The following is a 278,458-nucleotide window of genomic DNA, read 5'->3' as shown; positions in this document are numbered from 1 at the left end:
TTGGCTACTTGTCGAGATGGTGATTCCAAAAGCAACATAGATTTGGTTTTGAAAGCACATTTCTATTCCCACTGGCCCATGTTCTCTGGGCTCACCAGCTTCTGGTGTTTGTCCAGGGGCAGGGATCCTCAGTTCAGGGGCCTGTGAACTTGGACGGGAGCAAACGGCATCTTTGGTCTCGCTGACTCTGACCGGAGCTAGCGCCCTTCTCCAAGAGCGGCTGTCCTCGGTGCCCGGGGCTCTGTCTCCACCAGGAAACCCAAGGCTCCACCCCTACCCCCTCCCAAACCTGTGCACCATTGGCTCCCGCTTCCTCACCCAGGTCAGCAAGGGGCCCAGGCATCACTTTAATATTTTGATAATTATTTCAAAATAACTGGTTTCCTTTGTAATCCTATGTGTCTTGCAGGTCAGTTCAGTTCACTCAGTCATGTCCGACTCTTTTCGACCCCGTGGACTGCATGCTTCCCTGTCCATCACCATCTCCTGGAGCTTGCTTAAACTCATGTCCATCAAGTCAGTGATGCCATCCAACCATCTGATCCTCTGTCGTCCCCTTCTCCTCCCACCTTCAATCTTTCCCAGCATCAAGGTCTTTTCCAATGAGTCAGTTCTTCGCTTGAGGTGGCCAAAGTATTGGAGTTTCAAATTCAACATCAGTCCTTCCAATGAACATTCAGGACTGATTTTCTTTAGGATAGACTGGTTGGGTCTCCTTGCAGTCCAAGGGACTCTCAAGAGTCTTCTCCAACACCACAGTTCAGAAGCATCAATTCTTCGAGACTCAGCTTTCTTTATAGTCCAACTCTCACATCCATACATGACCACTAGAAAAACCATAGCCTTGACTAGACCGACCTTTGTTGGCAAAGTAGTGTCTCTGCTTTTTAATACGCTGTCTAGGTTGGTCATGGCGTCCGGTCCCATCACTTCATGGCAAATAGATGGGGAAACAATGGAAACAGTGAGAGACTTTATTTTCTTGGGCTCCAAAGTCACTGGAGATGGTGACTGCAGCCGTGAAATTAAAAGACACTTGCTCCTTGAAAGAAAAGCTATGACCAACCTAGACAGCATCTGTCTTTACTCACTGACAACATTAGTGAACAGTGGAGCACACGGGATTTTTAGGGCGGTGGAATGAATGATTCTGTGTGTAATGTGAGCACATCGCCTGTGTTTGTCAGAACCTGTGGACTCGAAGATCGAGCCTTCTCCTGAATTATGGAGTTGATTAATAATAATGGATCCAAGTTGGCTCGTCAGTTCTAACAAATGTGCCCCACTCCAGCCGGCTATGAGCAACAGGTGGTGCACAGTGAGGGGATGGGACTGCTCCTACCGTCTGCCCAATTTTTCTAGAAGCTTAAAACTGCTCTGAAACATAAAGTATATATATATATATTTTTTGACTGCACTGTGTGGCTTGTGGAGTCTTAATTGCCCAATCGGGGATCGAACCCTCACCCTCAGCACTGAAAGCCTCCAATCCTAACCACTAGACCTCCAGGGAATTCCCTAAAGACTATCAATTTTTAAAAGTTTATTAAATATGAAAAATTATCGCCAGGTTACACAGGGGCCCCCTTAGAGCCTCAGAACCTGGGGAAAGCGTTCCCGGCTCAGGCCTCCCCTCCCAGCTGGCCAACCTGAGCCTCGTGGTCAGGGACAGCCTCAGACAGCGGGCACCTTGGCGGTGGCCTGCAAGGAAGAATGATCACATTGAAAGTGTGACTCTGTGCTGACATGGCTGGCGCACGTGCACACACGCCTGCGTTCACGGCCCGCCCAGCGCTTCTGTTCCCAGCTTTGCAGACAGATCTGAATTCTTCTGCAGCGCTTTCTGTTCTGAAGGCACTTGTGGCTTAATCTCAGCCAGCACTTTCAAAGGAATTAAACGAAAAAGCTCATGTCTGAAGAGAGATAGAGTATTTGAACGTCTGCATCAGTGTACCATGTCTGCCTGATGTTCTAGAAGCTTCTCTGGCGGGTGGAACAGCGTCCACCCCCAGGAAATACTAACCCAACCACGACACCTGGAGGAAGAGAGACACCTCCTTGTGAAAGATCATCCATGTCGCTTCTTTAGATGCGGAGTTCCGGCAGGAATTTTTTCCGTTTTAAAATTTCAGAGCCAAATTTAGTTATTGTTAAACTGGAGCTAAACGACTTAGTCTGCTCGAGAGCTAATGTGTTTGAACCTGAAACTTAACACACAAAATGCCTCAGGGGAAAATGCACAGTATGCGACCCAGAAAGCAAGGGTTCCTCCAGGGCTGAGCGCAGAATGATGGCTATTTGCAGGAAAGGTCTCCAGTGAGCGGAGCATCGCTGTGTGGAATGACCGCACGGCGCATTCACAACCCTTTTCTACTGCGAGGAAGCTTTCCTACACAGAAACTAAGCCGCCATAGGAGACCCCGGGCCAGGGCTGCACCCGCGTCCCGGCAAACACACATGCCAGGCCCCTGAGAATTTTATGCAACCCCTCGAGGTGCCCATGAGGCATGGACGGGCCATCCAGGCAGGGGGCTCACCAGGAAGGCAGGTGCAATGAAAACCCGGTCAGAGGGGTGGACCCCTCTCACACCTGCAGGGTCATCCCTACTGGGGCAAGGCCCTCAGCACCAGGCCACAGGGATGGGGCTGGCTGTGGAGGGGACTTCACTGCCTGGCCTCTGTCCTCCCGGGCATCCGTGGGATGCTCCGTGATGGCCAGAAGGCCCCACCCTCTGGCTGAACCTTCCTGAGGGCTGGCGCATCCACCCGGTACAGACGACAGGGAGGGCGTGTCTGAGCAGCGTGCCCTCAGTCAGGTGACCATTCAGGGCGATGAGCCTCCCTCCTGGAGCCCCTGCCAACCACCCTCTCTGCAGCCACGCGGTGTGGGCAGGGCACAGACCCCTGGGGGCAGGGCAGGGGGGCCACCACTGGAGCACAGGCCAGAGCCCCGGGTCTCACACTAGAGCTGGGAGCAGGGTCCCAGCAAGTCACCTGAGCCTGAGAATCCCAGAATGAAGGGACGCCACAAGCTCAGGAAAGACGGAAACACATGCTGTCCTGAGACTGCATGGAGTATTCCACAGCAGCGACAAGTCCGAGCGTGGAGCAGGCCGTGGGAGATAGCGGAGCCCCGGGGCAGATGACACGTGGGGCGGAAGCTCTGCCCTCCGTGGGGGGAGCCGAGAGCCAGGTCCACAGGGTGCGACCCACCCGTGTGAGCCTCCATGTCAGAAGACTCCCCGCAGACGGCGCTTGGATTACAGTTCTGGGCTGCGGTTGGGGTGACGGCTGAGGCAGGGTGACGGAAGGCTCTAGAACTGACTATGGCAGAACTGTGAAGGTTCTACAACCACTGAACTCACTCTGTGATGGGAGCGCTGATGGGACGAGAGCTGTGTCCACAAATCTGGTTTCTGGAGATGCCCCTCCCCGGGGGTTGAGATGGACCAGAGGGCTTCCTGACCCCTGCCCAGCGCTGCCGTGAATCCTCACCCTAAAAACACGAGGGGACCCCCCCCCAGACAGCTCCTCCATTCTCTTCATTGCTGACACCCACGAGGAGCTCCGTGCTTAAAGCCGCACCCAGACCAGGGGCCCGGGGCGGGGTGACTGTCACTGCAGGGGCCCCAACACAGCCATTCTGCCCACACGGGGGCTCCATCTGGCCCCGAGGCGCCTGTGCAGGGCCCTGTCCCCTCCTGCTCCCACCAGAACCCCATGGGGGCAGCAAGGGGAGGAGGCCAACAGAGTCAGTGGAGACTCGCAAGCCTTCCTCCCCAAGGCAGGCAGCCCCACAGCCCTTCCCTTGTGGGCTACACGGCGCTCCACCCGCCCAGGCCCAGGGGAGTGCCAGCCCCTTCCCAGGCAGGCCAGCCGCCCTGCTGCCCACCAGGGGCAGGCTCTCCCTGACCCCAGCCCACACCCCCACCCCGGGTCACCACTCTCATCTGAGACCCCACCCTTCCCTCCAGAGGACTTCCTGCCCCCAACCCTCTTGGGTTCTGCCCTCCCCCCACCCCTCCCCCACACTGCCCCTCCCCGCCCTCACCCACACAGCCTTCCCCACCCCCTCCCCACTTTTTCCGCCCCTCCCCCAACACTTCCCTCCCCACCTGCCCCTCCCCCCACAGCCCTCCCCTCCCCTCCCCCAACACCTACCCTCCCCCGCCCCACCTAACACTGCCCCTCCCCCACACTGCCCCTCCCCCACCCCTCCCCTAACACTACCCCTCCCCCCACTGCCCCTCCCCGCCCCACCTGCCCCTTGCCAGTGCTTGGCAGGTCAGGTCCAGGACTGATCACAGTCCTCCCTGTCCCTTAAGACCCCTGGCACCCACCTTTCCTCCTGACCCCTTCCTAGCTGTTCCCGGAGGCCCAGCTGACATCCACCCCACCCACTTCCCTGTGTCCTGACCCCCAAATCCACGTGGTGAAGTGTAATCCCATCTTGCCCATGTTGGAGATGAGCCTTAGGGATGACCCACTTCAGAGGCTCATGAGGGTGAGACCGCAGCGTGTGTTAGTGTCCTTCCTGGGGGAGATCAGGCTCTCGGCCACAGAGAACGCGGCTAAGAGCCAGCGTCTACCCACCAAAATTGCTGGATCAGCCGGCGCCCTGGCCCTGGGCTGCTGGCCTCCACGCTGTCAGGAGTATTAGTAAGCGTCCCCAGGACTCTGTAAGGCAGCCTGAGCAGACCGGGCTCCCCATCCCCACCCCACCCCACCTGCACCCCCGGGAGGGGGAGGGGCTGGTCCACTTGCTCAGGCCTCAGCCTCGCTTTACTGAAGAATGCGTCTGAACAGTGAAGCCTGAGCCCCACGCCTCTTGGGGATCCCGGGCCCTGGGCCCCCGCCCTCAGCCGCATCAGGAAGGAAGGAGCCTCTGGTCTCTGCCTCCCAGTGCCTGGCCAGTCGTAAAAGCACGGGGTCAAGGGCACTGGCCGCTGCCCAAGGCCTCTGATGTCCGAGGTGAAAGGCAGTCCTGGCATCAGGCTGAGCTAAAAATACACCAGCCTGCAGGACGCCTCCAGAGGGCGGGGCAGGAAGCGAGGCCCTGGGGATCATGTGGCTGGCTGGACGAGGGGCTGGCCGGGCCACAGCGAAGGGTCCGCTGCAGCGCCTCCAGCCCGAGGCTGGGTGAGGATGGGCTGCTGCAGCCACCCCAGCCCAGCCCCTGCCTTCCCCTGGGGACTGAGGGGCTCCAGCCTGGGAGCGTCCTCGGGTTCTGGAGGTGCTGCATAGGAACGAACAAGCCCCCAGCAGACAACGGTCACTCAGGCCAGGGAAGGGGCCCCACTGGCCAGCAGGGCGGCCGTGCCCCCTGGTTTCCGCCTCCCTCTCATGTCCTCCACCTTCACTCCTCATCTCAGCCTGGTGATGGCCAGGGCAGAACCCAGCTCCCTTCCCCACAGGAGGGCACGGGTGCTGGGGGATCCTGGGGGACAGGGTCCAGCGGAGGCTGCCTTTAGTCCCCGTCAGAGACCACTGACCTCCTGCACAGCATCTTGGAGCATGGAGATGCCTGCTGGACACACCCCAGGCCCAAAGCAGGAAGCAGGTGGGGCGGGGGGGGGGAGCCCCGGGAAGGGGGAGGGTGGAAGGGGGGTTGGGCAGAGCCTCCTGGGTGGCAGGAGGCCAGGAAGGCAGGGCCAGCATCTGCTAATGCCCAGGAGAGCCACACAGGGAGACACACACAGCAGGGGTGGGAGGCTGCAGGAGATTATTTTCTTCTCTGCTTTTCTTTATTTCACTAACTCTCCGCTACCACAGAGGCTATTTTGTAATCAGAAGAAGAAAAGCCTTGCAGAAAAGGAAGGGCTCCTGATACGGCAGGGGGACCACACCACAGTGGAAGGGCCTTTAACCCCGCTGACAGGGCTCGGGGACCCCCTGGGATGCCCCAGCCCCTGCCGCCCCAGCTGTGAGATGTGGCCACTTGTGGTGACTTGCAGGGCCACAGTGAGGACTCCAGAAAGGTTTGCTCTGCCCCTCACACCGCCCCCCAAGCCCAACGACAGCCTGGCAGGTGGCATGAGGGGGGCCTGTGTGGTGTGCTTTATGGGCAGTGGAGTCCGGAGGCCCATGGGGAGGGGGCGCAGGGACTGAGGGGGCACAGACGTTGGTCATCCCAGGGACCCCACCACCCCAGATGCCCAGGCAGGCCCCCACCGGGAAGCCCAGGCCTGCTTAGGGTCTGCGCCGGTGTCCAGAATCACACTGCCCTGCGCGGCCAGGTCACAGACCCCGTGGGGCTCCAAGGGCTGGAGAAGACATCGACCTCCCTGGTGGGCGGCAGGGCGAGGGGAGGCTGCTCCCCTAGAGGACCTTCAAGGACCTGAAGGCTCCCCAGGCGTCTTCAGCATCCCCCTGGCCTAGCAACGCAGCCTTGGGGCCTCAGTGTCCCCACATGAAGGCTGGGATAGCCGTGGTCCTCCCACCCCCAGGTTGCCATGGAAACGGAGCGTGGCACCATGATGGGGGGACCAGGGGAATCTGCCCAGCTTCACGACCTCTGGCCAGCCTGAGCAGGGGCCCGTGGAGGTCCGCTCAGCAACTTCTCCATCTGAGGGCTCCTTTCTATCCCAGGGAAGCCCACCCCAGCTCCCAGACCCACCTCCACTGGCTCCACCCCATCCGCTCCTTCTAGGACACTGAGTGCAGAACTACACCATCAGGCCAGGGTGTTGGGGGCCAGGCCACCACGGGCCAGGTCCTGTCTCTCTACTTTTCTTCTCCTTGAGGTGGGTCCAGCCCAGAAATGCCCAGACTTAGGGAGCCCCCAGACCCCAGGCTCAGGAGACCCTAGACCCCAGGCTCAGGAGCCCCCGCGGGCCCCGCCCCTGGTGTTAGGGCCCCAGTGTGGGCTCTTTAGCTGCTCTGGCTTCTGAAGGCCGTGGGTTGGGAGCTGGGGACTCAGGGTTCTGGGATGGAGGGGGTGGGCCAAGATGGGCCATCTGGTCAGAAGACCTCAAGCAGGCAGTGAGGAGTAGGCAGACGCCCGCACCCCCGGGCACAGCTTAGAGGGGGTGTGAGCCCCACCCTTTGGAGGAACGGGGCCGGGCGGGGAGGGGTGACTGAGCTGAGCCCCGCACACTTGTCCCCTTTCCCCCTCCCGTCCTCCCCGGCCACCGGCTCCACAGCTAAGTGCTGACCTGCACCTTCCTCCTAGGGGAGCAGGGTGGCTGTGGCCGTGACTGGAGGGTGAGCTGGCTGCTGGGGGCCCTGAGGGACCGTGGAGCTGTAGGCCGAAAGGGCTGGGGGCTCCCTCCCTCGGGGGGTGGCCCAGCCCCAGGAAGTCACATACTGGGCCTGGCTGGCTCCTGGGGCCACACTCACCATCCCCCAGTTCCCTTGAAGGCCAGACGTCAGAGCCCTATCCACAGGGGAGGCCTGGCCGGTTGGTCCTCAGAGCAAACCAGCTCCTGCAAGGGGTCTGTGGGAAGCTGGATCCGGAGCCAGAGGGGCCCCCGGGGGCTCCCTCGGGCCCCTGCCCAGCCTTTTCTGCCCCAGGGAGCCTTTCTCACCCACCCCAGCGAGGGAGCCCTCCCCCGGGACGCCCACTCACTTCCTGCAGCCACTGTGCCCAGCCTTCCGGGGGTGTGGCTGGTGAGGGACGGAGCTGAGGGTCCGACATCACGGGGGGCACCCCAGATACTGTGCAGGGTGACTCTTGGTGTGGGTCCTGACTCTTGGCTCCTGGAAGGGCTGGCACGCAGAGGGGCGGGCATGGTGGCATGGGACGGGCGGACGTGGTGGGGTGCCATGAAATCAAACCCATGAGAAAACAGGATTAATTTGCTGCTTAAAGAAACAGTTGCAAAGGTTTTTTTTTGTTTTTTAAAAAAAAAAAAAAAAACAAGCTGCCTTCCCTTTCGATTTAAAACTGCAGTTGGTCCCTGCATGCCCAGGGACGGTGTGCCCCGGCGGCGGTCGGGGGATGAGGGCATGGGCAGGAACAGCCAGGACCAATTCCCCTTCAGCCCCCGGGCCCAGCGGCCCTCCTGGGGCGTCAGGGTAGCGGCCCTGTCCTGGGTGCCCTGGGCTTCTGGGCAGGGGGTGGCAGGAGGGGCCCTGGCAGCCACGGGCATGGAGAGACCCCAGCCCAGGGCAGGAAAGCCCTGAGCACGACCAGGGACATCAGGTCGTCAGGAGCAGAATGGCCGAGGGACTGGGAGCCCGCCGGCCTGAGGGTCATCTCAGGGCCGGGCTTCAGTCCGCCAGAGCCCAGGTGGACTCTAGAGGGCGCTGCCTGGGCCTGTCCAGGGATGAGTCCAGGACCGGGGGCTGCCTGTGTCCTCTTCCCTGACCAAGGGGCTCCAGACCCCCGGTGCTGGCGGCCATTCCCGCTCTTGACCTTGGGTGCGGCTGCTCTGGCCTGCAGGGATGCAGCGGGAGACCCCGCTCGGTGGTCAGGAGTGCCCAGGCCAGGCTGCACATGGCTGTCCATCTCGGGGACCAGGGTCCCAGGCACTCTGGTTTGAGACGTGTGTCTCTCCAAGGAGCCTGACTTACGAAGAGCACTCTGGTTCTGTCTCTGCGTCGGTCGGCACTTCTTCCTCCAGTTCAGGTCCCTCCCCCGAGGTGGGCACCCAAGGGGGCCCTCCAGGACTGAGGCCTCCGAGCTGGGCTTGAAGTGGACGACCGCTCTGGGTAGCCATGGCTGCAGAGGGTCTGGGTGGCCCTCCAGTGGCCCTGCCCCGAGTCATGGCCTGGGTTCCGCCGGACCCCAGGGCCGGGGCCGGAAGGGGGCTCCCCGGGGAGGTGGGGGCAGGCAAGGAGAGGACCAGCTCCCCTTCCTCCAAAGCAGCCCTTCTGCCTCCCAGGATCCATGCAAGGCTCCCCTCCCACCATGGACCCTGGCGGGCAGGCTCTCAGGGTAGAAAGGCCTTGACTGGAACAGCTTCCCCTGGGGCGTTGACTGGTGAGACTTTGAGAGAAGGGCTCTGCTGTTCCACAGGCAAGGGTCTGTCCTGGAGAGGCCCCCTCCAGCCTGGCCCGGAGTAGTCCTGCTGTGTGTGGGGGGGGGGCGGGGGTCATTCCGCAAACCTTCTAGTAAAGCCAGGAGCAGACAGAGGCCCACCTTCCACTCTGGGATGTCCCTCAGCTCCGCAGGAGCAAACCAGGAAACCAGGGGGAGAGCTTTCACAGGGGAAAACCAGAGCAAAGTTCTCTACCTCCTGAGTTGTTGCTTTCCCCCCCAAAACGTCGTGCAGTCAGAAAGCCCTGGGCAGGCCAGGAGAGGCTGAGCCGAGCCCCCGCTGGGGAGGAGAGGTGCTCTCCCCAGAGCAGGGGCCCGGCCCCCAGGGAAGAAGGGATGCAACCTCAGAGCCTCCAGCACCCGAGGGGTCAGTACCCTCTGGAGGGGCACACAGCTCGGGCCTGCCAGAGCCAGGGCACTTCTGCTCACATCTCTCTATTCTCCTGCATTTAAACCAAGAGCAGAGCTGACTTTATCTTTCTTCTTTTCGGTCTTTAAAGCGACAAAAAGGGGTATGGAATGGACTCTTACAAACGACAGGTGAGGTGTTTATTCTTTTCATGTTGCAGTTTGACTGCAGAGCGGCAGCCTGGGACGGGCGGAGACCGCGTGCCCGGCGGGATGGGAGCCCTGGGCAGGTCAGGGTTCGCGGGGCATGGGAAGGGGGGCGGCGGCGGCCCGCCACGCGCAGCTGCTCGTGCCCAGGCCGGCAGGGAGGTGCCGGGCACTCTGTCCTCGGGGGGCTGCCCTCCCTGCTGGACTCCGGCCTCTGAGGAACCAGAAAAGCTCAAGACTGTGTGGTGGGAATAAATACATTTGGCCGAGAGGAGCCGCTGTGCGCCGGGCGGGGCAGTCCTCACGGGCAGACCCGCCGGCTCCCTGCAGAGGTCCGGAACCTGACTGACCCCGACGGCGGGGTCTCCGCATACAGCCAACCAGAAGGCTCGCAGCGTCCTCGGGTGGGGCGGGGGTGTGAAGGACGCCTGCGACGTTGGGAGCTGCGGGAGGACAGCCCTTCCCTCAGCGTTGGTGACCTGGGGGAAAGCAGAGAGGGACAGAGTAACTCACGTCAGCATCCAGGGCAAGGGGCAGGCCAGCGCCAGGCCAGAGTGCCCTCCCCGAGCGCTCCTCGGCCTGACCCTCAGCCTCCGTGGGCCTCAGGGACCCCACCCCCAGCTCCCACCAGCCCAGGGGTCCTGCCTCCCATGGTGCCCCACCCCCTCTCCTGGGGCAGGGCCCCCCACCCCTGCACCCCCCAGGCCCACCCTGCCTGCCCGGGGAAGGGCTGGGATCCTCTGTGGCTCAGGGACCCAGACCACAGGCTGGTCTGGCAGCCCCGGCCCTAGGCCAGGCTCACGGAGGCTAAAGTGAGGCCGGCCGCTCTGGAACGTTCCAGCCACTCGGGGCTGGGGCTTTCGGGGAGCTGATGGCTGGGCGCACGGCCCAGAAGGCCCCAGTGTGGGTGTGACGGGCACCCCTGGAGACACACGCCCCCTCGCTGGGAGCCCCACCCACGAGAGGCGCCCTCCTGGCTCAGGAGACCTCCCGGCGGGGCGGGGACAGACCTTGGACAGGGAAATCCTTTCTCAAGCGGGTGGGGAGCCCAGGCTTCCACCCTGCCTCCTGATGCGCCCCCGCCTCCCATCTGACAACCAGGGGTTGTCCAGCAGGTGAACCTGGCCACAGGGGCAGCGGACACCTCGGCCCAGCATCTCAGGGTCAACCCCCCACCAAGGAAAGCAGGGGGCTTGCAGGGAAGAGGCCTCCCTGAGTGCAGCAGATGGGGGAGAGTGTCCACCAGCGCCCCCACCCTCCAGCCCTCCAGGCCTCCCGGGAGGCTCCGGGATGGGGTGCAGCCTGGGAGGAGGAGGAGGGCGAGGCCCAGTGTCCAACAGGAACAGGAGGGCCACGCACCCTGCAGCTCCCCGCCCACGTCTTGTTCCTGCACGGGGACGACAGGCAGGCTGGGCTGGGGCTGGGCGCAGACCCCGAGAGCCCTGAGACTGCCCGGCCGCGGGAAAGCCCAGCCTGCCCCGGGGTGTGTGTGGGGGGCCTGGGGGCCAGCCACCCCAGCCCAGGCCTCAGGGCAAGGAGCCTCTCGGACATGCCCGCGCAGCTGACACGCCTGCCCCGGGGCGCGCAGAATCACGAGAGGTGAGCGGGTAGAGGTGTCTGACGCCACCACGTTTCGGAGAGGTTGTTCACAGGGTGGTCGTAAATGGAAACAAACGCTCGGCGTCTCTGGGGCGCTGAGGTCTCCACTTCTCTCAGAGCGCTGGGGCCCAGTGATGACAGAAACGGCCCACAGTGAGGGACATGCGACTGCAGAGAGTGGAGCTGAAGAGAGGCTAAATGTGCCATAATTACCTGTGTGGATAAGCTGCAATTTTTAATATCAGCACCGAATCTTGATTTAGCCAGAAACTATGCTTATGTGTATGTGTGGCAGGGGAACAGGGGTTATAAGTTTGCAAAATCTTCCTTTTCCACAGGAAAACTGTCCATAAAGAACGCTTAAGTTGGGAAATCATGAGACAAGAAGCAGAATGAGTGTAGAAACGTGGAGAGAAATCCTTGCATTATACACTTCACGTCACTAGTGGGTTTTCAAACTGTGAATGTAGGTAACTTCGGTTGGTGGTTTAGCCTCTTAAGTCGTGTCCGACTCTCACGATCCCATGGACTACAATAGCCTGCCAGGCTCCTCTGTCCATAGGATTTTCCAGGCAAGAATACTGGAGTGGGTTTGCCATTCCCTTCTCCAGTGGACCTTCCCGATCCAGGGATCAAACCTGGGTCTCCTGCATTGCAGGCAGATTCTTTACCGACTGAGCTACCAGGGAAGCCCATGTAGCATTGCTTTGGATGAAAATTCAGTAAGGCTTCCCTTGTGGCTCGGGGGTAAAGAATCTGCCCACCAACGCAGGAGACATGAGTTTGAACCCGAGTCCAGGAAGACCCCAGAGGCTGTAGAGCAGCCAAGCCCTGCACCGTGACTACAGAGCCTGTGCTCTGGAGCCGGGGCTGCAGCCACCGAGCGCTCGTGCCCAAGACCCTGTGCTCCGCGACAAGAGAGGCCCCAGCAATGAGAGGCTCGCCCAGCACAACCGGAGAAATGCCTGTGCAGCAACAGAGACCCAACACAGCCCACAATGAACACACAAATTAAAAAAAAAAAATTAAGCAAAAAGAGATGTGCTCAGAACATCTCACTCTACTGTGGACAAGGAACCAAAGCCTTCCTTCATTTGTTTAAAATGTAAAACCCCAGAGATGGATGTGCACAGAGCAATGCAAATGATCCCGCGATGGCCCGCGTCCTCGACGGGCAGGGACGACTCGGGAGGCCTCCTGCTGCCGTCGCTGCTCTCAGTGCAGCCTGCGAGCAGTGACCCCACTGGTCGCGCTGCAGCAAGATGCACGGACGTTCGCCCGCCCACAGCTGGTCATCAGGCTGACTTCTCTCCTCCCCCCAAGGCTCCGGGGAAGCTCCTGGCCTCGAGCGGTAGCCCCACTTGGGGTCTGCAGGAGGAACCCCTCTCTGCCCCACCCCCGTGCCTCCCCACCACCTCAGAGCTCGGTCACAGCATCCACGGGAATAGCCACACTCGGAAACTCCAAGTGCCCCATTAACGCAACATTTCAGCATTTAAAGGGGCTCAAATCAAAGGCAACCCCACATCGCTGCAGAGACACTGGCCCGGGGGGTGATTTGAGTGGCCACAACCCCCTTTGAAGCCATGGCCCTCGTTAGGGAGATGCCCCAACAAGCCTGCACCCTCTGCGACCAGAGGCCTCTCCCAGCAGGAGGAACACGGATGCGGAGTCCCCCGGGGTTCGGGTCCCGCCTCCCAGTCTGACACTCCTTGCCTGGGGCGGCCAGCCGGTGGCTCTCGGAAGGCCGCGGGTCGCTTCTCTCACCCCCGCACCCCCGCCGGCCGACACCACCCCTCTTCAATAATGGGGTGTTCCCTCTGGGCAGAGCGGTCCCTATCCCTCCACCACGACAACCCGGGCAGCCCCAGAGCCCCCAGCCCCGCTGCCCCGCACCCCACCTCGACACTGCAGGAGGGCCACAGGTTCGCGGCAGGCATCCCGGGAAAAGCTCACCTTTCTGGTTCCCCAGGAGGAAGCCCCCGGGGGGTGACTGCGGCCTGACTCACAGATGACGCCTAGGAGGGTGGCCCAGGGCAGCTCGGCGGGCGCACAGCCTTCCACGTCCACGCACAGGGCCTCTGCCACAGCTCCGCCCGTCCACGTGGCCCAGGAAGGCCTAAGGCCCAGCCACTGCCCCTGCCCTGCGGAGACCAGCACGGCCTTGTGGACCCTGAGCACCTGCCTGGCCAGACCCCCGCTTGGTCCCGTGCTCCCTTCAGCCACATGCAGGCTGCACCAGGTCTGGTGAGACCCTGGCCAGGTAACTGGGGAAGGGGCGGGTCCCAGGACGCTGGCTCCCCGGGGCGCAGCCTGGACGGCTGTGTTTGTTTCCCTGTGGGGACACGCGGAGAGTTGACACGTGGCCCACTTCCTCATCCAGAGACCCAGGCAGCCCCTTCCTCCAGCCAGTGCTCCCCTGCCTGTCCAGATCTGCCATGGGGACGAGGTGTGGGTGCCTCCAGCTCAGGGTTCTCAACCCAGAGACACAGTGGGCTTGAAGTCAACGGGCCCAGAGCCTGTCTCCAGGCCCTGCCCTCCCCACGGGAAGCACCTCCCGTCGCCCAGGGTGCTGAGTGGGCGGATACGCCCGGGCACGGCTCTGCCTCCTGAAGGCCAGGGCTGCCTGCTGCACAGGGAAGAGCCTCCCTGGAGACCTGTCTTCCCACTTGCAGGACAGGGTGCCGCAGCCCAGCGTGCAGGGCGCCAGGAACCCGGCTGGGCAGGGGCGGGTTGTGCAGAGTGCCCAGGCCTCCGTGGGTGTTCCTGCGTGCCGGGCAGCGTGTGGGTCTGAGTGTGCAGGAGCTGATTTCCTCGAAGGGGAGACCCCAACAGGACCGCAAAGAACCGGACCGGGATGTGAAGAAGCCCTGACACACAAGAATGCCGGGACGGGGAACCCCGAGGTGTGGGGCCCATCGGGGTCACGGCCATGCCTAGAGCGCTCAGGATTCCCTCCTCGACGAGGCAGTGGCGGCCAGCGGGCACAGGAAAGGCTGGGCACAGCTGCCTTACCACTCAGAGCCAAGAGACAGTGGGCGGCACCCCTGTGTGTCCGCTTCGGTCATGAACACAGGAGGACAGGCAAGCACGGCGGGAAGGCGGCCTGCAGGACAGGGTTGGCCCGGAGGAGCCCGGATGACGCTCAGACGGACCGGGGACCCTCGTAACACGCACCGAATGACAGACACCAACCAGAATGTACAGGAGTCTCCAGAGGTGAAAAGAAAGATGGAATCAGTGACTAATGGTGCCTGAGGTCATGACAACCCCGGAGGGGGCCCTGTCCCCATGACTTGGAAACAGGACTCTAACGTGTCCCCTGAAGGGCAGATCCCAGGCACAAAAGGCCTGGGGTTCCCCCAGATCACCACGGCCGAGCTGGTGGCCTCCCTGTGCCAAATGACTCCATATATGATGTAGTCTGCACGTTAACATTTGACAGGTGTCAACTTTTACATGTAAGATGACTGCCGTGCTACTAAGAACCAAGAATTTCAGTACAAGGGGGCAGAGATGCAAATAAAGTGGTAAACGAGTAAAAAAAATCTGAATTAGAAGAGTCCATGTGAAATCATAGCTCTTTTCTCCTGAAGGAAAGTAGCTCCAGGTCTCTGAACTGCGAAGGGCAATTAACAACCTGGGAACAACATGACCCACGGCCAGTAGCCCTCACCCAGGCAGGACGGCTGGACGCCACGCCCTGGAGAGGACCCAGAGCCCCTCGGGAAATGGGGGACCCTGGGCCTAGGCTGGAAACGCCACGCAGACGTAATCCCGTGTCCTGGCAGAGAGCCAGGCCCGCAGCCAGGGACGGCTGCGCTCCTCAGGTGGACTCTGGGGCTGAGGAGCCCTCAGACAGCGATGCATCAAGAGTCATCGGCCTGGATGAAAGCGGTCAGCCCTGTTTACCATGGGCACCTGGTCAGCTGGAAGGCCTGGGCCCTTGTCTGAAGACCACATCTGCATGTGACCACTGTCGCTGCATGTGGCTAAGGAGCAGATCGGGTCACTGGACAGAAGGGCCTCCCGGCAGGCAGCTGAAACCCCGCCACCCGTGGAGGGTCCCACCCGAGTCCCAGGGCACAGCGGTGCAGAGCTCAGGGCCTGGGTCAGCCCCTGCCTGCGCACCCAGGGGCCTCGGACCCTGGGGGAAAGAGGGACGGGCACTTGGAGCTGTCTGTGGCCAGCTGAGGCTACGGCGCCTGCAGGAGGGGCACTGCTGTCCCTGAAGGCACAGGCCCGGAGGCCCTCCCTCGGCCCCTCCCCCAGGCCCAGAGGCCCTCCCTCGGCCCGCAGGGACCCCAGGGCCCCAGAGGAGCGCCTCCACACCCAGGCCCATGTCCTGTGTCGCCCGGCGCCCACCTGGGAGACCATGCAGAGGGGCAGGGCCCAGGCCTCGAATCACAGGCCTGAGTTTCCTCTGGAACAAAATAATTACCACCTTCGCAGACAACCTGAGCTCGCTGAAAGCAAGGCGGAAGTCAGCTGAGAAGCGGAGGCACGTTTTTATTCAGAGTCGGAAGAAAGCAACGCCTCTCCGGGAATTGGTGATGGACACCGAGGCCTGGTGTGCTGCAGTCCACAGGATCGCAGAGGGTCGGACACAACTGAGCAACTGGACTGAGCTGAACTGAAAGCCTGTCTGGGTCGCCGGGCCCGTAGATACAGCTCTGGAAGGGAGAAGCCCAGGAGGAAGCCGGAGCCTGGGGACAGGATCTGGCCGCCTCTGCCCGCGTGACCACGGCTCCGGCAGGGTGAGGCGGGGTGGCCGCCAGGAGCCAGGCTGCAGGGTTTCCGGGCTGGCTTCCCGGCCGCTGTCTTCAGTTCCCGGGAGAGTCACCTCGTGAGGCTGAAAGTGCTGCTGGGGCCCAGCCGTGTGCACAGCCTCCTGCGGGGCAGGGCACCTCCCTCGCCCTGGACCCCCAGCCCAGCTGGACGGGGATGCAAGCTGTGCCTGCACCCACGGGGGCTGCTGAGTGGACAGAGGATGCGGTGGGCGACCAGGGTCCCCCCCGGAGCCGTGGGGAAGGGATGACAGGTGTGACGAGAGGAGAGCTCTGAGAGAGCGGATGAGGCTGGAGGGGGCCTCCCAGGGCCTCGTGGGGAGAGGCAGACGCGGCTTCCACACAGCGGGGGCCCCTGATGATGAGGCTGCTGGTACGGCCACAGGCCCGGGGCGCCCGAGCCCCCAGCAGCTGTGAGAGGCTAGAGGACCCTCCCCGGAACCCCAGGAAGAGAACCTGGGTTTTGCATTTGGCCTCCAGAGGTTCCTGCGTTTCCTGCTGACCTGAGACAGGTCATCTGGGACAGCAGCCTTGGGAAGCCACAGAGCCACAGAGCCACTGAGCTCTCTTCTCAGTAAAACCAGGAGCTCCCCAGGGAGGCACAGCTGGGAGACCCCGAAAGCTCTGGCCTGCAGGAAGTAGCTGCCTCGGGCCTGCCCGGCTCACGGGGAGCCTGAGAATTTCCCACTGGGCTGAGAGGCGGGGCACTCACCCCAGGGAGGCACACGGCTCTGTGGGGCCTCGGGACACCTGGACGCTGCTCCCATACCCCTGACTGCCTGGGGCCCAGGGTGCGCTCCCAGGGACCCCACGTTCAGTAGAGGCTCCATCACCGCTTGCCCTGGGTGGGGCCTGGGGGCCAGGTGTGGCCCCCACCCCATCCAGGCTCGCCTGCCACCTCCCCAGGGGCCCTGGGTCCACCCGCCTCTCCACTGGCCTCCTTCCTGGGCTCCCAGGGGCCTCACACCTCTGGTCACCGCTGTCTGCCTCTCCACCACTCTGAGCTGCCCCCACTCCACGGGGCCCCCTCCCGCACCCCTGCGCCTGCCAGTCCTGACCCACCACTTGGCCCCAACCCTCCTCTGAGGCTAGACCCTGAACCGCCTCTGCGCTCAGACCCAGGCACGGGGACGCTAACGAGGTGCTGAGGCTGGTGAGGGCGCAGGGGTCCCGGAGCTCTAGGCGTGCCCAGCAGCCCCAGCCCACCCCCGGGGCCTCTGCCCCTGCTCCCCAGAGCCCCCGACTCCCCGTCCTGGTCTCAGCTGCTGTTCTGGGGCACAGCCTCCCCCATCACACCGCTGCCCACAGCCGGGGCATCTTTCCAACACAGGACAGTCACCCCCGGCTTAATGTCCCACCGTAGCGCTCCTTCTCTGAGGGCAAGGCCACAGCTAGTGGTCTCTCCCTGCCCCCAGGGAGAGGCCCGGCTCCCTCCTGCCTCCGATGCCCATCCTCACCCTATTAGCTTCCTGTTCTAATCTCGGCTGTACGTCACCTCCTCCAGGAAGCCTTCCCAGAGCCCCAGTCCCAATCAGCTTCCTCACCAGACACTCTGCCCAGAGGCCTTTGTCCCCTTCTCGGCACATTCCTGCGCATGATCACACATGAATCCGGAGAGGTGATTCACAGCCCTCCCCCCGCCCGCCAGGCGAGGGCCACGGTGACTGCACACTTCCGTCCGCATCCAGCAGAGCATCTGGTCCTGGCTGGGTCGGGGGGTGTGCGAGTAGGGAGGGAAGTGGTGACCACAGGGTCTGAGGGGAAGAGGCCGGGGGGCTTGCGCCACGCCTGGCAGGTGGGGGGCCTGACCCGCCCTGCCCTGGGGGCACCCCCATCAATCACACCTGCGGGGCCCTCGCCCCTGATCAGTGGGCACTAGGAGCTGCCTGGCCCATCCGGTCAGGAGCACAACCCTGCCCCACGGGGGGACGCGGAGGAGCCCAGAGTACACAGCCAGACAGGCCGCTCACTCACCCTGCACCTGGGGGCACGTGCCGGTCACCCCAAGACAGACGGGGAGCTGGGGCTCAGACGGGGCCGGGGCCGCGCCTGCTGGGTGCCTGTTCCCCGCCGTGGCACAAAGGGCTGGGGGCAGGACCTGCCAGCCTCCCCAGTGCCCTGGCAGCCGGCCTGTGGGCAGCTCTCAGGATGCTCACGTGGGCACCCACCTCCCGGCGGAGCCTCCAGCAGCCCTGCGAGGGGGCGGGGCGTCTCAGGGTCGAGGTCTGGGCTCTCTGGAGTCCAAACCCCACGTTCCCCACACGGCCTCCATCAGCTCCTGGGGATGGCAGGGCCCTGCGCCGGGCTGGGCAGCCACGTGGGGCTGCAGGACTGCCTTTCCCAGCAGGCCTCCCGCCGAGCTCCCAGCCCTGGGACCACCCTCTGGTACCCGGCTCCTGGACACCCCGGCCCTGCCCTCAGCACCCCACAGGACACCCCACCTGCATCTCACACAGGTTCTGCGGGGACCCCCTGGGCCAGCCCCAGCGCCCTCAGCTTGCCCGGGGAGCCCACCAGGGAACCCACCTTCCCCAGCGAAGGCAGCTCCGTTTCCCCTTCAGAAAGCAGGCCGGACAGGCTGCCCGCCAGACACTTGACACTTGAAAGCAAGTGTGCCCACCGGAAGACCACCGACCCCACCCGAGCGCGAGACCCCGGCTGGCTGACGCCCGCAGACCAACCACCTGGCTGGCACAAACCTCAGCAGTCTTTAATCCTCAAGAAACAAAACCCAAAAGCCCATCAAGCAAAACCACTTTGCTTTGGCGCCGAAAGGATTCAGCAACCCCCCACCGCCCCCCCACCCCAGGCTCCCAGAGCCCCAGGAGCCAGGCCCCCGCAGCAGGCAAACTTGTCTGGTGAGATTCCTCCTCTGCCTCCAGATAAACACAGCGAGCCCTGAACCTAAGGGGCTGCCTTCTCTCTCACAGGGTGTGTGGGCAAGCCGCCCACCGCCCCAGGCCAGAGACAGGGTGGGCCGGGCTGGGAGCCGAAGGGCACGGAGAGAGACAGGGCCCGAGTGGTCCCAAGGCCAGTGGGACGAGGCCACAACAGAGAGATGCAGGGGAAACGGGAGGCCAGGTATCGGGGCCGTCTCTGGGCCCCTCCCAATGGGGTGCCCTGACTCGACACCCTCGCTGGCTTGACGCCCCCTACCCCAGGGCGGTGCCACGCCCACACCCCACACAAAGGCCAGAACCGATGGGGGAGTGCCGGGTTCCTGGGAGGAGTTTGTGCCCAGAGTTCTGGGAGCACTCAGGAGGCACAGGGAAGGGGGGAGGGGAACGAGGCCTCAAGAATCCCAGCAGGGACCCCAGCCCAGATGTGCCCCTCGTCCCTGCTTCTTCAGTCCCAGGACCCACTGCAGCCGGCCCAGCAGTGAGGCGGCAGCAAGCACTCCTTGAACCCCCCTCCCCAACCACCGGCCAGCTGACCCACCCAGCCCTGAATCTGGCGTTGCCCGGGAAGTCAGCACAGACAGGTGGATGAGCTGGACAGCCAGGCCAGACAAGGTCACCCGAAGGTTCAGAGACGAGGGCAGAGGCCCAGACGAAGGACAAACCCCAACTGAGTCGGGGCGCCGGCCCGAGGCCACAGGGCCAGGTAGGGGCCACGGGCTGCCCCGCACTAGGGACCCCGACATGCCCACTGTGGTCCACCGAGGCAGCCTGGAGCCTCGAGCGGCCACAGCCTGCCTCGAGCCAGCAGAGGAAGGGGCCGGCCCTCGGACCTGCTGCTGCCCAGGGCCAGGGCTTGGCATCAGACACTACCAACCCCACCTCCTTGCGTCTCAGGCCCCGGGACTGCTCACAGCACACAGCTCGGCCCCTCGCTATGTCCCGACAGCCCGCGAGGTGACCAGACAGGTCACACAGTGACCCACCCCACCTGGGGACACCCGGCCCCACAGAGGCTCCAGGTGGGGCCACGGCCGGGGGTCCCACAGAGTGCCCCCGGGGTTGGAGACAGAGGCCATGGTACTGGACGAGGCAGATCCTGGATGCCCTCCAGGAGCCTGGAGCCGCAAGCCCCAGGCACCACGCCGCGGCTGATGAAGAGGAGTCCCCCTGGCACCAGGAGAGGGGCACTGGGCCACAGGCACCACCTCTGGGGGAAGGCAGCTGAGCGACCTTCCTCCTTTCTGCGAAGTCGGACCCTTGGACACACCTGCCAGCCTGCAGTAGGGGAAGGGCAGGAGGGAGACAGCCCCGTCCGTCTGGGAGGGAAGAGAATCAGAGCAAGCCCCTCCTCCGCCCACCCCAGCCACCGGATCTCCCTTTTCTCCAAAAGGCGAACGGAAGAGCAAGCAGATCTTTCATGGCCTTTGAAAAATGGCCACAAAACACAAACTAGCTCTGTTCTCTGCCCAGGTGGTTGACGACCCGCCCGCTCTTAAAGCGTCTCTTCTGTGATCCGAAACGTTGAGGGGACGTTGCCAGCGAGCAGGACAATCTTCCAGACCACCCGTTTTGGAGTGGCGAGCCAGCCTTGCCAAGGGCATCCCTCACCCCCTGGCTCACCGAGGCCCAGGCTGGAGGCACAGCCCAGCCACAGACGCAGGCTCAGGGCGGCTGGAGAGAGGCAGCCCTCCATGCACACACTCACCTGGCTGGGAACCCGGTTACGTTTCGAACTGGGTTAAGAGCTCCCTTATTTCTGGGGCCACGTGCTGGGCGGCATTGGCGGCCTCTGTGATAGCTTTCCGATACATCCCCTTCTTCTTACGGTTAAATCTCAGTTTGAAAAATTCAGAGAAAGGGGACAGTTTTGAGGTTGACAAAAATGATGTAGTTGGAGAACCAAACCACGAGACTTTCGCTTCTTGCCAGGAGGGCTCCCCGTCCTCTTTCTGGCTAAGACTAATGTCCAGAACACGTGCCGGCCACCAAGGGAAGCCGTGAACCTTACCCCACACAATGTCCCCTACAGCCACGGTCCTCCCGTCCTCAGTAACGCACTTGGAGACGCTCTGCGTGTGCAGCCTGACCGTCAGGGGTGGGACTGTGGGCCTCGTGCCCTTGGATGAAGAGGGCACGCCATCGCCAGGCGAGAGGTCGCAGGTGTCCGGCAACGTCCCATCCGAGCCGGACGACTTGGACTCGTCCAGGCTGTCGCTGCTCCATGCCAGCTCGCTGGTACAGCCGCTTCTCCCGGGGCAGGTGGCGAGGAAAGCCAGCCCGGTGTTGTCGGGCCCGTGGGCACCCCGGGGACACCCCTTGCAGTCATCATCCTCGCCAGAGCTCGCGGAGGACGAGTCCGCCAGCCCGCCGCGGTGGGTGGCGCCGTCGGCCGGGAGCCCTCGGCCCTTGAGTTCCTGCACCAGCTCGGCCCTGTAGACGGGCTCCTGCTCGCCAGCCCCCAGGCGGCGAGGCTTCAGGCGGATCTTGGGGGGCGGCGGGGTGGCCCCGGGGGGCAGGGGCCGCGTCAGCTTCAGCTTGGGAATGGAGGCGGGGGCGCCTGCCGCAGGCCGGTCCCTGGGAGGCTCGGGGTCCAGGCCTCCGGGCGAGGCCGGGGGTGGACAGAAGGGCTCCAGGGAGCCGTGCACGCGAGGGGGGATCTCCACCACCTCCCCGGTGCCCTGGGGCGTGCTGTAGGAGATCTTGATGGCCGGGCTCCGCGGCACCCCCGGCCGCGCCTCCTCCCGCCGCTCGCGCCTGCTCTTCTTGGCGGCGGCCGCCTCGCCTCCTCCGTCGGGGTCCTCGGGCTTGCGGGGCTCCCTGCGTGGCCGGGGGGCGGCAGGGGGCCCGGGGCTGGCCTCCGGGGGGCTCTGGGTGCTCTTGCACTTCTCACACAGCACTTGGCGCGGCCGCAGGCGGATGGGGCTCAGGGCCAGGCGGCCGGGGTCGCGGTTGCGGGACAGGCGCCGGCGGGTCCTCTTGACGCCCCGGGGCGGCGGCTGCGGCACCCACTGCCGGTAGGTGTTCCTCAGCCAGAGCGGGGGCGGGAAGGGGGCGCCTTCGAAGTAGGGCGGGAACGGGGGCAGGCTTCCGGCCGGCAGCGGCGGGACCGGCGGCAGGGGCGGCTCGGGGGGTCCGTCCCCGCCTTCAGGCGCCGGGGGGCCGGTCCCCAGGGGCATGGCCTCCGCGTCTCCCTCCGCGGGGGACGGGCCGTGGCAGCCGTTGACAGGGGCGTCCTGGGCCTGGGTCAGCGGAGCCAACGGGGGCAGGCCGAAGAGGCCAGACCTGGTCGTGGGGAGACAGAAAGGGGCGGTCAGCACAGGGAGGACCCCCGCGCCCAGCCCCCGCGCGGGGGGCGGGGGCCCAGCAGGATCTCCCGGCTTTAACAGAGGCACGCCCCCCAGCACCCGCCCGGGGCAGCCCAGGTGCGGGCTGCGTGCTCTGAAATCAGGCGCTCAGCATCAAGCCCACGGGCTGACAGGCACTGAGCATCCAGGCCTCTGTTCCTGGAACGAGGAGAACTCACAGCTGCAGACCCGGAGGCCCAGGAAGCCGGCAACCGGGGCCTCCATTCCTGGACAGGCCTGGCCCAGCCTGTGGGGACCCAGCTGCTGTGTGGTCAGTGGCCCCTGCCCACAGGCCTCATCCGCTCACCCCCTGCTCCCTGAGGGCAACACTCCCAGAAGGAAGATCCCGCCTGCGTCCCCAGGGGGACCGTCAGGCCCAGGAGAGCCCACGGGACCGGGGTCCCTGGTGCAGTGTGTTTGGGGGCGGGGGCCACTCACAGCCAGGCCCAGCAAGCCCCAGGCCTGAGAGTCAGCCTGCTCCCCCCTGAATGCTGCTTTCAGGTGAGGGCATCCCCCACAGGTGGCCCGTGCCCACTATGACCTGGAAGGACCACCCCTCCTGCCTGGTACCCTGGCCCCTTCCCTCCGTCCTGCAGGTCCAGAGAAGGCAGGAGGCTGCCCTCCCACAGGGACCCACAGCTGAGGCCAAGTACGTGGCCAGCACCCCAGGGCTCCCCAGAATGGCCCGCGCTTGCTTCGAACAGCTTCAGGGCAGTACCCTTCCAGAGCGCTGGCCAGCCGGCCTTGCGTGCTGGGGGTGTCTGAAGTCACATGTCATGAGGGAGCCACTCCTGAAGCAGCAGAACACTGCTCCAAACAACGACAGCCAAGCCCAAACAGACTGCACGTCCTCCGGCAGCGACACACCACTGCAAACACCGCGGTTCCATCTGTAAGACCGCTTAAGCTAAAAGCTGTTAGTTTTCATTTTCCAGCACAGAACAGACTTTCAGACAAGAGTTTAGAATACTGCACCTCCATCTCTCCCTCCCTTGTGTAATTCAATCACAGCAGAAAAGATAAGTGAGCTTTGCTGTTTCGAAGTTTCCAAGTGACTTCTGCTTCTACTGTTCCCCAGAAGAACCAAGGCTGCTAAGACCAACCGACTGACCATGGCAGCTCCATCTGCAGCCAGGTGGCCGAGGGCACCTGTGGCCGGAAGGCTCCTCCCCGCCCCCGCCAGGGGATGGGTGCCCAGGGACACAAGGAGGCTGGAAGCCGGGTGCAGGCCACTTGAGAAGCGGGGACCGCAGAAGCAGGCGAGAGGGCTGAAGGCAGCGGCCAAAGGCCCACGGCCTCCCTGACGGTCCGTCACGGGAGGGCACGTCCGCCATGGGAACGCTGTCCAAGTTCTATTGAATTCAAGATCACCAGTGAATGCCCAGTGCTGTGTGCTGTGCTAAGCTGCTCCAGTCACGTTCAGCTCTTTGCAACCCTGTGAACTGTAACCCACCAGGCTCCTCTGTCCACGGGATTCTCCAGGCTAGATTACTGGAGTGGGTTGCCATTCCCAACGCCAGGGGATCTTCCCCACTCAGGGACCGAACCTGAGTCTCTTACATCTCCTGCATTGGCAGGTGGGTTCTTTACTGCTAGCACCACCCAGGAGTCACATCAAACTTTATCAAATCTGAAAGTGAGGTTGCTCAGTTGTGTCTGACTCTTTGTGACCCCATGGACTGTAGCCTGCCAGGCTTTTCAGTCCATGGGATTTTCCAGGCAAGAATACTGGAGTGGGTTGCCATTTCCTTCTCCAGGGGATCTTCCTGACCCGGGGATTGAACTCGGGTCTCCTGCAGTGCAGACAGACTCTTTACTGCCTGAACCACCAGGGAGTCCCAGTTTAGAGCCATTAAGGGAAACGTATCAAAGCCCATCTCCCCTGAATCTAGTCTTCATGGGAGAGCTGCTAGAGGGGGTGGAAGGTTCACACTTCAATGCCCAGAGGGTCCAGCGAACCAGGGCCCTGGCCTCCTGTCCTCTGCTGGCCACGAGGATGCAGCTCATTCAGCTGGCTCACCGCTGGCCTGTGACCTGCGAGTGTGACTGAAGGAGGAGGGGGTGAGGGCTGCAGAGAGAGAAAGGTGGGGTGGCGGGGGCAGCGTCCAGCCAGGGGCCAGCAGTGGGGACCTGGCCCCTCTGGGGTGGATTCTGCTTGGGGTGGTGGGCAGCCATGGCAATTTGGCAGTTGATCCTGCCCCCCTGCCCCCCCAGCCCCAGCAGATCAAACCAGGAGGCCGTGGAGGCCGTGAGCCCCGCTCTGGGGTGCAGGCCCCCCTGAGCACTGGGCTGCGGCCCGAAGGCGGTGCTTCCCTCCAGACGGTGGGTGGCTGGGGACCGCGGCCGTGGCCGGCACAGCAGGCCCCGTGACTGGGGCACTTCCTTCCCGGAGCGGCCGCCCAGCCCTGGCCCTGGCCACACCCACGCCTACCGGTGGGTAAACAGGGCCAGCAGGACCCTGGCTGCCCAGCTGGGGGCCGTGGGCAGAGCCCCGTCTACAGCCCCGTGAGGCGCACAGGTCACCATCCCAGCTCTCGGCTGGGACAGGGAGGCTGGGACAGGACAGGGGGCGGGCAGGGTCTGAGCTTGCCCCCCAGCTTGGGTGCCCCGGGGCACAGAGACGGCTCCAGCTCAGGCTCCTCTCTCAGGGAAGGACCTCAGCAGCTTGGCCCCACGGGGCACCTCCTGGACCCCCGGCACAAGGTGTGGCACCACTGAGGTTTGTGCGTGACCGTGGGGCTGGGCCCCTGGCAAGGCCGGGCTACGCGCATGTGGGCCTGCACTCAGGGACGGAGGTGCGGCTGGCCTGGCAGAGCCCCGCAGCGACAGTGCAGGGCCTGGCAGGAGGTGGGGGGCCTGGGGCCAGAGACACGGTCTGCCAGGCCCCAGGGAATGACCTGGGCCCCACTGTCCACCCTCTGCTGTGCTGAGGGTCAGAGCCTACTGGGTCCTCCAGGCAGCCACCCCCAAGTTCGGGAGAAGGAGCTGGGAGGGGAGCCTGGGGGCTGGGGAGACCCACGGGCAGAGCAGGCCCCCCACACCCACTCAGAGCAGGAAGCCTGAGGGGGCCTGGAGCAAACCGCAGCCCCGAGGAGGGACGGGGGAGACAGAGCCAGAGTGAGAAAGTGGGAAGTTTGCAAGGGCGGCTTTGGCCATGAGGCTTATCGGGGGTCAGATCCCAAAGCAGGATAGTTCTGCCCCCAAGGGCACAGGAGACAGAGTGCCCAGGGTCCCCCGATGCTCTGTCCAGGGGAGAGCACGGCCGCCCACAGGGGCACGGGGCCTGGCCGGCCGTCCTCGGCGCCACAGCAGTGGCCAGGCCTCCGCTCACCCTTGTCCTGGGCTTCATGTATGTCTCCAGCTGAGCAACCCCGCCAGGGCCGCCCTGGTGGGCCCACAGCCAGGAGGAGCCAGCCAGGCAGCCTGCTGGAGCGCGAGACACCCCACACACCCACCGCGGCCTCCCCTCCGCAGGCCTGGCGCCCAGCAGCAGCCTCTGGGCCCAGCCGGGTTCCCCGGACCTTCCTGCCTCATCCTCCCATGGGGAAAGGCCACCCTGGCGTCCTGTGAAGAGATGGGAAGACCTGGCTCCTGGAACAGAAGCGCCCTGGGGGCCCACCCCGGGCCAGGGTCCAGGGAAGCCTCCTGCAGCGGACATGCTGCAGTGGACGCCCACGTGGGCAGAGCCCACAGCCCCGCGCCCCCAGGCGAGGCCCACCCTGTGGCCGGCTGAGTGCCCCAGCGCTGGTTCAGAACACACACAGCAGCTTCTTTCTCCCACAGGCCTGCCAAACAGACGGCCGGCCAGACAGACGGCCGGCCAGACAGACGGCCTGCCAGACAGACGGCCGGCCGCAGGGCCGGAGCTGGGGCAGGGGAGGGGCGGGCGCTGTGGGAGAGGCAGGCAGGCGGCGCCAGGCTGCCCTGAGGTCCACCTCTGCTCAGGGAGTAGAGAGACAGGAAATGTGGCCTGGACTCCAGAGGCACCCCCCAGGGCCACCCAGGGGACCCTGCCCCCCTCCCCAGGGACACACAGGGGGCCCTGCCCCCCTCCCCAGGGCCACCCAGGGGACCCTGCCCCCCTCTCCCAGGGCCACCCAGGGGGGCTCTGCCCCCCTCCCCAGGGACACACAGGGGACCCTGCCCCCTCCCCAATGGACACACAGGGGGCCCTGCCCCCCTCCCCCAGGGACACACAGGGGGCCCTGCCCTTCCCCTGTGGACACACAGGAGATCCTGCCCCCCTCCCCCAGGGACACACAGGGGACCCTGCCCCTCCCCTGTGGACACACAGGGGACCCTGTCTCTCTCTGAGGACAGCAACCTAGGATCTCTGCCCCAGCTGCTCCCAGGGTCTTGCATCCAGGGTTTTAGAACCATCAGCATCATCCCACTGCGACTCAGTTGACTGTGTCCCTCTCACCTCTCTGAGGGTGCCCACAGAAGCCCAAGGCCAGGCCCCTCACCACCCCTCCTCTCCACCACCCGCCTTGGAGTGGCTCCAGAGATCAGCCATGCCGGCCTGGTCCCCTGGTGAGGCATCTGCCCGCTGGCTGCAGGTCCTGCCGGCCTGTGGTGCACTGGGCACCCCCACACTCAGCTCCCCAAGGGCAGGGGAAGAGCCAGTGGGGCCTGGGCGTGTGTGCCTAGATGGAGCAGGGGCCCCCCCTGCCCAGGGACCAGCCAGGGCGGGGATTCTTGGCTGGTCTCCAGAGACTGAGTCTCCAGAAGCCTCAGTCGCCACCCCGCTGAGTGACTGAGTCAGTGACAGTCGTTCAGTTGTGTCTGGCTCTTTGCGACCCCGTGGACTGCAGCCCACCAGGCTCCTCTGTCCATGGAATTCTCCAGGCAAGAGTACTGGAGTGGGTGCCATTTCCTTCTCCACCCCACCCCCTGGGCGGGTCACAAAGGCTCACACCCAATCTTTCCAGCAGAGGGGTCCAGGAGCCTGCGCGGTGATGGCCCGGGGGATTCACACTGGGAAGTTTAAGAAAGCCCGGCTCAGAGGTCAAGGCCAGGCCTGACAGGCAGCTGGCCCTCACGCCCTGCCTGGGGACCCCCTCTCGGAGCCTTCGCCGTCTCTGGGCTGCCCCCTCTGAGGTCCCTGAGCAGAGGCACACCCTAAAGTCGCCTGTGAAACAACGCCCACATCTGCCTGGGCCCTGGCCTGGACACAGGAGCCACGGCGGCGCAGCAGGAGATGCAGGGGCTGGGCCCGAGGCTCAGGCCGTCTCCTTGCGCACTGACTGGGTGTGGACTCAAGAGTCCCCGAAAACCTGGCTTCAGCCCACACGGCAGCCGGGCAGTAGGTTCAAGGCTGGATGGGGGGCACTGGGCACCGAGTGCCTCCCACCTGCTGGGAACTTGGCCTGGCCTCTGAGGACACACGCGTGTTTGGCTCAGGGCCTGCAGTGAGGGGCACCGCCTCCTGAGTGCCCTCAAATTAACACTGGTAGCTGGGCCCCCTGTGAGAACTGCCCGTCCCGGAGGATGTCCCCCGCTCTGCCTGTGTGCTCCAGCAAGGCTAACACAGTGGTGAGCGGCCCGCGCCCCACAGGGGCACTGCGGGCGCAGTGGCCTGCTGCCCTGGCCTGACCCCACACTAGCCCACTGCTCGGGGACCGCAGGCCCCGGGAGGGGGGTGGTGCTTGCAATCCAAGCCCCCAGCTGCTCTCTCTGCCTGTCAGTGCCCACGACCGGGAAGGGGCCCGGCCGGTTGGCCCTGTCCCCGTGGCATGGAGCGGGGAGTGCTCCAGGGAAGGCAGGTGGGTGCTGAGGACCCTGAGGCCTGAGGCCAGGCCCCCTCTGCCTGGGACACCCAGCCCAGGCCTCTGGACCCTGCCTGACATGCTGGCTGTGAACTTGAGCACTCATAATATTATGGGAGAAAAGTGGGATCAGGATGAAACTGAAGGTGACTGCAGAGGAGAGCGGGGTAGGCAGGGGCAGGGACAGCTTTGGGGCCAGGCTTCAGACAACTGGGGGGCTGGGAGAGGCCAGGTTAAGCCTTAGACTCTCTGTGGGGACTGGGGGGCCCACTCAAGCCAGAAAGGGGCGCTGCCCAGCTGAGCTGTGCCCATCGAGGCCCGGCCCCTGGCTCCGTGGGCGGCTCCGGTTACAGACTCATGTGGCCGTGGCAGGGCGGACGCCCACACGCCCTACAGCTGCCAGTTCCCATGCTGGGATCCCAGCAGAGCCTGCTTCCTCCACGAGCGGGTGGGGAGCGGGTGGGGAGCGGGTGGGGAGCTGTGCAGATCTCTGAACCAGGGCACCCACAGGCCACAGGGCCGGGAGCCCTGGCTGGAGGCAGAGAGCAAGGGCAGCGAGCCTGCAGCCTCCGCAGACACCCCCAGCTACGAGTCTACCCTGCAGCCTCCTTTGTCCTGAGTCAGGGAGCCCAGAAAATGGGGGTGGGGGGGCCGCTCCTGCAAGTGTCCGCTGCAGAGAGGAAAGGCCAGGCAGGGCTGTGCAGGAAGGCTGGAGTGCGGCCTGCCTGACGGGGAAGTGCCGGCCACCGGCGGCAGGGGACCTTGGCCACCCCAGGGCGCAGGCTTGGCCCTCCTGAGGGGCTGTGCCTGCAGCCTGTGGGGGTCACCGGGTCCCACCAAGCGCTCCCTGCAGTAGCTGGCTCCGAGCAGGGTGACAAGTCACCTGGGAGGCCATATGTTAAGTCACATGACTTGTACATAAATGGCTCTGGCACATCTAATGAGGAGATAATGCCAGCAGGGTGACTGTTGAAAGGTGACAGTCCTCCCGCCACATCCATGCCGCGGGCACAAACCAGGCCTGCACCGAGGGGCGAAGCTGGGCCTCTGCAGAGGGGAGGTGGTTTAGGATAAGGCCCAACCCGAGCCTCGAGACATTAGCGCCTGATTAATGCCTAATCATTTATCTGCGCGACAGCAAGCTACCATGTGACACTGTATCCAGGAGACTCTTTCCAGCTGCAGAGCTCCCTGCCGCCGGTGCACAGGTGCCTGTCGGCGCGTGGACTCGCCCCAGGCCTGCCTGGGGACCCCCTCCATCAGTGACGCCCGGATCCCGCGGGGCACCCCCTCGCAGCTCTGCAACTTGTCTCTTTTCATCCCTGCTCCGCCTGGGGGCTCCTCAACCCCAAACAGTGTTCTCAAATCCTGCCGCCGGACACAACTGCTTGCCCTCTGTCCTCACCTCAGCCCCGACTGCGCCCGGGAGCCGGAAGAGGGCTTTTCAGGGCCCGCGGAACCCCCTCTTGTGAGTAACCCCCAGGCAAGTGCGGCAGCGCACGGGAGCCCGCCCCCCCGCACCCCCCAACGGATGACAATTCTGAACAGAGCCGAATTCAACAGTGCGTCTGAACAAAGAAAAGTGCGTTAATTATGGCAGACGTGCGGAGTTAGGAGCCCGGCATCGCGGCGGCTGGCGCGGGGGCTCGGGATCCACGCGCCGCGCCCGGGCTCCAGCCCGGCGTCCCCCGCTGTCCCCCGCCCGGCCGCGCGATCCCCCGCCCGAAAACTCGCGACGACTTTGAGAACCACTTTTGCCCCCCGAGAGGCGACCGCGCTCGCGCACCCCGAAACTGGGACTGGGGAAACCGAAAGCGCGCGGGCGCAACGCCGCCCCGCCCCGGAGCGGGCCCCGGCCTTGGGCCAGCGCAGGGGGAGGGGGGAGGTGTCCCGAGGGGAATCCGGGGGCGTCCCGGGCTCGCGCCCCCGCCCCCGCTCACTTTTTTGTGCAGTCCAGCAAGATCCCGGCGAAGCTGCGCTCGCCGCAGCTCGCGGTGACCAGCAGCGCGCCGTTGACGACCTGCTCCACCCGCACGGGCAGCCGGCAGCCGGCCCGCGGCTCCATGCTCCGCGTCCCGGCCCGGCCCCCGCCCCGCGCCGGGTCAGCCCCGCGCGTGACGCCGCCCGCCGGCCGCCTGACGTCACAAAGCTCCGCTCGGGGCGGCCTCCGCGAGCGGGCCGGGGGCGCGGGGAGGGGCGCGCGGGGCACCGGCGCCCTTGGACGCGCGCCTGGCCGTGCGGCCTCCACACCCCGCGCGGAGACGCACTGCGGAGCCCCACCGAGGGGGCAGGATGGGCCGGGATGGGGCAGGGCCGCGCTCCACCCCCGGCGACGCCGGCCGCGAGCGCCAGCCGAGAGGACCTGAGAGCCGGCGCCGGGAGAACGCCCGGGCCCCGGCCCCAGGGACCTCTCCTCGGCGGCCGGGATCGACCAGGGGCGCCTGCCCCTCTCGGCCCCACGGTGTCGCCCCCTCTCCTCGCCCCGGCCCTCCCTTCTCGAGTCCCCGGGTTCCCCGCCTTCGGGTCTGGCGCTCGGGTAGCCACCCGGGCACCGCGGGGAGGAAGTCTCGGCGGCGCGAGCAGGAAGCCCGGCGGGCCGGCGCGAGGAGGCGCGGGGCACCAAGGGGACACGGCGGCCACCGCAGCCGCCAGGGGATCGCTTGACGACCCCCGTGTGCTCGGCGCCTCCCCTGGTGACGGGAGGACGCGCGCTTGGCCCCAGGTTGCCTTCCGCGGGCTGAGGGAGAGTGATCTGCCCTCAAGTCTAAGTCGCATGGCCGCGGGGAGCGGGTTCTGTGCGACCCCCGGTGCGGTCAGGGCGCCACGCGGCCTGGTCATAATGGGAAGGACAGCCTTCCCGAGCGAGAGCGGGGCTCGCCGGCGCGCCAGCCCGGCCGCGGGTTGGGGGATTGGGGGTGCGGCGCGGAGCGGACGCGGGACCCCCGCCCGGGCCCCGCTCCGGCGAGCCTTCAGCCTGGTGCCCGTTCTCGACTTTGCAGAGCACTTGAGCGTCCCGCACGCGGCTCGGGCCCCCGGGCCGCCCCCAGGACCCGGTCTCTTGCAAGTGACCTTGCCCCGAGCGCCGCGCGGCCCGGCCCGGTACCCAAAGCCGGGATCGCGGCGCTCGACTGGGCACCCGCAACCGGCGGGCGGCCGGTTGTCGTGACGACCCGGACGCCGCCTCTGGCCGGCCCCGCCCCTCCGAGGCGGCCAAGGCCCGCCAGGCTCGGACCTGCGCCGGGGCCGCCACCCCCGGCGCCGCCGCGGACAGTGGGGCCGCCGCGGCGCCGCTCGGCTTCGCCCGCGGGCGGCATCGCTGCGCGGGGAGCCGGCTGGGAGGAGTTCGACCTCGCAGCGCCACACCGCCCTGCGTTGTACGGGCTGGGGATAGAGGCCCGGGAGCTAGAGTCCGGCCCCAAGCACCCTCGGGGTGGTCTGAGGCTTGGGTTCCCGGAGGCGCCTGCCTGCCCCTTCCTCGCCCAGGAGTCCTCGGGTCGGGCAGTGCCCGCCGCGGCCCCCTCCTCGTGACTGCTCTCCGCACCCCCGGCTTCTGGAGCCTGCTGTCTCCGGAGCTGGGCATGGTTGCTTTGGAGAAGAAAGGCCAGGCAACAGGGACCCCTGCTGGCCCCGGGAGGGGGCCTGACCGGAGGCTGCCCGCTGGCTCGGCATAGGCGCCAGAGTGCTGGAGACGCCTGCTGGGCGTGGCCCTTCCCGGGCACCAGGGACACAGCACCAGGAACTGGGCAGTGCTGGTGTGAGTCAGCTCCAAGCTGGCGGGGCACCCCCGATGGGAGCGTGCCAGTGTGTGCACGGGGGAGTGTGTGCAGATGGAGGTGTGCAGAGACAGAGACGCCAGCAGGCCTCCCCTTGATGGAGAAGGGGCCCTAGAGTCTGTTGCAGGGCTAGAGCGCTGGGTGTGCGGGTGCACAGGAGGGGAGCCTCTGAAAGGGGCCTGGGGTTGGGGTGAGGAAGGGGGCTTCTGGGGTAACTTCCAGGTGTCAGCAGGAGCAGCTGTTTGGGATGGAGAGGCAGATACACCCGAGGATGCGCTGGGCTTTGGGGGCAGCGATGGGGCAGTGGTGTGTGTTGGGGGGCACTGGAGTGGGGGGGCCAAGGACCACGCTGGAGCTCCCAATTTCGAGGGGGCAGTGTCGTGGAGCTGAGAGGGGACAGGACTTGAGAGAAGGGTGGCCCGCCCCACCTCCTCTCGGCCTGGGACCCAGCCTGTCCGCGTGTCAGGTATTTTTAAGTGAGCGTGGAAGCCATTTTTAAAAACCCTGTCTCCACAAGGTAGGATAGAGAAAGGAGAGTCAGCTGACTGGCAAATCGATTTGCATTTTAAAGGGTCGCTGTTCAGGACCTCACTGGGCAGACCTGCCCCGCCCGCCAGCTCCCTGCGGGCTCCCCTGCTGCTTCCTGGTCTCTGGAAGGCCTGTGGAATTTCCCAACACCCTGGCTGAAATGCAGAGTCCGTCAGAGCGGCTGATCAACCCCGGGGTCTCCAGGCCACCACCTCGTCTTCACCCGCGCCCCATCCTCCAGGCCCCCTCCCGGACTGCCTGGTGCTGAAGGCCCCTTGGGGCTGGGAGGAGCTTCCGAGTGGCTCTGACCCAGGGGAGCTGGGCCAGGAGCCTCTCCCCAGGTCTCTGGACTTTGCCCTAAAGCTGTCACTCCTTGGTTGTGGGCACACAGCCACTGCCAGGCCTGCCCGGCACCCGGCCCCTGGCCTGGTCTGCCCAGGGTGCCAGGAGAAAGACCCAGGCTGGCAGGCCTGGCCCGATGGGCAGGGAGGTGGCCTGCAGGCGGGCAGGAGACTAGGGTGGAGTCGGGTGACCGCAGGCTGGCGGGAGGAGGGCCACAGAGGCGCTCCAGGCAGTGGCTGCCTCAGTGTCGGCCTCACCCGAGGTCCTGCGCTGGTCCTTGGACGAGCCCAGGACCCACCATGTGTCAGCCTGACCCCTCACTCCCTGACCACCTGCCAGTGCCCCCATCTCTCAGGGTGACCCTCCAGCCTTCACCCACAGGAGAGCCCCTGTGTGCCGTGGAACATAATTGCGCCTTTGTCATCCTCTATCTCCTATGAGGTGGGAGACTCCCCGAGGCCTCCCTGTGCCTGGAAGGAATGGCCTGTTGTGGGTTTGCCGGGCTGGTGCCCCGCCCTGCCCCCGCAACCCCACCTCAAGCCCGGGCCTCCTCCCACTTCCTTACTGAAGCTCCCCTGGGCAGCCTGGCAGGCGAGCCTCCTGCAGCCCAGCCCCAAAGCCAAGTGCTTCTGAGGTGGAGCCAAGGTGGCTGGTCACAGAAGGACCTCAGGCCAGAGCCATGGGTCCCCAGAGCCAGTGCCCGGAGCGCCAGGGTGTGAGAGCCGGGAGGGGCCCGGACACTCCTGGTGCGACTCAGTCCTGGCAGTTAGTGGCTGGGAGGAGGAGACTAGGGCCTGAGTGAGGACGCGGACTTCACCGAGCACCCGCTGACCACCACCTGCCTAGGCCCAAGGCCGGAGCACAGCCTCGTGGCTGTCATCATCTCCCCTGTAGGCCGCAAAGCCCATTGGAAAGTTATCCTGTTCCGTTCCAACCTGGAAGCCCTGGGTCTGTAAGACTGATTTCTTTCCATCTGACCAGCCTGGAGGGTCGGGTCTAGAGCCTCCAAGCCCACTCTGTGGGCGATGACGGTGATCATCGTCTCACAGGCCTGGCTGCAAACAAACCTGCCCAGACTCCGTTGGAGGGTCCACCACAGAGTTGGTTAGGAGCATGAACTCGGGCCCGAGGGCTGGGGTCCTGCTGTGCAACCTTGGGGAGTCTGCCTAAACCCCTGTGCCTTGGTGTCTTCATTTGGAATGTGGGAGCCCTACAAGATGGGCTTGCTGTAGAGATTAAATGAGTTATTTATTATACATGATGTACTTAGCACAGCACCAGCCCCTAGTAATGAGTCTATAAGAGTTATCTGCTTATCATCCTCTTCATCACCACTGTTGTAACCACCGTCACCACCACCACCATCACCACCATCTCCACCATCACCAACACCAGCAGTACATCCTGTAGCTGAGTCAGCTCCTGTGCATCATCCGACCCCACCACTGGTACTGAGCCTGGTCCGGTGGAGATGCTGAAGGGCCCTGGCAGGGGGGTCTGGTCCCACTTAGAGGCCTTTCCTGTAACCCACCTGCCCTGTGACCTGGCCCCTCTGCACCCGGGCCTAAGTGCCTGCAGAGGCCTGAGAACCCAGGGCCCCCAGCCCCCTGACCCCAACCCAGCACAGGGCTAGGGGGGCAGGGGAGAGGGCACAGGACATGGGGCCCAGGGCGGGGGTGGGGCAGAGTTTGGAAAGGCCCAGTTGCTTCCTACTGCTGGGTGCTCAGCCCTCTCAGAGAAGGAATGGAGGCTGATGGTTTTGTGCAAGGTGGGGTGGGCAGTTCTTCCCTGAGCCCTGCTCTGCGCGGGCCTCAGGCTGCCTGGAGACCATCACCAGCCATTCCTAGCTGGAGGGAACACTCCCCTGGGATATGCAGGCAGGAAACAGCAACAGGAAGCCCCAAGCCCAGGACTGCTCATCTCTCCAGAGCAGCGGGCTCCCTGCTCTGGGGGATCGGGCTGCACAACTTGGGCCTGAGGACACTCCACCTCTGCCCTTAGGCCAGAGGAGGGCCCCCAACAGGCACAGCTTCCCCGAGCTAGGATGTGTGTCCACTTTGGGTCCGCACTCCACCTCGAGACGCCAGTGAGCACCCGGGACTTCACTTGCGCCCACAGGACCCGGAGCGCAGGTTCTGGCCACACCCGCACACCACGGCCTTCGGAGCCGGGCCGCGGGATGACGCCCCTGGGCCGGCCGGTGGACAGCCCAAGGCGAAAGAAGGGCGTGTCCGCGGGCTTGACCAGGCTCCTGGGGAGAGGAAGGGGCCGGACCCGCCCCTTTCGGTACTCCTTTCGGGCCCTCCACTCGGGGGTCGCAGCTCGTGGACTGTGTACCAGCTGGGATGCGGGGGTCTCGTTGCAGTGGGAGGCGCGCTGCTCTTGTGGCCCCGCCCCCAGCCAGCGGCTGCGCTCCGGGCGAGGCAGGACCCGGCTGGCCTGCGGCCCTGGGGCCCGGTCCGCGTCCGACCCGCGGCGCCACCTGCAGGGGACCTCGCAGCAGGCCCGGGCCAGGCCTCCGAGCGGTCCCGATCGCCCCGCCTGGCCAGGCCGCCGCGGCCCGGATCGCCCAGACGGACACACCCGGCCAGCCCCGCCCCGCCCCCTGCGCCTGGGTTCCGCCTTCTCCGCGGGATGCTCCTCCCCCTACCTGCCCGGGGCCGGCCGGCCAGCTCGAGACACGGGTGGTCAGGCCTGCCGGGGGTGCACTGCGGGTGAGGAATGAGCGGACACCAGCCCGGGGCGGGCGGGCCAAGCGAAAGAGGGACGGAGGGCGTCCCCCACCTGGACACACCGATGACACAGCGGGTGGCGCCCCGCCCGCACACGCTCCGAATCCCAGGAGCAGGCCGCCCCCAGCAGCCCGGCCCCTTCTGGGCAGTGAGAGCTGCTGTCCCAGGCGGGTCTTGGGGAGCCAGGCGTGCTCTGGTAGAGGCAGAATGAACACATGACGGCCATGAGGCGCCTGGGGAGGGGCCTCCCCCTGGCTCCCAGCCTCAGCCCAGGCCAGCCTGCCGGCCTGCCTCCCTGAGTCAGATGCAGACCACCCCCCGAACCCCCCCTGCCGCCCCCAGCGCGCCTTGAGGGCAGCGGTGAGGACAGCGGGCCAGAGTCTGGGAGCCGCTGCTCATGTCTCGGGGGTGGGCCTGGTCTAACCCTGCCCTCCTCTCTCCGCGAGGCCTAGAAGGAACTGAGGCCACGGAAGTGCCAGGAAATGGGGCGGGGCCGCAGGAGGGGAGGGGGCGGGGCCGCAGGAGGGGAGGGGCGCGCCTGGGTCCACAGCGCCGCCCCAAAGGTCAGGGGGGGCCAGCCTGCCCTACCTCGGGGAGCCAGCTTCTGGCCAGCTGACGCAGGAGCTGACACAGGAGCCCGTGCCAGCAAGGCCGGCGGAGGAGGAGGCGGCCCAGCACAGCGCCCACGTCAAACCTCCAGGGCTCGACAGTGAAGGACCCCCCCACCCCGACCCCCCCGGGGAAATTTCCATCAGTGACCAGTGAGGAGGACACTGTGCTGAGATGCAAATGACAAACGTCTCCCGGCAGTGAGCACAGAGTCGGGAAAGAAGAGACCACAGCTGGGGGCAGAATCCACGGGCAGCAAGGGCTTGGGGACAGAAGGGCCAGGAGGGGTAAATGCCAGTACTGATCCGGGGAGACTGGCACCCGTGGCCGGGAACCCCCTGGCTCCAGACAGAGCTGGTGATGTAGCCCCCGGAGAAGACAGCCCCACGTAGGACCCCGGGGACACAGGCTCTGCCTCTGCAGACTGGGGGCCGGAGGTCAGCTCAGTGCATCAACCTCCAGTCCGGGGGCAGCCCCCACGGGCGGCCATTGCCTGCCCGGGGCGGAGGGCGGGCTCGGTGGGGACGTGCCCACCACCCCCACAAGAGCAGAGGTGGGAAGAAGGCCACCAACAGGTGCGGGAGGGGCTGGAACCGAGACCTGGAGGTGAGGCAGACATGGCGGGGAGCCGCGGGCCCATCTGAACTCTGTGTGTCCACGCGGATGTCTGCCAGCTGGGCCGTGGCCCTGACATGCCAGAAGCCCTCCTGCACTGGCCTCTCCTGGGCGGTGCCCAGAGGCGTGCAGAAGGGGAGCACAGGGCCCCGCACAGCAGAGGGCTGGGCAGCCTGTGATGGAGTCCATGCAGGGCACACTGGGACGCGTGCTGTGCTGGTTCGCGGCCTGAGCCTCGGGGAGGCCTGGGGGCCTCTGCGAGCCCCAAGAAACCTTAAGAGGGCCAGGCACCCGCCACAGAGGCCACATGAGGGGACCACGAACCGCGGAGCGCACTGGGGAGATGGGTAGTGACGAGAGAACTGGCCTGAGGAGGCCCGGTGACCCAGGAGCGGCCACACACACTTGCTCTTCAACATACAGCTGCCCGCCCCCGCCACCATCCGTGGCCTCTGTAGGCTGCATGGGGTCTCCCAGCCGCGGCAGGACCAGATCCTAATGCCACCTGGAAGTCAAACTCCACACGTCTCAACCTTCGTAAAAAAATCACTCTGCTGTAAGAATGACTTAGACACAGCATAAAAGTCAAAGACTGTCAGATGGTGGGTTGTTTTTTTAAATAATAGAACAACTCAGCATTAGCAAGTTCAGTATAATCATATAGTATTGTTTAACTGTGGAATAGAAAAGTGATACAGATGAACTTATTTGCAAAGCAGAAATGGACACAGATATAGAGAACAAATATGTGGATACCAAGGGAGAAGGGTGGGCAGTGGCAGGATGAACTGGGAAGTTGGGATTGACATACACATACTGCTGCTGCTGCTGCTAAGTCGCTTCAGTCGTGTCTGACTCTGTGCAACCCCATAGATGGCAGCCCACCAGGCTCCCCCATCCCTGGGATTCTCCAGGCAAGAACACTGGAGTGGGTTGCCATTCTCTTCTCCAATGGATGAAAGTGAAAAGTGAAAGTGAAGTTGCTCAGTTGTGTCCAACTCTTAGCCACCCCATGGCCTGCAGCCTACCAGGCTCCTCCATCCATGGGATTTTCTAGGCAAAGTACTGGAGTGGGCTGCCATCACCTTCTCCGATACAGACGCTACTCAGTATAAAATACATCTGATGCTGAAGCTCTAGAACTTTGGTTAGAACTGGACATGGATCAAGACTGACTCCAAATCGGGAAACGAGCACATCAAGGCTGTATATTGTCACCCTGCTTATTTAACTTCGATGCAGAATACATCATGTGAAATTCTGAGCTGGATGAAGCACAACCTGGAATCAAGATTGCCGGGAGAAATATCAATAACCTCAGATATGCAGATGACACCACCCTTAAAGTAGAAAGCGAAGAGGAACTAAAGAGCCTCTTAATGAAAGTGAAAGAGGAGAGTGAAAAAGCTGGCTTAAAACTCAACCTTCAAAAAATTAACATCATGGCATCTGATCCCATTACTTCACGGCAAACAGATGGGGAAACAATGGAAACAGTGAGAGACTATTTTTCTGGGCTCCAAAATCACTGCAGATGGTGACTGTAGCCATGAAATTAAAAGATGCTCCTTGGAAGAAAAGCTATGACCAACCTAGACAGCATATTAAAAAGGAGACATTACTTTGCTGACAAAGGTCCATCTAGTCAAAGCTATGGTTTTTCCAGTGGTCATGTGTGGTTGGGAGAGTTGGACTATAAAGAAAGCTGAGCACTGAAGAATTGGTGCTTTTGAACTGTGGTGTTGGAGAAGACTCTTGAGAGTCCCTTGGGCAGCAAGGAGATCCAACCAGTCCATTCTGAAGGAGATCAGCCCTGAATACTCATTGGGAGGACTGATGCTGAAGCTGCAACTCCAATACTTTGGCCACCTGATGTGAAGAACTGACTCATTTGAAAAGACCCTGATGCTGGGGAAGATTGAAGGTGGGAGGAGAAGGGGACGACAGAGGATGAGATGGTTGGATGGCATCACTGACTCAGTGCACGTGAGTTTGAGCAAGCTCCGGGAGATGGTGAAGGACAGGGAAGCCTGGCGTGTGGAAGTCCATAGGGTTGCAAAGAGTTGAACACAACTTGGAACCTGAACAGCAACAACGAGAGGGAGCCCTGCCGGTGTCCTGTGGCGAGAAGGCCCTCCATGGGAAGGAAGTCCAAAACAGAGAGGATTCACGTGCACATGTTGCTGATCCACTTTCTGCACACGAGAAATTAACACACTGTAAACAACTGTGCTCCAATAAAATTAATCTAAAAGATAAACGGTGATACCGACACCCCCAAAAAAGCTCAGTGTGATGCTGATCCCCTTCCATCTTTTCGTCTGTCTGTTCTGCTGGTCTGAGATTCCCTCCACTCTCCTCGCTGCTCATCTCAAGTTCCCCGTGCCCTGCATCCCGTTAAGAGTTAACGATCCTTTACCTTCTCTCTTCATTTTGGAAAATCAGACGTGTGTTTTCTTCCCTGTGTCCTCTGACCCCACAGCTTCCCTTCTCTTCCCTCTCTGCTTCCCCAGATAAAAATTTTAAAATAATTTTCTAAAAAAAAAAATGGTTTTAGGGACCTCCCTGGTTAGTGAGGTGGTTGAGAATCCGCCTTGCAATGGAAGTACTGTGGTTTGGATCCCTGGTCAGGGAGCTAGGATCTCACATGCTTCTGGGGCCAAAAAAAAAATCAAAACATAAATCAGAAGCAACATTGTAACAAACATTCAATAAAGACTAAAAACATGGCCCACATCAAAAAACGTTTAAAAATTGTTTTGAAAACTTGTTTTATTGATGCTCTTTTTCCTAGTCCATGAAGTTTTGCCTTTTTTTTTATGACCTGCACGTTTTATAATTTTTATTTACTTACTCAGTTATTTGGCTGTTCTGGGTTTTCGTTGCTGCGTATGTGTTTTCTGGCTGTGGTGAACCGGGGCTTCGCGTTGCCGTGGCTTCTCGCCACGGAGCTCAGCTCTGGGGCACACGGGCTCAGCAGCCTGGGCTCCTGGGCTCGAGAGCTCAGGCTCCACGCTTGCGGCTCATGGGCTTAGTTGTTCCGATGCAGACAGAATCTTCCCAGGCCAGGGACTGCACCCGTGTCTCCTACCCTGGCAGGCAGATTCTTTACCACTGAGCCACCAGGGGAGCCCCAAATAATTTTAAATTAAAAAAATTTAACATCAGAGAACAGCAAGGGAAGAATGCAGGAACAAAAACACGAAACTCATAAAACAGGAACATGTTGCTGTTCAGTCGTCAGTCGTGTCTGACTCTTTGCGACCCCATGGACTGCAGCACGCCAGGCCTCCCCACCCATCACCAACTCCCTGAGTTTACTCAAACTCACGTCCATTGAGTCGGTGATGCCATCCAACCATCTCATCCGCTGTCGTCCCCTTCTCCTCCCGCCTTCAGTCTTTCCCAGCATCAGGGTCTTTTCCAATGAGTTGGCTCTTTACATCAGGTGACCAAAGTATTGGAGCTTCAGCATCAGTCCTTCCAGTGAATTTCATTCAGGGTTGATTTTCTTTAGGATTGACTGGTTTGATCTTCTTGCAGTCCAAGGAACCTCAAGAGTCTTCTCAGACGTTCAGTTCAGTTCAGTCCCTCAGTCGTGTCCGACTCTGTGACCCCATGAATCGCAGCACGCCAGGTTTCCCTGTCTGTGACCAACTCCCAGAGTTCACTCAGACTCACGTCCATCGAGTCAGTGATGCCATCCAACCATCTCATCCTCTGTCGTCCCCTTCTCCTCCTGCCCCCAATCCCTCCCAGCATCAGAGTCTTTTCCAATGAGTCAACTCTTCGCATGAGGTGGCCAAAGTACTGGAGTTTCAGCTTTAGCATCATTCCTGCCAAAGAAATCCCAGGGCTGATCTCCTTCAGAATGGACTGGTTGGATCTCCTTTCAGTCCAAGGGACTCTCAAGAGTCCTCTCCAACACCACAGTTCAAAAGCATCAATTCTTCAGCGCTCAGCCTTCTTCACAGTCCACCTCTCACATCCATACATGACCACAGGAAAAACCATAGCCTTGACTAGACGGACTTTTGTTGGCAAAGTAATGTCTCTGCTTTTGAATATGCTATCTAGGTTGGACATAACTTTTCTTCCAAGGAGTAAGCGTCTTTTAATTTCGTGGCTGCAGTCACCATCTGCAGTGATTTTGGAGCCCAAAAAATAAAGTCTGACACTGTCTCCACTGTTTCCCCATCTATTTCCTATGAAGTGATGGGACTGGATGCCATGATCTTAGTTTTCTGAATGTTGAGCTTTAAGCCCACTTTTTCACTCTCCACTTTCACTTTCATCAAGAGGCTTTTTAGTTCCTCTTCACTTTCTGCCATAAGGGTGGTGTCATCTGCATATCTGAGGTTATTGACATTTCTCCCGGCAATCTTGATTCCAGCTTGTGCTTCTTCCAGTCCAGCTTATATGATGTACCCTGCATATAAGCTAAATAAGCAGGGTGATAATATACAGCCTTGACATACTCCCTTTCCTATTTGGAACCAGTCTGTTGTTTCATGTCCAGTTCTAACTGTTGCTTCCTGACCTGCATACAGATTTCTCAAGAGGCAGGTCAGGTAGTCTGGTATTCCCATCTCTTTCAGAATTTTCCACAGTTTATTGTGATCCACACAGTCAAAGGCTTTGGTATAGTCAATAAAGCAGAAATAGATGTTTTTCTGGAACTCTCTTGCTTTTTCCATGATCCAGCGGATGTTGGCAATTTGATCTCTGGTTCCTCTGCCTTTTCTAAAATCAGCTTGAACATCTGGAAGTTCACGGTTCACATATTGCTGAAGCCTGGCTTGGAGAATTTTGAGCATTACTTTACTAGCATGTGAGATGAGTGCAATTGTGCAGTAGTTTGAGCATTCTTTGGCATTGCCTTTTTTGGGATTGGAATGAAAACTGACCTTTTCCAGTCCTGTGGCCACTGCTGAGTTTTCCAAATTTGCTGGCATATTGAGTGCAGCACTTTCACAGCATCATCTTTCAGGATTTGAAAGAGCTGCACTGGAATTCCATCACTTCCACTAGCTTTGTTCGCAGTGATGCTTTCTAAGGGCCACTTGACTTCACATTCCAGGATGTCTGGCTCTAGGTCAGTGATCACACCATCGTGATTACCTGGGTCGTGAAGATCTTTTTTGTACAGTTCTTCTGTGTATTCTTGCCACCTCTTCTTGATATCTTCAGCTTCTGTTAGGTCCATACCATTTCTGTCCTTTATCGAGCCCATCTTTACACGAAATATTCCCTTGGTATCTCTAATTTTCTTGAAGAGATCTCCAGTCTTTCCCATTCTGTTGTTTTCCTCTATTTCTTTGCATTGATCGCTGAGGAAGGCTTTCTTATCTCTTCTTGCTATTCTTTGGAACTCTGCATTCAGATGCTTATATCTTTCCTTTTCTCCTTTGCTTTTCGCTTACATACTATATAATAACACACACTACAATTATTTGTTATTTACCTCCTTCCCCAACTGCTTTGTTTTGCAGTAACTTGTTATATAGCAGCAAGTAACTGACGCATCTAGCTTGTTGAGCTGGGAGCCCAGGTACGGATTTTCCATGTTTCTTCCTTTCTGACACATGCAATGAAATGGGAAAGTTCCCTCCAAGCACTAACCAAACCCAAAAAGCAGAGGAAAGGAGCACAGAAACCAGGGATACAGAAAATGCAATAGCACCTCGACAAAGCCAATGGTGATTGTTCAAAAGTACTAATAGGAGTGATGAATCCCTAGCAAGATTAAGGAGGACGGCATCACATCAAGAATGAGAGGGGAAACGCTACAGGTCCTCAGCGACCGAGACAACGCTGAATGAGAAGATTACCAAGGATTTTATGCTGATAAACCAGACAACTTGGATGCAATGAAAAAAGTCACTGAGAAACATATCTATCAAAATCGACACAAGAAGAAATCGAGACTCTGAGTCATCCTGTATCTGTCAGTTAGAATCAAAGGTGTTTTCTAGATCAAGCCTTCACCTCACGTCATCACATGTTCAGCCAGCAAAAGAGGTTAAGTCGAGTGACTGAGTGATGGCCCCCCGGGGGTCTGGGACAGGTCTGGGGCAGGGCAGGGGGCAGCCCCTGGGGAGAGGGGCAACACAACCAGGCAGGAGGAGGGCACCGCTCACGGGACCCCTGACCCCACTGCAGGCAGGCAGTCATGGGCTCTCCAGGCCTGCTGTGAGCAGGGTGGGGGGGCCTCCACGGAGTGGGGGACCCTAGGGGGTGGGGGGACCTGAGGGCAGGTGTGGGGGACCCCGAGGGGAGGGAGGCTGCCTGAGGGCAGGCGCAGGTGCCTACACCGCGCTCTGCCCACGATCGACCGATGGACACGGAGCCGCGTGCCTAGCACCACCTTCTCCTTTAATGCAGCTCGGACCCCCTCGGGCTCAGAATGTGTGGATGGAAGGATGGAGACACAGGCCCTCAGGCTCTGCGCCAGGTGAGAAGACGCCATCAGTAGTGTCTGTAAAGGTGTTCAAATTCTTAATACTTTGGGTTAAAAAATATATTCTGAGGCCGGGACACAGCCGGCCTGAGCGACAGGCTCCTGGGCAGGGCAGCACACTGGTGGTTTCTGTTCAAGGCCGACCTCAGTTTCAGCTTCAGTACTTCATCGTGCAGCCTCCGGGCCTCAGGACAGAGAGGTACTCAGGTCAGCCTGGACGCAGAGGCACGGTGGGGGCGGAGCCGGTGCCCTGGGCCTGGAGCCGCTCCCGCCCCCCAAGGGGAGGGCCCCCTCCCTGCAAGCCTCAGCGCCCTGTGCTGGGGGTCTCCCTTTCCCTCCGCCCCCACCCCGCAAGCCTGCCCCCTCTGCTGGGAGTCTCCCTTCCCTCCCCCGCCCCCCACCCCCACCCCACAAGCCTCAGCCCCCTCTGCTGGGGGTCTCCGTTCTACTCCCCCACCCCCACCCCGCAAGCCTGCCCCCTCTGCTGGGGGTCTCCCTTCCACTCCCCTGCCCCCACCCCACAAGCCTGCCCCTCTGCTGGGGGTCTCCCTTCCACTCCCCCACCCCCACCCCGCAAGCCTGCCCCCTCTGCTGGGAGTCTCCCTTCCCTCCCCCGCCCCCTGCCCCCACCCCGCAAGCCTGCCCCCTCTGCTGGGGGTCTCCCTTCCGCTCCCCTGCCCCCACCCCACAAGCCTGCCCCTCTGCTGGGGGTCTCCGTTCCACTCCCCTGCCCCCACCCCACAAGCCTGCCCCTCTGCTGGGGGTCTCCCTTCCACTCCCCTGCCCCCACCCCGCAAGCCTGCCCCTCTGCTGGGGGTCTCCCTTCCACTCCCCCACCCCCACTCCACAAGCCTGCCCCCTCTGCTGGGGGTCTCCCCTCACCCCCACACCCCGCGTGCCTCAGCCCCCTGTGCTGGGGGTCTCCCTTCCCCCCGCCCCCTGCCCCGCATAGGCTGGACCAGGAAATGGTGAGATGGAGAATGAGGTAGCCAGGGGGTCAGCGTCAGAGCAGCCCCCTCCTGTCAGAGGACCGGCGTGGATCGTGCAGGGGTCTCCCTTCTGTCCCACCTCCCACACTCCCTTACCTCCCCCAGACCCCTCTCCCAGGACACGGGTTACATCTGCCCCCGGGGCCTGTGTTTTCAGGCTCAGGGAGATCCCTGGGCTCCTCCATTCAGGACCCGCTGCTTCCGCTTCCTTCCTGCCCTCCCAAATCCCAGGGTCAGAGCCTGTGTGGCTCCCTCCAGGTTTCAATGGACAGTCACCATCTCCGCGTCCCGGGCGGCCTTCCCGACGTCCTCGAGGGGTGCCAGCCCCCGGAACCTGCTCCTCCGCGCGTGCAGCTGCTGGGTCTGTGGCTTCAGCGTCTCCTCCAGAATCTGCCCTCGGAGACCACTGCGGGGACAGGGTGCGGCGGGACGGAGCTGTTCGCTCGCCCACCCTGGAGCAACTTCTGTCCCCCTGGCCGGGAGGGGCCGCTCCCCCTGCCTCGGGCGCCCACCCACAAGGGACAGGCCGCCTCCCGCGCCCCCTCCTGCTGGACCTGCTCTGCTTTAAAGCCTCAGGTTCGTGGGAGACGTTACACACCGAGGACACTGCATCAGCGCCTGGTGAAGCAGGGGGTGTCTGTTTCCAGTGGGAACGCGCGGTTTTAATAATCCCTCAGAGAGCAATAGAGCACGGCCTCAGGGGTGACGCTGGACGGGTCTGCTCAGCGAGGCCCGGGGCCGCGTCCCCCACAGGACGTCGGGAGTGAGATGGGGAGGGTGGTAGACCCTGGGGCACACCCCTGCCAGGGCCCTGAGAACCCCCCTAGCACAGTGGCTGCCTGAGTCCTCAGGACAGACCCCATGGCGAGGGGCCTGACTGCCCTCATCTCACACCCCAGCTCCTGGGAAGTCCTGCCCACGGGGCGGGGTGTCTGTGCACAGATATGGCCGGCTGGGCTTGCTAAGGGGCCACGGGGGCGACGTGGGATCCCAGATTTGCAAGCACCCCCCACCAACTCCTCAGCTGCAGGTCAGACCCCCCCATATGGCTGCCTTAACCCACTGATGGACCCGTGACACTTTCCCAATTTCCAGGATAACGGAGGAACGAGCCCTCTGCCATCCACAGGTCACAGCACAACCACCTTCCTCCAGGGCCCTCGGACCAGAGCTGCTGCCCGTGGAGGGGCCGGGACCGCCGGGGTCGGGGCGGGCGGAAGGGGCGTGTCTAGGAGGATGGACTCGCGCGCGGTTGCCGCGGAGGCTGCCGACCTCGTCTCCTGACGTGCTTACAGTGGCTTCTCTTTGCTTTGTGTCGCTTTTCCAGGCGAATTCTTCGGTGTCTTCTTGTTCTCTCTCGGGTCCGTGGCAAAGGCAATCTTTGCTGCCCCCTGGAAGACGCAGCAAGAGCCTTTCTGGAAAACAGCCGCTGATGCCAAGGCAGCTGCCAGGCACAGCACGCTCGCGCCCCTCACGCTGGGGTCCCAACCCTCGGCCGGCGCGGGGTGTGGGGGGGCGAGGCTACAGCGCAGGACGTGGGCCCGGCCCGGGCGTGGGCACCACACACCTGACCGTGTTCCGTCACTAAGTCAAGCTAACGTGCGGGCTCACGCCTGACTCAGTGTGGGGAAAGCCGAAGAAGGCCTGCAGTCAGAAAACCTGAATTACAGACTCATCGGCTTGGATCAAGGACACGACAAACCGGCAGACAGACTGTGAAAATACGCCAGAAGCAGCAGAGCCAGCTCTTCTGACAGAGACGGACCCCTGTGGCTCCACGTGAGCTCACGGCCCCCACACGTGTGCAGGTACAGCTGGGGCTTAGGGGTGTCCCCTGACTAGCCTCCTGCCACCCGATCCAAGGCCGGTGAGCCCCGACTGCTCTCAGGGACCCCACAAGCTCCAGACGGTGACCGTCCGGCATCTCCAGCAGGACATCTTCTCCGCCCTCCCCAGAAGCAGCCGCGACAGGTTCTTCTGGGCGGAGGGGCCCTGTGCACGGGCCAAGGAGGGCAGGATAAAGGCTGCGTGGTTCTCTAAGGATTCACGGACTGCTTAGGCCTTCCCTGGTGGGACAGCAGATAGGCGTCCACCAGCCAGTGCAGGGGACACGGGTTTGATCCCTGGTCCAGGGGGAGTCCACATGCCACAGGACAACTGAGCCCGTGTGCCACACGTGCTGAAAGGCCAGAGAGCCACCGCTCCTGAAGCCTGACACCCAGAGCCCAAGCTCTGCAACAAGAGAAACCGCCGCAGCGAGAAGCTCGGACGCCAGTGGAGAGTGGCTCCAGCTCACGGCAACTAGAGGAAGCCTGCACCCAGCAACCGAGACCCAGTGCGGCCAAAAATTAAATAAAACAAGAAAAGAATTCACAGACCACTGACGTTTATCTCGAAAACAACAAATTCCTTCAAACGTCTAGGTTAGGGCATTACCCAAAGTGTGTGTGAACAGCACTCTGAATGCTAGAGAATCAGTTCTGGGGCCTGGGGACATCTGCCCTGGATTTCTGACCACTGGGGCCTGGTGTGTTTCATCTGAGTTTGCTCGTCCGCCTCCCCACAGTGGCCATCCTCTGTCCTGCCTGATTCCTGTTCCCTGTCTACTGGGTTTTCTGTTCCGGAACTTTCTTTTCTCTCCTCCTCATGATGGCCACACCTGGATGCCTGGGTGGAACTCTCCTGTGTGTGCCCTGACCTCCTTGGCTCCCACACGGACGCCCAGTGCTCTGGGCTCTACGCAGACCCTGCGCTCCTGAAGGTGCCTGGCCCCCTGCTGTTGGGGTGTGTTCTCGCTGCTCTGCTGGGGTGACCCGCGCCCCCACTCCAGCCATCCTGCAGCAGTTATCCTCCTGGCGGGGACCTGGAAGATTTCTGCCGTCAGGGCTACAAGCTGGGGGCTCTGCAGCCCTGTAACTGGGACGCGAGTGGCAACACGGCAGAGCCGTCGCCCGGCGCTGCCTGCAGCTGCCTCGCCTCCCACTGGAGCCCCAGCCCAGGGAGCTTAGACTTGTGCATCTGAAGTATGCGAGTGCGTCTGTGTGTGTGAAGTGTGCGAGTGTGTGTGTGTGTTGGGGGGCACAGCTGCTGCAGAGATTATGTGTGTGTGTGTGAAGTGTGCAGGTGTGTGTGTGTGTGTGTTGGGGGGCACAGCTGCTGCAGAGATTGTGTGTGTGTGTGAAATGTGCAAGTGTGTCTATGTGTGAAGTGTATGAGTGCATGTGTGTGAGTCAGGGTGCACAGCTGCTGCAGAGACTGTGTGTGTGTGTGTGTGTGTGTGGTTTGTGTGTGCATGAAGTGTGTGCGTGACGTGCGAGTGCATCTGTGTGTGTAAAGTGTGCAAGTGTGTTTGCGTCAGGGTGCACAGCTGCTGCAGGGACTGTGTGAGTGTGTCTGTGTAAAGTGTGCAAATGTGTCTGTGTGCGAAGTGTGCGAGTGTATCCGCATATGTGTAGGGGCACATGGCTGCTGCAGGGACTGGGTGAGTCTCAGATGGGAGCAGGCTGGGTGGGGTGCCGGGGCGGCGGGGGGGTCATGCAGGGCTAATCTGCCAGGTCACCTCTAAGTGGGTCACCAGGCCGGCCGCCTGCGTCACCATCTCCAGCCCAGCAGCACCTGCTTGACCTCAGAAGGAGCCTAAGGCTGGGAGAGGCTGGGGAGTGGGGGGAGCAGGAGCCGGCAAGCTTCTCCTCTCCCCTCCACTCCCCATCCCCCCATCCCCCTACCCTCACTGGGACAGCTGCCACAGACGCAGCAGAATCGGAATTGGAACCTCCTGCCTGGGGGGTGGGGTGCTGCACACACAGCACCATGTGTCAGGCCCTTCTGCTGTGGCCCCCAAACAAGCGCCAGGTCCAATGGGCATTTCTTACACACAGACACCTGCTTTTACCTTTAAGACGTGAAGGGTGTGATTCCGGCTGCACCCCTAGCCCTGTGTTGCTGTTACCAGAGCACAGTGCGTGGACTCTAAGGTCACTGACAAAGCCGCTTGATTCAGAGCATCATGAAAAACGAGGATACCACAACTTTCGAAAAAGTGGGTGGTGAGTCACGAGGCTCGGGCCCCTGCCTGGACCAGAGGAAGCTTCCTGACCGGTGCAGGGGGTGGACAGGACGTAGGCGACCCCTGCAGAGCCCACAGGCAGGCTGTGGGAGGCCAGGCGCCCCCGTGTCCCTGTGGGCCAGTCCAGCCCAGCCCCTCCGCCAAGCTCACAGGGACGGGGGATGCGGTGGACGGAGCCCCAGCTCTGCCTACGTTCGCCCCTGTAGATGACTCTGAGGGCCACTAATGCGCTCCCCACCTATAGGCCCGCCACACGACTGCTTTTACTTCTCTGAGACAGGCCCCCGGAAGGCTCCCAAGAATTTAGTGTCTTTAACTCTCCCAGACGTGCTCCTGGAAGCGGACGGCCTGCAGCCGGCCCTCTGCGGCCCGATCTCTCTAGGCTGCCCGCTGAGAGTGCCGGCCGCTGTTCACAGCTGGAGCACTGAGACGCGGGCGTCACCTTTGGGTTTTCTGCCACCCGGGCGTTGCCTGCGACCTGCCTGTCCTGCCCTCTGCCTATTTGTCTACTGCACTCTTTAAAAAATCTATTTGTGGTTTCTCTTTATATATTAGATATTAACCTTTTGTTACAAACATATGTCACAATCTCCCCGTCCTTTGACTTTGATTATTTTAGACCATGAAAAACACTGCTGCTTGTACTTTCCTATTTTTAGTTTCAGTGTTGTTACATTTAACTCAGGAGGCAAAGTGCTACTCCAGATTTATAGACACTCTTCAGTTCCTATGCTATGAACCCTAGTAACGGAGTGACGGGAAGCCGTATTTCTCCGTAAAATACAAAATATACAGAATGGGACAAGCTTCTTCTTGCACAGCATCATGGAAGTCATTTCCAGCTGGAGGGAAGCATGCAAAAAGGCAGCGAGCTCCAGCAACACATGCCAGGAGTGCGCAAATACCACGCCCTGGGTCATGGCTGCCCCGTGGTGGCAGCGACTCAGTGGCCGTGGTTGGATGGACAGAGAAGCAGGTGCCCATCCACACACACGGAACATCACTCAGCCCCGAAGAGGAAGGGATTTCAACACAGGCCACGATGCCCACAAGCCTTGAGGATGCGATGCTCAGTGAAATGACCGTCATGGCGCACATGCAGGGTGCACTCACTCAGGGGGGTCCCAGGAGTCAGACACAGACAGAGAGTGGGGAGGGGCAGGGACTGGGGAGCCAGTGCTGCACGGGGACAGAGCTGCAGTCTGGGAAGACGGGAAGGCCCTGCAGATGGACGAGGTGGTGCCTGTAGAGCGCCGGGACTGCGCTAAGTGCCCCTGAACTGTGCGCTTAACCACACAGTCCAGACGGCACGTGGTCTGTTACGGGCACTCAGGCACAAGTGACTCGTGGCAACTCCCCATCCGATGGCCACCAAGGCCACGACAACGCTTAAACCCAGGCCCAAGTGGGGTCCTGGTCTCTAGGGGTCACCTTGACGATCCCCTCTGTGCTCTGGGTAGGAGGGGGCGCCCTCATCGCCATGAAGAGGCTGCGGGGGGGCAGGGGGCAGGGGGTGCAGGTGGAGGGAAATGGGCCTCCTGGGCCCTGGGGGAGGGAAGGAGGTCTGCTGCCCGTCTCGTGGCCCGTGGCCTGGACTGCGGACCGGAGTCCAGCCTGGGGGCCCTGAGCCCAGGATCTCGGGCCCTTCCGCTGCCAGATCAGCACCCAGGCGGGCCTAGTGCCTGCAGAAGGGAGCAGGGGAAGCCAAGGGACTCCAGAGGGACAACAGGCCAGCGCGTCCCGCACGGCCAGCCCAGGCGGTCTGCTGGGGCAGGGTGCCCGCACAGTTTGGCCAGCAGCTGCCTGGAGCCGGGAGCCTGTGCAGGTCGAGGGGTATGGTGACCAACCCCACCCCCGCTCTGAAGACACACCTGGGGGGCTGGGCCCTGGGCAGAGCGCATGGGCTGTAGGGGGGCCCTGGGGCCCTGGGCAGGGGCAGAGTGACTTCATTACTGGGGTCTCACATGCAGGGGTGTGGAGCTGCAGACACAAGGCTGCCCTGAGCAGAGCCGGTGATGAGGCCTGGACGCCAGGACAGAGCCGCTTGGGGAGCACAACAGAGGACCGGCCAGGCCTCGGGATGGCCCGTGGGAGGGACCGGGTGGGGTGGGGGGCGAGGACAGCCCTCACTGGGCCTGGGAATGAGGAGGCCGGTGGGGGGTTCCCAGGACGGCACAGCCCCCCAGAGGACGCTGCAGAGGAGTGACTCCCCCTCTGGGAGGACCCAGGCCTGAGCTGCAGGCAGGTGAGGGATGAGCTTCGGGGAAGTGGTCTGAGCGCCCACAGGGAGCTCCTGGGAAGCCGGGCAGCGGGGCTGCTGCCAGCGGAGCCCGGGACAGGGTGGACGAGCTGGTGGTCTCTGTTTTCTGCGTGAGGTCACCGCTGGCAGAGGGACAGGACCGCCAGCTGACGGGCTTTGCAAGGCAGGCCGCCTTCACGCGGGTTCCTGGACGCGGCCCGGCCCCCTCCCCACCGCCTACCGGGCTCCGGGGCTCCTCCGCGGACGCCCCCTCCCCACCACTTCCCTCCCCTCTGCGGGGGCACCCCTTCCCCCCCAAATACCGGGTTCCTCCGAGGGGTCGTCCCCCTCCCTACCCACCACGTACCTCCGCGGGCGCCCCCTCCCCTCCGCGGGCGCCCCCTCCCTGCCCCCCACGTACCGGGTTCCTCCGCGGGGGCGGGGCTGGCAGGCTCCCGGGCTCCTCCTGCCTTCTCCTCATCACCTGGGTGCTCTCCCTCCACTCTTGCAGCAATCGCTTGTCTCTGGGGGGGTGCCGGGGGGCGGGCAGCAGAACGTGAAAGCTGTGGGTAAAGCGGCCCTCAACTCACCAGCGTTTCTACGGTCACTTCTAGAGCTTCACACAAAAGCCCCTCACTCCGGGGCCCCCCTCAGAGGGCAGACGCCGGCCGGACACCCAGGCCTCCTGGGCAGCGCTTGGCGCCTCTGAGTCTGTCTGGACCTCCTGGTGGGGACCAGCCCGACCCTGGCCAGCCCCTGCCCGCTGAGGCACCAGAGCCCTTTCCAGGAGGGCCCAGCTGGGGCCACCAGCTCCAAAGCCAAGGCCTCAGGCATTTACGGGTCTGCACGCGGCGGAGGGGGACGCCTGAGTCTCACCAGGAGCCTGAGCCCCGTTTCTGCCGTCCGGCGCCCGCGGCTAGGCTGTTGGCAGCGCATAACCTGCTGCACCACAAACCCCAGACGATGCCCAGGGCTTGCTGCCTCTGCGGTGCCAGGCACTGTGCCCAGGAGGTCCCCAGCTAGCCCAGCTCCACCCGGGCCACGGCCGTGGCACTGAGATGGCCGGGCCGGGGGCTTCACACGCCGGGCTCCGGCTCTGGGCACCGGCTCTCAAGCCCAGGCAGCCACTCGCCTGTTTGAACCAAGTCCTGACTCTTCTGGCGAACCCTTCCGGCCCCCAGACCTGGCTCTCCGTCTCCTCTCCGGGCAGAGCCCTCCGCTGTGGGCCCAGAAGCTGCTGCCCTCCCAGACTCCCCAGATCTTTCCCGTGGTCCGGGCCCCTGCTGGGAGGTGCTAGATCCCCTCCGTCCTCAGGGTCACGGTGCTGGCCCTTCTGGGCTCCTGGCCTCCGCCCCTCAAGGCCTCTGTCTTGGGCTCCAGCCTGAGGGAGGCACCGGCTCTGGTGCTCCAAACAGAGCACTTCGCCCCCTGCAGCTCCCCCCACCTCCCCGCCCCGCCTCCCAGGAGCTCCCTATGGGTGCTCAGACCCCTTTCCTGCAGCTCAGTCACCCCTCACTCCTCCTGCAGCTCAGGCCTGGGTCCTCCGAGCGGGTGTCACTGCCCCACACCCTCTTCTGCAGGCACCGGCCTGCTCATTCCCAGGCCCAGTGAGAGGCTGGCTATCCTCGCACCGCCTCCCATGCCTCCTGGGAGGGCCAGGTGCCCTCTTTGCACCTGCACAGAGCCCTCCTCACCTGTGGGGCTGCCCACCCCAAGCCCCAAGCCGCTGCCCACAGGAAGCTGTGACTCTGCGACTGCAGGCGCCTCTGTCACCTCTCTGTGACACCTCTCAGGGGTCTCTGTCTCCTCTCAGGAAATGGGCTGCAAGGGACCTACTCCTTCAGAGGCACAGACCGAGGTTCTGGGGAACCGCAGGAGCACAGATAGGCGGGGGCCATGTGGAGGCTGGGCCACTGGAGAGGCCCCACGCTGGGCCTGGAGGCACTGACTGGTCTCAGGCCCACAGCAGAGAACCAGGAGGGAGCTGCCACCTGCCCTCTGACTCCAGAGCTGCTTGGAGAGGGCGGGTGGCGCCCTGGGCCCCGCGGAGCCCAAGCTTCGTCTGCCCTGCCTTTGGGCCCCAGGCTGGGCGCCCAGCTGAGCCGGAGGAGGCAAAGGTGCTCGGGAGGGGCGGTGGGCAGCCGCCCCTGCAGACCTGCCTGGATGGGGAGGGGGCGGGGGACACCTGGAGGGGCACAGTGGGGGTGCGGCAAGTTCCACGAGGCACGCAGGTGGACGGACACCCGGGGGAGCCCAGGCCACACCGCCTCGCTCAGCCGCACCATCAGTCACGAGTGCGGGGCCCCAGGGCGGGCACGCCGTGTTCCCTGCCTGGGTCTGAGTGCCTGGCAGCACCGGCCTTTCCCTGAAGGCGATGGAACCCCACTAGAAAAGCACATGTGGGATGGGACCAGCATGCGGGCCCATCTGAACATTTGCTCTGTGAACCCTCTGCTCCCGAGGGTCCTGAGAGAAGACACTCAGGTGGGCTGATTCCAGGAGGTTTATTCAGACAATTTACAAGGCAGGGGAGGGACCGCGGGGGCAGAGCAGGCCCTGCTAGGAGGTGAGGCTGTGCCCACCGCAGCCTTGGGGAGGGGGAGCGGACAGATCCTGCCCTCTCTCTCCTTCTCCCCGCTGACCTCCTACCAGACCCCCCACCAGCCAAACCTAACCAGAGGGTGGGCGCACCCGGGCATGCTGCCAGCCAAACCCAACCAGAGGGTGGGCACCCGGGCATGCTGCCAGCCAAACCCAACCAGAGGGTGGGCACCCGGGCATGCTGCCAGCCAAACCCAACCAGAGGGTGGGCACCCGGGCATGCTGCCAGCCAAACCCAACCAGAGGGTGGGCACCCGGGCATGCTGCCAGCCAAACCCAACCAGAGGGTGGGCACCCGGGCATGCTGCCAGCCAAACCCAACCAGAGGGTGGGCACCCGGGCATGCTGCCAGCCAAACCCAACCAGAGGGTGGGCACCCGGGCATGCTGCCAGCCAAACCCAACCAGAGGGTGGGCACCCGGGCATGCTGCCAGCCAAACCCAACCAGAGGGTGGGCACCCGGGCATGCTGCCAGCCAAACCCAACCAGAGGGTGGGCACCCGGGCATGCTGGAGGCAGTCTGTCTGCGCTAGGCGGTCTCTGGGGGCCCCGGGTGCAGTGGAGACGGGCAGTTGGCGGGGCTGGAGGGCAGAGGGTGGACAGTGAGGACAGGACCAAGGTGACCCCACACGAGGCCGACTGAGTCAGCCCGGACCCCGGGGTAGGGGCAGGATGAGCCCACGGACAGCACGCTGCTCTAAGCAACTTTCCTTAGAGCCGGTGACAGACAGGAGACAGACTCGGGGAGGAGCAGGGGGAGGATAAGGAAGCAGAGGGGGACACAGGCCGGGGTGGACGAGGGGCTGCGCCCAGCCATGGGGACAGCACGGAGGCTTCCAGCAAAGCCAAGACCCCTGGCGCCCCCCCGACCCCCACCCCAGCGAGCCCCACGCGACCCCGGGGGGCTCCCTCACCCCAGGCACCCCCTTGACCCTGGCGTCCCCCCCCACTTCACCTCGACCCGGGCACACTCCTCCACAACCTCACCTCTTGCTCTGCTCCTGAGCCTGCCTCTCCCGCAGTTCCTGGAGGGCCAGGCCCCTGCTCTTCCCTAGCTGGCTGGTGCGGACCAGGGCCTGCCGGGTGGAGTCCAGCTCGGGCAGCACGCCCTGGAAAGAGGGTATCTTCATCCTATGATGACACGAGGTCGTTAGCCGAGCGCGTCATGCAGCCCGAGACGGCCCCTGGGCACGAGCGAGGAGCCACGGGCAGCTGCCTGTGGAAGTCCCAACGGTCACGGTTGGTGGGCAGGGCCTCCACCCCCTCCCCAGGCCAGGTCACGACTGGACGACACCTGGGACCAGGTGAGACTGTGCTGCTGCGGGAAAAGGTGGGCATGGACCTAGATGAACTGGGTCATCGGGGCCTCTGCTGGGGAGCCCTGTGCTGTGAGCCCAGGGCCACGGCCAGGCAGTGACCCTCCCCACGGCGATGACCCTCCAACGATGCTTTCCTTTGAGAAAGTCTCAAACCTATACAACGGTTGAAGCGACAGTGCAGTGAACACGTGCACCCTTTTCTTGTGGATCTAAGCTCTTCTGTTTTCCAATGACCCCCTTTTCTCGTGGATCTAAGCTCTTCTGTTTTCCAGCAGTGACCAGCCTTGTCACCTCAGATGGGCCCGTCTCACAGCCTCGCCACAGACTTTCACCACAGACTCGTCCACACAGTCCATGGGGCCGCAGGCGAGTGACCGCGGACCACATCCTGTGCCCTGGATGTGACATCACCGCCCGTGCCCACGTATGAGCTGTGTTCGCCAATGTTACTGGGTACCATTCTCTCTGTACACACACACATCCACATACGTGTGCACACCATGAACACACACACCACACGTGCACACACACACCATGCACACACACACACACCATGCACACGCACACCATGTGCACACACACACTCATGCACACTCACACCACACGTGCACACACATGCACACGTACACACCATGCACACACACACACACCACGTGCACACACACACCATGCACACGCACATGGCGTGAGTTTTTCTCTCCTGTGACCTCTTGCTCTGAGCCTGTTTCCCTGGCTGCCCCCGTCTGGGTAACTTGAACACTAAACCTGCCGTGTCTCGGGAGGGCGACGTGGACACATGTCCCCCTGACATCGTAACAGGGCCTCACAGGATACCGTGACGACCTGCGGGGACTGCGTCCAGCCTCGCCTCCCGCCTTCACCTGCAGAGGGGCCTCGGGCGGGGGAGCGGCTTCCCTCTGGAGCTCAGCGCGGCCCTGAGGCTGGGGGGCAGCTCCGCTGGCAGCAGCTGGCTCCCCAGCGCCCCTGCCTGCTCGTTCTCCACGATCTCCTGCCGCAGCTTCCAGAACCGCCGGATCTCCTCCTCGCTCGGCCAGTCCTCCGGGGGCTCAGTGGATCTCCTGGGCTCGTGCGGGTCTAGTGTTTCAACAGGTGGGAAAAAGTCTGCCTTTTCTGTTACCATGCTTCCCTTTGGCTCCTGAGAACGAATGGTTTCTTTGTTAGGCACGTGCTCTTCGGATAAGTCCAACAGGGGCTGTGGCAGATCCCTTACGGTCATCTTTTTAACTGGGGAAACGGACAGCGAACAAAAGGCCATTTTAGTAGGTTGCACTTCCACGCCCGAGACACAGCCTGGAGCCCTCTCCCTGCACAGAGAGGGCTGGGGCGGTCCCTGTGCCCCAGGCCCTCACACTGCACATAAGTCCATATAAATGAAGACATCTTCCCCATCTAGACCTTCTAGTATCTGCTTCTAATTGATGCTCAGCCCACACACCTGTCATTTTTTATTGCAACACTTTTGCTGACTTTAGACACTTTGATCTCTAGGAAACTCAAGTGAGAAAACTGGCCCCAAACATATTCATCCTGAGGTGCACCACAGCCCTCATCGGGTGTTAGGGCCACAGCACCCCGCAGACGGGGGTCATCTGGCCTCACATGGCCTCTGGCGGGGCAGGACCCGATGTGCTGACTGACAGACAGACAGGAGGCCCAGGCCTGCCCCAGGCTCACCCACCAAGCCCAGTCTCAGCCTGCAGCACACACCCCAGACCCAGTGGCCCCTGGCGTTCTTCAACACATTGAGACAGCTTAGTCCATCCAAGTTACCTTCTGGTACAAGGCGAATTCATCTTCAGCTTTTCGGCCTAATTGATTTACCATTTTCTACCCTTTTCCCCAGTCGATCATGTATCTATTATGTTAGAACCCACACAGCCCTCTTTGTAAAAATACAAATAAAAAATACAATGGGACCGAAAGATAATGAGTTTTAACTATACAATAAAATGTTAAATTCTGAACAATACGTTCAGCGTCAGTGGTCACAAGTTTGTTTCTTGAAGCGGAGGCCGCTCTCCGTGTTCGGGGGAGACTGGAATGTGGGCGGGTGGGCACCTGGACTCACAGGTCAGCATGGCGGCACCTGCCCTTCGGAACCGGGCCCGGGCTCCTCCCCGGGAACCCAAGGGTGCACGAGGGGCACACTGTGGCCACAGCAGGTGCGGCTCGTGTGAGCCCGGGACGGCCTGGTCCCGACCACTACATGCTGGGGGTTGCTGCGTTTCTTTTTAAAGAAAAACAGTTTTCAAAATGGGCAAAGACATGCTTTAAAAAGTATTAAGAAGTGACGGGAAATGAGCCTATGTGTCCAATTTGCTTGTGGACAATTGACTCAGCATCGGAGACAAGCAGGACCCGGCCCAACACCAAACAGAGGAGGAGAGGTCCCGGCAGGACCCGGCCCAACACCAAACAGAGGAGGAGAGGTCCCGGCAGGACCCGGCCCAACACCAAACAGAGGAGGAGAGGTCCCGGCAGGACCCGGCCCAACACCAAACAGAGGAGGAGAGGTCCCGGCAGGACCCGGCCCAACACCAAACAGAGGAGGAGAGGTCCCGGCAGGACCCGGCCCAACACCAAACAGAGGAGGAGAGGTCCCGGCAGAGGCTGTCCTTCGAGTCAAGCAGGAGGGCCAATGGCAACACCGCAGACGGATGCTGACTGTCACCCCACGTGGCGGGAAAGCAACTAACTCAGGACAATGCAGACCACTGTTCCGCCTGGTCGTTTGGTGTGTTTTTAAGTGACTCCTGGGGTGGTCACCTCGTGGGGGCTTGCAGGTGAGGACAGCTTCGTTTGAACCACCCCAGTGGGCTTTTACCCAAACCCACCCTCAACAAGCTCAGTGACAGGCACCGAGGGTGCAAACCCATGCACGCGGAACCAGGAAGACACGAGGCTCTGAGAGAGCACGGAGGTCTGTGCGAGTCTGGCAGGGGACGTGCCAGGCGCCTTCACCCCGTGTGACTCCCTGGGGCCCCGGTGTCACAGAGCACTGGCACCAGCGTGTCCTAACAGTCGCGCCACCCACCTCGAGGGGAGCCGTTGTGGGGGGCCGCGTGGTCGGCCTCGCAGATCTGCAGGAAGGTCAGGATGGCCACCAGCCCCCTCTGCACCACAAGGGGCGGCGGGAACTCCAGGGGGCAGTGCCGCAGACTCAGGGCCTTCAGGGTGGTCACGCTCCCTGCGGGAGAGCAGAGCTGTCAGCACCGCCAGCCGGCGGAACCGGCCCGTCGGGGCAGCCCGGCCCCCAACATGCCCCAGGATCTGGGGCGAAAGGTCATGACAGATGTCTGAGATCTGCTTCCAAAAAAAAATTATCTCTGCAGAGGAGAGGGATTCTGCGGATGAAGACCATGGTGGTGATAAAATTAAATACGGAAATGGAAACAGCAACCGCAGCGCTCTGGTGAAAACCAAAATACAAAGATCTGTCACGTGCTATCTCAAAGACCTATTTTCAACAACAACAACAAAAACTCGGGTCATTCAGAAAAGGAGGAGCAGGAGGAGAACGGGCCGTACACTCAGGAAACACACAGTCGGCAGAGGCTGTCTTCCAGTTGGTCCAGGTGCCGGATTTAGCACACAGAAACTTCAAAACAGTCATTTTAAATGTGTTCAAATAAATGAAAACAACAACAACAACCACCTGTGTTTAAATGATTAAAGGAAAACGTAGTGAAATGACTCAGCAAATGTCAACAAAAAGTACAAACTACACAAAAGAAGCAAGTGGAAGCTCTGGAGCTGAAAATCACGAAGACTGAGATGAAAATCTATGGGAGGGACTCAGCAGCAGGCACGAGATGGAGCAGAAACAGTAAGCGAACTTGAAGATGGAGGAGCAGAAAGTCTCCATCCGAAGATCACAGACGGAGAAAGGGTTAAAACCAGAGCGGAACCTCCAGAGACAGTGGAACAGCGGCAGGTGTGCAAACGTGTGTAAGGAGAGCAAAGACACAGAAAGGAGCAGAAGAGTTACCCAAGGACACCACGGCCAAAAAGCCCCCGGAGGCGACGACAGACATTAATCTACACTCTCAAGATGCTCAAAGGGATTCGCACTGAGGACATCTCGGTGCAATTCCTGGAAGACCAAGAAAATAACCTTGGAAACAAGTCATTATGTAAAGGAACCAGCCACAAGGTCTGGTTTTTCCAGTAGTCATGTCTGCATGTGAGAATTGGACCATAAAGAAGGCTCAGAACCAAAGAACTGATGCTGTCAAACTGTGGTGCTGAAGAAGACTCCTGAGAGTCCCTTGGACTGCAAGGAGATCCAACCAGTCCATCCTAAAGGAGATCAGTCCAGGGTGTTCATTGGAAGGACTGATGCTGAAGCTGAGGCACCAATACTTTGGCCACTGGATGCAAAGAACTGACTCATTGGAAAAGACTGATGCTGAGAACGATTGAGGGACGGAGGAGAAGAGGGTGACAGAGGATGAAATGGTTGGATGGCATCACCAACTCAATGGACTTGAGTTTGAGCAAGCTCCGGGAGATAGTGAAGGACAGGGAAGCCTGGCGTGCTGCAGTCCATGGGGTTGCAAAGAGTCGGACATGACTGAGTGACTGAACAACACAAGGTTGCTGGCTGAGTTCTTGCCAAGAGCAGTGGTGGCAGAAGAGTGAGCATCAGGCTCCAGGTGCTGGAGAGAACCTGCTGATCAAGCATCTGAGTCCATCCAACTGTCCTTCAAGACCCCAGATGAAAGGAAGGCCTTCCGGAATGGACTCACATAGAAACAGAGACCGTCAACTGGCCTGCAACAATTTAAAACCTGAATTGGTCATTATCTGCCCCTCCCAGCCCCACCCCACCCACAACCTCAAGTGCAGGTGAGAACCACTGAGCAGAACGGATGAGCTTAACAGTCAACTGAACACAGCAGAAGACAGGACCGACGGACACAAAGGCAGGCCAACAGAGAGTCCATCACGGTGGAGCACAGAGCGGGAGACAGGAGCTGGGAAAGGGGCGCTCAAGGCATTTGAGACAGAAGCACACGTAACCGTCAGGACCCGGATGCGAGGGAAAGGCATGCGGGGGACACGACGCCCAGAGAAACAACGGCGGCCCCAGAATCCCCCAAATCTGACGAGAGGCATCGACAAGCAGAGCCAAGCAGCGCAGTGAGCCCCGAGCAAAGTGAATACAAAGAAAACCACGCCCAGACACACCACAGACAAACTGCCGAAAGTCAAATGAAAAAAGAAAAATCTTAGAGCAGCCAGAGGAAAAAAAATGTGACCTCTATTATCAAAACGGTTGACTTCTGAACAGGTGATGGAATCCACACAACAACACAGATGTCTCCGAAGTACTCAGTCCCCACAATCTGGCTTCCCACACGCTCAGCTAAAACATCCTTCAACAACGAAGGAAAAATAAAGACGACCTTTTAGAAAACCTGGGGTGGCAGAGGATGAGGTGGTTGGACGGCATCACTGACTCAAAGGACACGAATCTGAGCAAACTCCAGGAGATAGTGGAGGACAGAGGAGCCTGGTGTGCTGCAGCCCACGGGGTCACGAAGAGCCGGACACAATGTAGTGACCGAACAGTAACAATAATCCTTTGCCATAAGACTCAGTGTAACACAAAAGGAGATCTTCCCGCCAACAAAGTTGCCCCATTTGGAAGACGAAACTTCAAGAAGAAGTGAAGAGCAGCAGAGGGTGACCATGTGAGGAACGTAAATAAGACAGAGTGCCCACTGGGTGCAGCCCACACCTGGGGGCAAAACGCACGAAGGCACAGCACACGAGGCCGGCAGGAGGCGCGGAGCCCAGGGAGGAGGGGCGCGGAGCCCAGGCAGGAGGCGCCCGGGAGCCCAGGCAGGAGGCGCGGAGCCCAGGCAGGAGGCGCCCGGGGCCCGGGAGCCCGGGCAGGAGGCACGGAGCCCGGGCAGGAGGGACCCAGGAGCCCAGGCAGGAGGCACGGAGCCCAGGCAGGAGGTGCCCAGGAACCCAGGCAGGAGGCACGGACCCCAGGCAGGAGGGGCGTGGAGCCCAGGCAGGAGGCGCCCAGGAGCCCAAGCAGGAGGCACCCAGGAGCCCAGGCAGGAAGGGCGTGGAGCCCAGGCAGGAGGGGCCCAGGAGCCCAGGCAGGAGGGGCCCAGGAGCCCAGGCAGGAGGCATGGAGCCCAGGCAGGAGGCACAGAGCCCAGGCAGGAGGCACGGAGCCCAGGCAGGAGGCGCCCGGGGCCCGGGCAGGAGGCACGGAGCCCAGGCAGGAGGTGCCCGGCAGGAGGGCGTACCAGGAGACGCCCGGGACCCCAGGCAGGCGGAAGAACCCTTCACATGGAAAGTGAACAGAGATGAACACACTCCAGGCATCCACGCCCACATGGATAAACCTCCAGGACGCCGTGCTGAGCCCCAGATGCCAGGTGACCAAGCATACACACGGGACGAGGCAAACGCAGAAGCTTAGCAGGAGTCTGAAAGGAAGGCCCTTTAAACATGTACTGGGCAGGGGTGGTGAGTGGGAAAGATCTCAAGGCAAGCAAAGACGGTGAACAGAGACCCTGCTGGCTGAGGGGAGGGGCAGCTGGACCGGGAGGGCGCCTGGGCCCACAGAGCCCCGGTGCCACCCTCCCTGAGCACCGCAGGGCCCTGCGTCCCCAGTGCTCACACATGTGTGCACAGGCAGGACGTCAGCGTGGCAGTGGCAGCCCTGTGAGCCCCGTCGTCTCGGCGCCCAGAGGGATAGAGCAGAGGGCGTCGGCTGCGTCCCCCAGGCGGGGGCAGGCCTGTGTGTCCACTGCGCATTCTGGTGGCTGCAGAAGGCTGCACTTTAACCCATCTTTCATTTCATTGTTTGTTAACACTTACCCAGCTCCACAGGTAACATTCTGATGGGATTTCTTTCTAAAAGCAAAGTTTTCAAATGCCTTCAAAACAAGACAAAAAATAAATAATTTAGCAAGCAGGAAGTCGAATGAGCATCACATTTCTTCACCTGTCTTGTCTCTGCGGGGTGGCATCCACGCACATGTGCACACGTTCCCCCCACGCTCTTCTCCGACAGCCAGCAGCCTTGCCGCCTGGCAGCTGGTCGGGCTCAGCCTCAGCGCTGCGGCCGCTGGGACCAGGCAGCTCTTTGTGAGGCCCATCCCCTGCTCAGGGGGTAGGGGCATCCCGGTCTCACCCCACCCCTCCCCAAGCGTGACAACCTCAGGATCTCCAGACGCTGCCAAACACCTGCTCACCCCATCACATACACTGCTGGACACTTTAAATCTCTCCCTGCTAGCGGCTCACACAGCCACGACACAGACAAGGAGAACGTTAACACTGGTGTTGTTTTGATTAGGCTTTTTGGAAAGTTTAAGGCTTTTAATAAGCCCATAATTACTTAAAATTTCTAATGAACATGTTTTCGGCTCTTCATTCAGCATGCTGATCTAATTTTAATGACATAACGGGTTATAAACCACAGGCAGAATTATATCTTAGACAACATTCAGCAGCTGGCTTTCAGTGGCAAAATCAAAGAATTCTCAAGTTTGAGGCCGTGTATTTGTTTCAGAAGGAAGAACAGGGCTTACAAGAAGCAGTGCTGGTTTATTTTTACTCTCTGAGGAGCGCCGAGTGCCACTGCTAAGTCAGCGGTGGGCCAAGAGCACGAAACTGGTCTCAACAGGCCAAGGGGCCTGTGATGAGCGGAGCTTCCGAAAACCACCCCGACAGACGCTCGGGGACGCTGAGGCCACCGGCCACGCTGGCGGGGGACCGAGAGAAAGTGCAGTGGGCAGAGTTGCTTGTCACACTGCTCCAGGCCCAGGGGCACGACCCCTGGCAGACCCAGGAGCTCGGGGAGATGGCCTGGGTGCCCCGCCCTGGGTGCCCACCCTAGGTGCCCAAGATGCCCGCTGCCAACAGCAGGGACCTGCTTCCTGTGCAGCTGCAGCAGGCCCAGGCGACTCGTGGGGGCCTTTCTCTCCTGTTACACGCAATGCAACACTCACTTCTGTGAAATACTTTTAAAATCAGTTTGCAACTGTCCAGGCGACTGAAGGGCCTTCTGCAGCCCCTGCTCTGCGTTTCATGGGGGCTGCGATGACTCCTATAGGAAGGAGGTCACCCTCGGACCCCCCTCTCCCTCCCACACCCTCCATCCGACCTGAATGCCATTGGCTGTCCCGCGTGGACAGCTGCAGGGCCTCCGGACTGCCGCTCCCTGCAAACCTCTGTGACTTCCTGTCTCTTCCGTGATGAAATTCAAACTAGCAATTGTCCTACAAGCTCAGCGACTCCCTTTCCGGGCACTGCCTGCCGCCTCCCCTCCTCTGCTCTGTCCCCAGGGACAGGCCCACCTCAGCGCCCTTGCAGTTGGTGTCCCCTCTGCCACGGACACACTGACACTGCAGGAGGGTCTGAAGTTCACATCATGAGGTTTCCTAAAGGTCGAGAGCCGCCACAGAAGCACTGGGCCTGGGGCCAAGGCGCCTGAGAGAAGCATGTGCCTCTGGGGGGCTCAGGGGGGCAGGCAGTCTGGCCTTGGTTCTAGAAGGGGGACGCCTGGCATCTTGGTAGCAGGCACTCAGCAGGACAGTGCAGAGCATGCTCCAGGGCTTCCGGTTTTCCCCAGATGGGAAGAGCGTCTCATTGTCTACCGGGAGCCAGTGCAGTCACACACGGGCCCTCGGGAGCGAAGCCGCTGGTCTGCATGCATCAGAAGTATTAGTATTTCTGACGGGAGGCAGAGATGGAACCTGCTTGTGGGGAAAGCTGCGCGCACCATCCGGCAGAGGCACTGTGGTGCCGGTGTGTTCCGAGGCACTAAGTGTCCTAAGTGATAATCATGTACGTGCTTTGGGGCTTCCCTCGCTTAGCTCAGTCGGTAGAGAATCCGCCTGCAATGCAGGAGACCTGGGTTCAATCCCTGGGTCAGGAAGATCCCCTGGAGAAGGGAACAGCCACCCACTCCAGCATTCTTGCCTGGAGACTCCCATGGACAGAGGAGCCTGGCGGGCTATGGTCCATGGGATTGCAGAGTTGGGCACAGCTCAGCGACTAAACCAACCATGCCACATGTGCTTTGGTACCTGTAGCCACCACACCTCTCAATGGCCTTGAAGACCCCACTACACGCTTCTGTTCTAAAGTCGAAATTCATGGGAGGAGTGGGGGAGAGCGAGGCAGCCAAAGACAGGCACTTTTAAGAGACGACGACCTCCTCACCTGGCCAGACAAACACGCTACTCACTTGTGACAGCCAATCCCAGAGGGCAGCGCGGTGATCCTGTTGAATCGCAGGTCCAGCCATGAAAGGTTGGGCAGCAGCTGGAAGAAGTCTTTAGGAATCGTGCACAGGGCATTTCGCTGAAGGTGCAATTGCTTCCTCGGGGGAAAGAAGAATGTTTTGTCAGCCGACTAAATTCTAAAACGTGACATATCCTCGAAACATTTCCACTGTGATAGCAATCACACAAGGCGAGTTAAAAGAAAACCCGAATGTTTCCCCTGAAATCGTTGAAACGGGAAACACCCGCAGCAGAGAGTCTCGGCCTGGGGGCTTCCCTGGTGGTCCGGCGGTTAGGCATCCGCTCTGAACGCAGGGCACGCAGGCTCAGTCCCTGGTGGTGAACACGGCCACACACAGTGAGCCGGTAACGGTCACGTCAGGAAGTCCGACCTCCGCCCGGTGGACCCTTAGGCCTCCACCGTAAGCCAGGCAGGGCAGCACAGCAGGGGAGGAGGAGACACGCGCATGCTGACCGGTGCGCGCCGCGTGCCAGTGAGATGCTGCCGTCAGGGCCGCCGGGTTGAGGGCGACCCAGAAACACCCTCTCCCGCTGCTGCTGTGCGCCCTCTCACGCGTGAAAGTCTCCGTTGCTCAGTCGTGTCCGACTCTGCGACCCCATGGACTGCAGCCCACCAGGCTCCTCTGTCCACGGGATTCTCCAGGCAAGGATACTGGAGTGGGCTGTCATTCTCGTCTCCAGGGGATCTTCCTGAGCCACACATATATGCATCTATACATTTCTATTTAGCAGGGCAGCAGAGTGCAGAACTTAATGACACTTTCCTGGGAAACCCGGGAAACTGGCTCCCTGGGTTCAAATCTCAATTTCGAAAAACCCGTGAGCTGTGTGCCTTGGAGCAGGTTCCTGAGCCCCCGTGCTCCGGGCCTGGCCTGTGACGGGGCGCACGCCCATGGGGAACGGGGTTGGGGTGGCGCTGCGGCGCCGTTACAGCCCAGGGCACATGGCAGGCGCTCCTCCACCACCAGGGTCTCGGCTCCCAGCTCTGCCACCAACCCCCTTCCAAGTCTGTCAAGCGCACGGCAGATGCTTGAGACACGCTGGCGAGAAACCACAGACATGCTGAAAACACAATCCCGAGTCAGCTCAGACGCGGCTGCATCACTCCCCGCGGCCAGGGGAACGCGTGGTGACCAGACTCCGGTTGTGGACGCCGTCGCTCCGGGCCCCTCCCGGCCCACCTCCGGGGCAGCTTTAGGCACTCTGTCTCCCAGGCTCAGCACTGAAGCTGTGGGTCCTTGTCAACACCAGAAGAGGAGACGGCAGAGACACGCCACGCCGGCCCCCGCCTCGGCCCCCGGGGCTGGGCTGAGTGCATCACATGAGCCGACCCTGTCTGCCAGGTTCCATGAGGCCTCATGAGGACGGGGAGGCTGGGGAGGGGTTTGTGTCCCCTGACTGGAGGCTCTGGAGGGTGTTGCTGTGGCTGCAAAATGCACCCGTGACCACCGACGGGCCACAGCTCGGAGTGGTCACCTCACCTGGGGACTTGTTGCCACAGTGATAAGGTTGACACCTCTGTATTCTGAGGGGCACAAATAAAGTCCCTTCATTCCGACTAAAGAAGGCTTCCTCCTTCTTTTACGTGTGAAGGCACCATGAGTTTCTACACTGCTGGGCTCCTCGTTCAGAACTGAGAGCGTTTGCTTCATTAAAGTGGTGTATTATAGGAAGACACAGTACGCCACTCGTGGAGGGCAGCGCTAAGGAAACAGCAAGACCAGTGCTGGCCTGACAGCAAAAGAAGGGTGTGGAACACAACCAGGGTTAGGACAGCAAGCAGCCACTCAGAGTCTAAGCACACAGCCGCACGTATGGGGTGGCCAAGAAGTCCCTTCATTTCTTTGCATATGATGGTTCTAGTAGCTCTCGTCTTTAACTTCAGTGGAAACAATTTTGTTCCATTGTGACAGCTGTCGTATCAGTATACACTTTTTAAAAAAACTTATCAAAACTGGTGAATTTTTGTGCAGCCATTTAAATACTGAAGATGGAAGAAAAAACAACATTTTCAGCATCTTATTCACTGAGCATGCGCACACAGAAGTTTTATTATTTCGAGAAAAGTAAGAATGAGACTGAAATGCAAAAAAAAGACTTGCGTCATGTATGGAGAAGGTGCTGTGACCGATCAAAAGTGTCAAAAGTGGTTTGTGAAGTTTTATGCTGGAGATTTCTCACTGGACGATGCTCCATGGCTCAGGAGACTACTTGAAGTTGAAAGCCATCAAATTGAGACATTGAGAACAATCAAGCTTACACCACACGGGACATAGTGCACATACTCAAAATGTTCCAAGCAAGCATTGAAAATCATTTGCACCAGCTGTGATATTTGGGTTCCACTTAAGTTTAGTGAAAAAAACCTTCTGTACCTTATTTCCACATGTGATTCTCTAAACATAACAAAAATGTTCCATTTTTAAAACACCAGGCAAGGAAAAATGGATACTGTACAAAAGTGTGGAACAGAAGAGATCATAAGGCAAGTGAAATGAACCACCACCAACCACACCAAAGGCTGGTCTTCAAGCAAAGGTGAGGTGATGTATGGGGCGGGGTTGGCAGGTCCTCTGAGCTCCTCTGAGCTCCTTCTGGAAAACCACACGATTAGGTCCAACAAGTACTGCCCCCCGTGAGACCAACTGAGGGCAGCACGCCCCGAAACATGTCTGGAATTAGTCAACAGAGAAAAAAACCTCCCATCAGGATAATGCAAGACTGAATGTTTCTTTGGTGACCAGGCAGACACTGTTACAGCTTGGCAGGGAAGTTCTGATTCATCCTCCGGATCCAGCAGACGCTGCACTTCCGGATGTTCACTCGTTTCAGTCTTTACAAAATTCTCTTAATGGAAAAATTTCAATTCCCTGGAAGACTGTAAAAGGCACTCGGAACAGTTCTTTGCTCAAAAAGCTAACAAGCTTTGGGAAGATGGAATTATGAAGTTGCCTGGGAAATGGCAGAAGGTAATGGAACAAAATAACAAATACACAGTTCAATAAAGTTGTTGGTGAAAATGAAAACTGTCTTTTACTTTTACTTAAACATCGAAGAAGCTTTTCGGCCAACCTAATAAAAGCACTGAAAACTGTCAGTCAGCAGGCTAACAGTGCAACACGTGGGTGTGTGTCCTGTGTGGACATCGCTTTATATGCTGATCATTTAATCCTCCTGAAAAACCATGAAGACAAGGTGAGGTTCAAGGAAGCTCCCTGACTACTGGGCAGTGAGAGAACTGCTGACCCTGGACAGTCTCCGTCAAGCTGGGCAGAGGGAACTCTGTTGTAGAACTCGCCGGAGGAGACAGCCCTGCTGGATCTCAAGTAGGCGAGGGCCCGATCCCATGAAGGCACCGGACCCACGATAGAGTCAAGCACTTGACCTGGGCAGGGGTGTGGGGTGAGAAAGTTTTACTGAACTTTTTAAGGGGAATTGTGGGTTTTGTTTTTTTAGATTTGTTTTTATATGACCATTTTTTAACTCTTTATTGTTTTTGTTACAACACTGCTTCTGTTTTTTGTTTTGGTTTTTTGTCTGAGAGACACGTGGAATCTTAGCTTCCGACCGGGGATCATACCCACACCCCCTGCACTGGAAGGCAAAGGCTTAAGCACTGGACCACAGGGAAGTCTCTCAGGGGTGATGAGTTTTGATTAAGAGACCAAGCGTGTTTTCAGCAACATTTTCCACCCACCACGGGCTTTTCACTTAAGATGTTTCCAAGGAGAGGACATTAGCGTCTGGCTGGTCCCCTGCTGGAATTTCTCATTTTGCAGTGAGCAGCACATGAAACCCCAAGCTAACCCTCTTCCAATCCACCTCATTCTATAATTTCTAAAAAGAAATCTACAAGTGAGCAAAGTCTTCATTTACATCTACATGGCATGAGTGTAAGAAGCCCGGAGGCTGACCCACTTACTTTGAGGTTGGGGACTTTAAAGATCTCCCCAAAATGGTGAAGACCACTTTGACTCAAGTCTAAAATCGCTGAGGAGGAGAAGATGACCCCCTGGTGAACGTCTCTGGAGGCGGAAGCAGGCTTGCTCCCAGCCTGGCTCTCCCGGTCACCAGCCCCGCAGGGAACCGAGAGGGAACCGCTCCCCTCCATCAGTCCGCCGGGAGGAAGCACTCCTCTGGGGACCACCGCGCATCCTCCTGGATGTGGAGTCACCTGCAGACAGGGGGCGGGGTGGGGAGACACATCAACAATGAGTACACGGCACAATCACACCTACCGGCGGCTTGGCAGGCCTGCAATGACTGCGCTAGCTTACAAAAACCTGCGCGTCTAATAAACAGCATCATAAAACGGACTTTGATAAAACAAACTGGGCTTCAAGAAGGTTCAGATTAAACTGCTCCGCTCCTCCCTCTGCACCGCGGAGTTCCAGACTTAACTTTTAACACCTGGAAAATGCAGAGGAGGAATGGCTTCTCGAGGGATGAAACCGAATCAGAACGGTTCTAAATCCACAAGCGGGCATCTCCCTCCCCTGAGTGCGGAGGGGGCCCTGAGCTCGCCCTTTCTTATTTGCAGGTCTGGGTCCTTCCCATCAGCGTTTCTCTCAGCGGGGGTGTTGCCAGCTCACGGGTCTGCTGTGCGTCTGTCCCTCCATTTCAGGGGCGGGGAGTGCGAGGCCCCCGCCCCCTGGGCCCTTTTCTGTGACTCGGGGGAGCGCAAGCTGCAACCTCCGGAAACCTCTGAACCAGGAGAAAGTCTCAGGACCTCGAGCGGGCGGGGCGGGCCGCGCAGGGGCTGGGAGGCCGCGTCCCCACAGCGCGGGCCGCGCTCTGGACCCCACTTCTCATCACCCGGCGCCCCTAGCCTCTCCCGATGGGTCCCCGCCCGGGCAGGGCGGGCCGCGCGGGGGCACGGAGGCGGCGCTCCGGGCCCCGCAAGCGCGCGGTGCCCCAGAGTCTCCAGTGCGCCCCACCACCCATCACCCGGGGCCCCCAGCCTCTCCCGATGGGTCCCCGTGCCGGCCCACAGCCCGTGCTCACCCGCCCGCCGGGGGCGCGGAGGGCCCAGCGGAACAATGGAGGCGGCGGGCGCACGCGGTCGCCATGGAGACGCGGCGGTACGGAACGGAGGCGGAGGGGGTCACGCGGTCTCCAAGGAGATGTCCGGATGTACGGCGGCCCGCGGGCTCCAAACCGCGCGGAGGGCGCTTGGGGTCGGTGCTGCGCCTGCGCGCGGGCGCGGGTCTGGGCGGAAGGATTCCGCCGCTCCCGCCGCCTGCGCCCTGCTCTGCTGGGCGGTCGGTGACACGCACGGAGGTGGAGTGTTCCCGACAATGGGGACAAGGGTGCCGAGGCCCAGAGCGTCCTGCTGCGGGAGGGAAGGGGCCGCGGCGAGCCGCTGATCGCACGCACGAAAAGGCTCGCTTTCCAGGTGGAGCCCCCGGCGTCCAGAGCGTGGACGCCCTCCCTGCTCTTTACCTCCCCGCCTGCAGCAGGCAGACGTCCTTCTTCCTGGGGTCACAGGATGGCGGCCCCGACCGCAGACATCAGCCCGACTCTCAGCTCCCAGGGGGACAAGGGAGCCCCCCGCGCCCTCCCTCCCCCACCTCAGGAACGGTCCCTAAGATCCGCCTGGAATGGCTTCGGACACCTAGACCCGTCACCAGGAGGGAAATGAAGCCCATGAGGGTTTGTCTCGGGGCTGGGCCTCCGCCCCTAAGGTCTGCGCGCCTGGTACCTTTGTCCGCCCGGCGCAGGGCCACCGGGGGTGACGTCATTAAGGGAGCTAACCTCTGCAGTCGCGGGGCTGCTCGGAGGGTCTCTGGAAGCTGCCGCCCCTCTGCCTGACGCTGCAGCCTCAAGTGTGCGGAGCAGGTAGTTAGGAAGGGAAGGTGGAGCCGGAGCGGGGACCAGCGAGCCCAAGCTGGAACTCACGAGGAGGGACGCGAAGCCTGGGTGTCCTGCAGAAGTTGGCACCCATGTCAGGAAACTGCACACACTTCTGGCCCAGGAGCTGGAGAAGCATAAGGATGACTTGAGAGGCGAATCAGCCGCGCACCGGCCTCCCGCCGGGGAGCTGAGCCGGCGGAGGAAGGGCAGTGTGCGGCCGCAGCCGCCCCTGGGCCCCTGCCCTGACGCTCCAAGTGTCAGAACGGCCAGCTGCTGCCTCGTGCTCCTGGTTGCTGCTGTTCAGTCATTGAGTCATGTCCGACTCATGCCCCCGTACTACCTCCCGAATCTCATGCCAAGAGCCAAGTTAGGAAACCTGCTGGAAAAGGAATTCTGGAGTAGTTCAGCCCGGCCTGCTGACCCATCACAGAGCTAGCTCAGCACCCGTCAGACGCGAGGAAAGGGCTGACTGGACGCTGAGCAGGCGACCGAAAGCATCAGTACTAGAGCTGTGAAGAGTTTCACATGGGTTTTAACAAAAGATGGCTTTGGGTTTCTGCTGTGGTCATAGCAGGCGAGGTCATTCATACCAACCCTTCCACGAACACCGGAGTGAGGGAAATGTTCCACGTGCATGCTGTATGTCAATACTAGAGTTTATTCTGTATATTCTTAAAAGAAAATATGGGTGAATTTTGTTCTTAGGCTCAGAAGGATTTCTGAAACAGTATATAAAAGCAGTAACCATTAAAAAAAATGTTGATAAATTCACTACATTAAAAGTACTCTTGTTTGTCTAAAAGACACCATGAGGAAAATTCAAAATTGAGCTTCAAACAGGAGAAGATATTACCAATTCTTATATCAAATAAAAATTAGTTCCACAATATATAATCTAATATATATGCAGAATACATAAAGAATTATAATGAAATTTTTAAAAGATTAAGATACTTACATTTAGATTAACAGGCAAAATATATGAACCAACAACTCCCAGTAGAGGGAAAAACGGCCAATAAAGACATAAAAAGAGGACTTGATGGCACGGTGTATAAGTGCACAAACTGCAAGTCGCTCAGTCGTGTCTGACTCTTTGGGACCCCATGGACTATACAGTCCATGGCATTCTCCAGGCCAGAATGCTGGAGTGGGTAGCCTTTCCCTTCTCCAGGGGATCTTCCCAACTCAGGGATCGAACCCAGGTCTCCCACATTGCAGGCGGATTCTTTACCAGCTGATCCACAAGGGAAGCCCTTGTGGATAATCCACCTGCCAATGCGGGGGGCACAGGTTCTGTCTCTGATGGGGGATGATTCCACATGCCTCGGAGCAGCTGAGCCCATTCACTGCAACTCCTGAGCCCTAGAGCCAGCAAACTGCAAGCAGTGAGCTTGTGTGCCCCAACCACTGAGCCATGCACCCAGAGCCTGTACTCTGCGACGTAAGGAGCCACTGCAATAAGAAGCTCAGCCTCGCAACTAGAGAGGAGCCCCCACTCTGCGCTAGAGGAGGCCCTTGTGCATCAGCAAAGACCCAGAGCAGCCAACGCTCCATGAAACAAACAAACGAATACAGCCGTGTGTACTTGTCAAATAATTTATTTTTTAGGTTATACAAAGATGCTCCAGTTCACCAGTGAGCGGGGAAACACAGTTTTATCCAAATGAGACACCACTTCACCCTCACTCAGTTGGCAAAAATGAAGAGGTCAGGAAGCCCCCGTGTTCGTGCCTGGGGCTCATTCTGCCATCAGGGTGCCTGTCAGCCCTTGGGGCGTGTGGGAAGGCACCAGCTCTCCTGTGTTGGCTGGACTCCCACGTACAGTCACCCCACATTCCCCTCTGGAATCTCACAGAGATGCGTCAGGACAGGTGGGTGGAGATATTCACAGCAGCCTCCCCCACTTTAGCAAAACCTGGAAAGGACCCCAAAGGCCAAGACAGGAGAAAGCCATGAAATGAGCCAGCACTGGCTGCACACAATGAGAATAGGTCTTAGAAACAGCTTTTGGTGGAAAAAAAAGCAAATTCCAGGAGACCATAGAGTATGAAACTTTTTTTATACAAGGAAAACTAAATAAGTTGTAAATGTGAATAGTTGGATTCTAAAATGACAAAAACCAAGAGTCAGGTTGGCCCGTGATCTGAGCTGGGGGAGCAGGAGACGGGGCACGTGGCTGGTGTTGAGGGTTGGGCTGTGTCCCCCGATTGGAGCCCTGACCCCAGGACCTCAGACGTGACTTACATGGAGACAGGGTATTTAAAGAGGAGATGGGTGTTAAACATGGTCATGGAACGGCCCTTCTCCAGTGTTACTGTGTCCTTACAGGAAGAGGAGATCAGGACACAGTCACGCAGAGGGACGACCCGTGAGGACGCGGGAAGAAGTCTGCAAGCCAGGGAGGAGCCAGCTCTGCTCACTCCTTTATGTTGGACTTCCAGCCTCAGACTGTGAGAAGAAAAATCCCTGTCATTTAAGTGCCTGCTCTGCAGTCTTCGTTACCATGGCCCCAGGAACGAATGCAGTCAGAGGGTGGTGGGGGGGGGGTCCCTCCATCCAGGGTGGGGGTGCTGGTGAAGCGGGTGGCCCCCGGCTGCTGTTTTGCTGTTACCCATGTTGTGGGTGCCACTCTGTCTGCATTCTGTTCCAGGAGAGAAGGGGTGGGGGCAGGGCCGAGCATCTGCAGCCTGTCTACTTGTAAGGGGGGGCTGTCCTGACACCCCTTCTTGCCATCGCCTGGGCCTGGGGGTCATTCTTGGAGGTCGGCAGGGTCTTTCCCACACTCTGGCTGAACCTTGGGCAGTTACCTGCCTCCCAGGCCCTCTCTCCTTCACCTGTGGAGCAGGGTGGCCATAAGGGGCTTTGGAGGGCAGCTGTGAGTCCAGATCACGGTGAGAGGCAAGGGTGCTGCCCGAGGGGCCAGAAATGGGCAAGGGTGCGTCTGGTGCTGTGAGGAGATGGGGTCGTCACCCCAGTGTCAAGAGTAGGGAGGCCATGGCGGGCTGGGCACGGGCGGGTGGAGGGCCTGGACTCATGCCAACTGTGTCCCCTGCCCTCTGGCTGCCTGCCTCCTCCAGGCAGGTCTAAGGGGACACAAGAAGGTGGGGATCCCCCACAACGAGACATGAAAATACAGGTGATTTCTCCCCGGGGGCCTTTCCAGGGCCACGGACCCAGCAGGCTCACAATCTGATCAGAACTCGGCCATGACCATGATACCCGCTGGTCCCCAGTCTGTTTCTGACACCCCTGAGTGCTCTGTGCTGGCCTGCTGCTGCTGCTGCTGCTGCTAAGTCGCTTCAGTCATGTCCGACTCTTAGCGACCCCATGGACTGCAGCCTACCAGGCTCCTCTGTCCATGGGATTTTCCAAGCAAGAGTACTGGAGTGGGGTGCCATTGCAGACCCCTACTGTCACTGAGGTCTCATCTCCATGCCTGGCAGGCGCCTCTGTCCTGGGCGGGACCTGCCCAGCACCTGCAGTGAGCCACTCTCCGCTCCTGGCCCCAGCCCTCCCCCCAGTGCTGGGCACCCAGCTGAGGGGTGGCCAAGGCCCTCCGAAGCACATGCTGACTGGTGCCTGCAGAGACCTACCCTAGCCCGGAACTTGGAAGGCAAACACCCAGCTGCCCAGCGGAGATAAACCTCTCGTGTGTGCGCCTGCAGGTGCTCCCTGTCCAGGGCAGGTGGCCTCCCCCACTACAGACAATACTTTCCAGGGGCCTGAAAAGGGCCAGGCTTGGGCTGCAAGGCTTGCCTTAGCATCAGAGCTCCAAAAGGAGACAGAGATGGGAAGATTCACTTTGAAGAGAGGATGGGGGACAAGTACAGAAACCTAGATGGTGCAGAAAATTGGCTTGGCCATTTTAAAGATTTCAGGAGAAATTGTATAGAACCACCTCAGAAGCGAGGGTTTTCCCCCAGAATCCTTCCTCCCGACGTGGTCCTCACCCTTGACAAGCCAGCTTCGAGTACACATTCCTGTTCAAGGGGAGGGAAGTGTGGCCGTGAAGGGGGTGCTGAGGGCAGAGCATCAGGCGGCGGAGACCCTCTCAGGCCCTGACACTGGGTGGACTCTTCCCTGCTGAACTCTGGACTTCCTTGGAACAGAGAGCTCTTGATTTCTTCCAGTGTCTCCCTTTAGGAATGGAAACGTCTGTGCTATGCTTGTCCCACCACTGCATTTTGGAAGCAGATGACTTGCTTCTAGAGTCACAGGCCCACCAACGGAGAACTTTGCGTCAGGCTGGGCCAAGCCTTGAGTCTCACCCAGACCCGAGCACACGATGGGCCAAGCCTTGAGTCTCACCCAGACCCGAGCACACGATGGGCCAAGCCTTGAGTCTCACCCAGACCCGAGCACACGATGGGCCAAGCCTTGAGTCTCACCCAGACCCGAGTACACGAGGGGCCAAGCCTTGAGTCTCACCCAGACCCGAGTACACGAGAGGCCAAGCCTTGAGTCTCACCCAGACCCGAGTACACGATGGGTCTTGCACTTCTGAGCTGATGACATTCAGACGAGATTTTTGGACTCAGAGTTGAAGCTCTAATGGTGAGACTTTGTGGATGCTGGGATGTAGTGAATGTATTCCGCACGTGGGCTGGGCTTAGATTTGGGGACCAGGCAGTGGCCTGTATGACCTTATTTGGAAAGAGGGTAATTAAGTTAAAGATCCTGCATTAATGTGTTCATATGCTCAGTTGTGTCTGACTTTTCGACCCCATGGACTGTGGCCCGCCAGGCTCCTCTGTCCATGGGGTTTCCCAGGCAAGAATACTGGAGTGGGTTGCCATTTCCTTCTCCAGCGGATCTTTCCAACCCAGGGATCATATCAGTGTCTCTTGCGTTGGCAGGTGGATTTTTTACCACTAATACCACACAATTATCCTACATTAAGGTGAGTCCTAAGTCCTATAACAAATGTCCTTTTTTTTTTTTTAACAAAAAAAATTTATTTATTTGGCTGTGCTGGGTCTCTTCAGAGAAGGCAATGGCACCCTACTCCAGTACTCTTGCCTGGAAAATCCCATGGACAGAGGAGCCTGGTAGGCTGCGGTCCATGGAGTCGCTAAGAGTTGGATACGACTGAGCGACTTCACTTTCACTTTTTACTTTCATGCATTGGAGAAGGAAATGGCAACCCACTCCAGTGTTCTTGCCTGAATCCCAGGGACAGGGGAGCCTGGTGGGCTGCCGTCTATGGGGTCGCAAAGAGTTGGACACGACTGAAGCGACTTAGCAGCAGCAGCAGCAGCAGCAGCTGGGTCTCTTGGCTGCGGCATGTGGGATCTAGTTTCCTGACCAGGGATCGAACCTGGGCCCTCTGCATTGAGATTGCAGAGACTTAGCCACTGGACCGCCAGGGAAGTCCCACAAATGTCCTTGTAAGGGAAGAAAAGGGGAGAAGACACAGGTGAAAAGGTGACGTGACGGTGGAGGTAGAGCTTGGAATGATGCCTCTGCGGATCGTGAGATGCCAGCAGCCGCCAGGAGCTAGAAGAGTCGTCTCAGGGCCTCCAGAGGGGACCGCCCTGCTGACACCTTGATTTCTGGCTTCTGGGCTCCAGAACCAGAGAAAACACCTTTGCGCTGTTTTCGCCCACGAGTCTGTAGTCCTTTGTCCCAGCAGCTGGTACACTGGGTGTCTGACGAGGTTAAGCGCTGACTGTGCTGATGCCTGGTACCATGACAACAGCGGGGAAGGATTCCTCCCAGAGGCTGTGGGGCCTGTTCTCCGCGGTGCATTTTCCTCTCCTGGTTCTTGCTCTCTTGAGTCACAGAAGCCGGGCAGCCCTATGACCTCGAGAGTCAGTACGGTCACCAGGCAACCCAGTCACCCAGCACTCGGTCCCCACATCCTTGCTTCCACATGGCCTTTGTCCCGCGTCCCACCAGGGCTCAGTCTGATGGCCCTGTGGTCAGGGATGACCTGGTTTTCTACTTCCTGCTGCGAAGGGGACTCATGGATTCCCCACATGTGTGAGCAACTCCGACTGGAACCCTATTTGGGCTTGCTTCCTGTTTCCTGGGGTCCGTTCTGGTATGTCCCCAGCAGGAAACCGTGCATTCAAACTGAGCCATCTGAGGCGAGCTTAATAACAGGGACTATTTACAAAGGTGCAGGCAGCGTGTTAATTTCAGAATCAGGCTGTAAGACAAGGTACACATGAGAATGGGAGACTGCTAACAACCACATCCTCTCAGGAAGCACAGCTTTCTGGATGAATTATAGGCTGATGCACATTTATGCTAGGGTTTCAGGAGCTGAGCCGTGAGTATAAATCAGACTCCTGCTGCTCTGCACAGGCCCTGTCTAAGCGGGCCCCAGCCGTCCCCCAGAGGCACTGGCCACTTTCTGTCCTTGCACACTAACTCATTTCAATCTCAGGGGCAGTGTCCTCACAGCTCCTGGGCCCCAGGCCTTCACCAGGTCACCAGCTGGGACCCCTGCGGGCCATCCCAGCTGCGGTGGTCCCGTGACCACGCGCTGCCCAGGATCCGGTGCGGGTGCTCCACGGGCGGGCTGACGGGGACACGTTTCTCTGGTGACTGCGCCACCCATAATCTCCTGTCACTGGCACAGCGTGGAGAGGACCCTGTCCTCACCCCGCCCACCTTCCTGTTCAGCGTGGGGAACTCGCCTCCCTGGGGTTGAACTCAAGGTAGGATGCACCGCCACCTTATGCTGTGGCAAGTGCACCCCCAAACCTCAGTGACTTCCCACAGGGGCCGAGTTCTCCCTTGTTCTGCTCATCCACTGCTGGTTGGAAGGTGGTCCCCCAGTGATCCGGACTCCTTCCGAGCCAAGGGGCGTGTGCGGCCAGTCTGGACACTGGCCCTAAAGTGTGGCTCAGAAGTGACCCAGATCACCTCTGCTCACCTTGCATTGTTGGTCAATCAGCCCACACTGGTCAAGGGGCTCCACGGAATTTCAAAGGTGGAGTCGGGGACAGGCCTAGTCCTACCGCGGAGGGAGGAACAGCCAAGACTGAGAGACACAACCTGCGGGGGTAGGGGTGCGGCGCGGGGCGGCTCCAGGGCCAGTGTGGCTGAAGGGTGTCCACGGAGGAACGGGGGGCCCTGGGCAGGGGGCGGGGGCAGAGATTCGCAGGTCCTCGCGTCCTGGCTTGCAGGTCGGGTGGGTGGTCTGCCCTCATCCAGGGGCAGCAGAGGCCTTTCGGGACTTCCTGGGGAAGGAACCTAAGGAGGCGAAGGCTTCCAAAAGTCAAAGTCAGAGAACTCAACAAAAGCAAGCCCTCAGTGACCAAGTGTCAAGCACGCAGGGCTGGGTGGTACCGGGAGCCATCTCCGTAGGCCGTCTGCTGTGCTTTACCGGCGAGGTCTCTCCTGGCCCTGCGATGGGGGTGCGGGGAGGTCAAACCGAGCCTCGACAGCCCTACTCCTCGCGCAATATGCCGCACATGGCTCCCGGGCCGGCCCGAGGCGCAGATATGCTCCGGGAGCTTCTCGTCCCGACCCGTGCCCGGCCGGCCGCACTGAGAGCCCGACCGGAGGGAGACCCAACCACAGCGACCCAACCAGGGGATCCGAGGGCGCGGGCGCAGGTGCTCAGCGTCGCCTCGACCCCGAGCGCGCCCGTGCTTGCGTGTGCGCGCGAGCTCGCCGCGGGGTCTGGGCCGGCCGCGCGGGGAGGGGCTCCCGCCTCGGGCCCGCTCCCGCCGCGCCCCTCTTTCCCTGCGGCCCTGGTGCAGCCGCAGCGTTGAATCGGCCCCGGACGTGGGGCCGCAAGGCGGTGATCTGGCCTTGGCCTCCGCACAGCCGTTTCCCGCTGCCCCTTCGCGGGTCCCGCGCGCGGCCTCGCCAAACTCAGAACCTCAGGATGAGGTTTAAGGTGCCCCGGGTCGGGCGGCAGTAGCTCGCGGGCCGCCTTTATCCACCAAGCCCAGAGGGACCCCTTTCTTGTCTCCTGTCTGTGCCGCCGCGGCGCTGTGAGCGGCACCCGCCCCTGCGTGGTGGGCGGCGGGTACCCAGGGCAGCTGGAGGGCTCTCGCTCAGGCCCCGCCCCGCCCCGCCCCGACCCGCCCCCGACCCGCTCTAGCCCCGCCCCTAACTGGCACCGCCCCCGGCTCCTGCCTGCCGGCCCCCGCCCCCGGCCCTCGCTCCGCCCCGGATCCTGCCTGTCGGCCCCGTCCCCTCACTAGCTCCGCCTCCGGCTCCGCCTTCCGGCCCCGCCCCCCCCCCCGCACTAGCTCCGCCCCGGCTCCTGCCTGACGGCCCCGCCCCTGGTCCTCGCCCCGCCCCGGCTCCTGCCTCCCGGCTCCGCCCCCGCGCTAGCTCCGCCCCGCGCTAGCTCCGCCCCGCGCTAGCTCCGCCCCGCGCTAGCTCCGCCCCGCGCTAGCTCCGCCCCGCGCTAGCTCCGCCCCGCGCTAGCTCCGCCCCGCGCTAGCTCCGCCCCGGCCCCTGTCTGCCGGCCCCGCCCCGGCCCCGCCCCCGGCCCTCGCAGTCGGCTGAGCTGACCGGGCTGCCGGGACCCGGGAGCGCCGAGCTCGGGGCGCAAGGCGGGCACTGCCTGTCTTTCCCGCTCCCGCTCCCCGCCCGCCGGGCGGGCCATGCCCCGGACTCCGGCCGCGGTGCGCACTCCGGTCCGGCCATGAGGAGCGGCGCCGAGCGCAGGGGCAGCAGCGCCGCGGCGCCCCCCGGCTCGCCGCCCCTCGGCCGCGGGCGCCTCGCCGGCCCCGACGCGCCCCCGGCCCCGCCGCCGCCCACCTCCGGCCAGCCTCGAGCCCGGGACTCCAGCGATGCCCGCGCGCAGCCGCGCCCCCTGTTTCAGTGGAGCAAGTGGAAGAAGAGGATGGGGTCCTCCATGTCGGCGGCCGCAGCGCGGAGGCCGGTGTTTGACGACAAGGAGGACGGTGAGAAGGGCCGCGCGGCTGGGACCTGGGGAGCGCAGTGGGGCCCGCGCCGCCGGGGAGCCCGCGCGCTCTCGCAGGGGGGCTGCTGCGGGAGGGTTTCCGTGCCTCGGGGCACCAAGGTTCCCGGGGCGGGAAGACGTTCCGGGGCGTCTCGGTTTCCGAGGAAACTCGCGGACGGTGCCTGCGGTGCCCACGCGCGTCCCCCGTGTCCGGCCGCGGCGCGGCGGGCGGAGCAGGCCCTCCAGCCGCGGGGAGTGAGGGTCGGTGGACCCCACTGCAGCCAGGGCGCTGTGTCTGCGTTTTCCTTTACTGTGCGGTGCGCGCACTCGGTTGCCCCTCTGCACCTGAGGGGTGCCCAGTTCGCCAAGGGAGACACCCGACCACAGGTGGCGCGGGGGCCCGGCCCTCGGAGTTCTCAGGGCCGGCGACCGCGCAGCGTGGCTCCGGGCGTGCCCACCTTTGCACTCAGATGTGTGGTGGAGGCTTGCCTCTGTGCGAAAAGCTTCCCTTCTGGGAACTAGTTTGCCCTGAGTTCTCCCTGCAGGTAAGGCTGGTGACCTGGAGGTGGGCGCCAGTGGGAAGCAGGAGACCGAGGCAGGCCTGTGGGAAAGCCTCCCTGAGCCCTGCTGGGCACAGGGCTTTTCCCTTAGCACCCCCGGGGGAGGTGGCAGTGCTCGCCCCTGAGCACTGTGACACTTCCACAGGCAAGCATGCAGCTCTTCTCTCAGATGTCATGCAGATAAGTTCAATGCTATAAGATGACACATTTGATTTTTTTTGACATTTTCTTAAAATAGTAAAATATGCATTTTTCATTTGTAGGCAGCCTGCAGCAGGTAGGATGGATCTTTTATAATTTTAGAGCACAGCTTAGCCAAGGAGCCCAAGCTATTTATTTCTGATAAATAATTTAAGCATTATAGGAAATTACAATACTATGACCTAAGGCCAGTGTTGGAGAATGTGCAGCCTGGCGGCAGTCCTCACAGAGGGAAGGGGAGCCTGCTGCCTGGCAGGGTGGGGGAGGTCTGGAGGAAGCTGGGTTCCAATGAGCCCGGTCATGGTCAGCGGAGAGGGGGCCTAGGTGTCTGGACATGATCAAGGGGCGAGGCCTTCAGGACCGATCACACCCGCACAGTGTATTCTGGGGAGACCTGTCTTTGTGTTCTGAACTTTAGGGCACAACTTACCGCTGGGGATGTTTCATATGTTGCATGTCTTTGAGTGTAAACATTCTAAGTGTAGAAAGCCCAGGGTGAATTAGGAAGGAATCAGGAAGCGACTGCATCCAGCTCTGGCTGTAGGGGCAGGATCAGAAGACGCCTGAGAAATACATCTGATTTCAGGACCCGCGGGTGTCGGCCCAGAGCCGGCCCTCTCTCATGTCTTTGCATTTTGCTGTCCAAGGCAGAAAATGCAGGCAGAGAGGCATTGATGTAGCCCAGTGGCTGCCTTCAGCTTCGAACAGTAGAATTTTACTACCTGTTCAGAGGGTTAGGTTTCAGAATCCAAGGAACATTAGAGGCAAAAAGAGCACAGAATGCATCTGTGGTTCTTGAATCCGATTTGGGAATTATTTCACACCTTCTCCCCCCTCCGCCGTCCCCATTCGCCTGAAGCAGGACAGCAGAGGTGCCGGCTATTCCGGGCTTGTGCAGGTGGGAGCTGGCTTCGGCAACAGGTGCACGCTCTTCAGCACACGTGCCTGTCAGTCACTCGCCCACCCCTGGGTTCGGTGGCCAGGTCTCCAAACTGAACACCTCAGGATGAGACTTAGCTGGGCTTTGATGAGATTAGAGGGCAAGACTGACCCTGGGTCTGGTCGCCGTGGATGCGATCCTGGGGGCGGCCACTTTATTCCAGTTTGATTCTGTCTTTGTGCCATCGTCAGGGTGCACACGGCTTGGGGATCACAGTACGTGTTTGCAAAGAAAATGTGTGCAGCTCTTGGCCTGAAGGCTGTGGGTTTGTTTACATGGAAAGAGCAGGCTTTGGAAAGGAGGAGGGCCGGTCTTCCAGGAGGGCAAGGCTGCACCCCACCTTTCTCTGAGGGCGGGCAGCTGTCCTCCCCGGACAAGGTCCCACACTTCTCAGCCCCGTGGCGGGTGAGCCAAAAGAGGTAACAGGGCTGTGCTGAGGGCTTGCGTTTACTGGGACTGCCCGGTTGCCATGGTGATATGAGACCTTCTGATGAATTTTTTAGATTAAAACACCCAATTAGTGTATCAAATTTGGTATGCAGAGAAAAAGAAAAAAGAAAATAAGAGTGCAGTTTAACGGTGTGCCAGGTAGATGCCAACTGAAAAGCAGAATTGTGACTCGTCGGGCCTTGAAGGTCCCGTGTCCCCAAGGTGTCTGAGCCTGTGATCAGCCTGTGCTGGGCCATGTTCAGAGTCCTCTGGGCCTCCTCCTTGCACTGGGCCCTTTCCCTCTGCCCGCAGCCCCGCGCCTCTGCTTGTCCCACCCTCGTGGCTTCGGGAGCGCTTGATTCAGGGGTGGACCTTGCGGGGCCTGCAGTCTGCTGCTCTGCCCAGCCTGCCGTGTGCTGGTCAGACGCCCTCATCCCTCTTGTCTGGATGTCTTCCAGCACCTTCCCCAAGCAGCTGGGTGACAAGTAACCCGGGGTGGGGGGCACCTGCCCTTCTCGGCAGTCTGGCTCTTCTAAAGCCTAACATGGAATTAGGTTGCAAGTGGGGAACAACCGGCCGTCCGGGAGGTTTGCCTTCACCTGGAGACCTGGAACTAAAGCTCCACGGGGTGGCAGAGGGCCAGTCCTCGGCGTGCAGGGTGGGGTGGGCGGTAAGGTGGGACTTGGGGCTCCCGGAGTCTCGTAACCTTTTATGAAACTTATAAAACCTTTCTTAAATTATAGAGGGATTAAAGTGTACAAATTTCTGAAAAGTTTAGACTTCCCTAAAATTGTCCTAAATAGGAAAACCGAGGCTTTGGTAACTTTAGCCCAGAAAGGCCTCTGAGCTACGCCTGCCCCAGCCCCTCCCTAGAATGCACTCACACGTCAGTCGTGTAGAGACACACTTTATGGCTTCGGTGCAGAAATGGGATCGTGCTCCATTTATGGTTTTGTCTAAACCTGCTGTTTTTACTTAGCGAGGTGTTGTGACGTCTCGTCGATCTAAAGGATCCCTTGTTGGCTAAATTTCCAAGGGCTGTTCTTAGTCCTGTGAACTAGACTCAAAGGATGCTCTTAAAAACTGTGGGTGCCTCCCTGCCCCCAAATCCAGGTTGGATTTGTTGGGGGTGGGGCTGGGGGATGCTGGAGCTCAGGGATCAATATGTAAACAACTCAGCAGCGAGTGTTCTTGTGTGTTCATCGTGGTGCACTCGACATTGTTTCCTTAGGGCACGTTCCTGGGGATGACATTGCTGAGTCAGGAGTACACACGGAAGGCAGCTTGCTGCATCCGCCAACTCCCTGGGGACGAGCCATCCTGGGACATGCCGCTGTCCCGGGTGCTTGTTACACGGTGGTGACCCAATGGGCGTGGCTGCGGCAGGTGCGGCGTGCCCGGAGAAATGAGGAGGTGGGGAGTCTGGTGTTGGACGAGGAAGCATGACTGTGGTGAACGTGGAGGGCGGGAGGAGAGGGGAGGAGGGAGGAGAGGGGAGGAGGACGCCCTCGTCTCCCCTCCCTGCCTCTGGGTGCTGGTGACGGCCTTGCTGTTTGACCACCTGAGAGCCTGCATCACTGCTTTGCTCCCTGCTAAGGTTGGCCATCTTTTTCTGTCCATGTTTACATTCTGCTTTCCTGAGTCGCCAGCGCCTAGCCCTGCCCTGATGAGAGATGCTTGTTCAATCCCTGGGTCGGGAAGCAGCCCACTGCAGTGTTCTTGCCTGGAGAATCCCATGCACAGAAGAGGCGGCGGGCAGCAGTCCATGGGGTCTCCGTGGGCACGACTGAAGCGACTTTGCGCGCCACACGCACCCCTGCACCTGGCCTCCCGCTGGGCTGTTGGCTGCCCTGTGCTTCCCACGGTTCCCAGGATGGAAGGGCCGCGGGGTCGTTCATCTTTCTGTGCTGCTAGTTTTTTTTTCCCCCACGTGCATCCACTTAATTTTTGTGCGGTCAGATTCATCAAGACCCTCCTTCCTGGCGGATTTCCGCCTCCGTGTCCGGTCACGCCGTACGTGATGCTCCCTCCTTCCTGGCGGCTTTCCGCCTCCGTGTCTGGTCACGCCCTACGTGATGCTCGTTCAGTCAAAACCCTGCACTTTCTTCTAGTGCTTCTGTGGTTTCACTTTTTCGTTGCGACTTTTGGTCATTTTGGACTCACACTGGACACAGTAAGAAGGGCTTTTCCTCCCGCGGGCCCTGTACGTGCTTAGACTGGGCACATTCATTGCCTGTTTTTGTTGAATTGTGAACAAGATCTTTGCACCCGTCACGTTCCATGCTGGTTGGTGCTGGTATGAAGGAGAACTTAACTTTCAAAGATGTCTGTCCTGAGTGTGGTTTTCTGCGGAGGCTCCTCATGGCTCTTGAGTTGATTTTCCCAGACTTCTTGGTTGGTTGGTCGACTCACCTGCCAAGAACGACTCGGTGACTGGAAGGTGTGTGTGCCAACCCTCCCTTGCTGTGTGCCCAGAGCTGGGGGCAGCGGAGTGCACAGTGCTGAGCGCGGGGGCCGGCCCGGTGGTTCTGAAGTGTCAGTCCGGCCCTGTCACTGAGTCCTCGTCCAGCGGCGCGTGGACCTGACTTACAATAGGTGCCTCTCCCTTCCCTCCCGACCCTGGGGAGCGGGGCTGGCCGGGGCGGGGGCAGCTCTCTGTGAGGCCCAGGCTGATGGCGGTTCACCCCCTCCCCCACAACGCGGGGGCCTTGGTGGCAGAAATGCAGTGGCTGCAGAGCCTGGGGTCCTCTACCAGCCAGCGGGGGTCCCCGGCTCCCCGGTGCAGGGCCGGGTGTCCCGGGGGCTGTGGGGCAGCCCTGAGCTTGACGTGTTTGCGAGGCTGACGAGGCTGGTCCGGGATGGACCGGGGACTCGCTGTCCTGCTTTTTATGTAACAAATGTCAGCTCTGAGTGTCTATCCATCTGGCTGTGTGTTTTAAAATGCTAAAAATAAGTTGATTTTCTTTTAAACATTTAACCACCCGTCTTTCCAGTTGAGGAGGGCTGCAAGGATGCACGGGAGGTGAGCCTTGTCTGGGGCTGCTCTCTGAGGATGAGCCCTCCCGAGGCCCCAGGTCGGTCGGAGGGAGGCAAGGCGTTTATTCGGAGCAGGGTCGGGGCGGCTCGGAGGAGCTTCCCAAACTGCCAGGGCCCCCAGTCCCTGGGACCCTGTGAAAGTGCAGATGCTGGTTTGTCGGGCCTCGGGTGGGGCCTCGGGTTCTGTATTTCCATCCAACATCCCACCCACCCCGGGGAGGGCAGCGGCGCTAGGCGCAGAGGGGACCCGCTCTGGGTGGGGGGCTTGGTAAGGACAGTGTGGGGGGCGGGGACCGGGGGCGTGGTCCCTGGGCAGCAGCCCCGAGGCACAGGGGCACCAGGGTGCTGCCTGCCCGGCGCTCCGTGGGGCGATGCCGTTGGCCACGGGCGGTACCTCGTCTGCACGCGGGCCGGCTCTCCCTCGTCTGCGCGCGGGCCGGCTCTCCCTCGTCTGCGCGCGGGCCGGCTCTCCCTGCCGAGGGGTCTCTTCAGTTTTGCTCTTATTTCCGTGTTGCTCTTTTTCTCTGCCGACCTCGTGGGCACACGCACTTGGAACAGCAGTGGTGCTTTGGGTCCTGCATTTGCAGCCGATGCCACAGCCTGAACTTCTTCCTTCCCTGATGAGCACTCAGCCTCCGCCGACTCCCAGCCAGCCTGGGGGAGGCGTGTTGCCAGAGGCGGGTGGCTCAGGGCTGCGCCCACCCCCGGCCACTGTGTCCTCTCGTCCTGGCTGCTCTGACGGCCCAGTCCTGCCCGCCTGCCACCCCCAGCCCAGTGGTTCCCCACTCAGGGTCTGTGCCCCGTGGCCTTGGGCCAGATTCCCCTTTGGGTGGGATGCTCAGAACCAGATTTGGTGTTTGTTCTTCTGACGTCACGTTTCCTGTCCAATCAGAGTTTTCCTCCTTGTGTGCTTCTCAGTCCCTGCCTTGCTCTGCCGTCTCTGGATAAATCTATGGAGAGGGAAGACTTTGGTGACCAGCATCTCTACTAGGTGGCAAGAGTCCAGTGGACACTGGACCTCGCTGCTTCCTCTAGCCCTGTCCCTGCTTCCCCGGGGCGGGGGGAGGTGGTCACCCGTCACCCTCTCTAGACCTCTGTCCCGCCCCAGGGGGTGGACGCACGCTGACCGGCGCCCTGGAGGCCACAGTGGGCTCCTCTCTCTTCCCTAAACGCTGGCTGTGGCCAGCATGCAGAATTACTTTAATGCTCAGAATCTGAGACAATTGGGGAGAAGCTACAATTAATAAAATCATTGTTATTTTTAAAAACCAGGATGCCTGCTTCATCAAAAGCTATTTTCTCATTGACCTGAAATCTCTTATTTAGAAACCAGGGTGCTGGGCAAGATCAGCGTGCCCCACCCAGCCCCTAGGTCACTCCCCCCACCGCCCACCCTCCACACCCCCGGGTGACTGAGTGTGTGGTGGCCTCCAGCACTTGGCCGGCGCAGGCCCCGCAGAGTCGATGCCGTGCAAACCCGGCTTGCTGTTATTTACATCCTGCAGCCAAGGAGATGGTGTGGGTGGGCGTCCGTGTCGCCCCCAATTTATTGAAAATAGCCAAGCGCTTCCTGTTTCTGGGGTGTAGACGCGCTCTGTCTCCACTCGCCAGGCGGGACCTGTCGCTGACACCCGGGGCGTGCCACGCCGTGTGCTCGGGTCTGGAGTCTGCTGGGCTTCTCAGACACGAGTCCCCACTTCCTGCTCCCGCCCTGCGGGGTCCGTGGTGCTGGGTGCTGCTTCCCAGCCTCCTGCCTCAGACTCGGGCCTCGGGCCCTGGGAGCCAGGAGCGGGATCTTGGCCCCGGCCGCGCACCCCAGGACGGTCTGTTATCCGCGTGTGTGCGTGCTCAGTCGCTTCAGTCGTGTCCCACTCCGTGCGACCCACGCACTGTAGCCCACCAGGCTCCTCCGTCCATGGGATTCTCCAGGCACGGATACTGGAGTGAATTGCCATGCCCTCCTCCAGGGGCTCTTCCCAGCTGAGGGATCAAACCCGCCTCTCTTACGTCTCCTGCACTGGCAGGAGGGCTCTTTACCACGAGCGCCCCCGGGCAGCCTGTTTGCTCTTTGTGTCTGGTGGTAAACAACCCCCAGACTCAGTGACTTAGCAACAATATTTATACTGTGTTTCCTGATTCTGCGGCTGGGAATCTGGGCGGGTCACCTGCTCCACGTGACATCCGTGGAGCTGGGAAAACCTGCTGGCCTCCCCATCACGGCCCCCTGGGCAGCTCAGTCGCCCGGGGCTGGTGGCAGGCTCAGCGGGAGTAGTGTCGCTGGTGGGGGGTGGCCCCTGGGGTCTCAGCTCCTGTGGGGCGGCTGCCCCGTCAGTTATCTGTGACCACGTACCGCGTTGCCCCCAGACAGAAACGGAGCGGCTGGACGCAGCGACATCAGTGCGTCTTTTTGGGAGCTGGCCGCTCGGGTGGCCCTGATTGGGGCTGCGCTGGGCTGTGGGGGCCACGCACGTGTGCATCGTCCTCGAGTCCCCTGTTTCCTTTTTATTCTTTGTGTCAAGGTCATCTTGTGCCTGTGAAGTCCTCTTTTAGCTCCTTAGGCAGACAGCACGGGGCTGAGAGGAGGGCAGAGGGAGAGGGGCACAGAGGAGGCAGATGGGAGGGGTGAAGAGTCACGAGCTGAAGGAAGGGTGGACCCAGCGCCCATGTCGGTGCCCGGCTTGTGCCCATGGCGTGGCCCTGCCTGGCGTTGGCCCGGAGGGGCAGGTGGGCAGCTGTGAGGGTGGTGGCCGCCCTCCGGGACAGGACGCTGAGCAGGGGGCCTGGGCGCTTTTTCTGGTGGAACTCGAGTCGGACGGGGGTCCTGGGCCGTGTGGGGCCCGCAGCACTCAGAGCTGCAGACAGGAAGCGGCTTGGTCCCCGCAGAGCCCCAAAGCTGGACCTAGTACAGACCCTGGGGGTGGGCGGGGCGAGGGGGAAGGGAGTGAGAGTTTGGGGCCAACGCCTGCTGTCCCCCGTCAAGCATGACCGACCTCACTACATCTACTCAGCCACGGAGTGCCGCGGACCCGCTCCAGCCCGGAGACGCGCCCCAGTTTGGGTGATAGATGATGCAGCTGGCCATCCAGCCGCAGATGCTGCTGCTGGGTGATCTTTTATTCCTTTTAGCTTTTTATTATATAACGAAAGGTGACAAAGTATTAAGAAATTCGGTGTCTTATGTAATCTCAGCGCTAAGACAACCATTGGTGCCTTCTCACACCCCCTTCCAGTCCATACTTGGACACTCACGGAATATATGTGACTTTTAAAGTAAACTTTATTTAGGACATTTTTAGCTTCACAGAAAATTTACAGAAAAGTCGTGAAGGTGGCGCAGAGGGTTCTTACATATCCTGCACCTCATTCCCCTGATGTTAATGTTAACATAGTACATTTGTCACGACCAGGGAGCCAGCAGGGAGACGATGCTGTACTAGTGAGGGCTCTCTAGACAAACACCAGACAAATAGAATAATAACGTGTGTGTGTGTGTGTAAACGAACATTTTTGTTGTTCTGTCCCTTAGTCGTGTCGGATTCTTTGTGACCCTGTGGACTGCACCACGCCAGGCTTCCCTGTCCTTCACTATCTCCCAGAACTTGCTCAAATTCATGTCCATCAAGTCGGTGATGCCATCCAACCATCTCATCCTCTGTCGTCCCTTTTTCCTCCTGCCTTCAATCTTTCCCAGCATCAGGGTCTTTTCCAGTGAGTCAGCTCTTCACATCAGGTGGCCAAAGTATTAGAGCTCCAGCTTCAGCATCCATTCTTCCAATGAATATTCAGGACTGATTTCCTTTAGGATGGACTGGTTGGATCTCCTTGCAGTCCAAGGGACTCTCAAGAGTCTTCTCCAACACCAGACTTCAAAAACATCAATTCTTCGGTGCTCAGGCTTCTTTATGGTCCAATTCTCACATCCGTACATGACTACTGGAAAAACCATAGCTTTGATTATACAGACCTTTGTTGGCAAAGTGATGTGGCTACTTTTAAATACGCTTCCCAGGTTTGTCATAGCTCTTCTTCCAAAGAGTGTCTTCAAGTGCCCACCCCCATCAGGGAAGGCCGCCTCCTCTGCTGAGTCCCTGGTTCAACTGCTCGTCTTGCCCAGAAGCTCCCTCCAGAACAGGCGCAGAACAGTTACCTGGGTGCTCCGGGCCAGTCAGCGTGACACGTGAGATGATCCACCGTAACTCTGAGAAATACTGAAGTCATGGTTTATTCAGATTTGCTGTTTTTTTTACCAAACATTCTTTTTCTGTTCCGTGGTCCCATCCAGGATCCACATGACATCTTCCTGTCCGTCTTTAGGCCCCTGTGAGCTGAGTCAGTTTCTCAGACTGCGCTTGTTTTGATGACCTTGACAGTTTTGGGTCTTTGGGAGGAAGACTACGGGAGAAACGCTCTTTTCGTCACGTCCTGTTGAGGGTGCAGATGCTCAGCTGGGCTTACTGCTGCTGACGTTGGCCTTGACCGCCTGGCCGAGGTCGTGTCTGTCAGGCGTCTTCACCGTCGGGGCCTCCGTCCCCCGTCCACACTGTGCCATCCCCGTGGGGCAGGAGGCTGGGGTCTGCCTCCTCTAAGAGAAGGTATCTACATGAAATCACTTGGGATTCTTTGGCACAGAAGCTTTGTGTGTTCTTCCGCTTGCTTTGTGGTTCAGTCATTCACTTGAGCCCTTGCAGACTCATGGATCTCTGTTCTGTGCTTTGCATTGCAATCCGAGCTCTCGTGTTTGACTTACTTTCTGCTCGGGTTGGCCAGCTCCGGCCATCAGAAGCTTCCCAGCTGGCTCCTGGCCCTTTGGGCCTGCTGCCCTCACTGTTTGCTGTCTTTGCTTCTTTCTGAGCACTTCCTTACTTTTTGTGACTAGAACATGCTCCAGACTCATTGTGTATTCCCCAACCCAACCCTAGAATCAGCCAGTTCTCCCAGGAGCCCAGGTCCTTCTTCTGGGTAGGGTGTCAGAAACCAAGATCTGGGCGCTGGGGGTGCTCACCCTTCCTGGGAGATAATGACCTTTTAAAGCACAGAGCTGTACCCAGCGCACCGCTCAGCCTCAGGCCCAGACTCTCGACCTTCAGGAAGTCTGCACAGGCCCAGTGCAGGTCCCTGCCTGTCCCCTCCTAACCCAGGGCCCCTCCACCCGCACTGGGGCATGCCTGTCTGTCTCCAGGCCTGCAGGCAGGCCTGTCCATGGTCCCAGCTCTGGGTGGGGGCAGTGACCTGCAGGTCTGGCTCTGGGGAGCCCAGAGCTGTGCCTGAGCTGCGCCCTGTGCCCCGTTCACGTTTCATAACTGTTGGCACGCGATGGCACAGGCTCCCAGGGGTGGCTGGGCATGAACCAGGCGTTTTTGTGTCCCCAGGGTGGAGATTGATGCCAGGCATCCAGAAGACAGTCTCTGTGCATCTCGGGAGAGTAAACAGCCTGCTTCCTGCTCCTGTGTGGAGAGCTTCCCTTGGTGCCCTGTCCCCGCTCGTTTGTTCCCCGTTATCAGCAGAACTCCTGAGGGCGCTGGTCCGCGTGGGCGCCTGTCCCCTCACCTGCAGGCCAGGATTTGTCCCTCGGCCTCCAAGCCCTCGTGAAGCCCTCCTGCACGGGGGCAGGGCTGACGCCCAGTTCTCGTGTCTCCATCTGGACCCCCCAGCTTCCTTCTCTCCCAGGACGCCCCTGCGCGCCTCGGCCTCGCCTCCTGCCGCCCTGGTGACTCCGGAGCGCTGGGCTCCTGCCCCCTCCTTTCCTTTCCTGCTTTGCTCATGCAGACGGTCTCACAGATTCAAATACCATCCGTATGCCATGCCTCCCAAGTATCCCTCCAGCCAGGACCTTGCCTCCCACACTCCAGGCTTCTCTGCCCAGGCTCCGTCTCGTGTGTCACACGTGTGTCCTGTAACACGTGCACACCGCACCCCTGCAGTCTCCCTCCTCACTGACTTCATCCTTCCAAGTGCCCTGTGGCCCCTCCACACTGGACACGCCCCCTCCCAGCCTGGACCTCACGTGGCACCTTGGTTCTGCCTTCCAGAGACTGACTGCCCGCGTCCCCGCCGCCCCACGTGCCCCGAGCTCCCCTCCCTGCCCTCCATCCCGAGGTAGCAGCCAGGCTCACCAACACCAGCACCTGCTTCGGGGCCCCAGGGCTGAGAACTTGCAGGGTACCCAGGCATAGCCTGGGGTTCTGGGGTTAACCTGTGTGTGCATGTGAGCATCAGCGTGGGTGGGAATGTGTGCGCCTGGGGTGTGCACGCTGTAGCCGGGCTCACAGGTACTGTCCTGGCTGTCCCCCCTGTGGACCCCCGTCCTCCATGTGGACTCCCTGGCCTCCCCGTGGACTCCCTGTCCCCCCTGTGGACCCCTGTCCCCCCTGTGGACCCCAGCCCCCCTGTGGACCCCTGTCCCTGTGGAGGTGCAGGTGCCACGGGGCTGGCTCCCTGGGGTGGGCAGCTCTCCTGGCAGCTATCTCCCTGCTTGTTGAAGATGCTGCGACGTGGTTGCGGCCCATGAGGTTCTCCCTCGGAAGGACCCCGGGGTCGGCTGCAGGGGAGCCTGGGCTGTTGAGCGAGGCCTGGGGTTTGGGGGGGAGGCAAGGCCCATGCCTGATCTGTGTGCGGGCTCTGCCTCTCTTCTCTGCTGGGACGGCAGGGGCCAGGGACCCGTGATCCCCCCACTGCCGGCGTCCGGCTCACGGGGGCTGCAGCCGAGGAATGGCCATCTCGGGCACACAGGTGGACCTGGAGCCCACTCGGGCCGTGCCTGCCAGCTCCAAGGCTGGGGGCTCCGTGCAGAGCGGCAGGTGAGGTCAGAGCCATGGGGCGCTGTGCCGCAGGCTGGGGGGGCTGGGTTTGCTCAGCACAGCTTACCTGGGGGTCGATCACTTCCCAGGGCATGGGCGTGTCTTGCCTGCCCTCTCCCTGGGCTGACCCTTGTCTTCAGGCCCTGGGGGTGCGGCCTTGGACTGAGCATCATGGGCTGAGACGGTGAGGGGACGGTGGTCACCTGGGGCCGGGGTGGGCCTGGCCTTGGACTCATGCGGGTGTGTCCAATGGAATCTCAAGAAACCTTTACAGAACAAACTTAAGTAGTTTTAATTTAAAAAAAAAAAAGAAGCAATGCTCTGGAGAGCGTAGGTTCGCTCGTGTGCGGATCCTGTTAATTGAAAGGTTCAGGAGGTTGTTAATTACTCTTTTATCAGCAGCATCTTCTCTCCCAAAGGCACTCACGTTCCGTCTTGTCAGTGCACAAGCGACGTGCCCCTGCCCAGGGCACCGACCTCAGAGTGGGTGGGTGCCTCTGCCCTGGGCCTCAGGTGCGGTGTGCATGCGTCTCAGCCGGTTTCCCCGCGTCCTTGGCGGCCAGTCTGGTCCTGTGCTGGGAGGGGGAGCCAGTCTGCGTTTCAGGTCATTCCCTTCTGTCCTCAGTGGTCATTCTGGGAAAGGAGACGCTTTTAATCTGGGGGAGTCCAGCTTCTCTCTCATTCCTCCCTTTAGGGTTTGTTCCCTCTGTGTCCTGTCTAGAGCATAGTTACCTAACTCGTGGTCATAAAGACTGTTTTTCCTTTCTTCTAGAGCTTTTATGGTTTTACTGTTATTTTTTTCTTTTGTACAAAAAACACATATCATTCCCCCATCACAAAATCGAGTGGCTGAATTACAGGAACGAAACCAGATCAAAGACACAAAAAGAGAAACTCACCACTCATACTGAAACCTACCAGACTCTTGGAGTGGAAACGAGCTTGTCTCTACTAGAGCTTAATTCCATTGCTTTTGACTCCAGTGCTCTTCGACAATGGCCAGGGTTTTCCGTATTTTCCCACCAGTCTTTCCCAAAGGAAACTCATTCCAGATTCTCACCTTTTCCACTGAGGTCTTAAAAGGGAAACGGAGTTCCAGTTCATACAGTGGTCTCTGGTAACCTCAGTTCTTTAATGTGATCACTTTCAAATTTACAGGATGGACGTGGAAATACTTTTACTCCGCTGTAGTGATTCCATTGTTCACGCTCCACTGCAGGTTGGTGTTTATGTGGCTCAGACGCCAGGGCCAGGGCTCGGCCTCTCTGCTCCTTCTCCTGCCTTCCTCCCTCCGCCGTCCTCTCCTTCCTTCTCTCCCCTCCTCCTCCTCTGCGGTCTGATGTCTGTGTGATCCAGCACCGCTTGCTGAGATGATCATCCTTTCCCCAGGAGTGTTCCCTGGCATCTTTCTGGAACTTGAACTCATGGGCCTCTTCCTGGCTCTCTTCTGCTCCGTTGATCTCTTTGTCTGTCTTTACGCCGATGCCACAGCGTGCTGATTATTGTAGCTTTACAATGTGGCTGAAAGCAGATGTGTTTGCTCTCCAACTTTGTTCTTTTTCCAGATTGTTTTGACTATGCTAGATTCTTTGCCTTCCTCTGTAAATTTTAGAATCAGTTTATCAGCTCCTAAAGTAAGCTAAGATTTTGGTTGGGATTCCATGAAACTTGATCACTTAAAAAAGGACAGACTTCTTAACATTTAGCGTTTTCCAGTCCAGGAACGTGGCACTTCACACATTTATTCTGGTCTTTAATTTCTGTCAGCATGGCTTCATAGTTTTCACCGTGCAGGGGTTGCAGGCATATTTTGTGTTTTCTAAAAATAAATTGTTGCATCCTGACTGTATCCCATCGCCCTGTGCAGCATACCTACTCTGATATCTTGTCTGTAGATTTCATAGGGTTTTCTATGTTGCTTGTGAACGAAGACAGATTTACCAACTTTATGCCTTTTCACACTGTCTAGACATCTAGCACAATGTCGATTAGAGGAGCCAGGAGCTGGCTTCCTTGTCTTTTTCGTGATCTTAGAGGGAGAGCGTCCACTATTTCACTGTTAAGTACAATGTCAGCTGAGCTTTTTCAAAGACCACTTATCAGACCAAGGAAGTTTCCTTCTCTTCGTACTCTGATGAGTTTTTGTTTTAAAGTCATTAATGGTTGTTGGATTTTGCAAAATGCCTTTTGTATCTGTGGAGATAACTCCTTTATTCTGCCAACGAGGTAAATTGCACTGAGTGACTTTTGAACAAGAATCAGTCTCACGTTATTAGGTTTGTGTTTAGATATTGCTGAATTCAATTTGCTGGTATTTTGAGGCGAGCCGAGCGGCTCAGTGGTAAAAAAATAAATCCGCCTGCCAATGCGGGGGCAGGAGCTGCAGGAGACTCAGGTTCAATTCGTGGGTCGAGAAGATCCCCTGGAGTTGGAAATGCCAACCCCTTCCAGTATTCCTGCCTGGAGAATCCTGTGGACAGAGGAGCCTGGGGGCTACAGTCCGTGGGGTCGCAGAGAGTCGGCCACGACTGATGGACCGAGCGCCCGTGCGGCGTATGATTTTCATTATACTCACGGGGAATATTGGCCGGGAGTCTCCCTCCTTGTGGTGTCTCTGGCAGGTTCACGCCAGCCTCATAAGGTGGGTTGGAGGTATTCCCTCCTCCTCCGTTTCCTGTAAAGTCTGTGCGACCTTGCTGTCACTTCTCCGTTAAACCTTTGCTAAAGGTCACCGGCGAAGCCGCTGAGCCTGGAGCTTTCTTTGTGGGGAAGCTTTAAGGACAAATTCGATTTCTTTGATAGCTAGGGCGTATTCAGACTTCCCGCTCCTCCTCATGCTCGCTTTCAAGGGGTGGAAATCGCCCCTTGCGTAAAGTACTTGTTTTCCTTCAGAGGCTGTAGTGATGCCTCTCCTTTACCCGTCACGTCAGCGTTTCACGGTTTCTCCCCCTTTCTGTCAGTCGCCACGAGGAACGAGAAGCCTCCAGTCCTGTGGCTGGTCTGTGTCTTCCGTCCCTTCTGCTGGTTTTGCTCCGTGTGTGTGTCTGGCTTAGGCTGCGTACGCGTTTGGTGCTGCTGTGTCTCTTTGGATGACTTGAACCTTTATCCTATGACACGTCTGATGATGTTCCTTGGCTCCAAGTCTACCTTGATGTTAATGTGGCCACCTGGTTTCTTTGATTGGTTCGTCTGTGAGCAGCCGTTTCCTCCCTTAACCTGTTGCCTCTGTACCTTTAAGGAGGAAGCAGTTTCTTTATAAATAGCACTTGGTTGACTCTGGCTTTTTAAATCCAGTCTGGAGATGCCTGCTTTTTAGAAGGAATGTTCATCCATTTACTTGAATGTAATTGTCAATATATTTAAGTCTAAAATCTTGCCATTTTCACTACTTTTCTATTTGCTATCCCCATCAATTAATTGTTTATCATCGATCTCCTGGGTTATGGGCTTCTCTGGTGGTGCTCCTGCTGATGAAGGAGATGTGGGTTTGATGCCTGGGTCAGAAAGATCCCCTGGAGGAGGGCATGACAACCCACTCCAGTCTTCTTGCCTGGAGAATCCCATGGACAGAGGAGCCTGGCGGGAGCCAGTCCATAGGGTTGCACAGAGTTGGACGCGTCTGAGCGACTTCGCAGAGCTCGCCATCTCCTGTTAGAACAGAAGCCGCTTGAGGGGAGGGGCACTGTTGCCTGAGAACGTTCCCCTGGTCTTGGGGAGGGACGGCTCAGGGCTGCAGCCCTTGCTTGGGCTGTTGGCCTGGATGGGAGAGGCCTGGGTGGTCTCAGGGTCTGCACGGGTGGCAGGGCCCAGCCCGCCCCCCGCCCCCCCACCCCCCGCGTGGCTCACCCTCCTTTCCCCTGGGCGCCAGCACCCGGTTTGCCGCTCAGCGAGGTGTCGCATGGGCAGTGGCCCCGGTGGGGGCAGAGGACGTGGGCACCTGGACCTGGAGGACCCAGGGCAGGGCCAGCGCCTCAGCCTCAGCCTCGCAGGCAGCTCTGGGCCTCTGACCCGCCACGTGGTCCCTTACTGGTCCCCTGCCCTCTACAGGGACGCTGCGCCTTCCCCGGGGGACAGGCAGGGGCAGCCATGCCCCTCCCGCCGGCTCAGCTCCATCCCGACCGGCAGCCGGTGGTCAAAGCTCACCGGTGGCCCCTGGTCTCATCACAGGTCGCTAGCGATCACGGCACCCTTGGCTGCTTCTGCCTGATGGTCTCTGACTTTGTTTCTCTCGAGGCGGGGCTTCAGAGCGCCCCCAGGACAGGAGCTGTTCTCCCCACCGCGAGCCCGTGGCCCTCCGATAAATAAGCAGCTCGGGTTCTCAGGCGCCTTCGCCGCGGAGCTGGCTCACACGGCGTGGACTCTGCTTGGGGGCGGCGTATCCTGACGCCTGCAGAAGGTAACACGGGGGCCTTTGCGGTCCCAGCTGGTGCCGGGCTCCGCCGGGCGGGGGCCGCTTGGCCGGACGGGGGTGGCGCGAGTCCGCTTTTCTCGGCAGCGGGGTGGGTGGTTCTGCGGAGCCCTCCCGGTGCAGCAGTTGCAGGCGCCCCCGAGGCCGGGTTGCAGGGTGCCGTGTGTGCCCGGCGGGCGGCATGGCCTCAGGGCACGGCCCCTCCACGGCTCGGGGGATGGGCGCCCTCCCTTCCCGCACCCTCTCCTCGGCTGGGCCGGGATGGCCACGTGCAGGGGAGCCCCAGGTGACGCTCCGGGATCCCGTGGCTCCCGAGCCCAGCCTGCAGGGCCCCCACCTGTGAGGACTGCTTTCCTCGCCAGTGGCCCACGGGAGCCGTGTGATCGGGTGTGGGGTGGAGGCAAACCCGCCGGAGAGGTCATGCTGTCCTGGGAGTCATCTTCTCAGAGGAAGATTTTGATTTCCTAAGATGGTGTTTCCAGTGCTTTCCAGACCGGTGCCCAGGAGCATATTCCTGGGCTGCGTGAGACCATTTTATTCTTAAAAAAAAAAAAAAAAAAAGCCATTCACCTTGAGCATCAAGATCACGGGTCCAGGCCCCTGAAGATGTGAGCTGGCAGATGGTAGGGTGTCTGGTGAGATGAGTAGGGACAGTGGGGCGACTTTTATATCTCATTTAAAAGGCACTTAAAAAATAAACAGAGAAGTGTAAGCAGAAAATAACCCAGACTTTCATGTCCATTTTTTTATTGACATAAAAAAATAATTCATGTGGGAGGGTCAGACGTTAAAATTGCCCGAGGACAGAAGGTGGAGCGTGAGGGCCTGCGTCAGACTTGCGTGAGGGGCTCTACGCGTGGGCTGCCGGCGTGGAGGTTCTGGTTCACGTGAACCGATCAGCACGTGCAGGGCACTCATTCGGTGCTTCTCCTGAAGCTTGATGGTGTCCGTCTGGTTTTACCGTCTCCACCACACCCTGCCTTCCCGTGGTGTCCGAGGGGTGTCCCCAGCGCCCCTCCTGGACAGCTGGGTGGTCTGGGGTTGACCCAGTTTTGCAGGTGGAGATGCAGTTCCGCGAGTTCGTCCGTGTGGACGTCACAGCAGCAGCGAGTGCTCCTGACCCTGGAAGAGCTGGGTGCTCACAGGGCCCCCTGTAAGGCTCAGGGTGAACTAGCCTCACCACAGTCCCAGCCTTGGGTGCAGGTCCAGCGTGTCTCCCTGGAACGTGGGGGGCGTTGTGATGATGGGCACTGGGGGTGCGCCCGTGTGTCCGGGTGGTGCCTTCCCATCGGGGCCTCTACGTTCTCTGGTTGACTCAATCACTTGCACCAGTTTGTTTAAGGAAATTAATCCTGGTTTGGTCATATTGATCACAAATACCTTTCCTGATTTTGTAGTATCTTGATTTTTTAAAAATTCGTGTTTTTTCTCTATACACAAGTTTCCTGATTTCTATATGATTAAATTTGTCCATCTGACAAGTCTTTGCTCTGTGGCTTCTGGGGTTTGCTTCCTTTTTGGAAAGACCTCTCTTGCTCCAGAATTATGAACAAACTCACCCACTTTGTCCTAGAACCCTTCCATGGGTTTACTGTGTGCGTGTGTGTGTGTGTGTGTGCGCACGCGTCAGAGTCTGAGGGCCGCAGGCCAGCAGGTAACCCAGGTTCTCAGCCCTCCATCCAGCGGAGGCCACTCTACAGGCCTGCGGTCTCCTCACACGATGACACCCGCAGGGTCGCAGGAGAGGCAGGCTGCCCGCCTTCCTGTAGGTTAGAGGCCTGGGAGCTGCCCAGCACCCCCAGCCTGCTGCCTCCCTGCCTGGGCATGGCGTGGAGCTGGCCTCCAGCTCTGTGGCGGTCGCCGTGCCTGCCTCTGGGAGCGAGGTGGGTTCTCGTCCTGGAAACCACAGACCTGAGCGCCCCCGAGGATGTGGACTCCCAGCTCAGCTCCCTTCTCTGACTCTTATTTTTGGAGCATAAAAGAGAACAGAAGTCTCATGTTCCATCTCAAAATAATATCTTTCCTTAATTCTATCCAGTTTAGCCAAAAATAGACCCACCCCTTTTCCAGGATGATAATCCAGCCTCTTGAGCTGGGAAGGTGGGAGGGGGCTGGCGGCGTGGGTGTTCGCAGCGTGGCTGTGGCCCGGGACCCGGGGGCAGCTGCTCCGTGCCGTGGGGGCTCCTGAACCACGCCGGTCACCCGGGAAGCCAGCCCTGGAGCAGACCTGTGTGTCCTTGTATGTGTGGCGTGTGTCTTCCTGTGATTCTTAGACGGCGCACCAGATCCCATTTCAACTCCTGGGCAGCAGCTCAGGGGAGGGCGCTGACCCCACCCCGGGCTGGGCGGGCGGGGGAGGCGCACGTCTGCAGGACCCTGGGCACCGAAGCCAATCCCAACCCCCTCAGCTCCGGGTGTCTCGTGACTGTATAAAAATCACCTTCCTGCATCTTTCCTGAACGTATTTTGCTGCTGAATTTATGCTGTTCTCTAATTGCACATCCACCTTCTAATTTTCTGTGCGCTGGAGAAGTTGGTGACCGAAAACCTGGTTTGCAGAACCTGGGGTGAAGGTCTGGGTGAGACGGGATGAGGCCTGGGGTGGGCTGCTATGTCCGCTCCGGTCGGCTCCTCACGAGTCCCTGCTGTGCCCTTGGCTCTGTCTTCACTGACGCCCATCCGCAGAGAGGCCACAGCCCCGGGGGGACCAGGGCCTGGAGTTCCCTGTCGGCTCCCCTCTCCCCACCAGAGTTAGAGCATCTTTGCTTCTCGCAGAGCTGTGGGGCAGGAAGGCAGGGACCAAACAGGACCCAGGAGATTCTGGTTGGGGGCTGACGTGTCTGTACGGGGAGGGGTGGTCGGAGGGTGTTCTGACCCCGGAGAAGGCACAGGAGGTCCATCTGACCTAGAGTCCTGGGTGTGGTGAGGCACGTGTGGCCACATGGGCACCGAGTGTGCAGTGGCCAGGACGTAACGTTGTTGGGGACGTGGGCCCAGGAGCCGAGAGTGCAAGGAGTCCAGACTTGGCTGCTTCTGGGGGCGCCCAGGCCGTCGGCGCCCCCGTGCTCAGGTCCCGACCAAGCGGCTGCTTTGCATTGCTTTCTCCTGGCACGCAGTCTAGACGCTCCAAGACCATGGCAGGCAGTGACCAGCCCCAGGGGGTGGACTGCTCATGGCCCAACACTTGCCCCCTTCCCCGTGGGCTTCGTGGGGGCTGGCCCTGCATGGTGGGCATGCAGGCCTGAACCTCCCTGCCCCTCGAAGGCTGCTGGGCAGGCATGGGGCCGCACCCAGGACAACGTCCACTGGGCTGGGCCCCCTCGGTGCCCCCGGAAGGCTTCAAGGCGTGAACGGTCCTGCCGTCCTTGGTCCCAGGAGCCGTGACCCCCCGTCGGGACTCTGCATGTGTCCTCAGGGCTGGGGCCGGGACTGACTGACCTCCAGGGTCCCCTCTGGTTTGCCTCCCCCCGCTGCAGCTGCCGCTCCTCAGCTGGGATGCCCTTGGAGGAGGGCAGGGCAGGAGACTCAGCCCCGGGCCTGGCCAGCAGTGGCCCTGGAGCTGGAGGACCCGTGTGCCCACCAGGCTCTGCCCCGGGGTGTCTGCCAGCCTTCCTGCCTGGCCCAGCACTTGGGCTGCATTTGCCCAGGTTTATTTTGCAGACAGGCCCGTGCTGGCAGGCCGGGGATGGGGCCCGAGGCCTGGGGGGGCTCATTTGGGCGAGGGGCAGGGGACACTTCATAGCCAGGCCCCACAAGGTCCCCTGCCTCGGGTGAGTGTCCCTCGGGTGGCCCCACAGGCTGGTAAATGCTTTGCCACCTTTCGTCTGTAAAATAAGCAGCCGTGCAGATTATTCATCTTAAATATCCGCTTCCATCCAGAGCGTATGCAAATCTCTTTTTAAGAAAAGGACTGAAATAAAACCGTGCACTTAGTGTGAGGTGGAATTTAAAATAGCAACTTTCCCGAACAATGCTGCGTGGCTTCTATTTATCCAAACGCAGCATGGGACCGGCGCTTGACTGAGACGCCAGCTGCCCGGTGAGGTGAGCCTGCCCCGGGCTATCAGCTGGCCCCAGGCATGCAGGGCCCCCGCCTGGCGCACCAGGCCCCCTGCCCCTAGGGGCATCCTGCCATTGAGTCCCAGCCTGGTCATCGTCACATCCCCAGGTGACCACACTCAGCCATGGACCAACTGTCTTGGGGGACCCAGCTCTGGGCCCGTGGGGTCTTAACCCACAGGCAGAAGCCGCTTCCTGCGTCTGCCCTGCTCCGGGGGCCTGGGGAGCTCTGCTCTGCTCTGCCTGAGTGCCCTGACCACTCCTGCCCCATCCTATGCGAAGGCCCCTCGGGGTTGCAGACCCGTGCAACCTGCTCCTGGACTCCAGCCTAAATGCTTCATCTTACAAACGGTGGGATCCCCTTTGTGGCCCCAGAATCCCACAGATCTTAAATAAGTCCCCGAAGCCCAGTGGCTGGTCAGGGAATCCACCTGGGAGGGAAGAGCCCTGCTGGCCGGGGTGGGGGGGCGGCAGCTTGAGGTTCGTGTTTCACTCCCTCACTTGTCACTCACTCTCTCACTCACTGCCTCACTCGTTGACTCTCTCGCACACTTGCTCGCTCACTCACAAGCTGCCCTTCGGGGCAGAGGGCCCGGCTGGTGCTGCAGAGGAGGCTTCTCACTGAGTCCCGTCAGGGGTACCACTGTCGCCCCAACCTGGATCCACCAGAAGCTCGGGGGCAAACCGCTTCCTCTGCTGATGGGAGGCTGCCCTCTGGGTGAGGCCCTTTAATGAACACAGAAAGTGAAAGTGGAAGTCGCTCAGTTGTGTCCAGCTCTTTGCGACCCCATGGACCATACAGTCCCTGGAATTCTCCAGGCCAGGATACTGGAGTGGGCAGCCATTCCCTTCTCCAGGGGATCTTCCCGACCCAGGGATCGGACCCAGAAAAGCACCACCAGACCACACCAGTGTGTTTGAGAGCTGTTCGAACTGATTCTCGGTAAGGGTCAGGTGACCCGTGGGATACTGTTAACTGATGGTGAGTGCCCCTCCCCCCGTTTGGCGAGGCCAGGTGCTCCCAGGTGGATGGGCAGCCCCGAGGCTGGCAGCTCTGATCTGTGAGCCGACACTCGGGAGCCAGAGCCAGACGCACGGCTGTCAGCTCCAGGAGTGGCCTCTGAGCCTCTGGGGATGAGCCAGTCCATCAGCCAGCCAGGGGCCCAGCAGGCAGGCAGGAGGCGGGGGCGGGCGCGGCTCTCAGCGGGGCAGGCGGTGATAAATGGCTGCGAGGCCCCATGCTCACCTCCACAGGCTTCTCCCCACACTCCCGCCCCGGGGCTCAGCGGGGTCTTCCCACAGCTCAGCCCCTGCGGGATCCCAGTGAAGCAGTTCCAGGCAGGACGTGGCTGTCAGCCCTGGGGCTGGCGCTCCATCCAGCCACTGTGCATGTACACTCACCAGACACACGCGGGCACACATGTGCACACAGGCGCACACGTGCTCATGCACACACACACACGGGCACACACGCACACGTGTGCTCATGCACACCACACACACACATGGGCACACACATGCTCATGCACACTCACCACACACGGGCACGTGGGTGCACACATGCTCGTGCACACTCACACATGGGCACACATGCACACGTGTGCTCATGCACACTCACCACACACGGGCACGCGGGTGCACACGTGCTCATGCACACTACACATGGGCACACGGGTGCACACGAGCTCACGCACACACACGGGCACACATGCATGCGCTTGCTCATGCACACTCACCACACACACGGGCACACACATGCTCATTCACATTCATCACACGGGCACGCGGGTGCACATGTGCTCATGCACACTCACTACACATGGGCACGCAGGCACACATACTCGTGCACACTCACCACACACACTCGGGCTCATGCACCCACTGACACATACACACAGGCACACACCTGAGTGCACGTCTTCGCACAGGGATACACATGTGGGGAGCTGCAGCCACGGGCACGCACACACAGGTGTGATCTGAGTGCATCACGGGGCTCCAGAATAAAAGTGAGTTATGCGTGTGCCAAGTTCTCCCATTTTGTTCAGGTTTCGAGGGACCCCCAAAAGGACACCAGTCCCTGTCCCCAGCACGCTGCTCCTAAAGTGGGGTTGAGCCCCTGATCCAGCTGGCTCACTCTGTCCAAACGGAGCCCAGACACGCGTGTCACTAGCCAGAGAAGCCTCAGTGGGGGAAGGGCGTCAGGAAGCCTGGGGCTGGGCTGGAAGGTCCCAACTGTGTGACCTTCTGGGGCACAGGCTCCGGGAAGGCGTGGGTGGGGAGGGCGGAGGGTCTGCCCTGGGGGGCGGGGCAGGTGCAGAGGCTGAGCGCTGCGCTTTGGGGTCACCCTGGTCGCCTTGACGGAACGGTCTCAGAACGAACCTACCCCCACATGGGCCAGACGTCCAGCTGAGATGATCCCAAGGCAGTAGGCATGGGGGGCATTCGCCAGCCCCTGCCCTGGCTGCCCTCTGCCACGGCGCATCGGTGAGTGGCAGACATAGCAACTGCAGCTGCTCTTGGCTTGTGCCCCCGGCTCCCCTCCCCACCCCCAGGGACCCGGGCTGGCTGCTCATGTGACGTGAGCTCCCATGGTGTCTGTGCTCCGGGAGCCCCTTCCTGCCGGCTGAGCTCCCCCCAGTACCCCTGTCCCCCAGGGCCACCCCCCCAGCCCCACGGTGGACCAGCCCCTCGTCCTGAGGCTTGGGCTCTGACCTGTCCTGCTTAGTGCCCTGTGACCGTGGGCGAGTCACTCAGCCTCTCTGATCCCGTCTCCTGTTCTCTGACTGTGAAGGACTCTTTCCTACAATATAGTAGGTTGGGTACCTAAAACTCCCCTCTACAAAATATTCATAATATGTATTCGTATGTTTTCACTGAGCTCTAATTACAGGAAAACGCGCAGAGCCGAAGGGCACAGCCGATGGGTTTTGAGTCCGAGTCACCAAGACCCACCACTCCCCGTCCAGATTCAGCCTTTGCACTGTTCGGAGGCCTTTCCCCTCAACCCCCGCTCTGCTCCAGGCGGCCCCCGCCACCCCCGAGGCACACGCGGGTGCTCCTTCTGTCACGACAGATTAGTTTTGCCTGCCCTTGAACTTACATAATCAGAGTCATACCCGACGTGCGCTTCTGAATCTGGCTCCTTCCATTCAGTGTGGGATTTGAGGGACTCATCCATCTTGTTCTGTATGGGTAGTTTGTTCTTTTTTTAAAAGAAAATTGCTGAGTGCTGTTCTATATTGTACGGATATAGCTCGATTTCCTTATCCAGTCTTCTGCACGTGGGCTCTTGGATCGTTTCCAGGATGCGGCTGTTAGGAATGAGGTTGCAGAGAGCGTCCCCGTGCAGACATCTGCTTGGTTTCTTTTGGGCAGATATCGAGGAACGGGATCGCGTGGTGGCTCAGCCAGCGCACATTTTACCTGGTGAGGACGTGTGGGGAGTTTTCCACACGACCCACGGGGCTCCGTTCCCAGCAGAGCGTGTGGGGTTGGCTGTCCACGTCCGGGTGGCCCCTGCCATGTCGGTGCGTACTGGCTGTCCCGGTGGGAGGTGGTGCTGTCCTGTTGGGGGTAGTTTACAGCGCCTGGTGTCCAACAACGTTGCGCGTCCTTTCCTGGCTCGTTGAACTTTTGTACGCGCCCCTCTGTGAGGAGGACGTGGACGCGGACATCTGTCCACGTCTTCGCCTCCTTTTAAGTTGTGTGTTTGCCATTTTATTAGTGGTCTCCTAGTGTTCTTTATATAATCTGGTTACACATCCTTGGCTGGAAACGTGTTGCAAATACATCTCCTAGGTTTGACTTTTCATTTGCCTCGTGGTGGCTTTTAAAGAGCACACATTTTAAATCTCAACGAAGCCAAAGTTATCCATTTTTTTTCTTTCATGGTTGGTGTTTTGGGCATTACATCTAAGAAATCTTTGCCTGTCTTTAGGTTGCAAAAATATTACCCTATATTTTTTCCTAGAAGTTTTGTACTTGGAACATTTGTATCTACGTCTGGAGTCCATCTAGAATTATTTGGGGGCGTTTCACAAGGCACATTAAAGTCCGTGTTTTTCCTGATGGTGGTTTGGCGGCTCTGGGTCCCTTTGCTGAAAGGCAGATGTTGCGCCTAGGCCTGCATTAGCGCTTTGGTCAAAGGCCGGTTGGCATGGGTGGTGCCAGCTGTTTCTGAGCAGCCTGTCCGTCTGTCCTCACACGAGCTCCACAGTCTTCAAACCAGATCCAGTGAGTCCTCTAAACGTGCTGTTTTTTTAACGAACTATATTGGCTTTGCTAGATTATTTATATTTCCAGATAAATCTCAGTACTTGCCTACTAGTTTCTATTTTAAAAGCCTGCTAGGGTTTGGACTGAAATTGCACTGATTCTACGGGTAAACCTGGGGAGCAGGGATCCCTTCACACTGTTCACCGCTCCCACCCTGGGGCAAAGGGCCCCCGTCCGCTGATTTAGCTCCTGTAATTCCTCTCAACAGTGATTCATTGCGTTGTATGTGTGAGTGCTGCACATTTTTCTTCAGATATATTTCTGTGTATTTGATGCTTTTGCTGCTATTGTTAGTGCAATTTAAAAAGATCTCAGTGGTTCGTTACTATGTGTTAGGGATCTAATACATTTTTGTAGACCTTGCACCTGTGGCCTCTTTTAATTCACTTACTGTTATAGCCCTAGAAGGGGTTTGTAGATTCCCTAAGACTTGTTCGGTAGACAGCTATGTCACCTGTGAATCAACACACCTTGACTTCTTCCTTTCCAATTTCCCTTAAACTCCTCATGTTGCTGGCTGGGGCAGGGCCGTTTTGAGAGAAGTGGGGAATGGCCAGCCTTGCCTTGCTCCCCAGCTGGGGAAGGTGTTCCCTTTGTCGCCATTCTGTGCGGTTCAGCTGCTGACCTTTTGCAGATGTCCTCTCAGTGGAGAAGTTCTGCTCTGTTCTAGCTTGCTGAGTGTCTTCATCAGGACTGGCTGTAGACTGTGTCAAATGCTGTTGTATGAGGCATGTTAACAGCTTTACTGAGCCATGACTGACTCACAGGAAACTGCATTTTCTGCGTCTGCGGAGGGATCGTGTTTCCTTCTCTATTCTCTTAGGGCAGTGTGACTCAAAGCAATGGATTTTCAAAGTCAAACCAACCTTGCATTCCTGGCGTAAACCTCAGTCGTGATAGCTTCTGTTTTTCTATATTGCTGCTAACTTGCTGTTGTTTTATTAAGGAATTTTATATCTATGCTCATGAAGAATATTGGTCTTTAATTTTTTTTTCTTGTAATGTCTTTATCAGGTTTTGATATCAGAAAAATACTGGTCTCATGGAAAGAGTTAAGAAGTGCTCATTTTCTCTGTTTTCTGAATTAGGTTGTGTAAGATTGTGGATGTTATTTCTTTCCTAAGAATTTGGTGGACTTCACTGCTAAAGTCACTGGGCTGGAGTTCTTCTTTTCACATGATGATTTTCAACTGTGAATGTATTATTTTAAAAAACAGATATAAGGCTGTTCAGATTGTGTTTATTTTTGTGTTAGTCTGGTAAATTATGTATTTCAAGAAATTTTCTCATTTCATCTACATGGTGTAATTTGATGACATAAAGTTGTTCATGATCTTTGTATACTATCTTTTAAATGCCTGTAGGATCTATAATAACATCCTCTTTCTAAAATCTTTAATATTTGTGTTTTCTCTCTTTTTAAAAGATTTACTCTTCCAGAGGTTTCATGGGTTTATGAACCTTCTAAAAGCAGCTCTTGGCTTTGTCGCAGTTCCTGAATTGTTTGTCTCCATTTAACTCATCTCCAGCAGCTCTTGGCTCTGTTGCAGTTCCTGAATTGTTTGTCTCTATTTAACTCATCTCCATTCTTTACTAGTTTTTCCCTTTATTTTATATCCTTTCTTCTTCTTTTGTTGTCTTCTTGTTTTGTTTTAAATTTATTTATTTTTGATTGAAGGATAATTGCTTTTCAGTATTGCATTGGTTTCTGCCATACATCAACATGAATCAGTCACAGATGCCCTGTTTTCTGATTTAAGAACTTAGAGCTTCTCCTGGAGGAGTAAATGGCAACCCATTCCAGTGTTCTTGCCTGGAGAATCCCATGGACCGAGGATCCTGGTGGGCTGCCGTCCATGGGATTGCAGAGTTGGACACGACTAAGTGACTTACCACACATGCACTTAGAGCTATGAATTTCCCTCTTGCATCCATCAGCTGCCTCCTAAACATCTGATGTATTTTGCTTTTAAACTTGTGTGTCCTTGACAAAGTAGCCCCCAAATATATGAAGGACCTGCTGAGAAGAATCAATAAGCCCAACGTTGCAGTGGGAGATTTCAGGATATTTCTATCATTTTTAGGTCAAGGAGACACAAGTTGGCAAGGGAATCAAAGATCACAATTACGGTGAACACAATAGACATTTGTAGATTCTGCATCTAGTAACTGGAACATACGTATTTTTCTAAAACAGAAAAGGTGGGAGGGAGGTTCAAGAGGGAGGGGACATATGTATACCTATGGCTGATTCACGCTTATGTATGGCAGGAGCCAACACAATATTGTAAAACAATTATCCTACGACTAAAAATAGATAAATTAAAAGACAAAGGAGAAGCTCCTGTAAAGCTCGTGCTCGCCCGTGTCTGGCTGCTTTCTCTCAGCAGGCGCCCCTGTGAGGCCCGGCTGAGGTGCTGGCTGCTGCCGCAGTCCGTTCTTTCCCTTCTGTCTGGAACTCTTTGTGCGAAAAGATCAGCGTCGTTGATCCTTTCTGCTGATGTTGGGCATCTGGGTACTCTCCAGTCTGTGACTCTTCTGGATTCCTTGTGCATGTCTATTGGTGAACAGAGGTGTGCGTTTCTGGGTGACGATTGGCTGGGCCGTAGGATCTTTTTATTTAATTTTTTAAATTTTTAATTGGAGGGTAATTGCTTTACAGTGTTGTGTTGGTTTCTTTTTTAAAAAACTCAATTGATTTTGGTTTGGGGGCTGTAGAATCTTATCCACTCAACTTTTCCAGCTACTGACCAACGGTTTTGGAGTATTGTGCAGTCGCAGCGCCGCCAGCGGTGCTGGGCACAGCCTGGCCAGCCTCCGTTTTGGCGGCCTCTTGTAGTTTCAGGCTCTGGTGGGTGGGTGGAGCCCCACCGCGGTTTGTTTCTGCATCCCTGCTGGCTAAAGCATGGAGCTCCGTTTCCTGTTGGTTGGGCTGGGCGTTAGGACATCCTCTTTCATGAGGTGCCTATTCAAGACTTTCGTTCGTTTTCTGTTGTTGTCATCTTTTTCTTGTTGATCTGTGGGAGCTCTTCACATGTTCTGAATGCTGGGGATAAATGTATGGCAAGCACACTCCCCCTCGGAGGTGGACCTTGCTGCCCTGACGGGGACCTGTGACCAGCTGCTCCTGCCTGTGGTGCAGTTCCCGGGTGTGTGCACATGTGCGTTCACAGTGATCAGTCTTGCATCTCAGGGTTTCATTTGCTGTGTGTCAGTTATGCCTCAGAAAAGCTTGTAAATACGTCGTCCGACAGCTGTGCAGCGTTTGTGTGGAGAAATGTGGCCCTAAATAAGGGAAGGGTATGAGTATGGGAAGGATGCCAGCTTTCTCCAAACTGACATCAGACACCGAATCCAAAGAACTCGACACACTGATTGAAAATGTTTGAGGAAGAGCATGGCCCTGGAGAAGAGGGGGCCTCAGCGAGGTGGACGTTAGCGGTCATCACCGAGTGGACGCTGAGGGTGTGAGCTGTCAGCGCGGGACGGCCAGCAGGCCTGGGGAGGACGCAGAGCCAGCTGGGACCGCAGGCCCACGTGGCCCTGGCTCAGTCGGCGGCAGGCTAGACGGGGGGCTCTGACCTCAAAGGCCTTCGGTGAGGAGCAGATGGCCTGAGAGATGGGCAGGCCAGGCGTGGGGCACATTGCATTGACCAGCTCGTCCCCCATCTCGGTTCCAACGTCCTGGCTGCAGCCTTGGGCTCCAGTGTGTGGGGACTGTCCACTCCCCAGCCTTCTGTCCCACCCCTGCTCTGTGCCCAGAAGCCCCACTTCTGTCCAATGGGCCAGGCCCGGCACCTGTGATGGGAGCTGAGTCCCCAGACAGCTGGACCGAGGAGGGGCCGGCCTGGGCTGCTGGAGGGTCGGCTCCCGTGTCTGCCGGGCGGCAGTGCTGGGCCAAGGAAATGGGTCACTGCCTCCAATCCTTTTCTGAAACGAGGCTGGATATAAATAAAATGCAGACTTGATGGATGAGGCTGGGGTTTTTATGAATTTTGTATCGTCTAATGTCAGGACAAGCTGCTCTAGCTCTACACGTGACTTGCTTATCCTTCCATCGAGAGAGAATGGGGTTGAGGACTGTCCTGCCCCAACCCCCCCAGGGCGATTGCCCTGAATAGGCAACGCGGGCCTGTCCTGCGCAGATCCTGTGCCGTCGCGAGTCTCGTGTTCAATGACACCGATGTGTTAACCGAGATGAACTCCACATAAACTCTACCGTGTTCAACTGAATGAGTTGCAGCTTTTGGTGCGCTTCTGCCCGCCCGGAAGCTGCCCTGTCCCCTGCATTGTCCTGAGCCTGGCTGGCCGTTCCCTCTCAGGTGGGCCTTCAGGGTGTCTCTCTCCAGCTCAGCGCGTGGGGGCCCGCTGGTGTGTGGGCTGGGGGGCCTCTTCGTCAGGGGCCCCCGCCACGACCTGCAACCTTCTCCTCCTGGCACCAGGGCCTGCCCACACTTCCTCCCTGAATCAGACTCGAAAGTGTGGTGATGTGCCTGGCTCTGAGCCTTGTGACCGTGCGCCCCGACCTCGTCCAGAAGCGGAACCATGGCAACTTCCGAGGCCTCTGTGGGGTGGGGACGACGGTTAACCGGCTGCCTGGTGCTGAGGGATCTGGTCAGGCAGGTGTGAGCCCGACACCCCCACTGAGGGGCGGCCCATGTGTGTCCTCCGGGAGGCCGGTTACATCCCTGCCCCGACGGAGAGCATGTGCAGGACTGCGCTCCCAGCTGGCCTGACCCCCCACACTGAGGAGTGGCCTGTGTGCATCCCCCGGGAGGCCAGTTACATCCCAGCCCCGATGGGAAACACATGTGCTACCAGCTGGCCTGGGCATCTGGGGAGCTGCAGGGGAGGCACCCAGGTGGGGTAAGGCTGGGCTCCCACCCACAGAGATGCAGTTTAGTGCGATATGAGTGGCACAGCCCGAGGTCCTGGGATGGGGGCCTTGGGGACCTGGGCTCGAGTGGCTGAGGGCACAGGTGGGTTTCTGCACACACAACCACACACGCATGTGTGTATAAGCATGCAAACACAATGCAGACACACACATGTGCACATACACACCTTCCTGGGCAGGCAGCCTGTGGCACCCCCACCCTGGCACCCTGGGCACTCGATTGCTCACGGATCCCCTGGAGCGCCCCGGCTCCGAAAATCCAGAAAAGAGTAAGTGCTGGTGAGGGTGTGGGGGACGGTGTGTGTGTGTGTGTGTGTGTGTGTGTGCACGCGCGCACTCAGTCCGTGTCCGTCTCTTTGTGACCCCTTGGATTGTAGCCCATCAGGCTCCTCTGTCCATGGCATTCTCCAGGCAAGAACACTGGAGTGGGTTGCCATGCCCTCCTCCAGGGGATCTTCCTGATCCAGGGATCAATCCCGTGGCATCTTCTGTGCCTTCTGCATCGCAGGCAGATTCTTCACCGCTGAGCCACCCAGGAAGCCCGGGGGACAGTGTAACGGTTCCTAAAAAAGACTGAATCGCCGTTCAATCCAGCAGTTCCACTTCCGAGTGTTCATCCAAAGGGCTGAGAGCAGGCCTCAGAGAGGACCCTGCAGCCCTTGTCCACGTCGAGGAGACGTGGAGGCAGCCTGGTGTCCCCCGGGTGCAGAGATAGGCCGTGGGCTCTCCATGCCCTGGAGTATCCCTCGGCCCCAAGAAGGAAGCCCATTCTGGCACGTGGACCTGGAGGACAGAGGCTGGGCGGTGAGCCCCGCGGCAGAGCCATAGGCCTGTGTCCGTGTTCCCGGCACTGCTGCTCGGAGGCACCTGGGGCCTCGCTGCCCCTCGTTTCAGTTCCAGCCCTCGGTCCACCTGTCCTCCGTGGGGAAGGCGGCAGGGCCTCGGCCGGGAGCCCGAGGCTGCAGATGGAAAGATGTGGGCAGATGAGCGTTTTCCAGCCCCTGAGCCGAGACCGGCATCTCGCCACGTGCGGGCCTCAATCTCTTGCCAGGCCCTTCCCGTGTCCCCAGCCGTCAGGACCGTCTCCTTTTCCGTCCAGGGGCCGGCTCCCTGCACGCAGCCCAGGGCCTGCCGTGCCGCCCGGGGTGCAGGTCCTGCTCTAATCACATGTCCCGCCAGGCCCGCTCTCAGGGGTCGGGGCTGGGCTGGTGCGGATGCAGGCCTGGGGGGCTGCCTGTTCCCATGGTGCCTGGCTCTGACCCTCTCCCAGCGGTCTGCGCCCTGGCCCAGATTCTCTTCCTAGAGGACCCAATGCTGTACTGCCAGAATTGGCCCTCAGCACGCAGGAGGCACACTCCCCAGAATCCACTCACGTGTGCTGGGGTCTCCCACCGTGCTGAGGAGGGCGGGGTGCCCAGAAGGCGGGGCGGGGTCGTGTCAGGACAGGGTTGGAGTTCTGTGCTGGGCAGACCTGCCTTGGGGCTCGGGGTTCTGTTTGGGCTCCTCCTCCCCTCCCCTGCCCCCACCCCCAGCTAAGCCAGGGCGCCCCTCCCAGAACCCGGGGCCTTGGTGCTCTCCCGTCTGTCTGCACGTCTGGTCTTCGGGCCCTGGGCAGCTTTCATGGCTGGTGAGGGGGCCCGGAGTCCTGTCCTAGGTGCCCAGGTGAACCGGGCACCAGGTGAACCCAGCTGATGGAGGCAGCCAGAGATGGGCCTTGGGCTGCAGGACCCCCTGGGTGGCCCGGGGGTGGCACAGCTGCCCAGTCTCGACAAGTGGAGAGCCTGTCCGCCCCAGGCGACCTCCCTGTGGCCCCGAGGAGCTGGGCCCAGCGGTGGAGACACTGTATCGATCCAACTGTCGGCTTAATCACTAATTCATGACAGTTCCGGGGCTCTGGAGACGCTGCTGTCAGGCGCTGGAACGCGCTTCAGACTCTGGAATGGGATGGGAGCCAGGATAAAGAGGGGGGCCTCTGCAAGGGTCCCCGAGGCCCTGGGTGGGCAGTGTGGCCTCGGCCACCTGCTGGTCCCCAGCCAGCCATGCGGCCCCCCGCCCCCGGACCCCAGGCGCAGACTATTCCGGAACCTGGGCCCCCAGAGGCCTGCACTCTGCCTCCTGGCAGCTGCCACATCCTAGCGTGTCTGTCTCTCAGAGGGACGGGGTGAGGGCATGCCCCTGCCTTCCGGCTGGGCGCCAGGCTGGCGGGAGAGGCGCAGTGGGGGAAGGCACGGGGCTCTGGGTGCCCCACCCCCACCAGACGGGCTGGGGGCCATGGGTGGACACTGAGGCCCAGAGTGGGCAATGAGTGCTCCGAGGGGCCTGCAGGGGCTTCCGGGAGAAGGGCCTGAGGGTGCAGGTGGGCCGGCCCCTTGGGTGCAGGAGTGTCTCAGATGGACGGATGTGCTGGCCTTGGTGTGGGGGTTGCCGGGAAGATGGCCCCCACCCCGACAAGGGGCAGAGCCAGGGCCCGGGGGCTGCGGGAGGGGTGCTCGGGCTCAGAGGAGGCCTGTCCCCCGTCCAGGGGCCTGCCCGTGCCTCCCGGGGCAGGACAGTGGAGGGGATGGGGCTGCCTGACGGGTCCTCCCCCTCTGGTGGGCGGTGCATGCAGTGCTTGGCGGTCGCCCGGTGCCCAGGAGCGGCCTGAGGGTGCCCTCCCCGCTTCTCGGGAACCTGGTGTGCCGGCCAGAGCGCACACGATTCCGTTCTTCGCCCTTCACCTTCTCGTCCAGGGGTCTCCGAACATCCTCAGGGCCCAAGGAAGCCCCTGGTCACAGGGCCTCCTGCTAAGTGGGGCGGGCAGCGGAGAACCGAATCCTTCTCGTCCTGGGTCCCTCAGAGATGCTCAGGAATGCCCGCCCCACACCCTGTTGCTCTGAGAAGTAAACATGATGTTGACCGTGGGGCCCCGCGGACGGCCTGCTCCTGGCCCCTGTGTCTCGGTCCCCGCAGACCTTCAGCGGGGTGGACGAGCGGTGATGAGCAGGTCAGGGCCTCGGCATGTCTGTGAGGCGCCAGTCTGCTGACCAGGCCCCTGCGTGTGCCTGTGTCCATCACAGGAGGGCTGGCTGGGCACCCCAGGAGGTGGGGTGGGCACCCTGGGAGGCTGGCCGGGCACCCCGGCAGGCAGGGTGGGCGCCCCGGTAGGCAAGGTGGGCGCCCCGGGAGGCAGAGTGTGTGTCCTGGGAAGCTGGCCGGGCGTCCCAGGAGGCGGGGTGGGTGACCCGGGAGGCTGGCCGGGTGCCCTGGGAGGCAAGGTGGGCACCCCAGGCGGTGGGGTAGGCCTGGGCCCGGGTGTGTGGCCAGACGGGAACCACTCTGTGGCCACACAGGTCTGCGGGCCTCGGAAGCGTTGGATGATTTTCTCTGACGGGTTTTCTGGGTCAGCTCAGTCACCTTGGGCATGAATGTCCACGACACGTGACATGTGGTTTGTGACCACCCTTCCCACGTGATCCCCGCTTTGGGGTGGGTTCTCTCGAGGCCAAGAATGCTCTGAGGGCCTAGGTGCCCAGGGGAGGTGGGCTGGCCTGGATTCCGGGCCTGCCCCCCGGACGCAGCTGCTACGCTGTCTTGGACCACGGGAGGCAGGACGCGGGGGCAGGGGTCGTGAGCCGGGCTGCCCCTCCAGGCCTTTGGGGAGTGTCCACCCCCGGGCTCCCGCATCCTTGCTGGTAGCCATGGTGGTGACTCACGACTCAGCCGTCTATTTTTACTCTGCCTTGCTTTCCTCGCTGGAGGCAGCTTTGTCTGTTTTAAGAAAAGCCCCAGCCTGTGGGAGCAGTGCGGTCTGCACCTGGAATCTGAGGGAACCCTGCGTGCTCCATCCATGGCTTGTCAGGAGGGGCCTCGGCCCCATGGGGGTGGGTGCTGACCCGGGTGCTGAACCCTGACAGTGGTCGGTGCCAGGGCGTCCCATTCTCGTGTGGAAAAGAAAGCTGGGCCAGGCGTGCACGAAGCGCTAATGGCTTTATTGTGGGGAAAAAGTGTTCAGACGTTACTGGCCTTCTTGCTTCAGGTCTGGTGGTTCCTGCCCAAGAGGCAGCTTTTGACTTTCTCTGCTGCTTCGCTGGGTATTTGGGGGGGCCGCTGCCCCTCTCCTCCCTATCCTCGTCTGCCCGAAGCCTTCCCCTCCTGGCCACCAGCGGGACCGACGGTGCAGGCTGAGGGCGACAGGGCCAGGCCCCCTGTGTCCGGGTGGTACAGGGACAGTAATAAGTCTCCCTGGACACAGGGTTGTCGGAGCGTCGACCCCGCTTCCAGAAAGGAGCTCCTTGCGTTTTCCTGGGGATGGTGGTCTCCTGGGGAAGACCTCAGACGAGAAACACCCCATCTGGGAACGTGGCTGAGGACCCCGCGGGGAACAGAGCTCTGTCTGGGCCCCTGGGCTTTAGTGCTGAGACGGTAATAAGGAAAGTGGCCCATGACCCCGGGGCTCAGGCGGTGATGGTGGCCCAAGCAGGGCCCGCGGAGAGGATGCTGTGGGTCCCTGCGAGGCCGTGGGTGCTGCTGGGAGCCGTTGGCACCAGGACCCTTGTGGAACAGAATCAAAACCTCCTTCCTCTTATGCTTAGTTGGCTGGGTCAAAATGGCCTATTTTCATAGCAGCCGCTGTGCTTCCGATGGCCAGCTCAGCACATGAAAGCCCTCCTTGAAGAATAAGTGTTCTCAAAACCCTTGTTTTAAAATATTTATCCACCTCAAGAGGAGTCTGTGCCCGTGTGGCCGCGGGGCCCCCTGGTGTCCTTGCGGGCCCTAGCAGACACGTGCAGGACTCAGGTTCCCGGCAGAGATGGGTCAAGGTCAGACAGGACTGCTGGGGCCTCTTACGGCGCTGTGAGCCGGGAGGTGTCGGACGCAGGGACAAGTGTGCTGAGCGTCCCGGCGACGCCCCTCCCCCTGGAGCCTTGTTCCTCTGCTCCTTGGCACCGGGGCCCTCAGTGCCTCCCTGGGCCGCAGGGCCCTGCCCAGCAGTGGCCGGAAAGTCGGGAGGAAAGTGGACACGGTGTGCCCCACCTCCTCTCTGCCCTGGGACCCCCGCCTCTGTGCACATACACGTTCCTCTGTTGGCCTCAGGGGTCCGGCAGCCCCAACCCCCTCCTCTGGTTGGTTCAGCGCTGGGGGACTTGACCTGCGTTTTCAGGGTGCCCTCCGTGACCTGGTGTGAGCGATGCGGCTCTCACTGCATCCTCCGGATTGCAGCCTCGCTGTCGCAGACCCACCCCCTCTATTGTGACAGGTCCCTGGCAGGGGTCTCCTTAGTTCCGCTGTCATCGAAGGCCCGAAGGAGAGCCAGAGGTGGGCTGAAAGCCTCACCCTGGCACCGGGCAGGGGTGGGGGGCTCACGGGGCGTGCCGTCCTGCCCAGAGTGGGTCCAGAGGCTGCTGTGTTGCCAAAGCCAGCCTGGGTGCGGGAGGGGCCCAAAGCAGCCTCTGGGTCTCAGGTTCTCAGGGGGCTGTGAGGCAGGGTCTGGGGATGGGTGGGAGCCACCTGTGTGGTGGCCCTGTGGGTGGGCAGGGGCAGACCAGGTATGGGTGTCAGGGTGGAGCCGTGGTCCATGGGTCCCCGGAGCCCCGGTCACTGGAGCTCAGAGTGACCCTGGTCAGTGGGTGGGCTTGAGGCTCACCTGGAGGGGTCCAGGCCAGCCCCACCTTGGACCACCTTCAGGGACAATCCCTGCTCGTGGCTTCTGGTCTGACGCCGTGTGCGCCTGCCAGGCACTGGGCCTGCCCCGGAACTCAGACCCAGCGCTCCTGAGACGCCTGGCAGCCACACCCAGGCTCCCTTCCCCCACTTCTAATGGGCAGCTGTCCTCATCGTCCGCCACGCGGTCTGTGGTCTGGGATCTGCAGCCATCCTGCTGGTGTCTCAGGAAGCAGGGAGAGCTGTGTCAAAACCACAGGCTGGCACTACTGACTGCCTGGTGCAGACCACAGGCCAGGGGGGCCAGGCCAGCTCCCGGAGCGCTCGGCCTGCCCCACGGCCTGGCTCGGTGCTCGGGGCCTCTGACGTCTCTGCCGACCCACCCACTCAGCCCTGCGAGGAGCCCCCTTACGGGCAGGCACGGGGCTGCCCTGTGCTTCTGGCTTCTTCCTTAATGCAGCTTCATTCCCATTTTCTTCTGCGGGAAACACGAAAGTCCGGGATTCGTGGTTTTCTCTAAAAGCGACGATTTGTTTTCTGAGCACCTTGCCAGCTCATGACTCAGAGGCACCCGTGCTCGGGGCTCTGCTGAGGCCGTGGGCAGCAGGGCACGCAGCGCCCAGGGAGGGAGGCACCACTGTCTGCCCCGGACCCCTGTCTGGGCGGCCTGGCCCGTGCACAGTGGACATGCTCCATAGACTCGGCGGTGGTTCCTGCAGTGGACACGGACGCGGCCCCGTCCTCTGCTCTGTGCAGAAGCAACCAAGCTGTGCTGACCACGGGCACACAGGCGAGTGAGGAAGGAGCCGGGGGTATTCAGGCGGCAACTGGCCGGATCCAGGAGCGGACTGGGCAGGCGGGTGGGGGGCTGGGCCTTGAGCCCCGCAGACCCATTCCCCAGCTGCTCGGTGCCCCGCCCCGTGCCCCGACGCCCCACCCTCTCCCCCGCTGCCCACGGGGACCTCCTTAGATCCCGAGGTCCCGCGGGCGCCCGGGTCAGAGGGCAGTCCCGAGATGGCTGAGGGACACTGTCCCTGTGAGGACCAGGTCTCCCGCGCCTGCCTCGCGGGGCGTGAGAGCTGTGCAGTGTTCCCGGGTCTGGCCGGTGCCGGCCTGCAGGCTTGGAAGGGCTTCTCGTGGACGGGCCTGTGCACAGGAGAGTGTGTCTCAGGAGGCCGTGACAGTTACAAACACTGGACTCTCCCTGGGGCTAGGGGCTCTCTGTCAGACTCCATGGAGAAAGTCCACGGAAGTGAGGCCTTGAGGGGTCTCTCTTAGACAGTGGGCAGCTCTGTTACCATCCCGGGGCCCTTGCAAGCTCTCCTCGAGCTGGTCCGGACACACCTGCGGGGCACAGCCCCCGAGGCTGCGGGAGGGGTGACTGAGGGTCTTTGTGGGTTTGCGGTGCCTCTTGCTGGGGGCTGCTCTGGACGCCGTGTGCTCTGATCATGTCCCGTCTGTGGGCAGCGTGGCCTGGCCTCCCCCTACAGTGCGCCCAGGAGCAGGTGCTGCCTGGCCCCGGGGCCCCCTCTCTGCCTTGGCTCAGGCCCCCCCGCAGCACCATGGCTGACCTGACCCCTCTTAGGGTGAGGTGGACTGCTGGGTGCCTGCAGGGGCGCCTTGCAGTGTTGGGGGGCTCCCTGAATTGTGGGGGAATCCCCAGAGTGTCAGGGGCTCCCTGCAGTGTTGGGGGTCTCCTTGCAGTGTGGGGGCTCCCTGCAGCGTGGGGGCCTGGTGGGCACCGGTCTTGCCACCCCCTCACCTGGCACCCCTCTGCTCTCTCTGCAGTGAACCTGGACCACTTCCAGATCCTGCGTGCCATCGGGAAGGGCAGCTTCGGCAAGGTAAGGCTGAGGGCGGGGCCGGCCTGGACGCGTGTGGGCGAGGCCAGCCGCCTGGGTCTGGTGGAGCGTGTGGGTATGCTTCCCGCAGGGCAGGCCAGCGATGCTAGGGGCCTCGGGTGGGCTGCCCCTGAGCCCGCCACCACTAGGCTCTCCTGGCCCAGGTCTCTGGGTTCCTGTAGCTTGGCCGGGAGCTGGGGGTGCAGATGGCACATCCCTGGGCTCTTCTGGGGCTGAGACCCTGAGGCCACTTGCCCTTCACATGAGCCCCGTTCTACAGCAGCAGCAGAGAGGCTTGAGCCCAGGAGGAACGTGCTTGAGAAGCCGCTCTGTGGGGGCCGGCTCCCTGTGTCTGGAGCCCAGAGGCCAGGCCTGTGCTGGGCCATCCCTCCAGGCGGGCAGGGGCAGGACCCAGGTGGCGGCCACGCGGCCCTGCCCCACACTGGCCGCTCGAGCCCGTTCTCGTGGCCGGATCCAAGCTCCTGATTGCAGCCTTATCCTGCCCGGAGATCGGGGGTAATTATAACTCCAAGAGGCTGAACAAGCCTCTGCAAAGGTTAGAATTAGCTCCCGGGACTCTGCCTGACCGGCCTGTTGTAAATGAGTCACTTCTGAAAGGACAGTTGCTTTTTGGCTCCGAGGCTGGGGCTCCGTGTCTCAGCCCAGGAGGCTCGTGCCAGCACCGCGATGCCCTTGCCCACCCCCCGGCCCCACGTCACACCCAGTGCTGCCTCAGGTTATGGGCTGGGGGGATCGTAAGCCAGAGAAATGAGCCCCTCGGCACAGAGGCCCTGGAGTGCTCCGTGCGTTACGCGGCGAGGACTGCTACTGTCTCTGGGGCCGGGACCCAGCTGGTGGACCTGGCCTTCCGTCGGTTGTGCAGAGATGGTTGATCCAAAAGATGAGGTTCTTGGTTGGTGAGTGTGTCAGACTTTGATGGCACCTGGGACAGTCTCTGCCACCTGGCCTCTCCCATCGGAGAATGGGGGTGTGGGAGGCGGAGCCTAGAGGAAGCTGCCTCCTCCACTAGGGGGAAGGTAAGACGTCAGCCAAGACCAGGTTTGGGAGGGATGGCTTCGGGATCAACCAGGTGTTCCCAAAGCAGGCCTGGGAAGGAGATTGGGGACCCTCAGGGCAAAGACTGACCAGGGGAGGTGAGGCTGGTGAGGCTGGTGGGCCTGGCGCTGTGCCGTCCTCACCCCCCACCCCCAGGCTGGGCCCTCTGCACCCCTGCCCGGCGATGGTCCTCCCGCCTCACGAGCACAGCGGGCTGCCCTTCTGCCCGCAGTCTCCGCCGACCCCAGGATTCTGGCTCCTCCAGCCAGGTCTTGGCTTTGAAAAGCCGGGTCCCAGAGATGGGTCTGTGTGCAGTGGAGAGACAGGAGGGTCCAGAGACGGGGCTGGCATGGGGTGACAGGAGGGCTCAGAGACGGGGCTGCCGTGGGGTAACTAGAGGAAGCGTGGGGTCCTGCCAGGCTTTTATCTCAGATGCAAGTCACTGTGTAATTCTAGGGGAGCTTCCTGCTTCCTAATTGGGCCCCCAGTCAGGCCTCCAGGGGTCCCTGGGCCGTGGGGCCAGGTGCCAGGGTGTGTGTGGAACGTGGGCTCTGGTCCCTCCGCTTCTTCCCGTGGCGGGGGCGGTGTCCCCGCCAGCAGAGGGGGTGAGGCCTTGGAGTCTGCTTCCATGTGCAGGCAGGGCCGCGTGTGCCGCTGTTTGCGCGTGGCCTTGTTTCAGAGGGTGTGCTAGGGCTCAGGCGTGCCCGGACGCCCAGTGAAGACTGGCCTTAGAGACTGCTGGGAGCCACCTTCAACCCAGCGGGTGTGAAGGGCAGCCGCCCCGACGCACCCCCACACCCCCGATGGATGCAGGCACAGGGGCTGGCGTGTCGTGTGACCTGTCTGTCCCCGGCGAGGTGGCTGTTCACCTCATGGCGGCTCCACCTTTAGGGGAGAGTGCCTGGAGATGGATTATCCAAACTCGCTGTATCCAGTCCTGAGGGCAAGACTGGACGTCGTGTCTGGTTTTGCTTCCAGTCTTTTCCGACAGTAAGTTACCCGTCACATAAAAGGTGCCGCCGAGCCGTGTTTAAGTGCCAGCTCAGTGGCATTAAGCGCCTCCCTTCTGTCTTGTGGCCGTCAGCCCGTCACCCCCGGGCTCTCTGCATCCGGTCCAACTGAACCTCCGCACCCTGTGAACAAACCCCGTCCTCCCCCAAGCTCCAAGTCCTCGGAGAAATCGTCTCCCAGGATAGAGGGCCTTGTTTTCCGAGGCAGAATGGAAGCCGTGAGTGGTGAGAGCCCAGCCCGCGCTGGCATGGGGGTGGACAGGGCTCTGTTGCTGGGTCTTCCGGGTCATCTTGGCCACCCGGCTGCACGAGGAAGCTGGCCTTCCTCAGAGCAGAGAGGCCGGGCGGGAGCGGAGCTGCCCACTGGCCACCTCCCGTTCAGCTCCAGGCCCCCATGTGGCGCTGGGTGTGGGGGCTCCCCCGGCCGTGCCAGCAGTGGGCCTCGGGGGGTCGGGTGAGCACCGCAGTGCAGCTGGGCTGTGGGCCTGCGTGGGCCACCTTGGTGTCCGTACATGAAATCTCAGACTGCAAGGGACACCTCGGTCCAGAGAGCTGAGAGGGGGTGAGCAGACGAGTGAGTGTCCTCGGTGCGGATGGGTGGGGCTGGCGGGCCCCCAGGGAGGCTGGGCCCGCTCATGGTCTCTGCCCTCCCGGGCCCGCTCTCCCTGGCTTGGTTCAAAGTGACCTCCAGGCAGTTGTGGGGGACCCTGGGGGTCAAACCTCTGCCTCTGGGGGCCCCAGGGAGTCCGAGCATGGCCGGGCTTAGCCAGCTGCCACCTCGAGCAGGTGTTTGGGAAACCGCCATGTTAAAGAAGTAGTTGTTACGAATGGTAAACCATCAGCATATTACTTTTTTGTCTACAAAGGTTGGTCCCCCCCAAAAGCAGAGATGTCCATTGGGCTGGCCTGCGTGTGGATGCCCCAGCCCTACCTCCCCTCCTGCTCCCCGCCCCTCCACTGGGGCTGGCGTGTGGGGTCTTCTCCACCTCTGCCCCAGCTTCTGGGTCTGGCTTATTAAACACCAAACTCCCAGAGGCCTGTTTCTGTGGGATTGGCTGTGGCTTTGTCTCTGCTGAGCTCACGAACACCAGGGTAGCTCCAGCCTCAGGACTGGGGAGTCCTGTGGGTGATGGAGGAAGGGCCCCTCATCCTCTGCTGGGGAGCCCCTGCCCCCCACCAAGGTGAGCTCTCCCCAGTACCCTGGATTCGTCCTCGTAAGGACCCCACCCTCAGGCTAAAGCAAGGCCACCCTCAGATTTCTTTCTTCTAAACATGCCCCTCCTCACCTTTCCAGCTGGGGGCCCACTGGGATTCAGTCCTTGGCTCTGAGAAGCCCCCAGCCCCTACCTGTCACTGGATCGAGAGCCCCCCGCCCCACCCTGGGGCCCTAAACTGGCGTGGGCACAGCTGTCAGGAAGCTCCGCTGCCCTGCCCACCCCAGCATGTGGACGGTGCCCAGTGGGGCCTGAAGGAGAGCCCTGGGCTTTCCAGGGTGGCCGCTGACCCCTGGGGCCTCATGGCAGCTCCGCTTCCCTGGAGGATGGACCGCTTCCCCTCCTTGACCCCTCCAGCTGCCCTGGGTCCCAACTCAGGAGCTGTGGCCTCTGTGCTCTGGTCCCCTGGAGTCCCCGCCGGTCTGTGCGTCCCCCGCCTGGACACCTGTCTCCCTATCTCGGCCCAGGTGAGCCTGACATGTGGCCGGACTCCAAGCCCAGAGGTTCCTGGCTGCCCTGTTTTCCACACATTGGCCGTGGGCCCCTGACCCAGGACTTACGGGGCTCCCGTGGGGAGGGGCCTGGGAGGAAGGGTCTGCCTGCCCGAGGCCAGGCCCTGCCTCCTTCTGGGGCCGTTGGGGAACCTGGAAGGGCCCAGTCCAGCCTTCAGGCTGCATCCAGGCTCCAGCTGTCCAGAGCAGAGCCCGTACTCAGTGGCTGCCAGGAAGTAGGCTTCTTTTCAAGTGTGACAGGCGTAAGCTACCCCCATAAGCCTGGGCCTCCCCACTTCTGTCCAATTGAATGACCTGGCTGCAGTTTACTCCAAGGCAGATCATTTAAGGTGGAATAATTAAGACTTGGAAAAAATCGGTCTGTTTTTCTGTGGGTGTTGGTGATGGCCCAGCCTTCAAATGTGTCTCTGCCCGTGTTGTGTGTCTGTGTGTGTGTGTGTCTCTGTGTGTGCCTGTGTGTGTACATGTGTGTGCCTGTGCACATGTGTGTACCTGTCTGTGTGTGTCTCTATGTGTGTCTGTGTGTCTATGTGTCTGTGTGTGTGCCTGTGTGTGTCTGTGTGTGTGTGTGTCTGTGTCTGCCTCTGTGTGTATGGGTGTGTGCCTGTGTGTACATGTGTGTACGTGTCTGAGTGTATCTCTATGAGTGTCTGTGTGTGTGCCTGTGTGTGACATGTGTGTCTGTGTGTACGTGCGTGCCTGTGTGCGCATGTGTGTACATGTGTACATGTCTGTGTGTGTTGCTGTGTGTACATGTATGTATGTGTGTACCTGTGTGTCTGTACCTGTGTGTGCTTGTGTGTGTACATGTGTGTCTCTGTGTGTACATGTGTGTGTCTGTGTGTCTCTGTGTGTACCTGCTGTGTGTACGTGTGTGCGTCTGTGTGTCTCTCTGTGTGTGTACCTGTGAATGTGTACACGTGTGTGTGTGTGTGTACCTGCGTGTGTGTACATGTGTGTCTGTGTGTCTCTGTGTGTGCCTGCGTGTGTGTACATGTGTGCATCTGTGTGTACATGTGTATCTGTGTGTCTCTGTGTGTACCTGCTGTGTGTATGTGTGTGTGTCTGTGTGTCTCTCTGTGTGTGTACCTGTGTATGTGTACATGTGTGTGTCTGTGTATCTATGTGTGTGTGTACCTGCGTGTGTGTACATGTGTGTCTGTGTGCCTGCGTGTGTGTACATGTGTGCATCTGTGTGTACATGTGTGTGTCTGTGTGTGTACATGTGTGTGCCTGTGCACATGTGTGTACCTGTGTGTGTCTCTATGTGTGTCTATGTGTCTGTGTGTGTGCCTGTGTGTACATGTGTGTACGTGTCTGAGTGTATCTCTATGAGTGTCTGTGTGTGTGCCTGTGTGTGACATGTGTGTGTGTGTGTACGTGCGTGCCTGTGTGCGCATGTGTGTACATGTGTACATGTCTGTGTGTGTTGCTGTGTGTACATGTATGTATGTGTGTACCTGTGTGTCTGTACCTGTGTGTGCTTGTGTGTGTACATGTGTGTCTCTGTGTGTACATGTGTGTGTCTGTGTGTCTCTGTGTGTGCCTGCATGTGTGTACATGTGTGCATCTGTGTGTACATGTGTGTGTCTGTGTGTCTCTGTGTGTACCTGCTGTGTGTACGTGTGTGTGTCTGTGTGTCTCTCTGTGTGTGTACCTGTGTATGTGTACACGTGTGTGTGTACCTGCGTGTGTGTACATGTGTGTCTGTGTGTGCCTGCGTGTGTGTACATGTGTGCATCTGTGTGTACATGTGTGTCTGTGTGTCTCTGTGTGTACCTGCTGTGTGTACGTGTGTGTGTCTGTGTGTCTCTCTGTGTGTGTACCTGTGTATGTGTACATGTGTGTGTCTGTGTATCTATGTGTGTGTGTACCTGCGTGTGTGTACATGTGTGTCTGTGTGTCTGTGTGCCTGCATGTGTGTACATGTGTGCATCTGTGTGTACATGTGTGTGTCTGTGTGTCTCTGTGTGTACCTGCTGTGTGTACGTGTGTGTGTCTGTGTGTCTCTCTGTGTGTGTACCTGTGTATGTGTACACGTGTGTGTCTGTGTATCTCTGTGTGTGTGTACCTGCGTGTGTGTACGTGTGTGTCTGTGTGTGTGTCTGTGTCTGTGTCTGTGCAGCGGGGCCTCCCCAGCACCGTAGGCAAGGTCTGTTCTGCATCCAGGAAACTGGTCTCCAGCCCCAGGCCACACTTGGCAGGGTTACCGCAGGACCTGCTGATGGGCGCTCGGAGCCCCTGAGCGCGTGGATCAGGGCAGGCTCGGTTGAGGGGCACCCCCAGAGCACCTTCCAAGACCACGGTGATCCTCGGGCTGGGGCCACGGGCTGCTGTGCAGGTGGGGGCGTCCTTGGCCCTTTTTGCTGCTCCTCCCAAAAGCTTGGACTCTCTTCCTGGGGCTCTGGTTACCTGAGGACACGGAAGCTGTGTGTTTACTTTTAGATCAAACGTCTGTCGCTTCCCCACCTTCTTCCTGGCGGTGGGTGGTGGGCGGTGGAGGCAAGAATCAAATACCTGCCCGCCTTCCCAGATGCAACCTGCCCAGGAGCCGCTGCCTCCCCGCTCCTATCACTGCCTCCCCCTCGCCCCGCCTTCCTCTCCTGCCCACCCGGCCCCCTCCTCGGGCCTCCAGGCAGCCTCCCTGTGTTCTCAGGAGGCCGTCCTCTCCGCCGGGCCCACCTGGGGCTGTGCCTCACTCTGGCCTTCCTCTCCTGCCCGCGGGCCTCCTCCTCGGGCCTCCACGCAGCCTCCCTGTCCTCAGGGGCTGGGGCTGTGCCTGTCCCTGTCCTCACCTGGGCTGTGCCTCACTCTGGCCTTCCTCTCCTGCCTGCCCGGCCCCCTCACTGCGTTCTCAGGAGGCCGTCCTCTCCGCTGGGCCTGCCTGGGGCTGTGCCTCACTCTGGCCTTTTGTTTACAACCAGTGTTACTACTGAGATACTCAGAACAAAGAAAGCATTCCGTTTTGGAAAAGCACTTCATCTGGAATGGAGCATTTTTAATCGGCCAACTCTGCTGCTCTGTCATCCGTCCGTCGGAGTCCTCGGGGCTGCACACTGACTCGGGGACTCCATTTATTCTAACCCGGGGCCTTCAGCGCGTTTCCAGCCCGGCTCGTGCCCCTGCACGGCATCAGCTGCTCTCATGTACTCGTATTTCTCGTTGAACTTTCAAATATGTTTTGTCAAGCTCAGAAATAACCTCACTGAAATGTGGGCAGGACTTGCACCTTAAGATTAAATGGGAGGAAAGTTGGCGTCGTGCGCAGCTGGGGACCCTCACGCTTCTGTCGTGTTTGTTGTATGTTGCTCGCATGGTTGTTTCATGTCAAGCTGTTATGTATCATCTTCTTTGTCGCTGCGGATGGTTCTCTTTTCCAGCCTTCCTTCCGGTTTATTGGAGATGGTGGCTTCTGTGTCCCCGCCCACCGTCCTGCCCTCTGTCCCCGCTGCCCTCTGCCTCCCTGCAGCTGCCGAGGGCAGGGCGTGCCGGGCGGGGGGCGGGGCGGCCCCGGTGGTGGCTCCCGCACCCTCCCCAGGTGTGGGTGGGCGGCTGGGCCCTTGCTTTGCCACGTGTGGGTGACCCGTCCCGGGAACAGCGAGGCCCCATCCTGGCTTAGCCGGGGGCGTTTGGGGCTCGATATTCTCTGCACCGAAGTGTTACGTTCCTGCTGATGCCGTCCGGGGGGCAGGGGTGGGTCTGCAGAGCCCCCAGCAGTGGGCAGCCGGCCAGCCGGGCAGTATCAGGAAGCGGATGTCGAGGCTTCTGGTAGGCACAGCCCTGTGGAAGGAGACCACCTCCTGGGGGCCGGGCTGGGGCGTCCCTCTGCAAGTCCCAGAGGGCCCGGCCCTGGACACAGTGCTCCGCACAGTGGGCAGGACGTACTCGTTGACCAGGGGCACCCCAGCTCTCTCCTGCGCCCCGGCCCCTGTGCCCCCCAGGCCTGGTCCTGACTGTAGGTGGTTCCTGCCACCACTACCCAGGCCTCCTCTTACCCATTGCCCTGCGTACCCTGCACCTCACAGCACCCTTTTCCTTTGCGTTTGCATGAAGGCTGGGCTGGGCTGCCACAGGGCCTCTGGGGTGCCTGCACCGTCGGTGTTTGGGTGGGTGGGCCTAGCCACCCTCTGCCCTCCTGCAGCCCGGGCCCATCGGGAGGCCGTGGGGTCCGAGGCAGGACACTCGCTGTGAAACAGGGCAGGGATGGGGGCACTTCTCCGGTGGGAGACCTGGGGACCCTTCTCTGGCCACCTGGGCCCCGCCCGTGTGAGATGGGCGCCCTGCCTTCTCGCTCCTGCAGGGCTGATGGGAAATTATCTGGGGCTGAAAGGGAAGCGCCTGCCTCAGGGGACAGAGTGGCCAGTACCCGGGCCATGCCAGTTTACGGGGAGAGGACTGAGATGGTCCCAGCCACCTGAGGACTCTCCTGACCCCGATCCTCAGGCGGACACTGCAGGTGCGGGCAGGGGGGCGGGCGACGGGTTGCAGGCGGGGCAGCCTCCCGGCTATGCCTCTCTCCCTGTTTTCAAGGCCCCCTGGGGAGGCCACCTCGCCCAACCTCCCCCCTGCTGCCATCTGAGTGAGAAGCCTGTGCTCACGGTTGCTGTGGCAACGGCTCGGAGGATGGTGAGTGCTCAGCCCTCCGCAGCGCGGCTTTGACGTCTCGCTGAGTTAGCACAGCAGGAGCCCCTCTGGGTTCAGTGCCTCCCTCATGGCGGAGATGCTCTGGGGGAGAGGGCGGCTGTGGCTGAGGCTCAGACGTGCCGGGTTCTGGAATGGAATGTGAGCCTGGCCGTCTGCAGCCGCCCAGGGCAGGGGTGCTGCTGGAGACAGCTTTGCCTTCAGCCCGTGCTCGGCTCTGGCCCTTGCCGTCAGCTTCCAGCCCCCTGAGCAGGCTCTTCACTCCTTCTCCTGAGATGTCCGGTGCCAGATCTGGACACTGGCTCTTAGAAGTCGGTGCCTATGCGCCATGCCATGGACCTCCAGCCCAGGCTCCACCTTCCCACCACACCTCAACTGCTGCCGCTCGGGTGGTCTCGGGAGCCGTGGGCAGCATCTCTGAAGGAAAGGCAGTGGTGGGCGTCAACAGCATCCTCAGGGCCCTGCAGCCCCCATCCTGGGCCTGGGTGCTCACCGCATGCACCCAGACCTGGTTTTCCCATCAAGGGCCGCACTCATGGGTCCCAGCCCTGGCTCCTCGGCCACTTGCTCCCACCGCTCTGCCCGCCCCAGCTCGCTGCCCACACAGGGCAGGGCTGACGCATGGCTGCAGCCCAAGAGATGTCATGGAGCTGTCCCCATAGTCACAGACCCATGCCCCTGGCCTTTGAGCAGGTTCTTGACTGGATTAGTTGGGATATAAGTTGGCTTGGTATTAACTTTAAAAAAAATTAGTAAAATGCACATAAGCTAAGGTTTGCCATCTTTATCACTTTTAAGCATACAGTTCAGTGGCTTTGGATCTACACACGTCGTTGTACAGCCATCACCGCTTCATCTCCAGAGCTTTCTCATTTTCCCAAACTGAAACTCTGTTCCCCATTAACACTAACTCACAGCACCCTTCCCTAGCCCTTGTCCAGTCGCTCAGTCCTGTCCAACTCTTTGCAAACCCATGGAAGCAGCACGCCAGGCTTCCCTGTCCATCACCATCTCCTGGAGTCTACCCAAACTCATGTCCATCGAGTCGGTGATGCCATCCGGCCATCTCATCCTCTGTCATCCCCTTCTCTTGCCTCAGTCTTTCCCAGCACCAGGGTCTTTTCCAGTGACTCAGCTCTTCACATTAGGGGCCAGAGTACTGGAGCTTCAGCTTCAGCATCAGTCCTTCCAGTCAACGTTCAGGGTTGATTTCCTTTGGGAGCGACTCAGTGCTGGTAACACCTACTCTACTCTCTGTCTCTAGAGTCAGGCTCATCCACGCAGCTTGTGAGGTGGGATCACAGAGGGTCCTCGGTGGAGCGTGTGTAGCCTGAGGTACTTGGGGTTCACTCGGGCTGCAGCTCGTGTCAGAACCTCCTTCCCTCGGAGGCTGAACAGCGTCCTGTCCAGGACGTCGATGGTCCAGGTCCTGGATGGACCACACTCCCTTCTCCACTTGTCCCCTGACGGGCGCTGAGATTCTTTCCGCCTTTCCCTGGGTGTGAATCAGGCTTCTGTGAATTCGGGAGTGCGAACCTCTGTTTGGGTCCCTGCTGTCAGTTCTCCTGGGCACACACCCAGTGATGGGATTGCTCGGTCACACGGTGCCCTGTGATATTTTAATGGTAGAGCCTTGATTTCTATCTAGGGCTCATTTATTGGTGGCTCAGTGGTAAACAATCTGCTTGCAATGTGGGAGACCTGGGTTCAATCCCTGGTTGGGAAGATCCCCTGGAGGAGGAAATGGCAACCTTGCCTGGGAAATTCCATGGACAGAGGGGCCTGGTGGGCTACAGCCCACGGGGTCGCAAGGAGTAGGACACGACCGAGTGGCTCCCACATCGGCCTGCTCGGGACTTCAGGCTCTTTCATGCTCAGTTTGGACTGTTTTCCTCACTGCTCCGTTTTGTTCCGCTTTTTGTGCAGTTGTGTGAGTTAGTTGTGAGACGAGGGTGCCTGGGTTGGAACAGGCCCTTCACCGCTGAGCTCGCATGCGGACGCCGGGTCTGGAGAGCGTTTCCCGAGCTGAGCCGACGGCGCGTCCCCGAGGAACCGGAGGCCAAGACCCGCCTGGGCCCAGGGGCTGGAGGCCTGGGGTGCAGCCACCTTCACATCCAAGACCCGCCTGGGCCCAGGGGGCTGGAGGCCTGGGGTGCAGCCACCTTCACGTCCAAGACCCGCCTGGGCCCAGGGGGCTGGAGGCCTGGGGTGCAGCCACCTCTTGCTTTGTTCTCAGTGTTCAGAGAGCCTCCTCTGCCGCACGCGGCCTTCTGTGCGAGCCTGCGTGGCCCAGGCTCAGGTCTGTTCAGGCAAGTCTGGCCTCACCCCTGCTCCTTCTGTCCTGTTTCTGCCTTCCTCCTGCAAGTCCTCCTCTGAGGAAGCTGGGTTTGTATCCCCACTGGCTCCTCTCTCCCGTGTCCACGGGACCTGCTTCTTAGATGCCGGGCAGCCTGGTGCTCACACTCTCTCCACACTCTGCTTTTGATTTGACGGTGTTGCTGGCTGTCCTGCTCATCCGCGAGACCACCCGCATCCCTGCACAACCGGCCCCGAGGCGGGCGAGCAGACAAGCTTCCGAGGCTGCAGTGGCACAAACGCGTCCCCGGCAGTCGCGGTGCCGGACGTCCAAGCTGGGTCGGCCCCGGGCTGCGGTCGCCATGGGGCAGGGCTGGGCCTTCTGCAGCTCCGGGGAGAGCCTGCGTCTGCCTCCTCCAGCTTCCAGAGGCCTCTGCTCCCCGATGAGGACGCTGGGGCCCCCCGGATCACCCAGGACAACCCCTGCTCTCAGCATCCTTCACGTCACCCCAGCAGCAGGCTGCCTTTTGCCACGTGGGGCGGCACGTTTGCAGGCCGTCGGGATGCAGGGCCCGTTGACCTGCAGCCACACGTGTTCCTGGTGAGCTCGGCTGCACCCCAGCTTTGAGGCCGCTGGCAGGGCCGTGGGTACCGCGCCGCACACGGGGGAGCCGGCCTGTCTTCAGCTGGGCTCCTAGAGGCAGGCGGTGCGGGTGGCGGCTGGATGCGCGTGTGATGCTGCTGGACGCGCCAGCCCTCCCTGGGGCCCGTGCTCCCCGGGGCTCCGCCCAGGGTGGCTGCCAAGGCTGGGCCTCTGCCAGCCCGACAGGCGAGGAGGGAGCATCGCGGAGCTTTATGCTGCATTTCTTCATGAAAAGCCGGGTTGAGCGTTTGCTTTTTCCTCAGTCACGTCTGTTTCCTTATTCATGTTAAGCCTGTTATACATGGAATTGATTCTGACTTATAGTGTGAATGGGCCATATTTTACCTCTTGTTATTCCAGCACCATATTTTAATCAAAAGTCTAGTCTCCCCATAAATTTGAGAGGCCGCCTGTATCACACACTGAACGTCCTTACGCAGGTGGGTCTCTTTCTGGGTTTGCACTCCATCCGGTGGCCCACCCGTCTGTTCCACGGTCGGACCACACGTTATCACAGAAGGTTTATATAACGTGCTGATACCTGACAGGGCTCACGTCCCCGCCTCCTTCTGCTTTTAAAGTTTTTTTCTTGGCTATTTTTGCTTGACTGTCTTTCCTTATGAATGCTGTGACCAACTTGTCAGCTCCAGGAACAAAAAAAAAAATCTGCAAAACGTGAACAGCATTCAATTAAAATGGCAATGACCCTGCCATCAGTCACCGACTCTTCTGGGTCATCAGTCATTGGGGTTTCGCAGGGAAAGCCCGGGGCTGCCCGGGGGCCCCAGGATCCCCAGACTTTATTCCTTTTCACACCTTAGATCTAATTCCATTTCCTCTTTGTCTGCCTTAAGTCAATTATGGGAGGAAGAAGCTCAGAAGCGAGAACAGTCCCATCTGAGGAAGTGGGTTCACAGGACCCACACTCGCAGCCTCGGGGGCTGCTCACGAAGGCAGAGGCTTCGGCCCTCCCATCGGTGCTGCTCCGTGTGATGAGGGGCTGGACTGCCTTTGCTCAGGGAGGCACCAGACCCCAGGCTCTGACCTGCCACCACTGGGGCCGCTCCCCCATCGGGGGCTCCTCGGAGCCACAGGGGCCAGGCCCATTCAGCCTCTTCTGGCCGGGTTGCCGCCCACCTGAAGCCCTTGTCAGCCACCCCACTGGAGTGTGTTGGGCTGCGCCTGACTCTGCAGGGAACCCTCAGCATGGGGCTCAGACAGCCACGCCTGTGCCCGATGGCCGCGGGCCTCCAAGGGCCAGTCTTGGGCCGGCAGGGGCCGTGCTGCCCGCCCCCTGACCCGGGCTGGCCGGTGTGCAGGAGGTCAGGGTGCTGGCTGGACTCTGCCCACTTGGAAGAAGGGAGGGGGCAGTGACCGGGGGAGGGCAGTGAGAGGTGGGCACTGTCCTTGCCTGCAGGCCTGGTCAGGAGCACTGAAGGAAGCAGGGTGCTCTCACAGCCTGGCCAGCTTGGAAGACGTGTCCTGCAGTGGCTGTGACAAGGCACATGCCTGGGTGGCCTCGGACAGCAGAGATGTGCCCTCCCGCTCCCGCCGTCTGGAGGCCGAGTCCACAGGGGAGGGGGTGCGGGGCTGGAGGCCGGAGCAGGGCAGGCTCTCACCCTCCTCTTGCGGGGTTTTCAGCTGCACCTGGGAATGAAAGTGACTCAAGTCAAAGGACATCACTTTGCCAACAAAGGTCCGTCCGGTCAAAGCTGTGGGTCTTCCCGTGGTCAGGTATGGATGTGGGAGTTGGACTATAAAGAAAGCTGAGCGCCGAAGAACTGATGCTTTTGAACTGTGGTGTTGGAGAAGACTCTTGAGAGTCCCTTGGACTGCAAGGAGGTCAAACCAGTCCATCCTAAAGGAGATCAGTCCTGAAAAACATTGGAAGGACTGATGCTGAAGCTGAAACTCCAATACTTTGGCCACCTGATGCAAAGAACTGACTCATTGGAAAAGACCCTGATGCTGGGTGGGAAAGACTGAAGGCGGGAGAAGGGGACGACAGAAGATGAGATGGCTGGATGGCATCACCGACTCAATGGACTTGAGTTTGAGCAAGCTCCGAGAGTTGGTGATGGACAGGGAGGCCTGACGTGCTGCAGTCCATGGGGTCGCAAAGAGTCGGACACAACTGAGCAACTGAACTGAAGTCGAAGGAACAGAGGCGTGCACACATGTTTGTTTAATGTGAGTTCGGGGACACGGGAGCCCTCGTAAGGAAATGAGGACCCACAGACCAAGCAAAACCTGAACGTTTTGTGCCGGCTTAGACAAGGTGGCCACGTGCTAAGGTAGCTGGAGTCCGTGGGAGGCTGAAGGGGAGGACAGATGTTCTAACAAGGCCCACCGCGCCGAGTTCTCCAGGCCTCGATTTCCCGGCCCGAGGATGAGCCTGTCCGCCTGGGGTGATTCCCCGGATTCAGGAAGGAAGGGGAGGGCAGGCGCCTTCCTGACCCTGCTGTCTGTGAGCGTGATTGGCTGGAGGTGATCGTGACCAGAGAGCGTATTTCAGGGTGCATCCCAGCTCCGTTCACACACACACACGCCCAGGAAGAGTCGCCGCTGTGAACCATATCCACGAGCCGATTTCTCAGTCCTGAGAGTAGGTCAGGGTAAACAGTCGCATCTCATTTTAGGAGGCGGTGTTGGGAGGCTGGGCCCCAGTGGAAACCAGTGAAGAGTGAGGATTGCAGGGTAAGCCTCAGTCAACCGGGTCAGACCAGAGGGCGGCGGCTGGGGCGGCGTCCAGGAGGGAGCCCTCCAGGCCACGCTGGCTGGGGGGCTGGGGGCAGGCCCCGGCGGGTGCAGTGCGTTTTCTGGGCCGCGGTTGGAACGTCTCTGGTGACGGCGTCGGGTGAGCTCTGAGGGTGCTGCCCCCACACCAGCACAGATATCCACACACGACCTGAGAAGGTTCTCTGAGGTTCATATGGAGCTGTTCCACTTCAGCTAGTGGGGAAGTTTTCACTTCTCCTGATCCCACATCAGAAGGGTGGGAGACGAACTGGAAACGTGAATTACTGACAGGGACGTGCCCATTCGACACCCCACGAGGTGTGTGGTTCTCTCCCTGCAGACACGCCCTTTCTTATTGAAGATAATCAAAGATTAATTTGTTTGCAAAACCAGTCTGGTCTCATTAAACATGACCTGATTACTGAGGTCAGTACGAGAGCAGGTTGAACACGTGGGTCCTTTTAAGGTCCTTTTAAGGTTCCTGCTCTGCTGGAACTTCTGTAAGGAATTCCTGATCAGACTTTGCACAGCCTCTTGAGGCTAGAAGCTAACTGAGCATCTCATCAGCAGACTGTGCCTTTAATACTCACACACTTGGGTGAGTCCCTCGCTTCTCAGTGTCCCCAAGGTATCCTGAGATTCCCGGGACCTGCCAAGAAGTGACTGCAGTCTCTGTAACGCTGCAGCCCGCAAGGCAGGCACCAGGCTGGAACTTCACAGGGTTTTACAAGCATTGCTCCGTAAGGTCAGCCTTAGTTTCTGGTCAAGCCTGATTTGAATTGTCTGTAATTGTCGCTATTAACATCTTTGTCCTGAGCAGTTTCCCTGCACATCTACTTGGCCATCAAAGATAAGATAATTGGTTGACGGTTTGGTTTGACAGTTGGGTTTCGATGCCGTAAACGCCAGATTGCAAACTACACTGGAAAATGATAACATGTCAGTCAGCAAATCCTTTGTGGGCACAGCCATCCCTCCCACCCGTCAAAGCCCAAAGTTTCCAAACTGCGGCTAATATCAAAGAAGTGGCGAGTCGTTCAGCACAGTCTTGGAGACACTGATGACTGACTCTCTGGCTTGATGCAGTCTCATGCGCTCTTTCCTCAACGTATTGTGCAATCCTAGAGTTGGCAGAAAAATAAGACAGGCTCCTCCTAGTCCCCGCAAGGAAGTGGTTATCTGATTCTTGATGAGCATATATTTTTTGAAGCGCTTTTGCCGTTCGATGGTGGAGAACGTGACATAGAAAGAATTTTGGTACTTGGCACAGAATCCAGCCAAGTAATACAAGGGCTGAGCTTGTGATGGATCATTTCCACGTAACCCAGATGGGTGCCACCAGTTATGCACGCTCCTTATATTGATAAGAAACAGCAGCGTCCTTTGCCTGATTATTTGAATTCTAAGACACCCAAATACACTGTAATCATGAATCTACACACGTTAAATGAGTTCAGTTTTTTTTGGCCATGCCACAGGCATATAGGATCTTAGTTCCCCAACTAGATCAAACCTGTTCCCCCTGCCCTGGAAGCAAGGAGTCCCAACCACTGGGCCACCAGGGAAGCCCCTATTTTTTTGTATTTTTATTTTCACATTAAAATTCTTAAAAATTTTTGCTGTTAATTTTCATGTTTCATTAAGTCCCTTTAAATGTTCCTCTTGTTATTATTTTATCTTGTATGGAAAAATTATATTATGGCCAATTGTCTCTGCTTGCAGCAAAAATTCTCATGGTGAAAAAACCCAGAGAACCACTACATCATTTTAAAATACGACATTCCAGCCAAAGTCTGGTAACATAACCAATGTTTTAAATTAAATAGGAGAACATATTCTACTGACCTCATATAAATAACTGTATTTTCATGAAAACAGGATATTTAATAAGAGTCTCAATTTTAGAGGGAACAGATTGGGAGAGAAGATAAATGTCTCGGTTCTGTTTACAAAGGTGTAATTTTCCAGATTGCTGAAAGCTAATAGCTTAAGGAAAGAGAAAAATAATGAGCCTGGAAAGCGCAATGAAAGGACCAGCAGTGCCTCAGACAAAAAGCCATGAGGACGGTGATCATCCTCAGAGCTCGCGTAGCCCCGTCTAATTTATTCCTGCTTTCCTTAGTCTCAGATCAGCAGTTTTCAGAGCCCGTCAGGGGACTTCCCTGGTGGCCACCTTCCAGTGCAGCGACGCCGGTTCCCTCCCTGGGCGGGGACTGAGGCCCCACAGGGTGCCGGGCAGCTGAGCCCACACCCCGTGGCTCGAGAGCCTCGCGCGGCAGCTGCTGAGGCCTGCTCGCCCGGAGCCCGGCGTCCACAGCAGGAGAGGCCCCTGGGACGGGAAACCTGGACGCTGCGGCGAAGACCCCGCCGGGCACGGCTGAAGACCCGACGCACCCAAAAATAAATCTAAAAAATAAAAAAGGGCCCATCAGTTTTCCCACTAGTTTAGACAGGCTCACCAAGTTCAATGGTGTGGTCTTAGTTACCAGATACCTGTATTCTAGGGTCTTTATCAAAGTCCTTTCCATGAACTTTTTAAAGATGAAAGATTTTTGTCTGCAGTTGATTATAAAAGCTTTCAGGAAAGATCAGTAAAACAGTAACCATCTGTAAATGGCTAAAGACTGAAAAATAACCGTGGTCAAAGATCTGATGAGTTTATTGTAAAAATTATGCAGTTATGGAAATTTGTTTTTTTCTGTTGCATATAACAATTTGAGATGATAATTGGAATTATGACATACAGTCATTGTGAGGACATTGAAAAATTTCTAGGCATTTTATATAACTTTGGAAGCTTACATATAAGTAATATCAGTTCAGTTCAGTCACTCAGTCATGTCGGACTCTTTGCAACCCCATGGACTGCAGCACACCAGGCCTCCCCGTCCATCAGCAACTCCCAGAGTTCACTCAAACTCATGTCCATCGAGTCAGTGATGCCATCCAGCCATCTCATCCTCTGTCGTCCCCTTCTCCTCCTGTCCCCAATCCCTCCCAGCATCAGGGTCTTTTCCAGTGAGTCAGTTCTTCACATCAGGTGGCCAAAGTATTGGAGTTTCAGCTTCAACATCAGTCCTTCCAATGAATATTCAGGACTGATTTCCTTTAGGATGGACTGGTTGGATCTCCTTGAGGTCCAAGGGACTCTCAAGGGTCTTCTCCAACACCACAGTTCAGAAGCATCAGTTCTTCGGTGCTCAACCAGGGAAGCCCAATGAAAGCGACATCTTTAACTGGACGCCTCCTCTACCGTGGCTCTAAACCAGTGGGCTCAAACCCCACCTCCTTTACCGTGGCTCTAAACCAGTGGGCTCAATACCCACCAGCCTTGTGTGACTTCGCCATCCCCAGAGACAGCACGAGAGCTGCAGGCCTCCCCGAGACCTAGGGCTTCTCCCGGGTCAGTCCAGGAGAGCAGCGACCGCCGGGTGACAGAGAGTCAAATGCAACCCAGTCTGTCCTGAATCTGTGCTGCTGGACGGGCCACGCTGGAGGCTTCCCAGCTCAAGCAAGGGGGTGGGGGGACACCGGCACAGGCCGTGTGGCTCCAGGTGACCCGTGTCACACAGAGACGGGGTAGCATGCGCGTTCCGGGCTGGTGTGCGTCAATGGATGGCCAGCGGGCTCTGACACCCACCCCCAGGGAGAGTCACGTTCACAGACCAGCTGTAACTCGTGTCTTCCTCCCACTAGGCTGTGCCTGGATGGGAAGAGCCAGGGAACAGCTCTGCCTTCCCCTCCCGAGGGCCCCCCATGGAGACCACGCTGCTCCAGGCAGCTCCCGGACCCCCTCTGCAGGCTGCTCTGCTGTCACGGTCCTTCTGTGTGCTCCAGAAACCCCCGGGGAGGCAAGGTCTGACCTCTGCACTCTTGGGGTTTGGCTAGAATTCAAGATGAGCTGAGAACATTCCAGAACACAGAGCCCAAAGATTCAGGAGGCCCGGGTCCCGCTCACGCTCCATCCGTCCCGGCCTCCCTCTGGCTCGGAGGAGCCCTGAGCTGCGGTGCTGGGGCCCTCGGAGCGGACGGTGCTCGGCCCAGCCCCAGCATCCCTCCTGGGGAGAAGACGGCGTGTCGCAGCCCCGGGCAAGAAGAACCTCCCCAGAGCTGAGCGTCCAGGCCCTGCCGTGGCGGCCTCGGGTGTGCGCGGGGCTGCCAGGTGGGAGGAGAGGACTCCTGGCCGAGCGCTGGACTCTCCTTGGTGCACTCTGTGCACTGACGGGGTCACTGAGGTCCCCTCCGCAGGCACTGGTTTCTCCTCGCCACGCTGAGAGCACGGGCTGCTCCGGGGACTCCCGCCTGCACCTCCCGGGGACCACGGACCGTAGGTCTTCCTGAACTGAACGGAGCCTCAGCCTGAGAAGGGCTCCGGAGCTGGAACTGGGGTGGGGGTCAGCTGCTGTTCACGCCGTTTACCCTTATTTTCATTTCGAACATTCCAACTGGCTTTCAAAGCAACAGTGTTAAAAGCGATCTGGAAAATGCAGCAAGTTAAGGAGGAAAAATCTCCATCCTGAGACAGTGCCCTTTCTGGGCTTCTCCTGCCCCTCCCACGTGGCAGCCCACGCCCCTCCACCGCCTCCTGCTCTTGGGGCAGGCCTGGTACTCAGCACACGGGCCCTTCTGGCCCCATGGGGCGCAGGGCCCCTCACCAGGCAGGGCCCAAGATGCTGAGGCCAAGAGCAGCCCAGAAGCGCCCTCTGGGTCCACAGAGGCCCCCTGAGGTCCACAGACCTCAGTCCCCAGAGGACCCCTTCAGTCCCCAGGCCACCAGTGGGCAGCTGGGGGATCTCAGGTCCCAGAATCTCACTGCACCCGAACGATCAGGCTGAGCGGCGGGTCTGGGGGCGTGAGCCGCGCTCGATGATGGATGTGCCGCCTGGCCGCACCCGCAGCCCTCGGGCATGGTGTCCACCGAGTGGTGGCATGGCGTGGCTGGCCTGTGTGATCAGGAGCTGGCCGGTGGCCAGAGCAGGGTCTGATGTTATTCTAGGATGTGGTGTTTCTGCCTCCGTCCGACAAGGAGCCGGGGCCTGGCCTCTAAGCAGTGTCAGGGTTTCACTTGCGTTTCTGGCTCACGTCTGCACCACAGGCCCAGACTCGCGCCCTGGTTGGCGGCCTGTGAAGGCAGTGCCAGTCCCCCAGGGCTCCCAGCTCCAGGCCGAGAGTGGGACGGGCTGGTATTTCACACTTGAAAGGGCCCAGGGGCCTTCCCCGCAGCTGGGGTGGGGCAGCTCTTTTGGCTGCCCGGGAGAATCCCCAGGAGCATGGACACCAGCCCCAGGGGTGGGGCTCTGGTCTTCAGAGCTCCCGGGGGCTCAGCCAGGCTGACGGTCACGGAATGGGCCTTTGTCCACTGAAGCTCTGGGGTCCCTCTCCCGTGACCTCGGCCAGGAGCCCCCGTTAGCAGCCCACCTGGTGATCTGGCTTCCAGTTGGCGTGGCTGCACTCTATCCAACACAGTCATGGAACCACACAGGGCCAGGCCCCTGCCTGCTGCCTGTCGGTCTGTGTTCCTGGGTGACATTCTCAGGTCGGGCCGGGAACACAGAGACCCGGAGAGGAAAGCACTTGAAGTTAGGCCCGTGCTGTCCCCAGGCAGATCCAGGTGGGTGTCACCACGCCAGGGCAGCCACCAGGGGGTGTGCCCCAGCCTTCCCAAGGGACCACTTTGCTGAAATGAGAGGAAAGATTCAGAAAGACTCCTTGTCCTCAGATGGGTGTTCTCCTGTGTAGGAAGGACCTTTAGGAGCCTTGGGGTGTGGCCACCTGCCCCGGCTTCTCTCCCGGCCTGGGTTCCAGCAGGGCCCGGAAGGCTCGGTGACAGGCTGTCCGTCATGGCCCTGGCCCTTGGAAGGCAGTGTTTCGTGGCAGAGTGGACGGTGCTGTCTGGTAACCCGCCCCTGTCTGGGTCCCTCAGGGCACCTGGAGCACTGGGTGGCCACATTCACTTCTAGCGGCTGCTGTAACAAGTGAGCACACGCTGAGTGGCTTGAGACAGCACACGTTTATTCTTGCGTTGCTGAGGGCCGGAGCCCCAGTCTCAGTTTATCTGGGCTGAAATCAAGGGCCCTGCAGGGCTGTGCTCCCTTGGAGACTGGAGGGGCGAGTCTTCCTCCCGACCTGCCCGCGCGTCCTGAGCTGCAGCCCCTCCAGGCGTCATGTTCCCTTCTGTGTGGACCGGACCGTGTCCCCAGATCCACGTGCTGCAGCCCGGCCCCCAGGGTGAGGGGCTTTGTGACGGGCCGGGTGCTCAGCTGCGGTCTGAGGAGACGCGTCCCTCCAGAGGCAGAGAGTCCGGCGGTTTCCGTCGCACCTGCCGAGCTGCCGGGCCGGCAGCGGGGTGACGCGCCCTCTGCCCCCAGGTGTGCATCGTGCAGAAGCGGGACACGGAGAAGATGTACGCCATGAAGTACATGAACAAGCAGCAGTGCATCGAGCGGGACGAGGTCCGCAACGTGTTCCGGGAGCTGGAGATCCTGCAGGAGATAGAGCACGTCTTCCTGGTGAACCTCTGGTGAGCGGCCGGGGGGCCTCTCCTGCCCCAGGTGCCCGCCCCCCACCCTGCCCCCTCACAGCGCCCCCAGGGCCAGCAGCCGCGTAGGTGACCCCATGCACACACACGCGCACGCACAGACCACCACCAGCACCATCATCACCTTCACCACCACCACCACAACCGCCACCATCAACGGCAGCATCAACACCGCCACCACCACAACCGTCGCTCTCGTCACTGGGAGTGTCCAGTGGGCGCAGCCTTGGGTCCCGGGCCCTCGCGCGGGGGTCTGGGCAGATGTGGCGGGCCGTGGCTCGGGCCGTCCCGCCAAGCGAGCGCAGGCGCCCGCCCTCAGGTACTCGTTCCAGGACGAGGAGGACATGTTCATGGTGGTGGACCTGCTGCTTGGGGGGGACCTGCGTTACCACCTGCAGCAGAACGTGCAGTTCTCAGAGGACACGGTGCGGCTGTACGTCTGCGAGATGGCGCTGGCCCTCGACTACCTGCGAGGGCAGCACATCATCCACAGGTGTGTGCACGCCTGCCGGGGGCGGCCGTCCCACAGGACCCCCGGGCGCCTCGTGCTCTGCCCCGCCCTTGCCGCACGCCTGCCCCACGTGTGGGACCCAGGCCTGCAAGCGCCGGCTCCCGGCCAGCCCCTCAGCTGCACGTGTGAGGCCCCCCTGGGGCGGGTCATGTCTGAGCAGGTGAGGCCGGGCACGGGGCGCCGGTGCCTTCCTTGGCGAGAGGCCACCTTCATCTGCTCTGATAAGTGCAGGATTCCTGCCCCCGCCCCGCTGGTGCCCTGGTGCCCATCTGCCGTGTCCCTGGCAGATTCAAATTAGTTTCAGCATCTGAAGGCTGACAAACGAGGAAGGTAGAGCTGCGTCCACAGGACAAAACACAAAATCCCACGAGGTATAAAGCGCGGCAGACGTGATTTCTGCAGCTCATCCTGGGGACGCTGACCTGGTCGTGGTTCGGGCACAAACGCTTCCCGACCGAGTCAGGAGGTCGGGAGGCCAAGCTCGGCCTCGGGCAGACCGGGGGCTCTGCGAGGCCCTCACCAGGGGTCCAGGCGAGCGGGCTCTGCTTCTGTGCTCTGGGCTCCGGCACCCTGCCCGACCAGTGCTGGGTGCCCTCCCACTGTGGCCCCGGCAGAGGAGGGGCTGGGCTCCTGGGGTCCCGCTCGTGGGAACCCCCTGCCCCGCCGGGATTTCTGGCCTCACCTCCTCGCTCCCTGCTCCTTCCACAGAGATGTGAAGCCCGACAACATTCTCCTGGATGAGCGAGGTGAGCCATGGCCGTGAGTGGCCAAAGCCTCAGGAGGGGTGCCCCACCTGCAGGACACGTCCCCCTCTAACACTCACGCTGTCTTCTTTCCTCACAGGGCACGCGCACCTGACCGACTTCAACATCGCCACCATCATAAAGGACGGCGAGAGGGCGACCGCACTGGCCGGGACCAAGCCGTACATGGGTGAGCTTGTCCCGCCCGGCCCGCACACCCCCGCCAGCCTGCCAGCTGGCCTCCCACCCCAACCTGTGGCTGGGGGGCTCGGGTCCCTTCCCTAAAGCTGCGGCAGCAGGTGGCGGGTCGGGCTGCTTGACCTGTGCAGGGGCTCTAAGTGACGGACGCGCGCTGTGGGTTTGACCACGAGAGGCCGCTCTGACAGGGGCCTCCCAGGTGGCGCTAGTGGTAAAGAACCCACCTCCTGTTGCAGGAGACGTAAGAGACACGGGTTCGATCCCTGGGTCAGGAAGATCCCCTGGGGGAGGGTACAGCAACCCACTCCAGTATTCTTGCCTGGAGAATCCCACGGACAGAGGAGCCTGGCGGGCTGCAGTCCATGGGGTCGTGGAGAGTCAGACACGACTGAAGTGACTTAGCACGCACACTCACCTCCCTCGTCAGGCTCCGGACCTGGAATTGAACCAAGCAGCCTGTTGAAAAGGACAGGTTGACCACTGAGGGCTGCTTCTCAGTCCAGCTCTGGCCACAGCCTGGTCTCTGGTCCTGGCCAAGGTTCCAGCCCTGGACCTGTGGTCATGGGGGCTGGGGTCACCAGGGGCTGGGGTCATAAGGCCTCCAGTCGCCGGGGGCTGGGGTCATGGGCCCTGCGGTCATTGGGACTGTGGTCCTTGGGGGCTGGGTCACCAGGGGCTGGGGTCATAAGGCCTCCAGTCACCGGGGGCCAGGGGCTGGGGTCATAAGGCCTCCAGTCACCGGGGGCTGGGGTCATGGGCCCTGTGGTCACTGGGACTGTGGTCACAGGCCCTGCAGTCACTGGGCCTGTGGTCCTTGGGGGCTGGGGTCACGGGGGTCGGGGTCATGGGGGTTGGGGTCATGGGGACTGCCGTTTGGGGATGCTCAGCTGCTCTTGCCTTCCTGGAAAGCTCCGGAGATCTTCCAATCTTTCGTCAACGGTGGGACTGGCTACTCCTTTGAGGTGGACTGGTGGTCGGTGGGGGTGATGGCCTACGAGCTGCTGCGAGGATGGGTACGGAGCTCCTGTGACCCGAGGGCCAGGACCCCAGACTTCCCAGGGTGGCCCAGAGCTGAGGCTGCCCCCATCCCCAGGGCTCAGGGATGTCCACTCTCCCCGTTAGCAAGGCGGCATGCTGGAGGGGGTTGGGTGAGCAGAGGACTGTCCTGCAGGGCTGCACCCCGCCCCCGAGCTTCCCTTGAGGTTCCTAGGCGGTGGGTCCCCCTGCCCTCCCTGCAGTGGCCACATCTCAGCGAGTCCTGGAGCCTAGGAGGCTAGAGCCTCGTCAGGCCCCCAGCTGCCCTTCCCATTCCCTCGTGGGGACCCCCGAGGCACAGCACCCTCAGACGGCCGCCCCCCTCTGCCCGCTGCAGCTGGTCCCCTGGGGCCAAGTCCTCTGTTAGGGGGAGGTACAGGGGCGCTGTGCTTCCCCCCCAGCCTGCGGGCAGCCTCTCTGGTCGCTTCCCTGGCCGAGGTGCAGGCTTCCCGGGCTCTTCCCTGGGGCCGCCCTGGGATGAGGTTAGGGGTGGGGTGGGGTGCCCTCAAGTTACGGGGAAGGTGCCTGCTGCAGCCCTGCCTCCCCTGCCCAGAGGCCCTACGACATCCACTCGAGCAGCGCCGTGCAGTCGCTGGTGCAGTTGTTCAGCACTGTGAGTGTCCAGTACGTGCCGGCCTGGTCCAAGGAGACGGTGGCCCTGCTACGCAAGGTGAGTGCCCGCCCTGCCCAGAGTGCGGGCCGGCTGGACACGAGGCGGTGTGGGGGGGCGGGCAGCCCGGAGCGTGAGTGGGCCGGACTCGGGGGGCTGGGCGGGTCGGCTGGACTTGGGGGGTGGGCTGGACACGGGGGGCGGGGCGGCCAGACACGGGGGTTGGGGCAGGCAGCCTGGAGCGTGAGTGGGCCGGACTCGGGGGGTGGGTGGGCAGCCTGGCGAGGCTGGCTGGACACGGGGGGCCGCTTCCTGCATCCTGGGCTGCGTGTCCATCTCTGCCCCGGCTCCCCGCCTGGCCTGGCCCCGGGCTCCTCATCTTGTAGCAGCTCGGCCTGTGTGAGCGCTGGCGCGGCTGTCAATCCTTATTACCTAATCGAAGCCTTGCATTTCTTCTGTCACTGACGCCCCAGCTCAGGGCAGGTCACCCCAGCGTGTGTCAGGGAGGCGGCCAGGGCCTGGTTCCGCTCAGGCCCGGCTCATCCTGTTGGAGGTAGGCAGCCACTGTCCACTCCCAATGGCCTGGCCAGCCCCCTCACCAGAAGCAAGCAGAGAAGACCCCAGGCCCCCTGCCCGTCCCAGGCTGCGAGCACGTCTGCAGCAGTCCCGGAGACTCAGCCCGTAGAGACCTGGGGCGGTGCTGCTGCCACTGGCCTTCGGCTGGCGTTCGGCTCCCGGGGTCCAGGGCTGGGCCGGGGTCGCCCCCCGACTGGCCAGCCAGCTCCCTCCTCAGAGCGGTGTGCCTCCAACACACTGTGCCCAGAGGCCTCAGGACAAGCGAGGAGGGGCGTGCTGGACACGCGTGGCCCAGGGGGCAGGTCCTGGCTGGTGCCCGGAGACCCTGGTCCTGGCAGTGTGGCCAAGCACCTGGAGGCCTCCCGCCCCTGAGAGGGGCTCTTAACCAGCCTTCACCGCATGCCGCTGTGTCCACACCGGCCCAGGTGGCTCCAAGGGGCACTGTGCCCCAACAGGCCCAGGTGGGGGGTGGGGAGGATCCACACGCCTCGCTGGGGAAACCTCGGCCAGGGTCTCCGGTACTCCCCCTGGAAGGGGCGGCTGTGATGGTAGCCAGTCCCGCAGGGCGGCCCTGGGCCCGTGAGCGTTAGTCCTGTCCTGTTGCAACGCTGAGCCGGTTACCGAGAGCAGTGAGCCAGGCTGCAGCCGCCGCGTGCTGGTGGGTCCAGGGAGACAAGCCCTGTGCCGGGGCCGCTGACCAGGGCCTTGTTCCAGCTGCTCACCGTGAACCCCAAGCACCGAGTGTCCAGCCTGCAGGACATGCGGGCGGCCCCTGCTCTGGCCGGCGTGCTGTGGGCCGAGCTGAGCGAGAAGAAGGTGGAGCCTGGCTTCGTGCCCAACGTAAGCCCACAGGCCTGGGGTGGTCAGGGCGGGCGAGGGCAGCTGGGCACCAGCTCAGTGCCATCTTCCACAGAAAGGCCGCCTGCACTGCGACCCCACCTTCGAGCTGGAGGAGATGATCCTGGAGTCACGGCCGCTGCACAAGAAGAAGAAGCGTCTGGCCAAGAGCAGGTCCCGGGACAGCAGCAGGGACAGCTGCCCATCGGTGAGCGCGGCCCGGCACCCAGCCGCCTCTGCTCTGGCCCCTCAACCCCTCCTCCGTGGTGGGGGACAGAGGCCCTCCTGCCTGCCCAGCTCTGGAGGGTCACATGGGGCCAGGCTCTGCCTCCGTGGTCTCAGGGTCATTTCCCTGCGTGTGTGTGCACTTGTGTGTGTGCATGTGTGTGCGCACTCGTGTGTGCATGTGTTTGAGTGTACCTGTGTGTTTGCATGTGTACACACCCACGTGTGTGTGCGTGCATGTGTGCACACACAGGTGTGTGCATGCCAGTGCACCTCTGCGTGTGTTTGCGTGTGAGTACACTCATGTGTTTGTATGCATCCATGCACATGTGTGTGTCCATGTGTCTGTGCACTTCTGTGTATGTGTTTGTGTGTGACTGCACTTGTGTGTATGCACATGCATGTGCATATGTGTGAATGTACTCGTGTGTGTGTTCGTGTGTGAATGCGTGTGCTTGTGTGGGAGTACACTCGTGTGCATGTTTGTATGTGCACGTGTGTGTGTACATCGGTGTGGGCATGTCTGTGCACTTCTGTATGTGTATGTGTGTGCATACGCGTGCACACACGTGTCCATGTGTGTGCTTGCATGCATGTGAGTGCACGTGTGTGTGTGCGTGCACACGTGTACATTTGTCTGCCTCTTCTCATGAGGACATCGCTCACACTGGGTGGGACCCCGAGTCCAGGGTGACCACCCCATTCTCTTGATTGGTGGCATCTGGAGACTTCGTTTCACATTCCTAGGAATGGGGTCAGGACCCCACCCTGGGGACGTGGTGTAACGTGCCGCAGCCCCCACAGTCCTGCCCTTGGAAGTAGGGGTTCCCCCCGGGAGCAGAGGATCCAGCTTGGGCCTGTTCCCAGGGTCCGGCTGGTGTTCACAAGACAACTAGGGCTGCAGGAGTGGATGGCCGGGTCACAGCAGCAACACTGTAAGCCCGCCACCATCCCCCTATCCGGGGGCCCAGCGGAGCCTATGAGGACACCCTGGGGAGCGGCTCTCACGCCTGGGGGACCCTGTGCGGCCCCATGCCCGGGTCCTGGGCAGAGATGGGTGCCAGCTCCTCCTCGGTGCAGGGGCCCTCCCTGGAAGCCTTGGCTCCTCGGGGAACAGGTAGGTGGGCTCCCATCCCCTCCCCCTTCTGTGGGCTGCTGACGGCGGCCCCTGGTGTCCGGCGGGGGCACTGCAAGCTGGTCCAGCTTTGTTTATTTATTATGGCTCTAGGAATTGACCTGAAGTCGCTCAGTCCTGTAACTCTTTGAAACCCCATGGACTGTAGCCCGCCAGCCTCCTCTGTTCATGGGATTCTCCAGGTCAGAATACTGGAGTGGGCTGCCATTTCCTTCTCCAGGGGATCTTCCCGACCCAGGGATCAAACCCAGGTCTCCCACACTGTAGGCAGACTCTACCATCTGAGCCACCAGGGAATTCCTATTGGGTCTTAAACTTACCTGGTGCCTCAATGGTACAGAATCTGCCTGCAATGCAGAATACTAGGGTTGATGCCTGGGTTGGGAAGATCCCCTGGAGGAAGGCATGGCAACCCACTCCGGTCTTCTTACCTGGGAATTCCATGGACAGAGGAGCCTGGCGGGCTAGTCTGTGGGGCCGCGCAGAGTTGGACACGGCTGCGTGATTAACACTTTGTCCCCGTGGGGTCTTAGCTACAACAATGATTTGTTGCAGCATGTGGCATGTGGGATCTTAGTTCCCGACCAGGATTCGACCTGCCTTCCCTCATCAGAAGGTGGATTCTTAACCACTGGACCATCACAGAAGTCCTGGTTCTTCTTTTTTTCTTGCTGTCAGACTGGGAGTGATGGCTTAGAGTTCTTTATGTGAAAGAGTTGAAATCAACACTCCTTTTTTCCACTTTTTACTGTTGACTGATAAGTGTGATTTATTTACATTTCTGCACACAAGTGCCTTAGGAGATGATCTGCAAACTTCTTCCGGTCTGCGGGCTTTCTCCCTTCCGGTCGGCACCGTCTGCAGCAGCGTCTCCGGTCCTGATCAAGTCCTGCCTGTTTTTTCTTTCCTTGTGTGCTTTTGGTGTCATTGCTAAGACGCCACTGCACCACCTGAGCTCAGAGATGTCCCCTTGTGTTCTGTTCTGAGTGTTCTGTAGTCTTCTCCCTTATGCTTGAGGCTTGGGTCCGTTTTCAGTTAGTTTGATGCACAGTGTCAGGTGGGGCCCAGCCTGACTGTTTTGCATGTGGACACGCGTCATCCAAGTGCTGTTTGGCCTCATCTTTCCCCCACTGAATTGCTTGGCATCATTTTCAAAGATGAATTGATCATGAATAGAGGGGCCTGTTTGTGGACTTGAACGTCTAGCCCACGTATCCGTGTGTCTGACCTGCCGGGTCCCCCCTGCCTTGACGACTGGGGCTCTGGTGAGGTCTTGGGTCAGCAAGTGTGGGTCCTCCAGACTGTTCTAATTTTGCAAGACATTTCAGCTCCTATGGGTCCCTTGCATCCCCAGGGCATTCTGAAGGGCTTAAGAATTCTGTCTGAGTTGCTCAGCAGGTCATTTGTGACAAAGTTAAGGATTGGGACCTGGTCTGCCTGCCCGGGCCCTGTCTCTGCCCACCTTGGGTGACATCTGGGGTCAGGTGCTGTGGGCACTGGCATTGGTAGGGCCCGCGGGTGTCTGCCCCGAGGACTGTGTGCAGGGAGCAACCACTGGCACAGTGGTCAGGGGGTGGGGTATGGGGGGGGAAGCAAGGCTGGGTTTCAACGGAGTCCAGGGAGAGCAGCCTGACCTGCAGGGACCTGAGTGTGGGTTATGCCCTGTGCCCGGCAGTCATCAGCAAGGAGCCCCAGAGGGTCATGCGTTTCTGTAGCCTCCTGAGTCTGCATGGCAAAGGCTCCAAACGCCCTAGCAGGCCATGGGACCACCCAGGTGTGCCGCTAGGAGGAGAGGGGCTCCAGAGCTGGACGGGCCACGTCCCAGAGCCCCGGCTGACAGCGCATGCGCACAGCACGCACCTCGGGCCGGCGGGGCCCTGGGGCGCGTCGCTGCCCACGCCACCCGTCCGCCTCTGATGCCGCTCCGCCCTCCGAGCGGCTCCTCGGGCCGATTCTCCTCTCGTCCTGGGAGAGCCTGGGCGAGGGAGGGTGTGAGACGGCCAGCTCCTCCCCGCCCGCCGACCCCCGGACGGCGGCCAGTCCCTCTGCGCCCGTCGCCGGCCCCAGCCTCGCTCCCCTGCACCCGCATCCTGCGCCTCCCTTGGTCTCCGGGCATCTGGGGTCACCTCCTGCCTTGACCTCGTCCCCGCCTCTGAGTAGCCCTTGCCTTCAGTCCAGCGCTGACTCAGGCCGGAGTCTGTGCCCCTGTCCAGTCGTCATCGGCTCTGTCAGGGTTGATGACCCCGTTCAAGTTGAAAAGCCCCAAGTCACTTTGCGTTTGCTACCCCTCACCTCCTGAACATCACCGCTCAGCCTGGCTTGCCGTATGCGGGCTCGGAGCACTCAGGTCAGTGCCCAGTCGGCAGTCGTCCGACACAGAGCCTCTTTTATAACTCAGTGTTGACTTATCAAATACTGAAAGTGAAAAAGGGCGCATCTGGGTCCAGGGTGGGTGTCAGTGCGTCAGTTGTTCACCCTCGGGGTCACGGGGCTGACCAGTAGCTGCGGCTGCCGCCCAGCATCGCATCGAAGGATCGGTCCCGTGTCGTCAGCCCGGAAAAGGTCCAGGTCAAAATTGGAAATGCCGTCTCTGCTGTCTGTCGCTTTCACACCCCTCTCGAGTCAAGAGACTCCAGCCGTGGTAGCTGGGGGCCGGCTCGATACTCAGTCCTCCTCGGTGAGTGCAGAATAGCGCCCGCCCTCTGTGCTACGGGCGTCGGGAGGAAAGCCGTGTGAGGTCAGGGCTGTATGCCGCAGCCGGCAGCCCTGTCGATCAGCTCTGGGAGAGCCCGAATCACGCTCCATGGCGGCACCTGGCCCACCAGTGGGTTAAGATCTGTCCCTTCTCCCCCTCCTGCCACAAGCCAGCTGATCTCCGCAGGCCAGGCTCATGAATTAAATGGGAAAACAACAGGAGTATCATCCTCGGATCTGCGATGTGCTGTGCTTAGTCACTCAGTCGTGTCCGACTCTTCGACCCCATGGATGTAGCCCACCAAGTTCCTCTGTCCATGGGATTCTGAGGGAAGAAGACTGGCGTGGGTTGATATGGCCTCCTCTGGGGACTCTTCCCGACCCAGGGATCGAACCCATATCTCTTGTGTCTCCTACATTGGCAGGCAGCTTCTTTAACACTGCTTGAAGCCCCCAGATCCCCACAGATAAACACAAAGACTCCAAAGTCCTTGACGGTGGCGCTTGGCACTGCCATTGCACTCTAGATGTGGGTTTGTTTGTTATTTCCTATCTAGGCTGGTTTTGGGAGACGCTAGTTTCAGGAGCTTTCACTGGGCTTTTCCATGATAATGTTATTAGCTGCTACTCCACAGGTCAAGGAACTAAGAGAATTCAGCCAGATGCCAAATATTAATACATCCTTCTTAGTTATGCATACGGCCGCCGGAGGGAGAAGCAGCCCCTGGCGGGCTGTGGGCCCCTTAGGGGGTCCACTGTAAGATGGACGTGGGCCAAGTATCAGCTCACACCTGTGCTCAGCAGCCCTCCAAACAGCCGGGCGTTTGCCCTCTCCCATGTGCAGATGTGCAGGGAAGTGGTTGCGGATGCCTTTGCGAAGGACTGGAGTGTTGTTGCCATGTACACTTGCTCGGGCCTTCCTGACCAAGAGCCTGCCCCTTCTTAGCCCACAGGTCCAGGTCTGAGATCTGGAAATGAGGAAAAGAATTGCAACTCTCCATCCAGGTGGCCGTCAGCCTGGTGCTCACACACGCACGATCTGAGTGTGTGCGTGCACACAGGCACACGTATGTGAGCACTGGCCATCCACCTCTGACCCTGAAAGCACCGTGATCGGTTGGACACCCTCAGCATCCCAGGGGTCAGGGTGGCCTGCTTGCCTCTCCAGCCTGGAGGCCTGTTTCCATGGTTACACCCCCTTAAGGGTGGCTGAGTTAGGTGAGGTCAAGGCTGCCGCTGTCCAGAATCCCATCATGGCCTTTGGGGGACTCCGTCCTGGAGCAGATCCTCCTGAACTACACGGGAACCACAGGGCTTCCCCAGGGCACTGTGTCCCCACCAGCTCGCTCGTCTCCTGGCTGGAAGGCGCGTCCCTCGGGCCCTCCAGAAGAATGTGGTCATCTGGGAGGTCCATGGGTCTTTACTCTTGAGTGTGCTGGCTGTTCCAGCTGCCCACATATCTAAGCCTTTGATCCCATCCCAGCATTCTTCTAAGGCCATTCTGAACCTTCTGACCACTTCACTTGGGCTGCCTTTTCGTCCAGGTTTCCAAATTGCAGTGTATTAGGACGCACTCATGCCAGGGCTCCTTCAGGGAGTTACCCCCAAGTTGTGCAGGGCAGACTCCCCCTGTCCAGCCCCTCCCAGGCCTGTCCTGCCCTCTGGGCAACCAGTACCTCCCTCCCCAGCAGGTCCAGTGCCTGCCTGCTGTGGCTACGCGTGGCTGCAGAGCCGGTGGGGCAGAGTGTGGGGGCGAGTGCTGTTTCATCTGCAGGAGTGGGAGGGGTCCCTCTTCTGTGGCCAAGGCGAGGCCCTCCCGCAGGCTCAGGAGCGTGGGGCATCAGGCTAACCTGCCCACTAGCATCCTCTCGGGCCCCTCCCACGACCGAGGCCTACTCCTCCCCTATCAGAGCCTCAGTTGGATGCAGGAAACCTCATGGCTGAGTCCAGCCCTCTTAAGTTCTGTGGCTTGGACATCTCGGCCTGGTCTCCCGTGAGCTGTCCGGGCCGCCGGGCAGGGCGTCTCCATGCTGCGCCTTGGGCTACCATCTGGCAGCCCTGAGTGAGGCTTGGACACCCAGGGGCTAACCTCGACCCCCCTGACCCACAGTCCCAGGGGCCAACCTCAACCACCCAGACCCATGGTCCCAGGGCAAACCCACCACCCTCACCCTCTCCCGACACTCCTGAGGCGAGGGTCTCAGTAACCAGGGTTTCGCATGCCAGGGACCTATGACACGCCTTGGATCTGGCCATTGTGGGACTGACTCCAGTCCCCAGCCTGAGGCTCTGCTTCTTGAGACTACCCCTGCCGCCCAACTTCTTAGGCAGGTCCTGGAAGCAGACCCTCAGCTGGGTTTGTGACCAGGGTCCAGTGACCAGGAGGACCCAGTGTGTGTGGGGAGGGTGTGGAGGAGTGGCCCAGTGTGGCTCCTGGACGAGTCTGGCTCTGCAGACCCTGCGGCTGCCCCGAGACGGGGGTCGGGCGTCCCTCTGTCAGTGGCTAAATGGGGGTCACCGGGAGACCCCAGCCCCTGTGCGCTCTGGTTGCCTGGGGCAGGGTGGGCTCCTCAGAGAGCCAGGGCAGGAGAAGGCAGGCACACAGGAGGAGCAGACGGGGGATGCCCAGGAACCTCCCTGCGGGACGCGAGGGACGCTGACAGGCGCCCACTCGTGTGTCTTTCTGACTAACAGGAGAATGACTACCTTCAGGACTGCCTCGATGCCATCCAGCAGGACTTTGTGATTTTTAACAGAGAGAAGTGAGTGTGCATGTTGGGGGCCGGTCACGGGGGCAGAGAGGAGTTTGGGGAGCGGAGCCAAGGCTTTCTGGCTGCAGTGGGCGCATGGCCTCAGTGGGACTCGGAAGCCTGACCCCCGCCCTCCTCAGGAAGTCCAAGCAGCAGCCCTGGGGGGTGGGTGGGGGGAGGCCCCTGTGCAGGCTTGTGGGGGAGGGGCTCCTCGGCACTTTTAAGGGCTAAGCTTGGGCATTTTCCACCAACGGGCAGAGTCTCCGGGGCAGACCCTGGGCACACCGCCCAGGTGAGGGGCCCAGCTGTTACATCAACCTGAAACCCTCACTCAGCCACTCAGGGGCCAGGCAGGAGGGACGGGGCTCGCGGGCAGGGAGATACGGCAGGTCTCAAAGTGCTGAGCCACCTACTGTGGTGGAGCAGGGAGGCCCAGTGCTGTGGGGCCCAGGGGAGGAGGGGCCGGATGAGATGCAGAGGACTTCCTGGAGGAGGCGGCCTTGATCTAAAAGCTGAACAGGGCTCACTGCTGCTCTGTCCTGCCTCAGGGTCCAGGATGACATATGGACCCTGGTTTAGGACACTGGCCACCACCCTGGAGGTCAAGGCCTGGGTGGTAACAGGACTCGGCCAAGCACTTTGTTCCAGAATTCCTGACCTGCCTCCTTTTAGCTTCTGGCTGGAAACCAGCTGAGACTCACCAGCCTACTGCCCTGAGCCTGAGGGCCATGAAGAGCCTGCAGAGGGGCCGGTTGGATGCCCCATGTGCCTGCAAGCCCCGCTGAGCCAGAGTGGCCAGAGGGGCTTCTGCCCAGGCGGACATGCCCAGGAGTGGTCCGTGTGGAGCCCCAGGCCACGTTCCTGAGGGGGTGCACCCTGGGAGTCCCTGGACAGGCCCTGGGCCAGTGAGCCACGTCCTGGGCTGCTGGCGAGGCTGCATAAAGCCCCCATGTGTCTCCGCAGGCTGAAGCGGAGCCAGGACCCCACGCCCGAGCCCAGGGATGCAGCGGAGGCCTTGGTGGACAGCGAGGGCGTGCGCCCAGCCCTGCCCGCCTGCGGCGCCATCTGCCCCTCGGCCGGGAGCAGCTAGGCCGCCCCTGCCCGCTGGCCGCGGAGTCAGCTCAGGCCCCGCCGGACACCCGGCACTCCCAGAGGGACAGGGCGGCCGGAGGCCCAGCGTCAACTTTCCCAGGGAGCTGTGCAGCGCATCCAGGCCCAGGCCCCAGCCCAGGCCGGCAGCTCCAGGCACCCAGCCGGACGGCACCGGATGGTCTGACTGCCGGGTCTGCCCTCCGGCCCTCGGGGGCATGTGGTGTCAAGAGGCTGCCAATGTGGCTGAGAGCAGGGGGCACAGAGGGTGGGTGCCCCCCGTGTGACGGTGGAGGGGGCCACAGCCCCCGCCCAGGCTCTCCTGGGGGCCTCTGGGGTCCTGCCCTACCTGCTGTACATAGCCCGCCCCCGCTGACCCCGCCACTGGTGCCCGGGGTCCTCCCGGTTCTTATCCATCATGGGGGAGGGGCACGGGCCTGAAGAGTGTTTTATAGACGCGTGTTCTGGTCGTTTCTGCCGTGTTTCTGTACAGTTTCCACCTCTGAGAAAAACATGAGAACCGCTTGGTGTCGGCTGGTTTGCGTGTTCCGTGCCCGCCGCGGGCAGAGAACGCTCGTCCGTGGCCCAGGGCGCTCCTGCCGGGCCAGAGCCTCCTGGAACTCTGGTCCTCGGCCTGGGGAGTATGCCCTTCTCCTGCCCCAGAAACCCCAAGGCAGCTCTCGGGTTGGGGTGGAGGTGCGGCCTGCTGGGGGGGCAGGGGCAGCACCTTGAAAACAGCCGGGACCAGAACGCTCCAGGTTGGAGCAGCTCACGGGCCCCCCTTGCCCAGAGTGGGGAGCCCACCTGGGGCCCTGGGGCACTGGGGAGCCCAGGTCTGGAGGCAGGCAGCGCCGCAAGACGCCAGGTGGTGGTGCCAACCCCCAGAGGTTCTGGGCGGAGACCTGGTGATGTCAGAGGCAGGAACCGGGTGGGGAGGCCGGGGTTGTGTGGAAAGACGTATTCTGTGTGTGTGTTTGTGCACACCTCAGGTGCATTTTGAGGCCCTAAGGGACAGCGTGCCTGTTTCCTCAGTCAGTGGCCGGCCTGCGGGTGTGGCCTGGCCCCCTGACTGCCTTGTCTGTCCTTGGGGAAGGGGACGCTGGTGCAGTGAACGCTGGTCTCAGTGCAGCCCAAGGAGTCCAGTGCTGAGGCCTCAGTGACCAAACCAACCTGAGCAGAGGGACCACTGGGCGGACCTTCCTGGGGCTGCCCAGTCCAGCACGGTGCCCGAGAGGCCCAGGTTCAAAGTGGGGCTGAGGCTGGGCATGGAGGTCAGGGCACCCCAGAGGGGCTGGCCGCTTGAGGGGGGGCAGCCTGCCCTTCCTGGTGCTCTTAGGGTGGAGAGTGTCCCACGCCTGGGGGACAGACCTGGCAGGATTTTTATGAGCAAGGCTGAAGCCAGGAGGCCAGCCCAGCAGCTCCATCTTCTGGAAGGTTCTGGGGGCAGCGCCATCCGTGGGTCTGGATCAGAACCCCAGCCTGCTCTGCCTTAAGGGGGCAGCACAAGCTCCCCACACGCCATACTGCCCCAAGCCCTGCTGGGCAGCTTGAGCCCACCAACTAGAACATGGGTAGGGGTCCTCCCAGCGCCCCTCTCCTTCTGGGTGTCTGGCTCTCTGTGACCTACAGGCCTGTGGGAGGCAGAGCCCCTGCCCACAGCTCAGACCCAGCCAGCCCTGCAGTTGTCTGGTGGTCCAGCCTCCCAGCCGTCTAGAGGCAGGACCAGAGTGCTGCAGGATGTTCTCGAGGATGCCACACACGAACCCCTGGGGGATGGTGTAGGGGCAGAGAAGTCAGGGCTCTCTACACGCCAGTGGCTTCCAGTCCAGATGCCTTTAATCAACCTGGTTCCATGGGATTGGGGCCGCTGGGCAGCGGGTGGCATGCAGGTTCCTGACTACAGTGCCCTTGGCACACAGGACGGCGTCTCTAATCAACTACTGGGGACACACGTCGTAGGAGAAGGAAGCACTCAGCTCCGGGCCCCTGGGGCCCCTGGAGCAGGAAGGGCTCTACGGACGGCGTCGGGGTCTGGTCCCTGGGAAGTCTGAGAAGTGCAGCGGCCCGCACGGCATCCCCGTGGGCCCCTGAAGTCACAGCAGCTCGGGCGGGGCCGGGACGGCAGCGGAGTCGGGGACGAGGGCACCATGCCCTCCGCCTTCCGTCCTGGGCGTCTCCAGAGGTCGCCTTATGAGGCCCCCGGGCTCGGGGCCCCTGAGCTGCCCCCACCACCATGCCCAGCCCCTCTGCCTGCCCTGGCAGTGAAACCTCACCCGTTCAGCCTCTCCTGCGGGGGCTCCCTGTAACGGGCTGTGGGACCCCAAGGGGAGAGGTGCTGGGGAGGAGAAGGGAAGGCCAAGCACCTTTCAGAGTGGGCTCAAGGAAGGGAGGGAACAAGGAGGGGGCCGGCCGCCCGCGGCAGCTCCTAGGACAGCGACGTGATGTGGGAACGGCCGCCAGGGGGCGCCATGATCTTCTGGGCCGTGCGCCGCGCGATGTGGTCGTCGGCCTGCGAGCCTGCGGGAGGGCGGGGCGGAGGCCGCGCTGGGGGGCAGGCAGACCCGCCCGCCACACCCCAGGGGCCAGGGCTGCAGACCCTACGCTCCCCGACGGCCTGGCGCCTCCCCCGGGCAGGTGCTCCCCCACCGAGGCCTCAGACGAGCAGGCTGGTGAGGCCAGGTGTGCCGGTGGCCAGAGCCCACAGGTCAAGGCCGGCCGTCCGGGAAGCCTGTGCGGAGGGGCACAGGCCAGGCCAACCCCAGCGTCCCTCCTCCGGCCAGGCCAACCCCAGCGTCCCTCCTCCGGGTCTCCCCCTGCACGGGCCCGGGATGAGAGAGGGCTGGCCCCAGCCTTCAGGACGAGGCTGGATCCCCGAGGCCGGCAGGGACTGGACGTCAGGGGCTGGGTTGGCCCCCAGTCGGGCAGGGAGGGCTGGCTCTCTCTCTAGGGAGAGCCTGGCTCAGCGCCTCCCTGCAAATCCACACCCCACAGCCCAGACCCTGAAAGCAGAGGCTCGAGCTGGCGGCTACAGGTGAACCCCTGAGACCCCCAGCCCCCTTCCTTGTGCACCTCCCGTGAGATGCCAGGGCTGGGGGCTGGGCACGGTCCTCGGGGCCCAGGCACCGAGACCGAGCACCCCAAGCTCCACTCACCGGACAGGCTGAACCCCGACTGGTGCAGGTTGCGGAAGGGGGGCACGGAGATCTTCCCGGGGCAGGACGCACGGGCCTGGGACCCAGCCCCCGGCTTGGTGGGTGCCGTCACCTCATGGACCGGCCCATCGTAGAGGCCTCGGGGCACACCATGGATCTCCGCCAGCTGGGGGCCGAAGGGCTGGGTGTGAGGGGCACTGAGCCGGCCCCAAGCTCGAGGGCAGGGCCCCCCACCCCCAGGGGTGTCCACCCGTGCGTGTGGATGCGCACCCCCCTCCCCCGAGGTGGGCGGCATGCCCAGGGCAGGTCTGGGGGAGTGGGGGTGCAGGCAGCTTGAGACAGGAGCGCCGGCAGGTCAGGGTGGCTCCGCTCCTGCCCTGGGGAGGAGCCAGTGCCAGTCCCAGCCCTGCCCGGGGGCTGTCGCTCCAAATACAGGTTCAGACGATGTCATCCTAGACAAGTGGGAACGGGGCTGCGATAAAGCCAACCTGCGTGTAGTGACCACGCGTGTGTGTGCAGCTGGGCCTGTGAGCACACGTGTGCACGCGTGAACCGCCTGTAGTGTGTGCAGGCCGCTGGCCAAGCCCTGGCGACGAATGAGGGCTCAGGGACACTGTTTGAGCATCCCGCTCTCCTTCCTGAATTCACTAAATGCTGGGTGACCTCTGCTAGGCTTGGTGGCTGTGTCCCCGGGGGCGGCCACTCAGGGTTTCCTTGGCCTCACACCTGCAGTCTCTGCAGTGACGTGGGCGGCCTGGTCACGAACGCAGGCGAAGAACCGCCTGGACTGGTGAGGCCGCTGTGCCTTTCTGACAGCAGGGCGGCCAGGGGCAGGCTGACCATGAGCAGGCCTGAGGGCTCCGCCCGCCCACCCGCCCGGCTCAGGCTCACCCGGTTTCGGGCCTTTATCCTCTTGTAGACGAAGTCAGGGAAGGTCTTGCGTGGGATGAAGCGGCCGGTCCCGGGGGTGACGCACAGGGCCCCGTCCTCCAGCACAACCCGGCCCTGACTGATGACCACGCTGGGGGCTCCTCGGCACTCCAAGCCCTCAAAGATGTTGTACTCCACGTTCTGGGGGGACAGCAGCCCTCTGAGCCCTCAGGAGGCCTTAGCACTGCTCAGAGTCTGGAGCCAGGGCCCCGGTGGGAAGCGTCCACTCAGCCTGGGTTGGGCTTTCGAGGGGCAGCTGTGCCTGCACCCCTGGCCCCTCGGACACATCTCCCGGGCACACACAGTGGGTGAGCTCTGCCCCAAGACAGGGTCCCCCGCCCCCGCTGGCCCTGCCCATCCCAGGATGTCCAGGATGGCTGCAGGTACCCCCCAGACCCCAAGCTGGCCCCCATGTGGGACCGGCTTCTCTCACCAGGCTGTGGCTCTTGGCAGAGATGATTCTTGTGGCCCGGGGATTCCATATGACCAAGTCAGCATCGGAGCCCACGGCCACCCGCCCCTTCCTTGGGTAAAAGTTGAAGATTTTGGCTGCGTTCGTACTGGTCACGGCAACAAACTCATTCTCGTCCATCTGCCCTGAGGCCTGAGAAGCCAGAAGGCGGGGTCAGGGGCGCCCCTCCCCAGCAGCATGCAGGGTCTGGTCTCCGGGCTCCCGTGTGCACGCGCCACCCTCCAGGCTGAGGGCAGCGTGCCTCAGTGAGGCCTGCAGGTCTGGTCCTCCCTGGGCACTGAGCCCATCTCCACGCTCACTTTGTGGGCAAGTGAATGCTGATGTTTCCACAATGACATCTGTCCCCAGAGGATGTGACTGGCCCCCGGCGATGGCCAGGAGCCTGGGGTCAGGGCCTCGGCCAGGGGGAGGGCTCAGGGCCAGGGCTGGGGGCGCGGGGGCGGAGGCCCCAGGTGAGATAGACGTCTGGGGGAACCTCGGTCCTCCTGGGGAGACGCTGCAGAGTGTAGGGACCCCCTGTGCTCAGGGCCGGTGTATCAGGACCAGGGCGGGGCCTGGCTACGTGGAGTCTCCTCTGGGGGACTAGAGCAGAATGTCTGGGGACCCCAGGGTGACTGGGCTGGGGGGGCAGCCGGGAGCCCGCCCGCCCTGAGCTCCGCTCCACGCGGGGACTTTGCTCGTCCAGGGGCTTCCCTTTGTGGTCCCGCCAGCTCCTCCACGAGGAGGGGTCCCATGGCCCTTCATCTCACCCACCACACACTTCTCCCAGACCACGGACATGCGCTCCTCCACGCCGTTGGTACCCTCGGGGATGAGCGTGAAGTTGTCCCTGCCGACGGCCTTCTGAGCGGTGGTGAAGGTGCAGTGGGCGCTGCCAGTCACCTGGAGGTCCCCGCTGCAGAGAGCCGGGGTCACAGGGGCCCAGGGGGCCCGTCCTCCCCGAGCACCCCCACCCCACGCCTGGCCACGGGGTGGAGTTGTGCCCGCAGGGTGCGGCCAGGAGGTGGGCGCAGGCTCCCTGGACGGGGGGCCCAGGGACTCCTGCCTGGACAGCAGGGTGGGGGAGAGCCCCGCAGCTGGGGGGCGCAGGGCCAGGGGCTCCCTACCTGGACAGCAGGGCGGTGAGGTGGTCCGCGGTGCTGGGATCTGGGCTGATGGGGGGTGACGTGACGAAGGCGGCGGCCTTGGCCCAGTTCTTGCTCCAGTAGTGCGAGCCGTCCGCGCCCAGGCCGGCGGTGATGGGCTCCCCGAACACCACCACCCCTGTGGCAAGGCGTGAGCGGCACCGCGGCCGCAGGACCATCCCCCACCCCCGCCACGGGCTGGGCCAGGCCTCCCACCATGCTGCCCTTCAATTTCCCGACTGCGAGGACTGCTCCCTGACCCGGGGCACCGGGCCTGCCCGGGGCTCCTGCGGGGCCGCTCTGCCCCCGCCTCGCTCTGCCGGGGCACAGACACACCGGCTGCCCCGCCCGCCACGGACCTGCCTCCTCCACGGCCCGGCGTCCAGCCAGACGGCACCTGGCCCCAGACCCACGCCCGCCCCCACCCGGGAGGTGTCCAGGGAGCAGCAGCTCGGCCCGGGGGTCAGCTGGGCGGGGCTCTTCACACAACCTGAGGGTGCAGGCTTACACACCACACCGCACACACCATATACACAGACACACACACACACATCATATCAGCACCACACACACACACACACACACCATACACACACACATACACATCATGTAAGCACACACACACAGACACACACCATACGCACAGACACACACCATACACACAGACACACACCATACACACACACAGACACATCACGTAAGCACACACACACACACACACACCATACACACACACACACACACACCACACACACACAGACACATATCACGTAAACACACACACATACTATACACACACAGAGACACATCACGTAAGCACACACACCACACACACACACACACCATACACACACAGACACATCACGTAAGCACACACACACACACCATACACACACACACACATACACCATACACACACAGACACACATCACATAAGCACACACACCACACACAAACACACACACACAGAGACACATCACGTAAGCACACACACAGAGACACACACCATACACACACAGTATGGCTCTGACACGCACTTCTATGCACACAGGGCCCTTAGCCCCACGTGTGATTCAAGACCCCTGTCAGGTCCCACTGCTGTCTGGACAAGAGGGAGTCTCAGGCCGCCCCCATAGGCTACACCCGCAACCCTGACAGGAGAGGCCCCTGAGGAGGCCGGCAGGCTCGCTGCGTCTCCATGGGGCCGCCCTGTGCTGCTCCCAGTGGCTGTGGACGGGAGCGACCCCCAAGCCCCTCCCTGCTCCAGCCAGCACCCACCTCGCCGCTTGGCCCGGGCGATCACATCGGCCGCGGCCTTGCTCATGACCTTGGTGACATATAGGGGGCAGCTGGCCTGCCTGGCGATGGTGACGGCGCGGTACACGGCCTCGGCCTCCACCTGCAGACGGGCTGCTCAGGCCATGCAAGAGCTGGGGCTCCTGACCGCAGTGAGCCCGCAATGCCCCGGCCACCCACAGATGCTGGGCCCAGAGGGGCACCTGGGGGTTGAGACCCCAGCCTGGGGCTCCTGACTGCAGTGAGCCCACGATACCCTGGCCACCCATAGATGCTAGGCTCAGAGGGGCACCCGGGAGCCAGGACCCCAGCCTAGGGCTCCAGCCCAGAATCTGCGCTGGCCCGCACCACCCCAGAGTAGACCACCTGCCCTCTGAGCCTTGCGTGCAGGCCTCAGCGCAGCCCACGGGCAGGGGGCCAGGAGCCCTGACTCACCCCCAGGCGAGGACAGTGGGGTCACAGTCCTGCCCGAATGGGGCCCAGCCCGTCCCCGATGAAGGCCCATTGGGGTGCCCCACAGGCTCACACCTACCTCCTCGGGGTGGCTGAGCACGTGGCCCTCGGGGCCGGTGACACCGAGTTCCAGCAGCCGCTTCTGCTCCTAAACACACACCTCATTTCAGCCTGGGAGTAAGTAGCGCGGCCCCGGAGGGCCTTGCAGGGTGCGGTCCACAGCCCAGGACGCCTGACCCTGAGACCCCCGAATCACCCACCCCGAGAACTTGGGGGGAGTAGAGGGGTCGCGCTCTGAAGGGGTGACTCCGGCTCCCCGAATCACGGATGAGGGAGCCCCAGGGCTGCAGAAGGCCGGATGCGCCTGGGGTCACAGGCCTCCTCAGTGAGAAAGAAGGTCAAGGCCCCCCAGCCTCGCCTACTACTGCTTCCCCAGCAGGTGTGTGCACGGGGTGTGCAGGCACGGGGGCGTTCACAGCCTGGGTGCGCATGCATGGGGCGGGATTGGGGGCTCTGCACAGCCAGGAGTGGGGCTGTCTCAGGCTGGTTCACCCCAAGGTCTGAGCACAGCACCCGCTGGTGTGGACGAACTCGAGGTGGAGAACCGGGGAGGAGCCAACCAGAACAAGCCCCTCCCCCAGCACACACCTCCCACCCTCCTCCCGGCCCAGCCACCCCGCCCTGGAGACACACGAAGCAGGCACTGCCCGGAACCCCACACGCCCCTCCCGAGTGTCCCCGGCTCCTGGTGAGCTTGGGAACCGGAGAGGCCAGTGGGTCCCAGAAAGCTTCTCTGCGGGTCTGGAACGTCGCGGGGTGGGGGGGTGCTGTGTGTGTGACACCCCCCAGACCCCCAGGCGGCTGGGAAGCTCCTCCGTGCCCCCTTCCACTGCCCGGACCCTGTGGGCACTGAGGCTGGTGGGCAAACAGTGGGGGCAGAGGCCTGGGCTTGCGGGGAAGGTGGGACGTGGGCAGAAGGGCCAGGGCCTCCCCAGGCAGCAGCCTCGATGGAGGACTGGGCCACAAACCCCACAGGCGTGCCCGTGGGCAGAAGGAACAGCTCTGTAGGGCCCAGTCCTGGGCCAGAGGGCACGGGAACCCGCCTCTGCGTCCCCTCCCACCCCAGGAAGTAACACCTCAGTTTTGGAGAATTTAAGGTCAGACGTGTGAGGATGAGGGAAGACCTGCTGTGGCCAAGAGCCCGCAGGCTCCCAGCAACCCCCCTGCCTGACCTTCGCCCTGAGCTAGCTATCACCCGGGCCAGGTTCCAGGTCCCCCACCCCGGGTTTGTGGCTCTGCGCTCGCACGGCCAAGGGCAGGGTCACCCCACCAGCCCCACCTCGTCCACGATGTCCCCATTCTCCGCGTGCACTTGGGCCACGGCCCCCAGGTCCCGGATGACACTGAAGATCTCATAAATCTGGGGAGACGCAGGCGGACCGCATGGGGGCGAGGCCCCGCCCCCAGCACCCGCAGAGCCCGCCCCCAAACTCAGGACCTCGTGGGGGCGAGGCCCCGCCCCCAGCACCCGCAGAGCCTGTCCCCAAACTCAGGACCACGTGGAGCTGAGGCCCCGACCCCCAGCGCCCGCGGAGCCTGCCCGCCCACCCCCCGACCCCTACCTGGCCGTCTGTGCACTGGTGTCTGTCTTTGTACGCCATGAAGACCAGGAAGGAGTTCACACCTGGGGGGAAGCAGGAGAGGTCAGGTGCCAGGTGAGGGTAGCCTCTCCCAAGGGCCTCACCAGCTGGCCTGGCGGACCTTGGGCATCAGCCCCACATACTCCAGACCAGCCCAGACTGCGGCAGAGACATCCAAGCCCATCCAGCTCCTTGAATCTGAGGTGAGGAACCAACTGTTCCCTAGCAACAAAGCAGGTGAGAACCCACACACCCTTCACTAATGCACCCCACACCCACTATCACTACCCCCCCACGGCCCCTAACAACCCAGCCCATCACTAACCCCCCACGGCCCCTCACACCCACCCTCAGCCATCACCAACCCCCCAGTGCCCCTAACACCCCACCTGCACCCCATCACTCACCCCCATGGCCCCTAACACCCCTCCACCCCATCACTAACCCCCACTGCCCATAACACCCCGCCCCATCCATCACTCACCCCCACGGCCCCTAACATCCCACCCCACCCCATCACTCACCTCCCACCGGCCCTAACACCCCTCCACCCCATCACTAACCCCCACTGCCCCTAACACCTCACCCTTATCCATCACTCACCCCCCATTGCCCCTAACACCCCCCCACCCCATCACTAACCTCCACTGCCCCTAACCCCCTGCCCCATCACTCCTCCTCACTAATGGCCCCCCATCACTGCCCCCTGCCCCAGCAGCTTGGGGGTGGGTGATGGCTGCAGGTTCCGGGTTTGCACCTCTGCTTTGAGCCGCCAGGCTGCAGGCCCCCAGGCCAGGCAGGGAAGGACCCAGGAGGCAGAGCTGCTGCCTGGTTGAGGCCCCCGCCTGCCCCCGGGTGAGGGCTCCTAAGTGCCAAAGGTCACAGGCCTGAGGTCCATCACTCTGGAGGGAACCTCCCTACCTCCGTCAGGTGTGTGGTGGAGCAGGCGCACCGCTTCCTGGGCTGAGAGACCAGTAGCCTCCCGGCCTGGCCCGGACTCCGATGCCAGCACCACCATCCCAGGTCCCATCCCTGCTGGCCCCTCTGACCCTGCCCTTCCACTCCCGGCTGTGAGCTGAAACCACACTCAAAGCTGATCACCAGAGGTCAGTTACAACATCCACCTGACTTTCCTTCAAATCCACTATAAACTTTGATGTGGTTTTAGCTTCAGGACTTTTGATTTAAAAAAATATTTAAGCCTGTTTATAAACTGCCCTGTTTCTGTTGAGGCAGCAGGAGAGGACTGTGGGTTTTAAGGCATCTCCTTCTAGAGGATCTTCAGGGCTAAGAAGGCTTATCATGCTTTCCTTCCCCCAGGCCCAAGACACGAGGGGACTGTGGTGACAGCTGTGACTCTGTCTTCTTGTGAAGAGAACAGCCCCGAGATGTGACTCCCAGGTGCGGGCACAGCTGACCTCTCAGCCCAGCAGACCTTCAAATGGCTCTTGTCCAACTTACCCCACACCCAGCCGCCTGCCCTGGAGTCGGATGGATGCAGCGTCCACCTGACCCCAGAAGCGCAGGCCCCGCAGCCGCCCCTCCACCTGGCTAGCCTGCTGCTCACCTTTGTCCCTGACCAGGGCCTCCAGCTCCTCTCTGGTGCTCTCGTGCCAGCGGGGGATGTCCACGTGCAGGGAGTAGTCACAGCAGGCCCCGCCGTCCGCTCGCTCCCGCCACTGCTCGTAGGCCGCCAGCAGGCTCACCCCTGCCTCGGGGAACACATGGTCCACTGCGGAGACAGCGTGCTCAGCTAAGTCCCCCACTCTGGCCACCAGAACCGCCTGGGTCTCCAAGGGAGAGTGGCTTCACGCTCCCAGGAGACCAGGAGGCACGTTTGAGAAAAGCAGAGGAGAGACTTCGAGCCTTATGTGGGGCTGGGGCTGCTGGGACCTGTCCATCCATCCTGCCCCTTGTCCCCAGCCTCTCCCTGAGCAGAGAGGAGGACCTCGCTCCCCAGCAGACTCACCCTAAAGAGCCTGGCTGAATGAGGTGCGCCTGGCAGGCGGGGGTGGGGTGGGGTGCTGTCCACAGTGCTGAACCTGCGAGCCGGCCCACAGCGGCACGACGGGCTGGCTTCCCTTGTGCCTCCCCGACCACGCACACCATGGAGGGTCCCCTCCCACCCTGGAGAACCAGGGTGAGCACATGGACACTGCACCGTCCCTCTGGCCCCGCCGGCAACCCCGCGGCCACGGCCCACACCCCACTCACAACCTCTGCCAGGAGCAAGAAGAGAGCTGGGCGGGGTGGCCGGTGGGAAGGCACGCCCACCCGGGGTTACAGGTAGACGTTGTGCCTCCCCGCACACCCCTCATGTGGGCCCCTCCGCCTCCCACGGCTCCGTCGCACACCCAGGACGCTGTCCTGCGGGCGCTCATGGCTGCAGTCCTGTGGAGGCCAGCCCATGCCTGCAGCACCTCCATCCTCACAGCCCATTGGACACCTCAGCACCAGTGGGAGACGCAGCCAGGAGGGCGTCCCACTCGGCCCGGGCCCCCCATGACCAGCAGGACCAAGGGCCTGAAAGAAGAGCGCTCCCTCATCAGACCGGGGGGGCAGACCACTGTTGGGTTTGGCCACTGCGTAGCTCAGTAAGCCACACCAGGCTGGGGCCTGTGAAGTCGGTCCGAGCACCCGGAGCAGCCCTTCCTGGAGGCAGTGGCAGCGCACACCATGTGCCCACGTGTGCCTGGCAACCACGGGCCCCCTCTCACTCCACCCTCCCACCCCCTGCCTCTTGCCCAAATGTGCAGGGAATCATGATGTTTAACCACGGGCTGCCTGAGGTCACCGCCAGGCCGTGGTGCAGCCAGGGTTGGACCAGGTCCAGCCTGAGCGGAGGCGCCTGCCCTTGGCGCTGTGGGGCTGACGGGTCTCAGGGAAGGAGAGGGGCTAAATGCTGGCTTCCTGTCCGGGCTCCTGAGCTGACCACGGGCAAGTTCACAGTGGGAAGTGAACCCTTCACAAGCTGTGAACTGGGCTTCTCTGCCACGCACGGCGCTTAGGCACATCAGAACAGTGCTTGTGCCTGGTATGGGGACTCTGGGGGTTGTTGATCGGATAACAGTATTTTTATCATCCTTTCTCTAAAACACCGCCTCCACCGTCTTTAGCTCTTCCGGACATGAGTTTCTGCAAACCAAGCCTCAGAGGAGGTGAGGCTCAGGAGCAAATGTGTCTGACATTTCAGGCAACGCAACCCCTGAACTTGTCCAAGGCACTCGAGTTTTCCAAACCAGGACCTTGGCCAGCTGCTGGCTTCCCGGGAAATAATCAACTATGGGCACATTCCATGGAAACCCCAGGAGCGCTCCAGTGCTGGCCAAGGCAGCACACTCAGGCTGAGGAACTGGGCTGGGCCATTCAGCACTTCAGCCACTCAGCATTTCTCAGAGTGAGTGCAGTAAAGAGGAACCATGGCTGATTCATGTTGAGGTTAGACAGAAAACAGCAAAATTCTGTAAAGCAATTATCCTTCAAAAAAAATTATATTAAAAAAAAAGAGAGAAACAGCCCAAGAAAACTCCACCAGGGAAAGCGCTTGCTGCAATATGCAAGCCCGCCAGAGGCCCAGAGTTAGGACAGACCCCCCGCCCCAACGGACGACACTCACATATCATGGTTGTGCCCCCCGCCAGGGCGGCCTTGGTCCCCTGGCAGAAGTCGTCGGCGGGGGTCATGCCCAGGACGGGCATCAGCAGCCGCGTGTGGACGTCGACTCCGCCTGGCAGGACCAGCAGGCCGTGGGCATCGATGGTTCTGATGCCCCCAGGGACAATGAGGTTTTCTCCAATTTGCCTGAAAGCAACAGAGACCCCACTGGTTAGGAAGAGCCCTGAGCGAATGTGAATGGGGCCCTTGGCAAGGCTGCGGAGCTGGGACGCCTGCCCTTGGGCTCCTGTCCTGGAGGCGAAGGGCAATACAGCCAAGGCCTAACTGGACCCGCCCCCGACATTGCTGGGGGACAAGCCAGCCCCAGGGGCTCAGGACAGCCAGCATGGAGGATCATGACCCTGAGCTGGTCACTGAGGTGTCCACTCGCAGCCTTGCTGACCAGAGGTTGGAGCTGCCTGACAGACACGAGCAGAGAAACGAAAAGGTGTGGTCAATAAGCATTTTTAAGCACCTACTGTGAGCCCACAGGTACTGAAGCTGTGATAACAGAGAAGTAGGAAGCCTCGTCCTGCTTTCCAAGGGCTCGCTGAAGGTGCGGGAGGGGCTGGAGTTGTTTCCAGGGAACGAGATTGTGGGAAAAACCCTCACGCGGACCTTGCCCAGAAGCAAGCTTCCAGGCAACGGGTGACCGCGAAGAGGCAGCAACTCACTTTATCAGGCCGTCCTCCACATACAGGTCAGCGTGAAAGGACTGGTCATCATTCACGATCTTCCCCCCTCTGATCAGGAGGCGGTCACTCTGTCCGAAACAGATAAATAAACGGGGGCACGTTTGCTCCAAACCGAGTGACCCATCAGTACACTGAGCACCAGCTTCCCTCTGAAGTCACGATGGAACACACGTCTGTATGTGTCCTTTGGACACGGTCTATGCGTGTGGGACCAGCACAGAGCCTGCAGGGTTGGCCACCCCACCCCGCGGCGGTGGCCCTCGGAGGCGGCTGCCCACAGGCCCTGCACGTGACCCACACCCACAGTCAGGCAGTCTGGCCTCACCGAAGACACGGGGCGAACGGCCAGCCAGCTTCCCGCGTCACCACGGCAAAGCCATGTCAGTGCGCGTAGCCGTGCGTTTGACCACGGGCACGCCGTCAGGTGCATTGCCAAATTTCTAAAGCCCATGCTGAGGGGGAGGTGGGCCATGTCTCGCTTGGCCCTGTGGGCCTGGAAGGCCGGCCCTCCCTGCAGGCCCCACCTGCAGAGGCGGCTCCAGCTGACAGCCAGGCCAAGCTCCTTCCAGAATCTCTGTGGCCTGTGACGGTGCCTGGAGGCGGGGGTTAGAGCAGGCCCCGGCAGGCAGGGCCCTCCCGCGGGATGGCCGCATCCCAGTGCGGGAAGACAGATGTCACACATGCAGCCGTCACAGGAGGTGACGCTCGTAAGCGCACAGAGGGACATTTCGGGGCTCCCACAGAGACCAAGAAGGGCCTCTATGAGGAGCTGACGTGGCCGTGACTCAGGCCCGGGCCAGGGAGCAGCCCGAGCAAAGGCCCGGGGCAGAGAAGAGCCTGGCTGATACAGGATAGGGGGTGGAAAGCTGGGGTGGGACGTGCTGGGCCTGGGGGCTCAGTGGGCCACCAATGGCCCCTCAAGCTGTGTCTAAGTGCCTGCAGAGAGATCACAGTGGCCTGGGTAGAAAGAGGCCCTCATGTTCAAGGACAGACACAGGTCATGGTTGCAGTGGTGTCCGTGTGTCTGGATGAGATGCGGGGGCCCCCTGGCTGGGATTATGGGGTGGATGAGAGATGGACTCCAGAGAGGCTGAGAGTCGGGGGGCAGGAGCTGATGACGGAGAGGCTATGGGGGTGCAAGCCAGGAAGACACTGGGGTGCTCGTGGCTCTGGTGCCGCCTGGACGTTGCCCCAAGGAGGTGAACAGTGTCAGGGAGTGTGGCTGTTAGGGGCACGTCGCGGCACGGAGCTGGGCCGCGATCAGTCCACTTCTGATGGTTGGGATGGAGGGGAGATGGGGGGCCGGTCACAGGCTGTGCAGGGTGTGGGGTGACGGCCGGGCCTCAGTGGAGCAAAATGGCGAGAAACACAGAAAGGGTGGTGGCTGAGAGCAGGTTGGCGGGTGAGAACCCAGCCCTGTGGCACGTTCTCCCACAACCTTGAGCCTCACACTTCCCAGGGCTCGGATAGCCAGAACCACAGCTCTTTCACGGGGCTCTGGCCCTGGCCTGGGGCTCCTGGGTGCCCACCCAGAGGCTGGGCTGGGACTCCAGCTGGGAGCTCTGGTTCTAAACCCAGCGTCAGCCTGAAGCCAGAACGGAAGTGTGCAGGGCACTTAGCAGCTCTCTCAGAGGCTGCTGAGGGGATAAATAATTCATGGCTTATGAGCCAGAGCACATCACTCTATTCTTATTAACATCTAGCAGTTTGGGATGGATTCTCAGATTTCTATTGACTCAAAGTAGAACCTCCACCCCACAGTCGACAGAAGGGTGGCTAACGAGCCACAGGCCAGACGGGACCCCCAGCTTGTGCAATCTGCCCAGCCCTGCACCAAGGATGGTGTGCATCTCACGTTGGCTGAAAGACATAAGAAGACTATATTGAGACTCATAAAATTATATGAAATTCACATTTCAACGCCCACAGCTCAACTTTACTGGAACTGCCGCACCCATTCGTTCCCGAGTCACCTAGATGGTTCTCCTACTGGGCTGGGTGGCCACGCCAGAGGCAGTGTGGGCCTCGAAGCTGAGAATACCTACTGGGTGCCCTGCCACCAGCTCCGGTCTACGCCATGGACTGGCCCCAGCTGCCGGGGCCTCTCCTTGCTGGGTCCTCAGGGACTCACTGCCCAGCCCCCTGAGGACCAGGCCTGGCCCTAACCGGTCATATCACAAGGACTCACCTCACCCAGCTCCCGAGCCAGTGTCAGAGCCTGGCTGCCTCCTCCTGCAGGGTCCCCACTCCACTCAAACACGCCCAAGAAGAGGAAGGGGAAGGCTTTGGGCAGGAAGACGGTGGTCTGAGTCCCCATTCAACCCCCAGTTTTCAGACTTGGGCACCTTCCCAGGTTTGGAGCCAAGAGGGGAATGCAGCAGCCCTCAGGACCGGGGTGACAGTCTCCTGACCTGGCCATCTGGCCTCTGACCCACCCAGAGGTGGGGCCACCCTCCCCACCCTGTCAGGCCCTGGTGGGCTTCCTGCATCAGGTCAGAATCTGGGCCAGTCCTGAGGCAGGACCCCCTCCTTCCCTGAGTGTCTCAGGATGTGAACTGGCAACCCCACGGCCCTCCCCTGAAGCCAAGAGCAGAGCTGGGGCTCAGTCCGCGGGCTCCCAGGGGCAGGCCGCCCCCGGGCCTCCAGGCACCTCCCTCCGTCTCGCCCTCCCCCTCTTCCTACCCACTCTGGGCTCCCGCCGCCTGGAGGGAGCGGCTTTGTTTCCTGGCAGCCCTGGGTGGACAGTCGGACTTCCCCCACCTAGGGCGTGTGGTGTTAGAGGGTCTTCTCCAGGGAGCCGAGCTGCCTGGGTGCCCGCTCGGTGACGAGGGAGCACTCTCCCCACCACCCCCCGGGGCGGGGGTCTCCAAACTCCAGCTCCAAAGAGGGCTCCGGGCGGCCAGGGGCTCCGGGGCTCCCGGGGCTGGGGCTGAGCGCCGGCCTCAGATGCTTTGTCTGGGACAAAGAGCTCCCGGTGCGGCGGGGGCGGCACAGGGGCGGCCGAGGGGCGGGCTGCGCGGGAATGGCATCTCTGCACCCGAGGCCGGCGGCTGGACCAGCCTTGTCAACAAAGGGCCGCGCTGCCCGCCAACTCCGAGCGGAGCTTAGAGAGAGGCCCCGCGGGGTAGGGGGGAGGCGCATCTGCGCTTTAGGAAGCGGGTCTCCCCGCCCCCACCCACCCCCAGGCTCGAGCCCTCCCCGGGCGCAGAGGGGGTCTCAGGGGAGCCGGCTCCCTGAGGGTGTCCAGCGCGGCGCTCGCGGGCCCCCCCCCCCCGGCTGCGCGGGAAGGAGCTGGGCAGGAGGGGGCAGCGCCGGGACAGGGCGCAAGGTGAGGTGGGGGGCGGGGGGGCCTGGGCGCCGAGGGAAGGGGACCCGGCGCGCGGCCGGGAAGGTCCTCCTGGGGGCCCAGAGGCCAGGCCCCGCCCGGCGCAAGGGGCGGCAGGCGCGGGGCTGGCGGGAGCGGGGAGCGGACAGCGGGGCTCACCGTGATCCGGGGGATGCTTTTCTTGCCCTGGAAGGACATTCTGCTCTTCCCGCCGGCGCCAACGTCTCGGTTGGCTCGGGCGGGGCGTGGCGGGCCTGGGGGTCCCCGGCGGGGGATGCACCAGCTAGGCCTCGCGGGGGAGCCCACGGAGCCCGGGTGTGTACGTGTGGGCGGCGGGCGTCCAAGTGCGAGCGCGCCGGGCCGCTCAGCTCGGTTGCCGGCCCCGCCCCCGGCCCCGCCCCCGGCCCGCAGCTGCTCCCGGGTTCTCAAGCCCCGCCCCGGCCCGGCCCGGCTCCGAGAGGCTGCCGTCAACTCCGGCTAGGCCAGCCCCGGCGGAGTCGGCACGCGAACTCTTGCAGGCGGAGTGGGATGGGGGTGGGGGTGGAAAGACGGTTGCCACTGGTCCTGGCCAGTGTGTGGGCAAAGTTCCCCGCCATCCCCCCGCCCAGGATGGACAGGGAGAGGGGTCCGGTAATGACCTGCCAGGCCCCGCTTCGACCCTGGCCAGCCGGAGGCCCGCCACCAGCTCCCTGATGACCCAGGGCACCCAAGGCCACCGAGTCTAGTCTCAAGTCCAGGCTGAGGATCTCAGGGAGCTGGACTCCGTCCTGAAAGATGTTTCAGGCCAAAGGTCGGCTCCTTCGAGGATTTGCCAGGGCAGGGCTGGGAGCGCCAGACCCTGGGGCCGGACAGTGGAGACACCTCCCTGTGAGACTGTCCAGGGCCAGCCCCGCAAGCCTTGAGGACAGGAGAGGGGCTGCAGGGACACAGAGGGGACAGAAAGAGACCAGGAGACACAGAGAAAGAGCTGTGCGAGCCCAGGACAAACAGAGCAGGAAAGCCCAGGCCTCGGGGGGTGCGGGCTGGGGAGGGGGCGGAGGATGGGGAGGTCCAGGCTTAGGCTTGGCCCGTCGTGGGGAAGAGGCCCTGCGGCCAGCGGTCGCGTCCCCGGGGAGGGGTTGGAGGCTCTCCGAAGAGGATGGGCCCCTGGATGGCTCCCGGGGCGGCCTCTGGAGTGGATGCGCTGCGCCTCAGGGGCAGAGCCCGCGTCCCCCGTTCACCAGCCCCGCCGCCCGCAGCCCCCGCACCGCGGCCACTACCTGCTGTGGGCCGTGGGCCTGGGCCGCGCTGGGCCCCTCTGGGAGACTCGCCGCGGCCCCCAGGCCGTCTCCACCTGGCTCGCTGGGACTCCCCGGGTAGCCGCTTGGCCCGCTGTAGGGCCCTCCGCCTCTCGGATCCCGGTGGCCGCCTCCCAGCTCGTCCAGCGACAGGGTCTTGTTCTCAAAGGCGTCCTCCACGCAGCGGAAGACTCCGCCGAGCTTGGGGCGGGCCTGGGGGCTACCCGTGCCCCGCGCCCCCAGGCAGGCGGGCAGAGCCCCTGCGGGCTCCTGCGGCCGCCTCGCTGCCATTGAGGGAGCGGGCGAGGGGCGGCCGGTCCCGGAGCCTCCAGTGGCGGGGTTTGAGCTCTGCGCGTAGACGGGGCGGACCCGGGCCCGGCGCTCCCCCCGCCCCTTTCCCTCTGCCCGCCCTCCACCCCCCACCCCCACCCCCCACCCTCAAGCCTTGCCCGGCGCCCGGGCGGAGCCGGCGCTGTCCACGTGGCGGGTGCTGAAAGCTCCGGGTCTGGGCTGAGGGCGCGCTTTCTGCCCAAGCAAAGCCGCTTCTGACCTCCCTTTCAACCTGCAGAAGGAGCTGAGGAGAGGAGGCACGGAAAAAAAAAAAAAAAAACAAACAGTTTTTCGAAACTTCAGCCACATTTCCAGGCCCTGCGGGCGATCCCAAGTCAGGCAAGGAGGCTCTGACTCAAACGTTTGGCAAGTTGGAAGGACAGAGCAGGGGTGGTGGTGGGGGGGGGGGTGATGCGACCACGGAAGCTGATCCGACTGCCTGGAAAAACAGACTTCGGGTGTTTCCCTGGTGCTCCGGTGGTTGCGAATCTGCCTTGCAAGGCGGGGGACACAGTTCCGTCCCTGGTAGGGAAACTGAGACCCCATGTGCTGCAGAGCAACCAGGCCCCTGTGACGCAACTAAGACACAACGTAGCCAAATAGATAAAGACTTATTTTTTAAAAAGCAAGTTCCGAGTTTGGGTGGGACATGGCAGGAGGACTCCCAGCCTGCCCAGCCTCCCAGGACAGTGCTGTCACTAAGTCAAGCCCCGCGGGGATTGGTTTGTAAGGAAAATACATCCTAGTCTTTGCTTCTGTTAAAACAGCCACAGCTGGAATTTCAAAGCATAAGCTGGGACAACAGGAGGCATAAGAACCCTGCAGAGCCCAATCAACACTTCCTGCCCCTCATCTTAGCCCCACCTCGGGTTCCCACTTTCCCAAAGAGATCCAACAGCCTGTGCTCACCTCTGTGGGGTCCCTGACACTGAAACATGTTCTTATTCATTCACAGAAATTCACCATTCTCAGGGACTTGACTTCTCCCTTGGTTCTCATTTGACAAACAGCCCAGGAGCAGGCCTCCCCGTAGTTGACCCCAGGTGACCTCAGAGCCTGTCCTCCAGATGAGCCCCCCCCCATAACTTAGGACGAGGCTGTATGTGAGACGCCTGGGTCCCCCTTCCCAATGCGCAGAAGGCCCAGCTCTCCTTTCTGGTGTGGGAAGACGCACTATCATTCAGAGAGTGGACACAGAACACAGAAGTGGCTACTGTAGCCGATAAGTCCAGACTTTAATACTTTGTGAGGTGGAGAACTTTGATATTCTAAGATTTAAAACAATCTTTATTAAAAACTGTACAATAATTTGCAAATGAGTAAAAATTCTCTGGTATATATCATAGGAATCACAATACAAAAATATGTGTAAAATTCTGTAGTTAATCACCATACAAACCTATTTTAGGGCTCTGAATACTGTTTAGCACTAAACAGAGTATCACGTGTTTAGAGTGTGGTTATTAAGGAACTGCTTCAGGGGACACAAACACTGCTTGGCACATCGCCGTGAGAAAACAAGTCCTCATTCGTGTTTGCATAAATTTACAATAAAGCTTTTAAAAAATACACAGTAAACAAATATATGATTTGATACCTATATGTACAGCTTGATTTTCCTGAGCCTAAACGTAAATCCATCACTGTGCTAAAACATACAGTCCATCTTAAGGTCAATGACGCAGTGATGGTCAGCGTAGATTAATGTCCAACACCTCCAAACCCACTCCCGGCACGCCCTCCTTCCTGACTGCCGGCACTGGTGTTCACAGCCGCGTAAGGCACTCAGGGTGTCCTGAAGGCTACAGGTTCCTCGAGGGCTGAGCACTTTAGGGAAAAGCCACAGTCCTTCAGCAACTGGAGCTTGAGACCACGGGAACGAGGTACACACACTGTGTCAGCAAGGAAGCTGCGGCGCACGTGGATTCTGGTTTGCACAAACGAAAGCACGTGTGTGTGTTTCTGGATATTGTGCACATGGCCATGGTGATAACTGTTGGGCTGCACACATCTCAGTTACACAGTAAACATTTCTGTGTTTCAACCTCTTTGTGACACTTCCTCTATTTGAAGAGCTAGTGAGCCCAAATATTCAATTCAATCCAGTCCACTGGTTTTGAATAAAAGGTACATTCTAGTATTTAGAGAATGCATATTATTTTAAAATACTTGACTTCTTCAGATGCTCAGTGGATTGGCAGGAAATAGTGACAAATACGCATATTTGTCTCTTTCTTCTCTTTCTTTTTTCTTTTTCCAAAAGCCCAACCCTAAAATGCTGGATTTTGTAGGCAGATGAACAGAAGGTGCCTATGATACATGAACAGAAACAATGGTATCTGAAGAGAAGACTTGGCATTTCAACTCAATGTGTGCTTTGGGGAACATGCAGTTTCAAAATGCAGTTTGGTACATGGATTACTTAAAACATTCATTGAGCCATTTTCCCTTTCCAAAGCACATCCTTTTTACATACAGATAATAATGACTTCATAAGCATTGGTACATATTTACATGCTTCTCTTTCCTGTAGAGTTTGCCTCCTTTTAAAAATTACAGAGCTGTGATTGAGAGTCTGGGATGTGTGGGCATATGAAGTGCTCCAGACATATGTACCACATGAAAATCATGACGACCCAAATAAACACGAGGGGCGTGAATTTGGGTTTCAAATGCACACTTTGGGATCCCAAACGGCCAGCCTGCATAACTGCTGTTCCTGGGCAGGTACACGCGGGGCTGGGCAGGCCCTCAGGGAGAGGAACTGTGGAGCGTTTCTCAATGCCTGCATCGTACACTCCACCAGACTTCACTCTGGGAGTTCATCCATAGCTCCACAGTGGCTTTTATTCACGCAAGTCTACTGTTTGCCTTTTGATTCTGACTACAACGAATGCGCCAAGACGACGCAGTCATCAGAACAGGACAGAAGAATGCAGGGAGGGCTAAACCGGACTTTGGACTTGAGACACAAATCCTGACATCAAGCTCAGATGGAAAAGCAGTGGACTGGCCCCACTTCTTGCCCAGGTGAGCATGTAACTGTGGCTTTAATGACAACAGAAAGAATGCATCCTTCTCGGACAAGCGTTGATTGATCACGCATTGCCCAGCGGAAAACCTGCACCCGCCAGAGAAAAGCATGTCTGTCTGATCCTATCATCTTTCTCTTGATTCATCCTAGCAAATCAAGCCTGGTCTGGCTGCCTCTGTCGTCCGTACCCGAGTTGAACGTTTCCTCCAACACAAATATAAAGTGACCCTAACCCTTGCAGACACACAGGCGGACCTCCCTCCGCTCCCGGGCAATGCGGCTTGTGTTTCTCTCACACAGTGTTGTCTTATGGTCTCACCTGGCTGCCCGGCTCATTACCCGGTACGTCAATCTACAAGTGCCTCAAAAGAGCTCAACCCTGTGCGTCCTCTTCTGACAGAGCATGTGTGTGTGCACATAGATTCATGCACACACACACACACGTTGCATTACTGACAGCACAATCTTAGATCTCAAGGGTGCGAGGTCAATAGAAGGACCACCTCCAAGCCACAAGTCAGGCTGTGTCCAAGCGCAGGAAGGCTCTCCCAGTCTGTGGACCATGAAGCTCACAAGGAGTGGAACTCACGCTTTAAACTGGCTTCATCTACGTGCTGCTTCTCCTCTGAAAGAGAGTGAAGACAGACGCTTTCTGTTAGTGTGAGATATCTGAGCCACTGGCGGGGACTCCAGGCAGGGAAAAGCTCTGGAGAAATGATGGATGCTGGCTCCACAGGTGGACAGTCTGGCCCAAACACCGTGCCATGCTGAGCCTCTGCCTGGAGATGCTGAGGGCTCTTCCCAGGAGCTGAGAGGCCGCAGAGGTCAAGTGCCTCATGAGGTTGCGTGCAGACGTGGCCGCAGAGCTCCCTCCCACACGGGGGAGGATGCCACTTATGCCGAGGTTTTGTTTTTTCTCAGTACTTAGGAAGTGGGCCTCTGTTATGTGCCAATTCTTTCTTTTCACCTTTTACATCTTTAATATTTGGAAGAAGTTAAGAAGGTGCTTCCCAGGATCTGCATATAACAAGAAGGGTGGGCCGTGGAGCAGCAGACTGGTTGGGGGGAGAGGTGAGGGAGGAGGTGAGGGAGGAGGGAGGGAGGAGGGAGAGGGAGAGGGGAGGAGAGAGAGGAGGGAAAGGGAGGGAGGAGGGAGAGGGAGAGGGGAGGAGAGAGAGGAGGGAAAGGGAGAGGGGAGGGAGGAGGGAGAGGGGAGGGAGGAGGGAGAGGGGAGGGAGGAGGGAGGACGAGGAGGGGAAGGAGGGAGGAGGGGGAGAGGAAGGAGGGAGGAGGGAGGGGATGGGAGGAGGAGGGGGACGGGATGGGACGGGGGTGGGTGGGGCATCCAGAGGTGGAGCCTGGGGTCACAGACATTAGAAACTCCACAGAGTATTTTTGGTTTTTGATTGTTTAACTTCTCAGTAAGAGGATATTCCACCAAGAAGAATGACCACCAAATGCAGTGGAATTGCAGTGAGCTCATCTCACTGAGTGTCACACCTCTCCATTGACATCTCTGCTGCATTCAAGTGACACTGCTTCTTAGGCCCTCCATCTGATCCATTCCTAAATAGGTTCCATTAGTCCATCCACTTTGAGCTGTTAGAAAGGACCCTCTCATTTTGCAGATGGAAAGACCGAAGCCCCGAGACACCAAGGGATCTCCTGAGGTTGCACCGGGCTGACCAGAGCCAGGGCCCCGGCCACCTGCTCGCGGGCCTCCACCACGTCACTGCCCCCTTGAGTTAGGATGACGACTGTCTGGGGTGTGAGTTGCACACGAATAAATACAGAACAATCTTGTGGAAAATAAAGTCACCCTCCAGCTTGAAGGGACAAGGTGACGGCATCCTGTTCCCTCAGGTCATGGGCCCCTTTTCCTGAGCCTGCCTGCCCTGCTGCCTTTACATCCACAGCACTGCGTCCAGGACGGGCATTCCTCTGCTCTCACCCAGGACTGTGGCACTGCACGTGCACACACACACACATGCACACACACACACACAGAGGCATGGTTTGCTTCCAGGCTTCTAGACCTCCCCTCCCTCCTGACGCACACACACGCACACATGTGCACACACGCACACATGTGCACACACACACATGCACACACACACAGAGAGGCATGGTTTGCTTCCAGGCTTCTAGACCTCCCCTCCCTCCTGACGCACACACACACATGTGCACACACACACACATGCACACATACACAGAGAGGCATGGTTTGCTTTCAGGCTTCTAGATCTCCCCTCCCTCCTGATGCACACACACGCACACATGTGCACACACACAGAGGCGTGGTTTGCTTCCAAGCTCCTAGAGCTCCACTCTCTCCTGACCCCCAGTCCCATGTCCTCTTGGGGACATGGTGTCCTCCACTCCTCCTTTCTCTAGCCACTGGCCCAACTTCCCGACTGTCCCCGTCAGCCCAAGATCTCACCAACACTGAAGCTGCGCCAGGCCCAGGACAGGCGAGTGTGGGTCCTCTCCGGGGTCTGCCCTGGGTCTCCTGACCTGGGGCCTCCTCGGTCAGGAGCACCTGTGTGGGCAGGAACTGAGCCACTGTCAGCACAGGGGCTGCCCGCCAGGTTCGCCCTGGACTGGCCTCTGGGAACCCAGCTTTTGAAACTCTCCTGGAGTGAAGAGGTCCTGCTCGTGGGGTGGCTGAGAATGTTTGTACAAATGGTGTGATTTGCGGCAAGCATCTGCTTCTTTCTGAGGCTAGCATTTTACAGGCAGGGGGTGCCCACTTGAGTAGCCCCAATAAAAGCTCTGAGCTCTGAACCTTAGATGAACCCCCCTCCAGCTCCCCAGCAGAGATACCACACACACAGCCGAGTTCCCATGACCAGGGGAGCACACTCCACGTGGCCTGCACAGAAGAGAGAATGTGTAGGGAGCCTCCTCCTGGGTCTCCTGGCCCTGCAGAGCCAGCCACATCCCTGCAGGACATCGCTGCACGGTCTGAGCTGGAGCTCCACTCTGGGCTGCGTCCTAAGAGTCCTGGTGGGTCCCTGGGCCTGAGGGGGGCTCTTGGGGACCCAGGAGCCCTCCCTTCCACTGTTTTCCAGAAGCCTGGAGGTGCTTTTCCAGAAGCTGTGAGGTGCAGAGCGGAGAGGCATGGTCTTTGCCTCCGTGAGCACACCTGTCCACTTGCTGGGTCATCATTTATTTGACTGTGTTAGGGGCCAGGGCAGTCTAAGTGTGTCTTGAGGTCCACACCAAAGTTTGTCCACAGCATGAGCGAGCCAGGTAATCCCCATGTGCAGCGCTTCACAGAGAGGGGACAGGGCAGTGCGTGGGCACAGACGAGAATGAACGTCGTGGGGGAACGGGGACACAGGATGTATTGCTCCCAGCCCAGCGGGGCAGTGATGTCTCGATCAGGGTGGGCACCCAGAACCGCAGCCGCACCCTTCCTTCTGGAGGGAGGGCTTGCGATGTAATTTCTCTACTGGGCTGCACTGGAGGACGGGTGATACGGATTCAAGTGGTCATTTGAGTTACCATTCAGGAAGAGTGATAACCAACGTCATTAAGTGCGTTTATGTCACAGTCACCAAGATGGACGAAGGAGGGACAAGGGGACGGGAGGGCATGGGCTGGACACGACCCAGCTGGCAGCAGCGCTGTCTCTATGTTGGCACCCAGCCCAGTGGGCACAGAGACGTCAGAACCCTGCTCAAAGCTGCAAAAGCAGAACTCTCATCAGTAACACCCATGGGCAACACACGCAAGTGCCTTCATACACACGGGTTAGGAAACAGCACGCGGATTTATGTCAAAATACAGCCCGAGCCACCGGCCCCTCAACTGATGGGAAACATGAAGTTGTTGGCAGGGCGACCAACCTTCCTGGGGTTGGAACCAACTGCAGGTGGGGGGCCTCATGTTGCCCAGAAATACGCACGAGGCACGTGAACCCGGGTCCGAACACGGGGTGGGCCAGGCAGAGGCCCAGAGCCCACGTGGCAGGGGCGACGCCCTGCAGCCCAGATTTTTGCTCTCTGCCCCCAAACATCACCCCTACTCACAGTCCCAGGCCCTCAGAAGTAAGCCACACAAATACAAGTTCAATCAGCTTATGGGACAGAAGAGGACAGGTTAAAGCCAGAAACCCTCCGCATGAGCGCTTACTACTCTGGGAAACCGTAGCCTAGCATTTCCAACAGAAACCAGCAGCAACAGAACACGTGTTTGGGGCTGAGGGCTTCCCTCCCCGAAGCTCCGACTTGGGGGAAATAGGAAGAAACAGATGCTCTCGCCCAGACCCGGCTGAGCGTCCCCCCTGCCGCCCGGTCAGCTCTCCGCAGGGCCTTTCCATCAACCACACAGAGGGGGACAGGGCTTCTGTCAGTGCACCCGGGCCATCGACCAGGCCCTTCTCCCCGCGCCCCACAGGCAAGAGCCCGCTGCAGGCGGGCCAATCCATTCCGGCCCGGGACGGTCCATGCTCACACCGTGCCTAGCTCATCAACTTGACTGGGACAGGCCTCCCGTCTCTAACCCCCAGACTATCAGGCAGAAGACCCGGCAACAGGCCTGACCCCCACTCCCACCCCCACTTGCTCTGACTGGACAGGCTGCCTGTCCAGATCGCATACGGCTGCCCCATGCACGTGCCCGGCACACACAGAGACCCACACACCACCACAAACAGACCTGCACACATAACCACACACACAGGCCTGCACACACAACCACACACAGACCTGCACACACAAACATAGACTGCACACACAACCACAGAGACCCACACCATACACAGACCCGCACACACAACCACACTCACAGACCTGTAAACATAACCTCACACAGAGACCCACATACACAACTACACACAGACCCGCACACACACCACACTCACAGACCTGTACACGCAACCACATGCACAGACTCATACACACAACCACACTCACAGACCTGCACACACAGAACCACACACAGACCCATACACACACAACCTCACACACAGACCCACACACACACAATCACACACAGACTGATATACACACAACCTCACACACAGACCCACACACATACCACACTCAGACTGCACACACAAACCCGCACACACAACCACACACAGACCCGCACACACAACCACACACAGAACTGCACACACAACCACAGAGAGACTTGAACACACAAAACCACAGGCACAGACCTGCACATACACAACCACACACAGACCTACACATACAACCACACACATAGACCTGCACACACACAACCACACGCACAGACCCGCACACACACAACCACACGCACAGACCCGCACACACACAACCCTTGGTTCCTGTTTTGTTTTTCGTCTGGGTGACCAGGAGCTGCTCTTGCAGTCGGAGAAGGGGCGTCCGGCTCTCCCCTGACGCTGCCTGCTCTAACAGCGGCCTCTCTCAATAATGGCCTCGTGCTCACGCTCTGAGAGGGCCCACGCTGCTTAAACCGGGATGGCGACATGACAAGCGCCAGGCGGCTGGCCGTGGGCCAAGCGCTGCCACCGCACAGCGCAGATCAGGCAGCAGGGCGCAGAACGGGGCGGGGCATCGGCCTCCAGTCAGCTCTCCCACTTCTCCCTGAGACCGTGTGCAGATGTCCCAGCAGCACGAGAGAACGGCTTTTGCCGTCAGGTAAACACAAAATTCTAAACAGGGAGGAAAAAGCAGCTCCAAAGCCAACAGGAACTGGAGGAGTTTGTCAGTATCCCCTAATGTCAAGGCTATATACTTTGGATGACCCCTAATGACCACAGGTGGACACCCAAAGAAACTCCTGCACCAGCACACCAACAGACTTCACGTGAATGCTCACAGCGGCGAAACCCAGATGCCCATCACCAAGGTGGTGGGGGCCCACGAGGGCCTCCCGGAGCGGGACACGAAGACACACGGTCACTGGACAGGCGAGTCCAGGCACCACGAAACGAAGTCGCTGCGTGTCCAAAAGCATGACGCCTCTTACAAGGACCTCAGAAGCAATAACAGCTACACCTTTCAGAAACCTATGTGTCGGCCACAAAGCTCTGCCCAGGGCGCGGCCCAGGGGTCAGAAGGCAGTTACCTCTGAAGGGAGAGAGGCAGGTACGGGAGGGGGTCGGAGGTTAGACGTCAGTGAAGCCAGAGAGGTTACAAGAAACACCCACCAGGGCCATTCCGAGACCAGTGGCAGGAGAAAGCCAGTGTCAGGACACATGCAAGTCTGTGCAGCAAAGAGGAAGAAAACTCCACGACAAGGGCTGCAGTGTGCGTGTGTGTGCGTGTGTGCGTGTGTGTGTGCAGGCCTGTGAGTCTGGGAGGCACATAAACAGCGCAGCTTGTACGTCTTTCCTTAAATACGAAACAATAGACAGAAATTAAAAGACAATTTCATCAGTTATGATGGAGACTATTACAGACATGGCTCGAATGAAGGCTTCCGCTCACATGTGTCCACAATGCCTGTTAACTGTGGATGTTTGCTGAGCAAGACTGACTCCTCCCTGAATTTCAGCAATGACAAGAGCCATCACTTCTGGTCACCGGGTCTCAGTGCAGCGTGAGCAGGCTCACAGGAGCGGGGCTCATCGGTATGCAGTGCCTGCTCCGGGAGAGCTGTAAATCTGCCCTGCTGACAGTTGAGTCTCACATCTCGGGATTCCAGACCCTGAGCTGGGCAGACGAGGCGCCTGGAGCCCCAGCCCCACCCGCAGGACCCAGAGGGGACCAGGCATGCCAGCGTGGAGGACGCCGGCAGATAGCAGCTCTGACCCCCTGCCTCCCCGAGTTTGATGACTCAGAGGTGGGGAGGACACTCCAGCCAGGACCAGGCTGACCACAGAGCGGGCTTGGTCCAGCCAAGCAGAAGGCATTTTACTCAAAGACAGAAGAGTTCCTTACAGTGGGGGTGGGGGGAGACAAGAGATGGACAACCACTTGCAAAAAATGTGCTTTGACCAAAACCATGCAGCAAATGCAAACATAAACTCAAAATGGATCATGAACATGAATGTAAGACACAAAGCCATGCGATTCCAGACGAAACACTGGAGAAAATGTTGGCGGCCTTGAATCTGGTTTTCTTAGGCCCAACACCACATAACCTATTTCTCCTGAAGCAAAAAACGCTTGTCTGGACAGAGTGGGTGGACCAGCTGAGCTTGGAGAGTGCACTGTGATGACATGAAATGGGGACCTCTGGGGAAGCTAGGTGAAGAGTATCTGTGCAACTTTTAAGTCTGAAACTACTTTAAAATAGAAGATTTTTTAAAAAGCTGATGGGAGAAGGGGGACACTTGCTTAGGAATCTGGTAACTTGTGATGTACATACTGCACCAAATGTGCATGGAACCAGCCCCTCCCAGCGACGTCTCCAGTGCAGAAAGCCCCAGGCCCATCTGCTCCCCGGCTGAGAGGGGCCCTCGCTGACTAGGGGGAGCATGTCAGTGGTCGGGGCTGGGAAGGGCGATAACGATACAGAACATCCTGGATTTAGATGTCAGCACTCTGCTGACAGCCTCAGACTCACCCTGGAGACTGGTGAGCCAGAAGGTGATGGGGGAACCCCCGCGGGGCTCGACGTTTCCCACGAGCTGCCATCCGTAGCTGCAGATCCGCAGCCACCAGCTCTGCACCCACAAAGCGGTCCCCTCCCCCTCGACTGAGAAAACGCAGAGCAGCATCGTTGCGGTGTGGCCGCCCCCACTGCCCGCGTGAAGGGGAGCGTGGGCCGCGGGACCCCTCTCACTGAACATCCGCTACTTCTGCCCAGGGTGAGGACCCTTTGGTGCCAACTACTTCACACAATATCCTCCTACTTTGGCGACCCAGACCTCTCCCCCGGTCTCTGGACAGCGGTGCTGGTGGAGGGAAAACGTGCTTGTTCATGGGTCCTTGAGAGTGAGACCCTGGCCCCCACTGCGTGCCACCACCCCACAGCCCCATGTGAGACGTGCAGCCCAGTTCCATCCCCGCATGGTGATGCCCACTGCCCCGCACCAAGGCCACCCCAACACGAGCATGCTGGGAGCAGGAGTTGTTCAAATCCCGTCCGGGTCTCTCTCCAGACGTCCAAGGGAGCCTCCATCAACACTCAGGTCCTGGAGGCTGCCTGGGCCCCAGGGAGGCCGTGCCTGCCCAGCGCCCTGACGTCCGACCCTCACCTCAGGCACCCAGTCATCTGTACCTGGCCCTAGCCTCCTCCACAGGTGAGACCTGCTCACGGTTCTGGGGCACCAAGTGGCCTTCCAAGCCCTGGCAGGTCCTGCGTGCCACGCACACAGCAAGACAGACTGCAGAGCTGGGCTGGCTTTCCAGGGGGAGGCTGCAGGGAAGATCCTGAAGCGGCAGAGGCGACCCTGCCACCCGAGGGGTCCTTCCAGGGACTCTGCACCATCCATTTTGACACAGCATTGCTGTGGCTGTGTATTCATTGTCCTTCACTGGCTACAGGTGACCTCTGAAGCCAGGACGTGACAGTGGGCTGTCCTCACCCAGCGCTTGCCTTCACGTAACATGGTGCAGCCCACGTACCTCAAGGGACCCCAAGATCCAGGAATCCTGAGCTCCAGGGACCTCAAGATCCAGGGACCCTGAGCTCCAGGGACCCCAAGAACCAGGAATCCTGAGCTCCAGGGACCCCAAGAACCAGGAATCCTGAGCTCCGGGGATCTCAAGCTCCAGGGACCCTGAGCTCCAGGGACCCCAAGGTCAGGGACCCTGAGTTCCAGGGACCACGAGATCCAGGAATCCTGAGCTCCAGGGACCCCAAGGTCAGGGGCCCTGAGTTCCAGGGACCCCAAGATCCAGGAATCCTGAGCTCCAGGGACCCCAAGATCCAGGGACCCTGAGCTCCAGGGACCACGAGATCCAGGAATCCTGAGCTCCAGGGACCCCAAGGTCAGGGACCACGAGCCCCAGGGACCCCCAGTTCCAGGGACTGGGCCTTGAAGGGGTGCTCAGGTTGGAGGGCCCATGTGTGGACAAAGATGGGGGACCAGCCTCCACTCCAGAACCAGCCTCCCAAGTGGCCTTTTCCAGCCAGAGGCTGTGCTCGTGCATTCCCAGCTGGGCCCAGGCCCCGCACCAGGCTGACTGCACGTGGCTTCGAGAGACGGGCTTCCTTAGAGGAACTGAGTGAAAGAGCTGAGTGTCTTAAGGCCCCGTCTAGGGAGAGGGCAGTGGTCTCACTCTGGCCTCTGCTCTGCCTGACTCCCTTCTCTACATGGCGGTGCGTCTCGAGGGCCCTGCAGCCCCACTGCCAGAGGTTCAGCTGGCTCTGTGATGGGAAGGGGTGGGGAGACGGGGCCCCTTATCTTTCCTACAGACCCAGAAAACAGAACTGCACTCCCAAGCTGCCCCACGTCACCCAGAAACATGTAGACAGAAAAGCTCCCCAGGAGCGCCCGCCCATCCAGATCCTGACCCCGCCATGGGGTTGACCTGCCGGCTGCCCCGGGGCACCTTCAAGCCCTGGGGTGGGAGGAGGTGATGCCCTGGGGACACAGGGAGGCCTGCTGAGCTGGGAGTCATGGCAGAGAGAGGGGCTGTGCCACAAGAAAAGGTTTCGGAGTTTCTGGGCCCAGCCAGACGGGGTGGGCGGGCAGGTTGAAAGGCCTAGGGTGTGGGGTGGGGCTGGGTGGGCAGGAGGGGCCGGGGGCCCTCTTCTGCTGGGAGCTGAGCTGAGGCCGCCCCTGTGGCTCAGGGACATGCCCTGTGACCACGCACAGGCCTCTTGGCTGGCCTTGTTGGGGGGTGCCCTGGGTCTGGGCAGAGGACACCCACAATACATTTAGTACCTCTGGGACCACCCCGAGCCCACCTTGCCCTCACCCGCCTGCATAGACACCAGGGCTCCCGCTGCAGGGCCAGCGTCCCAGCAAGCTGAACCTCAGAGGGAGCCGACCGCCCCCACCCCAGGAGGTGGGATCCCACAGACCCGAAGGTGATTGGGCACCCCGCAGGGTAGGAGGGAAGGCGTCATGTCCCAGGGATGACAGCTGAGCCTCACCTGCTGCCAGCTGGGCGTCGGGCCCCCTTCTCAACCGCAGACCTATGGGCACTGTGGTCCTCGCCAGGCACTGCCCCTGGAGCACGAAGGCTGCAGCTCTGGACCCGGTGGCTTCGGCCGCACTGGGCCTGCCTCTGAGGTGCCCGGGTCTGCGCTGCCCGGGACGGCCTCTGGCCCCTGTGTCTCCAGTGAGGCCCTGCCCTGTCCAGCCACCCCGCCCTTCTCGTCCCAGCTCCCTCCATCAGCTCCTCGGTCCTCACTCTGACCAGTCCCTCGGCGCAGCTCAGGGCGGGGTCCAGCCGCACCGTGGCATCCACGGTTCTATTCCCACTGGCGACAGCGTCCAACACAGCAGGGTGGCCGCATGCGTCGGTCGGCAAGTGCCCAGGACCCCGGCGAGCGAGTTGCAGCGTCTTCACAGCTGGCCCGGGAGACCCGGGGAACCACACTGGAGATGCTCCATGAGCCGCCCGGGTGCCCTGGACGAAGGTCCCCGTCGTGGCAGCAGCCCCACCGCGGCGTGCTGCGGGCCGCCTGCGTTGTTTCTGGGAGTCCGCCCTCTCTTCTGACTCCTATTGCGGTCACTGAGGGAACCAGGGGAGGCAGGGGCCGGGGCTCCTGCACCGAAGCAGCCTGGGCACCCGCCAGCAGGGGCCCCGAGTGTCCCCGTAAGTGGGGCCAGGGGCTGTGTCCCAAGCAAGGACCTGGGGTCCGCAGCCAAGACCAGGCCTCTTCAGAGAAGCCCGGTCGGAGAACGAGTTCTAATTCCGGCTCATCAAAGTGAACAGTCCCCTGGGAGGTGCTCAGAGACCCCCTCTCTCCCTCCTCCTCGACGGCAGGGGGTCTGCAGAGGCCGGCTCCCCCTGAGTCTTCAGGGACGGGCACTCGCCGCTCTCCGGTAAAGCTGGAGGAAAGGGGGGCTGGAGGGAAAGAGACGCAGGACACAGGTCAGGAAGGTGGGAGGGCGAGAGGGAAGGGGCTGGAGGGACAGGGGCGCCGGGAAGGATGGCTCTGCTGCAGAGTAAGGCCCTCTGGCAGGGGCGGGTGGGGCGCCCACAGACAGAGACGGATGATGAGTCTTGTTTGGGAAGGAGGCAGTGGCCAAGCTTTCACGTGCGCCTCGGGCTGAAAGTCGCAGGGACAATGTCACAGCCTAGGATGACTGTGACGTCCTGAGTGAGCCCAGCTTGTTGGGAAGGTGGGGGTCCTGGCCAAATCTCCCAGCGTCACCCCAGATCGAACTTGATACACAAAGGAGAAAAGCCACCAACCCCCCAGCGCTGCCTCCTGCCGAGCTGCCTGGAGCAGAGAACAGGGAGCGTGTGCACACATCTCTCCCCTGGGAAGTCCCTCGGGGACCTTCTCCAGGAAGGCGAGCACCCCTTCCCCTCTGATGATGGCAGACCCTCCCCTCTAGGACCTGTGCGGGCCCTGGGCGTTGCCTCCAGGAAGCCCCTCCTGCTTACGGCAAGTGGGGGCTCTGCTGGTCCCCGGGACGTGGACAAAAAATACTCACCACACCAGAGTGCCCAGGCGAGCTATGACCACAGAATGAAAGCTAAGGAGAAAAACAAGAACAAAAATAGAAACTGAAAACGAAAGGGGAGGGCGGAGACATGGAAGGAAAGAAAGAAAAGAGAGTTTGTAGAGTTTCTGGCAAGAACAAACGTGTGACCACAGACAGAGCAACGCGGAGCAGCTGGCCGGGGGTCAGGAGTGGGTCCCGGCGCGCTGTGTCCAGCGGGTTAAGGGCTGAGCTGCGAGGGGCCGTGGGGACACCTGCGTCTGAAATGACCACGCTGTCTGTCCCTGGGGACTGTGCTCTGGGGCCCCACACTGTCCAGAGGACGTGCTGAAGGCGACAGTCAGGAGGGAGCCTCTGCCGGTCACCTTGCCTCTGGGCTGGGGGAGTGGGGACGGGTCACCTGGACCTGTCGCCGGGCTGATGCTGAGGGTGCTAACTGGCTGTAATGATGGAAGTCTTACGGATGGAAAGGTGTGCCAAGTGCCAGGCAAACACCAGCACTCCGGGACAATATTTTGGTCTCAGTCCCATTATAAGTGATAAAGCACAGCCAACACGCTGAATAGATTTCACACTCAGAAACCCTCCTTTTGGGTTGGGGGAGGGGCCCGGCCAATTTAGACACAAGAGAAAATCTGGCTGCGGGGGTTGGGGGAGGGGCCCAGCCAATTTAGACACAAGAGAAAAATCTGGCCGTGGTACAGCTGCTTGGAAAAGCGGAGCCCCTTCAGCTAGATTAAAAGAGTAAACACCCAATTTAAAAAATTCAAGCATTTAATGCAAACAAATGCTCTCACTTTAAGATGGAAAAGGAGGCAGGGACGGCACCACCGCGAGGCTGTGTGCTCGCCTCTCCTCCCCAGCGCCCCGCGAGCCTGGTGCCTGTCTGCACCCACCCAGGGGGCAGGCGCATCTTTGCTCCCAGGCTCCTCTCTGCCTGGCAAGTCGTGCCCCGGCCCTAGGGCTCCAGGGGCCTGTCGCGGGCTCCGGATTTGCAAGTTACCACCAAGACTGTTCGGCAGATGGCGGTACAGCGCCCGCAGAAGGGGCCGGTTTTGTCCACAGGAGGGTGGGCAGGGCATGGGGGAGACCAGCTCCAGGGGCTGCCGGGCACGGAGGTGGGGGCGGGGCCTTCTGTACTCGTGCTGGTCGCTCAGTCGCGTCGGACTCTCTGCGACCCCCTGGACTGTAGCCCGCTAGGCTCCTCTGTGCACGGGGTTTCCCAGGCCAGAATATGGAGTGGGTTACCATTTCCTTCTCCAGGGGATCTCCCCAACCTAGGGATTGAACCCACGTCTCCTGCATTGCAGGCAGGTTCTCTACTGCTGAGCCACCAGGAAAGCCCACCAGAAGCCATTGAAACATCCTAAATCACAGAAAACAAAATTTAAATTAAAAATAAAATAAAACATCTAACTGTCCTAGAACTCAGGGAACCTCACAGGAAGAGCCAGGATTGTCCCCACGGGCGCTCCATCCATCTTGTTGGGACTCACAGAGCCAGGGGTTGGGGGAAGAGTTGGACGGGCCTCCCTGACCCCGTCGCATGGCCCCAAACCAGCTGTACCCCAGCACCCAGAGCTTCCCAACTCAGGAGCCACAGTACAGAGCTCTCATGAAAGGGCCTGGTCACTGGCCCAGAACTACCCCCGAAGCTGGGACACTGAGGCTGTGAGAGGCACGGTCCTGGGGGTGGCGTGGCTGGGTCAGCGAGGCCAGGGTGTTCCCAGACCCCGCGCTCCAGCCCCTGGTTCGGAGCCTCTTTCTGCCCAGACCAGTGCCGCGGGGCACCGGGAGCTGCCGCCCTTCTCCATGTGTCAGCCCCAAGTTCACACTGACTTTACTTACCTTTTCCTCCAGTTCCTTTATTTGTCTCTTCTGGGCTTCTATTCTTTCTTCTAATTCTTTAATTCTCTGCAATGTTCAAAGGAGGAAAATCCTTAATAATCAGAGTATTTGGGAAACCACGTAGGGAAAGACCTTTCAGAGCTTTCACCCGTGCACTTGGTGGGCGAATCCCACAGAGTAGCTGTCACAGCGTCCGCGGGAGAGGGTGGGGCCTTGGGCTGCCCTCCCCGCCGACTGCTGGGGCTTCGGCTGAAACGCGCCTGCCTCAGTTTCTCTGACGCAGCCTCTGCGAGTCTGTTCTTTGCTCCAACAGAAGAGCAGGCACCGCCCCCCCAGCCCCGGCCACACTCCCACCTCCTGCACCTTCAGATCGCAAATCACTAGGCTAGAGCCCAAGCAAACGGTAAGGGCCCGATTCATGGTCCTTCCCAGACATCGCTACAGCAGCCCAAGGAGCAGCCTGAAGGGTCGCGGAGCCAGTCACGGGGGGCACTTTGCTGGTAAGGGTGACCGCACAGTTGGAGAGCCTAGTTTTCATTGTGGTGCAGAATCGGTCAGATGGACATGTGTATCCATGCCTGGCCTGGATGCCTGGCCTGGACCCTGGATGAACCTGGGCTCTGACACTGCCCATCTGAAGGGAGTGAGGGGTCCTCACACTGACCACCTTGGATCTGACAGCGAGGGTCCTGGTAGCCAACAGTCCTCTGGTGAGACGTCATCCCTGACACTCATAGGACACCTGGGTTCACCAGTTTATCTGAACACAGAGGGCAGCCACGAGGCTCCTTCCAGGCCACGCTGCCCACGCAGGGGACTGGAGGCAGGTCTCACACACCAAGGCTGCTGGTCTGCCAGGGTCCCTCACCCCCCTTAGAAATGAACTGGCCAGAAAAATGGACTGGCCAGACTGGCCCAAGACCAAGTGCCTGAAGGTCGGGAGAACGTCCCCAAGTCCCAGGCCCAGGGACTACTCGCTGTCCCCCAGACAACACCTTCTCCAGATCTTACCACTGAGGGAGGAGTCAGGGAAGAGACTGGCATTAGGGGCCCCAGAAGGCGGATGTACCACCCAGAGGCCTGCGCAGGACAGCCCAACAGGCTGGTCTGGAACAGGCAGTCTGGGAGGACCCCCCACGGGCAAGGCTAGTGCAGAGGATGGCTACAGGGTGTGTGTCCGTTACAAGGACACCTGGGAGCGCTCAGCCAGTGGAAGGCCCTGGCCAGGAAGATATGGTCCTTGGAGGCATGGCCATCAGAAGGCGAGGCCACGAGAAGGACTGCCCCAGCCGGTCACCCCTGGCCCTGCGATGCCCCGCCCCTCCCGTAGGCCCCACCCCGCGGCACCACGCCCCTCCCGTAGGCCCCACCCCGCGGCACCACGCCCCTCCCGTAGGCCCCACCCCGCGGCGCCACGCCCCTCCCGTAGGCCCCACCCCGCGGCACCACGCCCCTCCCGTAGGCCCCACCCCCGCGGCACCACGCCCCTCCCGTAGGCCCCACCCCGCGGCACCACGCCCCTCCCGTAGGCCCCACCCCCGCGGCACCACGCCCCTCCCGTAGGCCCCACCCCGCGGCGCCACGCCCCTCCCGTAGGCCCCACCCCCGCGGCACCACGCCCCTCCCGTAGGCCCCACCCCCGCGGCACCACGCCCCTCCCGTAGGCCCCACCCCGCGGCGCCACGCCCCTCCCGTAGGCCCCACCCCGCGGCGCCACGCCCCTCCCGTAGGCCCCACCCCCGCGGCACCACGCCCCTCCCGTAGGCCCCACCCCGCGGCACCACGCCCCTCCCGTAGGCCCCACCCCGCGGCGCCACGCCCCTCCCGTAGGCCCCACCCCGCGGCGCCACGCCCCTCCCGTAGGCCCCACCCCCGCGGCACCACGCCCCTCCCGTAGGCCCCACCCCCGCGGCGCCACGCCCCTCCCGTAGGCCCCACCCCGCGGCACCACGCCCCTCCCGCACCTGTTGCGCCAGTTGCAAAAGCTCCATGCGCTCCCGCAGGATCTGGGCGTCCCGCTCGCGCAGCTCGCTCCTGACCTGGCGCTTCCACTGCTCCACCGCCACCCCGAGCTTCTCGCGCTCCTCCTCCGATAGCAGCTCGGCCACTTTGGCCCCGGCCTCCTGCTGCAGGGCATCGTACAGCATTGCTTCCAGCTCCAAGATGCGCTGGGGGCGGGAGGGGACAAGTCAGGCCTCGCCTTCTTCCCGGGGACTGCCTGGGGCCGAGGCACCCAGCCTGGGAGCCAGGACACCTCCGGACCAGCCCAAAGAGCGGACTGCTGCCTCCTGGACCAGTTAAATGATGTTCTGGAGGGTGGAGCCAGTCCAGGAGTACTTATGTCAAGAGCATCCCTTCCATGCAATGTTTAAGGTGCAATGAAACATTAGGGACGTTGGGGTCAGCAGAATTCAAAGCTGGAGTAGGAGGTTGGCCAAACGGGCGGTGGTCTGGGCAGGCATCCCTTGAGGAAAGACAACAAAGGCTTCTTTCTTTGCTCACAATTTCACCAAACCCTGGGCTTCCAAGTCGCTAAAAAGGAGGAAGGACGGTCCCCACGGGTTTGTCTGCAGTAACGCAGAGGGGCCAGGCTGTCGGCTCTGTGGCCCCACTGCCGCCTGTGCGGGCGACTCGTGCCCCTAAAGCAGCGTCAAGTCCTAACCCTTGGAATCTGTGAACACGGGTCATCTGGAAACAGGGTCTCAGCAGATGTCAGCCAGCGCACCTGAGGCCAGACTGGGTTAGGGGCCTCCACCCACTGACTCGTGACCTTAGAATAAGAGGGGACTGGTGACAGTCACGGAAGATGAGGGGAAGCCAAGTGACAACAGAGGCAGAGCTGGCGCAGCCACGAGCCCAGAACACCTGAGGCCCCAGGAGCTGGAACAGGCAGGCGGGCCTCCCCAGAGTCCTCTGACAGAGCGTGGCCTGGCCAGCACCTTGGGGTCAGGCTTCGGGCCTTCAGACTATGGTGCACACACCTGCCCCACGTCTCCTCCCTTCTGTCTGTCTGTCTGTCTCCCTGCTGCCTGCACACATGGCCTCACCTTCACTTCAAGTCCCCAGGTGCCCAGCCTCTGCCCACCTCACAGCTTCCTCTCTTCCTCTGTCCATGGTACACGACACCCTGCCCGCAGTGCCTGGGTGTGCCGCACTGGCCTAGGCTTCATTGCACAAAGCCCTCCCGCCCCCACTTCCAGGCAGCAGTCACCCTCGTCAGCCCTGGCTCATGGTGAGGATGCTGAGGCGGGCTGCAGAGACCCCTGGGCGGACCACCTGCACAAGGCCTGCTGAGGGAGAGACACTGGGGATTCCAGCCCAGCCCTCGCACCCACCAGGGGCTCCTTCACAGAGAACCTGAAATGCTGCCCGTCCCCGGTTCAGTCACTCGGTCATGTCCGCCTCTTTGCGACTCCGTGGACTGCAGCATGCCGGGCGTCCCTGTCCTTCATCATCGCCCAGAGCTTGTGCAAACTCCTGCAGTATCACCCCCGTGCTGTCCCCAGGAGCCAAAACACAGACCTCGTTACAAATGATGAGGACTCAGCAGTTCGATCTGGAGCACTTTCAAAGCTTATTCCTCAGGAAGTTTCACAGCTACAATCTTGAAACAGCCAAATTCTTCCCATCAAAAATCTACCCTCCCGAGAAAGAGAATATTTCCCATCGTATCAGTAGATAAGGATGTCGCAGTCATCAGTGACTGCAGTCCTCCAGCGCGAGCCCGAGAGCCCCGAGGGAGCTCGGGGAGGAAAGAACCGTCAGCCCGCAGCCACTCCCCACGGTGAACCTGAAGGAAGCTCAGGAAGTGAAAAGCGCAGGACAGCGGCCCGGGATGGCTGAGGTGCGTATGAAAGGAACGGTTGCAGTGAGCCCAGACTCTCGCATCTTCCCATACACAGAAAGGCACTAAATTCCTTAACTTAGGTTACCTTGTTTTCTTTAATGCACAATAATCTTTTGATGTTCAGACTACCTGCTCTTTCTTGCAAAACTGAATCTGCCTGCCATGTGGGAGACCTGGGTTTGATCCCCGGGTTGGGAAGGTCCCCTGGAGAAGGGAGAGGCTACCCACTCCAGTATTTTGGCCTAAAGAATTCCATGGACTGTACAGTCCATGCGGTCACAAAGAGTTGGACACGACTGAGTGACTTTCACTTGCCTCCTCTGAGCTGTTCTCTAAGAGTCACTTGAGATGCTGCCTCCTGGGCTTAAGTCCTAAAAATCTCCACTGAATAAAACATAACTGTTAACTTTTAGGCTGTGACTGGTTTTCAGGTCGACGCTCCTCACAAATGAATGTTTCCTCTTCAGGCAAAATGACTACTGGACGTCCTTTTGGCTGAGTAGACATTTTAGGAAATGGGGGGAAAGAGCCCTTTGTCCATGTTATTGTTCTTGACAGCCGCAAAATCAACTGTCCCCAGTCAGCTGTCACAGCCAGCTCACACCACACATCAGCTGCCACTTCTTAGAGCAAAAGAGCTTAGTGCATTTAAGATAAACTCTGGCTTTCAGATAAAGGCAGCTGAGTGTGGGGCTTAACACGCACATCACAGTGACTTCATCCCAAGCCTGTGGACGGAGATGGTCTGACCCTGCTCACTCGATGCAGCAGCTTGAGCCACGGCCACCCAGATGCCCAGAAGCTAGCTCTGTGCCCAGGGGCTGCCCCAGGGTGAGGCCCGCCCTTCCCCCTGAAATCCCAGGTGTGGCTCCAGTGCTCATGGAAGGGAGGGTGTGAAAGCTGGAAGGCCCGCCTGCCAAGGCATCCCAAGGTGACTAGGTGCCCCCTCTTGCACGGGGTTCTGTGAGTGGCAGGTAAAATGGCTAATTGTCCAGCAGGAAGTGCAGGCTTAACTCGGCATCAAGGGAACCAGGGTTGGGGACTTCCTTGGTGGCCCAGAGGTTAAGCATCTGCCTTCCAATTCAGAGGATGCAGGTTCAATCCCTGGTCAGGGAACTAAGATCCCACATGTCGTGGGGTGACGAGAGAAGCCTTCCAGCAGCAACATGGGGAGCCCGTGTGCCGCAGGAGGACCCAGTGGGGCCGCAAGAGAAAAGAAAGAGAAAACCAGGGTGGACAGCACAGCATGCAGCCTACCTGCCAGCACTGGAGAGAGGGGGCCCCAGACGACGGCCCCCCGGGGAGCAGCCCCGACAGTCATCCCACTAGGGGTGCCCAGCGTCTCCGCGGCCCCACGGCATCCCTCGGGGCTGTGTGACAGAGCCCCCACCCGCTGTCCCAGGGTGACACTTTCTGCTCCTCCAGCCACCTTCAAGGGCCACGGGACAGCACCCCGCTCACAGCATACTCCACAGGCAGGGGACAGAGGCCCACGCCGCCTGGAAGGACCGTCCTGCCTGTGACACTGACCTACAGGTGTGGCTTACTGTTGCAGAGGAAGCGTGGGCCCCGCTCCTGCAGGAAGCACCTCTGTTGAGCCCAGTCTGAGGAGCTAAGTGTGACATTGATTCAGGGGCCACCTTGAAACAGAAAGGCTGCCTGAGGTGCAAATGAAGTTTCTTCCCACGTCCTCCAGCTCACTTCAGTGAGGGCTCACTGACAGTAATGGAGAGAAGTGGGCTCTCGGGGTCGACCCCACACAGGGCCTCCCTTCAGGTCTGTCTGGGACAGGTCTCCTGCAGAGCAGGTGGGTGAGCAGCTCGTGATGCTGGTGGACAGGGAGAGATGATGGACAGACACTCAGCTATGCTCCTTTCATTCCTAAAGGCATCGTTTCAACAAATCCTATTTTCTCAGCTCAATGCAAATACCCACTTGACCTCTGCTCATTTGCCTGCACTCCTGGGGCCAAGGGTGGCCAAAGGGGCAGTAAGGCGTCCTCGGAACTCGCTGGGTCAGAGAGTGAGCCGGTCCCACGGGGCACAGGCTCTACCCAGGCAGGCCGGGGTCCACGTGGCCCCTGAGAAGCATGCTGGCCATGGGACACCTTCCCCGTTTCCGCCCAAACCCCGCGCGGCCGGGCGGCTCTCACCTTGTGAGCCTGGTCCAAGCACTGCTTCCGGTAGTCGAGCTCCTCGTCCAGGTAGCCCTTCTGCTTACTGAACAGCTCCTGGAACACAAGGGGACCTGCGTCTGGGCCTCGTGTGGGGGGCGTGGCGGCGCGGGGCTGCCGGCCGGGTGTGCACTCACCTTCTCGCTCTCTAGGTCCACCATCTTCCGCTGCAGGGCCAACTCCGTCTCCTCGATCTGCTGGAGCCACTGGGCACAGACAGAAGGTCCCGACAGCCGTGAGCCCCCGGGTCACCATTCGGTCAGCAGAGGCCACCTCCCCAGCCCCGGGGACACAGCCTGGGGGCATGCCCCGTCCTTCCCGCTCTTCCTTGGGGAGGGAGGGCTCAGCCCCTGCGGGAGTCAGAGCTGGGCGGGTGTCATGGGCTCCGTGTGCCCAGCGTGCAGGCCAGGTCTGGGCCCCACCTCTCAGCCCCGCCTGGCGTCCAGGGAGCCTGCCCTCACACCCCCCCGGGAGAGGAGCGGTGTCAGGCGGGCTGTGCTCCCAGGAGCTGGCCTCTGAACTCCTACTTATGGGCACAGCCCTCCACGCCCTGCTGGAGGCCTGTAGGACAGGGGTGCTCGCTGCAGGCCTACCAGTGGGTTCTGGCCACACATGGGGCGGGGCAGGGGGGACTAGGGGCAGGCGGGTGGTCCCGGGAGCAGGGAAGCCAGAGGGTGGGGAGCCCGGGTGGGCGGCCCCCAGAGGAGGGTCCCGGCAGGGCAAACAGAGGCAGACCAGGCAACAGCAGCGCGGCCGCTGGAACGCCCGGCCGTGCGGGGTTTGGGCAGAAACGGGGAAGGTGTTCCACGCCCTGCGTGGTGCCTCAGGGGCCACGTGGACTCGGGCTTGCCTGGGAAGGGCCTGCGCCCGGTGTGACCAGCGTGGGCTCACTCTCTGAATTTCTCTAACAGACCCACCCTGACTCTGGCCTCTGGGGAAATCGGGGCAGAGCTGGCCTTGGGGAGACATGCCTGGTGGGTGCTGTCTGACCCATGTGTGTGCCAGGCCTCCCGAGCAGCCAGGCTGAGTGGACCCTGCCCCCCGCCAGCTTCCATCCCACCCCCTGGGGGCCCCCCACTTCCAGGGAGAGCATCTCCTCTGAACTGAGCCAGAAAGGACCCGGCCCCCCCCCAAGCGCGTCCGCTGTTACCTTCTCGGCCAAGGTCAGGACTGTCCTGGCTTGTATGACGACCACTTGCTCCTCATTGGTCAGATTCTGCATTCAAGAGCGGAATTCTCATATGGTCAGGGGGAGTGCCTTCTGGGATGGGGTGGGTGACAGGGCTGGGTGGGGGTGGGTGATGGGCAGTGGGTGGGGTGGGTGATGGGTGCTCAGTTCAGGGGTGAGTGACCGGCGCTGGGTGGGTGGTGGGGTGGGTGACGGGCGCTGGGTGGGTGGTTGGGTGGCTGGGTGATAGGTGCTGGGTGGGTGGATGCTGGGTGCTCAGTGGGGGGCTGAGTGACCGGCGCTGGTGGGTGGTGGGGTGGGTGACGGGCGCTGGGTGGGTGGCTGGGTGGCTGGGTGATGGGTGCCAGGTGGGTGGGTGCTGGGTGCTCAGTGCGGGGGCGGTGAGTGACCGGCGCTGGGTGGGTGGTGGGGTGGGTGACGGGCGCTGGGTGGGGGTGGGTGACCCAGTGTTCGGTGGGCATGGGGAAGATGGGGTCACAGCTAAATGTCACTGTCACTCACAGGCCCTTCTGGGAAGCTCTGACCCCTTGCGCTCTCGGCCTTGCTGACACCCACTGAGCCTCCTGCTTCTGTCACTGACAGGCCCTTCCGGGAGGCTCTAACCCCCTTCGCTCTCGGCCTTGCTGACTCCCACCTAGCCTCTGGCTTGCCCCTCTGGCCCTCTCACTGCAGGCGACCATGCCTAAGTGGCCAGGAAGCAGGATGGGACAGTGGGTGGTGGAAAGAGCAGCCAGGCTTCCGCACTCTGTCTGGATTCTTACTCAAAGCCAGCTCTCCTCACGTGCGGCCTGAATTATTAAAGCACCGCTTACAAATGTGAAGCAAAGATCAACATCCCTGCTGCTTCGCCTTCTCCCTGCATGTTTTATTCATGCCTCACCCCAGTGGGCCCACCGGGGTGGTCCTTCTGGGAGGGTGACCCTGGCCTTGGGCTGGCGGGCCTCCTCAGAGGAGGTCCCACCTGCATGAGCACCAGGGGCTGGAGGGGGTGAGCCGGGTTGTCCCCACTGCGGGGCCCAGCTGGGGGCCGCCGGGGGGTCGCGGAGAGCAGAGACAAGGGGTGAGGAGCCTGCCGGGATCGCTGAGTTGAGTGATCCCTGGCTTCTTTAGGAGCCACTAGGGTCGCTGGCATATGAAACTGGCAGTGCGTCCTCTGCCCCCGTCTCTGAGGCCGCATGGTGGCTCCAGGGCATGCAACCTTGGTGCTCCCGGGGGGCAGCTGCAGGGCTGGGGGACTGGGCAGGCCTGAGCTCGTCCTCGCTGGCCAACACGGCAGCTCTGTGCCCCTGGGTGGTGCCCTCTGGGGCCTCAGTCTCTCCAGCTGTGAACTGAAAGGCTCCCCGGAGCCCTTGGCAGGGCTGGTACTCGGGCTGAGCCCGGAGCACACGGCGAGGACGGCCATCCTACTGTGGCCCGCTGCCTCCGCTGCCCACAGCCGAGGTGGAGCGAGGGCTCCGACCCAGGGTCGGGGGCGCGGCAGGTAGGCCAGGAGGGCCTCCCTGTGGAAGCCAGCCCTCCCTTCCCCCTTCCCGCTTCCCACCTAATGGGCGGGGCGGGGGCAGGGAGGAGGGGTCCCTATCAGCAGGGCCCTGAACACTCGGAGCTGCTGGGAGCACTGGCCCTGAGGGTGTGCACAAGCACCTGGGTTTTGGTACACATGCGTGAGTGTTTGTGCGTGTGTGTGTGCTTGCACGCGTTTTCCCTCCATCTCTCACGTGAGGTGCACCTGTCCTGTGCTTTGATCTCTCTTGAGCACAGCGAGCAGGATGTGGAGCCCAGGGTGCTTCACAAGGAGACCGTGTACTTGTGAGGGGACCTTGTGAGGGGACATTCTGGGGTGTGCACTGGGGCCTCTGCCAGCACAGAAGGTCCCCCCTCACCATCGGGCGGGGGCTTAACAAGTACAGGAGGGGCCGTGGGGGTGAACAGAGAACAGATGGAAGGGTGGCGGAGCATGGATGCAGGGACGATGGGTGGAGTGTGGATGGAGGGGTGCAGTCACTCATTCAGCAATTCACATTCTTTTGAGGAACTTGCTGTAGAGATTGGGACTCTGCCCTAAGTGAGATTCGGAGAGTATTCATAGGCTCTGCCCCTCTGCCAAAACTAGGTGGGAAGCTCTGAGTTGGAGCAGTCTAAGTCGGACACGACTGAGCGCTGACGGACTAAACTGAACTGAAGGCACCTTAAGGGCCCCCAGGCCCCAGCCCCACCAAGGATGTGGAACAACTTCAGGACCGAGAGGGATTCAGAAACTGAGAACACGGGGCCAGAAGCGTCTCTGCTGGAGGAATCGGGCGCACTGTGAGAAAGAACGGAGTTTCTCCTAAACGCCAGAGGGCTGGTCAGCAGCTCTGGAGGCGGGAGCTCACGGGGCAGGGGCCGGGCACCGCGGGACTCACAGGGGCCCTGGGCCGTGCAGGGCGGCGCACGGGGAGGCATGCACAAGTCAGGAGAGCGACCTACACTTACGGCGTTGTCCCCCAGCAGGTCCAGCTTCTTCATCAGCTCCGAGACCAGGATGTCCTAGAAGCAGAGAGACAGCGGTGCTGGGCCAGGCGCCGCGGCGGGGCGGGGCGGGGCAGGCGGGGGGGCGGGACCAGGGCGTTACCGTCACGCCTTCCGCCTCGCAGTACGCCTGCAGGGGGCTCTTCCCGTCCACGAAGGGCGTGTGGTGGAAGGTGATGGCCGGTGACTTCCTCTCCCTCTCCTAAGACAGACAGCAGAAGGCTGGGCACACGGGGGCCCCCGCCCTCCTGGGAGGGCAGTGCGGCTCCCCCCCTACCGCCCCGGGGACACCGTGAGAATACAAAGTCCACTGAACACAGTTAACGTGGTCTTTGTGAAAATGAGACCCTGGCTGCCGCAGCAGTGGTCACCCCCTTCGGACCTGCCCAGGGGAGCCTGAGTGGACGCTGACGGGAGCAAGTGGGGACCTCCGAGCACAGATGGCCCCTGGGGACTGGCTCCCGCCTGGGAGCCCTGTCGTCTGATGCCCGGAGGGACGGGGACAAAGGGAGGGCCCGGAGCTGTGTGTGGACACTCCTGCTCTGCTTTTTGTTTTCCTCCAAGTGACACGGCAGGACTCACAGCCTGGGTGGCACCGGCTCGGGACAGCTCCCTGCCACGACCACTGCTGCCCCTGCCCCCGACCCCTGCCCCCCAGCTCTGCCCCCACCTCCCCACCCCTGCCCCTGCCTCCAACTCCATCCCCTGCCCCACCCCTGCCCCTGCCCCCCCCACCCCTGTCCCTGTCTTCCCACTCCTGCCCCTGCCCCCCACCCCTGCCCCCCAGCTCTGCCCCCACCTCCCCACCCCTGCCCCTGCCTCCAACTCCATCCCCTGCCCCAACCTTTGCCCCTGCCACGCCCACCCCATCCCCTGCCCCACCCCTGCCCCTGCCCCCCCACCCCTGCCCCTGTCTTCCCACTCCTGCCCCTGCCCCACACCCCATCCCCTGCCCCCCACCCCTGCCCCACACCCCATCCTGTCTCCTCACCCCTGCCCCCCACCCCTGCCCCTGCCCCCCACCCCTGCCCCCCACCCCATCCGCCGCCCCCCAAAGCCCCACACCTCCAGCTCCAGGATCCGGAACTCCAGCAGCTCGTTTTGGTCCTTCGCATCCTGGACTTCATGTTTTAACCGAGCCTCTTCTGTCTCCATTTGTTTAATCTATAAAACAAAAAACAGGAGGCATCCTGGAGGCCACCGGAAGCCAGCCCTGGGCAGCAGGTGGGCAGGTGGGCAGGTGGGGATTCCTGTCTTTCCAGGAAAGCAGCGCGCCTCTCAAACAGACGGGGTGGGGCGGCTGTACCTTTTCCACAAGCTCCTGATTTCTCCGAAACAGCGCTTGCTTCTCTTCAATCCACTTCATATCCTTGAAAAGGAAATTGAAGTCGAGAAATAAATGCACTGAAGGATGCAGCTCTGATTTACATCACGGTTCAGCAGGACAGAGATTGTGACGAAAGGACTACACCCAGCTTCCGAAGTAACCGAGAGTGGAGCGCCTGTCCGGTGGCTGATGAAAACCCAGGTTCGCCCATTTTCTTGGAGGGTCTCGGATAGAGGTGGACGGCACCCAGGTTTGTGTGAGCCAAGGCCAGGCACCCGCATGGACGTCACAGGTCCAGGGGACCCAAACACGTAGCCAGCGGGAGCCAGGGGGTTGAGCTGGTGTGGAGAGAACAGGTGTGGTGCCTGGGTGATCGTGGGGGTCTCTGCACTGGATTTGAGGCCTCGGGCACTCCGGCGAGGCTGTGGCAGTGAGGTGGGGCAGTCACGCACGTTCTTGCCCTGGCTGTCCGTCCAGCCATGCACCGGGCAGTCGACACCCCAGGGCCTCTGTGGGTCTGCACTGCACTCGGCTATGAGCCGGGCCATCTCTCACCTGCACCCTCCCAGCCCCCATAGACATCCTCCGGCATCGTCCTGTGTCTGGACCATCCACAGGCTGGGGGCTGCTCAGAGAACATGGACGGAGGCCCTTCCCTGGGATCTGAGGAGCCCACAGGTGCTGGCAGTCCCAGGGACTGAGGGGAGTGGTAACAAAGCCCTGGGACCTGGGCTCCCGGCCCTGAGTGAGGAGGCGGATGGGAGCTCCGGTCAAGCCCAGAGAGGCTTGGTCAGGGGAATTCGTGCCTCGTCCTGGGCTTACTGTGGAATTCTTCCAAATACATGTTGCTTCCGCTTTTAAGTCTTTTACTGAGGTGTGATATAAACACAGCAGAGGGAGCTGGGGAGCCCGTCTTCAGCGTGCAGATGAAGATCCTCACCAAGTGCACACCCGAAGGCCGCCGCCCTCACGGGAGCATGGCAGCCCGGGGGCCCCGGGGCCCAGGCCCGCGGGCTCACCTGCCCCTGCTCGGCCAGGGCCTTCTGCAGGTCCTCGATGCGCGCCTGCGCCCGCTGTGCATCCGCCTGCAGCTGCTCACGGGTCTGTAGGATGGGAGGAGACATACATCAAACTTTCCCTAAGAGCTGGGCGGCCCCCTCAGACCTGACTTTCAGGACACTGCCTGCCAACAAGGCGTGCTCTGGAATAAAGGGAGAACTTGGAGGCTTAGCGACTTTGCTTAGATTATAGGGGATGATCTGTGGGTTCATTTGGGAGATTATTTGGGGAAATCCTCACTTACAGGATGATGGAGGAGGCTTGAGCAGCTGGGTGCTGGCCGGAGGGGGTTGGCTTAGTCCCGGGGACGACAAAGACCGGGACACATACAGCCGGGTGGCTGAGCGACCTGCCCGGCACAGCCCCCAGGCACCTCCTTCCCTTCTGGAGCCTCTGGCCGCCCTGGGTTCACCTCCTTTTCCGGACTTCGCTTTCCCTTTCTTCCCCAGAGCCCGTCCTCCTTTAGAAGCCCTGGGCTCCCTGTTGCATGAATGTCTTCTGCCCAGCCCGTCTTCTACGGGCTTCGCCCTCCCTGGAGTTCACCTGCTGTCACAGGGGCCGGGCTGCAGGGCACTTCATCTCGATGGGTGCCCTGGCTCCCTGGGAATGGCTTTCAGGGCAAATGGACGAGAGCGGTGAGATGCCTCAACTCGGGAGGGCAGGGCAGCCCGCCTTGGCCTGGGCCCACCCGCTGCCAAGTGACGGCCAGAGCGGCATCCCTGGGGCCTGACCGTGATCGCAGGAGGGGAGGGCCCGGCCCGGAAGGCGCATGTGTCCCTGCCGAGGCCGGGGGGCAAGCGGGGAGCCCGGCAGAAGCCGGAACGTCGTGGAGTGGAAGTCAGTTAGACCTTAACTTCTCGCTCTGCGTCCAGCGTCCCTCCGACCTGCTCCTGCAGCAACGCGTAGGCCCGCTGCAGGGCCTGGTACTCCATGGTCAGCTGGCGGAACCGCAGCTCTGTCTCCTCCTTGGCCATGCCCTGGAGAGGCGCACGGAGACACCACGTCAGCCACGCCTCTGCCTGGGAACCACCTGGGAGACGGGCCCTGACCCCTGGGGTGAATGGCCGAGCTGGCTGCTCAGATAAGCCTCTTGGGCCAGCAGCTGGGGCCAGGGACTCAGCTGGGGCCCACCTGCCATGGTCCTGACCCTGCACCCTGGGTGCTGGTGCCCACCCGCTGCTGGGTGGTTCAGACTGCCCCCTTGAGAGGGTGGGAGCGCTCTGCACCACTCTGCAGAGGGGACCCAGTACAGTGATGTGAAGCAGACAGGGGCGTGTGTGTGAAGGTGGGACAGGAGCAGCCAGGCGGGCCTGTCCTGAAGCCCTGTGAGAGGTCACCTCCTCCAGGTCGTCGTCTGGGGTGCACGGGGTCTGGTCTGTCCTGTCTGTTTGGTAAGAGATGGAAGAACCGTCGGACTCCAGAGAAGCCTCTTCATCATATCCAAAGAAGGTCTCCACGACAACCGGCTTCTGAGCAAAAGGGACCATGTTAATCCAAACCCAGACCACTGGCTGGCCGAGCTGCCAGCTCTGTAGGGGCCTCCTCTGCTGCCCAGCACTCGGGTGTCTATCCTGGACTGCCCCCTGGTGCTGCTCAGGCCACCAACCTCGACCAAGGCCTCCACTATCTTACCTGGGCTGGTAGAGTGCAGAGTGGGACACGGTCCTCCTAACGGCCTTTCTAGGGGCCAGACAAACCTGTATTTGTGCCTAGGAGTATCTACCGGCCTGTATGAGGATCACTGTTGGTTGTTCCAAAACCAAACCAAAAAACGTATTTTGTAAAAAGCAAGTTAGATCCTTTGGGAATATTCTGGGAATGTTTCCCAAATCTCATTTAATAAAAATCACAGGTTTACCAAAAAGGACTGTGCCTCAAAGAAATACCCCAGGTCTATCAAGTTCCCAAGGAGTGCGGGTCTGCAGGGGAAGGACACAGGGAGGCCGCCTGCATCCTGGCTGGATGCAGACGCCAGCGGTGGGACGGCCAGGCCCCTGGCTAATTCCTCCTACTCGTTATTACTGTCGTGAACCCACGTCTCCTCTTGGAAATTTAAAGGAAACCAGGTTGGGTTTTTTTAATTTAAAGTATAGAGTACTCGCTCTGGGTCATGTTTTGGTTACTTCATAATAACAATTTTTAGAAGTAAGGAAACCATTTTCTCTTCACCTCTGAAGGAAGAGGTTCTTTCCTGTTAAACGACTTTTTAAAAATACACATTTCATGTAGTCGTTTACCTTGGGGAGTTTCGCCATTTTCTTTCTTTGTTTCCGATATCTTAAAAGCTTATCACGTTCCTGCAAAAACCAGTTGAGATTTTTTGAGTTGTTGATGGGCTCTGCCAGGTTTAAATGCACAGGTTAGTATTTCCGGGTCATCATCTGAGCAGACAGGGTGGTCTCAGGACCAGCCGGTGGTCCGCCGTGTTCACCAGTTCAGGGCAGTTTGCTCTGAGAGTTTGGATGGTGCATGTTCCCAGCCTGGGCAGGAACAGGAACCGAGGCCTGGGTCTCTCTGAGCTCACTGTCTGGGGCTTCCTCCCCATCTGGGATGGAAGGAACCCTGTGGGGCAGGGGGTTGAGGGGCACACACTGAAATGGAAATTTGAGAAGGACGGAGGGCCCAGCCTTCTCCAGTCGCCCAGAGGTGACGTCCACACGGTGGAGCCAGGCCTTTTCTCTTCAGAGCGCTAGGCTGCGTATGTGGGACCATGTAGGAGCCAGCCAGGCCGTGGGGGCTGAGTGCCCTGGGGTAGGAGGGGGACCCAGTTCTGAACCATAAATACCACCTGGGACACTGCCCGTTTCCCTGGCATCTGTGCAACCCTAACGGGTGGGCTCTCGGTTACCACGGCGAAGTTTCTGGGCAGGCAGCACTGGGACCACGGAACCACCCCCGCCCGAGTGTGCGGCTGCTTCCAGCTGCACCAGGAGAAACCATAGGCACAGGGGACCCAGGAAGTGGGAGAGTTGTAGGCGGGGACGGTGAGGGGATGGGAGGGGCTGTAGGCGGGGACGCTGGGGGAGTGGGAGGGGCTGTAGGAGCGGCTGGTGAGGGCAGTGGGAGGGATGTAGGTGGGGATAGTGGGGGGAGTGGGAGGGGCTGTAGGAGGGGATGCTGAGGAGATGGGAGGAGCTGTAGGTGGGGATAGTGGGAGGAGTGCGAGGGCTGTAGGAGGGGACGCTGAGGGAGTGGGAGGGGCCGTGGGCGGGGATGGTGGGGGAGTGGGAGGGGCCATAGGCGGGGCCGGTGAGGGAGTGGGAGAGACTGTAGGAGGGTCCGGTGAAGGAATAGGAGGGGCTGTAGGCGGGGACGCTGGGGGAGTGGAAGGGGCTGTAGGAGGGGACGGTGGGGGAGTGGGAGGGGCTGTAGGCAGGGACTGTGAGGGAGTGGGAGGGGCCGCAGGAGGGGACGGTGGGGGAGTGGGAGGGGCTGTAGGTGGGGATGGTGGGGGGAGTGGGAGGGGCTGTGGGCGGGGACTGTGAGGGAGTGGGAGGGGCTGTAGGCGGGGACGCTGAGGGAGTGGGAGGGGCTGTAGGAGGGGACGCTGGGGGTGGGAGGGGCTATAGGCGGGGACGCTGAGAGAGTGGGAGGGGCTGTAGGAGCGGCTGGTGAGGGCAGTGGGAGGGATGTAGGTGGGGATAGTGGGGGGAGTGGGAGGGGCTGTATGAGGGGACGGTGGGGGAGTGGGAGGGGCCGTAGGAGGGGACGCTGGGGGAGTGGGAGGGGCTGTAGGTGGGGATGGTGGGGGGAGTGGGAGGGGCTGTATGAGGGGACGGTGGGGGAGTGGGAGGGGCCGTAGGAGGGGACGCTGGGGGAGTGGGAGGGGCTGTAGGTGGGGATGGTGGGGGGAGTGGGAGGGGCTGTATGAGGGGACGCTGGGGGAGTGGGAGGAGCTGTGGGCGGGGACTGTGAGGGAGTGGGAGGGGCCGTAGGAGGGGACGGTGGGGGAGTGGGAGGGGCTGTAGGAGGGGACGCTGGGGGAGTGGGAGGGGCTGTAGGTGGGGATGGTGGGGGAGTGGGAGGGGCTGTGGGCGGGGACTGTGAGGGAGTGGGAGGGGCCGTAGGAGGGGACGGTGGGGGAGTGGGAGGGGCTGTAGGCGGGGACGCTGAGGGAAGTTGAGGGGCTGTAGGAGCGGCTGGTGAGGGCAGTGGGAGGGATGTAGGTGAGATGCTGAGGGCACTTACTAACACGCTCTTCACGTAGCCAGCGGTCTCCAGGGTCTGGAAGACAGGAGGGACCTTGGAGACTTAGGGTCACAGACCTTGCCCGCGCAAGCCCCAGGGTCCCGCCGGCCCCCAGTCTCTCCCCTTCCCTGTGAAGATTCCCGTGGCTCTCCTCAGACCCTTCCCTGAGAGGGCGGGCTTCCCTGGGCTTGGTCCTTCCTCCCTAGGCTGACGCCGCAGGGGGAGAGCCTTCAGAGGCAGGGGTGGGAGTGCATTTGTAGCCAGGGTGCTTTCGTTTTCCTCTTCCCCTCGTGTATTCCTATTATTGAGGGGATGGACGGTCACTGGCCACTGAAGGGACGAGAGCACTGACCTCAGGCCCTGCCGGAAGGCTGGGTGGCCAGAGCCCATCCTGACCACTGGGCGGGAAGTGGCAGAGAGCTCCGCTGCTGTCCTCTCTTCAGCCCCCACCCCACCACCCCCGCCACCAGCAAGGGCACAGAACGACCCAAGCAGCTGGTTCTGAACTGATCTGACCTTGGAGTCCGTCTGGGTCCCACAGACTAGGAGGTGCCCTAATGAGGGTAACTGGATGGGGGTCTGAGGAAGGACTATTGGAAAAGCTGTGCTGGGGGTGGGGGTTGCAGGGAGAGGGGGACGTAGATGGAGGTTGGGTCCCCAGAAAGACATGCCCACACCCCATCCCCAGACCTGGGGCTGTGGCCTTGTTTGGAAATGGGGTCTGTGCAATCTGGCTAGGTTATGGATCTTGAGAGGAGACCATCCTGGGTGGGGATGGGCGGTGCCCAGAGAAGGGGAGGGGGCTGGGAAGATGGCTGAGATCAAAGGAACGTGGTTGGCGCCCATCGGAAGCTTCCTGTCCTCCCCAGCACCCCTGGCGGGAGCCCGGCCCTATCCCACCCTGACTCTGGATCCTGCCTCCAACGCTGTGAGAGGCCTGGGGTGGACACAGGCAGTGTTGCTGCTCTGAGAGCCCCAATCCTGAAGGTGAGGAAGGGGAGGGATTTGGAGGGGCAGGAGCCAACCGCTGGGGAGAGACTTGGCCCATGTTGTGGGTGCCGGGTGCACTGTGGGCATCAGAGAGGGGTGGGTCTGAGAGCGGGGCCAGCGGGTGGGTGGCGCCCAGCGGTCACCTTGGAGAGCTCGTCTATGAGGTGCTGCTGCTCGACGATCTGCAACTTCAGGAAGTCCACGTCCCGCTCGTCCTGACTCTGATCCAGGTCGTTCAGGGAGCTGGGTCTCCGTATGATCCCTGCTCTCTGCCTCTGAAAACCAGACAGACCACACAACATGTGGAGTGAGGTGCCCAACCACTGAAGGGCAGCTGGGGTCTCCTCACCCTGCCTGCCTGTACCTCAGAAGCCCTGTCACTGGTCACCCCACTGGTCACGGGCCTCCCTGCCGGCGAGCTCCCAGCCCCACAGACGCCCGTGAGACCAAAGCCTTGATCTTGCTATCAGACCTCGCGTAGAAGAGGCTAGTTACACAAAAGTGGGCTCCTTACCATCTCTATGTTCTCCTGGGTGACAAATTTTAACTTGTTTTCCATCCGACGTAAACTGTGGGACAGATCTTCGTTCTTCCGAGTAAGGCGTTTGTTTTTGTCCAGCAATGGCTTGTACTGACTTTCAGCTTCCCTTACACGCTTTAACTGAAAGACAAGATTAATTATATATTACGATGTTTAAAAGCATCACAGAGAACCAGCAGCCTCCAAACAGAGGTGTTAAAGCAAGCAGAACAAGCCTTGTGTTCCATGGAGCTCAGCGGTCTGGCACTGCACTCTGTTCTGCTCGAAAGAGCTACAGGGAAAGAGCCCAGTCCGTGAGCCTTCCGCCACCTGGGAGAGCTCATGTCCCAGCAGCCAGGTCACTGGCGAACCTCTGTGGCCATAAGGACTGACGCCACTAGCAGGCGAGGTCGTCACACGTCTCAGACGACACCCAGAACAGAGACACGTGCCCCAGTGACCCAGGGCCGGAATCAGCCAACCAGCGCCTCAGCCTGTATCTGGTCCCCTACCTGATGTTGTTAATAAAGTTTTATTGGAAATGCCCTGTCACCATCACTCTTCTTTTCCATGGCAATCTTTGGAAGTGGATGCCCCAGCTCCCCCTCCACGGCAGGCATAGGCAACAGAATTTAGAGGCCCGAGGCCACCCACCAGCTCGTTCCGTTCCTCCGACAGCAGGGCATTGCGGTCCTCGAGTTTCCGGATGATCGCGCTCAGCTCCGCAATCTTAAGTTGGAAACGCCGAGCATCCTTTTCATCCAACTGCTGTTCCTAAAACAAAAATCAACTGCAAATAACTGTTCGTAGACACAGATACAAAAACCATGGCAAGTCCCAACACACCACGGAAACCAAGGCACTTCTGTGTCACGATGGCCCATGATTCTAATGGCTGGGGGCACTGCGGGCTGCACGCTGGGGACAGAGTGCAGGAGCAGAACTGTTCAGAGTGCAGACGGGGCGAGGGCGTGCGCACACAGGTGCCGCAGGTGGGCAAGACGCTGAGAAAACCCAAGAAGCCAGCACCATGCTTCACGAGGCCGCTGCCGGCTGCAGCTTTCAAGGTCGGGGAGGGCTGCCCTGCACTGTAGCGGGGGCCTCACTTTCCTTGAATTATAATGTGAACCCAGGAAATGATGTTCAGCTTAAGACTTTCGAAAGTGGGATTCCCAGGAAGAGTGGTCCCTCAAATTGAGTTTCTAAAAAATCACTTCGGGAGCCACTGGAACTTACTAAAAAAAAATCAATGAAACATTTTGATCTGGTTTCAGAATCTCTGGAGTTAATGGGATCTGTCGGGTGCCAGAGCTGGTTTTAACCCAGTTAAGCCATTTATATAACAAGATTGTAAAATGTCATGCTCCATTCTTGAACAATCACTGCCCTAGGGCTGGCTCGGCTCAAACGCAGCTCTGTCCTCAAAGCAAACAGACGCGAGTCCGGGAAGGACCGGGGGACAGTCCCTCATTCAGCAGGTGCAGGAGAGGCGGGGGGCCGACCCGGAAGGACTGTGTGGAGGGTCCGTGGAATGTAGACCCTTTCCAGACTCCTGGGACCCCACAGAGGGCTCTGAATAAGGAGCGGTGAGAGGAGATGGGTGGGGTCACAGCCCCGCATGGTCACGCAGCCCGAGGCGCGGACAGTGGCGTGGTCACAAGGAAGGCAGGTGCCGGGCAGCTGGTCACGAGCACAGAAACCACGGCAGGATGGTCAGGGCCAGCGGAGGGCAGAGCCTGCGTGCGGTGATGGAGCTCCCAGGCCACCTCCCCCAGCAGCAAAGGAGGGCCCCTTAGCAACCTGGGGCTGGTGGTGGAGGCAGGCACAGCTGGAACCCTGAAGCTCGAGGCCCATGGGAGGGGCCAGGGGAGCGCAAGGCCAGTGCTACGCTGCAGCAGCAAGGAGGGAAGAGAGAGAAGTCTCTGGGCCCTTTCAGCCTCGGAGAAGCCGAGGGTCCCTCTGGCCTGTGGGCTGCAGACATGGGCAGAGTCCCCAAGGCTTGGGCTCGGGACTCCCCAGGGAGCTGCCCACGGGACCACGAGCCGCGTGCGGGGCAGTCTGGGCTCTGGGTCGGCCGGGCGAGCATGGGAGGTGCTTACAGGGCTTCCCGAGTGGTCTGAGGCGTCTCCTGCACCGCTTGCGTGAGGAAGCTCCCGCCTGGGGCTGCCCGGGTGCCGGTCGGTCTCTTTGACCTGGGACAGCTGCTCGTCTAGAGCCTCTTTTTGGAGCTGGAGTCTCTGGGCATGCCCGGCTTGAACCCCTAACTCTCTCTCCAGCACGAAGACTGCTCTGTCTTTAAATTTTATCTCCTCCATCTACAAGGAGAACAGAACACAATCACACACGCAGGCAGGTAAGATGCAGTTACTGTAGAGACAGGCAGAATGACTTGAGCACAAGCATCAGGAGGGACCCCTACTGAGCAGCCCTGCCAGCCTCTCAGGCTCTGAGACCTGAAGCAAAGCCTGGACTGAGAGCCGCACGCCCCCGCCCAGGCCGCTCACGACTCCATGGCTCTGACCAGGCGGGGCCGGCTGAGGCCGCCTGCTTGGACACCGCACAGCCTGCCCAGTCTCCCGGGCTCTTGGCAGGACTCCCCTCTCCCAGCTGGCCTGCAGGGGCTCATCAGCCAGCGGGGCCCACAGAGGCTACCTCTACCTCCCGCCTTCTGCTGAGCGTTGGGCAGAGCAGAGCCGCCTCGGGTTCCCCATACCCCGTCAACAGGATGAGCGAAGTTCGTGTTAAAACAGGCAACTGTGGACGTGGAGGAAAAGGAGCTGTGGGCCCCAAAGCCCTCGTGGCCTCTGCCTCTCCACTCTGCAGACATCCGGCCCGGGGAAGGCTGGATGGTGCCTGGGGCCAATACACACGGCCTCCTGCACTGGCCTCTCCTGGCTCCGAGGTGTGGACGGAAGGCAGGGTTCTGCCCGACTGCAGGCAGAGCTACATTTTACATTCAGCTTCCTCTAAGCTAAGCCTCAGGTTGGGGGGTGGTCCGTGAACCAGCAGGATCCAGACTGGCAGGGGACCGGAATGGTAGTGGGGGACAGCACAGCCCTGTCCACTCTCCCTAACGTGCTCAAGCTCCTGACAGTGTCTGGCCCTTCCAGACACAGCTGCCGCTGCCTCCAGGCCCCTCCCAGAGGCCACAGGGGTGTCCCTGAGCAAAGGTCAGGCTGGTACCCTGGAGGAGGAGCAGGCAGAACGGCCCCCACGCCACCTGTTCTTCAGAGAAACAGGCCCTGGTGCTGGGGATGTCCAAACAGCACCAGATTCACAAGAGGACTCGATTTAAGACACATTCCACACAGCAGAGCAGGGCAGGCTGTGCTGCTACTTTGCTTGCTGTGCTGGGTTTGAATAAATTAATAAATCAGCCATCTGCTGAAGTCAGCTTGGAACAAAGAGTTGCCATATCTAATTAGCCCAGATCACAGAATTCACGGGCAAGCGATGCGCCGAGCAGAGGAAAAGAAGCCCTCAGCCGCTAAACCCCCATTGCCCGGAGCACAGGGCAAAGTGGAGCGAGGAAGCCCGGTCAGTTAGCAGAAACCAACAGGCTGGTGAAAACACAGCCCCGTTAATACGCGGCTGGTCTCACATTTAGCCCCTTGCACAGACACCTTGGAAACATCTCTGTTCCTTCATCAGGAAGCATGAAAGCAAGGGTCTCCACACACAGTCCCTCTCAAATCAGTGAGTTCAGCAGACGGTTTAGACCGGAAAGCTGACTTCCAGGAGAAGTCATCACACACGCCACGTAGCATGGTCAAGTCAGACGTGGAGCTCTGTGATCCGCTCACAGTGGGATGTGCGCCCGCTTCCCCCGAGGGCGGGGCTGGATCTCTGAGGATGAAAACGCCTCTGAGATCAGTGTCCGCAGGGGCCTCGTGCTCAGCACCTCTTAGCGCCTGAATGCCGAGGGTCTCAACCTGGGGCACGCTCCCGCATCTCCTGGTCCTGCTGTTTGGACTCAGAGGACTGTCTGTGGAGGAGGCGCGGGTGGGTGCATGGTGGGGTCGGCCAGCTGAGGGGGACGCCCTTTGCCACGTGAGACCCCCACCTCACTCTGGGGACTGCTTCCAGCTTGGGGCGCAAATTCAAACTCAGGTAACGGGACAGCCAGGGAAGGCTCAGTGGGCAGCCCCGCCTCTGAGGGCTGCAACCCTGCATGCATGGCCCCCTTCCTGTAGGTCTACCTGCTGCGCCCAGTCGGGGCCGTGGGGTCCTGGAGGGCCGGGCTGCAGAGAGCGGGGGTCACGCCCCATCCCTGCCTGTGTCGCCAGCCACACCCACGTCCACACCCAGTGGACCCCGCCCTCCCCGGAGCCCAGGACGAGGGCTTTCAAAGCTGATATGGAGTCTATCGGCATGAGTCAGTTGGCCCCAGGCACCTGCCCTCACCGGGGCCGCAGCAGTGGCTTCCAGTTGGCCTCCCGTGTCCACTCGTGCCCCCACCCCCAGCCCCACAACACAGCCAGGGAATCAGATCTCACCACTCCCATGCATCCCCGGGTACCAAAAGCAAGATTCAGAGTCCTTGCTGGAGGCCACCCGCTTCCACAGGGGCTGCTCGCCTCCCCCAGCCCCACTCCCTGTTGCATGGGTATGAAAACCCGGGGGTCCCTGGGACAATGGGTCCCGAGAGAAGGGGCGCAGGAGGACGCCGAGGCAGGAGCACTGCTCCTGCCTGGGGGAGAGGGCGCCCTTCTCAGACCATCACCCCACCCCCAGCACGGAGCAGGCTCAGAGCGCGTGCACAGAAGCAGAGCCGCAGGGGAGCCTGGGACCCACACTTACCAGCACCAGGTGGCACGAGGCGCACTGACATGGTCTAACCACCGCCCCCCGAGCTGAGGCCCCCTCCAGCTCCTATGCCCCATGACGCCCATTGGGGGTCACCATCAAGCCCAGCGCGGCAGCCGCCCCCGGGGACCCTCCCTCCCCGCTCTGGACAGGTGAGCTCACGCCTGCCCCGGGAGGCCCGCTCCCCAGAGAGTGAACAAACAGTGGAGTGTGAGGCAGCGCCTGGTTTTGCCCGTCCTTCTTGGGTTTATAGGATTGTTAGTAGCCGTCTGAGTTGGTAATTTAGTGAGTGCCCGACAGACATCCCCTCCTGATTCCAGAATGGCACAGCTCGAAGGTGCCCAAAGCTGCTCCTGGGCTGAGAGTCCATCCCCTCCCCACCTGCAGCAGGCAGCCCAGTCCTCAGAGCAGGTCAGCAGCCCGGTGTGGGCAGGACGCAGGGCACGTGCCTGAGCTCGGCGAGGAAGTCAGAGTGGACGGCTGCTTGGCTTCCACTCTGATAGGAGCCACCCCCCACCCCAGACCGAGCTCTCCAGGGACACCATGCAGCTGTCCAGGGCCGCCTGAGGGTACAGACCCCCTTCTGTAAAGTCCAGGGAGCCGGGTAGCAGAGCCGTGGGGGCCACGAGAACAGCAGACGTGGCCTCACTTGGGGTGTCACCTCCTAAGGTCCCCCAGATGCTCTGATGTGAGCCCTCAGGGAGAAGCCCCAGGGAGTCCCTTCCTCAGGAGGGGCCAGCTTGCAGCCCAGCTGGCCTCCTGGGTTCTGTCTGGATGTACCGGCCGGCTTCCTGTTCCCACCCTCCACTCAGCTTCTGTCTGAGACCTCTGTGCCCTCACCTCTGGCCAGCACCCAGCGTCCTGGGGTCAAAACAGGGACCTAATTGTCCACAGCTGGCCTGGCTCCGCCCAATCATCCTGCCCCTGCCCACGCCTGGCCCTGCGGGGGCTCAGCCTCAACCTCACCAGGGCCAGCCCACTGTCTGCTGGCTCTGTGACGTGGCCACAGATGACCACAGCCTCCCCTTTGGACCCTGTGAGCTGCACCTCGGAAGACCCCAAACAGGCCAGAGCCCCAGGGTGAGGGCCAGAGCGGCTCGGACGAGCAGGTGGGACCCAGCCCGAAACGCCAGCCACAGAGGACACGCTGCTGCCCGAGATCCTCTTGCTTTTGGCCACTTGGGGGTTGTCATGTTCTTTGCAAAGTGGCTGCTGTGTGTTGAGGTCCACTCTCTCTGGACCCCTCCCTGCCGGGCCAGCTGCCTGCACAGCTGTCCAGGCGGGCTCCCTGCTCCCACATGCAGGAATTCAGCCCCAGGTTGGCCAAACGCAAACACACCAGCATCATGCTGGGCAGAGCCCCTGTGCTCAGGGTGCTGACCGCACGTGGACACGGAGGCCCGGATCTCCCTTCACGCTCCTCAGCTTCCCATTCAGGCGGCCCCGGCCACCATGCTCAGTCCTTGGGCTGGGCCCCAGCAGGGCTCCTGGGCTCCCCCTTACTCGGCTGCAGCCCTGTGTGCGCACTGGCTGCTGCACAGCTGCTCCTGGCTGCAAGTGCCCTCGCACGCCGGGTTCTGAGTCCAGCACTCGGCAGTGCCAGGGACGGGGAGGAGGGCACTGCGTTGCTGTGCCAGGGACGGGGAGGAGGGCACTGCGTGTCCCACAGGCCACTGCTCCACGGAGCACGAGTTGACCCCTGACCTCCCAGAGCCACAGACCCTCCTCCCAGGCCCAGGGAAATCGTCACCACCCCCCGGGAGGGCCCGTGCCATAGCCCGGGAAATAGCAATGCTTGGCTTGATGGCTGTAAGGAACTGTGATGATCAAACATCGTCCAAGGTGGGTCACAGCCAGGTCTCTCCACGGGGGAGCCCTGAGACCCCCGTCAGCATGGTCACCCCCAGCAAGGAGTCAGTGGACCTCGTCGTGTGGCCGTGGTCCTCAGCTCTGGGCCCACGCCCCTCCTCTGGCGCTAAGCCCCCTGACCCCCACTGGCCCCTGCCCCTGGACAGCCCCCAGCCCGCTCCCCCTCCAGGCCACGCCTGACCCCGGCCGGCCTCTGGACCACGTTCTCCACCTGCCACTTTTGCCCCCACTCCCCCCTTTCCAACCTCCCTTCTGAAAATCCCCCAGCACCCCCACTCCAGCCGAGACCGCCCCATCCCCCCAGAGTCACCCCAGATGTGTTCGCACGGTGGGGCCGGGTGTCGACCTGAATTCACTGCCAGGTCCAGGGCCAGGACGCTCCCACCAGCAGGAGCCTGAACGCGAAGGCTGAGCAGGTGCTGGGTCTCCATCGGCTGAGAGGAGGGGCTCACGGGAGGCGGGAACTGGCGCTCGCTGTGGCCCCTGTTCTCCGAGCTCCTCCTGTGTGCTGGGCCTGCGGCTGAGACTTCACGTGTGTTTTTCATTATTTGCTGACATGGCACAGAAACAGAGCATTGATTTATACTGATATATAAGGAAGCTGTTAACAGAGTAGACCCTAAGAGTTCTCATCGTAAGGAAAATTCTTGTAAAATTTTGTTTGTTTTTCTTTTTGTTGTCTCTTCACGGGCCGATGGATGAAACTGCTTGTTCTTCTGTCGCTGTCACTTCCAACTCTTCATGACCCCGTGAACCGCAGCACACGAGGCCTCCCTGTCCTCCACCATCTCCCGGAGCTTCTCAAACCCATGTCCACTGAGTCGGTGATGCCATCCAACCATCTCATCCTCTATCGTCCCCTTCTCCTCCTGCCTTCAATCTTTCCCAGCATCAGCATCTTTTCCAATGAGTCAGTTCTTCACACCAGGTGGCCAAAGTACTGGAGCTTCAGCTTCAGCATCAGTCCTTCCAATGAACACCCAGGATTGATCTCCTTTAGAATGGACTGGTTGGATCTCCTTGCAGTCCAAGGGACTCTCAAGAGTCTTCTCCAACACCACAGTTCAAAAACATCAGTTATTCAGCACTCAGCTTTCCTTATGGTCCAACTCTCACATCCATACATGACTACTGGAAAAACCATAGCTTTGACTAGACAGACTTTTTGTTGGCAAAGTGATGTCTCTGCTTTTTAATATGCTTTCTAGGTTGGTCATAGCTCTTCTTCTAAGGAGCAAGCGCCTTTTAATTTCATGGCTGCAGTCACCATCCACAGTGATTTTGGAGCCCAAGAAAATAAAACCAGTTACTTCACTTTTCCCCCATCTATTCATCATGAAGTGATGGGACCAGAGGACATAATTTTAGTTTTTTGAATGTTGAGCTTTAAGCCAGCTTTTTCACTCTCCTCTCTCACTTTCATCAAGAGGCTCTTTAGTTCTTCTTCACTTTCTGCCATAAGGGTGGTGTCATCTGCATATCTGAGGTTGTTGATGTTTCTCCCGGCAATCTTGATTCCAGCTGTGATTCAGCCAGCCCAGCATTTCGAATGATGTACTCTGCATGTGAGTTAAATAAACAGGGTAACAATATATAGCTTTGTCATATTCTTTTCCCAATTTTGAACCAGTCTGTTTTTCCTTATCTGGTTCTAACTGTTGCTTCTTGACCCATATACAGGTTTCTTAGGAGGCAGGTAAGGTGGTCTGGTATTCCCATCTCTTGAAGAATTTTCCACAGTTCTTTGTGATCCACACAGTCAAAGCCTTTAGCATAGTGAATGAAGCAGAAGCAGATGCTTTTCTGGAATCCCCTTGCTTTCTTTTTGATTCATTGAAGGTTGGCAATTTGATCTCTGCTTCCTCTGCTTTTTTTAAACCCAGCTGGTCCATCTGGAAGTTCTCGGTCACGTACTGCTGAAGCCTAGCTTGGAGGATTTTGAGCATAACCTTGCTAGCATGTGAAATGAGCACAGTTGTGCGGCAGTTTGAACGTTCTTTGGCATCACCCTCCTTTGAGATTGGAAAGATTGACCTTTTCCAGTCCTGTGGAAACAGCTGAATTTTCCAAATTTGCTGACATTGCACAAAAACACAGCACTGATTTATATTGATATATATGAAAGCTGTTAGCAGAGTAGATCTTAAGAGTTCTTATCACAAGGAAAAAATTTTTTAATTTTCTTTTGGCTTTTCGTCTTGTTGCCTGTACGTGAGCTGGTGGATACTAACTAAACTCACGGAGGTGGTCACTTCTCGCACGGGTTAGTCAGACCACATGCTGTACACTTTACACCTATACAGCGATGTATCCCAGAAAAGCTGGAAAAATTACCGCGTGTATTCTGTGACATGACTGGGCTTTGGGAACAGTGGCTGAGGTGGACGGAGGTGGGGCTGGGGACGCGCTGGGTCCTGATACCCGTCTGGGCAGCGTCTCATGGACCGGCCTCCAACAGCGACGCCTGGTGGAAGGGGCGGGAAGTGCAGTGGGTGGAATGCGAGCTACACCCCGTTCCCTGCCCACTGGACTAAGGGGAAGTGGAGCTGTGGGCCTCGGGCAGGGGTGGGCGTCTCAGAAAAGAACCACTAGTCTTCTTGCTGTCAGGAATGTATGTCATCAGTGATACGCATACAGTGTGTGTGTGTGTGCGCGCTTAGTCACTCAGTTGTATCCAATTCTTTTGTGACCCCATGGACTGCCGCCTGCCAGGCTCCTCTGTCCATGGGATTTTCCAGGCAGGAATACTGGAGTGGCTTGCCATTTCCTTCTCCAGGGGATCTTCCCGACCCAGGGATTGAACCTGGGTCTCCTGTACTGGCATGTGGATTCTTTACCATCTGAGCCACCAGGGAAGCTCACGTGTGTGTGTGTGTGTGTGTGTGTCTGTGAAATATATACATATATACGTATACACGCATATACATGAAACTAAAGGAGATTCCCCACAAGGATTATGGATCCTAAAGGGAACAACTGCAAAAGACTCTAAAATAAGCAAAACGCAAAATTAATTCCTTTTCTAGGAGCGCTGGAGCCTTGGAAAGCTGTCTGATCCCACAGAAGTGCTTGCCTTTGTCTGTGATTAGGCCATCCTATGACTCTGAGGAGACAGGTGTTTACCTGGAGAAAACTATTAGCAACGCAAACACTTCCTCCAGGTCAGTTCAGATCAGTCACTCAGTCGTGCCCAACTCTTTGTTACCCCATGGACTGCAGCACGCCAGGCCTCCCTGTCCATCTCCAACTCACGGAGTTTACTCAAACTCAAGTCCATTGAGTCGGTGATGCCAACCAACCATGTCATCCTCTGTCGTCCCCTTCTCCTCCTGCCCTCAATCTTTCCCAGCATCAGGGTCTTTTCCAATGAGTCACTTCTTCGCATCAGGTGGCCAAAGTGCTGGAGTTTCAGCTTCAGCATCAGTCCTTCCAATGAACACCCAGGACTGATCTCCTTTAGGATGGACTGGTTGGATCTCCTTGCAGTCCAAGGGACTCTCAAGAGTCTTCTCCAACACCACAGTTCAAAAGCATCAATTCTTCGGTGCTCAGCTTTCCTTATAGTCCAACTCTCACATCCATACATGACCACAGGAAAAACCATAGCCTTGACTAGACGGACCTTTGTTGGTAAAGTAATGTGTCTGCTTTTGAATATGCTAAGTTGGTCATAACTTTCCTTCCAAGGAGTAAGCATCTTTTAATTTCATGGATGCAATTACCATCTGCAGTGATTTTGGAGCCCAAAAAATAAAGTCTGACACTGTTTCCACTGTTTGCCCATCTATTTGCCATGAAGTGATGGGACCAGATGCCATGATCTTCGTTTTAGCCAACTTTTTCACTCTTCTCTTTCACTTTCATCAAGAGGCTCTTTAGTTCCTCTTCACTTTCTGCCATCAGGGTGGTGTCATCTGCATATCTGAGGTTATTGATATTTCTCCCGGCAATCTTGATTCCAGCTTGTGCTTCTTCCAGCCCAGCATTTCTCATGATGTACTCTGCATATAAGTTAAATAAGCAGGGTGACAATATACAGCCTTGACGTACTCCTTTTCCTATTTGGAACCAGTCTGTTGTTCGATGTCCAGTTCTAAATGTTGCTTCCTAACCTGCATACAGATTTCTCAAGAGGCAGGTCAGGTGGTCTGGTATTCCCATCTCTTTCAGAATTTTCCACAGTTTATTGTGATCCACACAGTCAAAGGCTTTGGCATAGTCAATAAAGCAGAAATAGATGTTTTTCTGGAACTCTCTTGCTTTTTCCATGATCCAGCAGATGTTTGTGGCCTTGCAAAGGATCTTTGCCAGGTAGGGAACAGAAACCAATTCAGACCAAATCCTTGTTCGAATTAGTTGCAGCATTTACTTGTTTCTCTTTAGTCACTGATTTAAATAAAATTTTTGACATGTATTCAGTGCATATTTTTACAACCATCATGATTATACCCTCTGTTACAACTTGTCCTCTAGCAGTTAGCTATGATCCCAATAAAAATTTCAATGTTTTTTTAGGAAAAATGATTCTGAGGTTTCCATGGAAGCCTGAAGGACTGAATCTTCAAGAAGAACACAGTGGGAGGACTTGCTACTCAGAAATTCAGCTGATGATAAGATTGAAATGTTTCCTATAAAATAGGCTTGAAATGGGACAGATGATGAAAAAACACCCTCTCATTTAAGAATAGTTAATGCACGGCAGAGGACTGGGGGGCAAATTGTCTTTTTAAGAGCTGTTATGTGACATTCCTGGCCGTCCAGTGGTTAAAACTACAGTTTCCACTGTAGGAGGCATGGGTTTGGTCCTAGACTGGGGGTTAGTGGGTGGGAACTAAGATTCTCCACACCATGCTCCATGGCCAAAAAAATTTAAAAAGAGTTGCTAGAACAACTGTATGTCCATATGGAAAAAAATATAAGTGGGCCTCTGCCTTACATATCTCACACACACACACTCATACACACACACTCACAGACTCACACACACATGATGCAGCAGGGCTGACTTGTACATGAAGATGAAACTATACACTTTTAAAAACATAAATCTTCATGCTTCAGAATAAAAGAATTTCTTAAACAAGACACAATGAGCACCAACCCTAAAGGAAAAGCCTAATAAATCAGACTGCTCTAGAATCTAAACCTTCAGCTCACAAGGCACCATCGCTGAGGACACAGAAAGCCCGCGGAGGAGGGGAGACACTTGGCTGCATTTTAGTGTAAACGTTAGAGGCAGCTCGTCCCTGCCTGCAGAGCAGCCTTCCGGGGCTCTCACAGGCCCTGCGTGACTCTTCATGCTGATTTGGGGAGAAGTGCCCCTGCAGCGACCCTGGTTCTCCCGTCCACGGCCAGGGAGCTCCTCTGCACGTGGCTCATCTCAGTCCCTCTCAGCCGTGTTGTGTGTCCGTATTTTCAGTGTACAAGCCTTGCACGCCTTTTGTTAAACTTGTTCCCAAATCTTTTATTGTGTTTTTTACGCCATTATGAGTGGAATTTTTAAAAGTTTCATTTTGGACTGTTGCTTGCATATAAAATACGCCTGTGTTTTGCATATTGTTTCTGTATTTTGAAACCTTGCCGAATTCATTCAACAGTTCATTTGGGGGAATTCCTCAGAGTGTTCTACCTACAAAGTCATGTCACCCACGGAAGACAGTTTTATTTCTTCCTTTCCAATCTCATGTTTTTAAATTTATTTCTTTGGCCTTAGTGCCCTGACGTGAATTCCTCAGTGGAAAAAGGCAAAAGAAAAAAAAAAAAGATGAAAGGAAAAATGTCCCCAAGAAAATGGCAGCATCTGTTCCAGTTCACCTTAAGGTAAAGCCCTTGTCACTCGAGGACACCGTCCAACATGAGAGACAGCAGCTGCGATGAAACGAGGCAAAAGAGGCTCTGAAGCAGACAGACAATGAAGGGGCAGACAAAGCTGTAGGATAAATATGAGTGCTGCATTTCTTACATAAGAAACGTAAGTATTACACTATTCTCAGGGAAATAAGATGATGTTACATCTATGAGTAAAGGGGAATGACCAAACTTTCAGAGAACAAATTAGGATTAAATTATGAAGGCAGAAACAAAAATATTAAGCAGAAAAGTTAGATCAGAAAGTCAAGGGCATTTCTTAGAAAGCAGAACCAAAAGCCAAGGCTGGAGAGAAAAAGAAGAGAATCAGCGTATCAAGTCCAAGTCCCAGCGTCTGGCTAATGCGGGTTCTGGAAGGAAGAGAGGGAGAAGGCGAGGAAGCAGACAGAAGAACAAAGCTTTCCCGAGCCGAGAGACATGAGTTTCCAGTTAGAAAGTGTTCCTGACTGCCTGGTAAGCTGGGTGAACCAATACTTACACTAAAGTCACATCAACCTAAATCAGTGACGCTCCGGGCACAGGGACAGTGTTCCATAACTTCTGGGGAAGGATGAGGAAGGACCAGGAATCAGAATACCGTATAGTTTCTTAAGACCAACACTCAGAGTCAGAAGACAACGCAGAAATCCCTTCAAATTCTAATAAAAGTTTTCCAACCTCTAATACCACATCGAGTTACAACATCCACTGTGAGTGTGGTTAGACTAAAAACTCCACGCACACAAAGTCTCACAAAATACATTTCCCTCCTTCTGTCTCCAGAAAGCGATCAGAGAATGTACTTTCCCCCAGTTGAGAAACATTCATCCTAGAAAGAGGAAGGTAAGGGAGGGGTCTAACACAGGAGGGAGGGATGGTTTCCCAGGTTGGTGACAAAGAGAATTCAGGATTCGGGCTGCTTCAGGAAACCGGTCTGTCCAGGGAAGATGTGAAGAGCAAGCGCTCCAGGAAGGATGTCTCGGAACACAGACATGGGCAGGATTCCTAATGCTTTACTGTATTGACCGGGGATTCCTTCCTCCAGAAATTCAGGGGTGTCGCAAAGAGTTGGACTCAACTAAAGCAACTTAACACCCGTTCACTTGAAAATTAAGCAAATGGAAAAAATTAATTTGGTGGAAAATAAAAGTGTGTACAAGAGAGGTTGTGGGCCACAGTGGGTCTTTGGTGAACGTTCACAGAGCAACCGTAACACGAACAGTAAACACTCATTTCAGCCCCGACGGAGCAGCCAGCCTGTCCCGACAGCCTTCTCCCTGGCTCGCGCCCCACCTCCCGGGCACAGGAACCAGAGCAGGAAGGGCCCGGGGAGTGGGCGTCTGGGCACCTGCTCCCTCGGCTCCTCGACTGGGCCGAGTGCCCCCAGAGCCACCCTCTTGTCCGAGGCCCTTGCCCACAGGGGCAGCACCTGCCCTGGCCCCTTCCCTGGAGCCACAGCCAGGCCCCACCGGGGTCCCTGGGGCTCCGCAAAGCTGCCCTCCCTGTCTGGGGTGTGCTGTGTGTCCTGTTGAGAATGGGACTCGGGGGGCGAGAGGCTAATCGGGAAACAGAGGAAGAGCTAAACCTGAGAATCAAGAAGGGGAGGTGCAGGCACATACTGAGGGTTTGGAATAAAACTCGGAAGAATGAGCTAGAACTGCAAGTGGGTCCCTCTGGGGAGCCCAGGTCAAGGTTGAGGACTATGGTCGGTTCTGTCATGACCCTGTGCTTAAGGAAATCGGGCCACGAGCCTCCATGATGAACACCGAGGCCAATCGAGGTGATGGACAGAGTGTGGATTTGGGCAGTGGGTGCTGACCCGGTACCAACACACAGCCCAGAGATGAATGCAGAGTTGAAAGGGAGAGTGTGGAACAGGGACATTCCGGAAAGGGGGAGGGGGCCACCCGGGGAGGGGTGTCTGGGCCCCGCACGCACAGCGTGACAGACCTGTGCTTGTTCACAGCCCCCAGTTCTGTGCCCTGCGTCCAGAGAGACTGCAACGCTTCTGGGAAACCAACACGGTGGTCTTTGGAACCCAGAAGCCCAGGAGGCTGGGAGAGGTGGCCTGGGTGCACGGGTGTGCTGGAGGAAAGCTGGCTGCACCCCCAAGGGGTCCCCAGTGTAGCCAGCTGCAAAGCCAGCTGTGCCCTGATGAAGCGCCTGCAGGACCCACAGGCTCATTTCCCCCCAGTCGCCAAGGAGGTCCAGGCTCCAAGGAATGAGGAGAATCGAGTGGAACCCCCCACAACCTTTGAGCATTCTTCACAGCCTCTCCTCACAGGGGCTCGGGAGCATCGAGCAGCTACTCATGGGAGCCAGGGGATGCACAGAGTTCCTGACCTGCGAAGAGCCACTCCTTCCCAGATTTCACAGCTCAGGAACGCTGGGATGGCCCTGGGCGGGACCCTTGCCTGTAGGCCTCTGATCTCCCCTCTCTGGGTCCAGTGAGCTCACTAACTGCAGACCCTCCTGGTTATGGAGCCGGAGCTTATGTCATCCAACTGGCCCCTGCACGCCTTGAGCTTAACATGGGGCTGCAAGACGGGGGATCTTTCATAAACCCACTTTTGGGGGACGGGGGAGGCCCCCTTGTGGGCGTCTGGTTCTGACCAAGCTGGAAATGGGAAGGAAAGCTGGGTGGGGTGGAGCGGGGAGGACTGCGGCCTCCTGGGCCCTGGGCCACTGACTGACTGGTGAGTTCTGAACCGCATCCTGCTGTTTTCAGCAGCCTGGCCTCTCTGGAGTCCTCAAACCAAGAGCAGAGGTGCGAGGCGCCCTGTGCCCCTGTGCGGGCGGAACCGCCTGAGAGCAAAGACAAAGCACTGCCCCGCCTGTCCGGCGCCAAGCCGCCCTCCCCCAGCCCCGCCCCGCCCCCGAGCCCCGCCCACCCCGCCCCGCCCCCGAGCCCCCGCCCTTCTGAGCCCCGCCCCCTGAGCCCCCCTTACCCTCCCCTCCCCTGCCCTCCGAGCCTTGCCCCGCCCCGCCCCTTCCCAGCCCCGCCCCCGCCCCCGCCCCTCCCTGAGCCCCGCCCCCTGAGCCCCCCTTACCAGCCCCGCCCCGCTGCGCGCCCCTGCCCCCGCCGCGCGCACGTACCAGCCGGCGGATCTCGCGCTCGCACTCCTTTTTGATGCGGGAGATCTCCTCCTGGTGCAGGTGGTACACGCTCCTGATCTCCGCGGCCTTGATCTTGTCGGCGCGGATGACCAGGGTCAGCGCCTCCTCCACCTGCCTCTTGGCGCCCTTCAGCTCCGAGATCTCCTGCTGCATCTTCACCTTCTCCACCTCGAAGCCCTTCTTGGCCTCCTCCTTGGCCTCGGACAGCAGCACGGTGCGCGCCCTGTCCGGGCCGCCGTCGCGCACGGCGTGCAGCAGCGCCTGCAGCCGCTGGTTCTCGCTGTCCTTGGTCCTGATGACGCGCAGCAGCTCGGCCTCGTGCTGCCGCAGCAGCGCCTCCCGCAGCGCCTGCAGCTCCTTCATCTTCTCCTCGTGCAGCTTGGTCCTGAGCTCGGTGAGCAGAACGGCGCTCTTGTGCTGTTCGTGCTCCCGCGCCTGCCTGAGCTCCTGGTTCTTCTCCCTCTCCACCCGGCCGACCTGCGGCACAGCGAGACACGGTCGGCCCGGAGCCAGACTGCCGCGACACCCGAGCGCAGCGTTCGGAAAGGCTGTGTGTTCTTGCAGAGTTGGGAGCTACCGTCTATTAGGGAAGGTCTCGTTAAAACACAGGTTGAAAACAGTCAAGCCTCGTGGGTGGGCAGCGTGATACTATGCACCCAGTAGGCGCCAACCCTGGAAGCAAGAGGGCAGACGCACGGGTGTCCGGAAACCTGCGTGCTCAGGAGGCTGAAACCAGCACCTCTCAAACGAATCCGCCAAGGAGGGGCCAAGGCCGTAGGGGGCAGGGGGTGGGGGCTCCTGCCCCCCGGACGGCTTCAGCCCAAACGAGGGATGTCTCACTTACCTTCTACGACACTCTCAGCAAAGGGAGAAACCAACGCAGGCGGGGTGGGGGCGGGTCGGGGCGGGGGCTGTGTGTGGGGGCGGGGTTGGGGGCCCACCTTGCTCTTTTCCTGCTGCAGCTCGATCTGGATCTCAGTGAGCTTGGCCCGCAGGTCCTCGTTGGCAGCCTGCAGGGCGGCGAGGACCTCCGCCTTGTCCCCCTTGCTCCGGCCGCCTGCGCCCTTCTTGGACATGGTGAGGGTGGCCCGAGGGGCAGCCGCGTGTCTGGGCCGATCGCCTGCCTGTAGCTTCTCTACATCTTCTCACTCACCTGAGGGAAAGCGCGCTGTGAGCAGACCGCACGGAGCCTGGGGGGACCCACGAACAGGGTGCGAGGGGATACATCTGCTGGCCTGAGTCTTCGGCCGGACTGCCCACCGTGTCACAGACCGCAGGGGCCGCCTGCCCTCCACCCACACCCCGGATGGAACCCTCTCCATGGAAGCACATTTCTCGTGCCTCTGGGATAACAGACGATCAGATCAGATCAGATCAGATCAGTCGCTCAGTCGTGTCCGACTCTTTGCAACCCCATGAATCGCAGCACGCCAGGCCTCCCTGTCCATCACCAACTCCCGGAGTTCACTCAGACTCACGTCCATCGAGTCAGTCATACCATCCAGCCATCTCATCCTCTGTCGTCCCCTTCTCCTCCTGCCCCCAATCCCTCCCAGCATCAGAGTCTTTTCCAATGAGTCAACTCTTCGCATGAGGTGGCCAAAGTACTGGAGTTTCACCTTTAGCATCATTCCTTCCAAAGAAATCCCAGGGCTGATCTCCTTCAGAATGGACTGGTTGGATCTCCTTGCAGGCCAAGGGACTCTCAAGAGTCTTCTCCAACACCATAGTTCAAAAGCATCAATTCTTCGGTGCTCAGCCTTCTTCACAGTCCAACTCTCACATCCATACATGACCACAGGAAAAACCATAGCCTTGACTAGACGAACTTTTGTTGGCAAAGTAATGTCTCTGCTTTTGAATATGCTATCTAGGTTGGTCATAACTTTCCTTCCAAGGAGTAAGCGTCTTTTAATTTCATGGCTGCACTCACCATCTGTAGTGATTTTGGAGCCCAGAAAAATAAAGTCTGACACTGTTTCCACTGTTTCCCCATCTATTTCCCATGAAGTGATGGCACCGGATGCCATGATCTTCGTTTTCTGAATGTTGAGCTTTAAGCCAACTTTTTCACTCTCCTCTTTCACTTTCATCAAGAGGCTTTTGAGTTCCTCTTCACTTTCTGCCATAAGGGTGGTAATATCTGCATATCTGAGGTTATTGATATTTCTCCCGGCAATCTTGATTCCAGCTTGTGCTTCATCCAGCCCAGTGTTTCTCATGATGTACTCTGCATATAAGTTAAATAAACAGGGTGACAATATACAGCCTTGACGAACTCCTTTTCCTATTTGGAACCAGTCTGTTGTGCCATGTCCAGTTCTAACTGTTGCTTCCTGACCTGCATACAAATTTCTCAAGAGGCAGATCTGCGGGGAGCTGCCCGTGAGAATGGGGTCCTTTGTCTGAAGGACACAGCTCTGGGAGCTGCCTCAGTCCTTGAGGGTTTGCTTGCAAACATAGCTCTCTGTCCCGCTACCCCAGAGATTAGGCGCTTATTTACTGCAGGCTCCTGGAATTCTGTGCAAACTTCTCATGCACAGAGAAATGTTATCTGGTGTAAGAAATAATAACAGGGAGCCATTCCCATGCTCTCAAGATTTCTTGTAACTGTTTGTAAGATGTACAGGCCAACTAAGAAAAAATGTCAACTGTTTTGTCTTTCTCACGCTTTTCTGTATGAGATGTTGAATAAAGTTGGTGTCAGACTGCGTCCCTTCGTGGTGACGTGTCTGAACCTCTCGACCCCATCTTTGTAGTCTCTTGCTTTAGTTTCTTTCTTAGCCCCGCCGTGCACGTTCTCGGGACCTGATCAACTTTGCCGGCTGGCTCTGGCACAGATCAGGTGTTCTGGTATTCCCATCTCTTTCAGAATTTTCCACAGTTTATTGTGATCCACACAGTCAAAGGCTTTGGCATAGTCAATAAAGCAGAAATAGATGTTTTTCTGGAATTCTCTTCCTTTTTCCATGATCCAGCAGATGTTGGCAATTTGATCTCTGATTCCTCTGCCTTTTCTAAAACCAGCTTGAACATCAGGAAGTTCACGGTTCACTTATTGTTGAAGCCTGGCTTGGAGAATTTTGAACATTACTTTACTAGCGTGTGAGATGAGTGCAATTGTGCCGTAGTTTGAGCATTCTTTGGCATTGCCTTTTTTTGGGATTGGAATGAAAACTGACCTTTTCCAGTCCTGTGGCCACTGCTGAGTTTTCCAAATTTGCTGGCATATTGAGTGCAGCACTTTCACAGCACCATCTTTCAGGATTTGAAAGAGCTCAACTGGAATTCCATCACCTCCACTAGCTTTGTTCATAGTGATGCTTTCTAAGGCCCATTTGACTTCACATTCCAGGATGTCTGGCTCTAGGTCAGTGATCACATCATCATGATTTTCTGGGTCATGAAGATCTTTTTTGTACAGTTCTTCTGTGTATTCTTGCCATCTCTTCTTAATATCTTCTGCTTCTGTTAGGTCCATACCATTTATCGAGCCCATCTTTGCATGAAATGTTCCTTTGGTATCTCCAATTTTCTTGAAGAGATCCCTAGTCTTTCCCATTCTGTTGCTTTCCTCTATTTCTTTGCATTGATCGCTGAAGAAGGCTTTCTTATCTCTTCTTGCTATTCTTTGGAACTCTGCATTCAGATGTTTATATCTTTCCTTTTCTCCTTTGCTTTTCGCTTCTCTTCTCTTCACAGCTATTTGTAAGGCCTCCCAAGACAGCCATTTTGCTTTTTTGCATTTCTTTTCCATGGGGATGGTCTTGATCCCTGTGTCCTGTACAATGTCACGAACCTCATTCCATAGTTCATCAGGCACTCTATCTATCAGATCTAGGTCCTTAAATCTATTTCTCACTTCCACTGTATAATCATAAGGGATTTGATTTAGGTCATACCTGAATGGTCTAGTGGTTTTCCCTACTTTCCTCAGTACATGTTTATTCTTTGCCCCTTTGCAATAAGACTCTGGGGACCAAAGTTAGGGCCCAACTTCTCACAGGATGTGTGGCAGATGGATGGCAGGAGCGGGTGTGAAACACGAGCTTCTCTGACATGAACGGAGGGGCGTCTGGGACCCCTGGGGCCCATGAACCAGCTTGGAAGGGGTCGCACCCTCAGCCCAGGAGACCAAGTCTTGGTGGGCGTGTGCACACTCTGGACCACCTGGGCTCCGGGCTCCACCCTGGCTTGTTCACCTGTCACCCCACCTGGACGCCTGAGTCTGCTGGCCCAGGCCCGGGGCAGCCCCCACTCCTCCCGTATCCCAGTGCCCAGCACCCAGTGTGAGACTGGGAGAGTCCACTAGCTTTGCCTGGATTAAAAGGCAGAGGGGTTCGGGGTTCTGCTCCCCTGCTGCCTGGCCCCCTCCCCCTGCCTGTCTCCTCACCGGCACAGAGACACAGAGTGTCCCAAGGTGTCCCCGAGGCCTCCATCCTGTGCTTAGACACCTGCCCGGTACACTGCTCAGGCTCTTCCAGGCCAGGTCTGGGAGCCCTGCAGGACCATGGGTTCCTACTGGCCTCCTGGAGCTCCAGGTGGGGGGCTCGGTGACCCCAGCCCTCAGCCTTCTGTGAGCAGGAGCCTGGCCCCACAGTTGCTGTGCAGCGTCCTCAGCCGCCTGGCCACCCTCCCTAGGACCCCTGTGACCATCTCTGGTCTGTTCTCTGCAGCTGCCTTTAAGCAACATTGACCAGACCCCCTCCCCGGCCCCAGAAACCCCTGCTGCCCTGTGTCCGCCTCAGATCACAGGGAATTCCGAGCTCCTGTGCAACTGGCTGGCTGCCGTCCACCCCAGCTAGCATTTCCTCAATGTTTTCTGAAAACAGGCGTGTTATGTTTTACTTATTTTAAAATGAAACTCCGCAGGCCTTTCCTGGACAGAGAGGCAGCCTCACCGGCCATCTGAGAGGAGAGGAAGGGCAGGGTGAAATGAGCGAGAGGCCCGGGGCGGTGCCCACACTGGCCGGCAGCAGAGGGGCGCTCCCCGCTCCCGCCCCCCAGCCAGCCCGGCCCACCCAGCCGCTGGCTCGTCCACAGTCCGCCAGCATTTCCTCCCACAGGCTCACACGGACAGCATGGCTCGGGCTGCTTGGTACCCCTGCCTGCCGCCTGGACCCCGGGGTACTGAGCAGCCTCTGCCCAGGCCCTGGCCTCCCGGCACCGATAGCTTTCGTTCGATAAAATAACAGGCCTCGAGCCCCTGCCCGGCAGCCCCCTAAAGGCGAGGTCCTGCCTTTCCCAGCGCATTTGGGCACAAACAGCAAGTGTGTTGAAGTCGCTATTTATGGGAAAGAGTGTGGACAGACGAACTCTCCCCAGAGCCCGCTGGGAGCGTGCGGGGTGTCCCAGACGCCCACGCCGGGGCAGGGACTCCAGGGCCCCGCCTGCCCCGAGGCTGTGCCCCCGGGGGCGCTTGATGGGATGATTCCCTGTGAGCAGTGTGGGGGTCGCCCCTCCCCACACCCTACTTGCACTGAGCGCATGCGCACTGAGCCTTTGGCTGGAGCGCCGCCCCGGCTCCTCCCACATCCGAGCGGACAGCGCCCACACCAGTGACTCGGAGGCTGCGTGTGCCTGGGGGCTCCGGGGCCTCTGGCCCACGTCATGTGTTCCTCTGCACCCGCGGCCTGGTGCTCACACACCCACACCAGTGAAGTGCCAGCTGCCACGGTCACCTCGTCTCCCGGATGCCGTCACGCTCCCACGTCCTTCCTGTTACCCGGGACACAGACGGGGTGGGCGGAGGGCAGACAGAGGCCTTGGGAGCGTCAGGTCCAGCGGGCACTGCGGAGCCTCCCCCTTGGGGATGCCAGGAGCTCTGGCTCCCACGCGGCAACCTGGATGGTGCCCAGGGCTATGGCACACTCTCTGAAGAGCCCCAAGCTTGGCCAGTGGGGTTCAGGCCTGAGCAGGACCCCGGGCGGGGGTGGGGCTCTGCTGGACAGAGCCCTCGGGACCACTCCCAGGGTCGCCCGGGCCAGCGCGGGGGCTGGAGCCAGCGGGGTCGGCCCCTCCGCTCTCCCGAGGGTCTCCTTGGCCGAGACCCTCCGGGCCACCTCTGAAGCCCACGCCGCCCATCCCAGATGGCCCCTCACGGCCCCTCACGGATCCTGCGGGGAGGGCAGGGCACAGAGCCCCAGGGCTGAGTGGTCAGGGTAGGGGCGGGGGCGCAGCAGCAGCTTGTGACCTGTGGTTCACGAGCACAGGGGTTCCCCGCCTCCCCCCTCCACCACCTCCCCACCACCGGGGCCGCGCTCGGACGGCCCTCCCAGCACCCACCCCTTCTCCTGTGCAGCCCTGCACACGCCTCCCTGGCTTGACCCCCTCTGCCTGGCCTCACTAACTCCCATGAGGCCCTGGTGACCTAGGGGCCCAGGGCACTGCAGGCTCTCGGTCTCCAGGGAAGGCCCGGTTCCCTGGGAGCAGGACTGAGTCAGATCGGCCGTGCCAGGTGGACGGAGCCGACCTTCCACTTGGAGCCACCGCCCACGCCGTCTGAACCTCAATGCAGAACACACTCAAGTCAGGCCTCTGGCGGCCTGCTCACGAGGCTCGAGGCTGGGGGTTGAGGTGCTGGTGGGAAGGGGCTGTAAGGCACGACCCGGAGGCAGCCCCCTGATGAGGACGCACCTGAGCACCTCTGCACGCGGTTCGTGGTGAGAGCCTGCCTCGCGGTGCCGGCACCTTGGTCCTGAGGTTGAATCAGACCCTCCGAAGCCGGTGTGACCTCTGCGCCCCCGCAGGAAGCCCAGGGACAGGAGGAGGGCGGGCATCTCTCCGGGTCCTCTCACTCTCCCCATGCCAGACCGGCACCCACATGAGGCCCCAGCCAACCGTGTGTGCCCCGCTTTGGTCGGAAGTCCTTAAATGATCAGGTCGATGGTGCAGTCCGCCCACTCCCATCTCAAGGTCTCCAAGGAGGTAATAACGCAAGCAGAAGAGTGCCCCTCGGGTCTCTGAGTGAGTTGTTTTGTGCTCGGAGGGTTTAGAGTGAGACACAGCTTGCGGCCCAGGGCGTGTTGGCACCACGGTTGGGTCACCTTGGAGGCTGGTCTGGACACCTCGCCCCACCTCGGTCCTGCCGGCCTCCATCCAGTTTTCTCCACGTGGAGCCCGCGGGCTGGTGTGCTGCCCCAAGCATGCAGGTAGAAGGAAACTGCCAACACGCAGGCATCACCTGGGTGACGCCCCAGCAAGGGGTGAGTGAGCAGGGTCACGAAGGGGCTTCGACCTTGCAGAGCCGGTCATCTTTGCCCGGATGCTCTCTGGGTTAAGAGGCTGACCCACAGCCAGCAAAGGATGCGTTTGATGCTTCTGGTCTGGTCATTTCTGTGCAAACCCAAGGCCATGGTTGGCGGGGGACGCTCCCTGTCACATCCCACAGGGACCCCTTAAGTACAGGCCATCAGACAAATGCTCGGAGGAGCGGGGAGGTCCAGCCGTGATGGCAGTGGGCAGTCACGTGGGCTGTAGGCTGTGGGGAGCTCAAACCCGGGTGGGGTTGGTTCCAAGGCACCTCCTCCTCCCAACTTCAGACACACTAGTTCCGGAGCACGGTCTTTCAGGAAACTCACAGCACGGAGCATCTGCCCAGAGGAATACACGTCCTACTGGACACGGCCCGTTAGGGCTGGTGCACTCCTGCGGTGAGGCCCTCACTGGTAACGGCAAGACTCTCGCTGCAAATCCGATGAAACGTGTGGAACAGGCTCGTTTGACTGTGCTAGGCTGACGTGACACTTAGAAACACATGTGGTGTTTTAATGAGTCTCTGGAGAGAGATCAGAATTCTTGAGGGTTTGGGCTGTGACCTCTATTTCTAACCACAGCGTTCTCAAAGAAGTCACATGTGTGCTGATCTTGTGCACACCCCGATTGGAAGTAGAGTTTGAAGAAAATGGGGTGATGGCCTTTGACAGGAAGGGAAGGAAAGGGAACTTTCCAGTTCGCTCTCCAGGTTCTGGCGAGAGTGGCAGTGGAGAGCAGGAGGAGCCGGGTGCAGCCCGCCTGCAGGAGGGTGGTCCCTTTTCTCTGTCCGCTTGCCAGGCACACGACCTCCCAGAGGTTTCTAGAAGGTTGTTCTCAAGCCCCCAAAGCATGAGCCTCGCCCAAGAAAGCCTATTAATCAGGTCCAGGCTCTCCAGGAGGAAGAAGGCCCAGGGGTTCACCCGGTGGGCCGAGACCCTGCTCCTGGTCATCAGCAGGGAGGGGATCCAGCTCCAGGGGAGGAGCTCTGGGTAAGGAGCCCCCCTCACCCCAAATGTCCCAGGTGGGGTTGGAGGTCACGGGAGAGGAAGAGCCGGATGGGGGCTCTGGGTGGGCGACCACAGGCCCAGTGAGTCAGTCAGCTCACCTGAGCCTGAGAGTGGGGACTTCTCCAGGATGGGACGTCCACCCACAGTGACCATCACACCAGACAGTGAAGGTCCTCTGATGGAGAAGATGCCCGTGCTTCTCACTACACCCACAGTTCTCATCCACAAGACCTCTGCCGTGACTTCAACACTCCCACATTTTGATCCATCAAGTTGGCCGTGAGTCCTCACTCCTAGTCTACAGAACTGAATCCACCCCACAGTCCCTCTGTGTTGAAAGGAGACGTGTGTGATTCAGGCTGCAGCTCTGACTCACCTGTGAATGAGTTAAAGGCTAAAGTTTCCTAGAGGTGCTGTGATTTATTCTTAAATAAACTTCAATATCGGAGAAGGCGATGGCACCCTACTCCAGTACTCTTGCCTGGAAACTCCCATGGACGGAGGAGCCTGGTAGGCTGCAGATCCATGTGTCGATTCAGATGCAGCCTTGTGAGCTGATATAGGTAGATTCTGGTGCACCCCCATGCAGTTCCCACAGGAGAAGCATCTTGAGACACTAGGAATCATGATCAAGACGCTGGCTTCTGGAACGTCAGCAAAGAGACTGTCTTGTCTCCATCTCCGCCCCTACCTTCATCCCTGCCTCAGCCCCTGGCAACCACAAATCTGCCCTCCATTTCTGTAACCTTGTCATTTCAAGAATGTTGTAGAAATGAAGTCGCACAGCAGGACCTTTTGGAGCCAGCGTTCCTTACTCAGTGCAGTGCTGGAGATCCATCCAGGTTGTGTGTGCAGAGTTCACGGGCATTCGTGCTCACTGCTGTGGGTGTAGAGCTCACAGTACGGCCAAGTCATCCACTCACCCACTGAGGGGCAACTGGTGGTTATTGCAGGTCACACTGCTGTAAATGTCCATGTCCAGGTTGTTGTGTGAACCCAGGTCTTCATTTCTCTGACACAAATGCCTAGAAGTGCAATTTCTGGTCAGACACAGTTGAACGTGTAGTTATTTAAGAAATGGCAAACCGCTTTCCAGAGAGGCTGCACCACGTGACCCTCCCAGCCCCAGCGTGTGAGGGATCCCATTTCTCAGCATCCTTTACAGCATTTGGTGTTGCTGCTTTTTGTTTATTTTAGCCATTCTGATAAGTGGTATCTCGTTGTGGTTTTATTCCTTCTAACCTACTTTTTAAACTGAAGTATAGTTGATTTACAATGTTGTGTTAATTTCTGCTGTAAGCAAAGTGACTCAGTTTTTTATATATATTTTAAAATACATAGACGATTTCTTTTTCATATTCTTTCGCATCATGGTTTATCACAGGGTATTGAGTGTAATTCCCTGTGCTCTGTGGTAGGACCTCGTTATTATCGATTCTACATGGAATAGTTTGCGTTTGCTAATCCCAAACTCCCCGTCTGTCCCTCCTCTCCTTTTCTCTCTGTTTATGAGTCTGCTTCTGTTCCTTAGATACGTTCGTTCGTGCCATATTCTATATTCCACGTATAAGAGATATCACATTGCTTTTTGTCGTTTTCTAGCTTACTTCATTTACGATGATAATCTCTCAGCCCATCTGTTTGCTGCAAATGGCATGATTTCCTGCTGTTTTGTGGTTGAATAATGTTCCAGTGTATATATGCACCACATCTTCTTTATCTATTCATCTGCTGATGGACACTGAGGCAGAGTCCACGTCTTGACTACTGTGAATAGTCCTGCTATGAACACTGGGGTGCGTGTATCTTTGAATTATAGTTTTGTCCAGATGTAGCCCAGGAGTGGGATTGTTGGATCATATGGTAATTCTATTTTTAGTTTTCTGATGAATCTCCACACCGTTGTCCATTGTGGCTGCACTAACTTACATCCCCCCGACAGTGTAGGAGGGCTGCCTTATCTCCACACCCTCTAGCGTTTACTGTTTGTAGACTTTTTGATGATGGCCATTCTGATCAGTGTGAGGTGATACCTCATTGTAGTTTTGACTTGCATTTCTCTAATAATTAGTGACACTGAGCATCTTTTCATGTGCCTATTGGCCATCTGTATGTCTTAGGAGAAATGTCTATTTAAGTCTTCTGCCCATAGTTTGGTTGGGTTGCTTATTTTTTGCTGTTTTGTTGAGCTCTATGAGCTGTTTGATATTTTGGAAATTAAGCTCTTGTTGGCTGCCTTGTTTGCCAATATTTCCTCTGTTTATGGTTTCGTTTGTAGTGCAAAAGCTTGTAAGTTTGCTAAGTTTCCACTTGTTTATTTTTGTTTTTATTTCCACTGCCTTGGGAGACTGACCTAGGGAAACATTGGTGCGATTTATGCCTCGCTGTGGCTTTAATCTGCATTTCCCTCCCCACCGCCGGCGGCCACTGCCCTGTGCTTGTCTGCCATCTGTGTGCCCCCAGCGAGCTGTCTGCTGCTGACCCTCCGGCCAGAGGGGGCCGGCTCTCCTTGGGGCCGCTTCTGTCTGTGCCCGTCCATCCATCTGACTCGCTGGCCTCTTCAACTGCAACCCCAGGAGAAAACCCAGGGAGCTCACCGCTGTGTCTTCCTGGGTCTTGAGGTCGGTAGATGCCCTACCTTCTTCACTCCACCTTTCAGTCTCTTTACATTTGTTTTAGACCAGTGTCCAGAGATTTTATTGTACTAACAGGAGGAACAGGGAAAAGTATGTCTGCTCTGTCTTCTGGAGGCAGAAGGCCACAACTTTATGATCAAAGAAAAAAAAATCTTAGACTTGTATTTACTACTATTTCAGTTAGAATTTAAATCATAAGCGTGATTTAAAACTTGCTGGCTCAAGTCTCAGGATCGAAGACAGACATTATACTAAATGATTGTAGGGAATTCCCTGCAGGTCCAGTGGCTGGGACTCTGGTTTCACTGCTAAGGGCCCAGGTTCGGTCCCTGGTTGGAGGACTAAGATCCTGCAAACCGTGTACCGAGTGGCCAAATTTAAATGAATAAATGAATGGTGGCAGACACCACCCACCTGTTTGAGCAAAGGGTCCCCAGCACTGCCCTCGAGTGAGCGGCTCTGGGAGACGCGTGCTGTGTGAGCCTCTCTGACTCAGTCCTGGGAGGACGCCCCTCCTGAGACACGGGCTGCAGCAGCTTCGCCTTTGCAAAGTGAACCACTGAGCCTCCTCAGGTGTCAGCGCCAGAGTTTTGAAAAGAACAGAAGTGAGTTTATGCACAGCTTTGCTTCTGCCAAACCCGTCACCTGGCCGGTCAGCGTTTAAAAATGGAGACGTCTAACAACCAGATTTCCAAGAGAGACTCTCAGGATCACCAGCCAAAGCCCTGGTTGTTCAGATGAGGAAACCGGGGTCTGGAGGGGGCGTGTCCCCCGAGGAAAGCCGGCTCCAGACCTACCCCCGCCCAGGGCAGGCGGCACCACGTGGGCTGGTGGGGTCCCCTCGGGGACTTGTGATCGGAGGCAGCAGGAGAGACCCCAGAGGGCGACGTCAGGACTGAGCCAAACAGGCCGAGCCTGAAAGTCACTCCGTGTTTCTGACTCGGGAAGCTCAAAGGAAAAGCTCAAGAACGGTGTTCTTGAACGGTGCCCAGAAGGGTGCTCAAATACATTTAAAGGAATACAAAGAATCCAGCCCAACAATATAAAATCACAATGCCTGGCATTCAATCAAATGTTTCCAGACCTGCAAAGAAGTAGGGAAATGGGCGCCCTAATGAGAGGAAAGGAACACCGAGCAGAAAGAAATGCAGGCACGAGGCACACGTGGGGGTTAGCAGACCAGAATATCAGCACAGCCAGAGCTCATAAAGCCACAATTCCCACAGCGCAGGGGAAACAGCAGCCTGTCAAGAAGAGACAGAGAATAAATTCCAAAGACCCACATCAATAATATAGAGGTTAAAATACCATGTCTGAGACAAAAAAAATTCAGTGTGTGGTATTAACAGCAGAATTGTCCATCCCAAACGAGAGGTTCTAAACTTTAAACGTCGCACCAGACGTCGTCTAAACTAGAACAGTGATCGGAGACCCACTGCCATTTGTTTCAAAAATACGCCAACAACCTCTTCTTTAGTAAAATCTTCACATTATTCCTCTTCCCTTTGAAATTCTACCAACCACACAGAATAAGGTTATATATCACCCCCATTAGGATACTTTTTTTTTGATTGAAGGCTTCCACTGATCATCCTATCACATCTTTACAGGACAAGAAAATGCATATAAATGGAAATTTACAGTTTTTACTGTGACCTTCAGCGCTGAGGTTAAAAAAATGTCTTCCAGGTTGAGTTATCATTGCAATTATTATTGCTCTATACTGGCTCAAATAGTACAAATATATTACAAACTCTGATAAATTATTAAGAAGTAAAATTGTATGAGAAATACATCTCTGAATAAGCTGAAGGGGGCTGGCAATCTGAGTGCTTTAGTTAAACTTCCTCTCCTCTCTGGGTTTGGTGCCCCAGAACTCTCCACTTGCGGAAGGTGGGGCCTGCCTTGCTTTGCAGGGGGCCAGGAGGTAAGGAGGGGGCTGTGGGCAGCCCCCCACCCCAGAAAGCCTTCTAAGTGTGCACAGTTGGTGCAGTGGTCACTGCTCGAAGACCACCGTCCCCCCTGATGCACAACCAAACCAGCGGGCCTGTGGGCATCAGGGGGGGAATCACGGCACCCGGGCCTGCTGGGGGCCTCCTGTCCTGACCCTGCCCTGGGTGCTGATCCTGGACGGTCCCAGGAAGGGCGCCCAGAGTTTCCGAAAGCCCAGGACAGGCTGCCCAGGAGGGGAGGGCCTGGGCCCTAGAGGGGAGCAGGGGCTGCAAGGAAGAAGAGGTTCTGGGAGGACCTGCCGGACGACACTTGGCTCAGGCCCCAGGGCAGAGGCCTGGCCACGTTCTGCGCCCGCCTCCACCGAGGCCCCGCAGAGGTCACACGGATCCCGGAGCGAGGGACGGATCCCGCCACCGCGTGCTGACGGTTCTGACTGATCTGCCCCGGACCAGCTTGAAATGGGCCTGGGAGGGATGAGGCAAATGCTTCTCTAATGGGAAAACAGTCTCTTTAGTCTAAATTACACAGTTTTACTAAGCAAGAAACACCCAGCCTCATGAATGGCCAGACGGGTGAAAAACATCGCACAGCTCAGAAAGAGGCCCCGTGTTACATCTAAGGATAGAAAGCATCATAGTCACCAGCAAGGGGAGAGGACCACTCACAAGCACCGGGGTGATTAACTGGCCAGTCGTGAAGGAGAAATAAACCTGTGGAACACTGCCTTTCTGACATGAAATTCTAAATGGATTAAGAGAATTAAAGGCAAAAAACCAAATCACTAAAACTATTGGGGAGATGCAGAAAGGAGCATTTCTGAAGTCTCCAGACAGAGGATTTTTTAGGCTTAAAGGAGATAAAAGGAACCCACAGGAGGCAAGATCAATAGATTCCACCACACAAAATCCTCACCTCGCTTTATCACCAGTGAGATGCAGTTAAGAAGCTAAAAACAAGTGGAAACATCATTTGCAATAAATTCAACAACAAAGCTAGTGTCTTTACTATATTAGGAGATTGTGAAACTCAACAGTAACACTAAGATCTCACAAGATAAACAGGTAACTATCAAAAGACATAACTGGCCAAAAAAGGAACGAAGAGTGGTTTTTAAAACATAGGAGAAAATTGCCTCCGCTTAAGATGTGGAAAGTCATGAGAAAATGTCCCTCCTGTCTTGAAAAATGACAAAGGGCCACATAATCTGCCAAATCATATGTTTCTCTGGGCCCAGGCATAGTTGGGTCCCGAGAGAACCCAAGGGTGACAAGCCAGTCCCAGGGGACCAGGGGGCCTGAGCTGGCTCACCGTGGGCAGAGCTCAGGGGAAGAACTCAGCTCCAACTGCAGCTTGTCTCTGTGGGCTGGATCAGGGCCTGCACACCAGCCTGGAGTCACTGGACCCAGATGCGAGGCAGATGGAGGGCAGGACGGATGCCCCACCTCCAGCCCCTTCTCACAGGCACTGGGAGAAGACCAGCAAGCCCTCTAGTCCTCACGGTTGCGGGGACAGGGTGGGAGGAAACCCCTGCTTCCTCCTGCCCTGGGGTAGGAGTGGAGGGCCCTGGGGAGGGAGACGGAGGCCCTGGGGGTCGGGATCCTGCAGGGACGCAAGCAGAGCTGGGGGATGGGGAAAGGGTGGGAAGACTGAGAAGAACCCCCAGGCACACAGGCCTCAACTCCTAAGCCTGGACCAGAAGAATGAGACCCCCTCCCCCAAATGAGCCTGCACAGGTACAAGCAGCAGCGATCCAGGGCTGGGCAAGGAGCCCCGCTTCAGAGAGAGACTCTTTCAAGATGCCAGTAGGCACAGCGCCAGACACCAAGGGCGGAGCAGGAGCACACAGTAACTACCCCTCCTGGCCCCGGGCGCCACGCTGCACGGCAGCTCGAGGCCAGCGTGGCTGGGGGTGACTCGCCCTGACCCACTTCCCTGCTGCCGGGGTCCCTCAAACCCACGCGCTAACCCACGGAGACAGGTGCCCGTTTTTGGCGTATACGTTCCCTCAGTCTCCACTGCTCTTCCACAGACAGCGCCTGACGTTCAACGAGAAATTATGAGACTCAGAAAAAAGCAAGGAAAAAATCCATTGTCAACAAACACGGCAATCAGAACTAGATTCAGAGGTGCTGCATCGTTGCAACTACCAGACAGAAAACTTAGGAATCAGACGAAATAGTTACAATATTTGCACACTTAAAGCCCCAAGACAGTCATGAGAGAAAGTTAAAGATCTAAATGGAGAGCTACACTCTGTTTGTGGATCACAAAACTTAATATTGTTATGATGTTAATTTCCCCCAAATTGAAATAGACGTCAAACGCAACCTCAAACTTCCAATGGACTTTGTTTTGTAAACACTGAAACGCTGTTTCTAAAACAGATATGGAAAAGGCAAACGATCTACATTTGCAGTTCGGGAAAATCTAACAGGTAATTTTGGAAAATAACAAATTTGGAGTTGGAAATTATCACCAGGACTTCTAGGTTACAATAAAGCTACGGTAATACGTGTATAATATATGATGTCATATATGTGGATATGTTGTGTGCTGTTTGTGTCCTTTGCAACCTTTTGTGCTGTAGCCCGAAAGGCTCCTCTATCCACGGGATTCTCCAGGCAAGAACACTGGAGTGGGTCGCCATGCCCTCCTCCAGGGCACCTTCCTGACCCAGGGATCGAACCTGAGTCTCCTGTGTCTGCTGCACTGGCAGGCAGGTTCTTTACCCCTAGAGCCGCCTGGGAGGCCCCATATACATATATATGTACACATATAATATGAAATGATGTAATGTATGAGTAATGCATGATGCAAAGATGCACGGATCAGTGAAGCAGAACCAAAAAAGAGCCCCATGTAGTATCTGGCCAATTAATGTTTGACAAAAGGTACAAGAAAATTCAGTGGAGAAAAGACAGTCTTTTGAACAAATGGTGTTGTAACAGTTATGCATCGGTGCTGTAACAGTTATGCATCTACACGCCAAAACAAACAAAAAAGGAAAAGAAAAAAAAGAAAAACCACCCCACAGCTCACTCAGTTCATGTTTGGAAATCTAGTAGAAATAAATCATGGAACTAACGTGAAACTAAAACTATAGAATTTCCAGATGAAAATAGATAAAAATTTCCAGGATCTTGGATTAGAAAAAAACATTCTTAGCAAAAAAAAAAGCACAAATATCATATAAGAAAATGTTGAAAAATTAGACTTCATAAAAATGTAAAATTTGTCTTTGAAAGGTACGGTTAAGAAAACGAAGACAAGCCAAGGCTGGAAGAATATATTTACAAAACACACATCTGATAAAGGTCTTGTTTCCAGAATATATGTGTTTTTTTCATCTGATAAAGGTCTTGTTTCCAGAATATATGTGTTTTTTTCATCTGATAAAGGTCTTGTTTCCAGAATATATGTGTTTTTTACGTCTCAAAATTCATTAATAAGAAGACAAGTAATCCAATTTAAAAACTAGCAAAATATTTTAAACACCTGTCACCAAAGTGCTTCCCTGATAGCTCCGTTGGTGAAGAATCCACCTTCAATGCAGGAGACCCAGGCTGGATTCCTGGGTCAGGAAGATCCCCTGGAGAAGGGATAGGCTACCCACTCCAGTATTCTTGGGCTTCCCTTGTGGCTCAGCTGGTAAAGAATCCGCCTACAATGTAGGACACCTGGGTTCAATCCCTGGGTTGGAAAGATCCCCTGGAGATGGGAAAGGCTACCCACTCCAGTATTCTGGCCTGGAGAATTCCATGGACTGTATTGTCCATGGGGTCACAAAGAGTCAGACACAACTGAGCAACTTTCACTTTCACTTTCTGGACTTTCACTTTCACCTAAGCAAGTGAACAGATGGCAAATAAGTACGTGAGAAGACGTGGGCCTCCCCTCCTCAGGGGCTTGCAGGTGAGGGCCAGCACTGCACGCCCACCCCCATGGAGCGGCGGGCGATGGAGCCGGGGCCTCCCGCAGGTGCCGGCGGGCGTGCACAAGGGCTCAGCCGCTCTGGGCTCTGCAGCTGGGTCAGACGGGCGGGGACCGCCCCACCCTGAGTCCCGCTGGGCCCGCATGTGAGGGTCTCAGGGAGCACTTGCCATGTGGAGAAGCGGCAGAAATAGGCTCGGCGGAGCCCCCAGACTCCACCCCCGCTCCCCAGCCCCACATCTGCTAAACGCCTCGGAAGGTCCTTCCAGCCTTGGGTTTTGCCTCTGTCCCACCCTGAGACCAGAGAAGGACACAGTCAAGGCTGCTATTTAATAAAACTCTGAGATGCGTGTATCAGCTGCCACGCTGGGCCTGCCCTCAGACGAACCTCAGACTAAACGTGCGAGACCCTGACAAACGCCCCTTGGTGCTTTAGGAATAGCGCAACCCTTCCTGCACACGGTCCATCTCCAAAAGACGTAGGAGCCACAGAAAGGTCAGTCTGGGGGACCTCAGGGTGGACACGATGGGTTCTGAGGTCCTTCCTGTTCCCAGCCGCCCTGTAACCCAAGAGGGCGTGGGAGCTCGGGCAACCTCCAGCAGTGGACGGTGGGGGCGACTGCAGGAGAGTCTTCCGGGGCTGCTGCCCAGACGCCTCCCGGGCCACATCCCCTCAGCCCCACCACCGCTGGGCTCTCACAGAGCTCTCAACACGCAGGAAGACCCAGGCAGCTCTTCGAAGCCAAAGCCACACTGGGCCAGCCCAGCACCTGCCGGCAGAGTCCTGGCAGAGGGCAGAGACACATGACCTGGGGGCCACATTCACCCAGTAGGGAGCAGGGGCGCAGCTCCAATGTCAGAGCCGTCAGCCACGGAGCACAGGGTCCCCGGGACCCACAGGGTCTCTTGGCCTCGAGCCTTCAGGACCTTCCAGCCGAGTCCCAGCCTCCAGGCCGCCTGGGACAGAGTCCTCAGCATGGAATGCCTTCCCTCCCCAGGCGTGGGCCTGGCTCCACTCTGAGGCCAGGCTGCCTTCGACCCCGTCCTCGACCCCCTGCTCGCTGCCCCTGGTGGGGTCCCCACGGCCCTCTCCCCACCTGTTAGCTGTGTCACCAGAGGTGGCCTCCTCCTGAGGTGTCAAAGGGACAGCAAGTGCCAGCCCAGCACCCCAGGCCTTGGGAGGGCAGTGCAGGGCAGCCCTGGGCCCCGGCTCTGGAGCACAGCTCGTCATGGGCTGGGGACCGCAGCCAGTGCCTCTGAGCCATGAACCGCGCCCGCCAGGCTCAGGGAGGAAGACAGGGTGACGTCCTCTAAACAGCGGCATCCCGTCGCTGTGACCTGAGTCTGGGCTTTTCAGTCCCTTACTGGAGAGGGCCGCTTCGGGGTCTGAGTGGAGAATTAACACCGCCACCTACTCTATGTCCGGCTTGATCGTCTGGAAACTAATGAACAGTGCTGTGTGCTCAGTCACTCAGTCGTGTCTGACTCCTCGAGACCCCAGGGACTGTAGCCCACCAGGCTCCTCTGTCCATGGGATTCTCCAGGCAGGAATACTGGAGCGGGTTGCCATGTCCTCCTCCAGGGGATCTTCTGGACCCAGGAACTGAACCCGAGTCTCTAACGTCTCCTGCATTGGCAGGCGGCTCCTTTACCACCGGCATCACCTGGGAACTCTAAAGAGCAGTGAAGATCCACAAGGGGTGGGACTGCCCCGGATGGAGGCCCACAGCCCGACCAGCGGTGAGGGCACGTGTGGGCTCTCTGCTTGTCTCAGGGCACGGGTCCCTGGTCTGGGGCTGATGCAGAGCTCATCCTATCCCCTCCCTCCTGCCCCCAACCAGCTCCCCGGCCACAGGGCCACGGCCGGTGGTCCCACGTTGTCAGGCAAGGTCTCCACGTGGTGGGTCTGCCCAGCACTGTCTGCCTGGGAACAGGACCCAGTCTGATGTGTGCGGCATTTGGATTTCATAAGCGAGCCCTCAAGTACTCCCAGAGCCGAGGATGGATGGCTCGGACACGCCTGCGCCGGCCCACGTGGCCCTTGACCTCTACCAGGCAGATGTTACCGACTTTCTGAAACCCCAGGGCAGCTCAGAGGCTGACCCCGGGTCAGTGGTGCCGTCAAGATGAACTGAAGTCTCACTGTGGCCAGCTTTACTCTCTGCTGTGCTGCTACTCCCCACTGGAACTCGGGGAGCACTGAGAACAGCCGGGCAAAGGCCCAGAGCCACCGTGAGCATCCTCAAAACTGCAGCTGGGACCTGGGCTTTGCACCAACGGCAGAGTCAAAGGCAGCACTGTTTGCAGCTGCTGTCCACGTACACAGCTTCACAGCGAGCCCACTCACAATCCAACACGTGTCAGAATCATTTCTGTTTGGCCTGTGACGGTCTTTCCACTGAGCCCGACCAGCTCCACTCAACTGCTGACATGGGGAGACCGAGGCACGCTCAGCAACACCCGCTTCTTTCAAGGAAAAGTGCTGGAAATCAGGCAATAAGCTGCTGTCGCCCCCAAACACGTGGAGTCCCTTGCAGGAGAAAGGATGTCGATGGATGGACTGTGGTTCTTGATTAAGTTTTAAAGAGAAGACCCCATCCCTCCACAGGGCAGACAGATGGCAAGGAGGGAGCCATAAACATGCCTGTTATTAAAAAAAAAAAAAACCTGGCCCAGGAGCCCCCCTCAGACCACCCCACCCCCAGGAGGAGGGAGCCGGGTGCTCGCCACACCCAGCACGGAGACGCACAGCCCCCCACCCACCCCCACCCCCATGGCTGCCCGGAGACCGGCTCTGGCTCCCAGCAGGGATTCGCCAGCCGGCTCCCCAGGCCCAGCCCTCCCCCAGATGCCGCAGGAGCAGAGGGCGGGTGGGGCCCTCGTCCTCTGTGATGCCCTTTGCACACGTAAGACGACTATCTGGCCCCTGCCCCCCGTGAACTTTCCAGCTACATCCGTGTGCACGCTGAACACAGGAGCCAGCTCACACGGGAAACCCGTGCAGAAAGCCCTCAGCCCCACCTGAACACGGCAAAGCCCCCGCAGCGCTCAAAGCGAAGCACTTACACCCGAGCCCCTCCGGTCCGCGGCCTCTCCTCCGCCTTCCTCTGACCCCGGGACGCTCTCTGCCGCCTGTGCAATCAGCTCCCCGGGTTCTGTGACTCAGCAAAGCGCGGCTCCTCTTTTCAGATGGAATTTACCATGCTGACTACATCCAGGGGGAGGGACCAGCTCCTATCGTTTCCAAGCAGGATCGCGAGCTCTCCGGAGCAGCTCGGAGATGCTACCGGCAAACGGCCGCTCCATTCAGAGGCCGCGGGGAGGAGGCGGTGGGCAAGCGCTGCCTGGCCTGCCCGGCCGGCGGCTTCTCTGTGTTCACGCAGCCGGAACCCTAGACTCGGCAGGTCTGGCCACATCCTCCCGGGAGCAGACGGTGATACTGGACCGCTCCTGCCACAGTGCTCCCCTCCGCGTCCAGCGCTCCAGGACAGCGCCCGCCCCCTTACCTTTAGAGAACCCCTCCTAGATTCCATGCAGCTGTAAGGTCAGTAATATGAATGGAGAAGGAAATGGCACCCACTCCAGTATTCTTGCCGGGGAAATCCCAGACAGAGGAGCCTGGAAGACTACAGTCCGTGGGGTCACGAGAGTTGGACACAACTTAGCAACCAAACAATAACAACGCTATATGAATGAACTTCCAGCTTGAGGGTGCTCATGGTGAGGTGATAGGAGGGATTAGGATCCGTTAAGCTCTGAAAAATGAAAACACAGATGAGTTCAATGCAGCCAGGTCCACCCGTGAGACGGACGAGCCCGCGGGCTTGCCCTCTCTCAGCCTGGCCGCCTTCCGTCACGAATCCAACAGAAGCAAGCTGGTGCTCTAGAACAGGCAGGGCCTCAGGGCTGTCCGAGCTTCAGGGCACTCGGAGTCCAGCTGCTCTGACTGATCAAGGAGACAGGACTGGGCTGCCGGGGGCCTCACATGCTGCCCTGCAGGACAGACGCTGTGGCCACGCTGGAGTCCAGGTGGCAAACCAAGGCACCAAGAACTCAGGTGATTTGCCCAGGTCACCCCGCTGGCAAGTGCTGGGGCCATGATCCAAGGTGGGCGTGGAGAGAGGAGGGCGGCCCTGGGGGCCAAGATGCAGACCCCACGCCCTGCTGAGGGGCACACGGGGTCCAGACACAGGATCGCCCGCTCTGTGGGGTCTGCTCAGGCCCAGCTCAGGGCGGCGTCCATCCAGGTGGGAGGCAGACCACACGTGCTTTAACTGGGAAATGGGACTTCGAAGAATGCATCCCGAGGAAATGATAATGGTGCTTGTACAGATTTTATTTAACAAATACTTTCACAGCACTTAGCCAGCGCCAGGCACTTTAAATAGAACCCAATTAGGGATGATTATGACAACGTTGCCCATAACACACTGGAGAAACCTCCTCAACGGAAGCCTCCTGAACGTCTGTGCCCAGTCGCTGAGTTGTATCTGACTCTTTGTGACCCTGTGGACTGTAGCCTGCCAGCCTCCTCTGTCCATGGAATTCTCTAGGCAAGAATACTGGAGTGGGTGCCATTTCCTTCTCCAGCGGATCTTCCTGAAAGTCCAATGACAGGTGATTTACATGAATCACGGATGGACACGGGCCACGATGCGGCGGCGCCACACAGCACGGCCTGAGGCTCTGCACTGAAACAACACGCTGCTAAGTGTGTTAAAAGCCGGCTGAGAAAAGTGTGTACAGTATGATCACGCTTCTACTTTTAAAAATAGGCACGTGCATTAAAGAGAGACACATACAGCAACGGAATAGAAGAGAGAGCCCAGAAACAGGACAGAGAGCTCGCACACATGTTCAAACCACTTTTGACAAGGGTACCAGCACCATCCACGAGAGAGAGGACAGGCTTTTCAACCAGCGGTGCCGGGAAAACCGAGTGTCCGTGGGAGAGGCTGAAGCTGGACCTCACCTCACACCATATGCAAAGATCAACTCAAAACAAAGGAAGGACCTAAACGTAAGATCTGAAACAATACAACCTTTAGAAGAAAATACAGGACACAAAGCTTCACAACGTTGGACCTAAAAGTGATTTCTCGGCTATCAGGTAACAGAAGGAAAAGTAGACAAATTGGACCCTCGTGAACATTTTTTAGAATTTTGTGTATCAAATGACACTATCCACAGAGTAAAAAGGAAACCCCAGAATGGAAGACCATATTTGCAATTCATGTATCTGATGAAAGATTAGTGTCTAGACTACATGGAGAACTCCTAAAACTCAACAACAAAAAAATAGCCAGATTGAAAAATGGACAAAGGTTTATAGTCTATGGGAACTTGAATAGAATTTGTACCCTGCTGTTGTGTGAAAATTGTATAAGTCTTAATTGTGTTGAACTGGTTCATAGTGCTTGTCAGCTCTATTATATCCCTCTACTTTTCTATTTATTCTATTAATTTTTGAGAGTTTGATATTGAAACTCTGACTGAAAATCATAGTTTATCTACTTAAAAAATTGTAATATACAGTAGAACTATATGTAACTTTGTTCTGTATTTTTGAAGTCTCCTGTAAATGTGTTATTATACTTTAATAATTTAAAAGATGAAAAAATTAAAAATAAAAAAATTAAGAAAGAATGGGAAAGGGCTTGCATTTCTCTAAAGGTGGACAGACAGCCAATAAGCCTGTGAAAGGATGCTCAGCGTCACTGCTTGTCAGGGAAAGGGAAAGCCGCTCAGTCGTGTCTGACTCTTTGTGACCCCTTGGGCTAACACAGTCCAGGGAATTCTCCAGGTCAGAATACTGGACTGAGTAGCCTTTATTTCTGCAGGGGATCTTCCCAACCCAGGGATCGAACCCCGGTCTCCCGATGCAGGTGGATTATTTACCAGCTGAGGCACAAGGGAAGGCCAAAAATACTGGAGTGGGTAGCCTATCCTTTCTCCAGCGGATCTTCCTGACCCAGGAGTCGAACTGGGTTATCCTGCTTTGCAGGCAGATTCTTTACCAACTGAGCTATCAGCGAAACCCAAGATATCACCCCACATCCATAAGGATGGATAGTACTAAAAAAAAAAAAATAAAGCAATAAACGAGTGCTGGCAAGGATGTGGGGAAACGAACCCCTGAGCACTCATGGCAGAAATGTAAAACGACTCAGCAGCCGGAACACAGTATGATGGTTCCTCAAAGAAATAGAATTACCATGTGATCCAGCAATTCCACTTCTAGGTATACACCCAAATGAACTGAATGCGGGGTCTTGAGATATTGTGTCTCTGTGTTCAGAGCAGCAAAATTCACAAGAGCGAAAAGGTGGAAATGCCCCCAGACGGATGAATGCATTAGCAAAGGGTGATGTGTACACACAACTGAATGTTATTCCACCGTGTGCCACAGCTGGATGAACACCGAGCACATGATGCTAAGTGAGACCGTCCAAACCCAACAGGACATATCGCAGAATCTCACTCATACAAGGTCCCTAAAAGCAGTCAGGCTCAGAGAGCAAGTCCATGGGGCTCCAGGGGCTGGGAGGAGGCGGGGGAGGAGCCACTGTGTAGCGGGAGTGGCTTTCGTTTTGAGAGATGCAAAGGGTCACGCAGGTAGGGTGGTGACTTGCACAGCCACGTGGGCGTGTTTACCACCACTGAGCTGCGCACTTCCCTGGCAGCCCAGCGGTTAGGACGTGGTGCTTTCACTGCTGGGGCCTGATCCCTGGTCTGGAAACTAAGATCCTACAAGCCACGTGGTGTGGCCAGAAAATAAATGAAGTGGTTAAGATGGTAAAATTAATATTATATGCATTTTAACACAATAAAAACATGGGGGAAATGTGTGCATATATATATATTTGTGTGTGTTGAAGTCACAGAAAAATAAAAAGTCTGAAAGTGCACACACCAAAGCATGAAATGTCTCTCTAGGGTGGGATCTCAGGGGATCTGATCTCAGGGGAGCTCACTTTTTGGCTTGCATCTTCCCGAATTGTATGTAACTTTTAACAGTGAATATACGTTTATTTTTGGATTCAGAAAATATTGACTTTCATTTTCAAACACACCTATACGCGTGCTTTATGTCATGCAGCAAATTCGCCCTCTGCCCACAGTTCTCCTCCCGAACTCGGGGTGCGGGAACAAGGTCCTCTCCGAAGACCCCACACTGACTGAGGGGTGAGCAAAGCGTTACTGAGGACCAATGAATTTATGAAACGTCAAGAGAACTTTATTTAAATAGCACCTGTTTTTCTAATCCTGAAAGTAAAATGTGCTAATTATAGTGAGTTTGGAAAGTAAAGGAATACATGAATAAGAAAATAACTGTCCTTCCTTGAGGAGCTGAACTTTGGTTGGTGGCTTCAACCCAGGCTCTTGGAGATCCCGGAAACCATGGCTGAGCATTCAGGACAGACAGGGGCTGAGCGGCCGCAGGGTGCAGCGTCCAGCTCCTCCGAGTGGCCACACAGCACCCAGCAAACCCGAAGCCCACGAGCCTGACCGCTGGCCGCCCGCCCGGCTTCCACATTTCCTCCCCAGGCCTGTGCTGCCTGCTCCGCGGGAGCGCTGGGCTGCTTCAGATTCTTCCCAATCCGGGCCCTGCTGTGCCCGTCTGAGCTCCGGATGCCCCTGCTCCTGCCAGCACCTCTGTCCCACTGCCCGGCACGTTCAGAGCCAGCTCGTCTGCCAGTGACCCGCCCCCCGAGCCCACTGTGCCTGCTGCAGCGCTGCCCCCCAGCCACCTGCTCCGAGGTCCCGCCCCCTCCCCCGACACGAGTGTGCATCCGTCGTCACCATCACTGTGGCACGTGTTTTGAAAAACAGAAATGGTATCACATGGCTCGCATCCTTTTGCAATTTTCTTTCTTTCAATCAGTGTTACTTCCTCCAGGCTTATACACACTGGGGCTTGTGGGTCTTCATTTGTTTTCACTGAACCTGCCATGTAGGAATAAAGCACATCACATACTCATCCCCACCCCACCCCTCAATGCAGAATAAAGTCTGTTCTTCCAGAAAGTGCTACTTGTGGACACCCTCGTGCACGTCTGAGGCCCACCTGCTCAGACGTCTTCTAGCAGGGGTGGGAGGGGGTGACCGGGGGACCGGAGGCCCCCTGACTCACGGCCGAGAGGGTGTGAACCGCTCTTGGAGCAGCACCCAGACCACGTAAGATGACCATCCCCCGGGGCCTCACTGAGCCGACGGCTGCTCTGCGGGGCTGGCAGGAGAGCTTGCCGTTGCCCTGCCTTGCGTTTCCCCGATACACACATGAGCTTGTCTTTGACGAGCCGATCGCGGGCCAGGTCGGTGCATCGTGGTCATCTGACCCTTCTTCCACGCTTTGTCGCCCCCGCGTCGGTCACCCTTCATTGCTTGGAGGGAGCCCATTACACACTCTGGTCAGTATCCTTTGTTGATGGCACAATGTAACCAATGCATCTCTTTTTTCCCAGGATGTTCTTGCTTCTTGCTGAAGAAACGCTTTCCTAACGCATGAAGACGTCCTCCCAGGCTTCCTTCTGAACATCTCACCAACTTGCTTCTCACGGGGAAGCCCGCTGGGCATGCCGTCCACTGCTGCTCTGACGGGTCGGCCTGGTCCACTCTGGCCTCTCGTGTCCGCAGACTCTCGGCGGCCTGTTCCCTTGTGCTGACCTCTTGGTTAATCTCTGCCCTGAAGCCCTTCTCCGCTGCCTTGTTGTTCTTCAAATTTGGCCTCTCTTGGCCATTAATTTCTCTTTGTTAATTTGTCCAGAGCAACGAAAACCTGGTTGGACTTTGGTTGAAATTACATTGAACTTATGGATTAACCGAGAGAGAATTCACACCTCCTTGACACTGACTCTTCTTTTACATGACATAGTACAGTTCTCCACTTACTTAAAACTTTTAAAAATGTCTTTGTGGTGTCATTTTCTCTGAAAGGTTTTGCACAACTTTTGACACACTTACTCTTCATGCCAAGCGTTGGAAATGTCTGCTGCCCTCACGAGAGGCATTTGCGTGTGTTACCATCCCTGCCGTGCATCACCAGTGAGGAGGTGTGGATAGGAACACTGTGGATTTCTTTATATCCACCTTGTGCCAGCAACTCACTGAAATTCCTTTAGTTTCCACGGGAGGGCAGTTCTGTCTCTTCCTTTCTAATCTTCGTACTTTCAAGCGACTTCTCCTGTGTTCTTGTGCTGGGGGGAACTGCCACACACTGTCGAGGAGAAGTAACGACATTAGCATCTTTGTCTCACATTCTTTCTTGAGGAGCAATGCCTGGTCTGTCATCGCAAACCACATTCGCTGCAGGATTTTGGAAGGTTCCCTTTATCAGGTGAAACAGGGCATCTGTACTCCAAAATTTGCTAAGTGGACGGGTTTTTAAATTTGCAGCGGGGTGCTGCCCTTTATCAAACCCTTCTACTGGGTCTGTCAGAACAATCACACTGCTTTCTCCCTGATCTCCCAGAGCCCGCCTGTGTCCACTTCTGCCCACCCACTCCAGGGTCACCTGCCAGGACCCATCTTCCCATTCCTCCTGACCGGGAGCTGGGGTCACATCATTCCAAGCCTCAAACTAGGGCGAGGCACGGACTGGGCTCCTCAGGGTCTCCTGAGATGTTTCCCCACAGGAGGGAGAAGACTCGCAAGGTCCGGGTCACCTCACGGGGCCACTGGGCCCTTCAGTCCACGCTCAGGAAGGGTCTGAGTGTTGTGCGAGGCCCAGTCCATCCAGCTACATTTTGCCTGCTCTCTGCTTTCCCATGAAGATGCAGCTCCCTGCCCCGGGAAAGCAGCCCCTCTCCCCACCAGCAGCAGCTGCAGTCCTGGGCTCCCAGCAGGGTGGGGGGAGGGGCAGAGGGGGCAAGTGAAATTTCCTCTCCTGGCTCCCAGGTCGACTGAGACTGACTGCTCTCTCCCTCCCTTTCTTTCTCTTCACCCTCCCCTGTAAAATGAGCCGGGAGAATTCCAGTTGCTTCCATCCCACGTTCAAGGGCGTGGAAGAAGGAGAGTTTCCCTCACTGGCTGCCTTGCCAGCAGCTCCATTTATCTCAAGCAGCAGCCCTGCCCCAATACACAAAGCTTTGAAAATGTCCGCTTCCCTCTGGCTCTGGGGTGGGGTCAGATTTCTCCTGGAGCTGAGCCCTGTGGGTGAGCCTGGCAGGAGGGGCGGGTGGGTGGGCAGGGGTAGAGCCTGGGGGCCCTAGCCTGGCCCCTGCTCTGAGCCGCAGCTCCAAGAGCCCACCTGCCTCTGCTGGCGGCCACCACGTACATCCTGAGGCTGCTCTTGCAGCTCTCTGAAGCCTGACAGCTCCAGTGCCATCCCCGAGGTCAGATGGTCTGCAGGGCTGCCCTCCAGGCTGGGGAGGGACAGACACAGAGGCCAGAGCCTCTGGCCCTCCTTCCCAGGACGGCTTGATCGTCCGCGTGTTGCCACGTACAATGCTGTCTTTAGGAATACGTGAATGCTGGAGTTTTCAGAGTCCATCCTGGTGAGCACGAGGGACCATTCACACTTTCATCCTCAGTAAACCTCCCTCCCTAGAAGCAGAGAGACTCAGTCGTCTCAGCTCAGGCTGGAGATGGGACACCCCCTCCCGCGGGCCCAGGGTGAGCCCGCACGGACGCGTCACCCAGGCCACCACCCGGCCTGCTCCTGGAAACTGATTTCTGTGTCCCCTGGGCCTGACGGCACCAGATGCTTCCAGAAGAAAGCTCTTGGGGAGGAAGGGCTCTCCTCCCGCCCACAGGGAGGGTCAGCAAAACCGAAGTGTGTTCTGTGTTCTAGCCAGGGCACTGCTGCTGAATCCTGTGCAAGACAGAAGCCAAGGCCTTTTCATTGGCGGCTGAACGAGTCCTCAGGATCAGGCAGGAGAGAGCAGTCACTCAGGAGTGTGGACCTGAGCCATTCCCACCCCAAGAGCCAGGGGGGAAGAGCACCCCGAGACCGAGGACACCGGCCTGTGAATACAGAGCCACAGAGGGGGCCCCTGAGCTGGCCGGGCAGTTGGTCATGGCGGAATCCAGGCCAGAGCCCTGCTTCCGAGTGGTCCTCCCGTCAGGACCAACTGCAACCTCCCAGCAGCCCGCATCCCGCCCCACAGCTTCTCATGCGATCCTGTTCCCCTTCCCACACTCGCATCCACAGGGCAGCCCGCGCCCACTGCGTGCCACGGGGTCTCGGAAGCACCTCCGTGGCTCCACCTGGTGGGTCCTGTGTCTCCGAGCTTCACCTCCTGGGCGTGTTTGGGGCACTCCCTCGGGGAAACAGAGGGAATCAGCCTCGCGCCCTCCACCCTCCCGAGGCCGCACACACCACACACCTGGGGCCCCGGCACACCTGTGCCCCCGTGCAGGTAACACAGCCATGCACCTCAACTAGTTCCAGAGTCCCTATCAGCCACAGCGTCAGAAACGAGCCCCTGTGGGTCCAGTGGTTCAGACTCCTGCTCCCAATGCAGGGACCGCACGTTCAATCCCTGGTTGGGGAGCGAAGATCCCATGTGCCACGCAGCCAAGTTAAAAAAAGAGAGAGAGCAGGCGGGAGGGAGGGAGGCTCAGCGGGGAGGAGACATGTGTACACGTGCAGCTGACTCACACCTCTCTACAGAAACTAACGCAACATCATAAAGCAATTACCCTCCAATTAAAAACAAAACCAACTTGCTCTCGTAATCTTATAATTTGGAAATAAAACACGGTTATATGTAAAAATAATAATAAAAAGAGAGAAAGAAGCTAATTCCTCGGCCCCCCTTTTCCGTTTCCACCCACAGCTGCCGAGCAGGTCCCTCACCCGGGGGCTGCCCTGCACCTGGAGTCACCCCTGGTCTGCAGCTGGGCAGGCCACGCCCCCTGCCTGCTGCTCTCACGAGGGTCCGAAGCCCACACTTCCTATCAGGTAGCCCCGAGGCCCTGTGGTCAGTTCCCCAGGGAAGGGTGGGTGCGGCTTACACGCAGGGCTTTAGCACATAGCTGGCCGAGCCCCTACCTGGCCTGGGAGCGGCTGGAGCGTGGTCCTCCTGCTGGGGCGTCCCTGGCGCCCCCTCCCTGCGCCTGTCTGCCGAGGACACAGCCCACTGTGCTGAGCACTAATTGGCTCATTTCATCTGAAGCCACGGCGAAGAATAGGCGCATTCACTCTGGGCCAGTGAGGTGGACGTTGTCCCAGGCTGGGACTGGACAGACGCCCCTGTCATGGGGTTAAAAACACAGGACACAGCTGCCCTTGTTCCCGCCGTGGGTGCCCAGCCCCCCGGCCCACAGCCGGCCACACGGGGAAGCGGGCAGGGAGAACACACGAGCGCTGGGGGGACAGCAACCCCAGCAAACGCTGCCAAGTCCCCTGGACTCCGCACGCACAGGGCAGGGGAGGGGGACCCCCGCAGCCATGCCGGTGCCCCAGGACGGCTGTTCCCCAGGCACCCCCAAACCCCGCTGGCAGGAAAGGGGTTCCTGCTCCACAGACTACATCCCAAATCATGAACCCCACATCCAGACCCTGAGAAAATGGTCATAGACTGAAACCTAGTGCCAAGAAAATACAGGACAGACTGACGCGCGAGGCACCCCTCAGTGCAGTTCAGTCGCTCAGTCGTGTCTGACTCTTCACGACCCCATGAACCGCAGCACACCAGGCTTCCCTGTCCATCACCAACTCCCGGAGTTACTCAAACTCATGTCCATTGAGTTGCTGATGCCATCCAACCATCTCATCCTCTGTCGTCCCCTTCTCCTCCTACCTTCAATCTTTCCTAACATCAGGGTCTTTTCAAATGAGTCCGTTCTTTGCATCAGGTGGCCAAAATATTGGAGTCTCAGCTTCAGCATCAGTCCTTCCCATGAATAGTCAGGACTGATTGCCTTTAGGATGGACTGGCTGGATCTCCTTGCTGTCCCCTCTCCATAGATGCCAAAGAACACCGCAGAAAACTGTACCAACCGTCTCAATGCTAAGATGCATGTTTATCCCACTGAACTACCCGGTCATACCTGCGGAGAGGTCCTTGGGCACGGAAGGGCCTCTGTCCATCCTGCCATCACCTGTCTCCTCACCCACCCCCACCTCAGTCTGGAAAAACCTTCCGTCTGTGGGCAGCTTTGCTGAAGACCCACAGTTCAGTTCAGTCACTCAGTCGTGTCCGACTCTTTGTGACCCCATGAATCGCAGCACGCCAGGCCTCCCTGTCCATCACCAACTCCCGGAGTTCACTCAGACTCACGTCCATCGAGTCAGTCATGCCATCCAGCCATCTCATCCTCTGTCGTCCCCTTCTCCTCCTGCCCCCAATCCCTCCCAGCATCAGAGTCTTTTCCAATGAGTCAACTCTTTGCATGAGGTGGCCAAAGTATTGGAGTTTCAGCTTTAGCATCAGTCCTTCCAATGAACACTCAGGACTGATTTCCTTTAGAATGGACTGCTTGGATCTCCTTGCAGTCCAAGGGACTCTCGAGTCTTCTCCAACACCACAGTTCAGATGCATCCAGTTTCATGCGAAGTCCAGTGGAGGTCGTGTCCCGAAGGAGGTGTGGAAATAGGTCACTGGGCGGTGCTCCTGCCTGTGGCCCCTCCAGCAGCGCCCCTCCACACCTGCCAGGTTCAACCGGTGTCTCCTCTGGGGCGGAAGCTCCATGAAACCATGGTGCCCTCCTGGGTGCCCCCCACTAGCTCCTGGCTGCACACGGTCTGGGGGTCCCGGCTCAGGGGCCGCGGCCCAGGGGGGACACACGCCGTGTGGAAGGACTCCCCCCAATTCGGAGCGTCTTCACCTACAGGAACTGCCTCGCAGCAAAACCCCTGGAGTCAGCTGGTTTCGACCTGGAACATCCGCTCTTGCGCCGGCGAGCAACAGGGATCAGCCCGGGGATCCGAGAGTGGGCTCTAGTCCAGCCGTGGGTGTCGGCCATGAGGTCGGTCCTCCGGGAGACGTGTGGCAGAGGAATTGGGCAGGTCAGGAGTGGCTCCTGGTGAAGACCCACCAGCAGACTCTCATCTCTTTTGTTTTAATAGATATATAGAATTGTATTGATTTATTTAATTAGACCATGCTGCGTCTTCCTTGCTGTGCAGGCGTTTCTCTAGTTGGGGTGACTGGGGGTTACCCTCTAGTTGGGGTGACTGAGGGTTACCTCCAGTCGGGGTGAGCGGGGTTACCCTTTAATCGGGGTGAGCGGGGTTACCTCCAGTCGGGGTGAGCGGGGTTACCTCCAGTCGGGGTGAGCGGGGTTATCCTCTAATTGGGGTGAGCGGGGTTCCCTCCAGTCGGGGTGAGCGGGGTTCCCTCCAGCTGAGGTGAGCGGGGTTCCCTCCAGCCGGGGTGCGCGGGCTGCTCTTGTGGAGCACGGGCCTCGGGAGCTCAGGCTTCAGTGGCTTCAGCTCACGGGCTCAGTAGTCACAGTTCCTGGGCTTCAGAGCCAAAGCTCAACAGTCGTGGCGCATGGGCTTAGCTGCCCCATGGCATGCGGGATCTTCACGGACCAGAGATCGAACCTGTGTCTCCTGCATTGGCAGGCAGATTCTTTACCACTCAGCCTTCTGGGGAGCCCCAGACTTTAATTTCTGACTTTATCTGTTGCTTTTAGAAAACAGTCCCTCTGTTCCTTCAAGGTTTTTTTAAAAGGCCCTCCTCTCCCTTACTACATGGAACGAGAGTGTGGGCAGACCTGGTGGGCAGAGAACCAGGAAGCAGCTCATTTCCCCCTGCTGACCAGGGTCCCAAGTGCAGATGGAATTTTTTTTAAAAAAGAGAGAGAGACAGTGAAGCCGGAGCAGGCATTAATTAAAACTCAGGCGGCCGGTTCGCAGGGCTGGGACCCGCCAGTGGTGCGCCAGCTTGCTGGCAGCAGGTGCGCCGGCACGTCCTTCCGTCTCCTTCCAAATCTGACTTCATCTCGGCCTGCGGGCTTCTTGGCAAAGCTTTGCTTTAATCTCCTCCCAAATGTTGCCAGGAAAAAAAAAAAAGATGTTGGATTTTAATTGATTCAAGCCATTTCTCAAGCCAACTGCTCTAAGCAGCACTTCTCAAGACGAGTCACCCACATGTGCGAGCGGCCGTTTCCTCCCCACAGCGTCCTGGGGACGTGCTCACTGGCACAGCACTCCCGGTGGAGCAAGGACGTGCGGCTACCTCCCAGGGAAGAGTCTGCTCTTCCCGCCTGCCGCTCTGGCTCCAGGAGGAAGAACAGGCAAAGCAGACGGCCGCAGTCCCAAGGAGTCTGCCTCAAGGTGGCCCAAAGCAGCCGACGCCCTGCAACCCAGGCGGAGGGCTTGCCTGCGTCCTCAGCGAAGGTGGGGGTGCAGGGCTCTGGAGGGCCTGGTTTGGAGCCAGGGAGAGGGTGCTGTCTGTGGTGCTGAGTTCTCCCACCTCTTCCCAGCTTCACTCCCCGACCACGCCCAGGGGCGAGCTGACCCCACCCGAGCAGATGCTGCAGTCAGCGCTGCAGGTCCCTGACTCACATCTGGCTTTGCACGTCGGCCCCGCAGTGGCTTTGTCTGGACTCGTCCACACCCCGCCTGCCCGCCCAGTCAGCCCAACTGCTCTCCCACCCTGTGTCTGCCAGTGCCCTAAGCTCTGGCCGGGCCTCCTGGTTGGTCTGCGCCTGTGGGATGGGAGGCAACAGGAACATTAACCCAGAAGCTGCTCGCTGAGCTTGTCCACGTGGGAAAGCTCCCTGATGGCTCTCACACAGTCACCCCCCTTTCTGAAGCTCTTGGGGACAGCCCCTCCCGGGCACGCTCCTCACATTAGCTGGACTCTCCCCAGAAGCCCTGCTGGTTTCTCCAAGCCATGGCTGACGCAGCACTGGCTCTGGGGTGAGCAGCTGTTTCAGGGCACACACACCACACCCCCTTCCAAGGGTGCGGGCTCCTGGTCCACCCAACATCGTTTCAAGTGTGGCCTTGAAGCCTTGACAGCGTGACCTCAAGCTTGAGCCCCACTCCACAGCCAGCTTTCTGTTCATGGCTCCAGCCTGGACAGAAACCATCATCTCCAAACTCTGCAACACTCCACAGGGGCAAAATACGGTGTCCGAACCTTTTCCAGGTAATGGTGGGCTGGTTAGGTGAGAATTTACTCACTTCCCATCTAGAGTCAACAAAGATCCTGAGAGGCCAAATTCCAGGGCCCGTCTGGACAGAGAGACAAGCCATTATGGAAAGACTAAGGCAGCTTTCACCTACAGCCAACAGCTTCTGGGAGGAGAAGGAGAATGGACCTGCTCCAGGCCCGGGCGGTGGGGTCTCCCTGGATACCTTCCCAGGGCTAAGAGAGGGCCAAAGGGCTAACCGTCGGGGGCAACCATCGGGGGCAACCATCGGGGGGCCACTCGAGAACCATGCTTACCCCCATTGCCCCCCACCCCAGACCACGGGGCTCAGAGGGTCTGCCGTGGACAAAGCAGCAGCTGCAGCAGGACACCCAGCCCTGAGGGCCCTGGACAGCAGAGGCCTTGCACGACGTGTGACCAGCGGGCAAGGGCATCCAAGTGGGCAAGCAGTCCCTCTGAGAAGGGCTTGCTGGCCTGAGGCCTCAGGGACAGTGACGAACGCGCAGCTTGCGACGCCAGGGAAGCCAGGGGCAGGTGAGCAAGAGACCCGCACCACCTTCAGACCCAGAATTAACAACTCTGATTACAGAGTACCGGCTTTTTCCGTGTTTTAAACAGATTTCAATTTTTGGAGCAGCTTTGGGTTCACAGCACAACTGAGCAGAGCAGAGTCCCCAGACACCCCGCCCCCCCACTAAAGTCTCGTTCCTTTTTTTTTTTTTTTGGCCCCATCATGCAGGATCTCGGTTCCCTGACCAGGGACTGAACTCAGCCCATGGCAGTGAGAGCACTGAGTCCTAACCACTGGACTGTCAGGGAAGTCCACGGTTCTATTTTTTGCTTTTTTTAAAGAAATAAGTTAGAACCTTGAAAACAACTGCATGGAGTATAAAACAATGAGACATGAGGTCCGAAACCTGAATAAAACAGAGAGCACTCTCAATAAACAAGTATAAAGCTGGACTTTAAGCCCAACGAACACCTGATGGCACAGGAGTGAATGGGCGATGGAAGATGACCCAGAAATGAGCACAGGGAAGGCAGGATGCAAGACAGGCGAGAGGGGCAGAGGCAGGAGGAGAAGGTGTCTCAGGAGGAAAAGGAGGGGAAAATCTCAGACGCAAGATCTGTGCAGATGTGACTGGGAAGTCTCTGAAATTGATGAAAGACAACAATCCAAAGAGTCAATGTATGTCAAAATCTAGACTCATCATGATGAAACTTGAGGAAAAAAGAAGCAAAGAGAAAATAATAAAATCTGCCAGAGGAAAAAAGCTTCTGTTCAAAGGAAGGATAGTTAGACAATTGACCAACTTCTCATCAGAAGAGCAGAAGCCATAAAACAATGGAATAAAGGAGTAAATGTGCTTTAAAAAAAAAAAAACACCTGCCAAACAAGAATTCTATCCCCAATAAAAATATACTTCATCCTCATTCTTCCTTTTTTTTTGGTAATTGTTTTGGCTGTGCTGCACAGCATGTGGGTGTCAGTTCCCCAACCAGGGACCAAGCCCGGGCCTCGTGCATTGGAATCACAGTCTTAAACACTGGACTGCCAGGGAAGCCCTTTCACACTCATTCTTGAAAGAAAAAAATGTTCAGACCAAAAAAAAAAAAAAAAGAGAGAAATTGAGAGTGGATGCCAACACTGAAGAAAGGAAAGGAAAGGATTAGCCTCAGGATGTCTGGTCCCTGTGGAGCTTCGAGAGGCCAGGAGAACAGAAAGGCAGCAAAGTACTGACTACCCGAGGAGCTGTAAAGCTAACAATGATCTCCAGGGCTGCTGCAAAGCAGACAGATGAAAGCGAAATGCCAGACAACAAAACATCAAAGCTGCCAGAGGGAGAAACTGAGGCGAAGTAAGCATTCCGGGTCCTAGTATGACCTGGGACGAGGCTCTGGCTCACTGCAGCCTTGGTAAGTTAATGCTGCTGCCAGACTTCCCTGGTGGCTCAGCGGTAAAGAACCTGCCTCGCAGTGCGGGAGACCCGGGTTTGATCCCCAGGTTCAGAAAATCCCCTGGAGAAGGAAATGGCAACCCACTCCAGTATTCTTGTCTGGAAAATTCTATGGGCAGAGGAGCCTGGTAGACTATAGTCCATAGGATCGCGAAGAGTTGGACAGGACTGAGCAACTTCTCTTCACATTGCCCGAACAAAGTGCATGAACACGTTCTGGTTTAGGACAGCCTTCTTACCTCCCTGGGGCCACGTGGTCAGGAACAAGGACAAAGCTGAGCGGGGATGGGGGTCATTCCTGCCCCTGGCAGTGTCTGGAGCGGCTGCACCCCCACTAGCCGCCTGCTCCCACTGCCTAGGTTGTGAGGGGTCTGCTTTGGGCAGGGGATGAGAGTGCAGGTTCCCTCACCTGCTACCCATGAGGTGGCTATGCCTCAGGGTGGGCACCCCCAGAGTGAGCCTGCTGAGAGAGCTCTGCAGAGGCTGCTGGCTCCCCAACACCTAGCCCAGTGCCTCGAAGCATCACAGTCTGGCCCCACAAGGGGCCCAGATGCAGCTTCAATCTGCTGCCCTTATCTCCAAACCACCACCACTCCCCACTAAGAAACAGCACAGGAGCCAGTGAGGGTGGGACAGAGACTTAGGACTGGGGACTCGGAAACCACCAGCAAGTGTGAACCTCGAGACAGAGCGGGCCCCCCAGGGTGGAGGCTTGGTGGGACAGCCAGCCTGGACCAGAGGATAAACACATTTGCAGTTCACACAAGAAAAACAATGACAACAAAGGAAAGCCCTGGCATAAGCACAGCTCAGTGATAAATGGCAGCATAGAGAAGATCCACGTACCTGGGTGCCCAGTCGCCCAGTCGTGTCCGACTCTCTGCAACCCTGTGGACTGAAGCCCGCCAGGCTCCTCTGTCCATGGGATTCTCCAGGCAAGAACACTGGAGTGGGGTGCCATGTCATCCTCCAGGAGATCTTCCCACCCAGGGATGGAACCTACATCTCCCGAATTCCCTGCATTGGCAGGCAGATTCTTTTACCACTGAGACAGCTGGGAAGCCTGTACATGCACCTTATATCATAGGTCAAAAGCTAATATATAAGGAACTTCAGAAAATTGAGAAGAAAAATCCAAACAGGCCCAGAGGAAAAAAAAAGGAAAAAATAGGCAAGAGCTTTGAATAAACTGCTCACATAAAATGAAATGCAAATAGTCTTTAAATGCATGAAAAGATGCTCAACTTCACTCACGGTAAGAGAAATGCAAATAAAATACACTGACATCACCATTTCTCCCCTACCTGGCAAGCCCCCAGAAGTTTGACAACACTGTCTGTTTTGAGGCTGTGAGAACCAGGCTGGTAGAATGCCACACAACAGGGGGACTCCTGGGGAGGGGGTTTTGGCAACATGTAGCAAAAGTCATTTTACACAATCATTTTACTTTTGGCCTAGAAATCCCACTTCTAAGAATCTAGTTAAGATATCCTCAAAAATGTATGAAAGCCATGTGCGCTCAGGCATATTCACAGAAGAACTGTTTCTAGCAGCAAAAGACGGGAAACACGCAGATGTTCGGGGACTGAGAGCTCAGTGTCGAGGCTAAGATCCAGCCCCTGGGGGAGTGCTGCACAGCGGAGAACAGGATCAGGCAACCTCCACACCCAGTGAGCTGAGATCTGCACAGACTGGGCACAGCGATAGCACAGCCGGGCACAGTGGGTCCCTTCTCCCCCGAAACAAGATGGGGAGGCAGAAATACACACGCATGGCCTGTATGATGGCCGACTGGAAACATTAGTTGAAGACGACTCTAAAGGACTCCCCCGGTGGTCTGGTGGTTGAGAATCGGCCTGCCAATGTCGGGGGCACGGGTTTGGCCCCTGGTCTGGGAGGATGCCACGTGCTCCGGGTCAGTTAAGCCTGCGTATCTCAGTCGGTGAGCTGAAGCCCGAGAGCCTGTGCTCCACAAGAGAAGCGACCGCAATGAACAGCCCATCTGCCGTAACTAGAGAAAGCCTGCGTGCGGTGACAAAGGCTCAGGGCAGTCAAAAAGAAATTACCAGCAGAGGAGAGAGAAGGTGGTTAAAAAGGCAAAGGCGGAGTTGGTCTGCTCGGGACAGACTTCAGCTCATATCTTTATGTATTTCAGCAGACAACTAAAACAAAACTAAATGAGCATGAAGGGAAAGCAAAGCCAGTCCTAAAAAGTGAAAGCAAAGTGAAACAGATGAACTCGGTGAATTAAAGACAAAAAGAAAAGCAAAGAAACCAAGCCTTTTTAAACCAGCCACAGTGCTTTAACACATTGATATTACTTTGAAACAAGTAGAACAAAGTGAAGAAGTAACCTTACACAAGTCATTAGGAGCCAAGAATCTCAGTCGAAGAGAAAGGAGATGGAAAAATAAAGAAATAATTATCTGCAGTTTTAAATTTGAATTAAAAATTTCAGTATAAAATCATGATATATTTTATCTTAAAATCATTTCCGGTCTTGTCCTCTGGCAATCCGCAAAGTCGAGACCAATGCAGAAGCCACGAGCTCCCCTCCACCCAACTGCCTGGGGTTTTAGACATTTCGCTGAAAAGACCAGGCGTGCCCAGGGAGAGTGGTGATTCCAGCCTCTGCAGCACTCGGGCCAGGTGAGCCCCGCAGACCAGAGCTGGAGGAGACGGTGCAGGACCACAGGGGTCTGGTCAGAAGGGTGCAGGGAGAACACGCAGGAAAAGATGCGTGGACGCAGGGGCCGGCAAGTCTCAGAAAAGACACAAAAAGAAATAACCACACACACAGGTAACAACATACACACACACAAAACCTGGTCAGTCACACTTTATCAAATGTAACACTTCTGCTCATCAAAGGTCCACTTAAGAAAACTGGGAATTTCCTGCGCGTCCAGGGGTTAGGACTCCGTGCTTTCACTGCTGACGCGCGGATTCAATCCCTGGTCAGGGAACCAAGACCCCACAAGCTGCGTGGCACAGACAAAACAAAACACGGAAAAAGAAGAGGGGAAAGCAATGGCACGGAGCTAATACTGAGAGCTAAAATCCAGGGAAACTTTCCACACGCAGAAAAAGACCCGAAACCTACGCGTCGCAAAGCCGGTAGTGTGTGCCTAGAAGGATAAACCCGGACCAGCCAGCTTTGAAACGTTTCCAGTAAAACTGCTAGACTTCAAAGCCAAAGGTAAAATCCCCAGGGCCTCCAGGCAGAGAGGGCGGAGTCGAATGTGACCAGTGTCACGTAAAACCAACACAGAAACAAAGAAACAATGGAAAACATTTTTTGAAAAGTTAAAACCCCCCCCACACAAGACCTCAATGAAAGAAACCATGAACCAAGGACTTTGGAACTAGCCAAGCCGAGAACATCTTGTCGTTCCAGGAAGCGAGAGAGAAATGAGAGGGGAAAAAAAAAGTAACTTTAAAAAAAGGAAAAAGAAAAAGACGGGGCTGTTGGGAGCCCAGCAGCAGCCTGAAGCTGCCCATGAGGCTGGACCGTCTGGATCCTAACCCACAGAGCAAAGCCGTCCCTGTGTGCCCACAGATGCGGACAGACAATCAGGGAAACGGACGCGGCGAGGACAAGGCTTCCCCCGAGGAGAATCCCACCAGCGAGGAGAAAGGGAAGCAGGGCCGGGGGCCCGGCAGCAAAGAGCGCGGCTGTGGCTCAGATGCAGCATGTGCGGTGCTGCGCTGGTGAGTCAGGACCCAGGGACCAGGGACCAGGGTTTGTGCATCTCAGAGCATCTCCCCAAGTGTGCACCGACCAAGAAAGGAAACCGGCACGGCAGCTCAACACCACTGTCAGCGAGCTGAGAGGACACAGTGACCTCCAGACACATTCGTGAAGCCAGGCACGTGGGCACCGGGGGGCGGGGGGCAGGGGTGCAGTGGGAGGTGTCTGGCTAGAAATGCACATCACACTCCCATCCCAAGAAGGAGCAGGGAAACTCACATCAAGGAGCATGGTGGCTCAGACGGCGAAGAGTCTGCCTACCATGCAGGAGAACCCAGTTGGATCCCTGGGTCGGAAAGATCCCCTGGAGAAGTGAATGGCAACCCACTCCAGTACTCTTGCCTGGAGAATCCCATGGACAGAGGAGCCTGGCGGGCTGCAGTCCATGAGGTCACAGAGTCAGAGATGACTGAGGCACTTTCACTTTACAAACAACCAGTCGGCACACAGTTCATAGAAGCATCAACCTTCATAAGAGACAAGGCAAGGCTCCGGAGGGCCACAGACTGCAGGAGACCCCGGCAACAGAATGGGGTTGGGGGGGGGTTCCTGTGTAGACCCCGGGACAGAAAAGGGGGGTCAGTGGGGAGCTGGGGCCGCGTGAGGAGGCCTGTCTCCTGGTGAACCGCACAGGAGTGCCAGTGGCTGTCCCGGTTCTGAGCACGAACTACATGAAGATGTTGGCGTCAGGGAACCTGAAGAACTTGCTGCTTTTTTTGCCACTTTTCCGTAAGTCCAACATTAGTTACATGTAAAGCTTCAAAAAAATATATCTGGAACATGTACACCAAGGGAGCCTCCTCAGAGAAAGGGTGAACTCCGCTCAGCTGCGTCTCCGAACCCCTGCGAGGCAGAGGCAGGAGAAAGTTCCCCGACCTCCCCCACCCCTAATCACCCCCAAAGACCCCCATCCCCACAGACCATCGCCTTAGGGGGCACAGCTTCAAACATGAACTTGGGGGGACGTAATTCAGTTCAAGCAGGACTGTGAGCGTGCAGGAGCTCCTGTGCAGGTGTCAGCCGGGAGCAGGACTGATTATCTTCATCGTCCTTATCTCTGATTTCAGAGTTTCCTTTCTAATCAGGGAGTGGGGGAGCCAAGGGGGTCCAAGCGCTCACCTGGTATACCTGTGAAGACGTGGGAGTGGCCCATCACACATGGGGAGACTTGCAGAGGGCCCCCAAGATCCTGCAGGAGCTGAGGGGACCCAGTGCTCATCTGCGTCCCGGAGAAGGCCAGTAAGGGAGGCCCTGGCCTGCAGGGTCTTTGCTGGACGCTGCTGTAGGGGACCTGGCCGGCCTGACCGCCCAGCGCCACGGAGGGAGCGCGGGTCCAGGTCAGCTTGCACAACGCGCACCCGTGTGACGGCCTGAAGACGCCTATTCCAGGGGCCAGTGGGCCGGGAGGCTTGACCCCGTCACTGAGGTCAGCCACAGGCAGGTCACCCTCAACAGGAAATGCTGGATGGGCCTTAAGGACAAGCCCTCACACCTTTGCCCTGGACTGCCTGGCACAGCATGGTACTGGCATTAAGTCCAGGTCACAGCCAACCGAACCCTGATAGGAAGGGTCCAGGCCCAGGGCCCTGCCAGGGGGCAGGGGGAGCGTGCAGGCCAGGCAGCTCTGCTGGGAGAGGCGGTCTTCAGAGCCCTGCGCCGGGCAGCGCGGAGGGGAGGGCGCAGGCTGGGGGAGGGTGGAGGCCCAGGCGGAGGTCCCATCTCTGGACTGTGCCTGAGAGACGCGAGGCACGCTGCTCGTCTGTGACTCGGACAAGGGCCTCCTGTGCCCCAGGCTCAGGCCCCTCACTTCTGGAAGGTTCACTGTGAGACAGTCCTTCTGCACGTTCCAGCTCCTGAGGACGTGCCCCGAGCCTGGCTCCCTGGCTGGACCCCCACCCTCGGGCCTCTCCTGAGTCCTGCAGTGCCCTCCTCTCAGGGTGACACCTGAACACAGGAAGAGAAGCCGGGGCGGCGCCCAGCGCGCAGCAGGGCTACGCAGTGAGTGGCCTCTTTAGCACGATGTCCCTCTTCCTCACTTTTTTCTCTCTTGTGACAGTTTTTACGGTTGAGCCACGTGCACAGTTGCCCAGACCCTGCAAGTATCATGAACGCAAACTTAGGGTTTCGAAATCCCGGACCCGGAGGCTTGCTGATGGTGATGCCACCAGCTGCCTCCTGAAGGCGCACCAACCTTCTGGTGACGTGTTCTGGAAACGCTCAGAGAAAGTGAAAGTGTTAGTCACTCAGTCGTGTCTGACTCTTTGCGACCCCATGGACCATGTAGCCCGCCAGGCTCCTCTGTCCATGGGATTCTCCGGGCAAGAATACTGGAGTGGGTTGCCATGCCCTTACTCCAGGGGGTCTTTCCCCTCCTAGAGATGGAATCCAGGTCTCCCACATTGTAGGCAGATTCTCCACCGTTTGAGCTACCCAGGAAACACTCGTTAATACAAAGGAGAAATGTTGCTCCTTAATACAAGAAGGTCTATCTGCCATAACTGTGGGGGAAATACTGTAGGTATTAATAGTTGCCAAACCGAGTCTTAATTCAGGGACACAAATCAGCTTTCAGAGATGCTCAAAGGGCTAGGAGGGTCCCAACCCCCGTGTTTACTCCACTCTGAGCCCAGCAGACACCCTGCCAGGCACCTTTCCCTCCCCCTCCCCAGGTGGGCGGTGGTCCCCCCAGCAGGTGGGCGGTGGTCCTCCCAGCCCCTGACAGCTGGCAGTCGAGGGGCACTTCCCATTACCGCTGTCCTGCACCTCAGAGCCAGGACCTGCGGCGTCACCCAGGCCCCTGATACCTGCAGACAACAAGCGGTAGAGAGGCTCCCGCGCGCCCGGGCAGCGCAGGAAGAGGAAAATGAATCAGAACCTAAGATGCGCAGCAGGAAGGAGCTGCTGAGAAGCGGATCCGCTTCCCCCAAGACGCAAGGTCAAAGGGAGGGGCAGGTTTTTCTAGGAAAACTGGAGGCCGGCGCCTCCTCTCTGGCTCCTGACAACCAATCAAACCCTTCATTCCGCAGCTTCCGATTCTGTGAGCATCCGACAGCTGCGTCGCCACCCCCGGAAACGGGAACGCAAGAGGTTAACAACTGGACAGAAAAAAAAAAAAAAAAAATTTGCCAGGGCCGCGCCTTCCCGAGGTGGGCGACGCAGGAACGCTGGAGTCGAGGCCCCCAGGGACCACCTGCGCTCCCACCCAGGCCCAAGAGGCCGCGGCGCAGTGGGGCCTGTGCGCCTGCCGCCGGGCCCCGCCGGGCCCCGCCGGGTCCCAGGAAATAAGCACGGCTCAGAGCGGTGGCCGAGGGTCCGCGGGGGCGCATGGAGAGGCAGAAAGGACCCCTGCTCCCCGCGAGGGCGCCTCGGGGGCGCAGGACCCCGGCCCGCGGGATGTCACCCCGCCACCCTGCCAACTTCGGGCCACCCCAACCAACCCTGGGCCACCTTACGGCCACCTGCAGACCACTCCCATCCCAGCCCTGGTCCACCTCCGGGCCGCGGGCGGGGACGAGCGTGCGCTGCCGGCCCGCCACCCTGCAGCCACCCTGCCGCGCAAGGCGCAGGGGACTCACGGTGCCAGGCGCGGGCGCAGCGCGGAGGCCCGGCAGGGTCGCGGCGGCGCGCGGGGCCGGGGGCGGCCGGGGCTGCTCACCGAGGCTCCCCGCAGGCGGGCGGCTCCGGGGCTCCGGGCGGCGGCGTCCGACGGCCCGGCTCAGCCATTGCAGTGGCGCTGCGGCGGGCGGGGGGCGCGCGTCACCGCGGGCGGGCGCCCCAAACCCCGGCGCTCCCCGCCCTCCCCGCCCCGGCGCGCGGCCCCGCCACACCCCCGCCCCACCTCCTCGCCTCCTTTTCTGCCCCTCCGAGTCCTTTCAGGGGCAGGTCTGCGATCTGTTAAAATCGGGAGACCTCGTGGCCGAAAGTAACGCGGCTGCGGCGGGGAGGGCTCCGTGCGGCCCGCATGCCGCAGCCGGGCGCGCGGGTTCTTGGGGACGGTCGGGGGGGATCGCTCACCCGCACTTCAGTCGGAGAGCAGCCTCAGGGGATGGTCGCACGTGTGTGTTTAACGTTCATTCTCGGCAGCCCGTCTCCAAATGCTGCCTGTCCCTGCTCGGAGGAGGGAGAAGTGGCTTTTGGAGCCTCGTGGAGAGCAAATGAGCCCTGGCTCCGGGCTCGGATACCCAAATCCATGGTTAGGCCGCGCCTCCGGGGCCCCCTGGCGCCAGGACCCCCTCCGCCGCTCCATCCTCCAGGGCCCGGAGCGGGGAGCGGCCTCACCCCCACTTCTTGGAGTTGCTGGAGAAAGCACAGTTAACAAACGTGGCAGGAAGGGTGAATCGTGTTTACCGAAACCTGTGTACAGGGGAAAGCTCCCCGGTGGGACGCGTTCCTTCCCCGGATGCCAGGACATACAACTGGCCGATGCCAGCGTCCTGAGCTCAGATGGCGAATGCGGGCTCTAAAGTGTGCCGGAGACGGGGCCTGGCCCTCGGTGTCCTGGCCGTGCTTTCTGGGCACAGGACCGCCTGTGCGGTTTATCGGCTGCCGGCTGAGAACACCTATGAGAGACAGAAGCTTGGGCCCTCAGGTTGCCCGTCTGAATGACAGACACCAGGGAGGCCGGGGCCGCATGGGTGTCGGGCCCCTTGGTTCCTTGGTGAGCGGCGATCGTCAGGGGGTGGTTAGTGTGAACTGAAGAGGGCACTCAGGAAGGCTCCCGACAGGAGGGAAAGCCAGGCCGGGATAAGCGTCCCCTCGGGGAGGTCCCTGGAGAAGGAAGTGGCAGCCCACTCCAGTATTCTCTCCTGGAGAATCCCATGGACAGAGGAGCCTGGTGGGCTGCAGTCTGTGGGGTCACAGAGAGTCGGACACGACTGAGTGACTCACACACACACACACACACACACGCAGTGAGGTCCCATGGGGTGCAGCAGGCTGGAGCCCCAGCGTGGGACCCCACAGCCCCCACCACTCCATGTTGGTCTCACCGCCCATAGACTGTGCGCTGGGTGGCAGCTGTAGCCAGACTGGCCTTGGGGAGAGGCCCAGGGTGGTCACCCACAGACGTCTGCATCTGTGCCTCCACTGGCACGTCTCTCATGGGCTTTTTGTGCAAAGAGTAGACTGGCTGGACAAGGCAGCTGACCAACACGGGCAGAAAGGTCCATCTTCTCCACCTGACTGTCCAGCAGGTCCTGCGCAGCAGAACATCCAGTGAGATGCGTGTGGGAGCCTGAAGTCCATCCGTTCCTGTACTTCTTCCCCAGGCCTCCTTAACTCTGAACCCCCAAACCCATTCCTTCAGTCCCTGTCCATCAGTGTAGATAAATATCTCAGTCAACTCTTCCCCCGCCCCCAAGGAAAAGCAGGGGACATAACCAAATCTACTGCTCGAAAGTGGCCCACTGGGTAGACCTCCCGTCCCTGCCATCACTGGGGCCAGTCGAGCCCAGCTGTGACACCGTCAGTCCTTTTCCGGCCGGTGCCAGCTCAGCGTGATTACAGCAGACTCTATTTTCATTGGTCAGCAGACTGTTTTAGGGAACTCCCCATAAAACCAGGGGCTTCTCTCATAGCTCAGTTGGTAAAGAATCTGTCTGCAATGCAGGAGACCTGGGTTCGATCCCTGGGTGGGGACTATCCCCTGGAGAAGGGAATGGCAACCCACTCCAGTATTCTTGCCTGGAAAATCCCATGGACAGAAGAGCCTGGTGGGATACAGTCCATGGGGTCCCCAGACTCGGACACGATTTATCGACTAAACCACCACCACCACCATAAGACCAGAGATGCAAGTGGAGGGCGGGGAGAGGGCGCCTCCAGGGGAAGCCGCCCGCTCCTGCAGCTTACCTGGGCATTAGGTGAGCTTAAGGGCAAACTCAGGTTAGTCTTCTGGGGCTACCACCCACAGACGGGGTCTTAAACAACAGAAATGTGTTTTCTCACAGTGCTGGAGCCTGGAAGCCCAAGGTCAAGATGCCTGCAGGGTTGGTTTCCTGCGGGGCCTCTCTGGTGAGGGTTAGTGTTGGCTAGGGTCAGCGTCCAGTGATTCCCTGAAGGTCTGACTGTCTTCCTCTCCCCGGGGCTCAGTGTGGGGACGTGCCTGCAGGTCTTTCCAGAAAGGCTGAGAGGAAGGTTGCTGCTGTCCTTTTAACACCCTGGGGCTAGCACAGGATCCTTCCCTGGGAATGCCCAACTTTTCCTTAATTAGGACTCTGGGTCTGCGAGCTGATTCAGGTCTGACCAGTGAGCGAGGGCCGTAACTTCTGCGCAGTGACTCAGGGCTGGCTGTGCTCACTAAGGACCCAGTTTGCTGCTTCAGTTAAATGGATCGAGGTGGCCCTCAGTGGGTTTCCCATCAACTTCAGCCCTGGGGACCACGTGTCGTTCACTGCCGCCCGAGGTTCCTGTGGGTCACGTCTCTCTAACGACCACCCGGCTCTTCTGCCGGCGGAGGGAACTGCAGCTCATTCTGCACTTGGCGGGGAAGAGCTGGCGGGGGTCCCCTGCTCTGCAAGGTCCACACTGTCCCCTGGAGTCAGGAAGCCCCTGCCTCGCTGACCCGCAGAGAACAGCCCCTACCTGCCCCGCTTCCCCGAGTCGGGCGCTTATCTCACCAATGTCTGCACGTGGTAAGTCCATCCAACACGCCTGGCTCCTAAAGGAATTGCTCTCATCTCAACTTCATTCCACACTGAGTTTGGATTTTGCTTAAACCAAAGGACCAGACACTGAGTCCCACTCAGATTGCTCCAGCTAGCCCAGGGAATTCTGCTTATTCATGAGCAATCAAATCCACGTTGAAAAATTAAGCCCAATTTAGCAAAACTATTTTTAAAAGGGCTGGGAGCTGAAAGTTTGCTGCAAAATAGCAGTTGTGGGGTAGATAAGTAGTTTCGACGTATCTGCTTGTGGATACTTGGTAATAACAAAGGGGAAAGAGTGTGCCTACAGTAGAGAAGCTAGGCAGACACCAAACCCACCCGAAAATGGAAGTACATCTGCAGCGGGACGCATCAAAACCAAGGGCCTCGAAAGAGGAGACCTGACCAGAAAGGCACAGTTTCATTTCTGCCGTGTGCTCACCCAGATTCACACCTGAATCTAACTGTGAGCGAACGTCCGACCAACCCAAACTGAGGGATGTTTCCACAAACTAACTGCTGCCTCTGCCCCAAGGTCATGAAAACCAGAGGCCGGGGGACTGTGCCAAACAAAGGAGACTAGAGGGTGACAACTGCCGCTGGGGTCCGGGCCTTTTCCCCCCAGAAAAGCATTTTTAGGAGAGTGAGGAATTGGAATAGCAAGCAACATTTCCACGTGAAACCCCTGAGTTTGATAGTTACTCTGCAGTTATGTGAGAGCCGGTCTTTGTTTGTAGGAAATACACACTAAAGTTTTGGGGTGGAGGGTTGATGCTTACAAATTACTCTCAAATGGTTCAGAAATGACATATATATATGCACATATGCATGTGCATACATGGATAAAGAGATGAAGCAAAGTGGTAAAATAGTAACATTTGGGGAATCTAAGTATGCAGCAATTTTTTGTAATATTAGTGCAATTCTCAGTAAGTCTAAAACTATGTCAAATTTAAAAGATTTATATATATATGTTTTATATACATATGGAAAATTGGTTCACTTTTCTGTACACCTGAACCAACACAGCTTTGTAAGTCAACTATACTCCAATAAATTTTAAAAAATAGCATAAATGAAAGTTTTTTAAAAAAGTTATATTGCTCCCACCATGACCTAACACCCTTAGATACATTTCCACACACAGTCCCCACAATTTTGTCAAAATATATTAGCAAATTCTGCAACTTCTTTAATGTGCAAATGTAACTCTTCTCAGGTTTGACTTTGTTTTTCAATTTATTTTTTTGAAATGCAGTTGATTTACAATATTGTGTCAGTTTCTGGTGTACAGCACAGTGATTGAGTAATGCACATTGTATACACTGGTTTGAGTCTGCTAACCGCAGACTCCCGACGAGTAATGCACATTATATACACTGGTTTGAGTCTGCTAACCGCAGACTCCCGACCTGTCTCTCCCCCACGCCCCCCTTCCTGACCACCGCAAAGTCTGTTCTCAAGTTCTCTGTGAGTCTGTTTCCATTTCGTACATAAGTCATTTGTTTAGATTCCACACATAAGTGGCATCATATTTGTTTTTCCCTGTGACTTCCTTCACTCAGTATGGTCATCTCTAGTTTCATCCACACTGTTGCAAACCGCACTATTTCATTATTATTATTATTTTCTGGGTGAGTATCAGTCCATGAGGCCTTCCCAGGGGGCGCTAGTGGTAAGGAACCCACCTGCCAGCACAGGAGACATAAGAGATGCGGGTTTGATCCCTGGGTTGGGAAGATGCCCTGGAGAAGGGCATGGCTCCCACTGCAGTGTTCTTGCCTGGAGAATCCCGTGGACAGAGGAGCCTGACGGGACTCGGCGTGCACACGCACGCGCACTGTCCCACTGTGTGTGTGACATGTCTCCGTCCACTCACCTGCTGATGGCCGTTCAGGTTGTCTCCGAGTCTTGGCTACTGTGACCAGCACTGCTGTGAACGTGCAGATGTGCGCGTGTTTGAATCGTAGCATCTGTTTGTTTATTTGTGGCTGTGCTGTGACTTTGTGGCTGCATTGGGCTTTCTCTCGTTGTGGTGAGTGGGGGCTACTCTCTTTTCATTCATTCGCCACACCCAGAGGGTAGTGTTCTCACTGCAGTGAGAAAACTGACTCAGAAAAAAAGAATTTTTTAGAACATGAATGAAAAAAGTCTTCCCCCAAATAAAACCCTGAGCACAGATGGCTTCACTGGCAATTTCCACCTAATGTGAAAGGAACAAAAGACAAAACCTTATACGAGCTCTTTCAGATAATAGGGGAAAGGCTAACAATCACTACTCTTTTCATGAGAGTAGCAAAACCTGATGAGAACAGTGAGAGAGATTCCCTGACGGTCCAGTGGTTAGGACTTGGCGCCTTCACGGCCGTAGGCCTGGGTGCAGTCCCCGGCCGGGAACAAAGACCCCACAAGCTGAGATGTTCATCAGAACAAAAGGAACAAGAGCAGTGAGAGGAAGGGAAGTCACGAGTCAGTGTTACGTTAGTGACTGAGTGACTGTGAGCGGGGAAATGGATGCGGGAAAAGCAGCTGGATAAAATTCAACGTTGATTCATAATTTTAAAAATCTAAGCAAATTTGGATTTGAAAAGAATTTTTGAAGATGGTGAGGATTATATAAAAAAAGGAAGAAAGAAAAGAAAAGCAAAAGCCACCTTGAGGACTATCATAGTGGAGTGACCGTCACCATAAAATAATGGATGAGAAATAGCATGCTCACAGCCATAGATCCTATTCTACATTCTGTCCAGGCCCTAGATGTCATAGTCCTGGGCAATAATAGTAGTGTACATGAATTTTAAAAGAAAGAAAGGCTCTTTCTTTTCTCCAACACCTTGTGTATACTCTGGCTTCTCTTCAGATCATATAAATCCTTTACCTTTTGCAGTGTATCACACAAAATTCAAAACTAAGCCAAATCAAACATTGCTTAGGTGTATAAGGTGATGCAAGGGCAAAGAAAGTGAGGAGGTGCTTGCTGTCGGAATCAGGACAGTGGCTGCCTTTGGGGAGGGGCCTGCAGAGGGCTTGCGGGGAGGCGTGTTCCCTTACGGACTGGGGTCGTGATCTCATGAGTGTTTATTTTATAATTATGCTTTACGTCTCACAAATACGACCTATAGATTTCCCCATTTTGAATGAAATACCCTGGTTTTTTAAAATGACAGTGGAAAACCAGGGATCTCCCACACGAGCAAATAATCACCGGAGTGGAGGGAGCGCACGAATCGCCCCTCTCCCTCACTTTTCCGACACTGAACTGAGTCCAGAGAGAGGGGGTGCCCTGCCTCCAGCCGCACCCTGTGCCTTCCTGAGTCCCAGCCCAGAGTCCTTTCAACGCAGGAAGTACTGATGTGTTATTGTGAAGAATTCACTGGCTGGAGCCCAGTAGTTCAAACGCCAGCATCTTTAGGTGGAGGATCACACCGTGGGAGCGGCACCTGGGGGCAGAGGTCCCCCCCGCCTGCCTCCTGGGGGTCCCAGCAGGGCTGTGGGAGGCGGGCTCTGTGCCCGAGGCCGCTGGAGCTCTTCGACCCCGCAGGGCCCCAGCTGGGGCCCTGGGCTTCAACAGCTGGCCCCGGCGGCCGCTGCTGGTGGGTGGGAAGCTTTCAGTCGTGTTCCGATGGAAAAGCTAACGTGCTGGCTGTGCGCCATCCAGCAAGATGGATCGTGGCTGAATCCAGGCACCCAGGACACGGTCCGGCCCATCCCTCTGCACTCCGTCCAGCATCTGCCCACGTGGTGGCTCTTCCAGGTGGCAGGAGGTCAGGCACTGCAGTCCCTGGATGTCCGCCACCCCAGGACCGCTCCCCAGGGGGCTGGGGCAACACCTGTGAGCTCAGCTGAGCCACTCAGACGGACAGCAGAGCGTTTCCAGAAGAAACCCAGGAGGGGCAAGGACAGCAGGGACTGTCCACCGGGACAACTTGGAAGGAGCCCCGTCTGCTCCAACACTACATTTTGGCGGCTCTGGGCGATCTGTTCTTCAGCATAACTCACTGATGCTGACTCAGACTCAGTGAGTCAGCCCCTTGGGGGCCCTGGGGGACCCACCGCAGAGTCACACATGCGAGACCCTGTTTCTGAGTGAAAAACACCAGGCTGTCTGGTTGTTCTGATGTTGGGCAGGTGCTCATGGAGGATGGGCAAGGTACTGGACGCCGTTCCAGCCTCTGTCCTCAGGGAACTCATGTTCCAGGGGGAGGAACAGGAAGATGTTAAGTCATCAGCTGGTAAGGCTTTGGAGAGAGGTTCACGCAGGTAAAGCAGATGAGGAAACCCAGCGATGGTTGCGGGGGCGGGGGGTTGATGTGTGTTCCTGTTTCACTAAGGAGGTTGGCTGGCCTGGCGAGGCCACATCTGAGTGAGCAGGAAGAAAGAGGGAGCAGGGCTGGGCTCTGGGGGTAGAGCATCCCAACAGCGTCAGGCAGTGCGGAGACCTGAGTGTGGCTGCTGTGCGCCGGGACGGCTGCAGTCACCAGAGCCGACCTGCGTGAGCACCACCGAGGTGCCGTGGGCCTGCCAAGAGCTCGTGCTCAGACTGGACACCCCAGGGCACCCTGGACGCCCGCCAGGGCCTGGACCAGGTGGGCAGCAGCCTCACAGGTGTGAGCCCCGGGCAGAGCTGCCGCTCCGGGCTTCTGCTTCCTCACCCGGACATGGACCTACTGCTTGCTCCTCCCGTCGGCTGCAGGGGGCTGCCTGCACCTGCCCTCTGCTGTCTGCAGGCCCCAGGCCACCAGCAGTGGCGCTTTCCCTCCCCACCCCGCACCTGCGGGCCCATCTCTCAGCCTTTAGCCCACTCGGTCTGTCACCGCGACCTTCCCCCGCCGCACAGTCCGTCCATCCATCCCAGCCTGGACACCCAGGGCTGAGCCGTGCAGACCTCAAACTTGACCAGGCCCTCTCCCAGCTCCTCCCAGCCCGTCTTCTGATGGTCTTTCCTTCGACAGGAAACTTCCCTTGCTGTGCAGACTGCAAGCTTGTGCCCTGGGAAATTCCCTTCTTTTCTCGTCCCTGCGTCGAATCCGTCAAGGAACCCCGTTGGCTCTGTCTTAGAGCCACTGTGCCTCAGGTCTGACAGTTTCTACCCTTCCACCCAGCCCAGGGCCAGGCCGCCCTCCTGGACTCTTGCCGCCCCTGAGGAGTGGTCTGCTCCCACCCTTGCCCCTGAAGTGTGTTCACACCACACCTCTGCCCAGTGGCTCCCTCCGGCCTCCGAAGCCCCCCTCGCACCCGTTTGGTCCTGCCTCTGCCCAGCGCGCCCAGGCGGCTCCCTCGGGGCCTCTGCACCAGCTGTCCCTTTCCCCGACAGCGGCTGACTGACTCCCTCCCTTGCTTCCTTCAAACCTCTATGAACCCCCAGCCATGTCCTTACCGCGCTGTGTGCGTCTCCGCTACACAGTTCAGCCCCTGAGACGTGCTGTGCTCACTTAAGTGGGTGTCTTCATGTGTCTCTCCCCATGAGGCACAGGCTGTCTTGGTCCTGCTCACGCTGTGCCCCCAGACCTAGGACAGTGCCCACCATGGAGCGGGACAGACCTGCGCGAAGACCAGTGCAAACAGTGGCCACGCTTTCCCACGTCCTCTCCAGCCCGTCCTGGTCCTTTAGCTCTGTGTGCATCTTCTAGAAATGCAGATCTGACCACACCCGTGCCCTGGGGCAGGCACTATAAGCATCTCCCGGACATCTTATTATGAAAATTCCCAAACACACAGGAAAAGTGAAAGAGGTGCCCATGAGCCTGCACACGCTCGCCGTCTGGAATCGCCTCCCCAGAGTGCTCCAGGGCCCCGTCCCAGAGACAGCGTCCTCCGACACTGCTCACCATAGACTAGCTCAGCCTGGAGCGTCAGAGAGACGATCTTTCGTGTAAGGCTTCCAAAGGGCTGCACGGATCAACAGTCTGTTCCTCACTAACACTGCATGGGACGCTTGTGTGAATTCACCACGGTTTGCTTCTCCTCTCCTGTTGAGAGTCAGCTGGGCTCCTCCCACCTTGCGTCTGTTATGAATAAACCGCTGTCAACACCCTTGCACCAGCTCCCGGTCCGAGCGCTTGCCGGATTCTGCGTCTTGGACAGCAGGGGGCGTCCGTGAGCCAGTGGATGGAAACCCGATTCTCCCCAAGAGGACGCGCTCTTGGTACCACCATCCCTCCAAGGGGATCGCAGGCGGAAGTGAAGCCCTAGACTTGTCAGATCGAAGTCATCAGAAGCCAGTTGTCCAACGGATGTCACGGGTGCCCCACGCGTGGAGGGGTCCTCACGGTCCAGGGAGGGAGGCTGCCTGGGAGGAGGGGACCAGGGGACGAGGCCTCGCGGCACGCCCCAGGACCTGGCGCGGATGTGCCACAGGCGTCGTCTCGCCAGGCCCGGGGACCGGCATCCTCCCCGCGTGCTCTGCGGCGGGGGTCCTCGGGGAGTGCCCACGGGGCTCCCGCTGGTGCTGCCCTGATCTCTGTATTTCTGGGTGAGCGCCTGTCTCTCCTGAGGCGTGTCCTGGGCTAGAAGGCCCTGGAGAAGCTCTATCTGGACAAGAGAAGTGAGGCTTGAAGGGGACTGACGCAGAAAGGCTGTTTTATGAAAACTATTTATTTCTGGCTGTCCTGGATCTTCATGGCTGTGTTCAGGGAAACACGCTGACTGAAACCGCCCACCCTGGACAAGCACCACAGTGACTATTTGCATGAGTGATTTTATGACAGGAGGTCCTGGTAAGGAACACGGAACTAACAAGCCACCAAAACCAGAAGAGCTCAGGAAAGGTCAAAAGGAGACGCTGCATGTCCTACCACCTCCCATAATCCCCCTCACCGGCCTCCACCCTGGCTGAGAGACGTGTGCATCACCAGGAAGGACTCTGAGTCAGCATGACTGGCCCAGGACAACCCGGAAACTGATCCCATTGCTGCAAACCCAAGACTCGAGCCACGTGGCACAGCAGTGCCCCTGGCTCCCTCACCCTGCTGCCCTCGCCTGGCACCCTTCTCAGTAAAGGCTCTTGCTTTGTTAGCATGTGTGTCTCCTCAGACAACTCATTTCTGAGTGTTAGACAAGAGCCCACTCTCAGGCCCTGGACGGGGTCTCTCTCCCAGCAACAGCAGGATGCGGCTTTTCTGCAGCTGTGGCGAGCAGGGGCCACTCCAGCTTCAACAGTATGTGAACCAAGAACCTCCAGGTGGACAAGCTGGATTTAGAAAAGGCGGAGGAACCAGAGGTCAAATTGCCAACATCCATTGGATCAGAGCAAAAAGCAAGGAAATTCCAGAAAAATATCTTCTGCTTCATTGACTATGTGAAAACCTTTGACTGTGTGGATCACAACAAACTGTGGAAAATTCTGAAAGAGATGGGAATATCAGACCACCTTATCTGACTCCTGAGAAATCTGTATGCAGGTCAAGAAGCAACTGGACATGGAACAACAGACTGGTTCCAAATTGGGAAAGGAATACGTCAAGGCTGTATATTGTCACCCTGCTTATTTAACTTATATGCAGAGTACGTCAAGAGAAATGCTGGGCTGGAAGAAGCACAAGCTGGAATCAAGATTGCCGGGAAAAATATCAATAACTTCAGATATCCAGATGATACCACCCTTATGGCAGAAACTGAAGAGGTACTAAAAAGCCTCTTCATGAAGTGTAAGAGAAGAGTGAAAAAGTTGGCTTAAAACTCAACATTCAGAAAACGAAGATCATGGCATCTGGTCCCATCACTTCATGGCAAATAGATGGGGAAACAGTGGCTGATTTTTTCTGGGCTCCAAAATCACTGCAGATGGTGACTGCAGGCATGAAATAAAAAGATGCTCACTCCTTAGAAGAAAATCTATGACCAACCTAGACAGTATATTAAAAAGCAGAGACATTACTTTGCCGACAAAGGTCTGTCTAATCAAAGCTGTGGTTTTTCCAGCGGTCATGTATGGATATGAGAGTTGGACATAAAGAAGGCTGAGCAATGAAGAATTGATGCTTTAGAACTGTGGTGCTGGAGAAGACTCTTGAGAGTCCCTTGATCCTAACAAAGGACTGGGATCGTGAAATTAGTTCCTGAAAGTATTTAGCTCTCTAAAGACCTGTTCCACCAGATTCCCTGGAGCAGAGCGCCTCCCTCCACCTTGCACTCCCTCGGGGAGGGGTTGGGGTTGGAGTTTGGTATCTGCAGCAGCACAGGCCTCAGTCTCTGTAGAGGCAGATGGCAAATGCCCTTGTTGTTCCGTCGCTGGCAATGCTCTTGGCAAGTGCCAGTTTTGGCAAACAGATGGTGAGAAAGTGGAAGCGGTGGCCGATTTTATTTTCTGGGCTCCAAAATCACTGCAGACACTGACTGCAGCCTGGGACAAACCAGAGACGTCACTTTGTTGACAAAGGTCCATCTAGTCAGGGCTTCCCTCATAGCTCAGTCGGTAAAGAAACTGCCTGGAGTGCAGGAGACCCTGGTTCAATCTCTGGGTCAGGAAGATCCCCTGACAAAGGAAATAGCAACCCACTCCAGTATCCTTGCCTGGAGAATCCCATGGTCAGAGGAGCCTGGTGGGCTACCGTCCACGGGGTGGCAGAGTCGGGCATGAGTGAGTGACTGACATGCCATCTGGTCAAGGCTCTGGTTTCCCAGTGGTCACGTCTGGATGTGAGAGCTGGACCGTAAGGAAGGCTGAGTGCCCAAGAATGCATGCTTCTGAACTGTGGTGTTGGAGAAGACTCTTGAGAGTCCCTTGGACTGCAAGGAGATCCAACCAGTCCATCCTAAAGGAGATCAGTCCTGAATACTCGTTGGAAGGACTGATGCTGAAGCTGAAACTCCAATACTTTGGCCACCTGATAAGAGCTGACTCATTGGAAAAGACCCTGATGCTGGGAAAATTGAGCGCAGGAGGAGAAGGGGACGACAGAGGGTGAGATGGTTGGATGGCATTACCGACTCGATGGACATTGAGTTTGAGTAAATTCCAGAAGTTGCTAATGGACAGGTAAGCCTGGTGTGCTGCAGTCCATGTGGTCGCAAAGAGTCAGCCACGACTAAGTGACTGAACTGAACTGAACTACTGTCTTTGGGGCAAACCTGGCAACTTGTCCCAGAGGCCACCAGGGAGGGCCCCCCCCCCCCAGGGCCAAAGGCAGTTGGGTGGGGCAGCCTGGGAGTCCACTCCATCCCTGTGGGCAGATGGCACATCTGGGGTGAAATGGGAAAGTTCCAGGCCGTTGGGGTGCTGGAGTGATTCTGCTGGTTGTCCAAGTCCAGTGCTTATCGGTGGCTTCCATTCCCGGCCTTGGGCTGAGGAACGTGAATCTTGCTGGAGTTCTTGGCCGGCTGTGGTCCCGGGCCCGCCCTCCTCTTCCCACAGGTGCCTGGCTATGGCTCAGGTCTCTCACTCTCTGCCAGGTCCTGGCCTCTCGCCCGCACGGCCGCTGCTGCGCACGTGCCACTGGGACCAGCCGTGTCCAGACGCTGTGCCCTCTTCTTCCTGCCACCTCCTGGCGGTCCCCAAGTGCGTGCCGAGCCTCCTCCAGCACCAGCCCTCTGCCCACCCACCTTCTGCTCGGGGGCTCCTGAGCCGTGCTCCAGACTTGGCAGATAGCATTCCCCCAGCCCACCCAGCCGGAGAAGGCAATAGCACCCCACTCCAGTACTCTTGCCTGGAAAATCCCATGGATGGAGGAGCCTGGTAGGCTGCAGTCCATGGGGTCGCTAAGAGTCAGACACGACTGAGCAACTTCACTTTCACTTTTCGCTTTCATGCATTGGAGAAGGAAATGGCAACCCACTCCAATGTTCTTGCCTGGAGAATCCCAGGGACAGAGAAGCCTGTTGGGTGCCGTCTATGGGGTCACACAGAGTTGGACAGGACTTGACTCGACAGCACTGGCAGTAGCAGCAGCCGACCTGGCACCGAGTCAGCCCTGTCCTCTGCGACTCGGGCTCTACGTCCGCTGCGGAATGGGGACCTCGTGGCCTTCCCCGCAGCCCCGCCGGGCCCCTTGGGGTGCCCCAGAGACAGCCCCAGGCCTCCCCATTCCCCTGGGTGCAGGGAGTCGGCTGGGCTAAGAAGGAGGGCTCCAGGGCCGTGGCTCTGAGCTCTGCCTGAAGGCTCTGCCCCGCTGGTGTGCCCAGGGGCTCCCACGGTGGGGGCTAGGCCCTGCCTGCTGCTCCGGGACCGTCCAGCTCTGGCCCCTGGTCTCACTGATGCGGCTCCATTGCCCCAGGCTGTGGTCCCCAGGCCTTTCACACTGGTCCCCTTGGCTGCACCACTGCCCACACAGGCCCTGTCTTTTTAGGGATGACAGTGTGGTAAGACCAGGCCTTGAAGCAGGAAGGCCTGTTCTCAAACTCTGGCTCATTCATAGGCCTCTCTGGGCCTCAGTCTCCTTGTAACACTGTGTCCCCCCTTGGGCAGCGGCCAGCGAGGGGCATTACCCCTCAGACCTCTGCCTTCAAGGGAAGTCTAAGCATTTTTCATGCACACGACAGCCTGACCCTGGGGCTGCTCCCAGCCCAGCCTTTCGGGCATTTGAGAGCTATCAGTCCAGCCCCTCACGGGTCCCCCCGACCCAAAGCCTCTCCCCCAGGGCCCCTGGCATGCTGCGGGTGTGGGAGGGTTTGGGGGCTGAGCTCCTGTTGGAGGCCACCTGCTGGGCCTGCAGGCGGGGAGTGTGTGTGCGTGTGTGTGTGCGTGCGTGCATGCGTGCATGTGTGTGGCCCCGCCCGTGCTCAGGAGCAGCTGCGCCAGTTGCTTCAGAAAAGAGGCAGACAAACAGCCCCGCCGAGCCCCCAGGACCTCGGTCCAGGCTTGGCAGGGATGCAGCTCCACTCCAGGCGCCCTTTCCTGTTTTGACTCTTTCACGCCAGGGCAGGCGGGGCTCCTAATCAAGGCGCAGCCTCCTTGGAAAGGATCCCATTCCTCAACCGCCTGGACGGGAGCTGGGACATGCCGGACCCCGTGAGCGCATGCTGTTTACAGCTCCTAGCATGTCATCATGCCGGCCGTTCCTAAAAGCAGCCTGGCAAGGCATGGGGACACCACTGGGACCTCATGGAAAAACCCAGGCTTTCCTGGAAGAGGACGGGAAGCACAACAGCCCAGTCAGAGCCCAGCTCTGAGCCTCGGGCGGGATCTCCCTGAGGACGCCTGGCAGGGATCCTAGAAGGCGAAGGATAAGCCCTCCCCAAAGGTTCTGGCCCCCACAGTCAGGGTCAAGAATGTCCATCTGGCCTCCTCCCCTCTGGCAGCACCCAGGGCCCTAGGGGAACCAGTGACTTGCATATCCTTCCCTGCGGCAGCTCCTCCCTGGCCTGGTGAAGCCACACCTGAGGCTTTTTCATCATTTCCAGGTTATATAGAATGTCCTCCACTGGCTTTGGCCAGTTCAGTTCACTTACTCAGTCGTGTCTGATTCTTTGCGACCCTATGGACTGCAGCATGTCAGGCCTCCCTGTCCATTGCCAACTCCTAGAGCTTGCTCAATCTCATGTCCATCAAGTCAGTGATGCCATCCACCCATCTCATCCTCTGTCATCCCCTTCTCTTGCCTCAATCTTTCTCAGCATCAGGGTCTTTTCCAATGAGTCAGTTCTTCCCATCAGGTGGCCAAAGTATTGGAGTTTCAGCTTCAGCATCAGTCCTTCCAATGAATATTCAGGACTAATTTCCTTTAGGATTGACTGGTTTGACCTCCTTGCAGTCCAAAGGACTCTCAAGAGTCTTCTCCAACACCACAGTTCAAAAGCATCAGCTCTTCCAAGCTCAGTTTTCTTTACAGTCCAGCTCTCACATCTCACATGACTTATGGAAAAACCATAGCTTTGAGTAGATGACCTTTGTCGGCAAAGTAATATCTCTGCTTTTTAATACGCTATCTAGGTTGGTCATAGCTTTTCTTCCAAGGAGCAAGCATCATTTAATTTCATGGCTGCAGTCACCATCTGTACTGATTTTGGAGCCCAAGAAAAGAAAGTCTGTCACTGTTTCCACTGTTTTCCCATCTATTTGCCATGAAGTGATGAGACTGGATGCCATTGTCTTAGTTTTTTGAATGTTGAGTTTTAAGCCAGCTTTTTCACTCTCCTCTTTAACTTTCATCAAGAGGCTCTCTAGTTCCTCTTCACTTTCTGCTATAAGGGTGGTGTCATCTGCATATCTGAGGTTGTTGATTTTTACTTAAGTTTTCTCTTTAGGTTTTCTAAAAATAATAAAGTATCTATTTCTGATTCCATAAGCTTTAGACAGCTCTTTCTGGTGTCCACTACCCTAGAAGGGAAAACAGAGCCTCAGCACTTCCTGTTGCCCTTCTCCCAGCCCCCTAGTCTGCCACACTTGTCAGGGTGCCTGACTGGGGAGGCTTGCCCTGCCTACTTCCTCCCCTCCCCTTCACTGAGGCCAGCTTGAGAAGGGCTTTGGTTAACATCCTGAGCCGTGTTTTCAAGCTGGGGTGCAGCTGGGTACGTGTAAAGACTTATCAAGGAGGGAGAGGCAGATAGTTTGAAGGAAATCAATTTCTTTCCAAAAAGTGATCTGCCTTTGAACAGTTTCTGCCCACCCTCTTCGACCATCATCTGTTCCCACTCCAATCCGTTAGATGCTGTGGGGTTTTGCCCTGAGCTGTGCAAACTTTCAGGAGCTCCCGAGGGACAATTTGAAATGTGTTCCTTTTTGCTGACAATGTGAATGTTTGTAGGAGCTGATGACTCCTTCAGCAAGTCAGTAATTCTAATTCTTTAAGTTTCAACACACTTGAAGAGAGCTCAATTAGCATAATTTTTTGGTGAAAGATCAACATGTGACCTTTGGTATATAACTCACGGGGTTCTGAGAACTGAGTCAGGACTGTTAACACTCACACAAGCCCACGGTACTTTCTGCTCTCACTTGTTTATGTGACCGAGGCTTCTCAGGAGTTACAGCTGTAAAAAGGAATACTCTGGATTGAATGCTGCTGTACCTGTCTCATTTTACCAAGATTTGAAATTTGTTATTATGTTGAACTGTGAAATGCTGACCATCAGAATGACAAGCTTATCAAAAAGAAATTTTTAAAGAGCCTTAGGGTCCTAAGAAATATCTTTTATTACATTTAAATGTACGCCCATGGTCATCTGACAGAAAAATGATAGGGTGATCAATGAAAGACTTTCCAAAGTAAAAAGGTAGTCTGTGTGTGCTCAGCCGTGTCCAACTCTTTTTGACCCCATGGACTGTAGCCCGCCAGGCTCCTCTGTTCATGAGATTTCCCAGGCAAGAATACTGGAGTGGGTTGCCATTCCTTCTCCAAAGGATCTCCCTAACCCAGGGATCGAACCCACATTTCCTGCATTGGCAGGTGGGTTCTTTACCGCAGAGCCACAAGTGAAGCACTGAAAAGATTACAGTATGATAAATTTTTAAGGAGAAAGTGAAACTGATATACAAGCACAAGAAGACAAATAAAAGATATAAAATTTGTTAAAGGATAATTACCAATGCATATTCAAATTGCCTCGTGAGAAAATAAAATTGTTTTGGTAGTCAGTAGCCACCGTATACCTTTAAAAGTGTGATGGGTAACTTCCGTAGAGGTCCAGTGGCTAAGACTCTGCACTCCCAATGCAGAGGGCCCTCGTTTGAGCCCTGATGAGGGAACTAGATTCCATGTGCCATAACTAAGAGTTCACATGCTGCAAATAAAGCTCTTTCAGGCTCCAACTAAGACCCAGTGCAGCCAAATAAATATTTTTCAAAAAGTGTCATAACTTGACCTGCCTCTTGAGAAATCTGTATGCAGGTCAGGAAGCAACAGTTAGAACTGGACATGAAACAAGAGACTGGTTCCAGATAGGGAAAGGAGTACGTCAAGGCTGTATACTGTCACCCCGCTTATTTACCTTATATGCAGAGTACATCATGAGAAACGCTGGGCTGGAAGAAGCACAAGCTGGAATCAAGATTGCCGGGAGAAATATCAATAACCTCAGATATGCAGATGACACCACCCTTATGGCAGAAAGTGAAGAGGAACTAAAGAGCCTCTTGATGAAGGTGAAAGAGGAGAGTGAAAAAGTTGGCTTAAAACTCAATACTCAGAAAACTAAAATCATGGCATCTGGTCCCATCACTGTATGGCAAATAGATGGGGAAACATTAAAAACAGTGACAGACTTTATTTCTTGGGGCTCCAAAATCACTGCAGATGGTGACTGCAGCCATGAAATTAAAAGATGCTTCTTCCTTGCAAGGAAAGTTATGACCAACCTAGACAGCATATTAAAAAGCAGAGACATTACTTTGCCAACAAAGGTCCATCTAGTCAAAGCTATGGTTTTTCCATAGTCATGTATCAATGGATGTGAGAGTTGGACTATAAAGAAAGCTGAGCGCCGAAGAACTGATGCTTTTGAACTGTGGTGTTGGAGAAGACTCTTGAGAGTCCCTTGAATAGCAAGGAGATCCAACCAGTCCATCCTAAAGAAAATCAGTCCTGAATATTCACTGGAAGGACTGATGCTGAAGCTGAAACTCCAATACTTTGGCCACCTGATGTGAAGAACTGACTCACTGGAAAAGACCCTGATGCTGGGCAAGATTGAAGGCAGGAGGAGAAGGGGCTGACAGAGGATGAGATGGCTGGTTGGATGGCATCACTGACTTGATGGACATGAGTTTGAGCAGGCTCTGGGAGTTGGTGATGGACAGGGAGGCCTGGTGTGCTGCAGTCCATGGGGTCACAAAGAGTCGGACACAATTGAGCAACTGAACCGAACTGATAAAAAGTTTGATTAAAAATACAGTATGTCAGAAATAACCTCCTTCACAAGCATTCACATTTATGATGCAAAACTTAGATGTCCACTTGAAGTATGAAAGGAAGAATTTTTCCAAGTTTTTCAGGGACTATAGGAGCAAAAAGTTTGATGAGCACTGCCTCAAAAGCCAGACTGCTTTTTCAGGGCAGGGAAGTGAGAGCAGGACCGGGAAACATCTTCAATCACTGAGTTTGCTTTTCCACTCCCCACTTCGTTTTTCTTGAACCACCAACTCTGACCTGGGGCTCCTTGGGCTTCCCCAGGGTAGACTGTGCTGCACTGTGCTCAGTCACTAAGTCATGTCCAACTCTATGCGACCCCATGGACTGTAGCCCGCCAGGCTCCTCTGTCCATGGGCTTCTCCAGGCAAGAATACTGGAGTGGGTTGCCATGCCCTACTCCAGGGGCTCTTCTCGACCCAGGGATGGAACCCACGTCTCTTAAGCCTGGAATGGCAGGCAAGTTCTTTGCCACCCGGGAAACTATCCCACCCCTAACCCTAACCCTCTCAAAGGTAGGTTACTTTACAGGGATGCTGTCAATCTCAATCTCTAAGCCTCAGGCCTCTCTCCCTCTCCTGGCAGCCTCCCAGTGATAGAACTCGGTGGGAGTTGTGGAAGTCTCCACACTGGGAGGGAAAACCAGGTGCAATAAGAAACATTTTCATTTGAGTACTTCCAGGTAATTGCCTATAAAGACTTCAGAGGACTTAGAAAATCTGTAGATTTCAGTGAGCTTATCAGGTTGCGACAATACACACAAATTTTTTATATCAGAGGCTTCCCGGCGGCTCAGTGAAAAATCGACCTGCAGTGCGGGAGACCTGGGTTGGATCCCTGGGTGGGGAAGATCCCCTGGAGGAGGGAATGGCAACCCACTCCGGTATTCTTACCTGGAGAATCCCATGGACAGAGGAGCCTGGCTACAGTCCATGGGGTCACAGAGTCGGACACAACTGCGGGACTAAGCACACGTCAGTAAGCAACCGAACAAAATACAACAACGGTAATTACAACATTATAAAAATATGAATAGAGATACATCTGAAAAAAGATGAGCAAGCCCTGTAAACTGAAGAAGACTTGAGTCAGGAAATAGAAGGTGTTCAGGGACTGAAAGGCTCCATATGGGCAGCGTTCGAGGGCAGGCACCTCCCTGGAGCGGAGGACCAGGCGGGGAGGGGCGCTGCGGGGGAGGCGGGGCGAGACGGAGGTCCGCGGGGCTTTTTAATTTGTTCTCTGCTGGGTGCTGCTTGCTGCCACCCAGGCCGTCCCCTTTAGCATAGCGCAGCGCTGGGGCAGGCTTTGGTGAATGCACGGTGAGCAGGTAGGATTGAGGGTCCAGCTGAAAGAAGGCCGGCGCTTCCCCAGCCGGAGAGAGAGCCGGGAAGACCAACGGCCCTTAGGAGCGTCCTCACCCAGAAAAGAGACCCCCAAGGGAAAGCAGGGGCCCCACGTTTGCACAGACCCAGGGCGGGCCCTCGGAGGCGGGGCTGGGGGCTGTGATTGGTCACGTCTGGCTTCCTCGGGCTCGTCCTCAGGGACTGGGGGCCGCCCGTCACGGGGGCCGAAGGGTGGCCGCCGCAGACACCGTCCTACTGGCAGCCGGCCTGCGGGACGGCGGGTGGTCACCGCAGCTGAGGGCCGGCCCCTCCCGGCGTCGCGTCTGAGGGGCAGGGGCCACAGGCACCGGCCCGGCTCTACCGGCAGCTTTACGGTCAGCCTGCCGGCCCCTCCCCGGCAACCAAGCCTCAGGCTGCATCGCCGGGCCGAGCCGCCCCGCCAGGCCCGGTCCACCGCCCGCCTCAGTTTCTAGGCGGCTCCCGCACGTCCCGCGCGTACCTGCCAGACTCCCGCGCCGCGCCCCGATTGCGCACGCGCGGACCCCCCCTCCCCCCCCCCCCCGCGCTCCGGCTGCGCACGCGCGGCGCACT

The 278,458-nt window shown here is 58.9% G+C and overlaps 5 protein-coding genes and 2 long non-coding RNA genes across 71 annotated transcripts; 2 read left to right on the top strand and 5 right to left on the bottom strand.

Annotated features, from left to right (window-relative positions):
• Window positions 1-9,507: 9,507 nt before the first annotated feature.
• On the bottom strand, window positions 9,508-30,010 carry PWWP2B (PWWP domain containing 2B). 5 transcript variants are annotated; one of them, XR_015155462.1, is made up of 4 exons: window positions 29,874-30,010; window positions 20,527-22,103; window positions 13,091-13,278; window positions 9,508-10,014 (listed from the first exon to the last, which is right to left on the bottom strand). XR_015155462.1 is itself a non-coding variant. In XM_086378227.1 (3 exons), exons 1-2 carry the CDS (start codon window positions 29,996-29,998, stop codon window positions 20,543-20,545), a joined length of 1,686 nt encoding a protein of 561 aa, XP_086234353.1. In that variant the 5' UTR covers window positions 29,999-30,010; the 3' UTR covers window positions 9,508-10,014; window positions 20,527-20,542. The 5 variants fall into 5 exon arrangements, 4 of the variants coding, with proteins under 4 accessions (XP_086234353.1, XP_086234356.1, XP_086234354.1 ...); XM_086378227.1 differs by lacking the exon at window positions 13,091-13,278; XM_086378230.1 differs by lacking the exons at window positions 13,091-13,278; window positions 29,874-30,010 and adding an exon at window positions 22,884-22,997.
• Window positions 30,011-37,178: 7,168 nt separating this feature from the next.
• LOC147344569 (uncharacterized) lies at window positions 37,179-40,136 on the bottom strand. The gene is made up of 2 exons (XR_015155474.1): window positions 39,387-40,136; window positions 37,179-38,727 (listed from the first exon to the last, which is right to left on the bottom strand). It is a non-coding gene; the product is annotated as an uncharacterized LOC147344569 (long non-coding RNA).
• A 2,752-nt stretch (window positions 40,137-42,888) lies between these two features.
• On the bottom strand, window positions 42,889-69,844 carry LRRC27 (leucine rich repeat containing 27). Of its 33 annotated transcripts, none has more exons than XR_015155466.1 (11): window positions 69,263-69,844; window positions 67,431-67,682; window positions 63,451-63,581; window positions 61,074-61,132; window positions 57,262-57,414; window positions 55,088-55,451; window positions 53,875-54,018; window positions 50,708-50,849; window positions 45,254-45,372; window positions 44,258-44,387; window positions 42,889-43,177 (listed from the first exon to the last, which is right to left on the bottom strand). XR_015155466.1 is itself a non-coding variant. In XM_086378237.1 (11 exons), the coding sequence occupies exons 2-11, from the start codon at window positions 67,617-67,619 to the stop codon at window positions 43,031-43,033; spliced, it is 1,557 nt and encodes a 518-aa protein (XP_086234363.1). In that variant the 5' UTR covers window positions 67,620-67,682; window positions 69,263-69,844; the 3' UTR covers window positions 42,889-43,030. The 33 variants fall into 33 exon arrangements, 24 of the variants coding, with proteins under 24 accessions (XP_086234363.1, XP_086234360.1, XP_086234365.1 ...); XR_015155471.1 differs by having other exon boundaries at window positions 63,451-63,585; window positions 69,263-69,562; XR_015155463.1 differs by lacking the exon at window positions 69,263-69,844 and adding an exon at window positions 68,101-68,598.
• On the top strand, window positions 44,387-46,358 carry LOC147344568 (uncharacterized). Its single transcript, XR_015155473.1, has 2 exons — window positions 44,387-44,557; window positions 45,309-46,358. It is a non-coding gene; the product is annotated as an uncharacterized LOC147344568 (long non-coding RNA).
• A 7,974-nt stretch (window positions 69,845-77,818) lies between the features above and the next one.
• On the top strand, window positions 77,819-148,911 carry STK32C (serine/threonine kinase 32C). 3 transcript variants are annotated; one of them, XM_086378225.1, is made up of 12 exons: window positions 77,819-78,240; window positions 115,273-115,328; window positions 135,804-135,955; window positions 136,293-136,466; window positions 137,193-137,230; window positions 137,328-137,417; window positions 138,335-138,438; window positions 139,014-139,130; window positions 140,361-140,486; window positions 140,560-140,691; window positions 147,232-147,299; window positions 148,251-148,911. In XM_086378225.1, exons 1-12 carry the CDS (start codon window positions 77,979-77,981, stop codon window positions 148,375-148,377), a joined length of 1,446 nt encoding a protein of 481 aa, XP_086234351.1. In that variant the 5' UTR covers window positions 77,819-77,978; the 3' UTR covers window positions 148,378-148,911. The 3 variants fall into 3 exon arrangements, 1 of the variants encoding a protein (XP_086234351.1); XR_015155460.1 differs by having other exon boundaries at window positions 77,830-78,240; window positions 140,564-140,691; XR_015155461.1 differs by having other exon boundaries at window positions 77,835-78,240; window positions 137,662-138,438.
• Window positions 148,912-150,194: 1,283 nt separating this feature from the next.
• DPYSL4 (dihydropyrimidinase like 4) lies at window positions 150,195-165,501 on the bottom strand. Its single transcript, XM_086378224.1, has 14 exons — window positions 165,277-165,501; window positions 161,772-161,860; window positions 161,060-161,244; window positions 159,011-159,175; window positions 157,426-157,487; window positions 157,143-157,223; window positions 155,883-155,951; window positions 155,333-155,453; window positions 154,037-154,193; window positions 153,684-153,825; window positions 152,892-153,062; window positions 152,420-152,599; window positions 151,529-151,694; window positions 150,195-150,893 (listed from the first exon to the last, which is right to left on the bottom strand). The coding sequence occupies exons 1-14, from the start codon at window positions 165,313-165,315 to the stop codon at window positions 150,802-150,804; spliced, it is 1,719 nt and encodes a 572-aa protein (XP_086234350.1). The 5' UTR covers window positions 165,316-165,501; the 3' UTR covers window positions 150,195-150,801.
• A 2,430-nt stretch (window positions 165,502-167,931) lies between these two features.
• Window positions 167,932-258,886, bottom strand: JAKMIP3 (Janus kinase and microtubule interacting protein 3). 27 transcript variants are annotated; one of them, XM_086378210.1, is made up of 24 exons: window positions 258,756-258,886; window positions 217,500-217,711; window positions 216,538-217,035; window positions 203,019-203,234; window positions 201,574-201,693; window positions 200,914-201,060; window positions 200,543-200,674; window positions 199,410-199,445; window positions 197,459-197,518; window positions 196,559-196,690; window positions 196,070-196,198; window positions 195,182-195,265; window positions 194,142-194,204; window positions 193,901-193,999; window positions 192,939-193,037; window positions 192,794-192,853; window positions 190,289-190,354; window positions 189,276-189,344; window positions 189,118-189,195; window positions 185,083-185,286; window positions 183,119-183,184; window positions 181,262-181,334; window positions 179,746-180,665; window positions 167,932-170,383 (listed from the first exon to the last, which is right to left on the bottom strand). In XM_086378210.1, exons 2-22 carry the CDS (start codon window positions 217,632-217,634, stop codon window positions 181,284-181,286), a joined length of 2,544 nt encoding a protein of 847 aa, XP_086234336.1. In that variant the 5' UTR covers window positions 217,635-217,711; window positions 258,756-258,886; the 3' UTR covers window positions 167,932-170,383; window positions 179,746-180,665; window positions 181,262-181,283. The 27 variants fall into 27 exon arrangements, with proteins under 27 accessions (XP_086234336.1, XP_086234331.1, XP_086234339.1 ...); XM_086378205.1 differs by having other exon boundaries at window positions 181,262-181,303; XM_086378213.1 differs by having other exon boundaries at window positions 192,800-192,853.
• Window positions 258,887-278,458: the final 19,572 nt, after the last annotated feature.

The sequence above is a fragment of the Bos grunniens genome, chromosome 26 (genome assembly GCF_055505025.1).
Source record: "Bos grunniens cultivar Pamir isolate PY7600 chromosome 26, Bosgru_T2T1.0, whole genome shotgun sequence".
Lineage (NCBI taxonomy): Eukaryota > Metazoa > Chordata > Mammalia > Artiodactyla > Bovidae > Bos > Bos grunniens.
The sequence above is the reverse complement of the archived record's forward strand: the minus strand, read 5'-3'. Positions and strand labels throughout refer to the sequence as shown.

Coding starts and splice junctions, on each gene's coding strand:
- PWWP2B (XM_086378227.1), bottom strand. CDS start 29,998: ATGGAGCCGCGGGCCGGCTGCCGGCTGCCCGTGCGGGTGGAGCAGGTC. Junction 22,104..29,873: donor TTGCTGGACTGCACAAAAAA/GTGAGCGGGGGC, acceptor CCCCACGACCAG/GTCTGGCCTCTTCGGCCTGC.
- DPYSL4 (XM_086378224.1), bottom strand. CDS start 165,315: ATGTCCTTCCAGGGCAAGAAAAGCATCCCCCGGATCACG. Junction 155,454..155,882: donor TGCTCAGCCACCCCGAGGAG/GTAGGTGTGAGC, acceptor GCCCGTCTGCAG/GTGGAGGCCGAGGCCGTGTA. Junction 151,695..152,419: donor GGATAAAGGCCCGAAACCGG/GTGAGCCTGAGC, acceptor TTCGGCCCCCAG/CTGGCGGAGATCCATGGTGT.
- LRRC27 (XM_086378231.1), bottom strand. CDS start 68,127: ATGGAGGGACAGACGCACAGCAGACCC. Junction 54,019..55,087: donor CGCCCGAGGCCCCTCTGCAG/GTGAAGGCGGGA, acceptor GTGTCATCATAG/GATGAAGATACCCTCTTTCC. Junction 50,850..53,874: donor GCTCAGGAGCAGAGCAAGAG/GTGAGGTTGTGG, acceptor CTTTACCCACAG/CTTTCACGTTCTGCTGCCCG.
- JAKMIP3 (XM_086378195.1), bottom strand. CDS start 217,634: ATGTCCAAGAAGGGCGCAGGCGGCCGGAGCAAGGGGGACAAGGCGGAG. Junction 196,691..197,458: donor AAATGGCGAAACTCCCCAAG/GTAAACGACTAC, acceptor CCTTTTGCTCAG/AAGCCGGTTGTCGTGGAGAC. Junction 194,205..195,181: donor CCCTGGCCGAGCAGGGGCAG/GTGAGCCCGCGG, acceptor TTCCTTTTCAAG/GATATGAAGTGGATTGAAGA.
- STK32C (XM_086378225.1), top strand. CDS start 77,979: ATGAGGAGCGGCGCCGAGCGCAGGGGCAGCAGCGCCGCGGCGCCCCCC. Junction 135,956..136,292: donor GTCTTCCTGGTGAACCTCTG/GTGAGCGGCCGG, acceptor GCCCGCCCTCAG/GTACTCGTTCCAGGACGAGG. Junction 139,131..140,360: donor CGGTGGCCCTGCTACGCAAG/GTGAGTGCCCGC, acceptor GCCTTGTTCCAG/CTGCTCACCGTGAACCCCAA.